The sequence below is a fragment of the Hesperophylax consimilis genome, chromosome 26 (assembly GCF_061612785.1).
Source record: "Hesperophylax consimilis isolate HC1 chromosome 26, BYU_Hcon_1.0, whole genome shotgun sequence".
Taxonomy (NCBI): domain Eukaryota; kingdom Metazoa; phylum Arthropoda; class Insecta; order Trichoptera; family Limnephilidae; genus Hesperophylax; species Hesperophylax consimilis.
In genome coordinates, this window is record NC_142861.1 from 21,033,380 (window position 1) to 21,321,737 (window position 288,358).

At 34.6% G+C, this 288,358-nt stretch overlaps 4 protein-coding genes across 5 annotated transcripts; 3 read left to right on the plus strand and 1 right to left on the minus strand.

Annotated features, from left to right (window-relative positions):
- Nucleotides 1–397: 397 nt before the first annotated feature.
- LOC149411287 (uncharacterized) lies at nucleotides 398–152,607 on the minus strand. The gene is made up of 6 exons (XM_089647668.1): nucleotides 152,515–152,607; nucleotides 151,865–151,933; nucleotides 150,813–151,155; nucleotides 8,146–8,243; nucleotides 7,422–7,539; nucleotides 398–452 (listed from the first exon to the last, which is right to left on the minus strand). Exons 2-6 carry the CDS (start codon nucleotides 151,923–151,925, stop codon nucleotides 398–400), a joined length of 675 nt encoding a protein of 224 aa, XP_089503794.1. The 5' UTR covers nucleotides 151,926–151,933; nucleotides 152,515–152,607.
- A 2,495-nt stretch (nucleotides 152,608–155,102) lies between these two features.
- LOC149411288 (uncharacterized) lies at nucleotides 155,103–184,083 on the plus strand. 2 transcript variants are annotated; one of them, XM_089647192.1, is made up of 8 exons: nucleotides 155,103–155,247; nucleotides 168,304–168,449; nucleotides 173,593–173,730; nucleotides 175,195–175,370; nucleotides 176,065–176,494; nucleotides 181,066–181,194; nucleotides 181,522–181,763; nucleotides 182,967–184,083. In XM_089647192.1, exons 2-8 carry the CDS (start codon nucleotides 168,383–168,385, stop codon nucleotides 183,285–183,287), a joined length of 1,503 nt encoding a protein of 500 aa, XP_089503318.1. In that variant the 5' UTR covers nucleotides 155,103–155,247; nucleotides 168,304–168,382; the 3' UTR covers nucleotides 183,288–184,083. The 2 variants fall into 2 exon arrangements, with proteins under 2 accessions (XP_089503318.1, XP_089503319.1); XM_089647193.1 differs by lacking the exon at nucleotides 181,066–181,194.
- A 10,338-nt stretch (nucleotides 184,084–194,421) lies between these two features.
- On the plus strand, nucleotides 194,422–201,797 carry LOC149411289 (caspase-7-like). Its single transcript, XM_089647241.1, has 6 exons — nucleotides 194,422–194,544; nucleotides 195,674–195,846; nucleotides 197,040–197,493; nucleotides 198,133–198,261; nucleotides 198,892–199,145; nucleotides 200,472–201,797. The coding sequence occupies exons 2-6, from the start codon at nucleotides 195,787–195,789 to the stop codon at nucleotides 200,796–200,798; spliced, it is 1,224 nt and encodes a 407-aa protein (XP_089503367.1). The 5' UTR covers nucleotides 194,422–194,544; nucleotides 195,674–195,786; the 3' UTR covers nucleotides 200,799–201,797.
- Nucleotides 201,798–211,597: 9,800 nt separating this feature from the next.
- On the plus strand, nucleotides 211,598–214,267 carry LOC149411290 (uncharacterized). The gene is made up of 2 exons (XM_089647674.1): nucleotides 211,598–211,714; nucleotides 213,761–214,267. Exons 1-2 carry the CDS (start codon nucleotides 211,598–211,600, stop codon nucleotides 214,265–214,267), a joined length of 624 nt encoding a protein of 207 aa, XP_089503800.1.
- Nucleotides 214,268–288,358: the final 74,091 nt, after the last annotated feature.

Consider the following 288,358-nt stretch of genomic DNA (forward strand, 5'->3'; position numbering starts at 1 on the left):
TGAGGTATCACATATATTGTACTAGTGTCAGAATCAAGAATCCGGTAAAAGATACTATTCCTATTTCTATTGCTTTGAAACATCAACATTATTTTCTAACATTGCCAACAGTAAAAACTCTACATACAACTTGTTTTCTAAATTGCTCGCCAAGTTTTGTTCAGCTTCTAGTCTTCATCCAAAGTTTAGCTACCAACACCCTACACCAATTTAAAAAATGGAAGATAATATAAATAATATTTTAGACAATTTGTCGCAGATTCCATGTATCGAAATAAGTAGTTCTGTAGAAGTTCAAAAAACCCTAAATAAATCCAACCTAAAAATATTTTCTATGAATATCAGAAGCATGAACAAAAATTTCAATGAACTAATGATACTACTTACAGAACTTGACTCAGACTTTGACTTGATTATTCTGAGCGAATGCTGGATCAGAGATAACTATATTCCTAAAAACATAAAAAACTATAATCAATACAGTACTCAGAATAACCAATTACAAAATGATGGCGTTATTATATACATAAAAAATCATATACAATACTCTATAAAGGAAATCACAATAACTCACTCAAATTGTCTTAAACTTGAAATAGAAAATAGCGTTACTGTTCTAACTATATACCGATCACCGAGCACTTCCAATATAACACCATTTTTAAACTCGCTTAATCAGTTTCTGGCATGTATTAGAGATCATGAAAATGTTCTAATTATTGGTGACATAAATATTAATATTATAAATACAATGCATCCCCAAGCAAACGACTACATAAATTTATTAACTCTTCAAGAATTTATCCCAGCTATTACAGCCCCTACTCGTGTCTCAGAGTTATCCGCCAGTTGCATAGACCACGTCTTTGTCAAATGTAAGCTAAATATCAAATCTCTCATATATCAGTGCACTGTGACAGATCACTACGCTACTATCACCTCCATTTCTCATAAAATTCAAAAATTACCAGCATCCACTATACAACTAAAGAAAATTTCTTATGACACTCTCTTCAAACTGGTTTCCAATGAAAACTGGTCAAATTTCTACAAAATTAGCGATCCAAACTTAGCGTGTGAATCTCTCATCAACATTCTACATAAGCATCTGAAAAATGCCACATCCCACACACACAACAATCAAAGTAGTCGTACAATTAAACTAAAACCTTGGATAACTACTGGTATTTTACACTGTATACGCAAACGTGATAAACTTCATAAATATTGTAAAAATAACCCCACTGATTACGAATCTCTCTTATTTTATAAAAGATACAGAAATGCCTGTAAAAAAATAACCTGTACGGCCAGAGAAGATTATTATAGGAAACAGATAGAGGAAGCTGCGAATGATAATAAAAAAATCTGGAACATTGTCAAAGAAATATGCTACACCGACAAAATTACCACACCCATAAATAAAATAACCATCACAAATAAAACACTAAATGCAACCGAAAATTCAGAAACAATCGCAAATCACTTCAACCAATTCTTCTCTACAATCGGATCGGATCTAGCAAATAATATTTTAAAAAGAAATAGCAAGTCTGAAAATAATCTTGCAAATACTATCTTTCTCGATAATCTGAGCTATGACCCTTTCAATCTCACACTAACAACAGAACAAGAAATCACTGAAATCATCAATTCACTCAAAAATACACACTCCACGGGAGTTGACAATATATCCACTAAACTAATTAAACACCTTAAACCAATCATTGCTAAGCCCCTTGTATACATCACAAATCTAAGTTTTCGAACTGGCCTTTTCCCAAATACTCTAAAACATTCAACAATTATTCCTATCTTTAAATCAGGGGACAGATCAATCGTCAATAACTATAGACCAATATCTCTACTGAGTCCAATCTCTAAAATAATCGAAAAAACAGTAAAACAAAGGCTCTACAAGTTTCTCGAAGAAAATAAAATCCTGTCAAAAAACCAATACGGCTTCCGCAAAGGTCTTAGTGCATCAGATGCAATTGCAGCTTTTACTAAATTAATTTCTGATAACCTCGATAAAAGTCGCAAGCCCCTCGCTGTATTCTTGGATCTGGCTAAAGCCTTTGACACTGTATCTCACCACATACTTTTGAAAAAACTCTCACAGATAGGAATAAAAGGTGTTCCTCTTAAATGGTTTGAGAGCTATCTAACAAATAGGTCCCAGTCAACTATTATTAACTCCGCTAAAGAGTATAGAAGTACAAGTTTGCCAATCACATATGGCGTGCCCGAAGGCAGTGTGTTGGGCTCACTTCTGTTTCTAATATACATTAACTCGTTATGCAATTTGGATACTGGTGGCACTATAATATCTTTTGCCGATGATACGGTTATAATATTTGCAGATGAAAATTTGAATTCAACATTTGAAAAAGCAAATCATGGTATAAATGAAATAAAACACTGGTTAGATTCCAACCTCCTCACTCTAAATATTGAGAAAACTAAATACTTACTTTTTCCATACGCAAACCTAATCTCCCTCAAAACTATCATAAACTTACCATACATTCATGTTCACAGAAATTCAACATGGCTACATCACCTCACAAAAATTGTTCATGCGATAACCTTATAATATCAAACGAAATTAAGTACTTGGGGGTCATTATAGACAATCAACTGCGATGGGAGGCCCATATAAATTCTACAACAAAAAGGCTTCGCAAATTATGCTACATTTTCTACTCTCTCAGATCTATCCTTAACCTACAAACACTAAGATGTGTATACTTTGCACTTTTTCAATCAATTACTACATATGGTATAGTGGGATGGGGAGGTTGTGCAAAAACGATTCTTCATCCCATGGTTTTAATTCAAAAACTGCTACTAAGGATAATATTCAAATGTAAGCCAACAAACCCATCAGAACCACTTTTTAGAAAACTCAGAATATTAGATATTCGACAATTATATGTTAAGACCATTCTCATATACATACGGAAAAATGACTTGGTGAATAAAACACAACAAAAAATTAACACCCGTTACTCGTCACACCTAAATTGTAAAATTCCCCAAACGAAAACAGCTTTCGCCCAGCGGCAGTTTTCTTATATTGCTCCCAAAATATTCAACTCGCTGAGTATTGATATCAGAAAATCAAAAACTCACAATTTGTATGTCATAAGTGTTCAAAATTGGTTATTTATAAAGGGAAGGAACTTTTTCAAGGAATGCCTGCCATCATTAAATTAAGCTCATTTTCTTTATTAGTCATTTTTGTTTTTTCATTCAATTCTGTAAAGAAAAAAGTTTAATAATTAATTAATTAATCTTTATTTTCATTATTTCAACAAGTTCATTTTCATAATTTCTACTTTATTTTCATTATTTTAACAAGTAAAGTAACCTATTTATTTGCTGATTGTGTTCATTTTATCTCATTAATATCAACAGTTCAAAATACGGTTGATGTACACTTGAGCAATCTACTGAACTGGGAACCAGTAAAAGTGTCACCTATTATACACATACATTGCATGTAAAAAAAAATACTTAGATTAACAAGTTATCAAATATTACATTTATATAATTATATAAACCTATGTATATAAATTTCGACTACCATAATACGGGCGTGTGTCTAGTGTGGTAGTCGAAAAGCATGTAAAAACTGTACACATTAATATTTCATGAATAAAGAAAAAAAAAAAAAAAAAAAAAAAAATTATAAAATATTATATAAATAGATATATAAACATTATATATTTGGGAAGAAGGTCGGGAGTTTAGGAAATACCTACTGCTCGCTATTCGTCCGCGTCTAGTTCTGGTATGTGCCATATGTGGTCATGGTCCATGAGGATGTGTTTAGGTAGTCTATGTGTGTATCTGAATGTCAGGTCGCTCGGAGCATTGTATTGTCCTATGTCTCGTATTAGTGGATTTTTACTAAGTGTGAGTGATTTGTAAAAGCGTTCAGTCAGTCTGTGTGTGAATTCGTATAGAGTTGGAATTTGTTCTCGTTCGTGTAATCTCTTCAAGTTTGTTCTGAGTCTCGTGTTGTAAGTGATTTTAATGCAGAGATTTTGAAGTGTCTGTAGATTCTTGTGGTCTGTGTGTGAGATGCTGCTCCATACGGGAATCGCATAAGAGAGTACTAGACGAATGAGCGAGTAGTAGACGAGGAGTTTGGTTTTGGGAAGTAGCGGACTCCGTCTATTGAAAATTGGCTTCATCATGCCGATCGCTTGTCGCGTCCGCGTGTGCATCTTCGCTTGGTGAGATTTCCAGTTGAGGCGGGAGTCCATGGTCAGGCCCAGATATGTCACTTCATCTTTCCATTCTATGCTGTGTCCTCCCATTTCGATGTTAAAGTCAGGTGTTCTGTTTATACGTTTTCTCGTGAACATGATGGCTTCAGTTTTCGCCTCGTTCAGTTTCAGGCGCCATTTTTTGTAGTATTCTACGAGCGCGTCGAGCGCCCTCTGTAGGTAAATAGCGGCCATATTCGCTTTCAGCGAGGAAACGTATAGTTTGACGTCATCTGCGTAGATAGACAGATTGCATCTCTCGTCTCGGGGGATGTCGTAGGTGAACAGAATGAAGAGAAATGGTCCAAGTAAACTTCCTTGCGGCACGCCTTTTGGAATCTCACGCATTGAAGATAGCACGTTCCTTATGAACACTCTGAACGATCTATTCTTTAGGTATTCCTGTATCAGTCTCGTTAGGTATATGGGCGTGTTAGTGCGGTGCAGCTTATGCACGAGCCCGTCTATCCATACGGTGTCGAATACCTTCTCTAGGTCGATGAGCGCAGCAGCGGTGAAGCGATGTTCGTTAAATTTTCTTGCGATGTATTCCGCTACTCTGGTGAGTTGATGGGTCGTGGAGTGCCTCTTTCTGAAGCCGAACTGCTCGTCTGGCAACGTTTTGTTGTCGTCGTGGTGTGGTACAAGCCTGTTGAGTATAATTTGTTCAAATACCTTGCTCAGCGTAGATAATAGGCTAATCGGCCGGTAACTTGTCGGCTGCGTTCTATCTTTATTCGGCTTTGCGAAAGGCAGCACGGTCGCCGATTTCCAAATCTGGGGAAAATGCCCGGTCATGAGGCAGGCATTGAACAATTTTGTTGTCTAGATGATGGCTTTTTGAGGGAGATGTTTGAGTAAAATGTTGTGAATTTGATCGCTTCCCTGCGCCTTGTTTGTTCTCAATCGCCTGATTGTGACAGCAATCTCGCTTGGCGTATCAAAGTGAATATCTTCAGCGTTTGTCTGCTCTGCTTCTCTCAAGTCTCGTAGAGAGTCAGCTACGATCCGGTCTGTAGCCGGGTCGGAAAGGCCGTCTGTAGCGGCGTAGGCTCTCTCGAACCCGTCGGCGAGTGTTTCAGCTTTTTCTTGTAGCGAAAGCGCCGTCCCGGGGCCGTTCAATTTCTGTAGCGGGGGGATTGTGAAATCTTTATGTCTAAGCGCGCTGGCCATTTTCCATAGGGAATTATCCTTCGGCGTGAGTGATGCGACTTTTTTGTTCCAAAGTTCGCGCTTGAGTTCTGCGATTTCGGTCTTGATTTCCCTCTGCAGGCTGTTGTACGCTGTCTTGAAATATTCGTCGCGTGTGCGGTGAAACATGCGTCGGAGGCGATTTTTCTCCTTGATGAGCGATAGAACGTACTCGGGAAGCTTGATCGTGTATGGGTGTATTTCTTTTAGAGGAATGTGTGTATCTTGTGCTGTTTGAAGAATCTCTGTGAGAGTGCTTGTAGCTGCGTCGATTTCTTGTGGCGAGCGCAGAGTTCCCGAAGTGAGATGAATTCGTTCGTTGACTTCTTTTTTGAATCCTTCCCAGTTCGCATCCTTGTAATTGCGCTGTTTTCTGGGGGTCCTTGAAGTTGTGCCGCCTATAGTAAAGCTCACGGGCAGGTGGTCCAATGACAGTTCGTCTAGTGTGCGCAGTAGAGATATTGTCTTAACATTTTTCTCGAGTACTATATCCAATGTACTCGGATATCTAGATAGTTGCGAGTAGTACGTAGGTCTGTCGGGCGCCATTATCGAACAGGTATTTGTCTGCATGTGTGTAAAGAGCGTATTTCCGTTCGCATTTCCTCTGTAGTTATTCCAATAGTTGTGTTTGGCGTTCAAATCGCCTCCCATCACAACAATCGGTCCCAAATTGAGCAATTTATTGAGATCTTTTCTCACTAGGTTACGTTGGGTGCAGTATACGGAGATGATGGTGTGCGCTCTACCCTCTATGGTGACTTCGATAATCGTGGCTTCGGCGTACTTCATCTTCGGAGTGGGGATTCTTGTGGACGTCATAGATTGCCGAACGAATATTGCGGTTCCTCCGCCTGATCTTTCCTTTCGATCGTCTCGATAAATCTCGAAGCCTTGCACTCTCAGCGGTACACTTGGATTCAAGTGGGATTCTGATAAGAGAATAATGTCTGTGTTTAATTCGTTTGCCAAAGCGAGCAGTTCGTCTGTCTTGTAGCGCACGCTAAATGCGTTCCATACGAGGACTTTCACCATCTCGGTATTAGGCATCGAGGGTGTCTAGAAGCTCTATCAGGATGACGAGCTTGTCTGCTCTTGTTGTGCAGCGGGCGAGCTGTGATCGCATCCTCAGGAGTCCTTGGAGCAGGGCCATCAAATCCAGGTTGTCCTCTGAGGAGTCGGGCGCGCGTACGTGCTCCTGCTGTGGGCGGGGCTGGGGGCGGGGCTGTGGGGGGCGGCACGGGCTCGCGCTGCTGTTGGGCGGGGGCGGTGCCTCCGGCTACGTTGGCCCATGTGCGTCCATCCGTCCTCGGCTGAGGAGGTGGCCTGCTCGGGTTCTGTTCTGCCGGTGGGCGTTGGGCCCTTCTGGCAGGTCGCTGCTGTATGGAGGCAACGTACGCTACCCGCTTGGGGCAGCCTCTGTAGTTGGCGGGATGCGGGCCTGAGCAGTTGCAGCATGCGGCGGGCTCATCTCTTGTCTTCTTGGAGCATTCTGCCGAAGCATGCTCCAGTAAGCATTTTACGCACCTTGCTGTGTGCGAGCAGTTTCGGGACCCATGCCCGAAGTCTTGGCACCTGTAGCACTGGGTGCCGTGCTGTAAGTGGTTGCTCCTGTGCTTCTGGAGGCGAATGCGGCAGTGGCACAGATATTTGACGGCCGCACGCAGCTGTCCCATGTTGACTTCCTTATTGAAGTGTGCTAAGTATAGGGGATACTCAATTGAGGCGGTCATCTTGACCACCTTCACTGCTGGGAATCCTTGTGATTCCAGATCTGCCTTGATTTCTTCCACTTCAACGAGCGGCAGGCCCTTGATGACGGCCTTTTTCATTTTTTCCGCTTCGGCCGTGAACGTGTGGAAGCCGCGAGCCTCCGCTCGCAGCCCGTTGGTAAGGGCGCGGTGGTCCTCCATCGTGCGCACGAAGATGTTAGCCGTGCCGCCCCTGTTGTACCTGAAAGTGAAGAGCTTACCAGCCCCCAGATGTCCTTGGACCGCAGCTGTGATCTGCGCGTGTGTCATGTTTCCCAGGGTCATCACAACCGGGGGAACACGGTCTCTCCTGCCAGCACCTGCGGGGGAGAAGGTATGATTAGTATTGGCACGCTTTATACGCGGCGCGCCAGCGCCTTCGCTTACCTCGGGCAACTCTTCAAAACGGTTGCCACATTGGAGCGGTTGTGGTCCCCGTGGGGACATGGGCCTTTTCACGGGGTTGGACGGCCTCGTCCAGCCTCCATCCTGGGGGGCAGCCGTCTCCATCGGCTGCTGCGGTCTCGGGGGCACCACGTAGGCCGACGATGGGCCTTTCGGGGGGCGCTTGGGGGCAGGACTGGGTCCTGTTGCCCAAGAGGGGCCTGCTGCGGGCTCCGTCATCTCGGTGGCGTCGGGCGTCGTGGAAGCCGTGGTGGTGGATGGTCTCCGGGTAATTGGGTCCTCGGGGCGGGGCTGTGGTGCGGGGATCGTAAGGCGCACGGTCCCGGTCTTAGTGCGATGCGCAATTTGGTGAGCGCCGGGCGGTACCACGACCGGGGAGTCCTCGTGGTCAGCGGGGAGCATCCTCGTCGGGAACATCTTCACTTGTTGTGAGCGGTGACTCCTCTTAAAAAGAGAGCACGTCTCGGGAACTTGCGGGCGGTTTGTAGGGGCCAGCGTGGATTTTTTGTGTTGAGTAATACTTTGCGTGAAAGATTGCCTTGATAAAGGCAGTTGGGTGGGCGCGGGCTTCTGCTCGGTGGGCCGGCGGGATTTCTCCGGCCGGCAAAAGTAGCGGGGCCTGGCTGAGTACACAAGCCAGACAAAAACGCTTTTGTGGTTGTGTCACAAACCACAAAGAGATATCTCTCAATCTCTCGAATCACTTTCTCTCCAATCCTATTTGAGGTTGTGTTAAAATGTGAGCTTATGTATGAGGTTGTGATACCGTGTTGCCAGCTCCAACCCTCTGAGCTAACATTAACGTATCATTTTTATTTTTTATTTATTTTTTTATTTATTTTTTTTTATTATTATTTAAAGTGGTTTTCTTCGTTTAGCTCTGGTGTATCCGTCAATTACCGGATACCAAGAACTATTGAGCTTAGCTCCATCGTCTCTATTAATGTTTACAGGATTTTTATGAATTTCAATGGCTTCCGTAATCAGCCGTGCTCTATAAGTTTTGGGTCTCCCCAGGATTTCAGGAACAAATCCAAAGTAATGCCCGGTGTCAATCAAATGCTCGGCAATTGCCAATTTGTCAGGGTGGCCAAGTTTACAAGCTCTGAAGTGTTCTGAAATCCTTTTCGAGATAGTCCGCTCTGTCTGGCCTGCATAGACCTTGTCACATCCGGAACAGCTGAGTTTATACACTCCATCTGTTTCCAGAGGAAACTTAGTCTTTGCAGACCTCAGTAAGTCCTGTATCTTTGTTGTTGTTCCGAAGACAGTCTTGATACTTTCCTTTCTCAATAGCCTGGCAAATCTGTCTATCACATTGTGCACATAAGGCAGGAAGGCACAGCCTTTCGACTCTTGTTCAATTCTGTCTTCGTTTGGTGCAGATTTGGCTCCTATGATTTGCCTTGTCTGACTTGCTGGGTAACCGTTACGCTCCAGTGCATCGGTCAGCTTCGTAAGTTCCGCTCCGATTTTATGTTCTTCACATATTCTGGTCGCTCGGGTCACCAATGTATGGATAAGTCCTCTCTTCTGCGCTGGGTGGTGGTGCGAATCAGCGAGTAAGTACCGATTTGTATGGGTTGGTTTCCTATATACAGTATGTCCTAGGCTACCATCGTGTTTTCGCATCACCTCCACATCTAGAAAAGGCACGATTTTATCTTCGTTTTCCAGTTCCATTGTGAATTTTATTTTGCTGTGGAGAGAAATAAGATGGTCTAGGAATTCGTTTAGTTTCTCCGTTCTATGAGGCCAAATGGCGAAGACATCGTCGACGTATTGCCACCATACTTTAGGGACAGCCGAAGCTGTGTCGAGTGCCACTTCTTCAAACTTCTCCATAAAAAAGTTCGCTAGTACTGGCGACAACGGACTGCCCATCGCAACTCCCTCCAATTGCTCAAACAGTTCACCCTGAAACGCAAAGTATCCCGTTTTGAGGCAGTGTTCAAAAAGTTTGCAAATGTCTTCCTCATATATCTCCCGGAGCATTGTCATGGAGTCTTCTAGAGGCACATTTGTGAAAAGAGACACGACGTCAAAGCTGACCAGAATATCTCCTTCCTCAGTCTTAACTTTCTTGAGCTTACTAATCAGATCTGTTGAATCCTTAATCCACGATTCGGTTTTTCCAGTTTGCATCTGCAGTAATCTCAATAGTTCTTGGTATCCGGTAATTGACGGATACACCAGAGCTAAACGAAGAAAACCACTTTAAATAAAAAAAAAAAAAAATAAAAAATAAAAATGATACGTTAATGTTAGCTCAGAGGGTTGGAGCTGGCAACACGGTATCACAACCTCATACATAAGCTCACATTTTAACACAACCTCAAATAAACACATCTGCACTGATGATGGACACTGCAATGTTGTCCGAAAAGTTGGCTAAAGAAGGAGTTAGCGCAACACGGCATAAAACCCCAAAAACAAATAACAAAAAAAGGGAATAAGTTCCTTTAAATAATATTAGCCATTATAATGACAATATACTTATATAGTAATTTAAAAAGAAATAATGCAAATAATACCAACCAATGATGTTATGGTGTTCGTATTTGCGTCAAATGCTATATTCCACATCACGGGTGTGACTGAAATAACAATATACGCCTGCTCGCTTACACTATAAGAATACTGTATGAGACAACCTACTGCAATTAGGTTGTCCTTGTTATACTTATGTGTTGCTACGTTCGCTATCTCACTTTCTCTGATGATGCTGTTTGTATTATGCGAATGAAATCTTTTTTCTTAGCTTTTACTATTGTTTGCCGAGTAATTGAAACACTTTCTTATCACATACAAGGGCATAGAAGCGCTTTTTAAATGCAGTTTACTTATAGGTAGCACACGATCTTAAGCGACTCGTGACAGTTTAGCACTAAAACTAAGAACTCGAAAGTGATACAATTGTCTTGCTTTTCGCTTGCCACTTTGAGATTTTTACAGCACGTCTATTTAAATTGTGACTTTGGTTAAAACATTATTACGCTTTATGGATATTTAAACACATAAAAAAGTGTTCTTAACACAGACATAGGAATTAATAGACGAGAAGATAATGGCGAGGGGTAAAATCAACTGTTGAAGAACGAAGGGAGTGAAGCTGACTGTGATTCGTCAATAAATCAATCTGACAGTAAATAGGCATCTCGCATTATAATATCACCATTTACTTCTTAAAAGTAAAATCTGCTTTTGAATCAATAGACATTTTTACATGGGAGCGCAAATTACTCGCCACGTTATGAACAAATTTGCCAAGTCCAAATTCGGCAAAAAAATTCGGTTCCATTTTCAGAGTCGAATATTTCGTTTAAGTATTTAGTTAAGACACTTTTATAAATGTTCATAATTTACTTCCCAGCAACCAACCAGCATTGTGTTTCGCGTCCAGACGTTTCTCGATGTGATAGTAACAACTGATCTATATAACGATGTGAATATGCTTAAAATAATGCTTATATATGGAATGTAATACGACAATTGGGTTTATTCTCTTTTTCACATCTATTTTTACAAGTTTTCATAGCACAAGTTAACATTCTGCCGTGTTATTTCGTAAAATGAACCGATGATGCCTCGACCATAGTTCGCACAAGAATGATGACGTCACGTTTTCAAATTTCACTTGAGGCCATACGCGAGCACAGACGGCTCCAATGGAACCGGTATGGGGAGTGGGGATAATACGCTTTTAATCACTTAGGGCAGGTCTACTAATATTCATATGTCTATGGTTCTTAACTATCAGTTAAAAAATCACACCAGTGAAAAATCATGGGTTATTATAATGAATGTAAGATTTGTGAAACATAAGTAAGTAATTATAAAAAAATATTTGATTGCCGTTTACGAAAATTTACATTTCGAATGAACACCGAATGTAAACTTGAAAGTTTACGGCATCTTTCAAATATCTTAACAAAAGAAATACATTTTTTTTTTCATTACCTTCATAAATAATTTTCCGCAGGGCCTATGTCATACTTGGGAATGCTGTGTAGAGGGTCTTTTTGAGGAGAGGAAGGAGTGAATATGAGGGAGGAAACACAGTGGCCAGCGAATTGTTCCACAATCGTTACGAATAATATCAAATTATTAAATAATATAATAATTTCGGTACCTACTTTATTGCTTGTTCGAATCGTTCGTTAATAGTTCACGTTGTATAAACACATAAGTATGTTTGTTGTTGATGATTTTTTTTTATAATATTAAATTTATTGTATAATTTGCCATATTTTTCACTACAGTTTGAGAACATCGCCGTAATTCAAAATAGTTCAGCGGTTCCCAAACTGTCCATATTTGTTTCAATCGCCGACCGCATTACGTTAGGTACCCGAAACTAACTTATCAACGCGGGCGGGGAAGTTAGCGAATTAGCGACGGAGTCTGAACAAGAAGGTTCCCCTGTAAATGCGGTTAGACAGTAGAACAGAGGTGTTAGTTACACAAACAACCAATGAGTCTGAAATTGTCTACCCTCGACTAAGAGAAGTCGGTGAAACTAGAATTGCCTTTTTTATAACAATATTATTTTTTCTCCTTTATTAATTTTTCATTGAATCGGGCTATTGTTTTTAATGTGAAACCCCACAAGAGTCCCAACTGCTTCCAACCCCCTGGAGCCAGTCAGACTAACGTATCCCCAACCGTGTCATGTTGTGAGGCTGAAGGTAGTGGGAAGGGGAAGGAGTTGAAGAAGAGGAAAGTGGGGTAGTACCTGGCTATTCAGATCTGGTCACCAAACATGACCAAAAACGTTTCAAGCAACGTTTAATTTTTGATTGGTAGTCTAACACTAGGGCGATTCTGAGAGTATTTTCCACTCACTGGACCAATATTACAAAAATATAACATTGTGTAGTAAATAAATAAAATAAAAATACAGAGTAATAATGACAAAGGGACATTCCTTAGCTGAAAAATCACGAGTTATTATAATTAATGTAGGATTTGTGAAAAAAATACATTTCGATTGAACACCGAATGTAAACTTGAAAGATTACGGCATCTGTCAAAAATCTTAACAAAGAAATACACTTTGGAGGTTTTCATTATCCCCCTAAATAATTTCCCAAACCTAATAATACGTACCTAATATCAATCAAATTGTTTATTTAAAAAGTTAAATTAATTTATATACTAAAATAATTATATCAAAGGCAAAGGAAAATAAGGAAAAATATGAAAATAAAAAAAGGAATGATTAAATACAGGGTTTTCAAATAAGAGGTGTTATTTTGAATAGTCCGCTATTTCAGTAGATGGTACTTTTGAAACTGTCATTTTTTGACATTTGACAAGTAGAAACTACGCCATTGATAAAAATGGAACGATACACGCCTAAGCAACGCTTTGAAATTATTAAAAATCACTTGAGTGAATCAAATGCAAATCATCTTTAATGATGAGGCCCATTTCCACCTCGGTGGCTTCGTCAACAAGCAAAATTGTCGCATCTGGGGCTCGGAAAACCCACGAGTTATTGTTGAAAAGCCTCTATATTCTCAACGTGTAACTGTTTGGTGCGGTTTATGGTCCGGCGGAGTCATTGGACCTTACTTTTTCGAAAATGAGGCTGGAGCAACAGTTACAGTGAATGGATTGCGCTATCGAGAGATGATTAATGATTTTTTATGGCTGGAATTGAATGGTATTGATTAGGACAACGTTTACTTTCAACAAAACGCCGCTACGTGCCACAAAAGCAACGAAACCATTGATCTTTTACGATTGAATATCAAAATAACACCTCTTATTGGAAAACCTGTAGAATAAGCGACATCAACTTATTCCAATAGTACAAGTAATTCATTTACTAATTACTCGTTATCAATGTGTTGCGTCACAATAGCTAGCAGTCCACAATGGAGTGTTGGTAACTACCCTGAAATATGGCAGTGTGGCATGGAACTGGCAGAAGAAGGGAGAAAGTTGACTGAATGCTGAGAAATGAGATACCTGAGGCGTACGTGTGGTAAAACCATATAAGATCATGTGAGAAATGTGAAGATGCGCAAAGAATGCAAGGCTGGTTTAAGCTTAAGAACGGGACGCGTAGATGGTTTGGGCATGTAGAGCAAATTAACGAAGGAGTGTAAAGAGAATATATGACGCAAATGTGAACGGCAGCAAAAGTCGGGGACGCCCGAAAAGACATGGCACGTCCAGTGAATGAAGTGGGGCCAAGTCAAGAGTCAGAATAATAGAAGAATATGTCTGAATGTGAATGAGGCAAGGAGTGTCTGCCAAAATCGAGTTGTTTCGCGGTCTGTCCTCACTGCCTACTCTTGCGATAAAACGGCGTGATGGTTAATTAGTTTGTTACACATTACTGTATGCAAGAAGGCTTCCTATGCTAGAAAAAGACAAAATTATCTGACCGTTTTACGCTTAAAACAACTACTGCAAGTACTTAACCTTAAATATACAACGGCTGGTCGCATCCCTGGATAATAAAAAAACGAATTGCTCTTTGTTTACTGCCATGCCTTAGAAATCAAAAAGTTTTTTCTGATTTAATTCTATAGAAATCTATATAGACACACTACATTTAAAATAATAAATATTATTAGGTTGTTTATTAGTTTCATCTTTATTAATCCCATCGCATGGTTGATATATTGTGCCTGTTGAACTCATTACATTGAGACATTATTTATGGTATATTAATAGTAGTTTATAACAGTTTACAGCAGTTTATAACATAAATAAAATAACAACATCATATTATGTATAAGTTTAAAAAATAATCAGTATCGTACCATTGGGAATGCATACATATAAATTGGTTTTAATAAATTATTTGATATTATTCGTAGATGATGATTAGTGATCTGATTTATGTTTAAAGTAAGTTAAGTTCTGTCTAATGGCCAGTGGAAGAGCATTGTATAGCTTTGTTGCAAAGTATTTAATGTAAATTGAGTTCTGTCTAATGGCCAGTGGAAGAGCATTGTATAGCTTTGTTGCAAAGTATTTAATGTAAGTTGAGTTCTGTCTAATGGCCAGTGGAAGAGCATTGTATAGCTTTGTTGCAAAGTATTTAATGTAAGTTGAGTTCTGTCTAATGGCCAGTGGAAGAGCATTGTATAGCTTTGTTGCAAAGTATTTAATGTAAGTTGAGTTCTGTCTAATGGCCAGTGGAAGAGCATTGTATAGCTTTGTTGCAAAGTATTTAAAGGAAGTTGAGTTCTGTCTAATGGCCAGTGGAAGAGCATTGTATAGCTTTGTTGTAAAGTATTTAAAGTAAGTTGAGTTCTGTCTAATGGCCAGTGGAAGAGCATTGTATAGCTTTGTTGCAAAGTATTTAATGTAAGTTGAGTTCTGTCTAACGGCCAGTGGAATAGCATTGTATAGCTTTGTTGTAAAATATTTAAAATAAATTGAGTTCTGTCTAATGGCCAGTGGAATGGCATTGTATAGCTTTGTTGCAAAGTATTTAAAGTGACTTGAGTTCTGTCTAATGGACAGTAGAAGAGCACTGTATAGCTTTGTTGTAAAGTATTCAAAGTAAGTTGAGTTCTGTCTAATGGCCAGTAGAAGAGCATTGTTTAGCTTTGTTGCAAAGTATTTAAAGTAAGTTGAGTTCTGTCTAATGGCTAGTAGAAGAGCACTGTATAGCTTTGTTACAAAGTATTTAAAGTAAATTGGGTTATGTCTAATGGCCAGTGGAAGGGCATTGTAGTAAAGCTTTGTTGTAAAGTATTTAAATTAACTTGAGTTATGTCTAATGGCCAGTGGAAGAGCATTTTAGTAGGTATAGCTTTGTTGCAAAGTATTTAAAGTAAGTTGAGTTCTGTCTAATGGCCAGTGGAAGAGCATTGTAGTAAAGCTTTGTTGCAAAGTATTTAAAGTAACTTGAGTTTTGTCTAATGGCCAGTGGAAAAGCATTGTAGTATAGCTTTGTTGCAAAGTTTTTAAAATTTCTTTGGCCAAAAGTTGTTTTTGCGAATGAGACAAGTAAGAGGTTATGATCTTTAGTTCTAGTATCAGGAGCAGTTTGAACATTGTCAAAAGCAGTTCTGTATTTAAAGACATATTCTAGTATGTTTTTGGAATAAAGTTTCTTAATCTCCAAAACAAAGATTTCCCTAAAGATTTCATTTAATATCAAATGTTTTTTCATCTATTGTTTTAGAATAACTTTTATAATTATTTTCTGAGTTACACAAAATTTCTTACTGCCTAACAAAATATTCATGTTATTCATAAGTTGTAAAGACGACAAAATATATAACTCATCACGAATTTACGAAAATTACTAAACTTGCGGAAAAAAAAATTATTTCGTTTACTATAAAAGTATTTGACAAAATAAGATATTTAGAAGTTTGAGAGTGTATTTCACTTTTTTACTAACTAAAAAATCTCTTTAAACTAAAAAACATTTATTTCATTCTTCATCAATTCAAATATTCAATAATGTCTTCGTAGAAATTTGAATAAATTATTAAAACTTTCTATGTTTTAAAACTTTTGCGAACTCCTGCAAATTATCGCTGTTGATTCAAATTTGCAAGCTCACTGAGCACTTTCTGAGTTTATCTTTCGAGCACCGGCGCTTCTGAAACTTTTCCTCTACTCAGTATCATTTGCGTGACGAACTTCTTCCGCCAGTAAATAAATCACATCATTCCGAGAATTTCCTCGAGTTTATTCGAAATCCACCCTTAAAACACTTAAAAATAAAGCTTATAATCGCATTAAAAACAAACTGAGGATTTTGAACTTTCTGAAAATTTTCTCGGCAGTTAGAAATCTCTGATTTTCAAATATAAGCCTCATGATGACGTGGAATAAGGAGGGTTTTGGTATTTTATAAGAGGGGTTACTTGATCCCTGTATTATTAGATATGTGGTTTAGTGAAACGTGCGTTTGACAGTTTACTAAGTGCGTGGTGTATTAATATGAACGGCTTGTTTTTCTTGTGCTTCAGAAATAGAAATTCTAACGTATTTCGCATTGAAGCACCCTTTTTATTCGAAAAATATGTATTCAATCAAATAGAATGATTTATGAGATAGAATTGAACCCGCTCCTTATGATGTCCGGTCCGCAGCTCAAAATACCCTTTGTTACTTTCTGGCAATCTAGTATCGATAATTTATAAAACAGTACCTTACATCATTTGTAATTATAAATCGTTGTTTATATGAGTCACATTTCCACTGCGTGTATTTGAATGTCATCCGCTCCGCTCCACGTTGCGGGGCGTTTTTAAACAATGCATAGTGCACTGAAATGCACTTAAAACATAAATCAATTATTTTAAAAATCAAAGCCTTTCAAAATGCTACACTCCTCCCTCCCCCAATCCCTCACCCGTACTGCTATCGTGTTCTAAGTGCGGGTTTTATTTCACAGGTTGTCAAGCAAAATCAGAAGACGCAATTTTTTTACAACAAAACTTCTTTGTTTAAAATAAGTCGATAAGATAAAGCCAACTTTTGGCCGTACCAAAAATATTTATGTTTTATTAACATTTTCTATACCTCAGACTAAAAAACAAGGTACTTCTCAACCTTTCTCTTCCCCATCTCATTTCATTGCCGACTTACTTCGCCTCACAACGTTCCACAAATGTTAGGGTGTGATTGTCTCAGTGGCTCTGGAAACTTGGGACCCCTGTTCTGAAAAAGAGGAAAACTGAAAGGACTAAAAAATACTGAAATATTCTGAAAGACACTAAAGTATACTGAAAGATTATTAAATATGCTAAAATAAATGGAAAGCTACTGAAATATGATGAAAAATGCTGAAATTCATTGAAAGATACTGAAAAATTCTAAAAGAAATAAAAAAACTTATATCTTGAATGAAAATTAAATCCTGAAAAATACTGTAATTTTCTCAAAGAAACAAAATAATGCTTAAATATACTAAAAGATGATTAAATATTCCAAAGATGCTTAAAAACTGAAAGATTACGTAAGATTTATTTTTGGGGTATTATGCCGTGTTGCACTACCTCCTTATTTGTCCAACGTTTCGGAGAGCATTAAGCTGGGTCCAGACATGTTCTTTTGTCCGTGCCGTACCTCCGTTTCGTACCAGCGTCGCGATCCAAAAACTCTGGACGCATCATCTTTTGTCCGTACCGTACCTCCGTTTCGTATCCGCGTCGCGATCAAGAGCCCGTATCTCCGCGTCGCTGCGATCATCGCGTGTTCATTTCCTCCCACCATGTCGTCGACTGCGGAAGTGTTTGAGAATTTGACGATTGCTTGCGCATCCTTCATTGTTATTCACAATAATATAACGAAAAAAAAAACAAAAAAGGCGACGTAGGTGGGAGTTAGAATTGTTCAAAAACAGAGAAAGATGTAAGACGCCGCGAACACGTCCAGACTGGCGCAGACCCGTACCGTATCGCCTTTGAACGGGTCGAAAAACCGACTCGCGATGGATCGGAGCGTACCTCTATCCGTATCGAGACGCCGTACCACCGTACCGTACCGAACGGGCGTCCAAACTAGCGTTTTTGATCGCGACGCTGATACGAAACGGAGGTACGGTACGGAGAAAAGAACATGTCTGGACCCAGCTTAACAGTATCCATCATCAAGACAGAAGTGTACAGATTGAGGTGAAGTGTGTGCTTATGTATGAAGATGTGATACCGTTTCACCAACTATAATCCTCTAGGTGCTGGTAATACATTCTGATCAAAAAAAAAATTTTTGAGTTTACTTTTGGTGTAGCTGGCAATTATTAGATACCAAAAACTATTGAGTTCAGCGTCGCGTCGTCTTGATTAATATGAGTATTAGTAGGATTTTTATTAATTTCAATTGCCGGCGTAATAAGGCATGCTCTATGTGTTTTGGGTCTTCCCAAGATTTCAGGAAGAAATTCTAAGTAATGGCCGGTTTCAAATTAATGCTCTGCAATTGCTGATTTGTCAGGGTGTGGCGAGTTTACTTCCTCGAAAGTGTTCTGATATTATTTTGGAGATCGTTCGTTCTGTCTGGCCTACATAAACGGTGAAATACTGATTTAAGATGCTTTAATTTACTGAAAGATAACCAAAAGTTTCTGAAAGACGATAAAAAATACTTAATAAAACAGATAATCGTAACATATCATTAAATATACCAATGATGTTTAAATAATTTCAAAGATGTTGTAATGGACCTGTTTGGGGTAAAAGAACGTAAAGAATTTTTTTTTTCATAAATTAAAATACGTTTAGAGAATAGGGAGAAACGAACAGACTATGGACATCTTTGGGACATACTAGAAGCTTTATTATAGAAACCTACGTCGGTAATAGGTGTTAACCACGTAATAATTGAAAAGAAGCGTGATGGAGCTCAACGAATCAGATCATTCCAAAAATCAATTAAATAATTTTTCGCCAATCACGGAGATTAAGGGCGGTCTAAGACACGATACACTCGAGGTTGATTTACTGTTGAGTTAACCTTGGGATCCGGTCTCACGACACGTGCAAAGGCACTTGGGATTCGACAATAAATTTGCATTCTAAGGCAGAAACAAAGCGATACCCAACCATCGATAACGAAAAAAGGGGGTGACGGTTTGGTGAAAGGAGAGGGTGTTTTAGAATGTTTGGTCCAGAAGACATATTACGAGTTGATCCTCGTAGAGAGAATTGTTTACGTTCGCTGAGCTTCTGAGTGCTCTTTTCAAGTGGCCACAGTGAACACAAATTTTAACTTAAGATAGGACGTTTGGCCGAAATTGCCTAATTATATTAACACGGGGGAGATGCAAGTGGGGTAATTAAGAAAAGACATAAAAGTTAATGGGTCACGAAGTCTTTGATTAACGATCAAAATTTTACGACCTTTTTTGCGCGTAAACAAAGTTACGAGGATAATATATTGAAATTCCTAGATGAAGCGAGGAAAGAGTATATGGGTTGGGCTAAAACTAGACGCAAAAAAACTGTAAAAACAGGGATGTACTGGGCGTAGATCGCTGAAAAGAAAGGACCGGAAATCGAAAAGAAACCCGAAAAGTAGTTTAGCTCATGATGGAAGGGGTTTCAACGACTCGGGTAGTGGACAGCGTTGGGTTACGAAAGATTACCAGAAGATATGCGGCGGATATCACGAAAAGAGTCAAAACAGGTAGGTGAAATTACAAAAAACGTGTCGAACCAAATTTTGGAACGAATGCCTACGTATGTCATCACCGAGAGGGAGGTATATGTGTCCTGGGATCACCCACGGATCGTGTAGACACCAATCAAATGCTAGAAGGCAGCACACAAGGAAGGATACTGTATTGCGCAAGCGCTGGACATAATAGGTGAAAAGCTTCCGTTAGTTGGGATAATTTATCGATTATATTATCGATATCAATAGCGAATTTCTCGGAAAGATTTCGAAAACAACGATATAGAAATGAGCTACACCTAGTCTATAGGCCGGAAATCAACCAATATTACGGACACAACACGTGTACGAGAAAAAATAATCAAATAATTTTACGCAATAATCTACATCGCCGTATATCATTAACGGGAGGGCGCCCAAAAGTCAGGTCACCGAGTGCACGCCTGTACCCGCCTCGACAGGTTGTTAGGTGTCTATCTCAAATCGGGAGGCGGGAACAAAAAACCCTGAAACGGGATTATGCAATTCTAAACTTAACAGGAAGTGAAACCTCGAATGCATAAAGGCGAAAGTCGCACAAATTTTAAGTCGATTTATTCGAAAAAACATTATTAAATAGCGTTGTTTGGAGGGAATCGGGGCTTTTTTCGTTCTAACTTGGTTGGAGTCGGTCTTCAAGATCTTTGGCGTCGCGACAGTTTTGGCGTGCGATTTTTAAACTAAACTGATAGAGTTTTAAATGTAGTGAAGTTGTGAGTTTAGAAAATCGAGGTATTTTCATGAAGTTAGAGTGCTTTTAATATTAATTGAACTAATTGAAGTGTTTTAAAATTTAATTAGATTCAACCAAAGAAAGGGTAAACTCATAATTAGACAATACCAAATTCACGGGTTGGAGTCTCTTGGTTTGGACTAATATAGAACGATGAAACTCAACTGCAGTAATGTTTAATAATAACGCGTGTGCCATTAGAGGAGGAAAAGGTAGAGAACCATAATAATTATCAAATGACCTGACGAAAACGGCTAAGACAAAGTTCTAAAATTTTTGTGAAATTGAAGAGACAGCGTACATTAATCAAAAAATAATAATAAAAATCGTGTAGAAACGCGGCGAATGAATTTACTCGGAGAGAAGAATTTAATAAGAGCTAAATACATCATTCGTAAATCACATGTGGACCTTCTGGTCAAAATTAATAATAATTAATTTCCAATATATAAAACGTAGAGTAAATTGCTCATTTGAATCGGGGGTATAGACAGTGTTTTCCTTGCGAACACGGGAAGGATTTTAACGGTCTACACGATATAAGAATTGAGTGAAAAAATCGAAGTGAACGTGGCAGATAATATATGAAAGGTTCTAGGGAGGGGAAGGGGGTTTTGGGTAGATCTCGGCAAATACTTACTTAGATACTCTAAAATAGTCGATAGGGAGAGATATCTAGACTAGGTACAGTGGAGGCCAACAAATACCTATGCATGTCAACTATCAACTTACGGTTAGGGAAGGAAGAGATATTCTATTGAAAGAAATGATCCGCTTAAACATTCCGAAATCTAGTATTCGGTAATTTATGTGCTATCTACGGGGCGGCGTATGAAAGTAGAAATTTTAGCTAGAAAATTAGATCCAATATGGTTATAGTTCCTACTGGCGAGTAGACGGGTGACATAGATAATCGATTTCGAATTTAATACGAACCCTTAACGGCTTAGGGGCTTCTACATCCTACCTACAGCCCCTGGACGTGGATTAATGTACATGTCGTCGATATCCCGACTGGATTGGTAATATTACGCTTTTGGGGTAAGTGATCTTGCATGAATATATATTTCCAGAACGTTAAAATTGCGACGAAGATGGGGCTGCAACTGATAAAATAGTATCACATTTAGAACTGTTTGCTTGCTTCTAACAGCTGTGTTTAGCACGAGGCCAATGACCTACTTATTTGTAAGCAGTTAGTGGCGACACACGACCCAAAAGGAAGAAAAGGGACCCCATAAATCACTCGACGTCCGTGCCTGACGACAAAAGTCGTACATTCTACCGAGTTGGCAGCCGCGCAGAGGCACCTCAAATCAACATGGAAGCGACTAGCTGCAACCAACTCATGCTCAAAACAAATAAAAAAATCAAATTAATAATATTTGTATAACCTTATATGTTCACTAACAAATTCCCGAATACCTTTGGCCTCGGCTTAGAACTCACCGTTGGAGTATGTTGTTCGTAAGCTGTCTTGAGAAAGCACACAACTTCCTCAGCTCAGAAGTTTTTCTACTTTCCTCATCACGCGATTTCGGGGCGTCAACGTTGTATGGAGAATCACGAAGAGTTCGGAAGGTCATCCCCTTTCGTGGAGCCGGGTCGGATGAGAGGACACGAGAGGCAGTATGAAAATTAATGTCAAGTTGGAATGTTTGGGCCTTGGTTCGCTGCGAAGGCGTTTAATTGAACGGGCTCCAAGTCTTTCAAAATCGCGTGGAGGGGACGTCGGCGTGATGAACGAGGGTTCAAAATCGGAGGACGAACACATACTAAAGCGGGGTTTACCCGGAGGTTGATGCAACTCGACTGGAAAACCCTCGAGATCCTTTGCAGCAACCTTCGTGAGGTGGATAGTAGGCCTGGCGGCTAGTGGACGTTGAAAGCCTCACCAGAACAAACCTATTTGAAACATGCACGCGTTTAGCATCATGACAAGGGAAGCAATGAAAATTCCCCTTTTACAGTCACTAAAGTAGTCCGTCGGAGGAAGCGGGGCGGGGTGATTTGGGATATTCCAACAGGTGCATTACCTCTCCCTCTGACGTGAGCGGTCCGGAGGTGTCAAGGCGACTATAAGAAGAAGTTAGACCAGACCTCGGGGAAAGCCAGACACGTATTGGTTCTTGGGGTTGTGCATTTGGAAGAATAGCGACCATCTCATTTGGGGCAGTGAGGTGCCGACCCAGTTTGCAAAAAAAACCTTTTCTCGTCATTCAATCCGTTCCCATCTCCTTTTCTCTCTCGTTTCCACTTTCCATTCGCAACACCCAAAGTTTACTAACCACAGCTAAATCCATCTATCTAGTTTCAGTACACCATTACAGAGGTCGACGAGGGAGTCCCAGTACTTATGCGGAAACAACACCCCACTCAACGAAGGGTTTAGCAGCACGTACACAAAGGGAGGGGGGGGGTACGGTCCTATGTCACAATCTAGAGTTTATAAACACGGGGACATTAGGTAAGGGCGGGGATACAAGGAAATTGTAGAGATATGATAGAAACTACTAGGTCAATTAGCAATAGGGTCCAGTATTCGAAAGTTAGGTGAGACACGTACTCGTTTCTTGTAGTACTCGTTGAGGGTCGATGGACGTTTTCCCCACACTTTGGCTAAAAAGAACCGGGAGTTACCACAGAAAGGAGACATTAAATACCTACCACCCCATAGCGGGGGGGCTTCGAATTAACAAATCACACAACGTGAAGTTAAGGGATTTATTGTAGATCAACCCCAAAGCGAAGGCCTTATTTTACTGTGTGCGATATCACAGGGGCGGGGAATATTCAGAGTTAGCTAGGCCCAGCACGATATCGTTTTGCAAAAGCGAAACTGAACGCTGGAGAGAAGGAGGTATAAAAACCTCATTCAAGCGAGTTAGGACAATAAGGAGGTCGAGTCAACACAATGTTAAAAAATTGATGGAAACATTGACTCAAAAATCAGAAAAATGAAAACATTTTTTTTTTCATAATTTAATATAAAAATTTTTTTTCGATAAAAACCTTTTACATAAAATACACATTTTGATGGACGGCAAAAAGTTTTAGTTTTTATATGCTGGGTTAAAACTTTATACTTATTATTTTGTACATCTTTATTATTAGTTTATCTAATAATTTTTTTTAACATTTAATGTGCTAGTTTATTTTTGTTTTAAATACAACTGTTTCATATTAATCTCATGTAAAAGCGCAGAACGGCATAAAAAAATCAATATTTAAAACTTTACCAACGGTACAAAAAATTCCCCTCTTTAATAATAATAATAATAATATTTATTTATTAATTTCTTATACAATTACAAATTAGGGTTTAATGCATATAAAAAATTAGGTTTTATAAATTTTTTACAAAAGATTGTTTTCAAGTATTTATACATAAAAAAGAAATTTCAAGAAATGTGGAATTTCCAAAAAAAATTACAGGCAGTGGTGAAAGATTTGTTTCTTATGACACGTCGAAAAATAAATAAAGGAAACGTGAAATTACATAGCATTCTTCAACAGAAAATAGCTTGATGGAAACACATCTCAAAATGCAGTAAAACAACGGACGTTGAGCGTTGGATTGGATTTGACTTTTACAACCCTTAATATCTCAAAGTCGGAGCTGGGGCAGTTGGGGGATGGTATTTTGGTTTTATTACGGTATATTCTTTCATCATTCATTGAACCCACGTCTCGTACAGTGCTGGCTCGTGACGAGAGGTGCTTTAAATTATGTTTCAATGTTGACGGCTTGAAATTTATTAGTTTACGTTTCGGTAAAATTTATTATTAAGTAGGTTTTTGCGAAAATAAAGATTAGACTGGTTTTACATGCGAAAAATTGTTTCACAAACTTATTATATGCACGTATTAAGTGATTAACAGTGATTTCTGACAATAATTGGATAACAAAATTAAAATAAAAGTTTTAGGTGAGATTTTTTGCTGTCGTAACTATCGTAAGCAAAAAGGTCATAAACAAAAGATTGCATCTAAAAGGATCATAATTATCAATTTATCGTAAACACATTTGATCGGAATGATCACGTGATTGTCAACTGTAAAATATATCATGAAATAAATTATTACACCCAAATTATATCAAATCTTTTTGATACTTTAAGATTTCGCACAGGCACTTTTACTTGCTTACAATCATTTGCTTATTATTTGCTTTCAATCATTTTGCCTGCGATCATTTACTTATTATTTGCCCACAATAATTTTGCTTATGATTATTTGATTACGATCATTTGCTTATTATTTTATGACGATCATTCGACACTCCGTTTGCACCTGCCTGTATTTTATGAATATTCGTAATACTAAAAAAATCAAAATCTTGTAGGAAAAAATATGTTAAAAGGTTTTTCCACATTACAAATTTAATCAAAATGTACGTTTAATGTAAAAAAGATTATAATTTATTATATCGTGTTAATGAAACGCCAAAGCTACTTATCCTTTAATACATAAGAACACACCAACCGGTTTTGGCAAAACCGTGTCTTTATCAGAGTAGATATTACTAGTTAAACAGATAAAAAAACTGACTTTTTCCATTTTTCTTGTTTAGGGGCTTTGGTTTTGCAATGTTTTAAGTTAGAAGCCACATAAAAAAAGCAAAGAAGTTCAGATTCAAATTGAAGGAAAATTAAACCGATTTGACAGCGACGTGTGATGATATTGACAGTTCACCGTATTCGAGATAGATTCGCAAAACTTTGGGTGGTTTTTTAAACCCCGGTTTATCTAAAGCCTTGATTTGGGAGTAAGGTTTCCAATGCAAGTTTCTATGAAATTGATCCCCTTGTGGTGATGGGGCCAGACGTTGGAATATAAATAGAATCTTCCAGGAATCCGCAGTTTATAATAACTTGAGCTAAGTTTTTTGTATTTGGTTTTACACCCACCTCGGCTTATACATGGATTTTCGGAACAGAATAAACCTAGTGTCCTAACCGTCAAACCGATAAACTGAATATGAAACAATATCAGTAAAACATGTAGCAGTAACATAGAATAATAAAGAAACTAGAAAAATAATTCATATATTATATAATAATGCACATGGAGTTTAATAGTGGCGACGATGGCAGGACTGTCAATTAAGTTGATAATTAATTTCGTTCACTTTTTTTTTAAATCGCACTAACTTCTTGTTATTTCTTACTAACTTCGTGATATGTGGTTATGTTACATCATTAATTGTTCCATGGGAGCCAGAACAAAACAGTTCATTTCAACTGATTTATTATTTTATTATTTACAATATTTTTTACAATTCAAGTTTTCCAGTAATGTAGTCCTCACTGGGTGGCTTGCCCGTGCTGAGGCCTTCATTTTATAATATGAAAATATAAACTACATAATACATTTAAAGAGAAAAATTATACATTTAAAATTAAAAATACATAATAATATAATTAAAATTAAAAAATAGTACATTGAAAATAATCTTTTGTGTTTGTGAGTGATGTGTGTTTATATTGGTTTTGTGTGTTACGTGTAGGTTTTATTTTTATTTTATGCTATGAAATTTTGGTAATATTGTCTTTTTTGTTCTTTAATCCATTTTGTAATTTTGTGTGTGAATTTATTTTTATTTTCCTCAATTTTAATTTCAAGTTTTAAACTGTTGAAAGCTTTTATTGCATGGTATTGGTAGTGTCTTTGTCCAAAGCTTGAATTTACTGTCGGAGTTTTTATGTTTTCTTTGTACGCTTGTCTAATTATAATTATCTAATTGATTATAATTGTACTTTGCTTTGTGCGTTGTAACTATCAGATATTTTCAATCCTTTGTCAGAAAATATCAAATGTGCGCTGCGTGTAGAATAAGTTTATTAATTTAATGAACTTAATTTTACTATTTTCATTTGAAACCACTCAAGCGATAAGTGTTGGGTTTTCGAATTGACCATTCGATTGAATTAATATTTTTCCTCAAAATATTAATATGGAAACATCTGAACTGCTTTTTGCGGTTTATATCCAGTGAAACCCCCCCCCTAAAGTTCACCGTTTATTCCATATTTTTATTAATTTGGCACATTATGGCAAGTTGTCGCTCAAGACATTTTTCAAACTTGCCATAATATGCCAAAAACCGTTCTAGTGATAACAGCATCCTTAACTTTTTGCGTATGTTGCGGGAGTGAATAAAGTGCAAAAGAAAAGGGAGATAGGAAAGAGGAAGTTTGGAAAATACCTGACAATTCTGATCTGCAAAATTAAATACGCCTTTTGAAGTATATTTCACCAGGGAGACTCTCTACCACTCTGGAATATTCAGAATGGCAATGAAAATGCTTACATCTTTGGTCATTTTAACAATATTAAATATAAAACTAAACACACCATATGTAGTAACAATTGTAAAAAACAACATTTTAACTGTCCCGCTTTGGAAAATAAACATCCGTTTGACATGTGATTTTCAATCACTATTCTTGAATGTCTTATGTCTTCACGCTTTGGAATTGAGACATCTATCGATAAAATATGAAAGTATTACACCAGCTTTCGGGTAGCGAGAACTGTAAACGGCGGGAATTTTTGAAATAATTCTAATAAATGTTTTACAAAAGTGAAAGAAAAATTGCATATTTTGCCATGCGATCGCTCAAGACGTTTTGCGAAACTTGGCATAATATGCAAAAATCACTTCAGTGGCTATCGAGATGCCACAATATAAAAAAATAGATATAGAAAAATAACATCTCAAGCGGCTACAATACAAAGGCATAAAATACATAGACTGATGATATAACACATTCAACATACTCATAAGCAGAGATGTGCAAAATGGGTAACCAAAACCATTTGAAATGCAAAATGGAAATGGGTCAAAACTTTTCCATTTGAAAATGCAAAATGCAAAATGGTTTTTAGAAAAGCATCTCAAATGCAAAATGCAAAATACCTATTTTCAAAATACATTGAAAATGCAAAATGGTTTCTCAGGTCAAACAATCAAAATAATTATAGAATTTTTAAACAATTTTGTCATTTAATAATGGACATCAATGTAGAACAAACATATTACATGATGGTAAATCCAAAAACACCACGATTACAGATTATGAAACCACAAAAAATTTGCGCGGGACTAATGTTGCCAACATAAAAACATAGAAACTGCTATCTAACATTTAATATTACAGCGTCATGGCCCAATGTTCAGTATTTTTTGTAATGATATCACTCAATTGCCAGGGCTCCTACCAGGGAGCAACTTGACAAATGTAAATTACCTCTCATAGCGAGGTTGAGGACCGACTGATATTTGGGGCTTATGAAAAAAAGATGAGTGGAGATAGTAGGAAGAATGTTGCAAAAAAGCATTTAAAATGGAAAATGCATTGAGAAAAGCATTTAAAATGCAAAATGCTAAATGGTTTTTAAAAAAGCATTTAAAATGCAAAATGGAAAATACCCATTTTGCATTTCCATTTGAAATGGATTTATTTGAAAAAAAGCACATCTCTGCTCATAAGCATGCACACTATCAAAGGAACACAACGTACTTAAACGCACTCATATCGGGACTATATTTATACAATTCATGCATACATACATACAATCATTGAATTAACTAATGTATTATACCGGTCGGTGGCCGAGTTGAGATCGCGTTTGCGTCCCACCCAGGCGTAGTGTGTTCAATTCCTCGGCTGGCTAAGTGCTCCATCACAACACAAGCAACATTTTCAGCTTACTGTGGTGGTAGTAGAAGATTTTCAAATATTGTCAGGTTTTTCGTAACCCGGGAATGTTTGTCTTTCTTTTTAGAAAAAAAATTATAAACATTATCAATATTTAAAAAATATATATCTTTAAACGCTTTTTCAGTTGTTTTAGTACAATGCTGCAGGTTGATTCGCTTTTTTCATCCATTGGCATCTTATCAAATATAGTAGGTACAAAATAAGTGAATGTTCGTCGGCCGTATTTGTTAGTAATTTCTGAAATGGAATATCATTAAAATATTGATGGAATGCTGGTTTGCCGACGCCATAGTATGACTGGGTCATTACAGCGAGCGTGTTTCTTCTTCTTTAATGTAATAAATCAATAAATTGCGTAATTTTAAATCAACAAATATTTTTTTCATAATGAATACTAAAAATGGTATTCAATAGTAATAAATATGAAACAGTGTCCTAATCTGTAAATCGGTGTTCAGTTGTGGCTGTGGAGATGTTGATTAAAACTCTGGAATTTACTAACAATAAATGTATTGCAAGAATAATTTTTACAGAAGATTTACACGGAACTCGCGGTGTAACGACGGTGGGGAGTAATCAATCACGGGGTTAGGACGCTAGATACAGAATCTATAATGCCAGTCACGGTTGTGTTGACTCGACCTCCTAATTAATTGTCCTAACTCGCTTGAATGAGGTTTTTATACCTCTTTATCCCCAGCGTTCAGTTCGCTTTTGCAAAATGATATCGTGCTGAGCCTAGCTAACTCTGAACATCCCCCGCCCCTGCGATATTGGACACAGTAAAATAAGGCCTTCGCTTTGGGGTTGATCTACAATAAATCCCTTAACTTCACGTTGTGTGATTTGTTAATTCGAAGCCCACCGTTATGGGGTGGTAGGTATTTAATGTCTCCTTTCCATGGTAACTCCCGGTTCTTTTTAGCCAAAGTGTGGGGAAAACGTCCATCGACCCTCAGCGAGTACTACAAGAAACGAGTACGTGTCTCACCTAACTTTCGAATACTGGACCCTATTGCTAATTGACCTAGTAGTTTCTATTATATCTCTACAATTTCCTTGTATCCCCGCCCTTACCTAATGTCCCCGTGTTTATAAATTCTAGATTGTGACATAGAACCGTACCCCACCCCCCCCCCTCTTGTGTACGGGCTATTAAACCCTTCGTTGAATAGTGTGTTGTTTCCGCATAAGTACTGGGACTCTCTCGTCGACCTCTGTAACGATGTACTGAAACTAGATAAATGGATTTAGCTGTGGTTAGTAAACTTTGGGTGTTGCGGATGGAAGTGGAAACGAGAGAAAAGGAGATGGGAACGGATTGAATGACGAGAAAAAGGTTTTTTTGCAAACTGGGTCGGCACCTCACTGCCCCAAATGAAATGGTCGCTATTCTTCCAAATGCAAAACCCCAAGAACCAATACGTGTCTGGCTTTCCCCGAGGTCTGGTCTAACTTCTTCTTATAGTCGCCTTGACACCTCCGGACCGCTCACGTCAGAGGGAGAGATAATGCACCTGTTGGAATATCCCAAATCACCCCGCCCCGCTTCCTCCAACGGACTACTTTACTGACTGTAAAAGGGGAATTTTTCATTGCGTCCCTTGTCATGATGCTAAACGCGTGCATGTTTCAAATAGGTTTGTTCTGGTGAGGCTTTCAACGTCCACTAGCCGCCAGGCCTACTATCCACCTCACGAAGGTTGCTACAAAGTATCTCGAGGGTTTTCCAGTCGAGTTGCATCAACCTCCGGGTAAACCCCGCTTTAGTATGTGTTCGTCCTCCGATTTTGAACCCTCGTTCATCACGCCGACGTCCCCTCCACGCGATTTTGAAAGACTTGGAGCCCGTTCAATTAAACGCCTTCGCAGCGAACCAAGGCCCAAACATTCCAACTTGACATTAATTTTCATACTGCCTTCTCGTGTCCTCTCATCCGACCCGGCTCCGCGAAAAGGGATGACCTCCCGAACTCTTCGTGATTCTCCATACAACGTTGACGCCCCGAAATCGCGTGATGAGGAAAGTAGAAAAACTTCTGAGCTGAGGAAGTTGTGTGCTTTCTCAAGACAGCTTACGAACAACATACTCCAACGGTGAGTTCTAAGCCGAGGCCAAAGGTATTCGGGAATTTGTTAGTGAACATATAAGGTTATACAAATATTATTAATTTGATTTTTTTATTTGTTTTGAGCATGAGTTGGTTGCAGCTAGTCGCTTCCATGTTGATTTGAGGTGCCTCTGCGCGGCTGCCAACTCGGTAGAATGTACGACTTTTGTCGTCAGGCACGGACGTCGAGTGATTTATGGGGTCCCTTTTCTTCCTTTTGGGTCGTGTGTCGCCACTAACTGCTTACAAATAAGTAGGTCATTGGCCTCGTGCTAAACACAGCTGTTAGAAGCAAGCAAACAGTTCTAAATGTGATACTATTTTATCAGTTGCAGCCCCATCTTCGTCGCAATTTTAACGTTCTGGAAATATATATTCATGCAAGATCACTCACCCAAAATCGTTATATTACCAGTCCAGTCGGGATATCGACGACATGTACATTAATCCGCGTCCAGGAACTGTAGGTATGAGTAGAAGCCCCTAAGCCGTTAAAGGTTCGTATTAAATTCGAAATCGGTTCTCTATGTCACCCGTCTACTCGCCGGTAGAAACTATAACCATATTGTATCTAATTTTTCTAGCTAAAATTTCTACTTTCATACGCCGCTCCGTAGATAGCACATAAATTACCTGATACTAGAATTCGGAATGTTTAAGCGGATCATTTCTTTCAATAGAATGATCTCTTCCTCCCTAACCGTAAATTGATAGTTGACATGCATCGGTATCTGTTGGCCTCCACTGTACCTAATCTAGATATCTCCCCCTAACGACTATTTTAGAGCATCTAAGTAAGCATTTGCCGAGATCTACCCAAACTCCCTCCCCCTTCCTAGAACCTTTCATATATTATTTGCCACGTTCACTTCGATTTTTTCACTAAATTCTTATATCGTGTAAACCGTTAAAATCCTTCCCGTGTTCGCAAGGAAAACACTGTCTATACCCCCAATTCAAATTAGCAATTTACTCTACGTTTTATATATTGGAAATTAATTATTATTAATTTTGACCAGAAGGTCCACATGTGATTTACGAATGATGTATTTAGCTCTTATTAAATTCTTCTCTCCGAGTAAATTCATTCGCCGCGTTTCTACACGATTTTTATTATTATTTTTTGATTAATGTACGCTGTCTCTTCAATTTCACAAAACTTTTAGAACTTTGTCTTAGCCGTTTTCGTCAGGTCATTTAATAGTTATTATGGTTCTCTATTTTTTTCTCCTCTAATGGCACACGCGTTATTATTAAACATTACTGCAGTTGAGTTTCATCGTTCTATAATAGTCCAAACCAAGAGACTCCAACCCGTGAATTTGGTATTGTCTAATTATGAGTCACCCCTTTTCCTTTGGTTGAATAACTTCACTACATTTAAAACTCTATAAGTTTAGTTTAAAATGGCACACAAAAGATGTCACGACGTAAGGATCTCGAAGACCGACTCCAACCAAGTTAAAACGAAAAAGCCCTGATTCCCTCCAAACAACGCTATTTAATAATGTTTTTTCGAATAAATCGACTTAAAATTTGTGCGACTTTCGCCTTTATGAATTCAAGGTTTCACTTCCCGTTAAGTTTAGAATTGCATAACCCCGTTTCAGGATTTTTGGCCCCCGCCTGCCGAGTTGAGGTAGACACCTACCCCCCTGCCGAGACGGGTACAGGCGTGTACTCGGTGACCTGACTTCCGGGCGCCCTCCCGTAAATGATTTTCGGCGATGTAGATTATTGCGCAAAATTATTTGATTATTTTTTCTCGTACGCGTGTTGTGTCCGTAATATTGGTTGATTTCCGGCCTATAGACTAGGTGTAGCTCATTTCTATATCGTTGTTTTCGAAATCTTTCCGAGAAATTCGCTATTGATATCGATAATATAATCGATAAATTATCCCAACTAACGGAAGCTTTTCACCTATTATGTCCAGCGCTTGCGCAATCCAGTATCCTTCCTTGTGTGCTGCCTTCTAGCATTTGATTGGTGTCTACACGATCCGTGGGTGATCCCAGGACACATATACCTTCCTCTCGGTGATGACATACGTAGGCATTCGTTCCAAAATTTGATTCGACACGTTTTTTGTAATTTCGCCTACCTGTTTTGACTCTTTTCGTGATATCCGCCGCATATCTTCTGGTAATTTTTCGTAACCCATCGCTGTCCACTACCCGAGTCGGTGACACCTCTTCCATCATGAGCTAAACTACCTTTCGGGTTTCTTTTCGATTCCTGGTCCTTTCTTTTCGGTGATCTACGCCCAGTACATCCCTGTTTTTACAGTTTTTTTGCGTCTAGTTTTAGCCCAACCCATATACTCTTTTCTCGCTTCATCCAGGAATTTCAATATATTATCCTCGTAACTTTGTTTACGCGCAAAAAAGGTCGTAAAATTTTGATCGTTAATCAAAGACTTCGTGACCCATTAACTTTTATGTCTTTTCTTAATTACCCAACTTGCATCTCCTCCGTGTTAATATAATTAGGCAATTTCGGCCAAACGTCCTATCTTAAGTTAAAATTTGTGTTCACTGTGGCCACTTGAAAGAGCACTCAGAAGTTCAGCGATCGTAAACAATTCTCTCTATGAGGATCACCTCGTAATATGTCTTATGGTCCAAAACATTCTAAAACACCCTCTTCTTTCACCAGACCGTCACCCCCCTTTTTCGTTATCGATGGTTGGGTATCGCTACGTTTCTGCCTTAGAATGCAAATTTATCGTCGAATTCCAAGTGCCTTTACACGCATCGTGAGACCGGATCCCAAGGTTAGCTCAACAGTAAATCAACCTAGAGTGTTTCGCGTCTTTAGACCGCCCCTAGTCTCCGTGATTGGCGAAAAATTATTTAATTGATTTTGGGAATGGTCTGATTCGTTGAGCTCCATCACGCCTCTTTTCAATTATTACGTGGTTAACACCTATTACCGACGTAGGTTTCTATAATAAAGCTTCTAGTATGTCCCAAAGATGTCCATAGTCTGTTCGTTTCTCCCTATTCTCTGAACGTATTTTAATTTATGAAAAAAAAATTCTTTACGTTCTCTTACCCCAAACAGGTCCATTACACGGTTCATAATATTTTAAGGAAATATATTTGTAATGCAAATTAAAGCAGTCCTTCTACAAGTGAAATAATTAGAGTTATTAGTGCAATATTAGAGTATAAAAACAAAAATGATATTCAATATTAAAAAAATATATTGAAACAATGGATATTGTAATGTAGTGCGCTTACCCAAATTCTAAACTATTAATTCGACAAAAATATTTAGTGTTTATATTTTAATATGAGTATAGATATACTCACAAGTATTTAAACTTACTATTAAAATGACTGCCTCAAGACAGACTAGCCTAGTGAGGCAGGTTATGAGAATCCTCAAATTTATCTAATTGTTGTGTATTCTATCTATTTACATATTTGTAGTTACAAATTTATTAAATAAAAATATTATTTTTATTGTTAATGTAATGTGAATAATCGAACACCTTAATATAACGAACTTTACTCAGCTCTGTCTTGAATATCAGAAGAAAATATAGTACATATCAAAGATATTAGTTCTTCTTATATCTTTGGTACATATCAAAACGGAAAAGCGCCGATAAATCATTTTGAACCGTTGAAGTTCTAAAGCCGGTCCTTTGGGAGGGCTTGGATTAATGGATGGAAACCACGGCTGGTATTGCGAGATGCGATAATATAAAAAATATACATATTATATTATATATATTTATATTATACCGTAAATATGCGTTACTCATATATTTTATATTGAAGGTGGCATTAAATATATAATATATTAAAGGTGGCCTTATATTATAACTTTTATTAAATTATTTATTTGATAAAAACTATTTATTTTCCGATTTCCTTATAACATATTCGTGCTTTACTGATAGTTTGTTATGAAATTTCTCAATTTATTCGTAATAGATCTGCAGTCCCGTTTTTAACAGGACAACAAATATATTGAGAATATATTTAATAAATTAACAATATTTTATACCCGTTTGTTTTCTCCTTGTGAAAACACCCAATTCACTCTCAAGGAAACCGTTACAATATTTGCACGAGCGTAAACCCTTTTCAGAACAGAATACAAGAATTCAGACATTTGTTTGTTCAATTGCATATTATTGACTTTGCTCGAACAAGAAAGCCAGTTTTACGGGATTGTATAATACACGTGCATCGTACATCGGTTTTCTTTGGATTTTCCTAGCCTCAAAACATTTTCCTCTCGTTCCGAGTAAGATTCTTCAGTTTCCATTATCTTATTGCTCGGGGCGACGGAGCTAAGTAAGACAAAATTCTTTGGAAATAAAATTTTTGAAATTCAAAAGTTTGAAAGGAATCCGATCATTGTATTAAATTATCGGAGCTTGTATTGAATAGATGTGAAGCTAATTAAGCATGAAATTTAATTAGGAATTGGAATTTATTTTGATATTATATATACGATAAAAGAAAGTGTACAATAAAACTCAGAAACGAGTCCCGGTACGATCAAGGGAGTTATATGGTGTGGTAGCCCTCTATCCCCCATCCATGAAGAAGGTTCACGTTTTTATCTGAATGGCGTGCTTTTGATGGGCTGGAAGTTTCACCCTCTAGAAATTTCTAGAATATTCCAGAACTTCTGAGAGCATTCCACAACATTCCAGAACATTCCGGAACATTCTGAAATGCTGTGCAATGTTAGGAAATAGTCTGAAACGTTCGGAAACATCCCGGAAGATTGCAGATCAAAATTAACTAAAAAACGGGATTACAGGCAGTTTTCTGATAAACTCTAAGCCAATTCGTAATTGTGGCAATACATAAGTATCTGTAAATAGTATAAAACAATGTCACTATCGGCGTCTATCTGTTTGTGCGCTTAATTCTTCTAAACTATGCAACGGAGTTTGAAAAGGTTTTCACTATCATTTAGAGAATTACTTCCAGAGGTTTATATATATAATGCATGAATATTTTATATATTGAAAGTAGAGAAACATCAAGCAACGCCGGGTACCCGGTACACGTCACCTAGTAATTCATAAAAGTATAATTCATGATAAATATTTTATTTTCGTTCATTAAGAACCAATTTTACACATAAAAAATAATTAGTTTAGAACGGAAATTTCTAACTAAACCGTGCTTTATTCTGGCTAAAAAAACTTTTTTAACAATGATGAAATGTATTTTTCTTTCTTAGTTTGAAATAAGAAATAACTAGTCACAAACTTGGCGCCACAACATAGAAGTTTCATGACAATTTCCCAACAAGTCCATGACAATACTATGACAATACCGTGAAAAATCCTTGACAATTCTAATACAAAATCCACAACAATTTAGTAACTCTCTTTGTTCTTTTAAAAAAACTTCAAAGGCCTATAGTAAATATGAAGATCTCCGTGGTCGAGAAGTAACGCTCTCTATTAGCAATCCGGAGATCGCGGATTCAAATCCCGGCCTGCACAAGTAAATATGAAGATCTCCGTGGTCGAGAAGTAACGCTCTCTATCAGCAATCTGGAGATCGCGGATTCAAATCCCGGCCTGCACAAGTAAATATGAAGATCTCCGTGGTCGAGAAGTAACGCTCTCTATCAGCAATCTGGAGATCGCGGATTCAAATCCCGGCCTGCACAAGTAAATATGAAGATCTCCGTGGTCGAGAAGTAACGCTCTCTATCAGCAATCCGGAGATCGCGGATTCAAATCCCGGCCTGCACAAGTAAATATGAAGATCTCCGTGGTCGAGAAGTAACGCTCTCTATCAGCAATCCGGAGATCGCGGATTCAAATCCCGGCCTGCACAAGTAAATATGAAGATCTCCGTGGTCGAGAAGTAACGCTCTCTATCAGCAATCCGGAGATCGCGGATTCAAATCCCGGCCTGCACAAGTAAATACGAAGATCTCCGTGGTCGAAAAGAAACGCTCTCTATCAGCAATCCGGAGATCGCGGATTCAAATCCCGGCCTGCACAAGTAAATATGAAGATCTCCGTGGTCGAGAAGTAACGCTCTCTATCAGCAATCCGGAGATCGCGGATTCAAATCCCGGCCTGCACAAGTAAATATGAAGATCTCCGTGGTCGAGAAGTAACGCTCTCTATCAGCAATCTGGAGATCGCGGATTCAAATCCCGGCCTGCACAAGTAAATATGAAGATCTCCGTGGTCGAGAAGTAACGCTCTCTATCAGCAATCCGGAGATCGCGGATTCAAATCCCGGCCTGCACAAGTAAATATGAAGATCTCCGTGGTCGAGAAGTAACGCTCTCTATCAGCAATCCGGAGATCGCGGATTCAAATCCCGGCCTGCACAAGTAAATATGAAGATCTCCGTGGTCGAGAAGTAACGCTCTCTATCAGCAATCCGGAGATCGCGGATTCAAATCCCGGCCTGCACAAGTAAATATGAAGATCTCCGTGGTCGAGAAGTAACGCTCTCTATCAGCAATCCGGAGATCGCGGATTCAAATCCCTGCCTGCACAAGTAAATATGAAGATCTCCGTGGTCGAGAAGTAACGCTCTCTATCAGCAATCCGGAGATCGCGGATTCAAATCCCGGCCTGCACAAGTAAATATGAAGATCTCCGTGGTCGAGAAGTAACGCTCTCTATCAGCAATCCGGAGATTGCGGATTCAAATCCCGGCCTGCACAAGTAAATTCCATTTGATTAGTTTGCGCTTTTTCACATTTAACTCATTTAAAATAATATTTAGTATACTTGCGGCACGTTCCAGAGTAAGAGATGCTCTCAGTATCGCCCTGGTGTAAGACCACCATTCGGAATTGAAACTTTGAATTAAAGATGCCTTTGGCTCTGTTTGGTTACCAGATCTGAATAGTCGCGAACTTCCCCACCTTTCTCTTTCCCCATCTCCTCCCACTCCCCACATTCTTCAGCCTCAAAAAATATCCCTATTGGGGATGTCATAGTCTCACTGGCTCCAAACGGTTGGGAACAATTGGGACTCTTGTGCCAGTTCACATTTTTTTTTAATTCATCACAATTCCACAATGATTCCCTGACACAATCCCTTAAAAGGGTTTGTTTTAATATGTTAATTTGTTACAGCTGAACGTCGTTCTCATCTACAATACAAATACAACAAAAGTAACAATATTTTCTTCATTTTTTTATAAAACGTTCAAATTCTTACAAATTCACAGTAAATAATTAATTTATTTTAATATTCCAGCCTACTCTGACTCTCGACACATGATTTTCTCTTCCTTCAGGAACCGAGCAGACCAATTCGGGTCCAAACCAGGTCGGACTCAAAGAAATGGAAAAGTGCTCAAACCATTATAAATAAGGAACAGATTTACTCCAAACATCCAAAGGAAAACGAATCAAAAACCTTTTGATATCTATGGAGCGGCTATACTGAACTCGATATTATTTATTTTTGGATATCAACGGCTCACATATTATAAGATTCCAATCTGAAAATCCAAACATGGATATCCCAAATAACCCAATAGGTTCATCATATACTGGGTCAGCACTTAAAAATTCACGCTTTCTAAATTTGTAATTCAAGCACTTCTACAAATGATATATCCGTAAAATATCTACGGGTAGTTCGATAAATTATTAAAACTTCATTAAATAAATTTCTATGACTTAAACACTTTAGGTTTTTAATCTCGCTTAGTAATATTTTTTAAGATTCGAGATCAGCCGAATAGAAAAAAAAATAATAATTTCCTCGATTATAAAATCCCGAAATTATCTCGATTATAAAAAACACATCTGGGTCTGTTATTTAACTTTTTTTTATTTCAAAGAAAATTTAGATTGGTTTTTTTTATTTATTGTTTTTTGTGTTTAATTCGTAGAACTCCATTTAAATTTTTTTAAATATTATTAAAATCAAATTTAATAATATAACACATTTAAATAAATTAATAACTGCTACATCATGTATTAATTATTTAAGCGTTTTTTTAATACTGTAAAACATAAACCGATATTTTATATGTTTTTAAACAAACGTATATAATGTGAAAAATAGAGTGTTAGCTTGACTTTAATGCCACGTTTTTTTGGCGTCGCGAATGTTTTTCACTCTTTCGATATTTTTTATAACTAGTCATTTACTGAGGCAAGCTTAATCCAGTAGTTTGGCTTCCTTAAATTTGTTGATTGCTCAGGCGTCACATTTCCGTTGAAAAGAGCATATTTATGCATTTGAGCATTGTTGTGCTGAAATTTCGGCTCAACAGTAAATCAGTAGGATTGGGAAAAACGGCCGTTAATCAAGATCTACATGGCTCTTTGTCAGTCACTGTTAAAATACGGTATTATTGAATGTGGCAATGAAAATGTCAATAATCTAAAGTCACTAATTATAACCCAAAAAGCCACAATGAAAATTACAAGTGTTCTGAAAGTCCTGTCACTGACGAAATCTTCAATAGTAAACATCATTTCAATTAAACAACTCTATTCTAAAACAATACTTCTTTATAAACATAAATATTAAACACAAGAAATAACAACTAACACGAATAGAAACATGTTCAACAAGCAACTACAAATACAACATTTGCAAAATAACAAATATAATTTTTCAAAATACAGGGAGATCATAAATAGAATATTAAAATAATAATATTAATGCTTTCATTATTTGCATAGCGCCGTTTTCGTGAGAAAATCACCTCAAGGGCGCTTTAAAATATGCTGATACTAAATGCAGACTGAAACCCAAACTACTCAACTGCACTAAAAACACAATTTTTTTTAATTTTTTTTTTTTTTTATTTAATATTTGAAAACATAAATATATTTTTACATAGACAGGAAAAAAAAGATATAAAACAATAGAAATTAAAGTAGCCTTTCCTCACCATAAAGAGACAATGCTCTTGTGTTTGGTGAGGGAATTCTAGTTCAATTATGTACATGTTAGTATTTAGGTAAATAATTTATAAAGAAACAACACAAGATTTAAACAATATTACTTCTAGATGTAAGTAGTAAACGTATTTTGGACTTATAATAGTTTAAGGTAATTTTTTAATTTAAGGTGAAATTCCTGAATATTTTCGATATTTTTTAAATTTAATGGAAGGTTATTAAAATAAATTATGCCTAGATAAAGATAGGTATTTTGAATGAGCTTAGTGTTAAATTTTGGGATTTTAATAGTTTTCTGGTATCTTGCTGATGTATTGAATTGCAAGTTATGAGTATTTGACTGCATTTCTTTGTAAATTTGAAGTATTGAATATTTTTGATACATTTTGTCTACTGTAGGTACTTTGAAAATTGTAAAAAGAATTTCGGTAGAAAATTTTGATGGTTTTTTCAAAATTACTTTGATTACCAATCTTTGAACTACTTTAATTGGGTTCAAAATTTTATTATATGTTCCTCCCCAACCAATAATACCATATTGTAATATAGATTGAACAATCGCATAGTACACTCTTTTTAGGTTTTCCAGTCTAAGAATATTTCTAAGTCTTATAAATATATAAATACATTTCCTAATCCGTTTGACGAGTTCACAAATGTGTGTTTTCCATTTAAAATATTGATCTATATATACACCAAGATATTTGATTTTGGATGTTGGACTAAGGATAGGACAAGTTTGATTGCAGTTAGTTCTGCCACATTTGTGTTGGTGTATTATAATGTTTAAATCTTGTGATGAATCAAGGTCTCTCCCGAGGTAAATGATATAAACCGTCATAGTAGAGCCACCTATCGGCACAGTCGCATATGAATTACAGGGAACTGCATACAAAGGTGGGGGAGTTTCCTTTAGGGTTGCGACGGAATGATTGGATTGGCCAATCATGGTCAGATAGAGAAGGAGGGGGCGCGACTTTCTGACAGAACAAAGGGAATTACGTGAAAAGGGGTGTGTTTAGGCTTTGATTTATATAGCATCGACCTTGGAAATATTCCCACAAAATGAATAGGTGAACGAACGGGGCTAGAGTCAAGGTTGAATCACTTGACATCTTAGGGGTTCAAAACCTTTTTTTTTGGCATAACATCACTCGGACGAAGCGAGATTTGGTGGCAACAGGTCTGTTACTCGAGGTTAAAAGAACTAAAGGGGTTGTCGATTTCAGACACTTGTAAGTGTTGATTTTGGGAAAAATTCGAACATGGTTTTGCGTCATCTAGTCGCTAATAACCGTTATCGAAAGTATTTAGTTTTATACGTGGCTTATGGAAGACGAAAATACATTAAAATTAATGTATAAACGTTTGGCAGAGGAATTACGACCGAGTACATACGAGTTTGTTATGACGGGTACTTGAAACCTCTGATTAATGTGAGGTGAGGGGAGAGACAAAGACAAAAGATAGGCGTGTGACAGGATCATTAGGGTCAACACCCATAATTGCAGAGAGGAATCGTGAGAATCCAGTAATAATTCTTGGAATAAAAATGGCCGGAGAGATAAACAGGCTATCAAACCGATGCGGTCTCGGACAGAAGGCAAGAGGTAAGCGACATGATGTGTACTGGGACATTTCAACTAGAACAAGTACCGAAAAGGCCTTAGGAGGTTGGAATAATCAGTGAAAAGTGTGATTGTTATACTAAACTACGAAAAGGGAAGGTAAATAAATGTGCAATGTAAGAGACGACCTTACGCAAGGGATTTATCATACGGAGGAATGGGAATGTTCGTCAGAAGTGATCGATTCGGGAGGTAAAGGGAGGGACGAACGTGTACACCATTTAATTCGACAAGAGGCGAGTTGCAAGTTCTATTTTCACACGGAAGAAAGAAGAATGAAGGTAGGCTGTAGGAAATACTCACAAAAACGGAGAATCAAAAGGAAAATTTTGACTAGTTACGCGTAAGAGGGTGCCTTAGCGCACTAAAGGGAAGGTCATCAGAACACACATCACGGACCAAATAGGAGCGCGAAAAAAATTAAATTAGAAGAAAGCGTCAATTCTGACAGATTAGAAGACACCTACCAGGTGAGGCGAACTGGAGAATTTCACCAGTGCGGGCCTGTGCTGTGAGACGGCAAATGCCCGTTTTTTTTGAGAAACGCAGAAGTATAGACCCGGTAAGTTTTAAGTGACACAGGGGATATTGCGCAAGGAAGATAGGGCCGTGGCGTTTCAATAAAGCTGGGATTGCAATGACAAGCGTACTTAATTACTATTATAAAACATCGAGCGCGGGCACAAATCGGAGAGTTCGTCACAAGTCGCCGAGGACCTTTAAGGAAGTATACGCGCCGCGTTGCGAGGAATTATCACTTTGGTAAATAATTCTGGACTTCAGAGATTTTCTGGTCAAAAACATACAGTTCAATTCAGTGTTTGAAGAAATTAGACTCAGTGTCCTTGACGTAATAATAAATTCAGGTTGAAAAGTTTAATTGGTCTAAATGAATCGTAACTAAAACTAATAAACGCTAAAATTTCCTTCTCGAGTAAAGAAGAACGCGAGTTTTATGTTTTAAATAAAGTCACGGATTATAAATGAATTGTAATTAAAATTAATAAACGTTAAAATTTCTTCTCGAATAAAGTTGAGCGCGATTGTTATGGATTCAAATAAAGTCACGGATCATAAACAAAAGATTGTAGTCAAAGGATAATAAACCAAAAATATTCTTCTCGGAAAAAATTAAACGAAAGTGATAAAATTTTAATTGGGGGCTTCAATGGAGCCTCGGATTAAAGTCAAATTATAACTGAAATCTATATACCTAAGTATCTTGCTATTCGCGTGATGGTCTCGATCGAAGCCGTGTTACAACGAAATTTTTCAATAACTACTAGGTTAGGGAGGGGATATCGAAGCACATTCATTACGGCCGGTAGAGAGGGTAACACAAGCAAAATTAGGAAGATAAGGTTGAGGATGTATCAGGTAGAGGTAAAAATATTATGTATAAGCTCAGGGAAAATCTAGTGATATTCGCGAACACCCCCCCCAAAATGGCAACGGTTGTGTAAAACCCGACCTGGATGTTGTTATTTAGCGGACAGGGGCTGGGTAAGTGTTTTTTATTTCCAATTCAATTCAACCAAATTCCCAGATGGACTTGGAACGCGTGATGCTGATATTTGCCGACTGACAGTTACTACTAATCCACTTTAATATGTACATAAAACCAACATGTCAATTTTCAGGATTCCCCGACAATATCAATATAATTACCCTCAAGCCTTACCCCATTCCCAAATTTACCCCTCGACTAAACTTCATAGTTGGGTAATGTCTGATAGTGTCGCTGCAAATCCGTTTCTCACAAACACGGACTAGACAGAAGGATTTTTTTTCTCACGCTATCACGTGAGAGGGGTTGCCAGCGTGGGCGGATCGGGCCAACGGAGCGCTGGGGGACTACACCCTCTGACGGAGCCGTGTGGAGTTATTGGGCACGAAAGTGGAATGGAAATAGTGATGCCAATTGGTAATGAACGGGAACATGGCCTGCAGTTGGGGCGTATAGTCTGAAGGCACTTTGGACGTCTGTGAAAATCCACGTGGGAGGGCGACGTCGTGAGATACGTGGGAATAAGTCCGCAGCGCTATCACATTACCCAATGGTGTCGACCGAGAGGCTGATGTAAGCCAACTGGAACGCTCCCTTGGCGGAATTACAGCAGCTTCTTTGAGGTGAACTGTAGGTCTGACGGCACGTGGGAGATTGAGCTTTATCAGGCAAAACCTACACGACACACTTTTCGCGTTAGTATCATGATATGGGATGCAATTACCTTCCCCATCTAGACTCAGTAAAGTAGTTCGTCCGGAGGAATGGGCGTTGGAGCGATTTCGGAAGTGGCGTGATGACTTAATTCGCTCTCTCTTGGACGTGAATGGATCCGACAGGTCAGAGTACCTTTATGAAATGGGTCGCCAGCTGTGGGGTATAGTCTAGCCACGTCGGAGTCAGCGTTTGATTTCTGATCACCATCCACCGTTCTCGTATTTGGTCAGCGGAGGAGCCAACGTAATTTGCAAAAAAAAAACATTTCGATCACATAGTTTACCCTTCCTCTCCCCCCCCCCTCTCGTCCCTTCCCTATAAAAGATTAAGTGTCGAATAACAAAATTAATATATGTAAAACAGAATGGAGGCGACCCCGGAGCTGAGATGACGAAAACCGTCGCACTATGCATGTCAACACCATACTATACTAATTTATGCAATAACGAAACTATTTCATGTCCTCGGATTTATTAAAGGTAGGAAAGAGCGTAAAAGGAAAAGTTTACAAGCGATTACCACTGTATAAGAGTTAGGCGTACTGCAGGTGACAGGAGTAGGCTAAACACGCGGTCTTGTAAGAAAGTTTTAAATATTTCAATGGTAAGGGGATCATTCACTCTAATTTAAACGAACCAGGATTACCACAAATATATGCATTAATAGCCCGTTCATATCTCATATGAATTTCAAAACCAAAAAAGAAACACAACGCTGAAAAAGGGGCATTATTGCGAATTAAATCTTAAGATCTTTTGCCGTATGTTCCATGCGGGGATCGAAGGGCTTAGCTAGGGTTTCCTCTTAAGGTAGTCCTTTAAGGGCGCCACCAACAGCTTAGGAAAATCGAAGGACAATGACCAGGATGTTACAACATTTTGCAGATCAGGCAGGAGAAATAATCATTATTTCAACATAGGTATAAATGTAGAAGGATGGAACCATTACAAACTGGTTCTGATTTAAATTTATTGATTGAAAATGGGATAAATTTTTTTTTTCTGTGTTTAGGGAGAGAAGATTTTTATCGAACCAAATTTTCAGTATATTAATATCAGCATTTGCCAAGTTATTAACAGTATTCCAATCCGTACCTTCAATTATTATGACAGTGTCATCAGCATACGATATTATTTTCCCGTTTAGTTTTTGTATGAATATGTCATTAACATAGATGATAAACAGTAACGGACCCAGTACTGTACCTTGCGGTATGCCGAATTGACTCGTTTTTGGCAAGCTAAACACATTGTTAATTTTTACGACTTGAAGTCGTTTGGAAAGGTAACTTTTTACCCATTCTAGAGCTGTACCATTTAATCCAATGTTTCTTAATTTACTTATAAGTTTGTCATGTGATATGCTATCAAATGCTGTTTTGAGATCTATGAAAATTCCAAGGCATTTTAATGATTTATCTAAAGAATTATATACTAGGCTACTCAATTTTGCAATTGCATCCTGTGTGCTTCTCCCTTCCATAAAACCGAACTGGTTTTCATTAATTATACCATTGCATTTTATAAATTGGCTCATTCTTTTTTTAACTATTTTTTCAAAAATTTTTGCTATATTTGAGATGACTGATATGGGTCGGTAATTGTTTACTTCTTCTGGATTACCTGATTTAAATATTGGAGTAATGGTAGTTTGTTTGTAAACTGATGGGAATACTCCGCTTTGAAAACTTGTATTTATTATATGCATTAATGGTTTGGAAATTAGTTTTTTAATGTTTTTTAAAATATCAACTGTAATTGCATCAAAGCCCGGAGCAGAACCTCCTTTCATATCAGTTATAATAGAAACTATTTCGTCCTCTGTGGTGATTTCAAATGTTGCCATTTTTTTTCAGCATCAATATTACAGTCTGGAGATGTTATATTTGGATCAATATGTATAAGATTGGCTAGATTTTTCCCTACGTTTGCAAAATAGGTGTTAAATATATTTGCAGCATTTGATGGGTTTTCTTTACAACATGTTTTCGAGTTATCATGATTAATAGCACTGATTTCATTATTCCTGTATTTTTTTTTGTCAATTATTTCATTTATCACCGTCCATACTCTTTTACTATCATTTTCAGCCTGATCCAACTTATGTGTATAATAACTTTCTTTTGTATGTTTTATAATATAAGAAAGTTTGTTTTTATATGCTTTAAAATGATTGAGTAAACTTTTATTATTTGGTTGTTGAGTAGTCAATTTGTATAGAGCTTGCTTATGTCGTACAGATACTATTAAACCGTGAGTAATCCATGGTTTTATAGGTTTGAATTTAGATAGTTTGGATTTGGGTATTATATTATTTGATGAGTCATTTATGTATTTGGAAATTTTTTCTTCAAATATTTTACAACAAACATTGACATCATTACATTGAAATAATTATATCCAATTTTCCGATTCTAATTTATTTTTTAATGTATCCATATCGAGTACTTTTTTGAGGTATTATTTTGTTTTAATGATGGCAATATTGGATTGCTAAATTTATATATTATAATATTTTTTAATTATTTCAGAAAAACACTACATAATATTAAATTTATGACTAGCTGACGTGTACCCGGCGTTACTCAGGTTATGAATGGTTTGAAGTAAAGTCTTGAGGTTGTGAATTCTAGTTTACCTAAAAACAGGGTCTATTTTTAAGGTGGAGGTAATGTTATTCTAAAGAATTGAAAAGTTTACATTTTATAAGTTTTTGATTCACTTCGTGCCATGTCTTCCTCGGGTGTCCCCGACATCCACCATCCACATCGGTACTAAAAAAACTACATTATATCGACTTGTATTCGATTCCGTATCTTATTCTAGTGCAGAGATGATGCGTTAAATCTTCTTTGGGCGTCTCCAACTTTTTCTACCATTCACTATTATATGGCACATTGTTACTATTAAATTTGAATCTTTTAGCCAAATCGGTCCTGTAGTTTTTAAGTCTATATGGAAAAAACATACAATTTTTTTTTTATGTATCTAGATTACTTCATATTATTTTTACTACTAAATTTTAAAGATATTTAAATGAAATCCTCACCACGGGAAATCTCAATGAGGATATCATTATTTATATTTGTTACAAAAAAATGAAATAATATAACAATTATTACTTTTCCATCCCAATAAACTCAGTGTAAATCTACTTAAATTTTTTGTGTGAATACCACACCAGAGTTCCTCCCAAATGTCCAGAAACTGTGCTACTATAGCATTCCCGATAAAGGTATGTTGTAAGGCAGTGGGGAAAGGAAGGAGATTTATTTATTTATTTATTTATTGTTTATTTGCAAAAACAGTATGAACCAGAACATTGCAATATCGATAATTAACATTTACAAAAAAGTGAATAACAAATAGGTACATTTACAAGTGGGACAAAGAAAAAAGTTTCAAATTTAGATTTACAATTTTAAGTATTGAATAATAATATTTCACGTTTAAATACGTTGTAGGACATGTGGAAAATATCCACATTTCCTGCGAGGCAACCTAGTGATTCTTCCCAAGGGCATCACCATTGGTAAGTTAGTTCTGCACCTAGGAAGAATCAAAAGCCTGTGTTGGCGGCCTCGCGCAAAATTATCCGGGACATAAAATCCTATTTTAGCCAGAATGTCTGGTATTGATACTAAACCGTTTAGTAGCTTATACGCCATCAGGAGTAATGCAACATCCCTTCTGGAACTAAGGCTGCATACACCCAGCATTCCCAAGATAAATGCTGTTGGAAACAGCCATGGGTAATAACCAAATTCTCTCATGTAGAGGTATCGTAAAAACTTTTTTTGTATCTTCTCGACCATTAGTACATAGACAGTGTCCTCTGGCCCCCATACCTGAGATCCATTCTCGAGAATGCTACGCACTAAGCTAAAGTAAAGCAGCCTTATTACTGCAAGGTTGGTCAAGTCTTTCGAATTGTGTATGACAAAACCCAACATCTTAGTGGCTGATTTACAGATCTTTTCAATATGAGCGTGAAATGTTAAGCGAATGTCGTACACAATTCCTAAGTCCTTGCAAGTCACCATGTGCTTCAGTGACGTATCTTACATTTTGTAATTAAAATATATGGTCTTGTGTGCCCTTGTAAAGCACATCACTGAACATTTTTGGAAGTTGAACCCATGTTTGTTATCAATACTCCAGTCAATAATTGCATCGATATCTTTCTGGAGCTTTCTACAGTCTTCTATCGATCTTATTCTCAGAAAGAGTTTGATGTCATCGGCGAAAAGTAGAAAACGGACGAATTTAATCTTTTCCTGAATATTGTTTATAAAAATTAAAAACAATAGGGGTCCTAAATTGGATCCCTGCGGCACACCAGAATTTGTAGGATATGCATTAGAGTTGAACTCACCATAGGATACGAATTGTTCTCTTTCACTCAAATAGTTACAAAAGAGTTTCAATAAGTTTTCCGAAAAACCAATTTCTTCGAGCCTATTTAGAAGCACTAAGTGATCAACTCTATCGAAAGCCTTTGCAAAGTCATGGTAAGATGCGTCAACTTGCTCGTTGTTATCGAGTGCTATCGACAAGTATTCTGTAAATACCATTAAATTTGTAGTGGTTGATCGGCCATGTCTAAATCCATGTTGTTGTTCGATCAAGAATAGTTCAACTTTGGTATAAACATATTTATGGATAATTATTTCCAATAGTTTAGCAGGTGCGGAGAGAATCGCTATAGGACGGTAGTTAGTTGTTTGATACTTGTCGCCGAGATGAGGAAGGGGGAGGTTCGAAAGATCCTAAATATTCAGATTTGGTCACAACACGATTAAGGGTAAACTTAAAATTATGCATAGACTACTCGTTCGTAGATGGCGCTAATTTAACTATTGTACGAAAAAACACCTTTGCAAGTTATGCTTTAAAAGATTAAGATCAATATGAATATGAAGAAATAGTTTTGTCTTTGAAACTGTATTCTTATAAAAAAAGCATACAATAAATACTGTATCAGCGCTTCTATCCAACATCGTATTTGTATCTCTTGAAAGAATTTAGTTATTATACGGACAAAACTATTTGGTCATATTCATATTGCGTATGTACATGCGCAAACAACCAATTCTTTTTAACATTTTAAAGCATAACTTGCAAAAGCATTTTTTTCCTTAAATAATTAAATAAGCGCCATCTATGAACGAGCAGTTTATAAATAATTTTAAGTTTACCCTTAAGGCCATTTCAAGCAATATTTCAATCCTGAATGGTGGTCTTACACCAGGGCGAAACTGAGAGTATGTACATTGTATACTATTCATTGAATGTATTAAATTATTTATTTTAGGTGCAATACATGTATCGCAGGCCGATTAAACGCAATTCCAAATAAATTTGATCAAATTAATAATATTACCCAGATTTTTTGAAAATATCTTCATCGTTTTGTAGCATAAAACGTGCCATTTTTGTTTCTAAAATACCCTCATTTGTTAATTAGCTTCATCATCACTGCGTGCTCTATCGGCAAATAAACGCACCCCCCCCCCCTCCCCTTCTTCCTCTATTGCAGGGGTCACCGATCTTTTAACCAGTTAACCAGAACAAAACTTTCTTCTGATCCCAAGATGACACGCCAGCGTTTCCGACATATTCCGAATTATTATTATATGACACACTTAACCGTTGTATTTATTATTTAATCCTTCAAGCCTCTGGCACATTGACGGTCACATTTCTTAAAGATGCTATCAGAAAGTCAGAGAATTTGTGGCAATCAAACATAAATAAGTTTTTGCGCTTTTTCGTCTAAAGACTTAAATTTTTTAAATTTATTTATTTTATTAAAAAAATTACAGAATCTATAATATATCATTAGTAAGTAAAATACCTAAATGTAAGTTAGTAACAATTACATTGTTGAAAAACTAATTTTACAATAATAGAACAGTTTCTAATAGAAGAAAAAGTAAATATGTATATAAAAGTGTTATATAGAAATGGCATAATATACTATATTTTAAGTTGTGCATAACCTGCGTCACTAGGCGAACCTGTGTTGAGGCAGATTTTTTAGTTAATTATTTTTAACATTTTGTCTATGGTTTACTTATAATTGTTTAATATAGGTTCCTATACAGCAATACATTATTTTAGGTTACATTTTTATTAGCATATACACAATACAAATACAGCCAGTTTTAGCACAAAACATACTATAATAACTATCAATGACAAGGCGTTTGGTTAGGTTACATTATTGTTTGCATATGCACAATACAAATACAGCAAGTTTTAGCACCATATATACTACAATAACTATCTAAATAGAACTGTCAATAAGACTGAACTAAAATCACTGATAAAAATACATGTTTTATTAGAATAATGTATTTTAAACATTACCATTACCTTTTTGTCATTTCATATACCTACATATATGACCGGTCGGTGGCCGATTTGACATCGCGTTTGTGTCCCACCCAGGCGTAGTGTGTTCAATTCCTCGGCTGGCTAAGTCCTCCATCACAACACAAGCAAAATTTTCAGCTTACTGTGGTGGTAGTAGAAGATTTTCAAATATTGTCATGGTTATTTGTAATCCGGGAATGTTTGTCTTTCTTTTTAATTTAAAAAAAAAATCACAAAAATTTAACAAAGATTTTTATTCTGTTTGACTTATTCTGTGGTTAATTTTAAAAATTAAATATAAAAGTTGGTTTTCTTTTCTAACGCCGTTTAGTTCATATATCTTACTATGACGGTAAGAAAGACACTACAAATTGACTAAGTATATGGTTAATAGCTGTTTGTTCCCAAATCCGAACAAATTAGTCTGAGTAGTTTAAAAAAATGTTAGGTATGTTATTACTTATAACGTCTATAAGCCGCTGAAGCGATAATTCCTAGAAGTGTGATCTCTATAGATTTGAAAGAAAACTAATGTCACCAATTTACATTAGACGTTTCTAGTCCTAGCCGAAGATAAGCCAATGATATTGTTTAGGTACTGCGGAAAGAATTTCAATATTTGAAAAGGTTTGATCAATTTTACCAGAAGTAGCCAAAAATGTGTTAACTCTACTTCGGAAACACGCTAACGCAACACATCATTTTATCTATTAAGAATAATAAAGCAATAAAATCCAACAATAACCATTTGTTATATTTACAATATATTAAGAAATAGATGCTTACTTTATTTATTCAATTTCACTATCTTTCTTAGATTTTTATCGTTACGCTTGTAAATAAATATTCAAGTCATTTTAGACACTTTAGAAAAAAAAAAAATTTTAAGAAAATATATTTTTAGTAAAACCTTTCAATCATAGGCAGGTATAGTTTAAGTTTACGTAGATACACGTTGAAAGCTGATCCAAAGCGTGGAACCCCCGTAAGAAAGTATTTAAGAAGCGTATATAATAATTACTAACGATAGAAAGTTTAAAAATAGATTCCATGACGCTTGATCTCCCATATAGTTGATCCCCGGAGATTTAAACCCGCTGTTGGTTAATCCCTCGGACACTTGATCTTCCAAAAGATTATTTCTGTTGTACATCCTCCTTCGATTTATTCGATAAACTTATACATATCGTCAGTTTTTTCATCGATTTTTTACTGAAGACGCTTGCACGCACAGATATGTATGTATATCGACTCTTGTTAAATTGAAGTACAAAAGAAATATTGCTTTAAGGAATCAAGTGACTGAGGGATCAACTGTCTTGGGGGGGCTTAACTGTCTTGAGGGATCAACTGTCTTGGGGGATCAGCTGTTGAGGGATCAAGAGTCGGTTCACTGAAAAATAATATCACCGGGGACCAAAACGACAATTTTCATTTTTTACTCCAAATAAGTTTAGGAATCGCCAGCCGGCTAAAATCAATTATGTTCGTCTTGTATATAAAAAAGGCTCACAAGCCATAGTTTATAGACTACTGCCCCATACTACCCTACTTAAGGGATGTAGGAAATAAAGCTGGGGAAGTGGGGGTAATTTGATCACTCCCGTCATACCAACGGCATATTAAGAGCCAACTAAGTGTGTTTTAGAAATCAAAAGGCTGAATACTCATACAAAGATGTTTCTTTTAACTAGATTAAAGAATTAAATTTGCACACGTACTTAAAAACAGGGAAAATGTCGAATATTTCAAAGCCCACAATTTAAGTTCACACACTTTTAGAAAGGCAAAGTAAGAGGTTTTTAATTTTTATTGGCAAAAAAAATGGTTACATACCTTTTGTTGAAGAAGAAGATAATAGTAATAAATCTTAATGAAACAGAAACAAAACACAGAAAATTAAAAAAAGGTCACAGTTGTTCCTGAATATTCCTTTTAGTTTAGAATTTTCATTCGATTCAAATTTTTCTCTAAAATTCTTTTTTCACCACAATATTCTGGTTGCCTTTTTCAAGGCTGTGGAACTCAGGAAAGTCAGGTGTTTGACTTCGTTAATATAGAGGAAGGCAAATATATTAGAGAACAATAACAGCCTTTGTATTAGATTTATCTATTATTATTATTTAATGTAAATAAACAAATAAAGAATCTCTCTCTCACATCCTAGCGCGCAACAAGATAGCACGAATATGTAATCTGTGATATTTCTACTGCGGAGATCAGAAACGTAACTCTGGAATTCGCTGATGTACTTAAATGAGATCAAGTACAAGAGACCAAAGTATACTAGGATGTATCTGAGTTCAGTTCTGGACTATGACAAAATTCTGCATGCCGCTTTCGGATGCATAAGAAAGAAATGCGCCATAAGTAATTATGATTTTTTTTAGAACGGAGATTTTTTTTCTCTTTTACAAATATCGAAGGTGGATATTTTCAGCTGCGAACATACCAAATACAAGAGGTGAATAAAAGAATATTTCTCTGATGGTTTGTAAATAATTTTATGTCTCTATTTTTATATTTCTATTATGTTTTGATTTATATCTACAACCTCTCTTTATGGCTATAAATGTATTGATAAATGTTTTGTTTTGTAAATTTTACTTTTTATATAATTTTTTGTTTTGCACTAATTTTCGAATGCATATTCCTTTCTTACGATTTTAATTTACTTATTACTTACTTATTCCTTATTATGCTGTCTCAGTAGAGGTAAAGTCACAGGGAGGACATCCATAATTGGTTTTATTTTGGCTACATAATACTGTACAAACTGAAATAAATGTAAACTGTCGATTTCTTGAAAATTAATAAATAAAAACGTAGATGGAATTTTGCTAGAGACAAATATATTATTTAATTTTTAAATAAATGCTTTTTTAAATCGTCAGTATGGCCACAAAAGATACTGAATAAGCTGTCAAGAAAAAATATTTTTTTAGCTTATTGCAATAAATTTTGAAAGTTATTCCCATCACTGTAATATTTTGAATAATTAAAGAAGAAAATACTAATAAATCTATACGAAACGTGAAACAGAACGCTAAAAAGAAATATAAAGTAATCAGGTCTCATAGTGGTTCAATGCAAATCTTGGAAATGAAAAATAACCCACATCCGATTGAGCTGAAACTAGGCAGATACACTTGTTGTCTATGACAATGCATTCTTTAAATTTTTGGTAGCGATCACGTACATACGAAATAAATGTCGGTCAGTTTTTTGTACGTTTATAATAAAAAATATATTATTTGTAGACATGACTAAACAATTAATTGCAAGGATTACACGGTAGCAATAGATTTATTTACAGAAGAGTGGCTTTTGATTTGATTTTAATACAAATCTCAGTTTTATACCGATTTTGATGATTTTTTTCACAATTAACCTGCACAATTTTTCACAGAAAAAAATTCGAAAAACCACGCCATCCCCTTTTGTGATTCTTTTGAAGAAATTTTGCATGTAAAAAAGAGGAATATTACTTTATTCTTCTGATGTCGAATAAAAGTACTGAATCTTAACTTTATTTTACACATGTAAGGTACAGACGTAACGATTTTAAGAAATAAAATATTGAAAGAAGACTTCAACATGAATTTGTGTCACCTCTTTATTAGGAGCAAAGGAGCTTTATTGGGAGCAAATAAGCTTTATTAGGAGCAACAGCTCGACCAAGTTGCTTGCATTTTTAATTTAAAAAGTGCTAAAAATCCACAATTTTACACTATACTTGTTGTATTATTTTTTTGAAGTCCTCAAATTTTATTTCGAAATTATTATTTTTTGTCCTTCACTTTTTCGTCTCTTTTTTTTCCCCCACAGTATTTCGACACATTTTTGTAAAGGTTACGTCTAATATATAAATTATGAAAATAGGTTTTGTGTCCTGACAGCTGTTCATAAAACGTCGTAACCACTGATCAGACAATTCCTAGAAGTTGAATTATGCCTAGTACGAATAATTTGAAGACATTCTTAATAAATTTGCTTTATTTTATATCGGTAATTTTTCTCTCTTCGAAAATTTTTAATAAATTTTCATATTCATTTCAAAACGTTTTATCAATTTTCAAATACATTTTACAATGTTCGATCAATTTTCACATACATTTGAAAAAGTTTTGATCAATTTTGTTTCATTCATTATTTTATCTTTCTCTACCTAATACATTTATTAATTAAATTTATGATTTGAAGAAATATTATAAGCCCTAATAACTTTAAATATTATTTATATAATTCGATAACTTTTTTTATCTTCGACAGTATTTTTTTACATAAGGCGCTCTTCTTGCTTTGTTATTTACAGATATTATATTTGATCTGAGGAATTCTACAAAGTGAAAAATGACAAATACTGAAAATCATCTTAAAAACCCGATAGCATGCCGTATCCTAATAAACTTTTAGTACATTTACAGTACATATAGCAAAAATATTACAATATTTATGAACACGTGTTCCGACATCGCCAGTACACATTCGTATTTTACTGATTGAGTTTTAGGAAACCTGTCAATTAATTTGCTAAAGGCCCGCAGTCTCGTTTTTAACTGGAATACGAATAATTTTAGAGAGATTTTTTAATAAATTAACAATATTTTATAACGGTAAATTTTCCTTTAAACAAACGAAATTCAAATTAAATAATATAATCACAAAATCAAGACGGTATCCCTTTCTCATATCTCTTATCTTGTAAATTTCATCAAATATGATGTGCGGTTGATTTTGCAGTCAGCAACCATTCGCTTCACAGCTTTTTGAAGCACTGCAGCTATGGCGATATTCGAATAAACAGTGGTATTTCATTCCAAAGCTTTTATGATGAATGGCTGTAACAATACGGCTCAAATACAGCAGTTTTGTCTTGGGGAGAATGAGTAAATGGTTTGTTTGAAGTGTTCTGCGTGTACGAGAGTCACGTCACACAATGTGTCAAAAAGATAGGCAAAAACCTTAGAATGCATCAAACTGTACATTTGATGTAACTTCCACCTATTTAATACATTTAGTATCCGATGCCGACAGATGTTAGGCGAGGTATGCTCGCGTATCGGGACATTATAGCAATATGTATTTGTATATGTGTATCATTCCAATTGTATTACAACAAGATATCTTTGTTTGCTTTGTTATTTAAACGTGTTCTTAACTTCTATTCAGTACCTTTGTTATTTTACACGCTTTTAAAGGCTATTTATTACTTACGCAATTCTTATTTCTTACATTTCTTATTATGTTTTGAGGCTGAAAAGGGTTCAGAAGTTTGTTTTTTATCTTATTTTACTATAAGTTATACTACGTAAAAGCCCAAAGGCATTACTGATACAAATAATTTTAAAAAAACATTAGTGTTCACGCAACTGTTCATCTTCCACTAACATGTATTCCTGCATTCCCTCATTCTGCATTCCTTACCCAATTGCCTGTCCCTACCTGATAGTTTGGATTACCTACCTAAAATCGATACCAACCACTCTATTAACACAAGCTGTGCAGTGTCCACGTTAAATGACCCTCAGATTGTATATAATATCGAATCTGGTAAGAGAACCAGGAATGTTTATGTATGCTCTCACAAGGGGCAGTGTTTCAGAAGACCAGGGGTAAGTCAGTTCCCAATTCTAACTGAATGTTATCCAGCTTCCGAGTAATTGTATCAATTTGAAAGGAAAACATTTGATTACAGTCCACCACAAAAATCTATTCACATACAATGTGTGGCCATAATAAAAAGAATTGAAATAATTACGGGCATACAGAAACACCCGCAATACACTTCTATCAGTTTATATATTCAGTTGTCGTAGTTTTATAACTACTTAAGATGACAGCGGAGAAACATGTCAAATTTTCCCTTGACGTTTTTATTTCGATGTTACCAAAAATAAGAGGTTTCACAATAGAATTATATGACACTTTTGCTACGTGTTTTCATCAAGCTTTTATTTATTTATTTTAAAAGTGAAGGAAAAAAACCTCACTCTTCATATAAATATCGCTCAAGAGTTGCTACTGCTTCTCACTGTCGAGCTAGTGAGACTGTTGGGGTATATTTTGAGGAAGGAGATATGGAAAATGACGGAACTCACTATGTTTTTGTGGCAACTAAACATGACTTTTATCATTTTTCTCTTCTACCAAGACTCGAGCATCTAGTCTCGACCGATGACTAGAGTAGGTAGATAACTGCCACTCTGGAATCTGCTGCAAAAATATTTCTGTCATTGAGTGTGTGAAATAGCACAAATAAAAATAAATAAAATACATTCTCGTAACCGCGACCTGTGGATTCGTTGCCGAAGAAAAGAACATCGCGTGCGAAAATTATTACTTAAATTATGAATTAGTTTATTTTTTTTAAATACATACATTATTACTTTTAGCTCAATATAATCCACTTTATTTGAGTCATATAGGTCAACCGGTTTAGATTGCACTCAACTTTCTTCATGACAATTGAAATTGTCAAACTAAATTATATTCATAAGACAATTACAAGATAAACAAAAGGAAAAGAGAAAGCATGTGTGTATGAGATGGCATCATATGGAATGGTGGAGAATTACCTAGGAACAAAGGTAACAACTTTAAGATTGGACTGTCGATTAATTATAGCTGTTTATTTAAAAGTGGTCAATTATTTTAATTTTTTATTCGATTTGGATATCTCTAATGCTTCTAAAATATTAAAACGTATTCCATTTTTATTTTTATGAATTATTTGGACTTTCACTAACTAATTTAATTCACACTAGAGATAGGCATAAACTCCAGCTAAAATTTTGTAGATCTTTTTTATCTATTATTAACAACAAAATCAACTTCAACATTTATAGAAAACCCACATTTATTTACAGACATCACTATCCATAATACATAAGCAGTAAGAATTGTAATCGACTATTAATAAAATTGTCCAAATTAAGTACAAATTGTTAATACGTTCTCAATAATCATTAAAGCCGGTGACCGGATAACTCATCAAAATGATAATTCATCACACCTTTAAAAAGTTATATAAAGTCATGGAAAGTGATAAAACAAAAACTTTATTAACTGGGTTAAGTAAGTTAGGTTAGGTTAGGTTAGGTTGGGTTTAAATTTTTTTTTCATCTTTTCTAATTACTTTATAGCACTTTTTAAAAGTGTGTTGAATTGTCATTGTGTTGAGTTATGATGGAACCATTAAAACCATGGAGGCCATCGCTAAGTTTCAGAAACAAACTGCGCACTGTCAATAATTCAATCGGAACGTCTAAGCATTTCGTATTTTCAAGCCAAAGTTCTAGGTCCAACTTGGTCTAGCTTTTAACTATGGGTAGCAAAAAACTACGCAACAAACAACACCTCCTAACTAACTTCTTGATCAGCCAGAGGGTAACTATTATTGTAGTTGTTTAAACGTCTGATAATAATATATCTGGAGAGGATACAGTTCAATAATGGACTCACATAGTTGGATTTTGGATGAGGTGTCTCAAACTAACAAAACACCATTTTGAATTTCTGACTTTTGAACGATCGCGGCTTAAATTTTAAATGCGTAATCAATTAATATTATAAAAGTAATTGTACAATGTGCGTGCCGCTAAAAGTCAGAAACGAGTCCCGGTAGGATCAAGGTAGTTATATGGTGTGATAGCTCTCTATCCCTCATCCATGAAAAAGGTTTCCATCTTTACCTAAAGGGCGTGCTTTTGAAGAAATAATGGCTGGAAGTTTCGCGTAGAAATTTCCGAGTATTCCGAGTAAACATTTGAGAGTATTCAAGAGCATTCCACAACATTCCAGAACATCCCGGAACATCCTGGAATGTTTGTGAATAGTCTGAAAACATTCGAGAACATTCCGGAATATCCCAGATCATAATGAACCAAAAACGGGATTACAGGCCGTTTCCTACCTTTTGTAAATTCGTAATCGCGACAGTACATTGGAATTTATAAATAGTATAAAACAAGTCACCACCCACGTGTGCTTAGTTCTTTTAAACTATGCAACGGAGTTTGATAGGGTTTTTACTATCAATTTCTTCCGGAAGGCTACTTCTATACATAGAATACGTATCATTTTCTCCACTTTAAATAAATATATCGATATTATATTTATTTAAAGTAGAGAAAAGTCGAACAACGCTGGGTACCTACACGTCAACTATTTAAATTACAAAACATGAGTCATAAAATAATTCGAATTTTCTTGATTTTAGAGGCAACTTTTACAATTATTTCACCTACTTGGTAGATATTAAGATCTTGCTCTGGCTATTATGAAAATAATAATAAAAAAGTTAAGCGATTGATAAACACTTTTTTGAGTCGAAATTTTAAATAATTACAAACGATAAAGTTGCAACATAAATGTTTCCAACATAAATTTGATCGTATTTTGATTTCGTCATAATATTTAGAAACATCTAGACTCGTTATTGTCTCCTTTCTTGTCTTTAAACTCAAGCTGAAATGTGGAAAGTACGAAACACTCTTATGTTTCCAGGAAATTCTTAGTTCAAACGTTGTTGGAACGAAATAAACTATAGCGCCTATTTTCGTTGAATACTACATTCTACATCACGGGTGTGTCTGAGATAGCAAGATACGCTTATTCGCTTACACTTCAAAACGACCACGGAATACGGTTTGAGACAACCTACTGATTTTGGTATCTTACCTACATATCACTATATGTTGCTACGTCCAATATCTCACTTTCTCTAATGGCGCTGAAAATTTTCGGGAACAACCGAAATAATTGTATTTTTTATAATAATTAAACAATCTGTTCGTATTTTGTGTGAAATCTTATTTCTACTAGTATTTGCCGAGTAATGAAAACATTTTCTTGACACACGACCTTCATGACCTTAGTACAAAAACTACGAAATCGAAAGCAATACAACTGTCTAGCTTTTGGCTTGTGACTTTGTGTTCTCTACAGCGCGTTTATATATTATATTGTAACGACATTGGTTCGAGAAAATATTTTTTAACATTTACCGTTGACTCACAAATAATTACCAAATTTATCTCTAAAATCATTGAAAAACTTCTTTTCAGAATAAAATAACTTTAAAGTTCATATACACTAGATTTTTAGGATAAATTTTTAATAAGAAAGGTTTGGTTTTATATTTTAACGTTTAAACCAAAATATAATAAATTCTACCGAGAGATAGTTTAGTAGCGGTCTTTCGACGCACGGTTAGATAGTTTTAAAAAAGGATATTTTTTGTGAAAATGACCCCAAGTAGGATCTTCTGCGAAGAACAAGAAAAGCATTACAATATATACAAATTTGTATCACTTTAATAATACAAAAGTTGATCACTTTAATAATACAAATTTGTATCACTTTAATAATTCAAATTTGTACCACTTTAATAATTAATAAAATTTGTATCACTTTAATAATACAAATTTGTATCACTTTAATATTACAAATTTGTATTATACAAATAAAAATGTACTTTAAAAACGATACCTTCATTCATCTTTAATTTTCAACTCTCTGTATAAATTGCAGGGATTAATTTGAAAATTTCAAACATTACAACTCTTACGTTTACATGGGAACACTAACGAATACAGGGTGTCCAGTGGTAAAGTGCACTAACTTCGGGAGGTGATGCTACATGATGGTAGAAGTAAAAAAATAATAAGAATAATAAAAACTGTCAGTAATGTTTCCCCTGTGAATTTTATATTAATTCGTTCGCTGTTTGAATAACAAGTGACCATGTTTAAAATAAATCTTTTAAATAATTATTATTTTCTTTAAATACAGTAACTAGTTCTCTTTATTTATATTACTGTGATTGGTAAACCCCATTAATTTGCGAGTCTCCGGGGCGGTTCATTAATCAGGCATTTACTGAAAAAATCGCTCTTTCAATACAAATGTCACGGGCAGAACCGGGAACAGAATGGGTGTACTGATCAGTCTCCGAAATGGTAATTCAACAAGAAGTTTTCCGTTTCTATTGATTATTTCAATCAACAATGTATGATTTGTTTGATACAATTTCTTTCCTGAATTGTTATTTGAAGGCATCGTAAATTAACAAAAAAAAACTAACCATCACTTCGTTTCCCAGAGTGGTAGGCAGAAAGGGTGAACCGCCACATAATTCGATACACTCTCCGTGCTTCATTCACATTCATACTTTGTCTCATACCGACTCTTCTGTTATTCTGACTCTTGAAATCGCGATGTCTTCCTAGAGCATCGCCTTTTTCTACCATTAACTTCCGCATCTTGTATTATCCTTACGCTCCTTTCTTCGTTGACCGCTCTACTTGCGCAATACATCTAATCGTTTATTTCTTAATCTTATCCATTACGCTTACATCAGCCCTGCATTAATATATTCCGTATATCCACATTTTTAATACGGTCAAACATGTTTCTACAAAACTCAGTCTAAGTCCATCCTTCCTCTGCCAGTTCCATGCTTTACTGCCATTCGTCAGGGTTAATATCAACACTCCATTTCAGCACATCAAAATATGACAACTATTATCATTATGGGAATGCTCACGAATATTCGTGTCATCGCCATATAATTATTATATAACTCTCATATAAGGTTCGATGGTACAAAATAATATGTTATATAATAATACTCGTAAGAAGGCATTTATTCTCCTTACAAATCTCCTCGGGTAATTGTGGTCAATTTATCAAGGTGTATTTTGTTAATAAAGGAAACGAATTCTTTAAAACTACAAACAGGTTGCTTTGATTATTCTGAACAAATCATCTTTAAAAGTGTCGTCTTTACCGATTTGAATGAAAACCTAAATAATCAAGAATTATTTAGGAGCCACATAAATTAACTCGATTCTGTACGGAGGCGGGCCGTCTGATTGACAATTCGTTGAAACGGACCGATTGCCATATTGCCATTAGGAGCTGGTCGCATTGATATCTGTGCACCGGATATGTACGCCAAACTCGACAGACACGTTATATACCCTTACACAGTGTTGATGTTGCTTCATGAGAACGGGTTGTTTTTCCGATTCATTTTTGTCAACATCGGCTCGCACATGGGACGACCTACCGGCATCTGTTTTTTTCTGTGACACATAATCCGGGCCTCTTCAAGATCGACATTAATAAATCCCTTCCTTCAGCTCCTACCTTAACCCGCCTCTCAACGTTGCCCAACCGAGGGGCAATGTATTTCTCCTGTCTTAACCCCGTTTATACAGAGCGCTCTTCTAAGTTGTCTCGTCAAAAAAATCTATGTTGCTTCTGTTAAATAAAGAAAATCAGTTTTGAAAATTTAACCCATATTTCGCCGCTATCACTTCCAGTGGTCAGATTTTGATAAATTTGGATGTGTTGCATATAAACACTCAATTAAGAAATTTTTTTTTTTTTAAATTTAAATAATTATACTTAAAAAAATATGAGATGTTGCGTTTTCGCAACGTCAGCGAAATAGGGGGGTAAAAAGTAAATGTATGAAACAAAATAAGTTTTTGTTTTAAAGTGGATTTATTTGTTTTTATTTATAAATCATATTACTAACAGTAACTAAAATTTAAGGTATTGTAGGAATAAGTAGGAAAGTGCACCTTTCCAAAAGACATAATAAGAAATTAGCATACACAAATGTTACAATAAACATTATTTTCCGGTATGGTAAATTTCGTTACATTATCGACATTTATTTTTACTCGGGAGATGTTTTCAATTTGTATTTGTTTTTTGGATGACTAATTATTGCTTATAATTATTTGTTATATGTAATATATTTGTGAATGATATATACGACATCTCTTTCTAATTTCTCATTTTTTTTTAAAATAACTACTCCCTGTTTTACTTGACCTCGATGCTGTCGCAAATCTAAGACTAATCCAAGACTTATATCCAAATTTGATAGGCTTGCCATAAATACACATTTTACACGCTTTTACTACATGCTTTCCTCTATAAGGGATCATTGGTTTGTCTTTTGAAATTGTAAATTGTAAATTGCTCTTGACATCACGATAGTTTTGTCTGGTCATGCCCTTACAAAAAGATTTGTAATGTCCCCATCTAGAGACGAATACATTTCCTTACGAGGTAACCTATGATATCCAGTGTAGAGTAAAAATCCTGTATTTTTTTTAAATATTATTAATAGTCAATGATGTGTTTATTTTGTTTTTTAATGAATAAAGCCTGATGACAGCACATCAGAAATAAGGCCCCAACACGTTGGCCTCACTACAACTGTGGCAGAGACACTGCCCAAAATCAAACGATTTTCATCATGGCGTCGCCTTACCCGGACTACCAGCTGGGTCCATCGTTTTATCGAAAGGTTTCGTGGAAAAACCCACGAACAACCTGACAAACACATAAGAAACGATGAAATAAAAGAAGCAGAGGCCCGATGGGTGAAAATATGTCAAAATTAAACATTTACTTTACCAAGTGACATTCGGCTCAAATCATTGAACCCCTTCCTTGGACCTGACGGCCTACTGAGGATGGACTCACGTTTACGAGCCCTCAGTAAAGTGCCCCAAGAAGTGCGGACACCCATTATAGTGGACGGTGATCACGCCTATACACGACTCCTGGTGAGCCATCATCACCAGGATGCCGATCATCCGAGTACGGAGAGAACGATGGCTGATTGTTGTACAGTTAAGTTAATGAGATCACCATTAAAAAATAGTCCAAAGAACTAGGTACAAGATTTACCCACATTTTTTTTTCATAAATTCATCTCTTCTGTTCTCAACGTTATTTGGCACTCGCGAATAACTAGGTTTCGATTACTTCCAACGTATTTCCCTTGGCACTGACGACGAAGATGTTGATGGTTGGGGTTGGGGTGGAGTTGTTGAAGGTTCACTCACAAGCCTCTTAGAGTGGACTCCCAAAGTTCCTACCGTATTCCCAAACGTATGGCTAAATGCAGCGTCTTCGTGTAAGTCATTGTCATCAAAATCCTCTTTATCAGTAACTTCGGCGACTTTAGGGGGTAAAACCACCACATCTAGAATATCTTCTTCGTCATCTTCATCGTCGATATTCCTATTCTCTGCGATAAAGTCGGCAGCGGTAAAAAAGTCCTTTGGATTCATCTTATTCAAAAGAAAAAACACTATAATAGCTTTTGTTGCCGGTTATTATGAACAAAATATTTCAAAAGTTTTTACCCCCGTTTTTTGCTGACGTTGCGTTAATGCATCACTTCAATAAACTATGTAAAATGAGTACCTCCGGAATTCAATTTTTTTTTAAAGTGTGCATATTATTAAATAGGAGTCGATTCTGTATTAAAAAAGGCTAAAATATTTTAAGAATTTTGGTAATATGTCATCGATAATAATTATTTAAAAATTGCTTATCTGAGTTTCGTATTTTGTCCGACTTTGGGGACATCTACTTAGTCACTGAAGCAAATATGTTTCTATTTATTGAATTCTAACGGTAAAGTCAAACTTTTTCTATAAGTAACTGAAAGAATAATGCTGAATCCTTATCAAGTTCTCAAAATATGACCCAGCAACCAAACTGTTGCGTTTTTGCAACGTCAGAGAAATATGGGTTAACTTGTATTCGGTATATTTTATATTTATAAGACATTTTAATAGCTCCAGATAGGAAAATAGTATCGATAATATTTTCAATGAAGAATTTCGGTTATGGAAAATGTTTGAAAATAATCCTTATTTACTTTTCAAATACAAGAAAATCCAACCCCTAAAAACAACTTTTTTTACTATTATACATCTATTCAATAGAAATATTGAAAAATACACTTTTTTGTTTTACTGAGGATTGAAACTTCCTCCCCAGGGACTGACTAAAATAAGAGAACCGCGCTATCATTTAAGCCAAATCCTAATTGGATGGTACCGAGATTTATTTCATCTTTAAACTACTGTAATTTTTTATTATATCATCCAAACTCAGAGAAATGCGTGTGTTTGTGCGCGTACGTATGCGTGAATGCCAACAAAATAATTCTTAGAATGTATTGTCATCGACAACGAGTCTGTCTTGCGAGTTTATATAAACATCAAAGATTCCATTTCATTAATTTATTTATTAATTCATTCAAAAAAACAAAATCTTAATTCAAAAAGATGTATTTAAAAAAACATAAGTTTCCAATCTCCCTTTCTTATTTCGAAAACTAAAGTGAATTACGAAACATCTCCTAAAAGTCCTCGAAGCGTGACTTATAAAATTAATGTCGAATAGTATTACGTTTTATGACAGGAAGCGTGCGTACTAAAAGGTGATGGTGTATTAATGTTGGATAGAATGAAGATATATAAAATTTATAGTACTTTCATGGTATTATGATGCGATTAAGCAAAGATTTAAATTTAAACTAGGTATAATTATCTGATGTAGAAATTAGGTAGATACATATAACATAAATAATTAAACTATGTAAACTTGGTATTCATTTTATGCTATGATCCACTCCCACCTGAGTTATCTAGTTAGTATCTGGGGCACCATTACCAAAAAAAAAGTTCCGAAATACAAGTAATTCAAAATAGAGCCGTACGTAATATATATAATCTGCCATGGGATACACATGTCAAAGATATATACTCACATACACAAATACTTCCTTTTACAGTCCTGCCAAAGTATAACTTCACAACTGCCATTTTACAAATAATTCAACACTCCTCACACACCAACACTAAACCAGTCTTTAATTCTGACATACACCAGCACAAAACACGATCACAAAATCAAATACATTTATCGTCATCTACTTACACGACCAAATTTGGAATTAACTCCTCAAAATACATTGCACATAAACAATATAACGCATTAAGTAATTTAAAACTTCCGGCAACGAACAAAAAAACATTGGCAAAAGCTCTTAAAAGCTATTTCCTTAGCAGTTTCATTAATGACTAACATAATCTTTATCTGGAACTCCATAATAACATCTGCATTTATTTATTTTAATGTATTTTATTTATTTGTCTTGTCCTTTCTAATGTTGTCTTTCCCGAAATGAGTTTTATAAACTCACTGGGAATAATACATTATTACTTTGTTATCATTTTGTAATGTATTATCTTGTAATAAATAAAAAAATTTAAAAAAATAAATATTGATCTATTTAAGAGTACCTCGTTACTAGTAAAAATGACTTCATGCCTTTTCAACCTATTTATAGCTATAGGAGGTGTACCACAGGGTCCTCATTTAAGTCCAACTTTGTTTTTAATGTTAATAAACGATATTTTTATATTTGATAAAGCTATTAATCTGTTACTTTTAGCAGACGACATAAAAATAGTAACAGTAATTAAAACCGCTGAAGATTGTATGTGTCTTCAAAATAACTAAAAATGATTACTTAATTGGTGTAATCTTTACAAACAAAATCTTAGTATAAAAAGTTTCACTCACCTAGATTTTACAAAAGAAGTCAGTCAAATTAAACTTTGTATCCCGTATAAATGCATTTAATAATAAGGGAATGAAAATTCTTGGCTGTATTCTTCCAAATTCCAGAATGAAAGTTTCATTTAGCAAACTATCATGACGCGGATACGACAGGGAAAGTGTTTAGAATATTTGTATTTATTAAAGAGTCCACATAGTGGTAGATACTCTGAGCATCGCCCTGGTGATGAAGTCGTGAAAGACCACCATTTGGAAATGAAGCGCTGCTTGAAATGGTTTTAGCCGTGTTTGGTGACCACATCTGAATAACCCATAGTAGTTACTCGACTACGAATCCGGAGGTCACGGGTTAGAATTCCTTATTTACCGTATTTTTTAATTCCGTATTTAGTTAGAATTCACGGGTTAGAATTTTATCAGGAAGGAGATTATATATGTGTACACCCTCATGGCCTATGTTTCTTTTACCACATTCTATCTTTGCTGAATTTGTGTATAATTTATTATGTTGTCTTGTGTGGTGGTCATGTCATCCTTCACCAGAGCGATGCTGAAAATATCTATAAAGAAATTGAAATATTAAACTGCTTTAAACAATCCTTTACGGACTGTAAATTACACTTCAAAGCCTCCACGAACTGTGGCAATTTTTAATCGCATTAAAAGACACACAAAACTAAAAAAGTTAAAATTTAATAAAGGTTCCACAAAAGTTAATTATTTTGCCGGGAACGCTTCTGCGCCTCTATGTACGGTTTGAGTATATTCAAATTTCGAACAAAGAACGAAAATATCAAAATTCTTTTTCCAAGGCTGGAAAATGTAAAATTGTTTGAAATAGGCGCGATTTTAATCAAATTACGAATTCACCGATTTCTGTCTATCTGAATACGGCGAACTTCCAATGCATTTGTTTATTCGGTTTATTTTTGTGTAGGACGGAAAGGATTTAATAAGTTGATATCTTTCCAATGCAACAAAATACACTAGATAAGATTTTTTTATATTTTCAGTAAAAGCTTTGAATTTAGAATAATAAGTTTTTCCTTTTGAACGGTCGGTTAAATAAGATCTCACCTGATCTGTTCCGTGATCTATTTCATAGAATGTACCATTTGAAAAAAGAAAGGAATTATTGCACATTTAACAATTGCTCTATTCTATGGTTGGCCAGTTTCCAAATGTTACCAGTGAAAATGTCCACATTTAAAATGTTCCCCTCCAAAAAGTTCCTAGTTAATAAAAAAGGAAAGCATAGGTGCTCTTTGTCAATCGATCACTGTCTGGTTTCACCAATTAGGGAAAAAAAGAGTGTGAACTCACACTTTTCCAAAAATAAAACAAACAAAATATCAAACACATTAAGAAAACAAGAAAATAAACAAAACTAAAAAAACCAAACAACAAGTTAACATCAGTTAACTTTATAACTTTTTGATTTTAACTTTTATAATAATATTTTTTTGTATAATTATTTTTTAGTTATATATATATTTTTTGTTTTTCATTTAGTTATGTATATATTATATTACTTTTATTTTTTTCCTTTCCTTTTTTGTTTTTGTTCTTACAAAATATGTATGCGTGCATGAATACTAACTCAATTTTGACTGTCCTAAAACGGGAATTCCTCGTAGTTGGGCAGTCAAAGTTTTTTTATGCATATACATGTGTCATTGTATCATCGCCTGTACTAAATAAGTAAATAAAATAAATAAAAATAAAATAAATAACAGAATTGCGTCCTAGTTAATAACACAATACCGCACATTGGAAAGAAATCAAATACATAACTCAATAACGATAAAGAAATTTACTAAAATATTAGATTAGGTTAGGTGAGGAACATTATTAACGGAAATATTATGACCGGGAACATTTAAACTGTGTTATCTTTTATGAACAAGCAATGTTAGAAACAGAAATACTAAATAATAAAAGATAAAAATCCCAAACTTTGTAATGTGTTAATTGTAATTAATATAAAAAAATCAAGCGGTAAAAAACGGTTCTCTTTTAAATATTGTAGCGGTAGCTACTAGAAGGTTTGGGAACGATCATACGTGGGACCCGCGTCGCCTTAGAACTTACTAGTGAAACATCGTATTTACGGCGTATCTACCTACTCGCGATTTGCAAGTTTGTTCTCAAACGCATTTGCGCCTATATAAGCAGCTACGTTCAGGTACCTAAGTCAATCAGTAATTCACCGTCGACTACATCCATCAACTGCGTGAGCATCGGTCTGGAGTCTTCTCTCGCTACTACACTGACTCGCTGATAAACGCTGTGACCTCACAACCTCTTTCATTCGTCTCCTTACCACATTCCCCAAAATATAATTTATCTATTTTCAAATGTCTTTAAAACTTAAAAAAAAAGTTTTACTGACGATTAAACATTCCTCCCCAGGGATTGGAGTCAACCGCGCCTACAACCGAGCCAAATCCTCATTGGGTAAGACTTACATTTAATTCGTAATGTTCCATCCAATTTCAGAGAAATGATTAAATGTCCGCGTATGTACGTGTGATTACCGCTAAAAATGCATTGTCATTGAAAACGAGTCTGATCGGAAAATGGGTTAATTTCCGCTTAGTTACCGAAAACTAAAGTGAAATTCGTCCTGAATGATTGATTTATTTATATTTCTACATTGAGTTAAGAGTTCGGCTTAATTATTTTTATTAACGTTTTAAAAAATATTTCATGTTTTATTTCGTACAATTAATCCCAACTCAAGCCCACCTTGTGTATTCTTTGCATATCGACGAGAATTTTTGGCGTAACAGATGTCTTCGGCTGTATAACTTTTTAATAAGCCAGCTATGCTATGCAAAATACGGGAAAATGAAAGAAATTGTAAATTAGTTAATAACTGCAGCAGAAATACGTAAGTTATGCAGACTTAGACAATATTAATATTGAAGTTTCGGAAAAAAATGTTGACTCTCAGTAAAATTATCAAAAAAGCAGTAAACTAAATTTCGTTTCCGAAGCAATAATTTGTCCGAGAGTTCGGGTTGCAGTCTTAAAATTCTTCCAGCTTTTCTGTCGTTTATTTCAAGGGAAACATAATATTTTAAGCTCCAATCTCATTCCAATCCCAAACTTCGAGCTTTTTAAAATTATGTTCATACTTTAATTTTTCGTTTTATTTATTGTACGAGTATCCATTTATGTCTCATTTTAACATTCTTTACAATTGGGAATAGAACCTTTTTATTTTTAAGTGACGTCTCACAAGAACGCCCCTGTCTACATAGTGTAAATATCGCCACCCGGTAGCGCTGCGTTGTGAGGCGGGTTAAGGAAGGGGCTATTTGAAGCAATTTATCAATGAAAGAGGAAAAAAGATGCGGTTGCTCGTTTATTCGAGATGTCTTCCACAAAAACGAGTCGAATAAGCTGCCCGCTCTCGTGAAGCCAACATCAATTGTGAACGGGTGTTCCGCTCGTCTACGTCGAGTTTCAGGGATCAATGATAATAGCTCATCAGAGCAGGCTTCATTAAAATATTTGTAGAATAGACTAAACATGCCCGCATTGTTTATGTGCATTAGAGACAGCAATCGGTCTGTTAACAATGTCCTCTTTTGCACAGAATCAGGTATGTGGGACTCCATCCCAGAGGTGGCTCCAAAATTAAAATGTTGGGCGTACTTCAGATTTGTTTAGAGTTAGTAGCTTTTTTTTATATTAACTCCACACAGGAGGCCCTGAAGAAAATAATTTCCCTCAGGGCCTATGTCATCTTTGGGGATGCTGTGCGGAGGGTCTTTTTGTGGAGAGGAAGGAGTGAACATGGGTCTTGAAGAGTCCCATGTTGTAGGAGGGAGGAAACACAGAGGCCGGCAGTTCGTTCCACAGCCGAGCTGTTGAACTCAAAAACGAATCGTAGAAGCGACCCGTTCTCATGTGACAAATGTCAACCGTGTACAAATGTTGGGCGCGCGTTTGGCGTGTATCCCGACTACGCACCGGTGCGGAAGGGATCAATGACGCTAGTTCCTCAGAGCATCTTCCATTGTAATACCGATAGAATAAGGACAGCATACCTACCCGACGCCTGTGCTCTAAAGATTGCAGTCCGTTTGTTAAGATTGGAGAATCTATCAAACGGACCGCCCGTTTTTGCACAGAGTTAAGGGTTTTGTTCAGGTATTTAGGGGCTCCGGACCAGAGATGGCTGCCAAATTCGACAGAAGGGCGCACTTGTGATTTGTACAGGGTCAGCAGTTGTGTACTATTAAAGTATCTGCGGGCCCTGTACAGTACGCCCAGCTTCTGAGAGGCCAACTTTACTCAGGCTTCGATGGAACCCCCATACCTGAGCTGGTCACTTATAGTTACACCAAGCATATCAATGGAAGGCCTGTTCGGAAGATTGCTTCCGTTGAAGGAGACTAGATTATCATTTTTTTTTTTTTTTTTTAATTCCTTTATTTTTCCCAATTTTTACATTAATTACATACAATATTATATAAATCAATAAGAATAATGGGAACCCACTAAGGCGCAGCCTGTGCGTGGGTAATATATTTAAGTTATTATTTTATTGTACCTAGAAATAAACAAATTGTGGGCATATAAAATAAAAACAAGATTACATTTTGTATAAGAGTTTTGTATAAAAAGTGTTTATAATAGTGTATAGTGAAGTTATAAGTGTTTATTGTAATATATGGTGAATATTTTATGAGAAACATAAATTGATACAAATTAAATAAAAAAAGTTTCAACTGCTGTGTCGAAAAGCCATAATTTTAATTCTTTTAAATATTGAGGAAGTTTAGTTATCACTTGAATATTTTTCGGTAAAAGATTGAAAGTACGAGGTCCAATGAAACTGCAGTGTGTTTGCATTTGTTTTGTGTTCGTTTGGGGAGTATAAAATACATTATTATTTCTAATGTTGGTTCTGTTTTCATTTATTTCGAATTTATTTTTGTTTTTAAAGATGTATTTCATAGTTTGCAAAATAAATAGTTTACGGAGACAGAATAGTTTAGATTCTTTGTATAACTCATCCGTTGAAAATGTTCTTTTCCGACTATACATAACTTTGATGATATAATTTTGAATTATTTGTAAAGGTTTGATATGTGCATTAAGCGCACCGCCCCATCCTATTATTCCGTATATGAGTGAAGATTGCACCAAAGAAAAATAAATAATTTTCAGTTTTTCAACATTGAGCACTTCTTTTAGTCTGTAAAATTTGTATGTAAGATATCTTAATTTACAGACGGTATTACTAATTTGTGACTGCCAATTTAATTTTGTATCAATAACAATACCTAAATATTTAATCTTTTCAACTTTTCCGAGTTCAAAGCAAGATGAGCATATTTCTTGATTACAGTTAACGTTATGTATTCGAATTTTAAGGTTATTAGGGGATTTATTTTTACTATTTTTAGAAAAGGTTAGGTAAAATGTTTTATTATAGTTTAAGAAGAGTCTATTACTTTCTAGCCATGATGAGACATATGTAATACATTTTGTTGCCTTCAAAAAAGTTTCAGGCCAGGATTTTCCATTCACTATTATTACTGTATCATCTGCGTAAGATACAATTTTACCAGGGATTATAACATCACATAAATCGTTTATGTATATTAGAAAGAGAATTGGGCCAAGCACAGTTCCCTGTGGTACTCCATTTTTTATTCCTGTTTCAGTACTATAAAAATCCCCTATTTTTGTTTTTTGTTTTCTGTCTTTGAGATAGCTAGTAAGAATTTTTAGTGTATCATTTTTTAAACCTATTTGATTCATTTTTTTAATAAGTAGATTGTGATTTACCGTATCAAAAGCTTTTCTTAAGTCTAGGAATATAGCTAAACTCTTTTTATTTTGATCAACAGATGTGTATAATTTTTTAGTCAGATCGAATATTGCATCTTCAGTGCTTAGTTTTGTTCTGAAGCCATATTGATTTTGGGACAGAATTTTGTTTTGTTCTAGGTAATTCATTATTCTATTTTTGATACATTTTTCAAATATTTTTGAGAGGTTTGAGACCAAAGAAATAGGTCTGTAGTTGTCTAATATGTGCGTTTCTCCTGATTTGTGAATTGGTATTATGATAGAGGTTTTTAATTGTTCGGGAAAATGTCCCTGTTTTAAGGATATATTAAAAATATGTAGCAATGGAGTTAAAATGTAATGTTTTATTTTTTTAGTGTGTTACCTGATAAACCATCAATTCCTGTAGAATTTGTTGATTTTAGACCGTCAATGTGTTTATCAATTTCATCTGTTGTGATGGGTGAAAAATATTCTAAGGAGTTAATTGAATCGTTAGTTGAGTCTAAGTGTAAAGATGAGTCTACGGGTATTGTATTATCAATTTTGCTAGAAGATTCAAGTATTTGATCTACTACATTTGTAAAAAAGTTGTTAAAGTTTTCTGCAATAGTCGATTTGTCAGTTATAATATTTTCATTTATTATAATCTCATTGACATCGGTTGATACTTTTTTTTTTGTTCGTGATTTCATTAATAATATTCCATGTTTTTTTGGTATCATTTTTTGCACTATCAATTTTTTCACTATAATACTTCTTTTTGCAATTTCTTATTAACCTATTTAGTAAATTTCTGTACATTAAATATTTCGTTTTCATGAAAGGCATAATTCTTGTGTTATTTTTTTGACAGGCTTTTTGATAATTTAACATCTCTTTGTATAATTTATCTCTTTGTTTGATAGAGACTATTAGTCCTACAGTGATCCAAGGCTTAATTTTTTTATAATTTCTCTTAGCGATGACAATTTTATTTGTACTCTTGGAAATATAAGCTTCTAGAGTTTTATAAAATAATTCTAATGCTGAATTTGGGTTAGCTATTGATAGTATGTTGTCCCATTTTTCTGAATGAAGTAAATTGTTTAATGTGTTGTAATTAATTTCATTTATTTCAACAGTGTTAGAGTATTCTTTTGAATTTATGGTTAAGATGTTGTGTCCGTAGAATGTTGGGTAGTGGTCAGTAATGTTTGTTTTTAGAGTTGAAGATTTAGTTATAATGCGTTTGTGTGTTTTGATAAATATGTGATCTAGAGTCGTGGAATTATTTAGATTTTCTCTTGTTGATGAGTTTATGTATGATTGATATCCTGCATAAGACAAACAATCTAAGTATTCATTTGTACATTTTGTTCTTTTGTTGTTTTCATTAATGTTTATATTAATATCACCAGTTAATATTGAAAAGTTAAAGTTATTTCTGTTTGTCATTTTTATAAGTGAATTAAGTTCATTATTGAATAGAGATTCATTTAAGGAAGGTGATCTATAGATAGCTAATAGCAAATAAGTGCAATTACTATGGGTAAATGTTAATTTAATTGCGTTAGCTGTTTTAAAGTCTAGAATTTCGAAGGCAGGTTTTTTAAGACAATTTTTTATAAATAAAGTGATTCCATCGTGACCAGTATGTTTACATTCGGATGAAATAGTTACATATCCTGGCAAGTTATAGGGAATTACTTCTTTCATTTGCGTTTCTGTTAAAATGACAATACTAGGAGAAAAATCAAGACTATCGAGAAGAATACAAAGCTCATCAAAGTGCCTTCTTAAGCTTCTAATATTCATATTAAGAATTGAAAAGTTAACGTCCTTAAAGTGATTATTTAGTTCACTAGTGTTTTTACAAATGTAATTTTCATACAAAAAAAAATCAGACATTTTGATGGATATAAGTAATTTTCACATGCAATGCGGTTAGATGGTCCTTTATTCTGAAGGGATGTCATTCGGCTGCCTTACATGGATGATTGGAGCTGTTTCATCTTTTCTCATCATAACGTTACCGTTTTTCGCCCAGATGAATTTGTAGCCGAGTCTTGAGGATTTCGCCAGAAACAGGAGGTGTTTATTTAGTTGCGTTAATTGTTCGTTTATGAAAATTTTGTTATCTTCCGGAAAATTTATATTTTTAGTGTACAAGACACCATATTTTCTTTTTTGGTCGATGATTTTGTCTTTTGTTTCTTTGTTTTGGAATGATACAATTAAGGCTGGATATTTGTTTAAAGGGTTTCTGTTTCTGATACGATATATATTTGTTATTTTTGATGATTCCATTTCGCATTTGATGGTTTCCATAATATTATTGACTATTTTTGGTATGTTTTCATTTTCTTTAAAAGGAATACCTTGTATCTCAATGTTATTTTGTTTGTGTAATTGTTCCAGTTTGTTTATTTGCTGTTTTATTTCGTTGTTTTCTGATTGCAGTTGTTTGATCAGTGTATCTTTCTTTTTATTATTTTCTTCATATTCATCAATTTTATTGCAACAAAATTCTACAGATTTCTTAAGATCTCTTAGTTCATTTTTAATTTGTTCTCTAAAAGATTTCATCAATTGTTCCGATAAATCTTCAAACTTTTTTTCCATGAATTTAAATATTTTATTTGTGTTGTAGTCATCATCAGAGTCGCTAGATGGTGTTTTTTTGGTGGTTTTATTTAGCTTGCTCATTTTAATGTATTTGATGAAATTCACTAGATGGCGTTACACTTATATTATTATAGTTTTTGATTATTATTTTTTCTTTTATTTAAAAAAAATGTTGCTTTAAGCAGGGAGCGAACTCAGCTCCTCCGCGACAATAGTGAGCGACGCTAAAGTTGCAATCCTCTACGCCACGGCCTATTTATTCGCAACCGTGATAATATTGGTACTAATATGTGATATTAGCCTGACAGTACAGTATTCGGTTTGCGCTAAATAACAATTGCGACAACACTTTCACTGAACACGACACAGATTTAAGATCACTTTAGGATACTGATCAGCGGGCGTTTTAATACAAGTACGAAATAAAAAGTTCACCACTGTTCCGCAGTTATATATTCACCAATATTTTTGGATTATTTCGGTAAATTAACTAGTAAATATTGATCATTTATGCAGAGCGATTTTTAGCGTGCACGCACAGTTCTAATGTAGGTACTAGAATAATTTAGATCCCTTTTAGACGTAATCAGACAGTATTGGGTCTTTGAAACATTAAATTCGACGAGATTATTTTTACCCCAGGAGGAAATACTCTCGAGATAACCGTCCATTCTCTGCTTCAAAGCCCTCCGAGCCGTTGAAGTTTGTGTGCCCTTTATGGGCTTGTCAAACAAAAAGCTATCATGAACTGTACTGTCATCCGCGTAACAATGAATCGGTGCACATGTCAAAAGGTCATTGATGTGCAACAAAAACAAAGTCGGAGACAGAACCGATCCCTGTGGGACGCCAGCATTTATAGAGTGTGAGGATGAGGTGAAACCGTCAGCAACTGCCTGAATCGACCTATCCCTTAAAAAGTCAGCAATCCACGTACACAGGGATGCGGGAAGTCCGTAAGAAGGCAATTTGTTGACAAGTCCTCGGTGCCAGACCCGGTCAAAGGCCTTGGATATGTCTAGTGCGACCGTTTGGGTCTCAACGTGACGTTCCAGGCACCGCCCCCAAACATGCGACACATACGCGAGAAGATCACCGCACGAGCGGTTCCGCCGGAATCCGTATTGACGGTCGTTGATAATTTTGTTCTTTTCGAGGTATGTGAGCAGTTTGTCGTTGATCACACGTTCCATCACTTTGGACAGAACTGATGTGATCGCTATGGGGCGGTAGTTGGCCGGGTTGGAGCGGTCACCTTTCTTGGGAATAGGGTGAATGACCGCTTTTTTCCAACCAGAGGGCACAGTGCCACACTTCAGGGACATTTTGAAGAGCTTGGCACTATTGAAGAATCTGATTGCCCTGTACAAGACTTCCAGTTTCTCAGACGCCAGATTACTCGTGCTTCTGAGCCACGAATTACGGAAAAGGAACGAAGCAATTGCAAGCGTGGTTTCGCGCCATTTGCGGTTGCTTCGTTGCTTTTCCTTAAGTTGAGGTTCAGTTCGGCAGTTCGGCTCGCGTATGTATACATAGCATTATAGAGCCCCGATACTTAAGCCCGTCATGTTATGCTGTGCTTGAACCTCTGTTCTGCTGTGTAGTATCTTTAACAAGTCGTGGAAGACTACTATCATAAATTCATGCCTACTAAGAATCGGTACTGTAAGGTCGAACTTACGCGATAAATACGCCGGGAGTGAAAAGTGGCAACGTCGCATGTATATATATATGTTCTGTGTCAATGAAAACCTTACACCAATAATAAATAACAACAATACAGTTTCGGCAGCGAAAAGAATCTTTAATTTTTTTTTAATTAATCTACTCTACTCTACTCTTTTGTAGCATGGAAATGAAATCTACATTAATAATGTAGATTTCATTTCCATGCTACAAAACTATATAATGCCCTCCCAATTGAACTCAAAAACACAACGAAGACACAAAAATTTAAAAACGACATCAAATTATGGCTAAGTAAACATGAAGATGAGGAAATCAATAAAATTATGAACTGAACAAATGTGAAGACAATTTTTTAAATTTTTTTAATAGAAATTAACAAGGAAATCACGATCTACACCTATACAAAAACCTACAGTCCGCCTCGGAACAGGAATACCTAGTGAGGAGGACTGCGAATAATATACTTAACTTTGTAATGATAATTGTCGTTAATAAAAAAAAAATAAAAAAATGTTATTATTGAGTTCGGCAAGCATTGCATTTTTTATTATTCATTTTTGTGACATATGTTTCGGTGTTAAGGCCATTAAGAAAAACTGTGGTTGATGCATGATACGGCTATTTTATTCACCCCTTCCCTATTTTTTTGTTTAATTTTTAAAATATTAATTTATTTTTGGTAAAAATCATTTTTTTAGAACATTTGAATGAGGCATTTACCGTTATTTTTTTGTTTGTTTTAGAATGACGCAGATTCTATCTATTATTTACACCGTTTCGAAAAGGTGGAATAAATCAAATCTACACTGTGGACGGCGTCTATGTATTATAGCATTGAGAATGTATGGATACGTATATATTATAGCTTTGAGAATGTATTTATACGTATGTATTATAGCATTGAGAATGAATGGAAATGTGGGTATTATATAATTCAGAATGTATGGATACGAATGTATTATAGCATTGAGAATTTATGGATACGTATGTATTATAGCATTGAGAATGTGTGGATACGTACGTATTATAGCATTGAGAATGTATGGATACGTATGTATTAAAGCATTAAGAATGTGTGGATACGTAGGTATTATAGCATTTAGAATGTATGGAAATGTGTTACATAACGTTCTTATTAACTATTTAATTACCTACTTAGCAGAGAAATATTCTCGGGTCTAACTGGGGAGCTAGTCTATTTACTTATACTTATAAATAATAAAGGTGTATGTAAAAAATAGTAGTTATGTTAGTAGTTACAATAATTTTCAAGTACGAGTAAGTATTATCTAAAATATTACAAATTTCGGACGGTAAAAAATCATTTATACAAGTAAAATAGTACTAAGATGGTGGTAGAACATATCTTACAATACAATAAAAATAGTACTAAGATGGTGATAGAACATATCTGAAAATCATCGGTAAAATATTAATCAGGTTTTGAAATTAAATATATATTATTTAGTTTTTAAATTTGAAAAAGTTTTCAATAGTTAAACAGATTTGGACCTAGATATTCCGTAGTGGTGTTATGCAGCTGACATGTCTGTGGCATCTGGGTTAATACATATTCCATGATGTGCTTGGTCTCACACTTGGCTTTGAGAACAGTTCAGATTCTATAAAAACTTTTTGCATTTTTTTCGAAACTTTTACCATCGATACGACCTTATCAAAAAATTTCACTGGTTGGAAAGTATCTTGCTTTTTTGAGATGAACGTTAATAATCATTTTGTTTGTTTTATTACCCTCGGATAAAATTAATCTTATAAATGCTTCCCCGTACAATTTCACAGGTTATACTTCGGTAAAATATATAATTTTTGTATTTACCTTATGTAATAAAACTTTCAAGTTCAAAGTCACCTTGTAAGCAAGAAATAATTCTTTATGGACACAATTATAAGTAACACGTGCCAAGCATCTCAGCTCACGTCGAGTCCAAGTGAAAACAAAACTTAATAATATCTGCTGATATTATTAGGAGGCGTCCTTTGCCGGTTAATCCGGGATTATATTTGATTCGTCCTTCTTATTCTGTGAGATTCAGTAACAGTCATTTTCTGCACCTTATCCCATTTGATGGTCGGCAGAATTAGGCTGTCCTCTGTCTAAATGGCTAACTGTCTAAGGGATATGACAAAATCTTGATCATTCTCTCACTTAATATATTTCTAATAACTTACTTATAAAATGAATTCTCGCGGTCTGTGTACGTTTCCAAAATAACTATTGTTTCATCACGCAAGTTATTTGCAACTTACATGTCGAATTTTTAGTATACATGCGGTACGTCTCAGAGTGGAAGATACTCACAGTATCGCCCTGATGTAAGACCATCATTCAGAATAGAAACTTTGCCTAAAATGGCTTTAGCCATGTTTAGCCCCCTTTCCCTCCCCACTACCTTCAGCCTCATAACATACCCCAATTGAGGATGCCGTATTCTCACTGGCTCCAGGCAGTTAGGAGCAATTGGGTCCCTTATTGGTGTATTTACATTATCATTTTTTATTAATACTAGAACTCTCGTTTGTGTTTGTTTCGCAAAATCGTTTGTAGCGTACGTTTTTTAATTCATTTATAAACCATAAAAAAGGGTTCCTAAGAGTTAAAATATATACACCAAATATTTAGTTTTTTTTTTTCAAAATGAAATTCTTAAATTTACAGCACAATTTTGTATTAAACTTACCAACCTCCATCTATGTTTTCTATAAAGAAGAGTGTTTGTTGCAGCTGCGTGGATTTATATTACGGTATTTTTGTACACTTGACCTTCAAAACAAGAGGAAGGTGACTGTTTGTATGAGAGTTAGAAAAACCACCCCAACCCCTTTTCCCACCTCTTAAAGCAGAATTTTGATACTTCTTAATGAAATTTGCAATCAGAATAAAAAGAAAATTTACCGTCTCCGATTTCCAAAAGCTCTCTATAAAGCCCGAGCTACGTTGGGAATTTCAGGGAGTAAATCATAATATCACAGTAGAATCCAATAACAAAAAAGTAACTAACTAATTAATCATCGCGCCGTTTCCCCTAATGGTTTATACTTGCAGAATTTAACAATGATATATACGAGTATGTATATATATATATAGCTTGATTATGCTAGAGGTGTGTAGATTCCGCCCCAAACTAAATACACAAATATGCTGGAACAAATCCAGAAAAAATCTTCAAGTACGTCTAAATGCCGATGCAAGGAACTTATCCGAGTTTCATACGCCATGTAGACTTACTTGAGGCAGTAAATAGATTTAACCTGGAAACTCTATTGGTAGCCCATTCCTCTGGAATGGTATGGCTTATACGTGCCTGAGAATTTTAGCCGTAGTCATCGTTACTACTTGTTCAAGATACCACAAGGCAGAACAGATGCTCTAGCACAACATGGACACGAGGAATAGTGCTGTTGAATATAAATTCTGAATCAATGGATACTATAGCAGCTCTAGTAGGTTCTGTAAATTCAATATATGTAACGCGCATCACATTGGAACCTACGTGTAAGATCACCGTGTCGAGACACTGACTTCATCATTGTGATCATGGACCACGGATTCACATCCTACCGTGATGTTGTTTGTCGTCAACAACAACTATGACTACTCTGGCTACTCTATTTTGACTATTTAATTCGACTCCCTCAATACAGACGCTGCTAGGATACCACATACATCTTTCATTCATTCGTCACCTTACCAGATCTCTAAAGATGTATTTTATTCCTCTAGAGCCTAAAGATTTTTTTGTAGAATTGAAAGAGTGTCAGAATGAAAAGATGTACTTCAATTGAATGAATGATCTGTTTTACTTATCTTTTAACTTTTCCTCGGTTTATTCGCATTCTTACATTGTCTCAAATATGTATATTTTTTTTTCTTGTGACTCCTGACATAACATAACTCAAGTATTGATTCTGGTTCAAATAATAACGATATTTTTTATTTCTCTTTGCTATCCATTTAAATGGCAAAAATGCTTTTGTCAGCCCTGAGAAAATGAGTTCCTTTTCAAACCTTGAAGCAATAATTGTTATCATTGCAGAGCGGAGATAAATAATAATGGTACGTCATTAAGGGCTGACCTTTATTCCGTGTTACTAAAGCAAATAGAAAAGACGTTCAGAGGATATTAAAGATTATAGCTTTCTTTCGTGACTTATGAACAATGAATTTCATAAATGGATTGTATGAGAATGGGGATACGTCGTAGACTAAATTCAACAATGGGATGCGTAGAATCAGTTGCGGTTTGTTCTCAATGGTGGTTCCATCAAAATTTAGAGAGGAGGAAATATGAATTAAATTTAAATTGTAATATCATCATAATCTATTCAATTTCGACTACATTTTTGGTAAATATTTGGAATCGCTGGACACGGATTGACCTTAATTACCTAGCATAACCCAACGTAACCTATCCTAACCTATAATAACTTTAGCTTTTTAATATTTCTTTATTTATAAAGCACAACTAAATATCTATTTTTTTTTGAATTTGGCCAAAATAGTACCTACCTAGCATTTGCATAGAGTAAATGGTTAAAATTCTATCCACTCATATCAGGAATACCAACAAAAGAAAATTTCATCAACAGAAATCATTGCAGCTGTCATCCCATACAATAAAAGTGAATTGTCGATTCGCGTAGTTACAAATTAAAATGCTAAAATTAAAAATTTCCCAAATGCAATCAGATTCCTTTTATAGTCATTGAGGTAAATCAGAAGGTTTTATTTTAAAATATTTCGTATAATCCGTGTCCAGCGATTCCGAATAATTACCACATTTTTAAATTCACATTTTTTTAAATAAGCAAATGCATGATACATACGTGATGAAAAATTTTTTTTGCTTGATTTCCATAGACACCCAAATTAATTGATTCGCCCTAATGTAAGATTTGGGTATCATTTCGAAAAGCTGTATGCAAATCACCTGACCATATTTTTGACACCAGGAGGGTTCGAGAATGCTTTGAATAAACTATGGCATCAGTCATCCATTGACTACTGTGATGGACTCGCCCTGGGATAAATTTTTTATTGTTGATTTATTATGGTGGGAAAGGAATTTTTCAGTTGATCTCACGAGATGGAGACTTCCAGATGTTGGCCTTAAAGCTGTTTTAGAAACAAGTGTTTAGATTTATTAGGGTAGAGAAAAAAAATGGGAACGTGCACTGTATCGTCAGAGACCTCCGGGATGTGGTTTCAATTCTTAGATTTTATTCAGTGGAGAGCGAATTTGGGCTGGAAACTGGATCTAGGGGGGTCGTGTTTCATTCTTTTGCAAAGAATTAGACATTTCACTGGAGGAGTAACAATTTATTGGTTTTGAGACGATTTAAAATTAATGTGACAGGTTCTAGGGCCATAATTGATGTGTTCCTTTAGTGCATTTCTGTCTTTTGAAAACAAAAAGCATTCAGAATTCAAAAGAACATAAATTAGAAATCGCATATGGTGATTTGGGGGGTTGGTTTGAGAAGGGGGAGTCTGGATTTGAAAGCGCGGGGAGACGGTCGGGACAGTTAGCGTTGAAGGTCGGAAGAAGCAAGTCGATAGTCGTGGTTAAGGAGCGCGGGCGGGTAGTCAGTTTTTGGGAGTCTGGATTTGAAAGCGCGGGGAGACGGTCGGGACAGTTAGCGTTGAAGATCGGAAGGAGGAAGTCGATAGTCGTGGTTAGAAAAAGCGGTTCAAGACAGTTAGCGTTGAAGGTCGGAAGAAGCAAGTCGATAGTCGTGGTTAATGAGCCCGGGCGGGGAGACGGTCAGCGTTGAAGAACGGGGGAAGGAAGTCGATAGTCGGTGGTTAGAAAAAGCGGTTCAAGATAGTCAGTTTGAAAACGTTGGGAGGCGGGAAATAAAGTCAAGGGGGTCAGAGTTTCAAGGTCTGGGAGACGGTCAGGAATAATCAGGATCGGTCAGCGTTTTAAGATAGTCGAGTTAGTAAAAAACTAGGAAGCGCGTCAACAAGAATTAATCGTCGGGACGCGAACACGGCTAAAATCATTTAGTGTAGAAGGTGCGGTTTTCTAACAGCATGAGTTTTCTGCATGTGACTGTGTTTGTTTTTTTATAATTATTTGGATTGTTGACACTAAGATGTATCGGTAAGTCTATTATAATCTAATTATTAACACTTATTTCCTTAATGTAAACCAAATAATCCAATTGTATTTTGAAGTAAGGGTATTCAACTTGAGCACTATAGGTACCCGTTAGCGAAGGAGGTCATAAATTACGAGACCTGGCCATTAAAAAAAAGGGACGAAGAACGGTTACCCTGAAACCGCTTTAGATCATCCAACAATAGACATTGTTTATGAGTTTAAAATGATTTAATAATTCTCTAGTAGTTATATTTAGCGCCAAAATTTAAAGAACACAAACCATTGTATTTATGCAGTGTTTTTATAGTAACGGATAGAACGGTAAATTAAATGCTTCAATGCCTGTTATTTGAAAATGAGTTGTCGTATCCTCCTTGGGAATTCAACTTATTCTATACGGAATTCATAAAATATATTTAATTAAATATAATTTATTCAAACATCGCTCTTTTAATTCATTTTTGAATCGGAATAACGCAGCGGATCGAGGCTAGTCGCCGAGAGAGTGCATCTGTCTGGCATTCCTATTCTGTCAAGCGAGATTTTAATTTTTCATGGGTTTGACGGGAACGAAGTATACGAATTTTCCGTAGGCTGTCCTATCTTACCAAAGCGACAAAAGCGAAGGGAACGAAATTTGTAATTTGGCTTGCCTAATAGGGACTCTTGTGTTAGCAAAGTCGATAACCCTGGATACCGATATAACGTCTATTTTAGTATAGCAGCGCCGGCTTTTTCCCCTGCTATTGGTGTGGTTGAGTTATTCCCGTACAAGCACCGGTTTCTGTCGAAGGTGTTGGCGGACCAGCCTTAGATAGTCACCCGGAATAGACCTCTGTTTCGAGTATTTTCAGCTGGTGAGAGGACGCTTTCACTGAGTTCAGATCGAAGGGAACGAAAATTGCTAGTGGGCTTTCCTACTTGAGTTAGCTGGTAGACGAAGGAACAAAGCGGATAAGGGCTATGCTATTCTTGGCTGGCGTGTGAGGAGGATTTTCTCGCTGACAGAACGAAGGGATCGTGACGAATATGAAGTTGTCTCGGCGATTTCTGACGTCCTTCCTGTTAAATCCAATAAGTACTTACCCCACTATAGGAGGAGAAGTCATCCAGAATTAGGTTGGAAATTGACTCCGACTGAAACCGTTTGAGCTGACGGAGATCGGATGATTTCAGATTCACGACCTGATGATTCCAGTATCCCTGATCCTTAGCGCCGGAAGTCGAGGATATCAATTTCTACCATTCTTTGATATTTGAAGCGAACGGAGGGTAACAAACGATAGAGCGAATGACCATGACTTTGAAGTGGGGTAAAATCTCCCGTCTAGGAAACATTCGTTATGTCGGATGGACGCCCCGTTCAAATTAAATATTGACATGACTATTTTGAGTGTGGACGAAAGACTTGAAGTATGTTCTGTATTGTACATATGATAAATATGTGTCATTACCTCTACTGGAACGAGAAGCTGTATAGACTGGAGCCAGGAGCTATTTGGAGTAGCGTGACTGCAGAGGCGAAGTCGAACAAACTGAAGCTGAATTCATCATTATCCTTACGAGCGTAAACCAGAGGGGTGTTCACGGGACTCCCGAACTCCTGACGTTGCTGATGCAAACCACTTCAGTATATGTTTATGTTTGAGGTTAGTAGAGTGGACTCCTAATTTTCGGCATGCTGGCGAAGCTCAACTCATCATCGATTTGGGGGAGGTTGACGCGACCTAAACCTCGCGCTACCCACGTGACCCAAATGGTTCCTGACACCAGGCTATCATGCCACCGGACCAGAGCAGCTCCTTGTACCTAACGGTATAAGATGAATCTTCATCATTCATCATCAACATCAACATCAACAGCTACCACCAAGGACCCACATTCCACCTTCATCACCCTCCGGCAGGAGGCAAAACATGTCATTATCTCATCTGTCGCTGAGCGATATTCAATTCATTTCTGGAGGTGTTGGGATTGGACCATCAACTTGGCTGCTCTCGAGCTGGTCACGTTGATGGGTGGGATTTGGACGGAGACCAATCGAAAGCAACACATGTTTTGTCTCTAGCTATTCCCGAAAATACCTACTCATAGAAATAACTCACAAAACTAACAATCCATAGTCAAATCATTAACTTAGAATCTTGTGCATCTTGAATTGAATTGTCTATAGTGAATTTTATGTACTTAATTTGTAATTAATTGTCTCATTATATTAGCACATTATCAACTGCAGCAACCGGAAACGTTTGGGCGAGCAAACAAGGTAGGAAAAGGTAGTTAAAATCAGGGTAGTCGGTCATTGTCTTATTTTCAAACCATACAGAATGTAACACGCCTCATCTAAAAAGAACCAAAGTTACCACAACCAATTAACAGGATCCTTCAATGAATTAATCCCTGTCGAAACAAAAAAATTGACACAACGTGACATATTAATTCGTTAAGATTGAAGGGTTGATAAACCGCGAGAAGAGCCAAAACAAACGAGCAAAATATTAATCCGTTAACAAGAACTGAGGTAAGAAGATCTATCTGGCTTCTTTCCTTTGTTTTGACCAAAGGACGCGAAAACATTACAGTGATGCCGTTGGACCAAGAGGTGGGGTTTTAAAATGTTTTACATTCTGTTTGGTTCAAGACAATGAAAAAAAAAATATTAAAAGCCAGTGCTAATAGTTCAGTGGTTTAAATACAAAACTGCGAAAGGTAGTGAATTTCTACAGTAATAGTTGAGATATACGTGAATTTATCAGTAGGGTAAAAATTAATTTATTTAAATTCCAAATAAAAATATACGAACGAAATTTTATGATGTTATCCAACCTCCGATAGGACACAGTGAGTAAAGGTATTACATTGTGGAGGGAGAAAATAGTTCCTTCAGTAGTAGACCAAACACCAGCGCATTAGTTTATTTGCTTTAAATGCTAAATATCCGTAATAAAAATATCCGTGAATTTATCAGTAGGGAATAAATTAGATTATTTAAATTTTAAATAAAATTGTAAAACAAAATTTTGTATTGTCATTGTAACCCAACCTCCGATAAGACATAGCTATTAAAGGTATTACATTGTGGAGGGAGAAAATAGTTTCTTCAAGTAGTAGACACAAACCCAGTTCATTCTAGAGGCTGATGTCCAACCTCCGATAAGGACTGAATTAACAGATAAAACCTTTTTTTATGTTTCCTTATTCATTGAAATTATTTATTAAATGCATTTAGTATTTTTTCGACCACCATGCTAGGCACATACCCGTGTTACTTTGGGGGTAGAAAACCAGGGACAACAAAAAAAAATCACTTATGATAACAGTTTTTTTTTGAAGTTCAACTTTGAAGGGAGAGTGCAATTTAAACAAAACATTTTAAAGTCAATAATACGTACGGTGAGAAAGTTAAGGCGGTTGTAAAATCTAAACAAAGATGTATTGTACTACTAGACCGGAGCCTCTTCCCGGGGGGGACAAAACCAAATAATAGCTTATTACGTCACTTATTATGAACTTGACCATTTATAAGTGGGTCGACGGAACAGATTTATATTATCTTGAAATGTTAGAAAAAATTCAGTGAACAATAAAAGTTGCGTATTATAAATAAAGGGTTCGTGAAAAAAAAAAATATGTATACATATAAACATATTTATACCTAGGGTTTCCCTGATAATTTTCAGACTCCCCATCGAATCAACATTAATTACCTCGGTAGTGTCATCAACATTACTAAACCTTTCCCTGTCCCGATTTTCGACCAACGATTAAACTTCATAATTGGAGAATTAGATAGTTTCGCTGTAATAATATCACACAAATATTAGCAAGCAGAAATGGTTTTTTTTCCTGCGCTATCGCGTGGACGAAGACGCCAGCGTGAACTGAGCGGATCAGCGCGGCATACTGAAAGCTTCACTCTTTCGCGGTTTTATGCAATGTAAAAAGGAATGACAGACAGGGTGAGAAGACATGAGTGACTCTGGGATGAAAAGAGCGTAATTCGCTGTTGAAGGCGTCTAGCTGAAGGTAACCTGCGAGGTTCCTGCAAGGTTATGTGGAAGAGATGTTCGCGCGATATTCCGTAGGAATAAACCCGTTAAAGTTCTATCAAATACTCCAATGGCGTCGACCTGGAACCTGATGTAAGCCAACGCAATCTTGGCTTAATTACAACAGATTCTAAGAGGTGAAGTGTAGGTCTGACAGCACGTGGAAGGAGGGCTTCATCAGACGAAACTTACATGACACACTTTCGCGTCAGCATCGTGATATGGGATGCAATTACTTTCCCCATTTAGAGACAGTAAAGTAGGTTCACAGAAGTGAATACGCTGGAACAGTATCTGGAAGTGTTAGGAAGTCTCAATTCGTTTTCCTTCAGGCGTGGTGGGTTCTGGTAGGTCACGGTACCTTTGAGAAGTGGGTCGCCAGCTATTAGAGTATAGCCTAAGACACGCTGAGGTCAATGTTTGAGTTCTGATCACCATTCACCGTTATTGTTTGGCTGATGTAAGACAGCGTAGTTTGAAAGAGATTTCATTTGTATAGTTTACCCCTTTTTCCTTCCCCTCCCCCTCCACACTTCCTTTCCCATAATACGACTTAGTTGTTCAACAAAACTCTTATCAAAATATTAGTAGCTACTACAATATTAGGTTCCTTGAGTTAGCTTTTCACGAAAACGGCGCTATATAAATTATTCAATAATAATAATTATTATTATCAGGCGTCCTGTAAGGAGCAATAGGAAATTAGACACACGGTTCTACGAGAAATAATTTATCAATTAAATTGGTAAAGAGATTATCCACTCTAATTAGACGGAACTGAATTACCGTAAAACATATAGGTACACTAATAGATTTTTCATATAGAAGGAGTCCTATTCACATGAATTAAAACATCAAAACAAATTACCCAACGCTTAAAAATGCGAAATAACTCTCAAGATCTCGGTTACTGTATGCTCAGTCATAAAACAATTAACAACGGCAGGAACACACAAAAAGTTAACAAAAGGGCCCCATAACGGACCTACCAGAGGTTTAACTGATAGCGTGCGGCCAAGAAAAAAAAAAAAATAAGAACGTCGAGCGAGACAGGGGCGGATTGGGAAATCTTTCGTAGAAAAAAATATATATAAAAAAAAAAAAAAATAAAAAATAAAAGGTAAAAGGGATTAGGAGTTTTAACAATTTTAGCAACAAGAACAGAGCAGTGGGGAGCAAGTGAAACCTAGGAAGGTTTGAAAAAAAAATGTATTATTGGCGAGTTCAAACGTGTTCTGCTGCTAAGGGTGATGGAACAATAATAGCTGACAATAGCTTATCTCTGTATCTACTCCCACTATTATTTTTCCAGAAGGGAGCTGTGATGGACTCGCCCTGGGATAAATTTTTTATTGTTGATTTATTATGGTGGGAAAGGAATTTTTCAGTTGATCTCACGAGATGGAGACTTCCAGATGTTGGCCTTAAAGCTGTTTTAGAAACAAGTGTTTAGATTTATTAGGGTAGAGAAAAAAAATGGGAACGTGCACTGTATCGTCAGAGACCTCCGGGATGTGGTTTGAATTCTTAGATTTTATTCAGTGGAGAGCGAATTTGGGCTGGAAACTGGATCTAGGGGGGTCGTGTTTCATTCTTTTGCAAAGAATTAGACATTTCACTGGAGGAGTAACAATTTATTGGTTTTGAGACGATTTAAAATTAATGTGACAGGTTCTAGGGCCATAATTGATGTGTTCCTTTAGTGCATTTCTGTCTTTTGAAAACAAAAAGCATTCAGAATTCAAAAGAACATATATTAGAAATCGCATATGGTGATTTGGGGGGTTGGTTTGAGAAGGGGGAGTCTGGATTTGAAAGCGCGGGGAGACGGTCGGGACAGTTAGCGTTGAAGGTCGGAAGAAGCAAGTCGATAGTCGTGGTTAAGGAGCGCGGGCGGGTAGTCAGTTTTTGGGAGTCTGGATTTGAAAGCGCGGGGAGACGGTCGGGACAGTTAGCGTTGAAGATCGGAAGGAGGAAGTCGATAGTCGTGGTTAGAAAAAGCGGTTCAAGACAGTTAGCGTTGAAGGTCGGAAGAAGCAAGTCGATAGTCGTGGTTAATGAGCCCGGGCGGGGAGACGGTCAGCGTTGAAGAACGGGGGAAGGAAGTCGATAGTCGGTGGTTAGAAAAAGCGGTTCAAGATAGTCAGTTTGAAAACGTTGGGAGGCGGGAAATAAAGTCAAGGGGGTCAGAGTTTCAAGGTCTGGGAGACGGTCAGGAATAATCAGGATCGGTCAGCGTTTTAAGATAGTCGAGTTAGTAAAAAACTAGGAAGCGCGTCAACAAGAATTAATCGTCGGGACGCGAACACGGCTAAAATCATTTAGTGTAGAAGGTGCGGTTTTCTAACAGCATGAGTTTTCTGCATGTGACTGTGTTTGTTTTTTTATAATTATTTGGATTGTTGACACTAAGATGTATCGGTAAGTCTATTATAATCTAATTATTAACACTTATTTCCTTAATGTAAACCAAATAATCCAATTGTATTTTGAAGTAAGGGTATTCAACTTGAGCACTATAGGTACCCGTTAGCGAAGGAGGTCATAAATTACGAGACCTGGCCATTAAAAAAAAGGGACGAAGAACGGTTACCCTGAAACCGCTTTAGATCATCCAACAATAGACATTGTTTATGAGTTTAAAATGATTTAATAATTCTCTAGTAGTTATATTTAGCGCCAAAATTTAAAGAACACAAACCATTGTATTTATGCAGTGTTTTTATAGTAACGGATAGAACGGTAAATTAAATGCTTCAATGCCTGTTATTTGAAAATGAGTTGTCGTATCCTCCTTGGGAATTCAACTTATTCTATACGGAATTCATAAAATATATTTAATTAAATATAATTTATTCAAACATCGCTCTTTTAATTCATTTTTGAATCGGAATAACGCAGCGGATCGAGGCTAGTCGCCGAGAGAGTGCATCTGTCTGGCATTCCTATTCTGTCAAGCGAGATTTTAATTTTTCATGGGTTTGACGGGAACGAAGTATACGAATTTTCCGTAGGCTGTCCTATCTTACCAAAGCGACAAAAGCGAAGGGAACGAAATTTGTAATTTGGCTTGCCTAATAGGGACTCTTGTGTTAGCAAAGTCGATAACCCTGGATACCGATATAACGTCTATTTTAGTATAGCAGCGCCGGCTTTTTCCCCTGCTATTGGTGTGGTTGAGTTATTCCCGTACAAGCACCGGTTTCTGTCGAAGGTGTTGGCGGACCAGCCTTAGATAGTCACCCGGAATAGACCTCTGTTTCGAGTATTTTCAGCTGGTGAGAGGACGCTTTCACTGAGTTCAGATCGAAGGGAACGAAAATTGCTAGTGGGCTTTCCTACTTGAGTTAGCTGGTAGACGAAGGAACAAAGCGGATAAGGGCTATGCTATTCTTGGCTGGCGTGTGAGGAGGATTTTCTCGCTGACAGAACGAAGGGATCGTGACGAATATGAAGTTGTCTCGGCGATTTCTGACGTCCTTCCTGTTAAATCCAATAAGTACTTACCCCACTATAGGAGGAGAAGTCATCCAGAATTAGGTTGGAAATTGACTCCGACTGAAACCGTTTGAGCTGACGGAGATCGGATGATTTCAGATTCACGACCTGATGATTCCAGTATCCCTGATCCTTAGCGCCGGAAGTCGAGGATATCAATTTCTACCATTCTTTGATATTTGAAGCGAACGGAGGGTAACAAACGATAGAGCGAATGACCATGACTTTGAAGTGGGGTAAAATCTCCCGTCTAGGAAACATTCGTTATGTCGGATGGACGCCCCGTTCAAATTAAATATTGACATGACTATTTTGAGTGTGGACGAAAGACTTGAAGTATGTTCTGTATTGTACATATGATAAATATGTGTCATTACCTCTACTGGAACGAGAAGCTGTATAGACTGGAGCCAGGAGCTATTTGGAGTAGCGTGACTGCAGAGGCGAAGTCGAACAAACTGAAGCTGAATTCATCATTATCCTTACGAGCGTAAACCAGAGGGGTGTTCACGGGACTCCCGAACTCCTGACGTTGCTGATGCAAACCACTTCAGTATATGTTTATGTTTGAGGTTAGTAGAGTGGACTCCTAATTTTCGGCATGCTGGCGAAGCTCAACTCATCATCGATTTGGGGGAGGTTGACGCGACCTAAACCTCGCGCTACCCACGTGACCCAAATGGTTCCTGACACCAGGCTATCATGCCACCGGACCAGAGCAGCTCCTTGTACCTAACGGTATAAGATGAATCTTCATCATTCATCATCAACATCAACATCAACAGCTACCACCAAGGACCCACATTCCACCTTCATCACCCTCCGGCAGGAGTCAAAACATGTCATTATCTCATCTGTCGCTGAGCGATATTCAATTCATTTCTGGAGGTGTTGGGATTGGACCATCAACTTGGCTGCTCTCGAGCTGGTCACGTTGATGGGTGGGATTTGGACGGAGACCAATCGAAAGCAACACATGTTTTGTCTCTAGCTATTCCCGAAAATACCTACTCATAGAAATAACTCACAAAACTAACAATCCATAGTCAAATCATTAACTTAGAATCTTGTGCATCTTGAATTGAATTGTCTATAGTGAATTTTATGTACTTAATTTGTAATTAATTGTCTCATTATATTAGCACATTATCAACTGCAGCAACCGGAAACGTTTGGGCGAGCAAACAAGGTAGGAAAAGGTAGTTAAAATCAGGGTAGTCGGTCATTGTCTTATTTTCAAACCATACAGAATGTAACACGCCTCATCTAAAAAGAACCAAAGTTACCACAACCAATTAACAGGATCCTTCAATGAATTAATCCCTGTCGAAACAAAAAAATTGACACAACGTGACATATTAATTCGTTAAGATTGAAGGGTTGATAAACCGCGAGAAGAGCCAAAACAAACGAGCAAAATATTAATCCGTTAACAAGAACTGAGGTAAGAAGATCTATCTGGCTTCTTTCCTTTGTTTTGACCAAAGGACGCGAAAACATTACACTACCTAAGAGCGCACATTTAAATAGCCAGACCATGCGCTAAGGTTAGCAGCGCTGTTCATTGTGGGACTTTTCTGCGCAGGATCTGAATGTACGTTCTTAAACTTAACTACGTTAAAATGAAGTAAGATGGTTAAATTAAAACACATTTTTTTAACTAAATGGTGTAAAAAAATATGATTTAAGATTTTCACGACCAAAAGTATTATTGTTATTTGTTTTTGGGGTATTATGCCGTGTTGCGCTAACTCCTTCTTTAGCCAACGTTTCGGACAGCATTGCAGTGTCCATCATCAGGGCAGATGTGTTATTTGAGGTTGTGTTAAAATGTGAGCTTATGTATGAGGTTGTGATACCGTGTTGCCAGCTCCAACCCTCTGAGCTAACATTAACGTATCATTTTTTTTTATTTTTTATTTAAAGTGGTTTTCTTCGTTTAGCTCTGGTGTATCCGTCAATTACCGGATACCAAGAACTATTTAGCTTAGCTCCATCATCTCTATTAATGTTTACGGGATTTTTATGAATTTCAATGGCCTCCGTAATCAGCCGTGCTCTATAAGTTTTCGGTCTCCCCAGGATTTCAGGAACAAATCCAAAGTAATGCCCGGTGTCAATCAAATGCTCGGCAATTGCCGATTTGTCAGGGTGGCCGAGTTTACAAGCTCTGAAGTGTTCTGAAATCCTTTAACATAGAGGATAGATAGAGAGAGAGATGGGAGATTGATAGGAGATAGGTTTTTGTGGTTTGTGACACAACCACAGAAGCGTTTTTTGTCTGGCTTGTGTACTCAGCCAGGACCCGCTACTTTTGCCGGCCGGAGGAATCCCGCCGGCCCCCTGAGCAGGCGCTCGCGCCCCCAACTGCCTTTCTTAAGGCAAAGCTTTTTTAGCGCAAATACTCAGTACTACGCAGACTTACGCTGGCCCCCACAAACCGCCCGCAAGCACCCGAGAAGTGCTCCCTTTTTAAGAGGAGGCACCGACTTCCACAAGTCAAGATGTTCCCGACGAGGATGCTCCCCGCTGACCACGAGGACTCCCCGGTCGTGGTACCGCCCGGCGCTCACCAAATTGCGCATCGCACTAAGACCGGGACCGTGCGCCTTACGATCCCCGCACCACAGCCCCGCCTCGAGGACCCAAGGACCCGGAGACCATCCACCACCACGGTTTCCACGACGCCCGACGCCACCGAGATGACGGAGCCCGCAGCAGGCCCCTCTTGGGCAACAGGACCCAGTTCTGCCCCCACGCGCCCCCCGATAGGCCCAGCGTCGGCCTACGTGGCGCCCCCGAGACCGCAGCAGCCGATGGAGACGGCTGCCCCCCAGGATGGAGGCTGGACGAGGCCGTCCAACCCCGTAAAGAGGCCCATGTCCCCACGGGGACCACAACCGCTCCAGTGTGGCAACCGTTTTGAAGAGTTGCCCGAGGTAAGCGAAGGCGCTGGCGCGCCGCGTATAAAGCGTGCCAATACTAATACATCTTTCTCTCCCGCAGGTACCGGCAGGAGAGACCGCGTTCCCCCGGTTGTGATGACCCTGGGGAACATGACACACGCGCAGATCACAGCTGCGGTGCAAGGACATCTAGGGGCTGGTAAGCTCTTTACCTTTAAATACAACAGGGGCGGCACGGCTAATATCTTCGTGCGCACGATGGAGGACCACCGCGCCCTTACCAACGGGCTGCGAGCGGAGGCTCGCGGCTTCCACACGTTCACGGCCGAAGCGGAGAAAATGAAAAAGGCCGTCATCAAGGGCCTGCCGCTCGTTGAAGTGGAAGAAATCAAGGCAGATCTGGAATCACAAGAATTCCCAGCAGTGAAGGTGGTTAAGATGACCGCCTCAATTGAGTATCCCTTATACTTAGCACACTTCAATAAGGAAGTCAACATGGGACAGCTGCGTGCGGCCGTCAAATATCTGTGCCACTGCCGCATTCGCCTCCAGAAGCACAGGAGCAACCACTTACAGCACGGCACCCAGTGCTACAGGTGCCAAGACTTCGGGCATGGGTCCCGAAACTGCTCGCACACAGCAAGGTGCGTAAAATACTTACTGGAGCATGCTTCGGCAGAATGCCCCAAGAAGACAAGAGATGAGCCCGCCGCATGCTGCAACTGCTCAGGCCCGCATCCCGCCAACTACAGAGGCTGCCCCAAGCGGGTAGCGTACGTTGCCTCCATACAGCAGCGACCTGCCAGAAGGGCCCAACGCCCACCGGCAGAACAGAACCCGAGCAGGCCACCTCCTCAGCCGAGGACGGATGGACGCACATGGGCCAACGTAGCCGGAGGCACCGCCCCCGCCCAACAGCAGCGCGAGCCCGTGCCGCCCCCACAGCCCCGCCCCCAGCCCCGCCCACAGCAGGAGCACGTGCGCGCGCCCGACTCCTCAGAGGACAACCTGGATTTGATGGCCCTGCTCCAAGGACTCCTGAGGATGCGATCACAGCTCGCCCGCTGCACAACAAGAGCAGACAAGCTCGTCATCCTGATAGAGCTCCTAGACACCCTCGATGCCTAATACCGAGACGGTGAAAGTCCTCGTATGGAACGCATTTAGCGTGCGCAACAAGACAGACGAACTGCTCGCTTTGGCAAAAGAATTACACACCGACATTATTCTCCTATCAGAATCTCACTTGAATCCAAGCGTACCGCTGAGAGTGCAAGGTTTCGAGATTTATCGTGACGACCGACAAGGAAGATCAGGCGGAGGAACCGCAATATTCGTTCGGCAATCTATGACGTCCACAAGAATCCCCACTCCGAAGTTGAAGTACGCCGAAGCCACGATTATCGAAGTCACCATAGAGGGTAGAGCGCACACCATCATCTCCGTATACTGCACCCAACGTAACCTAGTGAGAGAAGATCTCAATAAATTGCTCAATCTGGGACCGATTGTTGTGATGGGAGGCGATTTGAACGCCAAACACAACTATTGGAATAACTACAGAGGAAATGCGAACGGAAATACGCTCTTTACACACATGCAGACAAATACCTATTCGATAATGGCGCCCGACAGACCTACGTACTACTCGCAACTATCTAGATATCCGAGTACACTGGATATAGTACTCGAGAAAAATGTCAAGACAATATCTCCACTGCGCACATTAGACGAACTGTCATCGGACCACCTACCCGTGAGCTTTACTATAGGCGGCACAACTTCAAGGACCCCCAGAAAACAGCGCAATTACAAGGATGCGAACTGGGAAGGATTCAAAAAAGAAGTCAACGAACGAATTCATCTCACTTCGGGAACTCTGCGCTCGCCACAAGAGATCGACGCAGCTACAAGCACTCTCACAGAGATTCTTCAAACAGCACAAGATACACACATTCCTCTAAAAGAAATACACCCATACACGATCAAGCTTCCCGAGTACGTTCTATCGCTCATCAAGGAGAAAAATCGCCTGCGACGCATGTTTCACCGCACACGCGACGAATATTTCAAGACAGCGTATAACTGCCTGCAGAGGGAAATCAAGACCGAAATCGCAGAACTCAAGCGCGAACTTTGGGACAAAAAAGTCGCATCACTCACGCCGAAGGATAATTCCCTATGGAAAATGGCCAGCGCGCTTAGACATAAAGATTTCACAATCCCTCCGCTACAGAAATTGAACGGCCCCGGGACGGCGCTTTCGCTACAAGAAACAGCTGAAACACTCGCCGACGGGTTCGAGAGAGCCTACGCCGCTACAGACGGCCTTTCCGACCCGGCTACAGACCGGATCGTAGCTGACTCTCTACGAGACTTGAGGGAAGCAGAGCAGACAAACGCTGAAGATATTTACTTTGCTACGCCAAGCGAGATTGCTGTCACAATCAGGCGATTGAGAACAAACAAGGCGCCGGGAAGCGATCAAATTCACAACATTTTACTCAAACATCTCCCTCAAAAAGCCATCATCTACACAACAAAATTGTTCAATGCCTGCCTCATGACCGGGCATTTCCCCCAGATTTGGAAATCGGCGACCGTGCTGCCTTTCGCAAAGCCGAATAAAGATAGAACGCAGCCGACAAGTTACCGGCCGATTAGCCTATTATCTACGCTGAGCAAGGTATTTGAACAAATTATACTCAACAGGCTTGTACCACACCACGACGATAACAAAACGTTGCCAGACGAGCAGTTCGGCTTCAGAAAGAGGCACTCCACGACCCATCAACTCACCAGAGTAGCGGAATACATCGCAAGAAAATTTAACGAACATCGCTTCACCGCCGCTGCGCTCATCGACCTAGAGAAGGCATTCGACACCGTATGGATAGACGGGCTCGTGCATAAACTGCACCGCACTAACACGCCCATATACCTAATGAGACTGATACAGGAATACCTAAATAAAAGATCGTTCAGAGTGTTCATAAGGAACGTGCTATCTTCAATGCGTGAGATTCCAAAAGGCGTGCCGCAAGGAAGTTTACTTGGACCATTTCTCTTCATTCTGTTCACCTACGACATCCCCCGAGACGAGAGATGCAATCTGTCTATCTACGCAGATGACGTCAAACTATACGTTTCCTCGCTGAAAGCGAATATGGCCGCTATTTACCTACAGAGGGCGCTCGACGCGCTCGTAGAATACTACAAAAAATGGCGCCTGAAACTGAACGAGGCGAAAACTGAAGCCATCATGTTCACGAGAAAACGTGTAAACAGAACACCTGACTTTAACATTGAAATGGGAGGACACAGCATAGAATGGAAAGATGAAGTGACATATCTGGGCCTGACCATGGACTCCCGCCTCAACTGGAAATCTCACCAAGCGAAGATGCACACGCGCACGCGACAAGCGATCGGCATGATGAAGCCAATTTTCAATAGACGGAGCCCGCTACTTCCCAAAACCAAACTCCTCGTCTACTACTCGCTCATTCGTCCAGTACTCTCTTATGCGATTCCCGTATGGAGCAGCATCTCACACACAGACCACAAGAATCTACAGACACTTCAAAATCTCTGCATTAAAATCACATACAACACGAGACTCAGAACAAACTTGAAGAGATTACACGAACGAGAACAAATTCCAACTCTATACGAATTCACACACAGACTGACTGAACGCTTTTACAAATCACTCACACTTAGTAAAAATCAACTAATACGAGACATAGGACAATACAATGCTCCGAGCGACCTGACATTCAGATACACACATAGACTACCTAAACACATCCTCATGGACCATGACCACATATGGCACATACCAGAACTAGACGCGGACGAATAGCGAGCAGTAGGTATTTCCTAAACTCCCGACCTTCTTCCCAAATATATAATGTTTATATATCTATTTATATATTTATATAATATTTTATAATTTGTATGTATATGTATGTTTATTTTCTATCTTCCCATAAGTATATATTAACATAAAAACAGACACACACACACACATCTCAAAAATGCAGGACATCATATACCGATGTTACTGAAGGCCGCAAACGTTTTAAGTTGACGTTCGGCCGCTCCTTCCTGGGTAAGGTTTTCTGCGATTTTCCTTACTCCCAACGGCAAATGCGGAAGGACTCCAACAAAAGGGCGCAGCCGAAAATTCCTCCCCCCATTCCCAACACAACACAAACAGACACGTATGTAGTATATGGCCGCTGTAGGTCGCCGCTGGTGCTGATGCTGGATGATGATACATGCAATTTTAGTAGGGTTTTTAGGTAACAAATTTTTTCCCTACCGAGAAAATACAAGGCCTCTAAGTCTATAAAAGCCAGGTAATATTTGAATAAACCCATATGAGGTAAAAATTGTGAGGCGCATATGACGCCGTTCTATTTGTATAAAGAACATTAACTTTAAATTCAGTAAATTTAAATGATTCACCACTTCATGGAATATAAGAATCTAGAAAATGAAAAAAAAAAATGACAACCCAAATAACACATCTGCCCTGATGATGGACACTGCAATGCTGTCCGAAACGTTGGCTAAAGAAGGAGTTAGCGCAACACGGCATAATACCCCAAAAACAAATAACAATAATGGTGTAAAAAAATATTTAATTTTGGGAACAAGCCCCATCTTTTATTCACCCGATTTGGTATAATGTAGTTAAGTTTTTTTAAGCAGCCAACAATTTGTGCGCCATTGTTAAAAGGACTAGTAATTCGTAATCAGATTTTATTTTCGACAACCGAATGGTGACATTACAATTCGAGTTGCCTGATTACTGTCAGATTTATTTATTTACAAATCGCCGAAAGTGGGACGATCACGCCGCTTCCTGCGCTCCGGCAAGTTGTTTTGTTCTCCTTCCCCAGATTGGCTCTTTTATAAATTTGAACGTCCATGATAATTTCTTATTTTTAATTGTACATCGCTTTTAACTGAGTCGCACGCAATTTGTCATTATTCGAGAGTGATATCTGGCGAATTGTATAAAAACTCGGATGTCACTTCACGTTATCACGTCGTCACAACATGTCATGCACAATCACAATGGTAAATGCCAGCGGAAGATACGTCGCGACAAAATACGAATATATTGTCCCAAGAGATAGAACGGTACCACTCTTAGAGAGGAATATGACTCTATAAATAGGACAAAAGAGCGTGTGTAATAATAAAATTAATTCTTATTTAATAACTTCTGACATTGAGTATTATTATTAACTAATTTATACAGAAATAATGCATCTATGTATGAGTGCGTGTGTGAGAGTGTGAAATTTTCATTGAGGGTTGTTGATATTTTTATTTTTATTTATAAATTTAATTTAGATTAAATTTGATAGTATTATTATTAAGTTCTGCAAGTGTTTTAGTTTTTTTTATTATTGTGACAGCTGTTTTGGCTTACAAGGAGACAATTGCAAAAGAAATAAAAAAAATGTGGTTTAAATATAGCTTTTCGAACAAACAATAATTTAGGAACAAGCCTTAAAAACTCTAAAAGTAAAATCCCTATACTCAATAACAGTGGCATATATGAATTAAAATGTGACCACGCCGATTGTAACGCCACTTACATCGGACAAACGGGGAGGGCATTCTCAACTAGATTCAAAGAACATATACGATGTTATATCATCGTTAGTTCGTCAGTTGATACATAGGCTGCGTTATTTCTCACTCTGCATATTTCAGTTTGTTTATACATTTTTATTACAAGTTAAGTACGAAAAGTTAAGTTCGCGGATAGTGTTTTGCGAGGGCTTCCGCCCTATAATATTTTTTTTCCGGTTCTCTACCGACAAGATATAAAAAAAACAATTTAAAAAACAAGTCTCACAAGTGAAACACGCACGTCAAACGTCAAACGCGATCTTGTACACTATTATATTTAAAAAAAAAACACTATTTTGTGCAGTGTAAAAGAACTAAACCATCCTATCCGCTCTTACCGTTTAGCGGTGTATAAATAATATTATTTAAGTGCAATATTGTGTTATAAAAATATATATTTACAAATGCCACAATAATTAATTTGAAATAGCGTAATAATTACAAGTTCGCTAAAACCAACACCGAAGAATATAAGAGCAAAATTCGCCACTCCGTATAAGAGGCCTATAGCAACGTGGGTTAATGCACCATATCCGATACTGTACTTGCCAGCGCCCGTGGTTCGATCCTTACACCGGCGAATCTTTTTTTTTAAAATAAACTTACCATCAGCTTGCCCGCCAACAGGCGTAGGTATCAGTTATCAAAGGAGCTGCGGAGTTTGCCAACCAACAGGCGCTAAAAATTAAACATCCCGTGTCAATAAATTATTTTATATAAATATGTCTTGTAAACACTGTAAGAGTGAAATACTCTCCGGTGATGGCATTAAATGCTCTACATGTCTGCTTAACTACCATTTCTTCTGTGTGAACATGAAAGAAACTAACTTTAGGAAGATGGGTGTTAAGCGTGATACCTGGATCTGTATTGACTGCAAAGATGATCTGAAAGTCAACCAATCTTCGAGCGGGAACAGAGTGTCTACTGCTTCTCCTGCGTGCGGTATGAAGTCGCCTCAGAACCCGGATGTCGAGCAGATAATGCTTATAGTTCGACGATGTATTGCATCAGAGTTCGAATCTTTTCACGACAAACTCAACATTCTACCGGAGTTAAAAAAGTCCGTAAACTTCATCTCCGCTGAATACGAGGACCTAAAAAAAAATGTTCTCGGAATCACTAGCCACCATCAAAAGCTTACAGGCCGAAAATACGAGGCTTCACACAGAAATGCGTAATCTTAACACGCGCGTATCCCAAATTGAACAGATGGCCAGAGAAACCAATGTAGAGATTCAGTGTGTTCCTGAAAATAGATCTGAGAACTTAGTATCCATCATCAAACAACTTGGAAGCGTAATTTCCCGTCCCATTGCTGAATCTGAAATACTTCACTTACATCGGGTCCCCAAGGTCCATCCTGAATCCAGCCGACCCAAGTCAATAATAGTGAAGCTTCCAAGCGTGAGGGTAAAGAATGAAGTGCTGGCTGCAGTTGCCAACTTCAATAAAAAAAACAAGACGAACAAACTAAATTCTACACACATAGGCATCGATGGCACGAAATCACCAATTTACGTCAGTGAACATCTCTCTCCCGCAAATAAGGCCCTGTATGCAGCTACTAGGATGAAAGCCAAAGAAACACATCATAAATTCGTATGGATCCGAAATGGACGGATCTTTGTACGAAAAAATGCAAACTCTGCTCACGTACTGTTGATCCGCGATCATGACTCCTTGGATTCTCTCACCTAAATTTCCCAATTTAATTTATCTGTAGAATGTATAATCTATCAAAATCTTAACAAAACAAAATGGAACTGAATTTTTTTTTATCAAAACGTTAGAGGAGTCAAAACTAAAACAAATGATATAAAAAATGAAATTTCAATCAACAATTACGATATAATCTGCTTCACTGAAACATGGTTAAATTCATCAATATTTAGTAATGAATTGTTTGACGAGCGTTACCTAGTTTTTCGAAGAGATCGCGAATCCACTAGTTCAGCATCCAGAGAAGGCGGTGGAGTTTTAGCAGCAGTCGATAAAAAATTAATAACAACACGCAAATCATCTTGGGAAAGTGATGGAGAAGATTTATGGTTATCAATAAAACCGCACGAATATTCTAACTCACTTATCTACATTTGTGTATTATATATTCCTCCCAATTTATCTGTTGATGATTACTGTAATAGAATCAAGAATATTCAGGATATTTATCTACAACATAGTAATCCGAAATCTAAATTTATAATTATCGGCGACTTTAATTTATCTGAGATTAAATGGACACCAGACATAGCATATAACAACAAAACACTAGCTCCGTCCAACTACACTAGTCATAAAGCTCACTGTGTTGTCAACTTGGCCTCAATGTGTAACCTTCACCAATTCAATTATATTCTTAATGGAAATTCTAATATTCTTGACCTACTTTTTTGTGATGAAACTAATATTAATCTGTCTAGAACAACAGGGTTATCAAAAGTCGACAATCATCATCCCCCTTTCGAAATGATTTTAAAATTTGAAAAACTGAAATACTTAAAAGATAATCATTGCCCTATTAAATACAATTTTAAGAAAGGAAATTATGAAGCTTGTCGTCTAGATCTGTCAAATGTTAATTGGATCTCACTTTTCAGTAACTCGAATGTCAACAATAAGGTACAATTATTCTACGATACTTTGTGGGATATTATTGATAAACATATCCCGAAAAAAAAAACACAAATAAGAAATCACTCCCCAAATGGTTTAGTCAGTCTCTTATTAAGCTCCTCAAAGAGAAAAATAAAGTAAGACTGCGGGCCAATAAATATAAAAACCCGCTAGACTATGCTGAGTTTGGTATTCTAAGAAAAAGATCGAAAAAAATGCAAAAAGAATGCTATTTATCATATATAAATTCTGTTGAACAAGGCATAAAAGTAAATGTAAAAGCTTTCTGGGCATACTCAAAATCGTTGCGTACTACCAATTGCATTCCTAAATTAATGCACCTGGATTCTATATCTGCAGATAATGGACAACACATTGCCAATCTTTTCTCTAATTATTTCGCATCCGTTTATACTCAATCTAATCCCTTGTTATATACTGCCATGCCAAAAGTTTCACAAAACAACCAATTTAATCTTGGAAAAATTAATGTTAGCAAGGAAACCATTAAATCTTGTTTAGAAAAAATCGATACATCCAAAGGCCCAGGACCTGATAAAATACCTCCCTTGTTTGTAAGATGTTGTTCCAGCTCGCTGATTAACCCACTTCTTTTAATATATAATGAATCATTATCTTCAGGAACTTTCCCAGACTTGTGGAAAAATGCACATATTGTTCCAATACATAAATCTGGTGATAAATCTTTTGTGAAAAATTACCGACCAATCAGCATTTTATCTTGTTTTGCGAAAGTCTTTGAATCTATAATATATATTTCTGTATTTTCACACTTTAAACCGCAATTATGCATCAATCAACATGGGTTTGTTCCCAGCAGATCTATAAATTCAAATCTTCTTGACTTTTGTGATTATGTTTGTAATGCTTTCAATGAAAGAACTCAAGTAGATGCCATTTACACAGATTTTCAAAAGGCATTTGATAAAGTTAACCATTCTATTCTACTACAGAAGCTTGATCGAATAGGTATTCACGGTGATCTTTTTAGATGGCTTAAGTCTTACTTAGAAAATAGAACACAATTAGTACTTATTAATGGGTACGAATCACCTCCCATAATTGTAACATCAGGCGTACCCCAGGGGTCCAATCTTGGCCCACTGCTTTTCTTAATCTTTATTAACGACCTTGGCCCCATGTTACGCTGTGATTTTGTTCTATTTGCCGATGATCTCAAGATTTACCGCAAAATTTCCACTGATTGTGATCATGTTAAGCTTCAAGAAGACCTTTGCACACTAAATAGCTGGTGCATTCAAAACGATATGTTTTTAAATATTGAAAAATGTTACATTATTACTTTTACTCGTAACAGAAAACGAAAGGATTTTGCATATTCCATTAATAATGCACGATTAAATGCAGTCACCACTATAAGAGATCTAGGAATCACTCTTGATTCAAAGTTTATGTTTGATGTACACATAAATGATATTATAAGTAAATCAATGAAAATGATTGGATTCATTCATAGAATATCGAAACCATTTAAATACCCCCAATCCATTATAACATTATACAACTCGTTGGTCAGAAGCAAATTGGAATATGGGAGTGTTATCTGGAACCCACATTATATAAAATATTCTAAAAGTATTGAATCTGTACAAAAAAAATTCCTAAGACTGTTATCATATAAACTTGGATTAAATGCCTCACTCAAATCTTATGAAGAACGTCTACTAAACTTCAAATTTACGACATTGGAAAAAAGAAGACAATTTGCAGACTTAATATGTTTATATAAAATTATTCATGATAAACTTCTTACCACTAATTGTCTGAGCAATATTCATATTAAAGTCCCTAATAGACATAATTTAAGGAGCCAAAATATATTCCATATTGATATATTTAATAATAATATTGCATATTTCAATCCACTATCTAGAATGTGTCGTCTGTACAATACAGTTGAATGCGACCTTATAGATATATTCGCAAACAGTCTCGCATATTTTAAAAAACAAATTAACCATCTTCTACCATGATATGTTATGGAAAACAGTTAAGAGATATATTTGCTTTATTATTTTCTTTACTTTTCTTCCTTATCCTTTCTCTGTACATTTACTATATTTTATATTTCATACTTAATATTCATGTTTTATATTTCTTTTTAACTATTATTATATTTGTATTTTTTTTTTCTTTCACCACTAGCATCTCCGCCTAATATCAACTAAACCTTGTTTACGCATGCTGTGAACATTTTTAATTGGGGTGTTAATATATGTGCACATTCCCACCGAAATAATATAAATGTTATAATTGTTAACACTCTGTAAATGTTTCAAACAATAAATAAATAAATAAATCCTCAAAATTCGCAGAACATCTCTTGGTGAATAATCATACCCCACTTAACAACAAGGGTCCTAAACCATTGCATATAGAAAAAAGGGCATTAGATTAAATTTACTTGAACAATTAGAAATCAATAAACGAACGAATGACCCAAATTTAACACTAATTAATAAAGTACGGAAAATAATTTACTCACCACTTCTCAGTATTTTCACAAAACCCAAGCAGTATAATGCACCCAAATAATTTATAGCAATAAAGTCATTAGTAAATAATTAAGAACTCATTACCATTTACTGAGGGGAAAACATAGATTGGTTTAACCACCAATAGATCATGGCATCGGTCTAATCAGTAATAAATCAATGTATGCACCTTCAAAATTTACATTTGAAATAATATAAATACGTCGTCTCAATGTGGACTAACCACAGTTTGAAAATGGCCTTGTAAGCCGAAACAGCTGTCACAATAATAAAAAACTAAAACACTTGCAGAACTTAATAATAATATTATCAAATTTAATCTTAATTAAATTTATAAATAAAATTAAATGGAGTTCTACGAATTAAACACAAAAACAATAAATAAATTGTTGATATTTCTTCAATGATTATAAATGTATCAATTTATCTATTTTAGTTTCCAAACTGCCAGAATTGTCACACTCGTACGCACAAGGAAATTATGTTTTAATATCAGAAATAAAATCGAGCCGAGAATTTTTTTTAACTTCGAGTTTTATTCGTAGTTCCCAAAGATATTAGAAGAACAATATCTTTGGTAGTTCCATAGTTATGTTCGAATTTCGGTAAATAGAGCTTTTTTATTATTCGAACAGATTGGGTACTAAATTTGCATTTGACATTGTCATGTGGTGTTTTTGTGTATCACATATTGGGCTTATCTAGGAACGAAAGGGTCGAATACAAAATCCTAGCAAAACACGCTTTTGTTAAGTCCATTGTTTTGTAGCTTTTTGTGGGTTTGGTTTTGGACATATTTATTAAGATATGTTAAACAGAGTGGTGCGGAACCGTGCTTTAAAGCTTGTTTGGATGAGAGTCTTTTATTTATTAAGAAATAATTTTTTCACTGTTTAACTAAGAACATTTTTGACCGCATTCAAATTGACAGGTTTTGTTTATAAATAGTAATTATTATTAAACTTCATATTTTCGGATGTGACAAAAATAGATGTTGACAAAGTAACATTCTAAAATACAAAAATACCTTATCTTATATTTTCAGTCGATATATATAATATTCTGCCTAATAATACATATAGATAGTTATGTATTATTAGGCAGAATAATTAATCAATTGCCATTGTATGTATTAGGCAGAATAGTTAATCAATTACCATTGTATGTAATAGGCAGAGTAGTTAATCAATTATCATTGTGTGTATTAGGCGGAATAAGTATTCGACTATCATTGTATGTATTAGGCAGAATAATTAATTAATTACCATTGTATGTATTGGGCAGATTATTATATCAATTATTCTTTCATATACATTTGTCAGAACAGAACGGGTCGCTTCTACGATTCGTTCTTAAGTTCAACAGCTCGGCTGTGGAACGAACTACCGGCCTCTGTGTTTCCTCCCTCCTACAACATGGGACTCTTCAAGACCCATGTTCACTCCTTTCTCTCCACAAAAAGATCCTCCACACAGCATCCCCAAAGATGACATAGGCCCTGAGGGAAATTATTTTCTTCAGGGCCTCCTGTGTGGAGTTGATATAAATATAAGCAGAGAAAAAAACCACAACAATTATAAAAAATAAAAATTTTAATACCACTTTATAATTGTAATTTTTCTTCTTATTATTTATAATGTATTCTGTACATCTAATCTTCTAAAATTATCTTATTCCTTATTATGTTTATATTGTCTTCTCTTTTGTCATCTTAAATGATTAAATAATTATAATAATTGTTTAATTAATTTTAGATTTGAAATGCATATTGTTAATGATTATTATTTATTTTGTATTGACGAACCAGCATATCTAATTTTTCACTTTACATCAGTCTGTATCATTTCACTTTAAAGCCACACTTTGTAACTTTTCACTTTAAACTTTAAGCTTCGATTTGAAAATTTCCGCTTTATAACTTAAAATTTTGCATTTCCCTCCTGATAAAGCAGATGCTTATCACGAGGGAAATAAAGAAGATTTATATTATATAAATCAATAGTATCATGTCGTAATAAAAATAAAAATAAATAAAAATGTTGCCTTCCAAGCAGTTGATCGGGGTTCGGTTCTCAGCCGTGGCAATTAAAAAATACATACCTACATATTTTGTCTATTTTTTTTTACACACAATATTTTATATCTCACAATTGTTCACGGATCTGCGCTAGTTTCATAATACTTGTGTGATATATGTATGACATATTTTGTATTATGTATTATGATGATGTATTGATATTTATTTTATTATATATGATATTTGTTCATAATTAAATTTATTTGTAACTTTGATGTAATATTAATTTTCTTATAATTAAATTATATATAATATGTAAATGAAATCCTCAGCACGGGAGATCCCAGTGAGGATATCATTATATCTATTTGTTACACAAAAAAATATAATAAAACACTTATTATTATTATATTATGTATTATGATTTGTATGATGTATTATAAATATTTAGAATAATGTATTATTAAAATTTTATTTTGTGATGTGAAGTACCTATGTATTTGAAAGTTGTTTTTGTACGGGGCAAGTGGGATTTTGGCAACTCGGTATGTTGTGAGGCTGTAGGAAGTGTGAGAAGGAGATAAGGAAGAGGAAGATTAGGAATTTTGGATCCTGGCTATTCATCTGGTCACTTAAATAACTTTCCACATTCATTTTGGAAGTAAAATTGTTTTTAAATTTATATTTTTTAATTTCACTTTTGTTTTCGAGAAAAAATCAAATCTTAGATGTGGAAATTAGCCTACTTTCCGACATGCGATAGAGCTGCAACTCGGCAGAGAGACTCGTCTTCGATGATAATGTATTCTATAAATCACGCGCACAAGCGAACATGTGCGCATTTCTAAAGGCCCCCTAGTAAGCGGTCAAATATGGTTTGAAAGATAGACATTAAATACGAATGTTAGAGGGAGCACGTAAATCATAAAAAACGATAATAATTAAGCGAAAATGGTGAAAATATTTAACAAAACACAACTCGTAATAAAGCAGAAATATCACGACAAATGCTTTAGTTGCATTTAGAGAAACACTGTGACTTTTTTCATGCCTATAACATATTAAATAGGAGAACAAAACATGTTGTTAACAATTTTCGAAGCTTACTTTGCGATTTACTTATATCGAGAAAATTTCATATAATTAACGTTTTGGCATAACAAATGTATGATATCATCTTCGAAAATAACTTTTTTTAAACTTAAAAACTTATAGTTATCGAGAAACTTGTTATAAATCTCTAGAAATGAGGTATGCGGGGTAAATATATAATAATCGTTTGACAATAAATTTCTATCATATCCAATCGGGATTTGGCTCGGTTAGTACAGTTGTTGACTCCAGTTCCTGGGTAGGAAAGTTCAATATTCAGTTAAGACTTTTTTTGAGTTTTAAAAAACATTTGAAAATAGCTGTCGGCATTATAGTAAAAAAACTTTATTTTCTACTGATTGATTTTTGATTAACCTGCAACTTTGTTTCCATTGGATAATTATGCTGCGCAATTGTTCGTGCATAGAATAAACACTCCTTCCTAGTACATTTGAATGAAAACCAATGTCGCCAAAATGTCAGTTCTGGCCAGTTTAGTGCGCGCTCTGTCTCTCTCACGCTTGCCTGACATCTTATATCACTATCAATTTTTATTTCATAATGATTATGAAACACAGTTCTACCAATTAAATGTAAGCAAATAATGGTCAGACTTTTGAACCACGAAACACGTTCACATAGCGTTTTTGTGTTCATCTTTATTCTGTGGTTCGAGCACAAATAAAAAGAAAAGTCCCTTTCTGTGAACAAAACTTAACAAATTAAATTCCATTAAAAATCTGAACAACCTGCTTTTACCTAATACATGAACCCACCTTGTTACGTGTGTTTCAAGTAAATATAGTAACTTGTTCGACAAATACGTAAATATGTGTTCCCGTAAAAAATATAATTCTTGCGAAAATAGAAGTTTCTTTACTCCCAGCTACTACTAAATCATGCCAAACACTGAAGACATATTGTAATAGAGGTGTGATATATGGGTGTGTCCGGGTGCAATAAGTAAGGTCGTTCTTTCCTTTTTATCTGACGAAATTGACAAACTTTTTCAAATATCATAATTCTTTCTTGAATTGATGACAGATGACGGCTGCGTGGTCACGGCAGCTTCCTAGTTGATCTGACATCATCTCTTGCTTTCGGAAAGAGAGGGCGTCGCATCATTTTCAAATATCTCATGTCTGGCAGATCGCGGCATAGCATTATTGCCACGCCCATATTTAAAGCACATTTATGGGATTTTACGGCGAGCGATATAGTGATATAAAAACACGATTGATGCGTATAACGCAGTGTGCCAGTACCGTTATCACATAATATAAGCCGAGGAATTGAATGCACTACGCCTGGATGGGACCCAAACGCGACGAATGTTACGAATAATTTGGTAGATTCCAGGAGGTTTGGTTTATCTATTAAATTAATAGTAATTTTATACGCCGTTACTGCAAGGGCCCCACTGCTTTCTGGAGACTTTGGAAGCGCGTTCCATACTCCCTAAGCATTCTAATGTTCAAGTTTTTAAGAAACTTTTTTAAAATTTGTTTCTCAGTGTATTTTTGCTAGTATAGGGCCCATACAGTTGAGGCGTAATCAATTTCAGACCGTACAATACAATTATACATAGCCGTCATTGCTTTGGGATTAGAAGACTGTTATTTAAGCTAGTTTTAGCTCTTGTTGCTCTAAACAGCTCATCTATTCAGTGTTTTCTATCTATTCACAGTCAATATAATACATTTCTATTCATTTGGGATAGCATGTCTCTTGCAAAGGAAATAAATCACGATTTATTAAAAATATACATTACCTTTTCTGCCTTTTCCCCCTCTCCTATTATAAGCGTGTGTTTTTAAGGGATCGTTATTAAAAATAACCAATACTCGGTGCTTTCTTTTCTGAATGGCAAATATTTTCTTATAAAAAGATTTCGTTATAAAATAAACGCACTAACCAAACTCCTTCCCAAATTCAACGTGTGGTCCAGCAATAAATTCGTTGCTAATACTAGTTTTCTAGGTAGGCATGGGCATTTTTGAAATGAACTGTCATTTTTTATTTTTTTTAAACTGGTAATGAGATTATTTAAAAAAAAAAACTAGCACTGACCCTTAGAGAGAGTTTAAAATCTTGACAAATCTTTTCAAATTTTGAAAATGTATTTTTTTTATTAATACCCCAAACTAGGCAAATGCCCGTATTATGGTGGTAACATAAATAAGAAAATATAAAAAAAAAACATAAGAAAATATAAAAACAAATAAAATATAAAAACAATTATACAATGTTGTCCATATATCGTTATACAAATGGTAAAACAAAAACAAAATTAATAAATATAAATACGATAATTTGGATGAAGTGGGAATGAATTCACTTAATGGTCTTTCTTCAGTCAGACCATAATTTCTTTCAGGAAGCTTTCCGATTTCATTCTGCCACATTCTATGAGCCATACAGTTATTTGCTTTTGAAGAGGGCCTGTTTTAACCTTAATGCATTGCTGCTTGAACCCATTATACACCTTAGGAGTCAGGAATACATGGAAACGTTGTCCAAACGATGTATTCATTTGTGGTACTATCATCCTTTGTTCTGATCTTAGTCCCGTTGTGTAACTGTGATCTACAAGACTATGAAGCTTGGGATTGTTCGTATAGTACATTATGAGTGCATGTATATAAATCTGTCTTACGTCTAATAATTTTGTTTCCTTAAATAAGGGTGCGATGGATACATATGAGGTTTTTTATCCATCATTCTTACTACAGCTTTTTGTGCCTTGGCTAACGGATCTAGTAGTTTTGGCTGCACCGTCCCAGCTTAGTATGCCATACCTGATAATTAAATGGCACAAAGCAAAGTATGTTTTTTGATTACGATTTTGCTTTACAACAAAACGTTATTGTTTATTCCTGTACCAATGTTAAGCTATGTTCTGTATAATACATATTGTGACATTAAATCGTTGCTGCTATTAAACTCTATGTACCGACAAGAAATACTAGACAAAATACAACATTCTTTTGCGACACATATAAAACCAACTATCAGTCAAACTCACTTACCAATAGGATGCATGATTTGGGCAACAAGTTTGGTGGTATTATAGATATATTCCATGATTCCCTTTATAATCTTAAATTCAAATTAAACCAACACTTTGTGGAATCATACAAATTATTGTAATAGATTTAACGATTAGATATGTTATTGTAATGTTTTATATTATATTTTGTTCTTTGTTATTGTTAAATATTATGTTGTTTAAAATGTTTCTTTACGCCATATTCTTCAAAAACTACTTGTATATTTTTTTAAAATTCTTCACTTTTATAACTCTTAGTATAAATTCTAACTCGATAACTTATGTAAAACTTATTTATAATCTATGTAAAAGCCCCTATGGGCGTATAACAACAACAATAAACAATTATAAGGGTTTGCTAATTACTAACATGCCAAACATCAAATATTTCATATTTATTTGACTAACATCAACATTGTTATAAAATATTGTTCCACTACTACTTCGTAGTGCCTTAAGTACCTAACTTGTACCCTTATTATTATTTTTCTTATTCTTTTATTATAACTATATTTTGAATGTACAACAACTTTCAACGATAACTTGTATTGTAGCTACTTATATTGTCGGTACTCGGCATATTATGTTATGTAATATACACTCATTGTAATACTCCTTATCAGCGTAACTTAAAAATTGTATACATGTAAAAGCCTTCATGGCGTGAATAAATAAAATATTATACTTTAGGTACCGCCTTTACCGCTTGTCTGACTACTTCAAACAATCATTTCCAAGTTTGAAAATAACACTTAAATTTAAAGTAAATTTGAGTAAATTTAAATTTATTTCAGGCACGACTAACGCACAGCACAGACAACTAAAAGATGATTGTTTGATATTTTAATGTAATCCGGTGAGATTTTTACATCCCACGATTGGAAGAGAAAGATTAAGACCAAACTGTCTGTTTAAATCTGGTCACTTCTGAATGATGGTGTTTTAGCAGGGCGATACTGAGAGAATCTACTACTCTAGACATGGCACATGAGTCACAAAAACAGAAAACTATTTATTATATTTCACATTCTAGGCATCTTTTTCAATATTCAATGTACCAACAATAGACACAATGCAAGAAATATTCAAATACATTTTTTAAAGAAATAACTTTCAACTTATTATATCAGCAAGATATCAAAAGAAAATTAAAATCCGAAAATTGAGTATTAAGCGTATTTAAAATACCTACCTCTATCTAGAGATATTATACTTTTAACAACCTTCCATTAAATCAAAATACCTACCTCTATCTAGGGATAATTATACTTTTAACAATCTTCCATTAAATCAAAATATCTACCTCTATCTAGGGATAATATACTAAATATACTTTTAACAACCTTCCATTAAATCTAAACACCTACCTCTATCTAGGGATATTACACTTTTAACAATCTTCCATTAAATCAAAATACGAACCTTCTATCTAGGGATAATTTACTTTTAACAACCTTCCATTAAATCAAAATATCTACCTCTATCTAGGGATAATATACTAAATATACATTTAACAACCTTCCATTAAATCTAAACACCTACCTCTATCTAGGGATACTATACTTTTAACAATCTTCCATTAAATCAAAATACGTACCTTCTATCTAGGGATAATATACTTTTAACAACCTTCTATTAAATCAAAATATCTACCTCTATCTAGGGATAGTGTACTTTTTAACAACCTTTCATTAAATCTTAACACCTACCTCTATTTAGGGATAATATACAAAATATACTTTTAACAATCTTCCATTAAATCAAAATACGTACCTTCTATCTAGGGATAATATACTTTTAACAACCTTCTATTAAATCAAAATATCTACCTCTATCTAGGGATAGTGTACTTTTTAACAACCTTTCATTAAATCTTAACACCTACCTCTATTTAGGGATAATATACAAAATATACTTTTAACAACCTTCCTTTAAATCCTAACACCTACCTCTTTCTAGGGATAATATACTTTAACAACCTTTCATTAAATCTAAAAGTAATTTTAATTCATTTCAATTTTGTAATTCTAATTTTATCGAAAATATGTATGAATTTCAGCAGGTGAAACAATACGAAGTAATATAAAATAATGTGTTTTTGGATAGAAAATTTAGTCCCTTACAAACATTTTAGATGCTTTCATTAAATATAGCAGTTGAACATATCTTCATCTTTGTAATAAAAGAGCGTTTTTTTATATATCAGGCATGTGAAAACTGCTTTAAAGTTAAAAATCTCCTACGTACGACCCTCTTTTCGGTTATTGTGTTTTTATATAATGTAGCAAATTAATTTATTTAAAAAAATATCTTAAAACATTTAAATTTTTATGTCTGAACGTTGGAAAATAAAATAAAACACATTTTTAGCGATGTTTTTTTCTTGCATAAATCAAAACCGGCAGATGGTGTAAAGCGGGACTTTATTCCTTATCGCCATCTACAAAAGGATTGTTATTGTTAACGGCCCGATTCCAAATTTTACACGAAGTAATTCTTTTCTTGCTATTATTATAACCTGCATTATTTAATTTCTTATTGATATTATTTTGTTATTTGAGCATAAATTCTCTTACCAAATAGAAGAATCTTGTTTCTCAATGGTAAAGAACAACTATTAATATATTCGTTATAAAATATAATGAACATTTAAATATAGAAATATAATATAAATGTATAATACATATATTAATTTATAAAATTTTTTAAAAACTTTTATTAAATTTTAAATGCCAAAACAGAATTTAATGAAGGTTTATCCATGAAACGGTGAGATTGTAAGATTTTAGTCAGTGAACTATTTTTAGTTTTTTTTATCCAAGTTGTTGAATATCCGAAGCCATCCATTGAATAAGCCTACCAAGAAAGGATATTGGATCCAGCGAGGATTTGAATGGCAACTTTTATCCTTGGAGTCTGGGGGCTTTCTTCGGCATAGATTTCACGGTGATAGAATTTCATATCAGATTTTGAACACAGGCCAAATTTTTTTTCTCTATTATTAAAAAAAATAACATTAAGTGCCTGCGGGTAAATGGGCTTTCGCGTGTTGAAGGATCATCACTTAAAAATGATGAAAAGATTCCCTTTTTGAAAATATCCCCCTTTAGTTTCGATCAAATTTATTATCGATCAACATTTTCCACTTATTTCCATGGTTGTGAGATTGCAAGGAGATTCAATTATTGTCAGGTGCAATTTTATCTTAAAATATTCATATTTCTTCTTATTCTAAATTTGCATAGTTATTTTTCTTCATCCGAAAAAAAATCTTCGTTTACGCATCTGCCTCGATGATGGACACTGTAATGCTATCGAAACGTTGTTTAGAAGGGGGTAGCGCAACACGGCATAGTACTCCAAACATAATATTAAATACCATTTGTCATGAAAATCTCAAATTATGTCCTTCATAAATACGATTTCACACAAAACTCTTTTCGACATCGTAGAGTGGGGAACAATGTATTTACGAAGTAGTTATAAAAATACAGTTCATGTAAAGTTCTTCTTCTTCTTTCGTATGGTGGGGATCAGGGGGGAACATCTTGGTTAGTGAGCTAGTCAGGCGTCGCCATGGGGACCTCATCAATTCTACCTGAGGAAGAGCTATTCGAAGGAGCCTCTCTTCTTCCATCCAGAAGGGTTTTTGGGATTTCAAGCTGCGCATGCAGGGTGAGAGACGACATCATTGTGCAAAGATATTGCGCTTTTCTGCAACGCCTTGTATTCCCTTGTGTTGCGCCAACTACCGTACGCAAACGTTATGTCCGCCATGTTGCCAGCACGTTTATTGTTTTTTTATTTTTTTTATTTAATTAAAATCAAATTTAATAATATAATTATTAAATTCTGCAAGTATTTTTCGGTTTTTGTTATTGTTACAGCTGTTTCGGCTTTCAAGGCCATTTTCAAACTGTTTGAAACAGTTTGACAGTTTGAAAATGGCCTTGAAAGCCGAAACAGCTGTAACAATAACAAAATCCAAAAAATACTTGCAGAACTTAATAATTATATTATTAAATTTCATTTTCATTAAATTTAAAAAAAAAAACAATGGAGTTCTACGAATTAAACACAAAAACAATAAATACGTTTATTGTTACCGCGTGTACAGGTAAGGCAAACTATGCCGCTACATATGGGACCGAAGACCAACAGGTCTCCCGGCCAAGAGGAATCACTATATAACGGGGAACAATTAAAAATATTCTCCCTGAATATTGATGGAACATCTCACTTAAAAGTGAAATTCTTATTAAAAATACTTACCAATGTACAGAATTTTTTTTTGCCAACAAATATCACATAATAATAAACATTATTTCTAAAAACGTGGTAAAGTGGAAAAAATACAGTCCAGTTTTTTCAAAACAAATGTGTTTACGCCTCTCACTTGAGTGTTTACGTAAACACATTTGAATTGAAAATACAGTACAGTTTTTTCAATACAAATGTGTTTACGCCTCTCACTTGAGTGTTTATGAGACTTCAATACTTTTGAAAGCTGTTACGTAAAATGATTTCTCATTTTACGAAAATATTTACAAATAAAATATTTTTTTTTACGAAATCGTAGTACCGTAAAGTGGTACTTTGCATCTTCCTAGATGTATATTAGACCATTACACGGAGAAAATTAGTGTGGCCAAATCCTGTTAAAAACGTGATGGCACGCCATTTCCTAATATACTATCATTACATTAAATTATATCTGAACACGTCTTCACGCAGATGCGCTTTTCCACAACTTATCCTAATAAATATAAAGACGAAATGCAAAAATTTCAGAATTTTCATATACAAGTTCCGACATCCTTATAACATTTTTTTTTTTATATTTAAACAAATTCAATTTATTCAATAAATAAATTTACAATGTGTGATATACATATATATATATTTCACTAGTAATAAGATAAGATATTATATGATTAATATTTATTATTTTTCAATGTTCTCCCATAAAAAGCAATTGCTTGTGTGTATGGGATGAGGTATTATTTGTTTAGTTTCTTAGATTTTTATTTAATTTTTTAATTTTTTGTTTTTGTTTTTCTTTTATTTATTTATTTTTTTTTTTTAAATTTAGTTTAGGTTTTCAGTATATTTTTTTAATTGTGTTTTGAATTCTTTGAAACTATCATTTAGTGATCTTATATTTTCAGGCAATTTATTGAAGAAATTTGTTCCTAAGTATTTGTAGTTTTGCTAATAGTTTTAAAAATAGTTTGTTAGGAAACCTGTCAATTCATTTGTTAAAAGCTTGCCGTCCGTTTTTAACAGGAATACGAATAATTTGACGAGATTTTTAATAAATCAGCAATATTTTATGTCAGTTAGTTTTCTCCGTGTATCATCGTGGTATATTTTCAATACTATTGGATGTAGTGGAAAACATGCGAACTGTTTAAATTAAATTACTTACCAATCATTAGATGGTAGTCATACAGGTGCTCGTATACGAACTGTAAAGTTTTTTTGTTAAATTCGTAAAACTACTCACTTTTTTCAAGTCAGTGTTTTTAAAATGCTAAGAAAGGTCATTGAAAATTGAAATTTTATATGTTCATTTCAAAGTTTTTTTTTTTTTTTTTTTTTTTTAAATATTATTCATTTTTTATTTCTTCCAACGTACAGCCATAAAGTTGATCAATAGATAGATACATATTATACATATTTCACTTGGGCGGTATTCTCACTCCAATAAGTAGCTCATTGGTTTTTCAATTGTGCTCAGATTACGTGTTTTTTTCCATTTTCAATTTTTTTTTTTTTTTTTAATTGAATAAATAGTTAATACATAATATCAAAAAACAAGTCCTGCTAAGCCGATTGAATTGGCTTGTCAACAGGTGCTTAAAGTTAGTTTCAAATACATTTTTTAAAGTTATAATTTACATCTTATATCTACAGAATTAACAATTTTTTCATACAATATTTCATACATATTAAAATAAATATTTTTTTTCCCATAGCCAATTTTTCACCATATATTTAACCTTATTCATAGATTTACATTGCTTTATAGTGTCAGGTAATAAATTAAATATCTTCGGTATGTTGTATTCAAACGTTCTCTGTCCGTATTTATTATTAAATTTCGGAACTATTAACCCGTCATTGCGCGTGAATCTAGTACTGTATTTATGTTCTAATTTTTCTTTATGCTGCGGGGTAAATATATACTGAATTATGATTTTTTGCCATAGTATAGCCTTAACAGGTAAAATTTTGGCACTCTGAAACAGCAACGGTGTATTATGTCTCTGTTTAAAAATATTAGGGACGACTAGTAATTTTACAATTGCGTTTTGTACAACTTGGACTTGTTTCAGATTGGTTGTACTAGTATTTCCCCATATGGTTAATCCATATCTTATAATAGATTCTGCCATTGACATATAAATTATTTTAAGTGTTTCAATTGATAGGAAAAAATTTAATGTGTACATTCTGCCAGCAATTGATCTGAGTCTTTTACAGGTTTTTTTAATATGTTTGTCCCATTTGAAAAAGCAATCTACTGTAACACCAAGATAGACATATTCTGTAACTAATTTTAAGCTTTCACATTTACAATTAGTCGGGATATTTTTATGGATGCAATTAAAACTATGAGAAATAATATTAGGATTGAATTGAAATCTGGCATTAGGTGATCTTATATGCATAACTTTGGTTTTTTTAGCATTTATTAATAGTCCTGCATCATGTGACCATTTACAAAGTTGATTAAAGTCAATTTGCATGAGTTCAATTGCAATTTTTAGATCTTTATGTGATATGACCAATGCCGTATCATCTGCAAATACAAAATGTTTAACAAAAGAGAAAAGTTTTTTCATTATAGTTACATAAATTATATATAGTGTAGGTCCCAATATGGAACCTTGTGGAACTCCTGCAGATACATTCTTTGTTTTACTAAAAGTATTATTTATTTTGGTACATATTTTTCTATTTCTAAGATAATCTTTAAATAAATTTAACACATTTCCTCTTATTCCAATTTTTTCTAAGGTTTCTAGCAGTTTTTTAGAGTTAATTGTGTCAAAAGCTTTAGAGTTATCGATAAATAACACAATAACATGTAATTTATTATTTAATTGATTATTTATGTAATTGGAAAAATCTTGCAGTAATTTTTCAGTATTTTTTTTTCTTTGAAAGCCATATTGATTTGGATCTATGATAGCGAATTTTTCTATGTAATTATTTAATTTATTTGATAAAAATTTTTCGAGAATTTTTTCTAACGCAGGTAGTATACTAATAGGCCTATAATTTCCCAGTTCAATGTGTTTTCCACCTTTAAATATTGGTCTAGTAATGCTACATTTAAATTCTTGTGGAATTTTTGCTTGCTTTATTATCGTATTGATTAAATGAGTAATTATTGGCCCAAGAGTTTTTATATTTCTTTTTAAATCAAACATTCTTATATTGTCAATACCTGTGCTTTTAGAGTTTTTCATTTTTTTAAACAATGTTTTCAATATCAGTTATAGTAGCTCTTGGTATAAATAAACTGTGAGGCAGTTCTTCCAGTACAATATTAGTAGCTTTGTGATTGCATTTATGTAACATGTTGCTGATGCTATCCGAGAAGTAATTCACAAAATCATTTGACACAGAATCCTCAGTTCTATCTTTTAACATATATCGTGTTATTGTTTCATCACAATCGTTTTTGGTTTTACGTCCTAAAATATTATTTATCACATCCCAAGTTTTTTTTGTATCATTAAAACAGTTTTTAAATTTATTATTATAGTAGTTAGTTTTATCTTTATTTATAATTTTATTGACAAGGTTTCGTGATTTTTTGTATTCTGTTTCATATGTTTTGTTTGTTGGTGTACTTTTCCATTTTTTATATTGTTTATCCCTTTTATTTATTTGACATAATAATTCACTGCTTACCCATTCATTTATTGCATAAGGTCGTGTTTTCGGGTTTTGCACTATCGTTTTAGAACTACTCTTGTAAAATTTATTAAATAAAGATTTTATTTTTTCATATAATGAAATACAATCCTTATCCTCTATAAGTTTACTCCAGTTATAATCTCTGATATGTCTATCAATATCCTTTTGTGAGATGATTTGAATATACTTATTTGCAAAGTCTACCTGACGTTTATGACATTTTATATTAATAGCAGTGATAAAATGATCGGCAATATTATTTTCACAGACGCAAGCTGTTATTTTCTTGCCTCTAAATTTGACAAATATATGGTCAATACACGTGCGAGTAATTTGTCCATTTGATACAGCTTCTCTGGTTACTACATTGATGCATTTAGTTAAATAATGGTTAGTAAGTAAGTTTTCATACGAAGTTACAATATTATCTTGTTCATCAAGCAAATTAAGATTTATATCTCCAAGTAAGATAATATTTTCCTTACTATTAATTGTCTCAAGATATGATGATAATTCCGTCAGAAATGAAGATTTACTGAAATTAGGATGTCTATAGATAGCTATTATATTGACTTTAGTTTTGTCCTGGAGTATGAGCTTTCCTGATATATTTTCAAAATGTATTGATTTTAATGTTTTTAGTCTAAATTCAAATTTGTTTCTTATATACAATATAATTCCTCCTCCTGACTTATCAGTCCTGCAGTAGTTATATGCATTATATCCAGGAATATTGTAAATACACATACTTTCAGTTTGAATAGATGTTTCACATAGCATCAGAATGTCAATATGCTTCAAACAATTAATTAAATATATATGCAATACATCCCAATATTTTTGTATAGATCTAATATTTAATTGAATACAAACAAGATTATCAGACGAATTTATGTTTTGTTTTTTTATCCAATCTTCTAAATTATTTACTGTACTACTTTCTATTTCATTATCATTATCTATATAAGAAAAATTATTCTGCGCCATTTAATTCGTGATGGTAATTAATTGTTTTCTTGTTTTGTTTAACAGACATATTTTGAGTATAAATTGAAGAATTTAATGTTAAATATTTAACAAAATAAAAGTGATTGTATTTGAAGCTAATTGGTACAAGTAATTTTTGATAAAGGCTTAATAAATATAAAATAAACTGTATGTTCACATCTAGTGTTATTTCAGAATATTTTTCATATTTAAAAGCTGTTTTTATAATTATAAATGTGAAATATAGTACACAGTGAAAAAATGCATGTTTAAGTAAACAAAAAAATGTTTTTGAAGGTGACGTTATGATATTACTATTAAAAAAATAATGTAATATAATAATGTTATTTTTGTTAGTTAATTTGTGATTTTTTGTAATTTTTATAACGATATTTATGTAATAAAATGTAATAACACTAAATCTATTTTGAGACAGGTTTAATCTTATTTCTAGTCAATATTCTATTTTTTCTTTTGCTAAAAAGCTCATTTTTTATACACATTACATTTCGTTTTATCGTTTGCAGAATGCCTGATGTCAATATTCCAGTTCATTTTTTTATTTTTTTTATCACAATTTTTACATTTAGGTTCTTTATCTTTGTTAGCACAATCTTTGTAGGAATGATCACCAGCACAGTGTGTACACAATGGTTTGTCCTTTTCTTTATGAAGACACCTGACAGAAGTATGTCCAAAGCCCAGGCAGTGATAGCATTGCACTAGAGGATGGGCATCCTCTACTTGTATTCTCTGGTATCCCACATAGATTTTACCGGTATATACTAGCCTTCTTCTTATTTCAGTACTAACTTCTATTATGTAATTAGATGTGTTATTATATTTGTTTTTCAAGATCTTTTTTAACGTCATCTCAGTTTCTGGTTTATCTATCATCACATCCTTGATATCTTCATTCTGTTCGATTATATCTTGTATTATATCATCCTTATTATAGTCATTAGCAATGCCCTTAAGTATTATAGTTGGTCTTTTCTTTTTAATTTCTGTAGCGCTGATGTCTTTGAACTCGTCTCCAATAGCTTTACTCATTTTTTCCGCATCGTACTTTGTCGAACATTTTATAAGTATTCTATTTTTAGATATCGCATTAACACCAATCACTTTTGCACCAATCTTACTTAAGTTAATTTTCTTCCTGATTTTATTTTGTATATTTTCTGAAGATTCGTCAGCATTGTTCGATGAAACTATTAATTTGTAATCACTTTCCAATGTTTTATTTTGGTTTTCAGCTACTTTGCCGTATCCAAATGTTGGTTCGACTATTTTTCCCTTTGCTTCAGATAACTGAAGAGTTAGATGTCCCATCCAGTTAAATATAGCACTTGTTTTTGTTGTAATTAAGTTAATTTGTTCTTTATTAAATTTATTCACTTTATCTTGAACACAATTCAATAAATCATCAATTGCCTCCTTCGCAGAATCCATGAATTGATGTGGATTCATATTTTTTTAAAGTAAAAAACACCGTTTTTTAATAAAAACCTTAATAGGTTCTAGATATTTAGGATAAACTTTAAATTTCGTTATGTTTCACTGTTTGTTAATTGTTTAATTCACTAAATTGTTGTGTCTTATTGTCCTTTTTTCACAAACAATGAAATAGAGCACAGATTCACTTTTTTAAAGTTTGAAAACACACAAACAACACACGATCGTGAAATCAATGTATTCTGCACTTTTTTACTGCTTAAATATAGCTTTATTTGCGTTTATTTCTTTAAATTAGTATGAGCAAGGATGAAACGTCAAGTCTGTAGGTAGATAAAATTATTGTTGTGTAATCAAAATCAGTAATAATAAAATCAGTAATCAATGAATATTTTCGAGATGGCACTGAATCAAAAAAAAAACATCAATTCGGGTTGTATCTCTCACTACCGTTACATTTTTCCGTGAAAACATCTTTTGTTCCTTGCTGGGCTTAATTTATGTTTTTTCTTCTGCTTTCTATTTAAAACACATGAAGATCTACGCGACGACGGACGAATAACTCATTTAACCCTTTCCATTGCGCTCTATTATTAGAATATAGGCGAGACCGATAGGCGCCACAACCCTTGGGCCACGAGATATATTTAAATATTTGGCGTAAACACAAGCATCTCGTCACTAACTCAAGCAGGATCTTAGAATGGGAACCATTTTAAAACGTTTTTACGTAAGAATTAAAGTGACATGGAGTTGTGAAATTCTTCGAATAGTTTTCCGCTAAGGGTAAATTTAACGTAACTTAGCGAAGGCTAAGGTTTTATTGGTCTTAGCGGCCATAAGTCTAGGACGTTTGACATCTTAAATTAATGGTGGGCAATTAAACGTTCAATAAGTTATACCCACAGAACAATAAAACTTTAGAAATGTGATCTACACCGTTTTGACCGAAAACTGATAGTACTAATAGGCCCTAATAGTATCTAGATAAAGAATGTGATTATCCGTTCAAGAATGGATTTGTGTGTTTAAAAGTGTTCGATCAATTTTACGCGACATAAGAGAAACTTGAACTCACTTTAGGTACCCAGCTACGCCCATGAGACATTTCTATCGGTTTATATGTTCAGTGGTTACAGGAGAAAGTTTCTCAATTGTTGTAATAGAGAATAAAAAAGGTTTACCACACCGTGAAATATTATTATCAGCGGTAAAATGAACCAATGGTTGTCAAACGGTAGATATCCGGTCCTTTATTTAAATCTCTTATAATGGTCATTGTTTAACTTAAATGTCAGAAATTTTAATTAATTATTAATTAATAATAATTGTGATGATTTTTAATTCTCATGCAAATGAAAAAAAATTAAAAATAGGTGGCACCGTAGGATTTTGCATGCGATGATCCCACTGTGTTTGTCGATCAAGACGTGCTGTAAAATATATATATTTTTACATTAACTCCACACAGGAGGCCCTAAGGAAAATAATTTCCCTTAGGGCCTACGTCATCTCTGGGGATGCTGTGTGAAGGGTTTTTTTGAGGAGAAAGTAAGGCCACTTTCTTTATATTTTTATTTCTTCTAAATATCTAATATGTAATATCCTCGATATTGGAGATTAATCTCACTCATAGATGGCACCAGATTAATCTATTAGGCTACCCATAGATGGCGTTATCTGTGGATATTATAGAGACTGAGGGGATAATAAATAAGGTTGGAACTTCAAGGTCGGGGTCCATATTTTTCTGAGTGTTTTGTTGAAGCCGGAGTTTTATTATATTTATTTATAGCACTATACATATATCATGTTTTTTTTCTTAAAAAATCAACCTTACTAGGACTAAGCCTGTATCGAGGATAGAAATTCATATTTGAGTGAAGCAAACATAGCGTAACCACAAACATAAAGTAATACTACATACAAACACAAAATAATGAAAAAATATGAGTTAGATGAGTTACCAGATGGGTAATTTGACAGTATATTGTAACAATATTTGAACCGTAACTAATCATGAATGATTATTCCGAAGAAGAAACAAAGTTTTTAGTTAATGGGACTTACACAAAATCTTATTATTTAAGAAAAGACAAGGATAAAAAAATTTAAAGACAATCTTCTGTCGATACAAATATCTTAAATGACTTGACCGGAGACAGCATAATATGTGCCTAATACTTGGTGATATCACCCTGCTTTCTGTGGATTTTGCCGAGTTTTCTTCTATTTTTTCGTTTCTGTACCAGACCATTATTTCAGAAATTACTCTTTTTATCAGCGTCTATGGGTTATCTAATGGGTCGAGGTCTGGCAAATTGTCAAGACCACGTTCTTCGTCCCTTGTTTTACTCTAAATAGCATGAATTTCCGTTAAAAACGTGATGGCAAGCCATTTCCTAATAATATATTCATCCATTCAGAATATGTATATTAAAACACGTGTTCGTGCTGCTGCGCTATTCTAGATAAATATAATGACGAAAGTTAGAAATATTATGAACATATGTTCCGACATCCTCATAAGGCATTCGTGTTTTACTAAGAATTTGCTAGGAAATCTGTCGATTCATTCGTTATGGGCCTGCTGTCTTGTTTTTAACAGGAATACGAATAATTTGATCAGATTTTTAATAAGTTAATAAATAATTCAGCAATTTTTTTCCGACTATCTAATAATTTTTTTATTTTCTTTTCTTCTTGGTTTGAGGACAAGTGAAAATTGTACGAGAAAAGTAATGTAATTAGGAATCTTTTCGCCCAAAAGCTTGCCCGGCCTGCGCTAATTTACACCATTGTGAGGCCACGGGCCGTGATTCAGCACTTCTGTATTTGTATAGCACAAAGAACTTCGGAACATTTTAATCTTAACAACGTAACACTGCCTTGAACGCTTTTCCTGTTAAATTAATAACAATCTAAAAGATTTCTTTAGAAAATGAATGACGTTATTAATAAACTGTGCCAAGTTATTAAAGTTATGGGAACAATGGTTTTCTTCACCTTTAGAAGTTAATTTTGAAATATAACGGTTTTTAATAGATATTTAATCAACTGTTTGCCTGTAACGGATCGTTAGATAATTCCAACACTTTGTTTTTATTTTATTTTGAGTGCAACAATATAGATAGAATATTTACGGGTCATTCCAGGGGGGTAATTACTTACAGTATCGTGATTATTTATGTATATTTTTGTAAACGAACAGTTTGACATATCTACTGATTGTTATTTTGGTTAAATAAATCAGTTAAGTTACCGGTTATATTAGACTTTTAAATTAATTTTGTAGAAAATTTACACGAAATTTTATAAAGAACGTCAATGATAAAATAGAAATAAAAACAATATTGAAGGAAATCGCAAAAAAACAAACATTTATAATACACACATAAAGAAAACAGCCAATAAAATATGCATAAATAAAATGAAGATATTGTTGATAGTTCTTATTCGAAGTTAAATGTGATCGAAAGGATATAGAGTCGGATAAGCTCAGTGGTAGAGCAGCGCCCCGGCAAGGCTAAGGTCCTTGGCTTGATTCCGTATCTTTTTCTGATTTTTCTGTTTCGATATTTCGTTTGAGAATTGCTAATATTGCCTTTAATTATAGTTTCTATATTTCTAGTTTCATAGAAACAATAATAAAAAATATATGGATAAGGTTATAGAAAACAATTATGTGAAAAAAGTAATATTTAAAATGAAAGAGGTAAAAGAACACAGTGAGATTGAAATTTAAAAATTAAATATAAATAACTTAAGGGTTTGTAGCACACAGCTGGGGTAGGGCAGTTCATAACGATATTGACCTTGTGATTTATTTCTTGATAGAATGCATTTAGTAAATTGACCTGAAGATATAGATCTGAAAAGATGTTAACGTATTTTGTGCATGTGCTTCTGAAAAATAAATGTTGTTTGTGTTTAATACTAAGTTTGGTGATCGCGCTTTCGGAGTATCTGGGCCGAAGGCTTGGAATAAACTCCCTCCGGAACTAAGATCCATAACAAGTCCAACAGAATTTAGGTCTAAACTAAAAACTTACCGTTAAGCTGTCATACCCTTAAATTAAATATACCATTCCTGAGAGAAAGTCTAGTTATATCCAATTTTCTAATTATGTCCTAAATCCTGTATCTAAATTTCGCTAATAAACAATAATATAATTTTAATTAAGTGTTAATCTCAAGTGACCTACCAGGTAAGTATTGTACTGTATATTATCTCCATAAATAGTTAGTAATTACATAGATCACTGTAGAAATGTATTATAAAATTTGTACAGCGCCCTTGAGATTATTTTGCACAAAAACGGCGCTATACAAGTCATCCAATTATTATTATTATTATTATACAGTGAAAATTAATATTTTTGAGAAGGCAGTCATTGTCAACAGCGTAGTTATGATTTTGAATGCCAATTTTTGGTCATATATAGTTATTCTAGCTTTAGTGATGATATCTTATGGAATCCTAATCAGTATTTTTGGTCAGATATAGTTATTCTAGCTTTGGTGATGATAACTTGTGGAATGCTAATCAGTATTTCAGGTCAGATATAGTTATTCTAGCTTTAATGATGATAACTTATGGAATGCTAATCAGTATTTTAGGTCAGATATAGTTATTCTAGTTTTGGTGATGATAACTTATGGGATGCTAATCAGTATTTTTGGTCAGATATAGTTATTCTAGCTTTGGTGTTGATAATTTGTGGAATACTAATCAGTATTTCAGGTTAGATATAGTTATTCTAGCTTTGGTGATGATAACTAATGTATTTTAAGTACACAGTATTTTTGGTGTTCGGGTATTCTGTTGGACCTGTTTGAATATTTTTATAATCCTTTCATCGTTATATGTGAAAGATCGCCATGCAGAATATAAATGTTGTTAGAAATAACCTTATCCGTATTTGGTGACCAATTCTGAATACCCAGGTACTTCCCAATCTTCTTTTCCCCCTTCTTGTAACCCTGTCGTTTTCTTCATCCTCACAACATACCCCAAATAAGGATCAACTGGTTCGTTTGCTGTTGGGACTCTTGTGCGGTACGTTAATGCCGCCTAATAGAGACGGGGCTAAGCTTAGTTCTTGATATCCGGTACTAAACGGCTACACCAAAACTTAACGCCGAACACCGCATTAATGTAACTAAGGATTATAATGAAATACAGGCCCCAAGAGGATTTTACATACATCAACACATAATTCATAATAATTTACATATTTGCCCTGATGATAAACACTGTAACGCTGTTCGAAACGCTTGCTAAATCAGAAGGAAGTACAACGCGGCACAAAAACCGAAAATCACGAAACTCAATTTGTAACAATTATATTACAATTACGAAAATTCCGATTACCTATACAGGACATTAATCTTTATTTCCTCGTAAACAGGATCCAACCCGATATAACACAATATTTAGCACAAAACACAATAAGGGAAGTTTAAAGTAAAAATAAACACCCGCACGACCGAGCCACTGTGGACACGATTACCACAAAGTTTTAGGGCATGATTTATTTTTAATGACCCGTACGATCGTGCCGGGCAGAAAGCGAACACTATCTAACATTATACATTCGTGTTAAATGCCTATAGATGAATCCATAGCGTACTATAAGTATCATGTTGGGGTACGTTGTGACGCTGTATGAAGTGAATTGTGCACGGGCAGTCCATTTGATAGATTCCCCTCTCTTAATAAACGGGTTTCAATCCTTCGAGAACAGTCGTCAGGTAGTTAAAAATATATTATTAAAACAATTCTAAAATACTGAATCCTCTACAATACCGCGTATTCATCACACAAGGTCAAATCACAACGACATAAAAATATTCCAGGTCATAAAACCACATTCTACCAAAGAAATTATATTTATTTTGCGACGAATCTCCACAATATCCTTCCCCCTGATATAAAACGTATAGAAAATTTGAATAATTTCTAATCAAAAGTAAAAATCTGGCTGAAAGAGATTAATGAAAAACCTCTGAACAAAACATTAAAAACGACATAGAAAACTAATAAAACAGAAATGAATAACTTTAGTCCGCCTCAGCACAGGTCACCCTAGTAAGGATGACTAAGAAATGCAACTTACTATACGTATGCGCTCTTGAGGTGTTTTTCCCAAAAACGGCGCTATACAAGTCATCCAATTATTATTATTTTATTATTATTATATTTAACGTCATATTTTGTATGCACAATGTTTATAAAGTCGCTTTAACTGGAGATTCTCCGAGGAACTAGCGTAATTGATTCTTTCGGCACCGGAAAAAACAACAAACGCGCGCCCAACATGGACACATGTACACGGCTGACATTCGTCACATGAGAACAGGTCGCTTTTACGACTCGTTCTCTAGTCGCTCGGAACAAACAGCTCTGCTGTGAAACGATTCGCCGGCCTCTGTCTTGCCTCCCTCCTAAAACACGGATCTCTTCAAGACGAAGTTCACTCCTTCCTGTCCTCAAAAAGACCTCGTACACAGCATCCCCAAAGATGACATAAGATTATAAAGATGACATATTGACATAGATTTTACTCAGGGCCTTTTGTATGGAGTTAATGTCAAAAATATTTTTTTTCAGCACCTATTGATCTACAAACACAGTGGGGTCATCTCATGCAAAATCCTACGGTGCCACCTATTTCCAAATTGTTTTTATTTACACGAGAATTATGGTAAACCTTTTTTATTCTCTCAGTTACAATTATTTAACTAATGGCCTCCAGTGTGGAGTTCATTTTTTAAAGGGTGATATTTTAAGATAGTGAAGACGATAGTTCAAATTTTTTAAAATATTATATCAAATGTCCGAAACAAGTGGGTCTATGACATTAGTTGAGGTATGGTGTAAGTCTAAATAGAGTGAAGAGGGTACAAGGTAGATTAAGAATAACCCAGCTATCATTAAGCATAGGATAAGTCATCTTTATTCTGTTGGTTATGGTTCAATTCTAAATGGTCTTTCACAAGCGCGATATTACTCTGAACGTTGCGCAAAAATACAACAACAAAAAAATTTAATAATAAAATTTTTTCAAACGCAGTATTCAAATCTCCATGCATAGGTACAACCAAGTAATATTTGTGCACACGCAGGATTCAAACCTCCGGATATGGTCAAAACCAAGTATCTTAATCGTTCGATCACGTGTGTTATGGAAACATAAAGTATATCTAATTATATGATATATTTTTATAGTTAAGAATATTATAATTTATTACAAAAAAATTATTCGCGAAAAAATTCTGCGGTGTGATTATTGTTACGCGTGACAGCTGTGTCGCCTTTCGAAGGCATTACCAAACTGTGGTGAAGTCACTTACAGACGATCTGTTTATATTACTTATATATTTGTACTTATAATGGAAATCTAATTGCTTTTAATATTATTACCAATGCCTTTATTAATTTCCTAGTAAATTTATTACAAATGTGTAATCTATATAATAATTATAGGCTATCTACCGTCGGGTGGCTAACCCTGGTATAAGAAACCGATAGTTACTCCTTCAGGACCTTCCATCTGTTCCCAACCATCTGGAGCCAATGAGATTCTGGCATCCCTAATTGGTGTATGTTGTAAGGCTTAAGGTAGTGGGGAAGAGAAGGAGATTGGGAAGACAATGGTGAGGGAGTACTTGGCAATTCAAATCTGGTCACTAGACACGGTCAAATTTATTCAAGCAACGGCATTTTAAGCAACGTTTCAATTTTGAATGGTGGTCTTACACCAGGGCGATACTGAGAGTATCTCCCACTTTGTGCCGCAAGCATACTATATATTATTTGAAATTAAGTAATTGTGAATTAGACCCCCAATGAATCTGCATAATGGCACAAGAATAATAAAAGTAAATATTTATTTTTAGAAATATTTATAGCCTTCTTGTACTTAAATTATCGGAATTTATCAGTGGTTATTAAAATCGTGTCAAAAAATCTATTTGTGCTTTCCACAATATTTAAGTGGACAGCACAAATAAACTTTTTTTTTAAATCCAAAGTTCTGACACCAGTTTTGTTGTTTGCCAGTAAGGCTTGGAACCGCCGGGACAGGACAAAGTAGGCGCTGTAAAAAATAAATCGCCCAAATGTGTGGAAAAAAATGTATAATGTGTAATTATCAGCCCAATCCTACCCTGATTTTATCTCCTACGATACATTTTCTTTGCTACTGAACTAAACTGCTTAATGACTCGGGAATGACTTTCTATTTCGGCCATCTATTTTAATTAGTTAGTAAACTATATTAATTAATTACTGGGTAAAATAGAAAAATATCCCTGTGTACAAATTGCTTAAATTATTTCTTAAAAAAAAAAAAACAAGCAAAAGTTCCGAAAAACCTAAAAATATTTGAGATTATTTCTATTCCGATAATTGTGAATGCAAAATTTGGTTCGTGAAACGATGGATGACTTTATTAACATCTTCAAATTATTGATAATCAAACATGAATTAACAGGTTTCTTGATAAAATTTTAGAAAATTACAATATTTATTCCAACAAATATTATTTTTATCTTTATGATATATTATCAAAGCAAATCTAAAAAAAATTCTTTCTTCGATGTTTTATTTATAAGGCCTGTTAATTTGATACGCAAAGCCTGGATTGAAACCCATTGCCTTAGACCACTCAGTCCCTATCCGGTCAATTTTTTCTTCTTCGTATGGTTGAAGATAGTTGGTGGAGTTCAAAGTGGGATACTAAGGATATTCAGGCAGTTGATGGAATTAGTGGGAATCATTTGTTTCAGCACAGTAGATGTACCTCCGGGAAACTGATTTCAAGGGACATTATTCTACAACATTCCACATTTTCCGAAGGAATTAGGTCCACAGTAAGGTTTTTCATATTCGAAGCCTGCCACCGAATTCACCACGACTCTTCTGAGAAATCATGATTGAAGAAAACTTTTGCCATCAGGTAAAAATGGGTTTTCTCAACACTAAGTGGCTGATCAAGAGGTTTCCAAGATCATCTGGAAATGGAATTTTATCATGCACCTCCTGTTCATATTCCCTGATGATTGCTGTCTCTCGTCTTTCAGTGAGTGGTGCAATGTTCGAGAGGACGTGGAGCCATCGCAGTTGGCTGTAGGGAAGTGTTCCACTCACCATGTGCATAGAAGTATTTAGTTGCACGTCTAACTCTGTGTGTGTACTCTTCTAGCCCTACCTGGAGCACAATATTTAGTTATAGGGTAGACCGAGGTAATCGTAGCTTTTCGTAGGTATTTAATTTCAACCCCAGCTAATTATTCAACACTAGAAATATATGATATCAATTTATTTTTCAAAATCATCAACAACGCCGTTGATAACGTGCCAGTACGAACTAAAAATTCCACGTCCCACACTCAAAAACTAACTACGCACAACTTTCATTTATTGGAAGGACCTGCTCAGAATACAATAACAACTTTTCAGGTGCCGATATTTTCCATTTGTGCTCTATCAGGTCATTTTAGAACAAATTAAATCCATAGTTTAATTACGATCCCTTTACCGCTGCTGTACGCAAGATCTTTAAGTTTTTTGATGATATTTATCTTTGATTATTTTGAAACAATATATATTACATGGTTTAACTTTGCATTATCTATTTACTCGTATATAATTTTAATCTTTGTGTTTTGAATATTTTATTTTTCTGTCAATTCCACTATAAGTTTCCTTATGGTCTTTTATGTTTTTTAATATAATATGAATCATTAATTTCACTGGTTCAAGTAACAATGTAACATGTAATTTCACTGGTAACAATTTACCACTTAATTTCACTGGTTCAAGTAACAATGTTACATGTAATTTCACTGGTTCAAGTAACAATATAACATGTAATTTCACTGGTTCAAGCAATAATTTAACATGTAATTTCACTTGTTCAAGTAACAATGTAACGTGTAATTTCACTAGTTCAAGTAACAATATAACTTAACTCTGATTGCCGGCCAGGTGCAGGTAAAGTTAGTTCTGAATAAGCATATATATATTAGCCAAATTATTTATGTACTGGTATTTTTCATTTGAAAATTATGGTTTATTTACTAGAAAACACCTGGTAGAGCACCTGACTGACAATCATAAGGCTGCGGGTTCAATTCCCGTCGGCGGCATGTTTTTATTTTCGGAAAAAATTTTCAGAATGTTTAGGTGTTTCGTGCTTCAAAATTATATGTTATCGTCTGTGCTATGTATAAAAATCTTGTATCGTAAACAATAGTTTAATAGCCAGTAAACTTACAAACATGAAATAATTTTTCTATTACTCGCTGAAGCGCTTGTGAAATTTTGCAATGCTGTTTTCTCATTAGCGTGTTCGTAGATTTTTTAACAGCGAACTATTTTTAGGGCAGAGTATCTATAGTATATGTGAGGTATTAAGAATCCTATTTTTAAGAGAACTCAGAAGAGTGTCCCTCTCTATGCAATGTTCAGACAGGATAATTATTTCGCCACTCGCTCGGCAATGTTGTGAGGGAAGGTTTTTTTGATGCAGGTATTGAAGCAAAGACACACAGAAAAATACTTCAAATTGTTTATATTCTGGTTAAAAACGGGACAGCAGGCCTCTAACGAATGAATCGACAGGTTTCCGAATAAACTATCAGTAAAATACCAATGTGTTATGGCGATGTTAGAATAAGTGTTCAAAAAAATTGAAATGATTTTGATATATTATTAATGTTCTTAAAGTTTGTTGAGAAATGACATGCTTTCCCATTTTTAACAGGAATTTAATAAATCAGCAATACTTATTTTTCTTCGTGCAGGTTTCCGGATTTGTAACTAGCACTGAACGCGAAATACCTAGAGGTGTGATCATTACGGATTTAAATGAAAAAGTGTCGCATTAGACCTTTCGTCTCCTGATAGAATTTCAGATTTTGAATTTTTTTATCAAATTTTATCCCAAGTAAGAAAAAAATGCCCTTACTTCGGGCTCACAGACTTTCAGGTTTTTTATCCTTATTTGTGTAGTACTTAGCATTTCTGACCTTAGCAGAAGGTCAATAGCGCGAAAAACCCATCGAGAGAGACAGATAATTACGCTTCCTTCCGCTTTTCCCAGTGGCGCAACTCAACTCGGGCCCACTTAATAACGGGCGAGATAAGTCGATGGGAGGTCCGAGATAGCGCACTTTTTACTGTCCCCAAAGCTCAGGGCCGTATTAAGATATATAAGGCCCCTAAGCAGTAAAAATTTGTGACCCCTTTCCCGAACTATCTCGTATTTTTTTTATATTACAAACACTTGTTTGTTTATTGATTTCGTCAAATAGAAAATTCTAAAAAGGCGTTGAAAGGAAACTGGTGTCACCAACAGTCCTTTTCATAAAAAATTGCAACATTTAATACTGGTAAATTAAATGATAACGGAAGCTGCAAACCTGTAACTCCCATTTAGTCAGAAAAATGATTAATATCTTTCACTCCACGATATATCGATTCCGAAAATTGTACATTGAAAACTAACAATCACATCAATAATATACTGTCGAATTTTTTTTAATAACCTGTTCACAGCTTTTTCCTTAACTTTACAAACTTGTTTTATATTCAGCAATGGTTATGGTGGGACAGTATTTTTCAAAAACAATTTAATTGCAAGGTTTTTAAACAAGATTTTTCAGAGAAAAACTCGCGTAAACCAATGGCACGTACAATACAATTACTGAATACAAAACTTACTGTCAAATTTGAATCTTGATTTTGTAACGCTATAACATCCAACTTGATAATTAGTTGCAAATCCGTTAATCTTTGGTTAATCCTAACTAATTTTACACAAACATTTGGTATTATGCGCATGTAACGTATTGTAAACGATCAAGGATGCTTCTGCGCATGCACTGCGAATGTACGTGGGTTCCCTATATCTTCACTGCTCTTACAAATGAATTTCCGTTATGAGAGTGGTCTGTCTCGTTCATTTCATGGTTTCATTCACTCAAGACAGTGCCCACAGTGAGAACATATCATTTGACGTCACGTCCTCGGCATTTCGACATATGCACGACACTTTTGCGCATGCGTGGGGGTCTAGTACGGAGTTGCTAAGGTTTAAATGATATGACGGGAATCCTTCATGGGTGGAGCGTAAGTTCTCACTAATTTCTCAAAATTACTGCGCTTTAATACATTTTTTCTATTACTGTTTCTATAATAATAATAATATTTGGATGATTTTTTTGCGCCGTTTTTGTGCAAAATCGCATCAAGGACCCTGAACAAATATATGATACATTTCTACAATGATCTATACTATAACTAACCATATATGCAAATAATGTAGAGTAGCATACTTACCTGGTAGGTCACTTTATACATATAATATTAATAAATTTAAACATTAATAAATTTAAATCCCTAATTAGGCAATTATGATTATGTATGTGTATAATGTATCTTTGTTATTGGAATTTTTTATTCTGTAAATATGTATTTAAAATATAAATAAATATTACATAGAATGCGCGGCAGTCCATTGCACAAATGCAGTAAGGCAGGGACTGTCTCTGTCGCCGATTTGCTAAAGACATTTTGTATCTTCGGTCCAAACCAGTGAAATCAAATTGATTATTTAATCAAGAAAGCATTACGATATTAGAAAATGTCAGAACAATTTCAGCAGAAAAAAAACTTACTGTGGATATACAACACACTTATAACAGTTTGTCGATTCTGTGTTTATTGATTAAATAAATAAATATTTTGAATCAATTAAATGAAAATTACCATATTAAGAAAGTTTTATTGTAAATATTTGATCCGTTCTCGCGGAGCCCCCAAAGGAGCGGGCCCTTTGGCAATGGCCTGCTCTGCTGTATTGCCAATCCGGCTGCGTCAGGGCTGTTCAAAGGGAAATTGGGTCGTTAGCGAAGTGGGACCTCTCCGGGGGTCCTGTGTGCCAATGGCAGGAGAAAAAAGTTTTTTTTGGACTTGTATTATGCAAAAATAATAAGGTTGTTATCGATCGCCATGATTCTTCTTCGTATGGAGGAGGAGAGTTTGCACGGGTCATAGATACTAGACAAGAGACAAAAGAGATATGGCATGGAAGCGTGTCGAAGGTCGCTATGTTCAAACTATCAAACTGTTTGGTGTGTAGGTAGAGACAAACGCAGGACTCCGCTGCAGTGGCGGCTCGTGACTTTTGGGGGTTCTAGAGTGTTAATATTGCAAAAATTGCATGATTGATGTTGTTGTAGCTGAAAACGATTTTTTATTTTTTTTCGAAAAAAAATTTTTTGTATGAAGATTTTCAGGAAATTTCAGTTTCGCCGCACGGATTTCCTGTAAATCTTCTTACAAAAAACCAAATAGAAGAAAAAAAAATTCTTTTCAGCTACAACTACATCAATAATGCCATTTTTTATAATACTAAGCACTGTAGATCACCCAAAAGTCACAAGCCGCCACTGCTCCGCTGTATGTAGATGCATTTCAGTAAGGGCGATGAATAAAAACTGAATGATTTGAAAAAAAAAACAAACTTTCCTTCTTTTCTTACATATTTCAACGCTATACTGGCGTATTATCCTATCCTAGTGATGAAATACACACAAAATATGCAAATGATATTTTAAATTGAGTTTTACGTGAAATTTCAATATTCCTGGCATTTCAAATGCGGCCTTCGCAGAACGGCGGTCGCCGAAGCCAGCTTTTCCGTTAATTGAAAATCAACCTCTATTCTTCTCTCATTAATCTGGAATCCTTGAAAGTTAAATAATCCGGCGCAGGATGGGTCGCAGCCGCGACTCGGGGCTTTAACGAACCCCTCAATCCCTTGATGACCAAATTCAAAGAGAATTATTAAAAGTCTCCACCTGTCAACGTGCGCGAGCTTTATAAAAAAATCGCATTCAAACCGTTGATTAAAGATGCACTAGATTAACCACCAGGAACTATATATCAGGAGCGCAGATCCGTGAAATTTCACGAAATTAAATTTTAAATAAAAGTTTTAAAAAAATTAAATTAGAAATTCAAACAAAAAATTCCACTGCCAAAATCATTTCATTGAACGTAAATATTTTCACCCAGAAACATTTCACTTCACGCTTCGACAATTAAAACTAGTATTTTCGATTATTAACTTCATGAAATCCAGTTTTTGGTAGTTATTTCAAACACACACGAAAACTACATTGAAGAGGATTAACTAAAGCGAGACAACACGTTATCAGTTGTACACAAATAAACATTCTTATCTCCTCACTCTAGAAACATCTGCTCTGATAATGGATACTGCAAAGGTATCTGAAAAAATTAGGCTAAGAATGATCATTCATAATTTTGTAATATCAATGACTATCCTCAATAATGAACTTCGGATATTTTTTATGATTAACACCTTTCCTCAATAATGAACTTCAGATATTTTTTTATGATTAACACTTTTCCTCAATAATGAACTTCAGATATTTTTTATGATCAACAACTTTTTATAAAAATGTCGTTTTCATAATTATTTTTTTTCACGTTTTTATTTTTCAAAGCACGCCAAACTAGCTACCCGTTACCTCCTACTTATGTACTATGGTTTTACTGGCTAAAAAAACAGTAAGCCTTTCCCACATGGGTCCGTATAAAATTAGCAAATCCCAAAATAAATAATAAGAATGAATTACAGAAAAAAATTGAAATAATTACCTTTCCGCAGTAGTGACCCGGATGCGAGTCCGCGCAAACGCGACATCGCGCAAATTTATTGCCCGCTTTTCATGTGTCCGACCAACCTGTGAGGGAGCGGCCTAAGTACTGTCAGACCCCCCGACCAATCACAAGTCGTTTAAATATCTTTTGGTTTCAACCATTTTTATATAACGATTTCTACCTATAATTATTGCATAGAATAGTAAAATGTGTATATTGAAAATCAGTGTTTGTTGATCTATGAGACCTTTTTTTTTACCACAATATTTTTTCTTGGAGTTCCTTCTTATTATAACTTTGCTGTGAACATATAGCACAGATATCATATGGCGCACTTTACTGGGGATTTAGAAGAAAAAAATGACCACAGATGAGATGAACTGACGATTTGAAGTAAGCCGCAGATATTAGATGGGAGAGAGCCGCAAGTTTGGCAAATCGGTTTTTTTTCTACTGTTTCCAAAGCTGGACGCCAAAAAGCTCACGAAGAAATACAAGTGATATCATGTAAAATAGCATCGCTAGCATAAGACACATAGAGATTCACAAAGAACGCTAGGCTTATGTTAGCGTGATAAATAAGATTACGAATGGAGCTTAGGTAGATGGTTTGGACATGTAGAGTGAATTAACGAAAAAAGGAGAGTAAGAAAGAGATGGTACGATCAAGTGAACCACACACTTGAGTCGGGCCATGTCGAGAGTTAGAATAACAAAAGGGTATGTATGAATACGAATGAAGCAAGGAATCCTCTCTACCCACCCCTGCGGAGAAAGGAATTGATGGTTAGATAGCTAAATGCATTATTTTAATTTAGCAATTATTCTATTATAACTAAAAAAAAACCAACCTTACGATATGCATGTCAAAGTTTTCAGATATGAAATCTGGATGCAGTGGAAAGGTGATCAACTAATGACGTGGTGAATTTATCAAAGAACTTTAATCATTTTTAATTTAGACTTTATCAAAGGGGGTACAACTCAAATAAAACTAGAGACTCTAAGTATGCTTAGATCACCTTAAATACCTGGTTTAACCAAATGTATTTAAATGTATTTACCAAAATATTATAAATCTTTTAAATATCACATTGTTCTATTTTATTAAAAAAATCGCTAGCTGTTTTAGAAAAGTACTTTTTAACTGATGTTTTTTCAGATCTGAAGTTACCGACACTTTTATCAATGTAAAATGTTTAAACTTGTTTAAAAATGCTAGGTAAACTTTTGACTTATTCTTGTAATTCAGGTCAGTCGGTTCGCGTACAAATACAACAACCATTTTTTTTACATATCGATTAAAAAATATTTTTAAATTTCGATTAAAAAATATTTAAGCACAAATAATGTTAAGTGCCCTTAAGGCATCAACTTATGAAGCCGTGTGGCATTTGATTTTTATTTTTCATTATGTAATTGCACCTTTTCTAAGTATGTATTTGCTAATCGGTTTATATTCCGATGGTAAAGAGTTAAATTTCTTAGAATTGAGATTAAGAATCAGGTCAATACAAGAACCCGTGTTAAAAATCAACAATCTAATCGACGTATATTTTCGCAAAACTCAAATAAAAAAGATAATTTAATGTAAATACTTGCTGAATTCCCCGGCGTTGCACGGGTTTTATGCAGAGTTTTTGAAAACAGATGTAGGTACACAGTAATTATTTTCTGATTTTGAACTTATTCGAATTATTTTTTTTTGTTGTTATTCGTAATTTCATCTACACAGTCACCTTATTTTAATGGTCAAAGTGTGCTAAATTTCATCAACCTGTGAATAAAAAGCAAAGTCACACCGGCACAGGACCTCAAAATGTAGGTACTAGCCGAAGTCACTAGGGTTGCCCCGGCATTACGCAGATTTTTTTTTAAATCAGTTGAAGACAGTAATGTTCGTCTCATTTTGAACGTCAAATTTGCAATTTATCATCCACAAGTATTAAAACTCTGCTGGAAGGGGTTGAAAATGTGATGGGGGTGGTTTTTCAAAATTTCATGTAGACAGTCACTTTTTTCTTTTTTGAAGGTCAAGTGTCTAAAATTTCATCAATCTCGTAATAAAACTGTAGATTTGTATAAACCCAAACACTCTTATCTATATAATATATAAATTAAAAATAGATAAGAGTTTATTTTTACATTTTTCCCAGTAAAATTTTTTTTACGTTTGATTAGAATTTAATATATGTTTTTTCAGATTTGATAAAATCGTAAAACAGATAAATATTATAATATCCAAATATTACATGGGAATGAATTACTATTTTTAAGTAAGAGATAATAGAGTAAGTAAGAAGGTTTAATTTTACCAAGGATAATAGGAACAAATAAGACATGCATGGAATTGTGCAATTGTGTCACCGATGTACTACCAAATTGCATGAATTAAAAGCGGTTCATTTTATTTGAATACAATACGAGAGTTGCGGTTTCATCCTAATAATGGTTAATGGCCCATCTTTCTAGTTTCCATTATCTATGGTTTGAAATTTAAATTAACGAAATAAATTTTTAAACTTGCCGTGGGTATCATTTTCCACGTGCAGAAAGCTCATAATTCCCGACTAAGCCACGGTAGCAAAGAACCAAGAAATAAGCAGGTACTTAACTGTTCAAAATTGAATGCAAATTTTTAATAAAGATTTCTCTTGGCTTACTGCAGAAGAATCTACAGTTATAAGAATTTTGCAATCCTTCTAAGCGCGATCGCACACAACACCATACACCCACAACGGCACCCGCCAGGCACCGGCCCGACGAAATGCAAACCAAGAGCACAACCAGCGTTGGGCGCGGTTTTTGGCAAGAAGATGTGACACTTTGAATAGTGAATTATCACAAGATGAAAACTAGTCATTAATTTGATAATAATTGCTTTATAATATATTATATTTGACGGCCGGCATAGTCCAGTGGTAACGCATTGGACTGCCATTCCGAAGGTCGCGGGTTCGAACCCGGCGTGCGAAAATAAATTTTATTTGATTAATTTGTGTTATTTCACAATTAATTAATTAAAATAATATATAGTATATTTGCGGCACGTTCCAGAGTGGAAGATACTACCAGTATCGCCCTGGTGTAAGACCACCATTCAGAATTGAAACGTTGCTCCAAATGGCTTTAGCCGTGTTTAGTGACTAGATCTGAATAGCCAGGTACTTCCCCACCTTCCTCTTTCCCTTCCCCACTTACCTTCAGCCTCACAACATCCCCCAATTGGGGATGCCATAGTCTCACTGGCTCCAGACGGGAGCAGTTGGGACTCTTGTGAGGTATTCACTATATAAAAAAATATAAATTCAAGCTTTGGACAAAGACACTACCAATACCATGCTATAAAAGCTTTCAACAGTATAAAACTTGAAATTAAAATTGGGGAAAATAAAAATAAATTCACACACAAAATTACAAAATGGATTAAAGAACAAAAAAGACAGTATTACCAAAATGTCATAGTATAAAATAAAAATAAAACCTACACGTAACACACAAAACCAATATAAACACACATCACTCACAAACACACAAGATTATTTTCAGTGTATTCTTTTTTAATTTTAAATGTATTATTATGTATTTCGTATTTTTAATTTTAAATGTATTATTTTATTTTTAAATGTACTATTTTCTCTATAAATGTAATATGTAGATTATATTTTCATATTATAAAATGAAGGCCTCAGCACGGGCAAGCCACCCAGTGAGGCCTACATTACTGGAAAACATAAATTGTAAAAAATAATGTACCAAATAAAAAAAATAAAATAAAAAATAAAAATTATGTAAGAGTCCCAACTGCTTCCAACCAACAGGCATGCCCAATTGGCTTACGTCATGGGGTAGTGGGAAAGGAACAGCGGCGGCTCGTCACTTTTGTTTGTACTTGAGTGCTAATAAAAAATGACATTATTGATGTTGCTGTGGCCGAAAACGTTATTTTTTTCGTAACTTCTATTTTTTATGATGATTTTCAGGAAACCCTTGCGGCGCACGGCCGAGCTGAAATTTACTCCAAAAAATCAAATTTTTCAAAAAACGATAGTTTTGGACTACACTACATCATAATGTCGAATTTATTAAACCTAGCACTTTATCACACTCAAAAGTTACGAGCCGCTACTGGAGGGGAATGAGATGGGAAGAGGAAGATGGGTACCTGGCTATACCGAGAGTATTTTTCCCCTCTGTAACATGCCGCAAGTATACTATTAGCAAGTATCCTACGCAAGCTTAAATGAATAAATTGTGAAATAACACAGTGTCATCAAATAAAATGTACTTGCGCAAGCCCGAGAACTCCGGATGGCTAGTTGAGAGCCTAACCCCTTTATCACGGACGATTGACAAGATGGCATTATTTTGTATCAATAAACCTGTTAAAAAATATATAATAATTAATAATTAAAACGATCGTATGGGAAACAAAATAATATACAAATTCCGTTCAAAGATGAACAACTAGTTTTATCAATGCGGTGAAAATTAAATATGATCTCTTTTAAAGCTTAGATTAATGTATTTAGCTATTTTATCTTCGGGAGGGATATTCTCATGAATGTAGTGTTTTTTTTTTGTTCTATTCTGACTATGATAATAATCAATATAACATCGTATGTGGACTCAAACACAACCCAGTCGCAAAGTAGCCGTGGCGATATATCTTTTTTATCTAAAACCGCCCGGCAGCCGGGTACATTGTGGATTGTGCTGCCTAGTTGAAATAACGGGCCGGCTCCAGTCCGGGCATTGGATGTTGTCTGTTAGTGGCTTAAGAAGTCATATTACATTTTTTAACCACTTCACATTGCTCGGTTTCATTTAATAAATGCCATCAAAGTATAGTTGATGTATTTCGAAATGAAAATGTACGAGTATGTTTGGTTAGTACCGTCATGTCATTTATCCACAGTAACAGTATTAATATTTCATTTAAAAATAAGATGCTCCCGAAATACACGTTTAAAAATGTAAATTTTTATTTTGGAATAATGGCTATCCCACGAGAAGCTGTGGAGATTTTAGACTTCCAAAAACAAATTTGTCGTGAACCCAAAATAATCTCCATTTTAAAGGATTTAAGATTTTTAATGAATTACCGACAGATGTTATAGAAGCTAAAAGTCTTGCTGCTTTTCGAAGGTTATGCCAAAATACTATAAATAATAAGTTTTAGATGTGTGTTTAAAGTGTCCTTAATGTAATAGAAATAAGTTGTTAAAAGGTTTATACTAGATATAAAATGTAATTTTTTAAAACTAAATAACATACAAATAAAAAGTACCAGCCTAGTAACGCATTTGAAAAATAGAACGAACTATTTAAATAAAATCGATTTCTGTTTAGTTCGTGCAGAATAGAGGTGGGTCCCATGACTACTTTTCGTTACTGGGTACAATGAGTACAGGTACAAATAAATACCTGGTAAAAATACCGGTGACAAAATACTCAAAAGAATTTAATACCGACCTGAGGATTGATTCAGAATAAGTAATTTCTAAACTGCACTCACATAAATTCTACCCACATATTCCGCACTAATTTTCTACGTAAACTTGATTCCCCCATTAATTATTCGAAATCCATGGTGCATATGTGTGAATATAGTTACAATAAGGCTATAATAACATACCTCAGTAATAATAACAATTAAGTTTAGCATAATACCATTCTTCTGTATGGGTTCTGTATAATTTTAAATGCAAATTTTAATATTGATTACTGTTTCACTGAATTTTTATGTTCATATTATCAAATGTTTTTGTAAATGCTCTAAAACTAATAGATATCATATTTCAAGCTCAGAAATAACAATGGCATCTTGCAACTAATTTTTCTCTTATTTTTGGCAGTAACCTTTTATAATTTTTTTTTTTTTTATTATTTTAATATACATCATATGGGTTACATTTACATACATATTTTGCAAAATATAATATTAAGGTTCATATATGGTCATGTATACCTTATCAGAAAAGAGGAGCTCTTGTGCCTGATAAGGGAGCCACGATTCTTACTTAGATTCATAATTCATAATGAGATATAATAATAATAATATATATTACGCTTAGCAACGCTAGTTTAGGCATATACTTTGCATTTGCTCTCTGATTATTTTTTGTAATATCAGATAGAAAAGAATTAGCTTTGATCCCAAAAAATATAAATATTTAAAGAAGAGTATATCAGATAACGCATTAAATAAACTGCCAGTAAGCCATAGGATATTTAGGTAAATAAATAGGATTTAAAAAAAAAATTAATTGAGGACCCCAGTAACCAAGGTAAACAACAATATTTGACATTCATTTGAAAAAAATAAAAATATATTTTTATGTTGATAACGTTTTTCTGGAATATAATATATCATAGATTCGTAATGTTGAAAGGTAGTTGAATTAGAAATTATAGATTTGTTATGTCGAAAGGTAGTTTGATTAGAATATTTAATTTGGTCACATTGAAAATTATTTATTGATTTGGTTACTGGAATGTAGTAGTAAAGATACAATCATCTCCAAGTTGTTTTGCAAAATGACAACAATGTCATTTGCAACCAACGTAGATGAACAGGGGATTATTATGTCATCTGTACAGATGAACATGGATAGTCTAAGACCCCAAAAAACAAAAGCAGGTATTCCTAGACAGCGTATGAAATGGACGAACGATGTCAATATGTTCATTGTTCGTTCATATTTTTATGTAACCAAAGTAGAAACAGATATGTTGTTATATAGGAAAAAATTACATTTACTTTTCTCACAAAATTATCCGATTGCCCAAGTAAGCGAACAAAGATTAGCAGACCAAAAGCGAGCTATTTTCAAAAATAATTTAATTTCTGTAGTCACATTAGAACAGATTAAAAGAGAAGTAGCAGATAGATTGCAAAGGGGAAATAATTTAGAACAAATTAACACAAGTAACAATGTCATATCAGATGCATTGAATGTAGATAGTTTGGATAATATTCTAGTCGAAATGTCCAATGATATTACAGTAGATTCAAATAACTTAGCCGTTATTTATAATCTTAGGGAAATCAACATTGCAAATTTAAACTTTGTTGATGAAAATGTAGTAGAATTAGCTAACTTACTTCATAATAATATAAACAGATATATAGATGTAGAGCCAACAGTTAGACCAAAATTACCGAAATTGCATACGTCAAAGAAATTATCTAAATTAATTTTTGAATTAAATAACATAATTTTACCAAAAATCATATTTGACGAAATTAGTTTTTTAGATCTTCATACAATAGTATACGCTAGTGCGATTACTGTTTGTAATAAGTTAGGAATTAAATTATCATCCTCTGACGATAGATCATATTTTTTTTTTTTTTATTTATTTTTTTTTTTTTATTTATTTATTTAACGCCCAGAGGGCTTTTACATGGTTGGTAGTATAATTTTAATTTGACAGATATTTTGAAACATAAAAAATAAGAATAAAATTACATTTGATAAAAGCTATGCAACAAGTTATACAAACACAAGAAACAAAAACAGAAAATTACAGCTATTTGTAGGTTTACATGATGTGTTTAGGAGTATTGTTGAAATAAATGTTTTAAATGATCCACAAAACTTGCCAAGTTGGTATTGAATATGTCAACATCACCCAAGTAATGATTTCCCATGGTGTGAAGTCGTTGTATCGGAGAGTGGGCAATGTAGTTACGCTTATGTGTGCTGCTGTAGAATATTGTATTTTGTCGTGTTGTTACTGTGGGTGTGTGTATGTTTATAAGTTGCAGGAGTTCACAACAGTCGAATTTAGAGTTAAGTATTTTGAATAAGAACGTTAAATCGTTTATTTTACGTCTATCTTCTAATGTATGTATTTTTAGAGTATTTAATAAAAAATTGTATTTTAAGTCTTCGAGAGGGATATTTAATTTAAAATTTATAAAACGTAGAAATTTTTTTTGTATTCGCTCAATGTTGTTAATGTGAATTTTGTAAGATGGAGACCAAACTACTGAGTTATATTCAATTAGACTTCTTACTAGAGATACGTATAATAGTTTAATGGCTTGTAAAGAATTAAAGTTTTTAGTTGTTCTTAATACGAAGCCTAGTGTTTTCATACCTTTGTTCACAATTTGATGGATATGATTGGTGAAACATAGTTTTTCATCCAAAATAATTCCAAGATCTCTCATTTCCGTGACTCTTTCTAAAGCTATGTTATTGATGGAATATTCGAATAAAACAGGATTTTTGTTTCTGAAGAAAGTCAAGGTTTTGCACTTTACTACATTTAAAAATAAATTATTTTGAACGCACCAATCTCTAAGCTTACTAATATTTGATTGTAGTATATGGCAATGATTTATGTCAGTTATTTTCTTGTATAGTTTGATGTCATCTGCAAAGAGCAATACCTCGACATCGTTGAAGCAATTGGTTATATCATTGATGAAAATGAGGAACAAAACCGGGCCAAGGTGACTACCTTGCGGTAGGCCATATAGTTATAGTAAACCAGAATGGCAGATCAGATTAGAAAATGATGTAGTATTTTTAAGAAGTAACATAGCTAGAGTAATAGAATATAAAAATGGAAATAGAAGTAGGAAAATTTTGAGACATGTAGATGAAATTGGTAGAAAATTTGGTTATAACATTGATTGTCATAATAATGAAAATATAATCAATGATTTATTGGATTTATTAAAACAAAAATTAGGCGTAAAAGCTAGTAGATTAAAAAGATATAATTATACGTATAATAAAAAAAAAATAATAGATTATTTCAGAAAAATGAAAAAATATTTTATTCCAAACTTGACGATAAACAAAATATTATTTCGAATAATAATATTCCGTTACCATCTGAATCAGATATGCGCGATTTTTGGACTAAAATTTGGAGTAAAGATATAAAACATAACAAGTCAACTCCATGGATAGAAAATGAAGAACTCAATTTTTCAGGTATTGAACAAATGAGTTTTTCTAATATATCGGTTGAATTGTTAACCAAAATTATTAAAAATACTCATAATTGGAAAGCCACGGGTTGCGATTGGATACATAATTTTTGGTACAAACGTCTGACTACTTTACATCCTCTTTTGGCAAAAAATCTTTCAAAATTTGTCAGTCAACCTCAAAATTTTCCAAATTTTCTAACTAAGGGTATTACTTATATGTTACCCAAAAGCGAAAATATTAATAATCCTTCTCAGTACAGACCCATTACATGTTTACCGACAATATACAAAATTTTAACCTCTTGTTTAACAGATTTAATATATACTCATTTAGATGAAAAAAATATTTTATCTGAACAACAAAAAGGTTGTCGCAGAAAACATATGGGATGTAAAGAACAATTAGTTATCGATTCTGTAATTCTAAAACAGATTCAAACTCGAAAACGTAATTTACATACTTGCTATATAGACTACCAAAAGGCTTTCGATAGTGTCCCGCACTCGTGGCTGATCAAAGTATTAAAAATATATAAAATTAACCCCATTATTATTAGCTTTTTGGAAAATATTATGTCCTTTTGGAATACCAATTTACTTATCAATTTAAAAGGTAAGAAAATAGTAATACCGGGCATTTCAATTAAAAGAGGGATTTTTCAAGGAGACTCATTGAGTCCTCTTTGGTTTTGCTTAGCATTGAATCCTCTATCTAAAATGTTAATTAAAAGCAAGTTTGGAATAAAAGTTAAGGGTAATACAAGGGAGAGTAGTACAATTTCGCATTTATTATTTATGGATGATATAAAATTATTTTCGAATTCTGAACAAAATTTAGAGAAAATGATCGAGGTAGTTAAAAACTTTTCAGATGATATCAAAATGACATTTGGTTTAGATAAATGTAGAACGATCCATATAGAGAAAGGCAAAATTGTAGATGGGGACGAGAGTATATTTAGAAATTTCCAAATTACTAGTATGAAAAGGGATGAGGTTTATAAGTATTTAGGATACCCACAATCAAATAGATTAGACCATAGTAGTATTAAAAATGATATTAGGATTAAATTTCAAACTAGGATAAGGAAAATTTTAAAATGCAATCTATCTGCTAAAAATTTAGTAAAAGCAATAAATACTTGGGCAATACCTCTATTAACGTACTCATTTGGCATAATTAAATGGTCTAATACAGATTTAGATAACTTAGAAAGATTAATTAGAACTACGCTAACAAAGTTTAATTGCCATCATCCAAATTCAGCTATAGAACGAGTTAATTTACCTAGAAATTTAGGAGGTAGAGGTATAGTCAAAATAACTTCTTTGAAACATAATCAGGTAGAAATGCTAAGAACTTTTTTCCATAGGAAAGCTCATAGCTCAGAAATGCACAAAATAATTTGCAAGGCAGATAGAAATATTACACCTTTAAATTTATACGATGAGAATGCCAACATTTTTATAAATCCCAACCAGGAATTATTAGATTCCTGGTCAAATAAAATTTTACACGCAAAACACTTCAATTATCTCAACCAAACGTATGTTGACAAAATTAAGTCAAACAAATGGTTGAGTATTGGAGAGTTGAGCGCAGAAATAGAAGGATTTATGCTTGCAATTCAGGATAGAGTCATTAATACTAAAAATTATAGAAAGCATATAATCAAAGATACAAATCAAATTGATGATTTGTGTAGAAAATGTTTGGCTTTTCCGGAAACTATAGAACATATTATATCGGGATGTTCTATATTAGCACCGTCCGAGTATACATTTAGGCACAATCAAGTTTTAAAAATAATTCACCAAAATTTGGTAATTAAACATAACTTGATTGACTGCCGTAATGTAGTACCATATTATGAATACGAACCAAATTCATTTTTAGAAAACGAATTTTATAAAATATATTATGATAAAACTATACTAACAGACCGAGCGATTAGTCATAATAGACCCGATATAGTTTTACATGACAAAATTAAAAAAATAACTTATATCATTGATGTTGCTATTCCAAATTCCTGTAATATTCAAAAATCTGTTAGTGAAAAAATAAGAAAATACACAGATTTAGGAAATGAAATAAAAAGAATTTGGCATTCTCAGACTATAAAAATATTACCATTCGTTATTTCGGCTACTGGCATTATACCTAGCTCTCTAATTAAAAATTTAGGCGTATTAGATCTATCAAAAAATTTATATATAAAGATGCAAAAGTCGGTCATTTTGAATACATGTAGGATAACAAAAGATTTTTTAAATATTTATGTTGAGGGATCAGTAGGATTTATAGGCCCTGTTAGAAGTTCTACCGAGCCGAACCCTCTGATATGAAAATATCTGGAGACGGTGAATTTTTTTTCCCATTTGATATCTGGTGATTTGACGTGTTGTTGTTCTTGTATTGTTTTGTATTTATTTTACTTATATAATGCACTTACATAGTGTTGATTGACTAGCTGATCATTTGTGGAAAAGTGAGTGGAAGGGTTAAGTTTTTCCTTTGGGGAAGACTTAACCCGGACAACTAAATCGGAAGTTTAAAAAATAAATTTTTATTTTTGTTTAATATAAGTTTTTTGGAAAAAAAGTTTGATTTTATTTATTTGTTCTTGTTGGTTCGTAATACAGCGCAATTCGGAAGGGAGATTATTGTAGTTTTTTATGGCTTGGTAAATATAATGGTTTTGCATTTGAGTTGTTTTAAAGATTGGCGTAATAAATTGATTTCCATTTCTCATGAGTTTATAAAATTCTTGATATTCTGTGTTATTTTTTTCTTTACACATTTTTATAATGGAAGTTTGCTTAAATATATCATCAATATTTGGTACTGGAAACAATTTAAAAAGCAATTTTGTTGGGAAAGTAGAGTTTTTTTTAAGTATTACTTTTATAATAATTTTTTGCGAGACTTTTACTGAGTTTAGGTTGTTTTTATAAGATCCTCCCCAACCTATGATTCCGTAAATAAGCAGGGAGTGGACAAGAGCATAATATACATTTTTTAGTATTTTCACATTTAAAATATTTCTTAACCTAACAAATATATATATACATTTCCTTATTCTCTTTACTAACTCCCTAATATGGCTTTTCCATTTCAGATTTTCATCGATGATCACACCAAGATATTTGATTTCAGAAGAAGAGTTGATTACAGTACACATAGGATTAAGTAGTTCACAGTTGATATTGTCACAATTTTCATCATGGATTATGATATTTACTTCGTGTTTAGGTATTTTTTGTAGTGAAAATAATACATATGTTGTTTTTTTAGCATTAAGTGTGAGTAGGTTATTATCAAACCATGATTTTAAGATATTAATACATTCATTTGCAAGTTTGTTAACTAGTTCCCACGTTTGACCTTTTATTAATAAAACAGTATCATCAGCATAAGAGATTAATTCACCTTTGATTTTCTGTTGGAAAATGTCATTTACATACATTAAAAATAGTAATGGTCCGAGGACCGTGCCTTGAGGAATGCCAAATGTACTTGTTAGTGGTGTACTAAAAGTTTGGTTTAATTTTACAATTTGAGGTCTCTCTGTTAAGTAGCTTTCTATCCATTTAAGGGCTAAGTGGTCAATGCCATTTTCTTTTAATTTTAATATAAGTTTTTCATGGGAAATGCTGTCAAATGCTTTCTTTAAGTCAATAAAAATTCCTATACATTTATTTGATTTGTCCAGGGTACTCTGAATACTAGATGAAATTTTTGCAATGGCATCTTGGGTACTTTTTCCCTCTGTGAAACCGAATTGATTTTCATTTATAATTTTGTTCTTATTTAAGAATGCAGTTAGTCTTTTTTTAGCAATTTTTTCAAAAATTTTCGATATATTAGATAAGAGTGAAATGGGTCTATAATTAGAAATGTCCTCCGGGCTACCGGACTTAAATATTGGAGAGATTATGGTTTAAATGGTTGCAACGTTTCTAATGAAATTGGTTTGAAATATAGATAGTGTGTCGGATAAATAAATCCGATTTTTTGTTTACATGGGATCTATTATATCTGTGTATTTTGTTATTTTTTCAGAAAATTTTTTTTTGAATATTTATGTATTATTATTTCTACGAAAATTATACCAGAAAGTTCGTACTCTATGTAAACCGTCTTAGCTGCAACGCCAAAGAATTTGTCGTCTCATATTCGTGGGCATGGACAAAAAGAGTCCTGGACTTAAAACTTGTTTTCGAAAATATGTTTACAATTTCCCGTGTAACTTGAAAACATGAAAATGTTTGCAAAGATAATTATATTAGAACGGAAGACTAACTTTAGAAGTTCCTTTGAAAACTTTTAATTGGTTGGTACCTGAAGAGTTAATTATTCCTTCAAGCGACAAAGTGTGATAAATAGACATTTAGGCAGACAGTGCGAGATTTTTTTTCATAATAAATAAATAATATTTTCAAAGATCTAATTAAGTAAAGATTTTTATAATATTAGGTTGGTTTTGTTTCAAAGTCTTGTGGTTATTATGTGGTTATGACCATCATGTACGACCATTACCAATTTGAGTTTTGACATTTGAACTGATTGACTGATTAACTGATGAACGGACTGACAACAATTGATGGATTTGTGACAAGCTATAAAGTATAAACAGTCATGATGTTATGATTTTAAGCCAATTATCATAGTTTAACGGATATTATTCAAATGTAATATTTTTTTAATGGTGCTGATCGTTGATGTTGCTGATTTACCAACATCAAATGTGACAAGAGTTTTAAACTACACAACATTATTAATCTAAATATTTTGCGTTTTGTAATTATTGTGATGATAAACCGATTTACCTAAGGCCCTTCTTCCACAGAGATACCGAAGTATCCGCTATTCATGTTGTATACTCACGCCGCAAACAATTTATCCCCCACAGTCCGTACTCATCGCTATTAAAATCACGAGACCCGCGTCGCCAACAATCTCTTGTTGAATTTTCCCAACGCCAAAATTAGAATGTTTTCATAACTTCACCTACAACCGAACAGTGGTTGCAGCTGTTATTTTTACATCCTGTCATTGTTTTGTTTTTGGCATTGATTTAAAGCACACGCATTTTTACAAAATGTCTAATACATGTGACGACATGTTTAGAGTCTTGGCGATGTGAGCCAGAGCGACCTCATCCAGCTGGTTACGGGAGACTGGCGTCGCTGGCGAGTTTATGAAAGGTAACTGAATGGCGGTAGTCGCCAAGATACTCAAATCGTCTAGTTTCGTATCCCTATGGAAGAAGGGCTTTAGTGTATTATAGAAGTGATGGAGCTTAAAAGCCCTGAACGGAGCAATTCAAGAACAATTTGAAGCCGCGGGGTGAGGGGACAGATTGTATGAACATGCCGAAACCTACTTACATTTTTTAATGACGTATCCTATTCCTCGTCTCATCAAATACTCCAAAAAAACCATAAACCGATATAACTGCGTCAACAAGACAAAAAAATAACAATAATTCACTATCCACCACTTTGCATAAAAATCAGTAGTCATTCGAGATGGCTACCAGGTAATTTCAACTTGCCCTAGATTTGTCTTCAATGCCATTCATACAAAATTTCACTAGTACTCTGTCCAGGGCTTTTTAGGTCCATGGTGGAAGTATTTGTATAAGGTGGAGCAAAAGTAATGTAATAATGTGAATGTGCCATAATTTTAGCAAATGGTTTCAATTTATGTTGTAGACAGACAAAGAATTGGTTGACAACAAGCAATGGAGCTATACACACCTGAAGAACATGGAATTATTGTTAGGTACTGCTTATTTGACCGATTTCCGGTCTGTTGTTTTAACGCAGTGTTAATGTCGTCGTCATTTTCCTCATCGTCCTGCATTAGTGTACGAACACAAAGAACGGAAATCGGTCAAATAAGCAGTACCTAACAATAATTAGCCGGCGAGCAAGCGGCCGACTGGCGCAGGCGCGCCGACAAGAATGTTTGTATCTAAATGTGTGAGAACGCACATAGTGAAGGCAGGTTCAGATTTGTGTCCGCGCGCTGGCGCACCGAGAAGCTTTACCGGAATGAATTCTTAATTCCTACTCGCCGGTGCGGCCGGTTAGTGAAGCTTGTTTTGGAAGCTAGTGTCATAACATAACCACTCGAACGATCGCGCGTCAAAAAACTTTTTTCTCCGATTGCTCGCGGTTTTTTGGCGACGAATTTGAATATTTTCCGCCAACATTAAAAAAATCAAACCTGCGAATTTTAATACGGAGACATAAAACTGATTGTAGTGCTATACAGCCAATGAATTCACCTATATTTTAATAATTATTCTATATTTTTAGAATTGATAGATAAATTATTAAAAAATCTTAAACTTTATAAATGCGCGTAATTAGCGTTTTTGTGATTTGAAATTGCCGCCAGTGGCAGTTTTAAATATCTTTATAGAATATTTTCTACGCTTTTATGTTCTCTATGGCCTGTTTGATAACCACAGATGCAAGAATATAATAGAAAAATAATTTTTTGTACGTTATGCTCTCTTCAAAAGTTTGGTTAGAAAATAATTTTTTTTAAATTTGAGTGCGTGACGTGTCAAAATTGAAATCACTGTATTATACTATATAATAAATTTACCACAAAAACTGGTATAACGTTAGGAAGATACATTAACTGTCTACAATTATTAATAAGCATAGTCGCCGTGTTGGCTTTATTTTATTCATTTGATGAATTATACAGAGAGCCTATTTCACGATGTCAAAATCATGGTGCTACTTTTTAAATAATTGTAAATTAGAACTGGAGATTTGTAACCATGTTTTTATATAACGTGCAAAACGAGGAAATAAGGCTTAAAATGAGATATATATCATAGATATAAACATTGCCAATATTTCAGGGGTATACTTTGAAAGTTGATGAAATTCACCAATATTTGACGAAAAATCACTTCTGACAGCTACCTTAAGGTCAATCTACATAGAGTAAATCGGAATATGTAAAATGATGATAAATTTGTATATATATCAAACCTTTGTATGACCGTAGAATGCAAATAAAATCATAGTGATAATTTTATATCTAAACGCAAAGGTATCGAAAAAAAATGGGTGAGGGGAAAATAATTGATGGAACCAATAATTGATTTATTTATTAAGCCCTAATATCCTTTTAAATCAAAATTACAGTTGTATGGTTACAATGAAAGAGCAGTATATTGATTTAAACATTGTTTACACACTTTGTCATAGTAAAAATGTATTCAGTTTATTGGTTTATTCATAATTTAAGAAAATCAATACATAATAATATCATTGTGCCTCGCTATAGAGTGAGATTCTGAGTATCGCTCTGGTGAGGGACCACCATTCAGAATTGAACATTGCTTGAATTGGCTTAGTTATGTTTAGTGACTAGATCTGGAAAAGCCTCTTTACAGAAAAATTGACAAAATATAATTAAGACATAAAAATAAAACGAGTTATTTAATGTGTACAATAAACAGGGAAAAATGAGAATACCTGTGCATTTGTTAACATGCATATTTCAATTATCAGAATTGAAATATACATATTAAATGTCCACCGAACCTTATCATATAGAACCTTTGAGGATAACATAACATGAGACGTGAGTATGCGGAAAGAAATGATTAAGTCCAGCCATCCAGGCCATCATAATTGATGTTCAAACAAATTTAATTAAATTTATAAATTTGAATTTCATAACTAAAAAACCAAAAAAGAAAAAAATGAAATAAAAAAAAACCCTCAGCAAATCTATATTGTAGTGTGATATGGCTTCATGCAATCATAGCATAATGCCACATCACACACATCACACTTTGTAAGGGTCCTTTTGAAAATGTTATTTATGTTGCACCACGCACATTTCACCTTTTTCCCGCTACGGACCACGAAGTGGTTGCCTTTCAGGATAGGTCGCAGAGTCTTTCCTTCAGCTATTAGGTCAATGGTCCGCACAGTCGTGTCAATTCGACTACGACAGAACAGCAGAAGGAGTTCATCCGCAACCTCACTCCTGAAGTTTCGGTACAAAATGCGTTTATTTTCCTTGCGGAGCTTTGAGCCGTACAATATATACGCATTCTGCACCGAAACGCTTAGTAGTCTCCTGAAAAGCTTCTTGTACCAGACCAGGTTTCGCTGTCGTTCAATGGGGAAGCCTGACAAAAGCTGATCTTTTCGGTCAACCCCCCCCATTACCTTGTTATAGTCTAGTACGAGTTGAGGTTTGTAAGTCTGATTGATCTGCATACCTGTTGGTCTCTCTCGCGATCAGTTCAACGAAATCTGCATCAAAAATTTTAAGAAAGGTTTGCCCATTTCGTCGGTATTGAAAGTTGGTCTTGGCGTGCCTGTGAAAGTCTCCCTTATCCCGTAAGATATCATTAGACCAATCGAAAGAGTAACCTTCAGGCGGCAGAATCGAACGCATTGCCTCACTATCTACCTGGTCTTGTCTACTAAAGTCTATGGGAGTTAGGTGAAACGTTGATAATATTATGATAAGGTATTGGTGGCATGTATCCTCATCGCTCTCTTCGTGGTCGACGTCGCTCGCTTCGTCATCCTCGTCGCTCGATCTGTCCATATCCATTTCTGAAACAACAGAAAACCCAAATTAATTTAATGTGTCTATATTACGATAACCCACTGCCTCTGGTACGGCTTATGACTCGCAATACGATGGTCGCGGGATCAAATCAAATAAATTATATTTGAATAATTTGTGTTATTTTCACACAAAATTCATTAAAAATAATATATATTATATTTGCGGCACGTTCCAGAGTGGAAGATACCCATAGTATCGCCCTGGTGTAAGACCCCATTCAGAATTGAAACGTTGCTTGAAGTGGCTTTAGCCGTGTTTGGTGACCAGTTCTGAATAGCCAGGTACTTTTCCACCTCCCTCTTCCACACCTCCTTCCCCTACCCGCTACCTTAAGCCTCACAACATACCCCGATTGGGGATGCCATAGTCTCACTGGCTCCATACGGTTGGGAGCAATTGATACTCATGTGCGGTAAGCACATAAAAAATATATATCTAATGATTTTTCACGGGTCTGCGTTAGTATTTAAATTGTGGTTGATAAAAAAGGCTCTTGTGAGGTATTCATATAAAAAAATAAATAAATAGTTAATCAAATACTTGAGGCGGGCAATGTCAGGAGTCAGAATAGCACAGTCAGGTAGGTATGGAATGAAGAAAAGAGTGTGTGTGCCAAGATCGAGTTGCATGGTGGTTCATCTTCTCTGCCTACCGAAATGGCGTGAAGGTAAGTTAGTTAGTTTTATAACTCACGGTTTCCAAGTACAGACTCTTCTAGTACAGCTGCCTCGTCCACGTTACTGTTTCTGCCCATGTCTGACTCTGAAATAAAAGAAAACACAAATTTACAGTAGAATTTGGATATAATGACTTTGCATTTAACGGTCTACTGTTTTAAGTGACGATAATGTAAACTCTAGTAAGGTTTCATAGCTTTTAGTAGGAAAACGTATCCGTTTAAAGTGACCAACTACGTAAAGCGACCTATTTTAATGATAATTTGTCCGGTTACAAAACCCACCTACCAATACAGCCTCGCTTTTGACTAGGAAGCTCGACACAATGAGTCCCGTGAAGCGAAAGTGTTTTTTCCATTTAAGAAAAAAATGCTGTATTACACCGTTTAGAAGCCGGTGAATCAAATGTAATCCTCGCAAAGAAGTTCGGCATGTCTTATTTCTCACTCTGCAATACCCGTTACAGAAAAAAAAAGATGTGTAATGATGCATCCACGTCATAACAACAATACATTTTGTATGTTTGTTATGTGGAATTTTTAAGTACTATGCTTATTTCCTGCCAGTATACCAACAGTGAAACTGTGCTAGAGATATCAATATAAAATATAAATAATTGATTTTATATTGAGCCCCTGGAATGACATTTCAAAAAATTAAACTCACCGTTCCCAAACGCCGACAATTCTTCGTAGAATGGCACGTCCACCCACAGCTCGCTGTGATAGCCGGCCTCCGGAGAGAAGAGTTCCCCACTCCGCGATGTCCCAGGTAACGGCTCGAGAGATGCTGCACGGATAGGCATAATTGGTGCATTGGGAGCCGTTGATTGGGTGTGTGCGGGACTGGACATCCACGGTGGTGGTACGGGTCGTGGCAACGGTGAAGGCGTCCCTTGTGAAAAGGGACACGTTGTTCTCTCCGGAGATGGAATTCTGAAAACATTTACATAAATCATATAAATTGTTCTCATTCACATGTGAAACAGTAAGTACAGTATGTAAATAAACAATAAAATTAGAACTCTGTAAAATATGCACTGAATGTGCCAAATGCACAGAGCGCTGATCTTACCAACTCTCACTGTAAGAGTGGAACGCTGTCAGGAAAAAACAATAATATTGTATCAAGCATCTAAATACGATTACTTACTTTTGTTTAGTTTTTCTTGGAGGTGCGGTAGGGAGCGAAATGCGCGCCGCCTGCTTCTTGAATTTTCGGCTTTCCAGCTCTAGCCGGAAGGAAGCAGGCGGGGCCCTAACAGCCTTTAGGGCCTTGACGCGATCCTCTCGCACCAGTAGCAAAGCAGGGTCGCTGTTTAAATAAATACAAATATATGATGAGTTCAACGGCCACAGCAAAGTACTTTCATAAAAAAACATTAAAAAATACTAACACTCCAGACGAGGCTGCAATTGCAGCTCTGCGTTGTTGTCCACGTGCAGGTAGTCCGGCACCAGCTCGTACCCCACCTCTCCCTCTTCCTCTGCCTCCTCTTGCAGTCAGCACCACTCTATATATTTTAAATTGAAAACACTTAATGTAAGTACTTAAATGTTTAAATTTTGTTAAATATTGCACTAATATAAAATTTTAAAATAATTATTGGGTCGTGGAGTGATCCCTTTCCCTGGACGACAGCTGTTTCTGCACAAATTTGGTAAAAGTAAACAAATTAATTAATTATAAAACTAAATTACTAAATTTTTATTGTGTAACGAAGGCTTTACACCATTTTACATGTGAAAAAGAGTCAATTTTTTGACATATGACTTAAAATAATTGGTTAACAAATATCTGTATTAATAATGAACCAATTCAAATAAAACTTATATATATATCTCTTTGTTTTGAATCACTGTGATGGTATATCTATATTTCAAATGCGCGAGTGCAGTATTTAAGACATTATTGTAAAACAAAAACAGATGACGTCTTCAGTTGACGTAATCTTATACAAAAACTTCAACCAAAACAATATATTACAAACAAACGAATTAAAAACGCATTTCAAAGATAGATAAGTCAATCATGATTACACAGATATATAATTATGCGTTAAAAACCCAATAAATTAATTACTTACGGCATTTTAGGAAGAGTCCAAAATTTCGTGAATGTTGAAAATTTATAATTTTGTTTTTTGACAGGACGCCATAAAAAAACCGCGAAAACTCGTTAAATAACACTTCAAAGACAACGGATAAGTTCATAGACAAAGAGAATATATTATCAGCTATTCGATAAAACAAGTAGCTGGCCATGGAAACGTTTTAAATAATTACAATAAATATTTTACGAATGGTAGAAAAATCGGTCCATTTTTGGACCGATATCAATCGCAGAAAAATAAAAGTGGTCGATTTTTCGACCGAAATTGTTCCAGTGGATAAATAAACAAGTCCTGTCAAAATGAGCGACTTACTAATTGCTGCTGTTTTTAACAAATCGCCGATCTGGGATAAAAGAAACAGTTTACATAGCAACAGAAATGTTGTCGACAAGTGCTGGAAAGAAATCAGTAAGGATATGAATGAAAACGGTACGAACAAAAGTACTAACTGAGAAAATTTTATAATAACCTCAAATGTCACGAGTGAAATAAGGTATATTTAAAAAATCTTTCTTCGTCCGCCTTAAGCTCACTAAACAAGTGATGATATTCACCATGACTTTTTCTACTACTATTTATTTCTTAATTTCAAGAAAGAATTCTACAAAAGTAAAAAATGTTCTTCCGACGAGCTTGACATTTTGTAAAACTGACAGCTGCTATCAGGCAACCGCGCAAATGGCGCGGCGGATTTTACCGGCATTCTATGTGTCCAAAACTCGTCGCCTATCTTTTCCGGTGGACTCAGGCACTGAGTGCTTGTAATCTGAAAGCCGAAACACGCGTTCTTTGTGTTCGTACACTTATACGCGCGAACAATTAAGCGTTTGGCGGAGCGTCGCGTGCCAACGTTCAAAAAAACTTTCCATGAAAACAGAGCCCAATTTTTTTTTTAATTTCTAACAAAAGGTAGCCAATTCCCACTATGACATTATTTTTACCCCACCTGCGTTAAAAATAGACCGGTCAAATAAGCAGTCACAATAATTCCGCGTTCCTTTGGTGTGTATCGTTCCATTGCTATCAAATCGCAAACGCGATAAGGCATTGATATAAAAAAGTGATAATACTAATCATTCCTTTACACAGTTGCTCAAAAGATTATTTTTATCTATCGACTCATTTCTTCCGACCAAAATTAACCCATTTTAGGACATTGACTTATTCGAAGTCAAACTTATCGCGAGGGTTTAAAAGACGTGTTTAACATAAATAATATTATATAAATAGCATGTCAATAAATGAAAGTGTAGATCTACACAACTATTGCCAGGGACTCCGAAAGGGTATGTACAAGTATTTAATATTGCGTCTAAGAAGGTTTTATCAGATTATTTTATTAATTCCTAAAAGATTACCTTTTCTATACTATCCTTAAAATTTGTTATCCTTGTTTACACTGCAGCAGAAATTTTATGATTTTAGAATAGTGCACATTACTTTTTTTTTAAATAAATAACTTTGTGAACGCCACTGTTTAATAAAAAAGGATCGATCGTTTCAAAATCAGTGCTTTAATGAAAATTAACAAATAAAGAATGGACAAACAAATAATAATAACTAATTAATCTCACGAGTATTCAGCACGAATAAGCTCCCAGTGAGGCTCTCGTTACCAAATAATATTTTATTCAAAAAATACTTCTTATGTATCAATTAAAAAAATAAAATTTAAAAAAAATCACTGCTAATTGTATAATTTTTGTCTACATGTCCGCTTGTAAGTAATGATGATATTTTCGCGTCGCGTTCGAATCATCTATCGCCGTTTTAGGCAATACAATTTATTGGGGAATAGGTGGCAATCCACTTCTTCGTCTTTTCTGCCTGTGTCAACAAAAATAGCAAAAAGTCGCAAACATAAAAATATATTTAAATAATCTTTATTTTCATGACTAATGTCCGTAAATCTCGTTAAGAAAAGCTCCGGCCGGTGAGGCCTCATCGTGAATAAAAAAATTATTATTATTATTATTTGTAGGTGGAACTCGCCGGAGCTCGGGCTTTTATCAAATCGCTGACGAGGTATTTGTGTCGCGAATGAGGAAAACCTGATAGAGCACTGAACAGTTAATCTATGGAAGTGTGATCAATTAAATTTAATAATTCATTAATTAATTCCAACCGGTCAGTGGCTGAGTTGGCATCGCGCTTGGGTCCCACCCGGGCGTCGTGCGTTCTATTTCTCGGCTGCTTAAGTCCTCCATCACGAGATATGATGTTTTCAAATATTGTCAGGTTATTAATTATGCGAGTTTAATGATTCAAAATGCTGTCTTACGGGAAAATTACGTCAAATTCAACAGTATGGTCACCGTTCTACAAAGTCCATTATTAAGCCTCAGAAAAGATACAAAATAAATTTCTTCGGTACATCAATTTTAAATGAATATTTCCATCGAATTTATAAATTATAATAACTTATGCACCGAAACCAAACTTCTCAAACTATCAGATAGAAGAGTTTTAACTGATATATTATTTTTATTCTAAATTTTCAAATCTCAAATTGACAGCCCTGAATTATTTGAATTAATTTATATAAATGTACCTGCCAGACAAACTCGAAACAAAAACACTTTTAAATGTAACAATAACCTCTATTTATTCACCGATTCCAAGAATTCATCACCTTGCAAACAAACACTTTGAACTTATTGATATATTTGGTTTTAATAATTTTCTGAGTTTCAAAAGGCAGCTAATTTCAGACCTATTTGCTAGTTATTAATGTGTATTATTTATTTGCTTTTTAAAAAAAAATCTCGTTTCTATACCTTCCAACGTAACTCACATACTCCTTAGTTTATTTGTTATTTTTTTAGACTCTTATTAATTACATACTTGATATGTATATTATACTTTGATTTACTTTACCATTTCAAGTAGGTACTATTATTTAAATTCGATATTAATTACGACGTTGGTATTTTGCCATTACTTACTAGTTTTTTTTCCTATATATACAAAAGACTTTTTTTTTTCTTTTTTTAAACATATGTTGTATAATACATATCAGTATATTAAATATATTTATTTTTTATTTACCTTAAGAGCTCCCTATACAAGTATGAACACGAAGAGAAATCAGTATTGCTAATTTATTACAATCTTTTCAAATCGTAATCCGATTTAAAACGGGATTGAGAGGCGTTTTCTTTAAAACTATTACGAAATTTCTAAGATATCGGAACACGTGTTCATACTGTTCATGCACCTGCGTTTGCCTTGATAATATACAAAGACGAAATGCGGAAATATTAAGAATACGTTTACCGACATCATGATAATACGTTCGTATTTTACTAAAAGTTTATTAGAAAACCTATCAATTCATCCGTTAAAGGCCTCTTATCCCGTTTTTAACCGTATTAAGAATAATTTTAAGAGATTCCTAATAAATTTATAGTATTCAATATTAGTTATTTTTCTCCGTCAAACAACACGGGCATTAGCCTAGTATGGTAGTTAAAAAAATGTCAAAAAATGTAACTTGTAAACATTTATTAAATAATAAAAAATAAAATAAAAAAACAATATTAGGGTCCGTAAAAACATGACAAAATTTCCGCGAGCCGAGCCGTGAGTTATGGGATTTCGTGCCTGCTTTCGCATAATTCGAGGCTCGGCTCGCGGAAATTTTATCGTGTTCTACGTAGCATTCATTTCGAAAACTATTCCTGAACAATAGGAACTTCGAAAATACTTTAAACGAGCACCGTTTTTTTTAACCCTAAAGAAATCTTATCGGTGCATTATTTTTACGAAACAATCGTGTTCTCCAACAAAAGTATTGTCTTTGACCGTTTTTTTATTTATCCACATTGATTTAAATACTGTATAACAGATAATGCCTAGAAGTTGATCTCTAGCTGATATCGTCGATTCATAAAAGTTCATTTTGTTACATTAGCTCCATACAGGTAGCTCAGAGGAAAATATTTTTTCTCGGGGCCTATGTTATCTTTGGAAATGCGTGTGGAAGGTCGCTTTAGGAGAGGAAGTCCTTCGAAGGAAAAAGGTATGAGGGGTTCAGGAATGACTGACGTATGAATACATTCCTCGGAATGCGGTACAAGACGATGGGTCGGGAGAATCGTGCTAGCGAGGTCATATGGTCATATGGAAATACTTGGGATAACCTATGGCGGAAGTGTTGGTTCCCGGGGCAGCAGTACCTATCATACTCGCCTCTCAAATTAACTTATATTCCCCAGAGGGACCATAAAAATAATCCGATCAAGAAATATTTTCTTTATTTGCAAATGTTGATAAATTTCACCAAAAGTACTTACATTGGGCTAACGGACACGCCCTCAACACATTTCTATCCGCTTTACTATTCCGCGTAAAAACCTGTTTAAGGGTGCGGGTTCTGTTTGAGCAGATCTGAAGCAAGAGGGAATATGGAAAGAGATTTAAGAATTAGAATGCTTACTTCAATTTCAAAGGACGTGGTAAAATTTATCCTTCGTTTTTTTTGTAGACATTTTGTTTGAATTTTTATTATTCCTAAGCCTCGTTCGCACGAGAAGTCTTTTACCGCTATGGAATATTTGTGGCGTTTGTTTTGAATTCTGACAGCAGTAAAGTGTGACAACAGTTTTTTTACAGAGTAATGAATAATGCACGAATTGTAAAGTTAGTACTTCACAACACTTTAATAACGGGGGTGTACTCGAGGCTCACATTTAAATTAATACTGACGATTATTTTTTTAATGATAAACTAATGTATATAAGACAAGGTTTTTTATGCATATCACAAAGGATAACAAATTATTATAAGCAATAATTAGTCGCTTTAAATATCCATACAAATTGAAAATATCTCGCGAGGAAAAATAAATGCCGCCAACGGTAATTGAACCCGCACCTTTTGATGTCCGGTCAGGTGCTCTGAGACCACTTAGCTTTTTCGGCTTATTCCAACCGCCAAATAATTCAATATGTTCTAGTACTTCAATAAAAAATTACTGCTTATTATATTTTTTCACGTGTAAACAACCAACTTTTTTTTTGTAGGAAAGGCTTTGTTAGTGCTAAATTTGCCACTAGATGGCGTCGAGACATATTATATCTACATTTGTTGGTGAAATATTATATTAATAACTAATTATTGCTCATAATAATTTGTAATACTGACGAATTCACATTTATTTTACCTTTTTTAAATTGTGTATATTTACGATTTATAGAAACAGTACCTTAACATTAAAATATTTTACGTAAAATTTTGAAAATTTCGTACAACTTTTTTCAACTGCAAAATAGGCGATAAGCCCCGATTTTATTTTTTTTAGAAACTTCCCGAGAAATTCGGTTAGAAACATTTGAGATTTTAGTATTACGTTTATCTCAATTACTTAAAATATACCCCGCAGAGAGATCCATTTTCTAAGCCTGCTAGGGCAAATTCGATCGTAGGATTGTTCAATACGCCGGAAAAGAGTTGTATATTTTTCTATACGCCTTCTTTACTTACGACGTTAAGGTTCCGACTTTATTTTAGAGTACTGTGTAAAACACGTTTATTTAATTTCTTAGTCCAACCAAGTGTTTATCAACACGTTGGTAACGGGTTAGTATGGATAAAATTATTACTTAGTTATAAAGAATACCTACAAAAAATGCATAATTATACGAGCACATATAGTTTGTCTACAAAATCTAGAAAATAAGAAAATGGTTCAAAAAATTAATTGCTGTGGTAACACCAAGTAACGACAATTTTAAAACAAAATTTCGACATTCAAATGTAAGGTTATGTTTGACTTGTAACTATTTTCTGCTTGCAATGTAATCTCAAAAAATAGCATGCCTAATTTTTTCTTAAAGTTTTCAAGAAAATGTTGAACAACAAGTTCTTATGTCAAATTTCCTTAGAACCATTTCCTTTCAGAAATAACCACGAAACTTTTTTGTAAACACCGTTCAATATTGTTGTAAAACTATTCACTTGAGCCACAGTGTTTTTTTGAGGTTAGGTAGATTATTTTTACTTTCTTGGTGTTGGCATTTAAAATCATTTAAACGATCGCAGCGTTTTCCGTTTTTGTCCACTATTTGTATTTTTACAGAACAAATTTGAATTTCGATCATCATGATACGCCAACTCTTCGTTTGTCAATCTCAATTTAATCAAAAATTAAAATAGAATAGTCATGCTCAGTGAATGATAGTGTCAAAGTAACGGCAAGCTTGCAGAAAATAACAAACAAATTTGACTACACGTGCTTGATCCCAGCCTCGAACATTTAACATCCATGCGAACGAGGCTCAACCTTCCCAAGAATTTCAATGTCCAGAGTCAGAATTCCAATGCGTCAAAAATTGTGATCGCATGAATAATAGAACAGGATAAAGAACTGAAGATGAGTAAATTTAGTCTATTGTGTAGTTCAAGATCTTTTATAGTGTTTTTTTTTAATGAATACCGAAGAAGCCTTAACTTCTCAGAGCCAGTGGGACTAAGGCATCTTATGTTGAGTAGGGGAGGAAGTAGATGAGGTAGGTAGAGAAACTTTGGAAAAAGGTTTAGATTCTGAATGGTGGTCTTTCAACAGGGCAATACTAAGAGTATCAATCCATTCTGATTTCATAAAAAAAGCTTTTAATTTTTTTATTGGAACAACTTTTTCTTTAATAACTTTGAAAGTTATACCCATCAATGTAATATATCATTGAATAAGAAGATTGTACTAATAAATCGAAAAGAAACACGAAACAGAACAAGACAGAAAAAAAAATAATAATAAAAATGACGTGTCATAATTAGGTCCCAATGGTCGAGTGGTCAAATATGTATTCTCGGTAAGACAGAGATCATGGGTTCGATTCTTAGTTGAGGCCGTTATCTTTTTTATTTTTCTGTGTTCTTGTTTTGTTTAAATAGCGTTTAACTTATTTTTCTGTGTCTTGTACTGTTTAAATAGAGTTTAATTTATTTTTCTGTGTCTTGTTCTGTTTAAATAGCGTTTAACTAATTTTCTGTGTCTTTTTCTGTTTAAATAGCGTTTAACTTATTTTTCTGTGTCTTGTTCTGTTTAAATAGCGTTTAACTTATTTTTCTGTGTCTTTTTCTGTTTAAATAGCGTTTAACTTATTTTTCTGTGTCTTGTTCTGTTTAAATAGCGTTTAACTTATTTTTCTGTGTCTTGTACTGTTTAAATAGAGTTTAATTTATTTTTCTGTGTCTTGTTCTGTTTAAATAGCGTTTAACTTATTTTTTGGTTTTGGAGAGATTTTTTTTGTGAGTGGTGAAGTTATTTTACTTTGTGTGAGTAGATATTTTTTTTAAGTCGTTGTAAATTACTGCTTTCAATTTAATGTGATGTTATTAGGGAGGTGATTCTGGAAAATTTGGATGTGTATTAGGCCGGAGCGACATTGTATGGAATTTTTTTATTTTTTTTTATTTTAAAAGCAACAAAAAGACGCCTTTTATCATGAATGCAAATCATTAATCTGCCAAAAGGTGTCAAAAACGACTGAAAATATTATGTTCTTAAAGTTTTGGTCCCTTGATCAAACATTCGTACATCTTATGAAAATCTTTATTTAAAGATTTTTTGCAAGTTATATGATATTACATTAATAGAGAATTTTTGAGGACAGGGACTCGAACCGGCTAACACCGTTCAACTTCTTTTCCATCACTATTTTCGCTAAAGCTTCCACAAGAGCAAACCTGTATGATTATTTATATTTATAGGTGAAAGTTTAGTAATGTATTGTACATATTTTATAATCAATATATTATTTTCAGTGAAAATCTTACGAAATGTTTTATAAATCAATTTTCGGGGCTTCTACCGAAATATATTGGATTATTTGGTCAAAGTGCGATTTTATTCGGGTTTTTTCAATAAGATGCGTGCGATTTTCATGAGAAGTACAAATGCTCAATCAAGGCAGTGAAATTTTAAGAACATAATATTTTCATGAGAAGTACAAATGCTCAATCAAGGCAGTGAAATTTTAAGAACATAATATTTTCATGAGAAGTACAAATGCTCAATCAAGGCAGTAAAATTTTAAGAACCTGATATTTTCATGAGAAGTACAAATGCTCAAACAAGGCAGTGAAATTTTAAGAATATAATATTTTCATGAGAAGTACAAATGCTCAATCAAGGTAGTGAAATTTTAAGAACATTATTCATGAGAAGTACAAATGGTTAATCAAGGTACTGAAATAAAAAAAAATCAAATTTTCAAACAAAACACTTAATATTACTATAAATTGCAATTGAATAATTTGGCCAATAAATCAAGGTTTATTAATACAACAACAATTTCAAAAAAATGTTTTATAAATGATTGCGAAATTTTCTCGGAAGTACTTATTTTTTACGTGTTATCATAATATATTATAAATGTTTATTGATTCATCAATAAGTCGATCGGTTTATCTCTGTAATGGCTTGGATTATCAATGTTCAAGAACTTGTATTTTTATCGCTGACTAACTCACAACGTACGGAAACGTTTAAAATATTCGTAAAACTTCAATTTTTCCCGCAGGGCAAACCGTTAAAATGACATGTCGTGGCATGTACGAATACCTTATAGGTATTTATGTATTGTCCAATTTGGCAGAACGACTGTATCAAAATTAAGTTGGTTTCCATCCGGCGTGGAATCCCCGAAACCATAGACATAGGTGGCACTAGTTAGCTGTCGACTCTGTGTTAGCTGAAACAGAATTTTGTTTGTCGATCATCGTCTAAATTGCAAATATTATTGCTTTGAACGATATTAAATGAAAAAAGATTATTATTATCTTTCACGGGATTGATAATTGTGTCATGCACAATTCTTACGATGAGAGTGTAAGAATTATAATAATAATTCATACGTTCACAATTACTGGTTAATTACGCTTAACAATGAATATGGATGTGACTGAAATTAGTGTCTATTCTAGCTGAGATTTGGGATGAAAGGGTTGGCTTAACCAAGTGCAACTACTTTTATACAATTAACTATTTCTGTCTCACTCTAACACTGCTATATTTTACTAATCCCATACACCAACCCACGATTTTCAAAATTTGACTTTTGATGAATCCTACTTCACCAACAGTGATAGTTTCATATACCGAAAACACCCATCCGAAATGTTCAACATTAGAAACATCCACGTGGATTAACTGCTACATATAAGCATTTTTCACATTAAAAAAATTCGGTACATAAAATATTGCAGAAAAAATTCATATGGTTTGATGTGCTTGAAACTATTCAAAACATAAAAGTATGAGAAAAAACTATTTTTTTAATTGCCCAATTCGTCTTACCTTATTGTCCAAATAATAAAGATTTAACTTCCACAAACATTCAAATACAACTATTTCAGCTTTTCTAGTTTATGGGTCGGATGTTTATGTTTATAGACATCGCAGTCTTTGGGAACTACACAATTTTATGATAGTCTCGTAGGTACTATTTTCAGATTTTTGAATTCATCACAAACAGAAAGTATAACACACAGGTTAACACTTTAGAAAGCTGTGGGAGAATAGCCATCACATTATATTTTCATCATTTTCAGTATCCTTACCACAAAATATCACAATGTGCAGCTACAGTCAATAGATATTATCAAGTCAAAAGGTGTAGATTTTGTTTAAAAATACTTTGGAGTTACCCTGTGTCAATTGTGCGTGAGAGTTTTGCGCGATTGGTGTGTTTTGAGGGATGTTTTGTTCAGAAAGTACGTCAAAAATTCAGTAAATACTTTTTATTGCGTAATTTGAGTAGTTTTTTAATTTGTCTCTTAGTAGAGAATATCCTTTAAAAATACCTATACCTACCTTAAAAATAGTTTTTTTTCAATACCGTTATCTATATTATCGATAGGGCCTAGCATTTGTACAGATGAACTTTGTTAGATGGGAACGGGTCGTTTCCACGACTTGTTTTCAACGGCTCGGTTGTGGAACGATTTTCCAGTTTCTGTTTTTCCTCTCTTTAAAGTCCCTCCACACAGCATACCCAAAGATTTGGCCGCCAATCTCAGGCCTTCGAAAGGGTTACATAATAGATAGTCGCAATTGTATTGTGTTTGCTCGTCAATATGTGTCGCTTTCAGTGCCATGCACGCCTAACCTCTAAGTTTATTTCAATAGGAACAACATACACGCTGGAGGGGTCCCAGTATTAATCCCACCTAATGTTGGCGGGACCTTTCTGGCCTGTATCTCTCCCGTATCCTCTAAGCCCAGAGGGATGCCAAACTAATTTAAACATTTAATCAAATACAGGGCATGGGATGCTGTGAAATGATATGTGCTTTGTGGAAATTTAATGGTCTGTTTAATTTGAATACATAATTATAAAATAACTTTACAAAGATAATATCCAACTTTATGTGCCACGTTAGTTTTAAAGATAACGCGCTGGCTTAACGCTTGTAAGTCAAACAACCGCAGAAAAGGAGAGAATTGTTATTCAACTTTGAAGTTACTCCGTTAAATCTGATAAGTAATAGTAGAAAAATGGGAAAGCAACAACTTTAAATTTCTTAAGCTGGCAACACAGAAGGTACTAAAATTTTTTTTTGGTGGAAGTGCTTACTTCTCATATTATGTACATTATACATGTTGTTACTTTCCAAATGAAAATGATTTCATAATGTATTAATTATTAACTCTGAGTACCAGCGCAGACCCGTTAAAAATCACGGTATATTATTATTTATTCCGATTATGAAAATGACATTGAAAAGAATTTTCTATTATAATATTATATTATAGGTATAATTAATAGTTTATTTGAATACATTATTCTTACATATTCACTTGCAATTTTGAAAACGACTCAAATCTCAAAACAAATAATTATATGAATTCGTAGAACGTGAAAATTTTCACGCACATTACTAACGAAAATTGAACGAAAATAACGAAAACCGAAATTAGTAAGTTTTAAGAATACATTCGAATATCAAAAAACCCATGCATTTGAATGATTAATACTGTTTGTTGGAACTTTTTCAATTGTTTGATTTTTGAAAACGCTGACTTTAAATAACTGAAACAGAAATTGTCAATGATAAAGTCCGGGGTAAGTCATATCTAAAATATGTATTTCAAAATTTAGACAATAAGTAATGCTTGTAATATTCTCATCTTTTCGCCAATTCTTTTATTTGTTTAAAACAATATAAAATTTTCTTCTCTCTTGGCTATGACCGATATTTAATTTTTTTTCCTAAGGCTTTGCATATGTGTTCGCAGGGATGGAAAATTCCTCCCCTACAACACATAAGCCTCCATGAAAATTGGACCCTTAATTTCTTTGATATCTACAGAAAGCTACTTATACTTATACTATGCATCTTTATAGACATATGTACTTAACTAATTAATACGTTATTTACGAACTTGAACGCAAATATTTTCGTATTTATATTGTAATTAAATTCCATCAAACGTTGTGTAATTTTTTGATTTATGATATAGGATTTTAATTACTTTCATTTTGTGGTAACCCTCTTGGTTCTGATCAAGGCGTTGAGTTTCAAAATTGAATTGGTCTTTCCATTGCAAGCCTAGACTTAAATGATTTCTCTGAATGAGCTAACTTTCTTATTGTAACTATTCTGATTCCCTGCACCCTAACAAAGTCGTAGTTAAACGCTCTAGAGTGCAATTTTGATTTCTAGTCTCCTGTTTAGGTTTCCTATGAATTACGGTTGAATATACTAACTCTATTTCCTTCTTCCCATTTCATGTTTTTATTTTTATCTTTCTGTTTTCTCCACATTTAAATTCAGCTGTATATTCGTCTAACCAGTTGATACCCAATATAATTGGCCTAATTAACTTCGGTATTATTAAACACGGCGTATTTATTATAACATCTCCAAATCGCAATGGTACTTAAACCAACCTAGATATTCTCTGACTTTTGTGTCCTATCGCTACTTTAATTTGTATAGTTGTTACAGGCATAATGGGATAAATTGTTTGATCATTTAAATAATTTTCATAAAACTCTTGAGAAACGCACGTGATTTGACTTCCGGTATCTATTAAACAATGAACTTCCGTGTTATCTATCTGTGCTTTGGCTTCCGGTAATAACGGTAAAGTGCTACCCTTTTCTACTTCCTCATAATGTTGTTGAACCCCCTAATTTCCCTTCTTGTTTTTTCTTCGTTCATTTTCAATTGATTCCATTCATCCGTTATTTGTTGTAAAGAATTGACACATACTTCCACATCTATTTCCGCTTCCGTTCTCGTTTCTTCCGCTCCATCCTTTCGTCTTCTCACATTCCTTTCTGCTTTTATTGGGGCAATCATACCTTGTTCATTTTTTTCTAATCCTTTCATTGGATTCCACCCCTATTTCATCATAATCTTCAATGCAGTGTTGTGTTTTGGTGCCGGCGTCCCTCTCCCTGTGTGAGTCGTATTCATGAGGGCTAATGAATCAACCCTCGGCCGTTTCCCGAATTGTTCGCGATGACTAGCTCCTTGCCGCTTGTAGTTATTGTAGAACCTCCCTTTGAAGATGTCGTAGTTTCTACACACTTGTTGCAGCTAGCGCCTCCTTCCACACTCTCTATTGCGTGAATTCTCTTCTTTATAGCGTGGTAACGGTCACGGTATTTGTCCTTCTTGGCGAACTCTTCCCCACTCCTTTTCTTTGTGTTCCGTTCTTCCGTTGTGCAAACCATTGTATCTAGTTTTCGAAGAAACTCAGCAGCGACAATCTCATCTCCTGACTGTCTTGAAAACCATAGCGATTGAACTTCTTTAAGGTAATGTCTCATAATTTCGTCAACTACGCTCAACGGTGTTTCGGTAATTTTTAATGCTTTCGCTAAATCCCAATAGTTTGCGAAATGCGTGAGCATGGATATATCTCCCTCGGCATCATATACCCCTTCTGCAAGACGACGGCGAACCTCATTCTTCTTTATATCTCCCCAATAGGTAGCTAAAAAATCTCTTTCGAAATCCAACATTGTTTCCCCTCGCTTGTTGTATAATTTGGCCCACGTTTTGGCTTCCCCCTTCAAATTCTCCCGTACGACAATTAATGGATCTGCACGTTTCACTTTTCTAGTGTATTCTTTTAAATCTTCTAGGAAACTTATGGGGTTTTGATTTCCACCGGAAGATGAAGGTCGTTCCTGCTGCGGTAACATAATGTATATTTACCAGAGATGTGCTTTATTTCAAATAAATCCATTTCAAATGGAAATGCAAAATGCTTTTCTAAAAACCATTTTGCATTTTAAATGCTTTTCTCAATGCATTTTCCATTTTAAATGCTTTTTTGCAACATTCTTCCTACTATCTCCACTCATCTTTTTTTCATAAGCCCCAAATATCAGTCGGTCCTCAACCTCGCTATGAGAGATAATTTACATTTGTCAAGTTGCTCCCTGGTAGGAGCCCTGGCAATTGAGTGATACCATTACAAAAAATACTGTTTCAAATAGGTACTGAACATGGGGCCATGACGCTGTAATATTAAATGTTAGATAGCAGTTTCTATGTTTTTAGGTTGGCAACATTAGTCCCGCGTAAATTTTTTGTGGTTTCATAATCTGTAGTCGTGGTGTTTTTGGATTTACCATTATTATTATTATTATTTATTTTTTTGTAAACTAATGTTTAAGACAAGATTTTTTATGCATAGCACAAAGGGTAACAATTATATTATAAGCAATAATTATTAGCCTGAAACACTCATCCACATTGAAAAATCACCTGATAAAAGATACATGACGCCAACGGGACTTGAACCCGTGTCCTTTCGATTTCCGGTCGACAGCTCTGACCACTGAGCTATGGCGGCTTATCTCTTATCCGCGAAATAATTCAATATATACCAGTGTTTCATTCAACAATTACTGCTTGTTACATTTTTTCACCTGAAACAACCAACTTTATTTTATATGAGAAAGGCATTGTAAGTGCTAACTCTCTCACTAGATGGCGTCGAGACAAATTGTCTACATTTTTTAATGAAAATACTAGAACTTGTCAAATATTAATTATTATTAATATTAATATATTGACGCTAAATAGCCATTTGGTGACAATGTTACATTTGAATTTCTGCGAAACAACTGGGGTTAAGTTTTTGCAGTTTTTATTTTATTATAACTAAAAGCCAAAAAAATCTACATTATTTACTGCTATATAGCAGGAATCGCTGGTTATCTGTCGACGTTGCGTATTACACAATATGCTAACATATCATGTTTCACTTGATCGTGCCATATCTTTCTGGGGAGTCCCAATACTTACTTCCTCTTCTATTCTTCATCATATTTATAAATTTTGATATTTGAAAAAATGATCACTGGTTTTTTTAGGTTTCAGATATGTGAATATTGAATAACAACGGCTTACTACTAGAAACATTCACCAAGAGAGCTAACGCACATCTCTACAATGTCGGACAGAATCATCAAAAACAAACCAGGAAAAGTGTACATGTTTTTACAAGGAGACTTTGAAGGTATGTTACGTCTTGCTATCTATTCTGAATAATAACAAAGCCAGCATATAAATCTCAAACCATGCAGATTTATTTATACTACATAGATGAACATATAATACAACAATGTTATTAAATAGTGGTATCAATATAAGTATAGTTGAGTATGCAGTATGGTGAAGGCCTACCTAAATAATCCCACATAGCCCTACTAAGGCGAAGCACTATGAAGCAATACAAAATCATGTGTTTTTGCTTTTTTAAATTTGATCCCTTGGAAATATTCCAGACGATTTAATTAAATACTTCTTAATTAAGGCGAACTTAATTCCAAATCACTATTTTGATTAATCTTTATAACGAATTGGTGTACATTATGAAAACCAAAAAATATGCTCTAGTTAAATTGAAGGTTTTCCTATCGCTTCGTTTGAGTAGAATACAAATAAAAAAATAAATTACTCTATAAAAAATATGAATGCAAACTAATAAAAAATATTTTTTTCAATAGAAATGTACGAACGCATGAAGGAAACAACTTTTAAAAAATACAATTTTATAGCTAAGATTATCTGTGACAGTTTCACTTGATTAACTTTTTAGCTTTCTTATAAAATTATTTACAAAATCGAACGTTTCTTGACTCCGTTTGTCAAGCGATTTTAATTACCTACGATATAAGGTATACCAATAATATACACATTTTTGGCTTGTAGCTTCCTTTTAAGTAGAAAACATCATGGCTTTTGAAATAATTGACCACTTTTTAAGGCTTCATACAGACCGAAAAAAAATACTGTATCCGGCTTATTAATACTACTTAAAAGTTCAAAATCTCCTACTTACGAACCTTTTGTCGGTTATGGTTTTATTGTATAGTGTGTTTTTCAAAAAAATATTGTAAAGCAATAATGTTGGGACTATGCACTTCTTTTCCAAACACAAGCTAACGCTTCCGTGGTAGTATTCAAATCTCTGAGAAACCCAATATAAATACTATTTTGTATATAATTACATTATTTCATTAACGAAAATTAATAGTAATATAATTTCTTACTGAACTTCACAAAATAAAGTAAAACACACATTTTTTGCGACGTTTTTTTCTTGCAAAAATCAAAACAGGCGTCTAGTGTTAAGTGGGAATTTAAACGTCACCGCCGCCCGTCTACATAAGGAGTTTTATTGTTAGCGGCCCAATTCCAAATGTTACACGACGTATGCATTAAACACCTACACCGAAAATAATTTTTCATGTGAATATATATTCGTGTTATCCGATAGGAATATAATTTTTTTTAAATCCAATTATGTATTTTAAAATAAAAACCAAATGTGCAAAGTTTCAAAACCACAGCACCGCAAATGCTCAACTTTGCTCTAAATACTTGTAGGGTGATTGGTCTCAAGTCAAGGCAAATCAAGGTTTTTTAAGGAAACGTCAACTTTTATATATTTTTTATATGAATTTTGAACGTGATTTACTTTGAAAGTACTGAATTTGAGGAACTTAAAAAAGTCGACACTTTTCTAAAAGATGATAAACGGTATTATGCTACAATATTTATATTATTTCCTATTTTTATTAATAAACTATTTCCTTCTGCGAAGTTAGGCTCTTTAATGGTGATTTTTAGTTTTTCCAAAACGTAAACGATAACTCCATCATTTTGATTATAATTAATTTCAGTGTGATATACTTTATAATGAGAAATTTCTTTTGGTTGGTATGTTTCTTTTAGCCAGCATTCGGTTAGAATAATCGAATAATCTTTGATTTCGGCAAAGAGGGAGATCAATGACTGTCTGGTGCAATTTGATGGGAGCACTCTCCCCAATAAAGACTCCATTGAAATGCTTGGAGTTACTATATCAGACCAGCTCAAGTATCGGGGATCCATAGAAGCCCGAGTAAATCAGGCCTCCAAAAAGTTGGGCGTCTTGTACAGGGCTAGGAGATTCTTCAACAGTGACCAGCTGCTGACCCTGTACAAGTCTCAAGTCCGCCCAACTATTGAATTTGGGAGCCACCTTTGGGCTGGTGCCCCAAAATACTTGATAAACCTGCTTGAGTCTGTGCAAAGGAGAGCGATCCGTCTGATTGACAATCCGTTGTTAACAGACCGATTGCCTTCTCTGATGCATAGACGCAATGTAGGCATGCTGTGTCTGTTCTACAGGTATTTCAATGGAGCCTGCTCCAAGGAGCTAGCAGCATTGATTCCTGATGCACCGGTGCACGTGCGCGAAACTCGACGGACACGAACTGAACACCCGTTCACGGTTGACGTTGGCTTCATGAGAACGGGCCGTTTTTACGACTCGTTTTTGTGTAAGTCGGCTCGTATGTGGAACGAGCTACCGGCATCTGTTTTTCCTCCCTCCTATAATCCGAGCCTCTTCAAGGCCCGCATTAACAAATCCCTTCCTACAGCCCCTACCTTACTCCGCCTCACAACGCCGCCCAACCGGGTGGTGACATAGTTCCCCTGTCTGTGCACTGCACAGGCAGGGACACTCTTGTGAGGTGTCACATAAAAAAAAAAAAAAATTAAAACTTACTTGAAATAAAATTGCAGTAAATATATATATATAAAGATATTTAAAGTTAGCAATTTCATAGAAAGTTTTTTATCTGTTAAGACTTTACCACACTGTTCTGGACTTTCAAATAAAATTGAATTTCCATATTTCAATTTGGCTTCAATTTTCTCATTTAGATCTTCAAGTCCCTTATTTTATATAGTTATTTGCTGGGCTCTCTCTTCCATTTTTTGTCAATAAGGGCACTGTCTACTATTTGCTTTATGTGAATAAACATCTTTGTTGCTGAATCATCGACCTTTTTCGGGCACACCATCGATTTGTGCTCTGCCTGTCTTTTATAGCATTACAGTTGGAAGAAAAATGCCTGAATCCCATGCACTTGAAGCACTGGGCTAGTGATGAGTAATCCTCCACGTGCACCTTCATGTACCCGATGTTGATACGGCCCAGACAGATTAGTGCTTTTCTTATTTCACTGTCGACTAGTAGTACTATGTTCCTTAATTGATCATTTCGTTTTTTTGTGGTTCAAAGGATCTTCATACAGCCTTTTGGTTTTCGACCTTGGATTGTTTCATAGATAATTTCATTCTGCTGAATATATATGGAGGATTTCATGGTCTTTTTATTCATTTGCAACTCCTTTGAGGATCATTGTAGGCGGAGCAGCTTGCCGTCTTGAACTTGTAGTGATCCTTTATTTGCTTTTGAAGTTTCTGTCAGTATTTTTACGGCGTCTGTCTTTTTAGGGCAGGTAATTATGACCTTGTTATTTTTGGCCTTCGACAGTCCACTGATGCCCACCCTGAGGGCTGCTGGCTTGATGATATCTTTTATTGTTGATGTGATGGATTCCGACGTCGCTTCTAGGTCTGACGATTAAACTATTTTTTTTTTTTTTTTTTACTTTATTTATTTTCATTTCTTTACACATATTAATAGATAGTATATAATAACATAATATATAATACCAAATAGTATACACAAGAAATGAAAACCCACTAGTACCTAAAGTATAATATACATTAGTAGAAAAAGTTTTTTTGTTTTGTTTATAGTTATTATAAAAAGTAAAGAGAAAACATTATATACAATAGTTTATAAAGTTTCAGCAAGTGAGTTAAAGTATTAATGCATGTGTAATGTCATCTCCTAGATTTGCCGTTGCCGAGGCATAACTGAGTAGGGGTGTCCTTTGAGCATTGGCACAGGCCTTTATTTCCCTGCATGGCCTTTCTTCTGCTTTTAGTTGAAATTTTGCATTCTGTACTTTTGTTTCCAACAGTTGGACTTCCAGGGCATGAAGTTGCTGTCCCAAGTTTCCTCCTTTTGCAATTATTACCAGTAATGATGATAGTGTGGTTTTGCGGACTTCTTTGGATATTCTACTCTTGAGAGGTTCGGATGCTTTCAGTGCCAGAGTGACAACATGTACACTGTTCTGGGCTGACTCGGACTGGTTTATATTCTGGGATAAAATATATTGGGGGATTTGAATAGGAGTCACGACGTTGGTTTGGTCTTGAGGAGAAGAGTTTTGTCTTCTTCGGTAGATAGAAACTCCGGACTGGATATGGTTGTTGTTGGTGAGGATTTTGTATGTCTGTCTTATTAGTCTTAATTCCTTTATTTTGTTGTGTATCCATGACTTTTCTACTTTTGGCTAGGGTTTGTCTTGGCTAGTTCTGGACTACTAGGCTCCGGATTATCGGTGACCTTGGCGTAGTTCCCGATTTTTTTAACGGATCTTTAACCCCTGGGGGGTACAGAGGGAATCTGCCACTTAGTATTGATTGTATTTAATGTCTTACATTTCATTTGTATTGTATTGATTGTAAAATTTTATCATTTGCACTTTAAATTTATTTTTATAATTATAATGTTAATGATAGTGAAAAATAAAAAAGCCAGGGTATTTATTTATTTAAAATTAGTAGGATTCGAACTTAGGTTCTCCGACACTTAGTAAAGGTATGGCGTTTTCACTACCGAGCCACAAGCCGCTTCTGTCAAATAATTATTATAAAAATTGTCTTGCACTTGTATTTTCTGGATTTATTTAATATTTAGTCGAAAAAAAAAATGGATCTGTGGAATTAGAGCCGGGGTTCTCCGAGTCTCAATGAACAGTGCGGGTTTGTCGGGCGTTTTCACCAGTGGGCCATAAATCACCTGTGACGCATCGTGAAATAATTATAATATTGATTGTCTTAGCACAGGTACGTTTTCATTATTTACTATAGTAAATAATTTATTAAATCGGCTACAAAACTCACTGTCACTTCACAGTTCTTTGACCACTTGAAATCGGTATAATGAGACCGTTAAGACTTTGCTAAAGTAGATGGTTCAGTTTACCGTTCTACAGGTAGACATCAATCGATAGATTAATTTAACTGATTTTTGTGGAGCGATTTTTTGTCATAAAACTTATCTTGAACTATTAACATCGTGATATATATAATATTATCTGTGTTACCGGGCGCAATAGCTCCGTTTTTCTGGTAAGATGTACAGGTTCAAGAATGCTCTTAAATGAAATATTTTCTAAAATGTAACTCGTATTTTTATAGTACAAAAAAATCGTATTATTACAAACTCTTTTAATTGTTTTTAGGTTATTTACCGAGGGATGAAAGCGACATCGAGTTGGATGCTAAGAATATTACAAATTGTTTCAACAAACTCGGGTTCACGGTGGAAGAGCCTTGGAAAAATTTTACCAAGGAACAAATAAAACACAATTTGACTGAAGGTACGGAACGAGAAATATTATTGGCGCTGAAATTATTTTTTTAGCTAAAATCAGATTTACTTATAAAACCAATCAAAATAAATCTGTGATTCACCATGAGAATATAATAAAAAATCAATAGTGATGGTGGGTGGAATTTATAATAGTGGGCAAATCATGAATCTTGTTCAGATATCATTCCGTGCCGAGGCCTCCTGCTCGCCACATTTATAATAGTGGGAAAACCACGAATCTTGTTCAGATATCATTCCGTGCCGAGGCCTCCTGCTCGCCACATTTATAATAGTGGGAAAACCACGAATCTTGTTCAGATATCATTCCGTGCCGAGGCCTCCTGCTCGCCATATTTATAATAGTGGGAAAACCACGAATCTTGTTCAGATATCATTCCGTGCCGAGGCCTCCTGCTCGCCACATTTATAATAGTGGGAAAACCACGAATCTTGTTCAGATATCATTCCGTGCCGAGGCCTCCTGCTCGCCATATTTATAATAGTGGGAAAACCACGAATCTTGTTCAGATATCATTCCGTGCCGAGGCCTCCTGCTCGCCATATTTATAATAGTGGGAAAACCACGAATCTTGTTCAGATATCATTCCGTGCCGAGGCCTCCTGCTCGCCACATTTATAATAGTGGGAAAACTACGAATCTTGTTCAGATATCATTCCGTGCCGAGGCCTCCTGCTCGCCATATTTATAATAGTGGGAAAACCACGAATCTTGTTCAGATATCATTCCGTGCCGAGGCCTCCTGCTCGCCACATTTATAATAGTGGGAAAACCACGAATCTTATTCAGATATCAGTCCGCGCCAAGGCCTCCTGCTCGCCACATTTATAATAGTGGGAAAACCACGAATCTTATTCAGATATCAGTCCGCGCCAAGGCCTCCTGCTCGCCACATTTATAATAGTGGGAAAACCACGAATCTTATTCAGATATCAGTCCGCGCCAAGGCCTCCTGCTCGCCACATTTATAATAGTGGGAAAACCACGAATCTTGTTCAGATATCAGTCCGTGCCATGGTCTCTTGTTCGCTATGGTGTATTGTGTATTATATTGGAGAGGATTTTAAGTGTTCTTAGGGTAGTTGAATGGTAAATCATTTAATTATACTAAATAAATGGTTTTTCTTGAGACTGAAGTTCAAAGCAATGGATAAAACGATTCGGTGAAGATCGCCCAGTGGACTCAAGTGCTGGCTGTTGGATCCGCCCCAGCGACCACACCAGCGGTAGGGTTTTTTGGCAAAGTCATGTGTTTGAAAAAGTCGTGTATTTTAACAAAATCCCTAACAAAGTCTTTTTGCAGTCGTGTCGTTTGTCAAAGTAATGACTTTAGGCAAAAAATTTCAACCTGCTTTAATATCCTGTATTTATCCATCATTCTTTCATGGGGGGCGTCAAGTTTGACTTGGGTATTTAAAATACGTCCTGATATTATATTCTGGTTATTTTCAGCTTATCGCTCAAAAGATTTGAGCGAATACGACTGTATTGTGGTATTTTTCATTACTCTCTCCCCGAAGGTTGGACAACTTCTATGCCGAGATGGCATATTTTCAGCAGAAGAAATTATGAAAATTTTCATTGAAGGAGTTGAACATCCCAACCTGCGTAAGATGCTAGTCTTTCAGGTTAGATTTAATTTTTTTATCTTAAAATAAGAACTCTTGAATCCCAAAATTCACTTCTCATTATTTGGCAGACATTATTTTGGGATCGCACTATCATCCCGATCTTGCTGGATCAAATACATAAATTACAACGAAACAAAAGCAAAATAAGTTGAAATGTACGATTTTTGAGATAAATCTTTTCAAGTGTGTTTATAATAAAAGGACAACCAATCAATAACTTTCAAGCACGTAAACTCAGCCACCCTGACACATGGGCAATTACCGAGCATTTAATTGAAACCGGTTATTACTTTGTTCCTGAATTCCACAGAAGACCCAAAACGCATATAGCACGCCTAATTACTGAGACAATAAGTTTATAAAAATCCCATTTATATAAATAAAGACGACTTGGCTAAGCTAAGTAGCTCTTGGTATCAGGTAATTGACGGCTACACCAAAACTAAATGCAGAAAAGCATTTTAAATCATACTGTATGTAATACCAGCTCTTACAGGATTGGTACATTGGCAAACACGGTATCGCTTATACATACATATATACAGACTTCACAACAATCTTCGTTTACACATTTGCCTTGATGATGGACACTGTAATACTGTCCAAAACGTTCACTAAAGAAAGAGGTAGCGCAACACGTCACAATATCCCAAAAATAATTATTTCTTAAAATTAAAATTAATTATTGCAGGGATCTCAAGCAATCACCACTGAGGTAAGTGGCTCTGGCGAAGTGATAGAGAATGACGACGCTCCTTTGACGATTCCTCCTCCTGAGGCCAATTTTTTCATCATCAAGAGTTCGTTTGAACTACCATCTGCAGTTAAAAGAGGATCTTATTTCATAGAAGTACTCTGCCAATACATAGAGAACACTGGACCCGAAACCTCCTTATTCGATGTTTTCACTGCAGTCCTTGGTGTACTTAAAAGTAATCGACAAACAAAGCCTGTAGAACAGCGGAACAACATATTGCCCGAAGTGGCCAGCACACTACTTTGGCCGCTCCGCCTGAATGGAAAAACCACTTTAAAACTTCCCTGTTACGAAGACAAAGGTTCAATTGGAAAACTTGTCGTTATGAACTATGACTATACCTCAGAAAATGTTGGTAACCCAAGTAAGTACTAAATAGATATTTATCATAGAATGAATAGACCCGCCCATTAGAGTAAAATACCAAGTTGCGCAGAGCGGGATATGACAGAACACAGGCAACTCGCATTGTAATATATAATATTCATTCCATTGTGGAAAAGAGTTAATTTTTACGAAGCACTCATTGCAACAAAAAAATATATTTTAGATGAAATTTACATTTAATTCAACTGAGACAAGTATCAATTTATTATTATTCAAGATTACTACGCAAAAGCGTCACATGAAAACAGGAAGAGAATCGGGGAGAAAATCATATGAATAGATAGTGAAAAACGATTATATTTTATTTCGATTCGATCATATTTTCCGTCGATGTTTCCAGGAAATATTTTTCGCCTCAGTGGCTTAAGTGTCAATGTAAGATTGTCAAACTAACAAGGAAACAGCGGACATTACGAGCCTTTGGGTTCAAATATTTTTTACAATTCTAGATGTAATGTAAAAATCTTTTTTCAATAATTGCAAATTCATTTATGTCAATTTTTATTCTTTTTTTTTATGGTTCCAAAAATCCGAGATTTAAATTACCATGATCAGTAGTAAATAATTACTACCAGAGATTCAAAACTTTGTCATCATATATGAATTATAAAATGGTTTTTAAACATAAATAGATAGTTCTATAGTCTACAATTCATTCATAGTAACACAAAAGTACAGTTCATGATAGCTTTTTGTTTGACAAGACCCCAAAGGGCACACAAACTCCAACGGCTCGGAGGGCTTTGAAGCAGAGAATGGACGGTTATCTCGAGAGTATTTCCTCCTGGGGTAAAAATAATCTCGTCGAATTTAATGTTTCAAAGACCCAATCCTGTCTGATTACGTCTAAAAGGGATCCAAATGATAATCTAGTCTCCTTCAACGGAAGCAATCTTCCGAACAGGCCTTCCATTGATATGCTTGGTGTAACTATAAGTGACCAGCTCAGGTACGGGGGCTCCGTCGAAGCCAGAGTAAAGCTGGCCTCTCAGAAGCTAGACGTATTGTACAGGGCCCGCAGATACTTTAATAGTACACAACTGCTGACCCTGTACAAATCGCAAGTGCGCCCTACGGTCGAATTTGGCAGCCATTTCTGGTCCGGAACCCCTAAATACCTAAAAAAACCCTTGACTCTGTGCAAAAACGGGCGGTCCGTTTGATAGATTCTCCAATCTTAACAAACGGACTGCAATCTTTAGAGCACAGGCGTCAGGTAGGTATGCTATCCTTGTTCTATCGGTATTACAATGGAAGATGCTCTGAGGAACTAGTGTCATTGATCCCTTCGGCACCGGTGCGTAGTCGGGATACACGCCAAACGCGCGCCCAACATTTGTACACGGTTGACATTTGTCACATAAGAACGGGTCGCTTCTACGATTCGTTCTTAAGTTCAACAGCTCGGCTTTGGAACGAACTGCCGGCCTCTGTGTTTCCTCCCTCCTACAACATGGAACTCTTCAAGACCCATGTTCACTCCTTCCTCTCCACAAAAAGACCCTCCACACAACATCCCCAAAGACGACACAGGCCCTGAGGGAAATTATTTTCTTCAGGGCCTCCTGTGTGGAGTTATTATAAAAAATAAAACAAAACAAAAATACATGATTTGCCTTGAAAATTTTAAGCAAAATTTGTAATTTTTTTCGCGCCTGATCGCATCGCTAGAAAGTGTTTTTTTAAAACCAAAATCAAATAAATAATTTTAATACGGATTACACCAGGGTTTATATTACAATCTCAGAAGAGAGAATTATGCTGTGGCCAACCACGAGAAGATTCACTATGCACTTTTATCAGCACTTATTTTTCAACTTCATAATATTATTTGAAGTACCTACTCATCCACTTATCGCCATTCATTTAAAAATAAAGCCAATTCAATTCAAGCTATTATTTTCTTTATAATCGCCTTTTACAGAATTGCTGACAGTATATAAAACCAACTCCAAAAACTTCAAATTTTAAAAGGACATAAAAATAGATCAAACAATCCTCAGTTCACAATTATAAATAATGTCCTCTTCAGTTACTACACAATTCTATTTGAATTATTGTTCTGCCAAATTATTAACAATATCAATATTTCAACAAGTACCAATAATCATCTCACAATAAACATTAATAATAAATGTTATGCTATCTACCTTTTTATATTTTCAAATAAAATTAAATACTTAGCAATAATAATAGACAAAAACCTAAACTGGAAAGATCAAATCAACCAAACGTCAACAAAATAAGAAAATTAATTTATATATTATATATATTATTGAAAGTTCGAAATTTTCTCTCATTGGAAATTCTAACATCAGTTTACCACGCTTTAGTACAATCAAATCTCCAATACGCTGTAATCAGCTGGGGATCTGCATAAAAAACAAATCTACTCCCTGTTGAAATTGTACAACGTCTAATCATGAAAATAATATTGAAAAAATCAAGAGATTATCCAGCACACCTAAATTTTGAAGAATTTAAAGTATTAAAATTAAATGCTCTTGTCCGAAAAAACATAATAACTGAAATAATAAAAGAAAAACAAAATCACTGCTTTTTAACTGAAATTCGTATTCGTCAAAAACATATATTTCCAACACAAAAATGTAACACCACTTTTGCTCATCATCATTACATATATCTAGGAAAAAAATACTTCAACAGCGTACCCGAATTACCACTATTTTGTCGTTGAAAATAAATTCTGCATACGGTTTACTAGTTCTTTTAATAATACCGTGCAAATTGCTGGCTGCGTAAAATCTTGACAATAAATCCCAATTCGAGTAATCCTAAGTCCTGGCTTTGGCTTATTTCCAAAATCGAATATTACGTCACACTATTATTTAGTTTGAGATACTTACACAAATTTACATACTTACCTTATTCGATTTTGCGTCGCTACGCAATACAATTTGTACACGGTTCTGTTATAAACGAACATTCAGACTACGCAGAAAAGTCTCACAATAGACTATGCTGTAAACCTTTGCCTTACTTAAGCGAACTTTACTATTCTGTGCAGGGTTTGGTTAGTGGTTATTCTATGGGTCATCTTTTGACTAAGGTAGTAGAATATTGAAAGCATTCTCGAACCCTCCTGGTGCCAAAAATACGGTCACGTGGTTTGCCTCCAGCTCATCGAAATAATTCCCATATTTCATGTTAGGGAAGTCTTTCAATTAGTAGTCTTCTTCTTTGGTGGTGGGGTCAGAGGGGGACATCTAGATCTGCGAGCCATTTTAGGGCCTCAGGCGTCGCCATGTGAACCTCATCAATCCCGTCGGGGAATGAATGGAGCGGGCATAAGTAGTTTATGATATTTATCAATACATCACTTTTTATTTAAATTTGTGTAGCAAATACCCATTATCCTATCACAGCATAAACAATTCGTAAAATAATGCTTGAATGACGAATTATATAAAATTATTCCCTTCACTTCATTTTAAGATGTCATTTGGATGTAAGTTTACAGCACTTTTAATCTTGCAGTTTATTTCCGTTATTGTTTTTATATAATAGTGGTGCAAACTTTTATTCGTGAGAATTATGATATGACAATTTTTATTTATATTTCTGACGTTCACCCTTCAAGGGTGTCATCTTTACTATATTGTGTAGATAAAGGGAAGACGAATATGCGAAATTATTTGGAAAATTGGAGAAAATTATGATCAGACTTAGAAGAGATGAAATGTTGCATGGAGGGGAGAAAACTTCATATGATTATAGAAAAGAGGATATTTGTATTCAGAGTGATAACCAAAAATATATTATGATTAATTATAATTCCCTCTTCTAAATAACAGAAAGTAAAATCTGCGGAGTCAATCTCTTGAATTTTAAAAAGATGAGATGGAACGGAGCTATGTATGTCCAATTATTTTCATTCGAATATGTTAGGAAATATCTTTTTCATTTGAAAACAAAAAATAATGAAATTTTTGTTTAATTTGTGATCTTGGCACCAAAGAGAGTCAGCATGGGTATCAGTTTTAGAAAATTGTTTAATTTGCAATCTTGAAACAAAGAGAGTGAGCAATGGTATCAATTTTATAAAATTCCATAAAGTATAAATAACTCGAAAACCGTTTAACTTTTACTAAATATGAAATTCAATAATTTTCGGAACGGTCTAGGGGACCCCATAGACAGTTTAAAAATTATCTACCACTAACCTGACACCCTGTATATAGAGAGGAATATTCTACGTAAAAAGAATTGATCAGGTGCTGAAAAGTGAGCATGTAATATGGGTACTTAATCCAGTGGTAATCTTAATAGATCGACTAATTACCGGTTCTTCATAGTTAGATACATATAATGTATATTAAAAATTATCTACCACTAACCTGACACCCTGTATATAGAGAGGAATATTCTACGTAAAAAGAATTGATCAGGTGCTGAAAAGTGAGCATGTAATATGGGTACTTAATCCAGTGGTAATCTTAATAGATCGATTAATTACCGGTTCTTCATAGTTAGATACATATAATGTTCTCTCTATTTACAAATTATAAAATATTATCTTATGTTTAGAGAGAGACTACAGGAGAGGAACAGAATTTGATGTTGAAAAGATTAAAGCGAGCTTTAAAAGAATTGGTTTCGAGGTTCAAATCAATAATAATCTATCATCCGACAATGTCCGAAAAACTCTGGAAAAAGGTATGTTTATAATTTTGACTTCCTTCGGGCTATATTAAAAAACTAGCTAACTTTTTTTAAATTTAAGAGTAAATCGTTGCATTGAATCTTTACGGGGATATTGGTTTGAAGTTCATAATACTTATGAACTTACTGATCGTACTGGTACTGATCTTACTGGTCGTACTGATTATGTGGCTGATGGATTGCATCACTAGCACTATTCAAATATATTGGTATCAAAAGATACCCACCGAGTGAATAAGTGGTCCATTCATGTTGGTCTTTACAAACACTTGCTATTTATCTAAGTGATTTCTCATAAACTACACATAAATTTTTTTTTAGGCAGTCTATGTGAAGAACCGTCTTGTGAATGTGGACTTTGGCACGAAGGAGATGCTCCAACAGACTACAGTGAAGACACTTGTATAGCTGTTGCCATAATGAGTCACGGATATGACGGTTGCTTTCAAACAATTGACGAAAATATCAGTATAGTAAACGTACAAGGAAGACTCAGTATGGATAGTTACAAAAAGGAGGAAAGGAAAGATCTTTCCGGAAAACCGAAACTATTTTTCCTGCAGGTATCTATTTAATCAACTAAAATATATTAAGAGCTCACTTACACACCTACAGTAATGACTATTGTTAACTCTTCCGGCTCCTGAGATATTGCAGCACAATTTCACTCTTTCAGTGAGGGACAATTTCACTCTTTCACAGTACTTCGCCACCGTTTGTGAACCGTGTGGCGCAGATCGTAATCATCTACCAACTTTAAAGTCATTGCTACCTTAATTGTCTCCTTTGATGGCCCTCATGGGGCATTCAAAAGTTAGAATAAAACGATTCGTTTTGTATGCTCCTGCCCTTTTTATATTTTTTTGTCTATATATATTCATGGATTTCGATCTGCGTTTTACAAGCGGTGGCATTTCAGAAGGTATGCAGAGGTAGTGTATACGAGTACATTAGATTATTTGTGGAATTTTTTGACATTACACTACTACTTAATTACATACCTTCTAAAATTGATTTTTTTTTTTTTTTATTGTTTTTGTGTTTAATTCGTAGAACTCCATTTAATTTTTTTATAAATTTAATTTAGATTAAATTAAAGCTGTCACAATAATAAAAAACTAAAACACTTGCAGAACTTAATAATAATATTATCAAATTTAATCTAAATTAAATTTATAAAAAAATTGATTTTTTTTACTAAAAGGATGACTGTAATACTGTTTGTTTAAGAAGGACAATATTTCACAGAATTTGATCAATTTGTCAAATTTTAAAGTTGATTTTATGCATTCTGTGACGGTTCTATTCAAATTAAATTATTATTTTAGTTTTGTGAAACATCTTTTCAATAATGATATTTAAATGTAACTTGAATAGAACCTTCACAGAACTACTTCACTAAACTTAGAAAAATGATAAATTGTCAAAATTCTGTGAAACAACCCATTCTTAATAATTGCCATCCAAATCGAGTCGGTCTTTAAAGATCGCTTTGGATAGCCGTGATTCCTGGAAGGTCTAATTGAGAAATTTTCGATTAATATAAGTTCATTTTTACTTACAGCTATAAATGGATTCGTCAAAATTCAATCTAATACTGTTATAAATGTATAGTTCTAAAATACTGAATTATTTCATTCCTGCCCCTGGAAAAAATATTTATTTAATAAATAAATCGTATACTAATACTGTGTGGGTTTTAGTGTATTTTATTAACCTTTTTATCTGCTAATATCACTAATGTAGCATTTTGTTTGTTCCCAAAGATGTGCCGAGAGGGGTGTAACCAGAACATTCGACCATTGCAGTTTGATGATATCCTGGTCTTCCATAGTTGTTTCCCTGGAAGTAAATCTAAGCGAGATACCGACGAAGGCTCCTGGTTCATTCAGAATCTATGTGAAATAATCGATACAATTCCACGTGGTGCAGCCGTTTCGATGGCTGATATTTTACAAAATGTGCAGCAAAGTTTTGTGAATAAACATGGCAATGAACAGATACCTGTTATTTATAGCACTTTGACCAAAAAACTTATCATAACTTCTCCAAAGCCCATAAATCCAAAGATATTTGCAAAACTATAAATTTGATGAAAACCAAAATTTGAAGGACAACTTTAAATGAATTTGCCCAATATTGGTTGTAGATATTTCATATTTATCAAAACGGTATGGTAAACATGTGTAAATTGTAGCAAAGTTTGTTGCTGTTGAGATTCAATTATTTATTGCAATTGACATCACCCCGTCAATGCGTCGACATAATGTCGACAAAACAATGGCTACGATATCGTAGACGACGTAGATCATATTATTCATTTCACGGTGCAAACTATGGATAAAAAGAAACTGCCAGTGCAGTATGACTCCACCACTAGTTTATTGACTTAAAACAAGCTTTTGATGGTATAAATAGAGAAAATTTAAGCTTCAAGTATTCAGACTAACAGACATCCTACATCAGAAACTAAAACACATATAAATGGAAAAAAACAGTTAACGCACAGGACCATAATCAAGTTCGGTAAGAGCCAATAAGAGTGGCTTCATTAATGGATTATATACCAGATATGTGCAAATATTGCTGATGATATAGTAATGATTAACAGATCTAAATAGAGCACGATTCTGTATATCAATGAAGCAGTCAATCAGGATGAGATCACCACGGGAAATGCCGAGGACTGGAGGCGAGTGGAGAGAATTTGGGAAGGAAGACAGTATAAATTCTATTCAGTGACTTATGTTTTGCTTGAACTTTGAATTAATTTAATAAAAATTATTATTTATAAGAGAAGTATTAACGGTGTTGGTTTTCTTCATTGCGTATTTGTTGATTTTAAAATGTATGGTCATCATTTTTTATAAACGAAATTTAATTGTCGATATTTTTGGAAAAATAAAAATTATTAATATTGGAAAAAATTACATTTGTTTAAATAACTATCCCTCATTTTAAATATATAAGATAATAAATAAATTTATAAAAATTTACCGGGAAAATTTTATTCAGCCATTCCTGAGCACATTTGGAGTTTAAACAAATTGTTTAATCTTTTTTTTTTGGAATAACTTAATGTGTAAAACTTCAAATTTTAATATTTAATTATTGATGACAATATCAGCAATTCCTAAACGAATATTTGAAACCGAAGAAGCCTTGCCTTGCTTTATACGCCTTATCCGCCTTATAATATACACTTGCCGTGCCCCGGCAAGGCAAGGGTCTTGGGTTCGAGTCCTAGATGTGACCGTATCTTTTTCTGATTTTCTGTTTCAAATATTCGTTACGGAATTGCTGATATAGTCTTCAATAATTAATTATTTAATCTTTGAAAACAATTTAGCGACTCTCAAACAAAATTTATAAAAAAAAGATTCGGTCGCATCTAGGAATTAAACCTAGGACCTCAGCCTCAGCTTGCTAAACCCTCTCTATGCACATGCATTTACAAGTGGAGTTTATGCACATTCATGCAAAAATAGGATGCTGGCCGCTGAGTGTTTTTTTAAATCATATTTAGAGTAAGAATATTGTTATTCAAACAATTTCGACTACTGACAAACTTTTGTAAATACCTCTTTTCATGTTTCTGCTTGGCAGAGTAGTTCGGCGAAGGTTACGATTTTAACGTCAATTCCATATTGGTAGTAATAGATAGGGAAATAGAAGGGGAAAATTGTAGGGAAGTACAAGGCAAAGTAAAAGGTGAAGAAGAAGGGATAGTAGAATGGGAAATAGAAGGGGGAGTAGATGGGGAAGTAGAACAAAAGGTAGATATTGAAGTAAAAGAGGAAAAGGATAGAGAAGTACAAGGGAAAGTAGAAAGTGAAGTAGAAGAGAAAGTAGAAGGGGAAATAGATAGGGAAGTAGATAGGGAAGTAAAGAGAAAAGTAGAACGGAAAGTAATTGAAGCGCAAGAGTGAGTTGAAGTAAAAAGTACAGGAATTGAAAGCGGAATAAGGAGTTCAGCCTGACCACCATACTTAGATCGAGTCATTTCGAAAATATTTTCTGTTTTGAACAATGATTTGTCACTGGAGCCGTATTTGGATGAAGTCAGGTATCTAGGCAAGTTTGCAAATCATTATAGACATCGGGATTCGAGTAAAATGCCCTCACGGTCCAATGATACTATCTACATCTTCAATGCTAAACTGCACACAAATTAAATGGCGCAAGTCGCTGCCAGCTCGACTCCATTCATTACAAATAACGAAGGAATACACCCAATTTCACCTAATATTAGAAAATAATAACCAAAACGAGCCGCCCGACCGCGACGTAGGAAAACACAGATACAACAAATATTCCGATAGGAAAGTAAAGGCATGACAATTTTTTGACAAAGCAAAACATGTACTCGTTTCTACTCAATGGTATTTAAATCCCCTTAAAAAAAGTTTTAGTGGAAGATATTCCCCGTTTCACCCTGGTGTAAGACCACCATTCAAATTTGAAACGTTGCTTGACATGGCTAAGGTTGTGTTTTGTGAATATCAGATCTGAATAGCCAGGTGCTTTCCTACCTTCCTCTTCCCCATCTCTTTCCCTTCTCCACGATCTTCAGCCTCACGACTAACCCGATAGGAGTAGTCTCACTGGCTCCAGACGGCTGGGAGGAGTTAGAACTTATGGGCGAAATATTTGTGTCGCATCTTTTATTTATTTTTCGTTTTAGAGTTCTTAGTATTATCTTCAATGGTAAAATTTAGATATTTATCCACTACCCATACTTAAAACAATTGATTGGAGAACTTTTCCATCATTACCTTGTTCATACAACCTGTAGGAATGCAAATTGGTTGGATGACAATTTATTTTTTTCCAGCCTAATATAGTCTTGCGACGTAAATGATTATCATTTTATCGTAAATGATTCACGACTCTTCTCATGAAATTACAATAAATGATAAGATAACATTATCAACATAACGAGATAACGTTATCAACAAATAAATAGAAGCCTCATCGATTATTCCAAGTAGATAATCCAACGGTTTTCATGGTTGTGTGAATGTTGCGCATCTACTCGAAACTAAGTTCGTTGATGGAAACCACGACGATGAGGTGTTGTTTTTAAATTATAAATGTGAATTACTTGCATAATACAAAGCCATACGTGTAATTATTTTAATTAACAATAACGATTTCTGGCATCGATACTTACCTTTAAAGCAGTTCTCATATGTTCAGTGTTTTGACTGGATTACATAAGGTAGGTAAAGAATCTCTTTCCCCTCCAAACTAGTGTTGGTTAAGAGACGATTTCAGAAAACTTTTGTATGAAATACTCAAATACTGAAATGAGGTGTTTCCAAACTCAAATAAGAGGAAGTGCTAATGAGTTACAAAGGAGCTAAAATCTTGTACTGCCAAAACATATTTTCGTATCATACTGGCTAGAGAATTTCAGAGATAAAAAATATATTTTCCCAGAATACTTTCGTATCATATTGACAAGCAAAAGACAGTGATTTTAAGGCGCGTATCTAGATATTCTTTTAATTAATCTAGATACGCGCCTTAAAATCTAGATACGTGATTTTAAGATGTTGCAAGTATGGTAGCTTTGATTGCCGAAACACAAAGAAGGACGTTGAACTGTTGTGGCCCCGGAACTAGCGTGCGTGGTTAATTCCGAGAGTGGCCACAGGGTATCTATTCCCCAGTCTCGATCGCTCGCAATTTCCGCCGAAATTACTATTATATCGGGGATTATTAAAAATAAAAGACTGTTGACTCAGACCTATGACGTTTATTCACACACCGCACAATCGTTATAATCTCCCACGTGACGCATCAGGACTGCCAACATAGCAATACATAACATCCTTTTCTCCTTTATTTTTTTTTTATATTCAAACAATTAACAATAACCAAATAAAACTTAAACATAATCACTATGACTAAATCTGACAGGGGGTTTCACCAATCTGCCAGCCCTAGTTACTACATCAGTTTTCCCACTAGTGCTGGGTAAAGGCTCACTAACATTTTTATTTTCTTGACTTCCCAAGTCATACCATTTATCGGAATTTTCATAATTTGATTTTAACTTTATACAATTTTTTTTATTTGGTTAACATGGACCTTTTTTACCTCTCCTCCGATTAAAAGAATTAAATACACCCATGAACTTAATTTTAACTTAATAGTTCCCTGAACCCATTTCATAGGACCTTTCAGATGTCTTAAGTATACCAATACCTTATCATTTTCCTCACACTCTTTCAATGCATTTTTACTTGATTGCTTACTTTGATTTACACTATTTTCTTCCGTCAAAATATGAAGAGGTGTACGTGGCTCATACGAAAATATTTTAGCCATAGGAGACAAACCCGTGACAGAAGTAGGAGTGGAACGATAAGTATACAAACAATCTATTAGACGTTGAGCTGGTGACAAAAATTTAGAATTTTTTGAAAACATAAATTTAATTAAAATCTTTTTGAATGTTTGAACAGATCGTTCAGCTAATCCATTTGACTCGGGATTATAGTGGAGAAAATAATAATTTAATAGATTTTTCTTTACAAAAAATAGAAAATTCTTTACATGAAAATGGAGGACCGTTATCACATACAATAGTTTTCGGAAAGGCAAATCTGGAAAAAACTTCACTTTATTTTGATATCAAATCCGAATATTTAGTATTTTTCATATAAAAACATTCTATCCACTTTGAATATGAATCACAAACTAATAAGTATTTGGAACCTTTTAAGTCAAAAAAATCCAAATGGACTCTTTCCCATGGACTTTCAGCAATAGGCCAATTATGACGCACGTTTTTGTTAGCTTTTTGTACCGACTGACACATTTCACATCTAGAAATAATATCTTCAATATCTTGATTCATACCTAACCACCAAACATAAGAACGAGCAAGATTTTTTGATCTGACTATACCAGGATGACCATAATGTATTAAATTTAAGACTTTAGACTTAAGAGATTCTGGTATTACAATTTTGTCACCAAATAAAAGACATTTTCCCTTGACCAACAGTAAATTTCTGAACATGAAATATTTTTTAATTTCTGGATTTGACAAGTTTTCAATCCAACCGATTGAAACATACTTAATGACTTTACATAATATTTCATCTTTTTCAGAATGATTTTCAACTTCTGAAAATGGAATTAAGGGAGTTGACATGTATACAAAATTACATTCCTCTACATTAAATTGTTGTTCACTTGGCAAACGTGACATTAGATCAGCTTGAGGAATTTTCAGTCCGTTTTTAAAAACTAATTTATAATTGTACGCGGACAATATTATAGACCATCTTATGAGACGTGATGCAGCTAAAACGGGGATTTTTTTTATTTTCGGCAAATAAAGACAACAATAGAGCATGATCAGTATATATAGTAAAATGACGACCAATTAAATATTTATGAAATTTCTTGATTCCAAAAATAACAGCAAGGGCTTCTTTGTGCAATTGGCTATAATTTCTTTGAGCTGAATTTAACGTTGCAGACTCAAAAGCTATAGTAAATTCTTGATTCTTTACGACATGACTTAAGACACATCCGGTTTTGACGGATCAAATAAAACTAACATAGTTTATCTGACAAGAGAGACTTACTATTTATAAATGCTTTTTCGCATTCATCAGACCAACACCATTCTACATTCTTTCTTAATAAATTATGGAGTGGTTCTAGCACAGTAGGACACATAGGAATAAAATTCCTATAAAAATTCAACATTGACAAATACGATTTTAGTTGAATAACATTTTCTGGACACCCAGTAGACTTAATTTTCTCAACTTTCGACAAAGACGGACTTTTGCCTTGACCTGACAAGGTAAAACCTAAAAATTCAAAAGAAGATACAAAAAATTCACTTTTTGACACATTAATTTTTAAATTAAACTCATTTAACTTTGACAAAACTTTTTCTTAAGTATTAAAACACTCCGTTTCATCTTTACCACCTACACAAATATCATCAATGTATGCAGCACAGTTTTTTATGCCTCCCAAGACTGTATCAATGACCATTTGAAATGTGGCAGGAGCCGATGACAACCCAAAAGGTAAATGCTAATCCTGTTGACTCAGACCTATGACGTTTATTCACACACCGCACAATCGTTATAATCTCCCACGTGACGCATCAGGACTGCCAACATACACTGGTAGAGTTTGTTATTCATGAGTCTCACCGAAAATACATACTACACGCCATACGTCAAAATTCATTCGACTTAAACAACGAGCGGGTCGAAGCAGTAGAGATCGGCAAAACTGTCAAAATCTCATTGCATCCTGGTGAATTGCCTTATACAAAAAAATCGTTTCCCGCGCGCTTTTCGAAGTTGGTATCGGATTCGTTTAGTTCTGCAAAGTTGTTTTAACCATTTTTCTGGCATTTCGATATGTATCCACCACTGCCATTCATTTCAGAAAAAGTGCGGTAGCAAATAAAAACGTTGACAGAACGACGCGGCAACGGTTTGTTTTTGACATTTCAAATTAACTCCATAGAAACCTCAAACACATCAGAAACATAAACAATATTCACAGGGTTGCCAACACAGTCATCTCTTCAACCGTGCGACACTCAAGAATGCATAGCGAGTAATTCGTGGTAGAGACTCTGGAATAGATACCCTGGACGCCGATGGCGAGAGGCAGCACTATCTTTTTATGATTTAAAACGGTTTCATAACAATATACATATATATACGGTGTTAATAATCTTCTCTTTTACTTTGTTACAAACTAAGCCTAGTGCTAGTTTATCGGAAAAGTAAACACTTACTTTCTTCTTTCTCCAGAATAGGTCTCCATTTTTAAAGGGAATTAATCTTTGTCTAGGGTTTTAACGATTTGCATTTGTATTGTAAGCCATTGCTAAGGAATCGCTTACTCGCTTACTGTCGTGAATGGCTATCAATGCCTTCAACTTTCCTGCGTAATTTGTAGTGATATTGGTTTGCTTGTTTTTTGCTATCGTTCCATTCAATACGTCAATGGGCTGATCCATGTACCGTTTGTTCTAATCCATGGAACTGAAAGAATGTGGTATAATCAGTAACACTGTGGTCTTTTCCTACTAATATTGCTATAGTCGTGCCTATAGTTTGAATATATCTTTCTTCTACATTGTTCAATGGTATATGAAAGCTGTTGAAATAAATATTCGGTAGGCTATATTTCGCGAGAGAAGCTTTGGATTCTATTGATACGAACTATTTTCCACTATCGCATAGTATGGTGCGAGGAACTGGTATAGTGAGGAAAATATTATTTTCTTTCAGTTCTATGATTGATTTGGCATTAGCATGGCGCAAAAAGAAGAGCCAACAGTACTTTATGAATACGTCTACTATATTAAGGATATGGAATTTTCCATCATAGCTTTTAGGAAATGGTCCGATCGAGTATTTGCTCAAACTTTGCATTGGGCGATCGGCATTCTTAGGATGTGACATGTGTCCTATTGGTGATTTGGAAGAATGAATAAATTAAGTGTTACAATTTTTTTTTTTTTTTTTTTTTAAAAAGAAAGACAAACATTCCCGGGTTACGAATAACCCAACAATGTTTGAAAATCTCCTACTACCACCACAGAAAGCCGAAAATGTTGCTTGTGATACATTGGATACAAATTTCTTTACATATTAGTACATGTTTGATTAATGGAGGATATGGGAAACTCATAGCACCATGTATACATGTAAAAGCCTTCAAGGCCTAAGTAAATAAATAAAATTTAAGGGCATCTTGTATGAGGTACTCAACACTACTGTGTACCCCGATTGAGGTTCACGTAGATCCACTGGCTTTGAGGAATTGGGATTTGTGCAATGTTTACATAAAAAAATGATATACTTTATGAATAAATATTACACTGACCATTCTTCTTTCAAAGGCATGTACCGTTTGCTTATTAAAATCACCCACCAGTCTCCCCTTAGTATTCCATATTTGCTGTCCCTCAACAACTCTCAATTATATTTAATTCTTTATAAGTTTATAGATTTCAATGACTTTAATATATGATATCTATTGTCCCCTTATAGATAATCCACAACAGTTTAACCACTATATATATCTTCTAATATATCTTAACTCTAATGGCACAGAGCACTCTTTTTAGGGTGAATTGCCTAATACAAATATATATTTCATTTTTACATACCAAATCCTACATTCTTTGAATTGCCGGAAATACTTCAAAAATTCAATGTGGCACCACACCACAATCTAGATCATATTAAAGCATTTTCACACTAAAACTAGTTCGTATACTCAAAAGCGATTTTAAAACGATATGTGGCAATCACGTACATACACGGAAACATTAATATACGAAATAAATGTCAGTTCTACCCAATCGGCAAATGGAAAGTTTGGTGGAGTTGTCGACTCCGCAGTTCCTGTGTAGAAAGGTTCAATGCTAAGTTAAATCAAAAGAAAAATTGTTATTATTTTGCAAATGATGTTTTAAAAAGATCACTAAACAGTCTTTGGACTTTGAACTAAATTTCGTTTGTGTAAGAAAGTGAACTCGTTCACAAAGGGAGAATAGTTTTTAAGATTAAAATTTATCGATTTATTTTTTTTTCTAAATATTCTTGGCAATCAATATTTTTTGTAAAAGTATATAGTAAGCAACAAAAAAAGATATTCTACATGGCTTGCTCTATACGTCAAAACTAATTATTGATAGCATACTTAATGACTGTTGCGAAAAGAGAACTAGATGATAATAATTATAAACAAATTTAAATTAAACAATCAAAATATTGTGTCAAATAAAGGTATTCTAAAAAATTGGTGCCTCAGTAGGTACTTCATGCGCAGATCTGAATTTGATTTGCCCCACCACAATTAGGTACAATGATATCGAAGACTTAAGTAAAACATAAAATAATCCTTATTGGTATGTTTTATTTGTAGATAACGTTAATTAATTTTAAGCCATATAATAATATTCTTTGTATGTTTTTTTGTAGATAAAATTGTTTGACGTTAAGCCCTCAAACTATAGTATTAAGAAAAATAGCACCAAGAGGATAAACTTTATTAAATTCCATTTACTTTGATGACAAAGGTACATTCTTCCCGAGATGTCTGCGGATATTTCTTCCATTATTTATGAGTTTCGTACGTACTAGCGCATAACGCACATTAAACCACTCTGAACTATCAAATACATAATATTTAATTAAGCAGACCAAAGGGCAACATAAAATGTATAAAATCAAATTTGTGCCCTTCCTTCAAAGGATCAGCAATTTTTACGCCATCGATGTTTCCTAACTACTACCTACTGGAGCTGCGTTATTGATAGAATGCAATATCTGCGCTAAGCATTTGCTTTTGCAAGAAGGGCATAGCGAATTTTCTGTCAGTCATGGGTCGCATCATACATTAATTTGACCCTTTCCCATAAACGAGCGCAGTTGCTTTGGGGAAGCGAATATTACTTCGTTTCTTCTAGACACTTGCATCGATTCCGGCGGCCTGGATCCGCCCGGAAGGAAACTGAAAAAGTAATTGTGAGAATAGATTACTTTCTCGGTAAATCTGTTTAACCCTTAATAAACCTTTTTAGGCATCACTAAAATTGAAATTAGTTGATGATAAATAGAATCAAAGAAATAAGTCTATCAACGTGACCTAACCACAGTTTGAAAATGGCTTTGCACGCAGAAACAGCTGTCACAATAATGAAAAAAATTAAAATGCTTTCAGAACTTAATAACACAATATTAAATTTTATTCACTATTTTTTTAAATTAAATGAAGTTCTACGAATTAAAAATTAAACACAAAAACAGTCTTCATTATTACAAAAAAATCACTGAGATTTTTATTGCTTGATAAAATTATTACGCGTGAAACGAAAAAATAACAGATATAAATTTTTTTGAAAACTGTGTTTATAATAGCAATTAGGTTGGAATTCGTGTACAAATATTTTTTAAATTATTTTGTTAGTTTTTCAGATAAGTAAATTCAGTGTAACGTATCGCCAACACTGATCTAATAACTGAACAGGAAAATTAACTAACATCTCGAAAATGGGAAAAACAGAAGGAAATACAAGGACGCCTGATGTAGAATCACGGAAAACACCAGGGCTAATCTACATATTTTTACAAAAGGATTTTCAAGGTAAGACTTTTAAAGTACCTACGTTATAAGAAAAACAAGCTTGGCATTTTGATACTGCAATTTTTTTGTTTTGGTTTTATTTTGGGCGCTGGTAATGGTGAGGCTTTCTCTATCTGTCTATGGATCTTCTTGTCGTAATGCGTTATTGCAAAGCCTCCTCGACCATGGAAGCAAATTGTCTTGAACCAATTCTAAAATATCACATATGGTGTTGGTTCTACGCGCTCCTCGCGTATTCACGCTGACTAGTCAAGAGCATGAATCCTCCTCGTAATGTTAGAAGGAGGTATTTTTGCTAGAGACTTATTTGATAATGAGTTTTCGATAATCTAATCAGCCTTTTCTCACAACCCTTCTTGGTTAATTAAACCTTGTCGCCAAAAATTTAGAATCCCCATAAAACTCCTAGAGACTATGTTTTCAATGTCCTAAATTTAATTATCCCTAAACAATTATATAAATACTTTATATTATATTATTAAAAAAACCAGAATAATCATGCACATACGTCTGGTCGATTCACAAGATCCTACAACCAAAACGACTTTTGGACAAATAAATTTTTAATATTTGAAAATAATGTTCTTCTAAGAAGTATTCAGGTATCGATTATGGATACTGGGAGGAAGAATATATTTCATTTTAATTTAATATATGTATACGATTATGAAATCTAATAAAGATTAACGATATGTTTTTCTAATAATTAAAATAAAATTACTTTGTTTGATTACCACTTTATATATTTCTAACCAACCGGTTTCAGTTCAACCCGAACCTTCATCGGGGTATAAAAATATATTGATTTGTTTTTTTTCTAGATACTGCTTTATTCTCTTCCTCTTAGCACACTTACAAAAACTTTCTTCAAAAAAATTAACATATCTCCAAAAAAACTTAATATAATGTGACCTTAGAACGAGGTACCCCAGTAAGATTAAATTATTTTCATCAGTTGTTAAAAAAATTACAAAATCTGCTCCCTTTCTCACACTAGTTTCCTTAAATACAAATATCTGCTTAATTACATCACGAATTTTACTATTTTAGATCACGTTTCAAGAAATCAACATGACATCGAGGCAGACGTCAAGAACATTACAACGTGTTTCCAGAAACTTGGGTTTGATGTCGAAGAGCCATTGATAAATTGTACTAAAGAAGAAATAAAAAGGCATTTAATTGAAGGTATAGGTTGCCGTAATTACACATACCCGAAGGACTTTAACCAGCAATTCCTGGGCATATTAAGAATTAAAAACGTTCATGCAATTTTTCTGTCTGATAAAAACACAAAAAATATGTCTACATAACACTTCACCACTGCTCCCACTGCTTCACAATTTCAAGAAAAGTGATCCTGCTAAAAAGGTATGAAGACAGCATGCCAACTTCTGAATATATTGAGAACACTTGTTCTTTTCCTAATTCATATAATGACGGAATGCGACAATATCAGTCTTTGTATAAACATATGTTTCAACGTTCTCATAAAACATTCGCTTTTGACTAATTCTTTGTTAGGAACTCTTTCAATTCATTCGTTATAGACCTACAGTCACACTTCAACAGAAAAATGAATAATTTGACCAGATTTTTAATAAATTCCGTGTATATGTCGCGAAGGGATCATGTGCTCACGGGAGTTCGTATCACGTGTGAAAAATATTGTTTTTGTTTTTATTTTAAAAAAATATCATTGGACAGCAAAATTACATCTACATTTTTTATTCCAAATATGCTCTGGAATCGCTTGCTAAAATCCTTTATATTTCTGCACTTTATATTTGTATTTTACTTACCCTCCTTTTATCATGATTTAAATCCAAAAATATGTTAACTCATCATCTCTATCATCATCATCTATATATGTACACCTACATATATAGATGATCCAGAAGTTTTAATTATTCCTATATATAATAGAAAAACAAGTATTTATATACTTTCCTATTGCATAATGTTATTCTATTTTCCTTATAATTAGTGTAACTGTAAGCGTGTTACACTAATTATAAGGAAAAAAGCACAAAAACCAGTTTTGTCTTTGGTATGATTGCGATCATAAATATATTTTGTACCCGTATGTAATTTATATAACACCACTGTACCCAATTAAATATTTTCAATAAAAAAATTATAAAAATATTAAATTTGGAAAAATCGATGTTAAATGTGTATTTTTTACATCGCTCTACAATGGTGGCCATAAATGCAGGGTTATATAAAATCGATGAAAAATGTGTATTTTTTACATCGCTCTGCAACTGTGGTTATATAAAATTGCTCTTTATTAACATTTTCTTGTTATTTTCAGTACACAATAGAAATGTTTCTAATGAGTACGAGAGCCTTTTGGTATTTTTTGTGACCCACTCCCCAAAGGTCGGAAAACTTCTATGCAGAGATGACACATTTTATGACGAAGAAATGATTAGCATCATGAAAGGGAAAACAAATTCCAATCTTCTCAAGCTATTCATTTTTCAGGTATTCAAAATTTTTTTTTCCTTAAATTGCAAACATCCTCGAAAACCGATTATTTTACGTCTTTCATACTTTTTTGTACATATTTCATTTTGCTTTACTAGTCTTTGGGAAATCACCAGTTGAGTTTTTTTCACTTATTTACATTACACCAAAAATACGTTAAATTTTATTTTTTCAATAAAACAATAACTTAAGTAAAAGTAAACACCACCATTATTTTTTATACTTTATGCTGAATTGGTATCGCTCCAACCATAGCTCCTTCAGGGCTCTAATAAACCATATTCAAATCTAAAATCTACATGTAACATATGTTACATCGACATAAGTAATATTAATAATATAATATTTGTAACATATGTTACAAATATATTAAGTTATCGCATATGGTTGCAAAGAATTGTTTCCATCGTTTGAGGGTCATATATGACCGTGCGTCCATATTTTATAAAAGTATTTTTATATTTTTTTCTATGCTGCGGAATTACGTAATTTTTATAAAGTTAGAACGAAAAATAATAATTCTTTCCAGTTTGCCTCATATATTTATACTGGATGCCATTAATAAAATCTTAAAAATAACCAAAATAAATAATTCGTATTTCGCGCCGCAAACGTAACAATCGGTTTAACTATTAATTATTTCTAATTTTTTACTATATGAATGAGACAAAAGTGAAGTTACAATTTTCTGACTAATTAATCTAACGAATGTGTTTTCGAAATATGGAGTTCTCTCAATCCTTCTACAATTGGAATAAAAATTAAGCAAAAATTTTGTTACCGTTTTTGACAAAGTTTTTCACGTTTGACATTAAAAATTTAGAAATAGTAATGTTTATTTTATATACATACTGCCGAAAGGTAATTTTATTTAGTTTCTAAAAATAATATATTTTACGGAAGTTTAATAAATAAGATGACTGGTCGGTGGCTATGTTGGCATCGCGTTTGGGTCCCACCCAGGCGTAGTTGTTCAATTCCTCGGCTGGCTAAGTCCTCCATCACAACACAAGCAACATTTTTCGGTTAGTATGGTGGTAGTAGGAGTTTTTCAAATATTGTCAGTTTAACCGTATCCCCGGAATTTTTGTCTTTCTTTAAAAATATGTATATAGCGCTTTTGAAATACACAGAAAACATTGCAAACTGTACAAAAGTGATGAAATAACTGAAAGAAATTATTATTGCAGGCTTCCCAAGCAACCAGGACTCCTGGAAAATACCCTCTGCTTGAATATGATGGTGTGGGAACAACAAGCACGTGGATTCCTGATGAAGCAAATTATTTTATTATTAAAAGTTCATTTGAACGAACACCTCCAACAGAAAATGGATCTTTCTTCCTAAAAGTGTTCTGCCAAATGATGGAAAATATTGAAAATGAAACGTCCCTTTTTGATGTTATGGCTGCAGTCCTTCGTGAGCTTAAATTAAAGCAAATCAATAATCCCGAACATCCAAGGAATAACATACTACCTGAAGTTACCAGCACACTGCTAAAACCGGCGTATTTTGGCTTGGAAAGAAAGACATCTTTAAACTCTGAAAAAAGGGACGGCCTAACTCACTACGAAGTTAAGCAGTCAATTGGAAAGCTCATGGTGTTTAATTATTCTTACAGCTCTAGCAAATCGATGTACGCGAGTTAGTGCTAAAAACTTATTTATTATTATTTTATAACAACATTTAACATTATTTAAACAGTATATTTATTTAAAATAGTAATTTCTCGTAGCTAGAAGATCCCATCAAAGTTTTAAATTTTAAGTGAATCAAATTCCTGCCACAAAATTAAATTTTGAATTTTGACCATAATAAATTATGAAAAAATTTATTCAAAATAAATAATCACTCAGTTTTAAACATTTTCTATTGTTTAGGAAACAAACATGTTTAATTAGAAATGCTTACTTCATCAGGGTACACTTAATACTGAATTAGTAATGAAAAAGTGGTAGTGTGTAGCAGTCCTAGTGGACTTTACAGTTCTCCTGCGTGTCATTCCGCGAGTGTGACCGGTGAGTAGATTAAGTATGGAAGCATTTTCCTGGCCCAGAAAAGGCGTGACCACAGAAAATAAAAAACGGCATCCGTTCTGCATACGAGACCTATTCGTGTATATAGCCTACTAGTGTAGCTACTGACAGCAAAAAGGTAGAAATCTCTGAATCTAGGGATGAACAAAGAGTGGCAGGAGAACAAGATACGATTGTCTAAAAATTCTGAATATATTAGTGTAAATCTGAATTTAATTAAACAATTAGAATTAACATACTTTTCTAGTGAAAACACCAAGGGAGGGATCAGAACGTGATGTTTCAGCAATTAAAAAAAGCTTTGAAAGTATTGGTTTCAAAGTTGAAGTCAATAATGATCTTGGAGCGGATGACGTGCGACGCACTCTGGATAAGGGTGAGTTTTTTTTCGATGGCATTTGGGGTATGTTAAGAGGCTAGAGATAGTGGGGAGGGGAGGACATTAGTAACACTGGGCTATCTCAAAGGCATTTCAAGGAGGACTAAGTATTTTTCAAAGCAACTCCTGGCAGCCTTGCAGAAAATGTATAAAACTCCTTTTAGTTGTTGTTCTCGATCTTTGAATATCGTTCACGATTCCTCCCACTGCGGATGATTTCCCGGCCGTCAAATATGACCGGAGTGTCACAGGCACTCTTACCCTTAACACACCTCTTCCATTATAACCTAATTTATTTCCCAGCCGTCAAATGTGACCGAAGCTCCACAAGCACTCTTACCCTTAACACACGTCTCTCCATTACAACCAAATTTATTTCCCGGCCGTCAAATGTAACCGAAGCGCCACAAGCACTCTTACCCTTAACACACGTCTCTCCATTATAACCTAATTTATTTCCCGGCCGTCAAATGTAACCGAAGCGCCACAAGCACTCTTATCCTTAACACACGTCTCTCCATTATAACCTAATTTATTTCCCGGCCGTCACTCTTACCCTTAACACACCTTTTCTCCATTATAACCTAATTTATTTTATTCAAAACAGCATTTAAACATTATTTTCAGGATGGATGTGTAGAAACGAGAATTGTAAATCAACAACAAGATGCGGTCTTAGACATAAGGAGGATCCTCCGGCAGACTATAGTGATGATACTTGTATAGCTGTGGCCATAATGACTCATGGCTATTCCAACCGCATTCAAACTATCGATGAGGAGATGAATATTGCAGATATAATAAGTAGACTTACTGTTCAGAAGAAGAAGAACGAAGAAAGAAAAGATCTTTCCGGGAAACCAAAACTGTTTTTCATCGAGGTACATGATTTAGCTAAATATCTTTAAAAATTCGTTTGCGAAAAGTGCTTGTCGTTTTTACTAATATTTTTACTAATACTGCAACTCGTATGTTCTATGCCGGATCAATTTCAGTGTGATTTGTAGTTAAATGATTAACTAACTAACTAACTAGCTAACCATCACGCCGTTCCCCCGCAGGGGTAGGCAGAGAGGACGGACCGCCAAACAACTCGGTCTTGGCATACACTTCTTGCCTCATTCACATTCATACATCATCTCATACATACTCTTCAATTATTCTGACTCTTGACATGGCCTGACTCGAGTATCTGATTCACTTGATCGTGCCATGTCTTCCTCGGGCGTCCCCGACTTCTGCTACCATTCGTATTTGCATCATATATCCTCATTACACTCCTATCTTCGCTCATTCGCTCTACATGCCCAAACCATCTAAGCGTCCCTTTCTTAATCTTACTCATTACGCTTACATCAGCCTTGCACTCTTTGCGGATCTCCACATTCCTCACACGATCAAACATGGTTTTACCATACATACGCCTCAGGGATCTCATTTCAACAGCATTTAACTACTTTCATCCTTTCTTTGCCAGTTCCATGCCTCACTTCCATACATCAAGGTACCAGCACTCCGTTGTGGACTGCTAATTTCGCTTCTTTGGACAATTTTTTTGTTAGCGCCAACGGCGTTCAGTCCTCCATTAACGGAATTACCTGCATTTACCCTTCTTTCAATATCTCTGTCAGCCTTCCCATCTCTCGTAAATATACTTCCTAAATACACAAACTCATCCACCTGCTCCAAGTATTCCTCATTCACAATTATATTGCACACTGTTTTCGTACTCTCTCTTTCAAACACCATTACTTTAGACTTACTTACATTCATCATTAACTCATTCTTCATGCATACTTCGTTCATCCTAGACACGAGACTTTGTAGATCATCTATACTATTAGCAATCAGCACCGCATCATCAGCATACAATAGGCAACATACTTTCAAATTATTCAAATTCGCGCTCAATCCCACCTCTTTCAATTCTTGCATACAATTATCCATGTATAGATTGAATAACCACGGTGACATTACGCAGCCTTGTTTAACACCTTTTGTGATATCAAACCACCCCGTAAAACCACCGATTATTAACCAATGATTAATGTAGTTGGTAAATTGCTTGTTTCCTGAGGATTCAAGTGGTTATGATTATTCGTCAACGCTACGTTAGCGTAGTAACTTGTTACATCCAAGAGTATCAGTGTGAGTTAGTGTCGTTCGTAATAAATTGACAAATATAGCAACTACCTTATTTCTTACAGGTTTGCAGAGAATCCGAAGAACTTGAGCCGCTCAACCTCCCGCTGGACTTAGACGACATCCTGATCTTCCATAGTACTTACCACGGAAAAAAGTCTACTCGATCGAGCGAAAACGGCAGCTCGTTTATTCAAGAACTTTGCAGTAAAATCGATTCTCTTCCCCTTAACAATTCCTTTTCACTGATCGATATTTTGCAAAATATGCAGAAAGAGACCGTGGAGAGATATGGCTCAGAACAAATGCCTGTCATTTATAGTACTTTAACCAAAAGTCTCAGTATAACTAAAATAAAGTTACCTTGGACAAATGTTTGTTTTGTGATTTGAATTTTATAGTGATTGTTGGTAATTCAAGTGAGTTTTACAATAATGTCCTCAACTGTCATTCCATATCTATTTACCTTCAACCTAATATCTAGGGATCACTATTGACCAATGCCTAAAATGGATACCACATATAACCATTCTCAAAAACAGAGTACGAATATTAAGCTATATTTTAGCTGCTTGAGACATATTCTAAATAAAGAACTACTGAGAATGACGTACTTAGCATTCTGTCAATCCATGGATGGGGGGGGGCGCCTATACAACTCACACACAACCACTTTACATTGCGCAAAACCTAATAATTAAAATAATATTAAATAAATCCTTTTTATATTCATCTGAACTCATATTCAAAGAATTTAAAGTCAGAAAATTAAATACTCTATTCCTGTATCACTCAACCTTAAAAGTTTACAAAGAGGATATCCTAAACAAAACCGTACCATTCAAAAACACAGCAAATCTCAGGCAAAAATACATGTTACCAATTCCGATTTGTAAAAATTTTTTTGGGTCAACAAAACTACAAATACTTAGGAACGAATTTCTTCAACAAATTGCCAGAAAATACAAGATCACTTAATTATACATTCAAAGAATTCAAAACACAATTTAAAAAATCTACTAAAAACCTTAACTAAAATAAAAATTTAAAAAAAAATATAATGAAAAAACTAAACAAATAATGCTTCATCCCGTACACACAAGCAATTGCTTATTATGAGAGAACATCAAAAAAATTATAATTTATAAGATTGTTTTGTATTATTTTATTATATTGTATCTTCTATTATTAAAATAAAGACAAAAAAAATATATCGTAGATTTGATTTTGCGAGTGGTAGGTGGTAGGTAAATGATTTTCAAAATATTCACAATTACGAAACACTTCGGTTTATATAATCAATCCTCAATTGCTCTCAGTCTCTTACAAATATTGTTTTGTTGAATGTCCCATTTAAAATGGCAATCAACAGTCACTTGGATTATGCATTTTTGTGGGAAATGACCTCAAGAATGCTTTACAGCTTAATTTATTCTACCTGTAAATTCACTTTACGTAATAACTTACAGCTTAGATTTATTACCATTGATTTACAACTTAGATTTATAAGTAGTGACTTGCGACTATAGCAAGCAACAAGAAATACAAGAAAATAATAAATAAAGGAAACACAAGCTGAAAACGATTATGAAAATTTTAAGAATAAACTTGAAATACACTTTACCTCACATTAATTTGATTGTGCGGTATTATATTGTATAACAAATTAGTTCGAATTTTTATAATTTTTTTTATGGTAAAATATTATTTAATTTTAACAATAATACATAATAACCCGTTATTCTGTACACATATGTTCATAATTTTAAAAAGTATATGTATGGTAGTATTCGGAAAAATTATTTAATTTAAAAAACTTAAAGAAACTAAGGACAACGAAATTTTTTACAATTTTTAAACATTAAAGTATATTTCAAACACAAAAATATAAAAGTTAATTTTATCTAGTTTCTAAAAGAGTATTTCTTTTTGCGAAACCTTTTAAATGAAGAAATATATAGAACATTTAAAATGCCTAGTTTAAAACTTTTAAAACGCTATTTATTAATTGTTTAATAATATGCACTGCATTACTTTGGAGAGGTTTTTATCTTGAGTGGTATGAATGAACGATGCATCACTTTGGAGAGATTTTTAACTTGAGTGTTATGAATGAACGCTGCATTATGTTACAGAGATTTTTACCTTGAGTGGTGGAATGAATGCTGCATTACGTTGGAGAGAGTGTTTTCCCTTCTTTGAGTGTTTTCAAATAACTTTCATTTTAAGGGATAATGTTAATCAATTCAATAATGGGTATAAATCAAATAAAATGGTTTTAAACCAAGAATTATTTTTCCTTTGTTATCACGTTTTAGTAACACGTAGAATTTTTATTAATTAATTAATTTTTATTAATTAAAGAGATTTCCAGAGTGGAAGATACTACCAGTATCGCCCTGGTGTAAGACCACCATTCAGAATTGAAACGTTGCTCCAAATGGCTTTAGCCGTGTTTAGTGACTAGATCTGAATAGCCAGGTACTTCCCCACCTTCCTCTTTCCCTTCCCCACTTACCTTCAGCCTCACAACATCCCCCAATTGGGGATGCCATAGTCTCACTGGCTCCAGACGGGAGCAGTTGGGACTCTTGTGAGGTATTCACTGTAAAAAAAAAAAAAAAAATTATTTTGGTATATTACTACACTTTACGATTTTGCGTTTAAATCTTTAATGACTTACTTAATTAAATAAATATTGGTATAAAAATATTGTAATGTATCTGATAGTATTATTGTCCCAGCGTCTGGACGATGTAGGCCCTCTGATTGGTCAAATTAAAATTGTCTGTTTCGGGTAACTTGAATATTAAGACACGATTCCATACTAAAATAGGATCGCCTCATAATAATACGAGATTTCTTCAAAAGCATCGTTTCTGCTCATATAATTTTTGGATAATATCGAAGAAAATATGTTTTAGAAAGTTCATAATCCATTGGATTAATTACATTACAATGAAAATTCTCCACAGTTACGTGATTATGTTTGACGTTTATAAAAATTCACGCGTTTCTTCAAGATGGCCGACAGAGCGCACCTCTGGCGGTTTAAAAACGAACCAAATGCCTGGCGCGAATATTTAAATATGCAGCTCACAATACTTGACTACTTACCATTAACAAGCGTTTTATAAGAAGATTTCTTCTGGAAGCTTATCACTTTGTAATGGCATTTATCATTATTATTTATATATTTTTTTCTTATTAATTATATCTGATTTTATATTGGCATGTATTCTAATTTCTAAAATTTCAAAATTATTTATTTACGATGCTTTATATCCTGAGTGAAGTATTTTAAGACCTGAATTTTTATCGAAAGTGTGATCATTATTTAAAAGATTATTTGCAAACTCAGATTCGCTATTTACATTTATAGCCCTGCGATATTCTTTAGTTCTGACTTCAAAGTTTCTATTGGTTCTACCTTTGTAAAAGAAATTAAAATCATCTCAATTGAGTTTTTAAACTCCTGATTTTTTTGTTTGAATTTTGCTATCTTTATTATTAAGAATATATTTCTTCATTGTTATTAGTGTAAAACGCCAGTTGAATGATACCAGGATTGTTTATATATATAATTTTAGAAGTATCGTTATCCACAAACAGAATTCTAGCCCATTGTTTATTTCTATCTTTAGAAAGACCGTTTGAAGAGAATGTGTTTAATTTTTTTATTTAGTATTTCAACTATCAATTTATTAGAATAACCGTTATTAAATGCTATTTGTCTTATGAATATATTGTTTTATGGTTATATGCTATTTGTTTTTTTCAGGTCTTAAAATACTTCACTATAAATAATTTTGAAATTTTAGAAATCAGGAAACATATTAATATAAAAGCAGATATAATTAACAAGAATTTTTTATAACTCTCTTTTAAATATTTTCCCACTCAACTGGTCTTTCCCGTCTAACGATATTGTAATTCCTAATTATTATAAACCCAGCCTACTCTTAACCCTCCCCCCTCCTTCCACTTCTTCTTTCCCAATTGCAATCTATATTTAATTTTTGACTTCGGTGTATACACAATAAAATGTAAACATTATATTTATTTATTTATTGGACAATTTGCATAGCGCCGCTTTTGTGAGATATCACCTCAGGGGCGCTATATTGTAATAATCTACCTTTATATATAGATTTTTACTCTCCTGATGAAGGTGTATATATAATCTAGCTTTAAAATTTATTAGATACAGTAACAGTTGTAGGTAAAGAATTACCACAAGTTGGAGTAAAATTAACACATTTTAATTAAACCGACTGCTAATGTCATCGCACAATTACCCTCCTTTTATTCATAAACACGGGTACAATTAATCAATATGTAATAATCTATTATTTAAGTCAACTTTGTTCAAACTATCTTTAATTGTGACAAACTAAACGATATTGATTCAACTTATAGACATTGACGGTTGTAACACATATTCAAGCACTGCAAGTCTCCTATGAGCTAATTATATTAGGTACCTAAGATAACAGTTAATATCAGTTGTAGACATGTAGTCAATAATAGTGTTTCATTTGAAATAATCCATCACAAATACGTAAAATTTCATTTATTCAAACAACTGTCATTCTTATTATGCGTAAATTTAGCATGTTATTATTAATTAACTCCTTCCTGTTCCGTGTTTTAACAATATATATACCTACTCACCCTCTCTCTGTGAATGTTCTAATATCTATCTATTAAATGTAACTTTTGTTAATATCACTTAAAATGGGCGAAGCCCAACTAAGAGCCGCCCGCAGGGCCTAGCAGAAAAAAACCCGCGGAGCGGGTTTTTAACTACTAGTTTTATTTATTAATTTCCCAATTGATGTCTAAGGAAAGGCAACCAAAAATTCCTCAGTAAAAATCAGTACACCTGGAAAGAAGAGGAAAAGAAAATTTGAATTAATTATTCTAATCGTTGGGATTTTGCACATCTTGTCAAAAAATAAATTCTACCTGCACAAAATTTTTAATTAAACTCACAAATGAGATCATTTTTAGGAGGAATATTATGATAAACGCGATGGTTGCTTTAATGAAGATATGACATTTATTTTTCCACTTGGAAGTGACACCGAATGATCAGACTATTCATTTGAGGAAAGTTATGTTGGCGAAGAGTATGTAGGACTTCATTGAGGAAAGTTATGTTGGCGAAGAGTATGTAGGACTTCATTGAGGAAAGTTATGTTGGCGAAGAGTATGTAGGACTTCATTGACCACCTCTATGTTTAATTGTTTTTTCTATTGTTTTTATTTCACCATAACATGACCTCGGGGTTGTCATACTGTATTTTGCGATGACATGCTTAGAGCTGGTACGACTGCGGTCACTTGGGCTAAATTTGATCTAGGAGGATCCTAGTTCCTCCTTAGTACACTGTCGCATCTGGGGCTCGGAAAACCCAAGAGTTATTGTTGAAAAGCCTCTTAATCCTAAACGTGTGACTGTTTGGTGCGGTTTATGGACCGGCGGAGTCATTGGACCTTACTTTTTTTAAAATGAGGCTGGAGCAACAGTTACGGTGAATGGATTGCGCTATCGAGAGATGATTAATGATTGTTTATGGCTGAAATTGGATGGTATTGATTTGGACAACAATTATTTTCAACAAGACGGCATCACGTGCCACATAAGCAACAAAACCATTGATCTTTTACGATTGAATATCAAAATAACACCTCTTATTGGAACAATAAATTTATACAACCCGATGTGATAGTATTAGTCGGTTCGGTTGAAACGTACATTCAGACCCTGCACGGAAAAGTCCCATTATGAATTGCATTGCAAACCGTTACCTTACTTTAGTGAATTATTATAATTTAGTTACTTTTCTGTGAAAGGTCTGGTTATTTCAATGTTTTCAAGACAAGATTCCCGTTCTTTTATTCTTGGCTAGGGACATGTCCTTAGTGTATTCCTTATTCCTTCCTGGCATCAAAATCATTGTCACGTAGTTTGTCTCCAGCTTGTCGAAATGATACTCAGATGTTGTTTTATGGCATGTCTTTTTTTTCTTATGTCCATGGTTATTTTATATTTTCGCAATAATAACTGTATTCAGCAATAATATTAGGTTAAAATAGTTCAAATGAAAAAGAATGTTTATATTGACTGTGTTTAAAATGTAAAGTACAAATGCAGTTTTGTGCAACCAAAACCATGCGTCTGTTATTTTGAAGACTCCATCAAGCCCCAAACTAATATATTTTTTCAGGTTGACCCCGCCGGGCGATAAATCTCTTTAAGCAATTTAAAAAAGTATCGCTTGACAAATCCGTTACAAGTTCTAAATGAACAGCTTTAGTAGAAAAACAAACAAATATGCAAAGATACGATTTGATAAGTGGAGACTTCCTCAACTCTCCACTCTTCATGTCAATAGGTCCAGCATAATCAAGCCCCGTCACCGCAAATGGTCGACTGGGAGTGATTCTTTCAACAGGTAAGTTTCCCATAATCTGCTGGCAAACTCGAGGTTGGTATCTAAAACATATAATACAGTTATGTAAGACTCGTTTAACAGTATTTTTTCCTAGTATGGGCCAGTATTTCAAGCGTATTTCTGCTAACAGCGCTTGTGGCCCGGCATGTAAATGCACATAATGATAATGTCTTATGATTAATTCGGTTAATTTGTGTGTAGGCGATAATATTACAGGTTGCCTTTGTTGATGTGATAAGTACGTAGCTAGTTTTAGTCTACCATTTGCACAAATTAAACCATCTAATAAACAAGGATTGAGGGCTTTCAATCTACTATTTTTGTTTACCATCCTGTGATTTTTCAAGTCCTTTAATTCTCTTTTAAAGGAATGTTCTTGAGATGATTTCAGCAGACATTTTAAGGCTGCTTCTAGTTCGGTGACAGTTATATTGCCTCCGATTTTATCTTTAGGATTCCGACAATTATTTATAAATCTCAACGCCAAAGCGGTAATTCTCTTCAATTTGGTTAGCGATGAAAATTTTTCGAAAATCTCCCATTCTTGAACATTAGCTGCCAGTAATACATTTTTACTCTTAATCTCAGGGGGATTCAAACAGGACACCTTGGATAGTGGCCAAGCGCTGATCTCTTCTGTCAACCAGCTTGGTCCCTTCCACCAAATTGAAGCGTTGACTAACCTTTCAGCTGTGGTACCTCTGGACAGTATATCCGCTGCATTTTCGGCCGATGATACGTGTCGCCACTGGTTTGGATCGCTGATATCCTGTATTTCCGCTACCCGGTTAGCCACAAAAGTGTTCCACCGAGCTGGTTGACCCTTCAACCAGCATAATGCTATAGTTGAATCGCACCAGTAATGAGTGGCCGATTCCTCTATACTTAGCTCCAACTTGATATTTCTAATCAGTTTGGCTAGTAGCACAGCACTGCATAGTTCCAACTTGGGTAGTGAAATACATTTCAGTGGTGCTACTCTAGACTTAGAAGTAAGTAGATGTGCATGTCGCTTACCCTCTTGATCAGTTGAGACGACGTAAGCGCAGGCTCCATATGCTTTTTCCGAAGCGTCGCAGAAACCGTGTAATTGTATATTCCTTGGCGCTCCGTGGTTAATTCCCCTCGGGATTTTCAATACATTTAGTTGTGATAGTTCACCTAGATAGGTATTTAAAGATTTCATTTTAATTGCAACACGTTTCTTTATATGGGTCACGTTGTTATGTATACCCGACACGGGTTTGTTTATGCTTTCACACTTCAAATTCAATTTTATTGCGAACTTTTCGCACATAAAATTTGATTGGGCTCCTGAATCAATTAATACCCTTGCTTTATGCATTTCATTATTGCGATCCAACACTCCTATGATTGCTGTCGACAATAACATAGTTTTTTCCGCCTTCACCAAGGCGGAGTGGTTGGAAACTGAAACTCGTTCAGTTTCCATATGGTCGCTACCTCCAGGGCGGGCTTCACCATTTTTATCGGAATCATTACTCTGGTGATTCCCTTTATGCAATAACGTGTTGTGGCTATCGCTACCACATAACTTGCATTGTATATTAATTTTACAATATGAGGCCGTATGCCCTAACCTCAAACATTTGAAGCAGGCCCTACACCTCTTTATCATTTCACTTCTTCTCTCCAAAAAATAGTAACAGGCAGGAATTATGGTCAACTGACCACCTGTAAAAGTGTTTTGCCCGGGTCGGGAATAAATTTAAACTCGTAACATTAAATAAAGTACAAATGCAGTTTTGTGCAACCAAAACCATGCGTCTGTTATTTTGAAGACTCCATCAAGCCTAAAAACTATTCTCAACATGGTCCTAACGAGCGGATGGATATAATCAGAGGATTTATCGGAAAAATGAACCAGCACCAAACAAAAGGCTTTTGATGGAAAAAATTGATGCCAATTCCAGAAGAAATTCAGATGAGTAACCTTGTGCCTTCCTATCTTTTTAATCATTTCCAAGTTCAAACAAGCTATGTTTTACTGTGTATTTTGCTAATATAATAATTTGAAAAGAAAAAAACGGCTACCCACAGCATAGATGCAAGTCATTGTGTATTATTATTGTTGGTTTTTTAAGGTTAGGTAGCTCAAACATATTATTTGTAAGAATTTGTCAAGGTACGGCTGGATTTGGTTATTTCATTATTTGTGGTTTCAATTATAATACGATTGCGCAGAAAATATTTTAAAGGGAACATTTTTTTTTGGTTTTTACGCAATTAAGATGGATAATATGAAATCGCTAATCGCCAAACGAGGAGTTTTAAAAGGTAAACTCACGAGGTTCGGGGATTCAATAAATAGTTTATCGGTAAACGAGATCCAAATTAGGTACGAAAAAATTGAAAACGTATTAAACCAGTTTGAATTAATTCAAGATCAAATAGAATCTCTACCAGATTCTGACGACATCGAGAATAATTCCCAAAGGGAAAGTTTTGAGAATCAATATTATTCGATTTTAGCGAAAGCAAAAGAAATGTTACAATCCGTTGAGCAAAACAAGGTAGCAATAAAACTTCCTAACCTCCAATTAAGGGAATTCAATGGCGATCAAAAAACATGGGTAAACTTCTTAGAGACATTCAAGACACTGGTGCATAATAATCAAACGTTAAATAATGTGCAAAAATTCTATTATCTGCAATCCTGCTTAAAGGGGAATGCAGCGAAAGTGATCGCCAATTTTGAAGTATCAGATTTAAATTACGTGTCAGCCTGGGAATTGTTGCAACAATGATTTGCAAATTTACGAACTACCGTTCATAAGCATATACAAGCTTTGTTTCAACTTAAAGAAATGAAACAAGAGGATCCGGTAGCCATGCGCTATTTAATTGATGAGACTAATGTGAACCTAAAGGCTCTGCAAAATTTAGGCTTAAAAATCGATCAATGGGATGCATTAATTATTTATATAGTTTCTAATAAATTAGACGCAATATCGCGAAAGCATTGGGAACAAACAACATTACAGGAAGAATTACCAACGTTAGGAGAATTTCTCAAGTGTCTAACGTCAAGGGCGCAAGTTTTAGAATTAATGTTACATACAGAATCGAAAAAAAATGTTACCTACCCGAAAACAAATGGCGGCAACAATAACATTCCTAGAAAGGAATCAGTTTTCTTAGCAGCCGCCCACAATAATTGTTTATGTTGTCACGATAAAGGACATAAAATTTATTATTGTAAAAAGTTTTTAAAGTTAACTTCAGGAGAGAGAAGCGAAATGATAAAGAGGTGTAGGGCCTGCTTCAAATGTTTGAGGTTAGGGCATACGGCCTCATATTGTAAAATTAATATACAATGCAAGTTATGTGGTAGCGATAGCCACAACACGTTATTGCATAAAGGGAATCACCAGAGTAATGATTCCGATAAAAATGGTGAAGCCCGCCCTGGAGGTAGCGACCATATGGAAACTGAACGAGTTTCAGTGTCCAACCACTCCGCCTTGGTGAAGGCGGAAAAACTGTGTTATTGTCGACAGCAATCATAGGAGTATTGGATCGCAATAATGAAATGCATAAAGCAAGGGTATTAATTGATTCAGGAGCCCAATCAAATTTTATGTGCGAAAAGTTCGCAATAAAATTGAATTTGAAGTGTGAAAGCATAAACAAACCCGTGTCGGGTATACATAACAACGTGACCCATATAAAGAAACGTGTTGCAATTAAAATGAAATCTTTAAAAACAAATTATAAACAAGATATCACATGTCTAATATTGCAGGAAATAACTACAAATTTACCGCAAGCAACGGTGGCCAGGAAGGATTTCAAGCTTCCGCCGGGATTGGAATTGGCGGATCCAAACTTCAACATAGCAGCACCCATTGATACTGTTGGGCGCTGAGAGTTTTTGGGAGATCTTGAAGAATGATCGGCTAAGATTGGATACCGGACCTACGCTCCAAAGGACAGAATTAGGATGGATCATCTCGGGCCCGATCAACGCTCACCATAAAAAAAGGCCAGTACCAGAAATCTGTAGTTTATCAATAAATACATTGTCAAATCAAGTTGAAAAATTTTGGAAAATGGAAGAGGTGATGCCTCCAAGTTTTTATAACCACGAGGAGAAGGCTTGTGAAGCCGACTTTGTAGCCACGCACACCCGAGAGAGCGATGGTAGATACGTAGTGAGTTTGCCGCGCCGGCCGTGTGTCAACCAACTTGGTGACTCATTAGGCACAGCGGAAAAAAGATTCAAAGGTTTGGAAAGAAAATTTTTAATGAATCCTGAATTGAAATCTCAGTATGCTCAATTTATGAAAGAATATGAGCAATTAAATCACATGGAGCTATGTGAGAAAACAAAGAACCATTCCTATTTTTTGCCGCATCATGCGGTAATAAAGGAAGCGAGCAGCACTACTAAAGTGCGTGTAGTATTTGACGGATCGGCTAAAACGTCGACCGGTATTTCCCTGAATGATGCATTAATGGTAGGAGCTGTTATTCAAAAAGATTTATACACTCATCTTTTACGTTTTAGGAAACATAGATACGTCATGACGGCGGACATAGAAAAAATGTACCGTCAAATCAACGTACGCCCAGAGGATCGCAGCCTGCAGAAGATTTTATGGCGCGACTCTCCAGAAGAGGAACTCAGGCATTATAAATTGAAGACAATCACCTACGGTTTGGGACCTTCCTCTTTCCTGGCAACTAGATGTCTACGGCAAATCGGTATGGACAATCGCATTAAATTTCCCGTAGCAAGCCAGGTCATAGAAAACGATTTCTACATGGACGATCTGTTGACCGGAGAGGACGACTTGGACGCATGCGTCAGGTTGAAACAACAGGTACATGATATTTTACTGTCCGCCGGAATGACCCTGCGGAAGTGGAGATCGAATATTTCGGAATTGTCATCTGGGTCGGGCCAGGGTGAAATTGCTGGGAAAAGCAATGGTGAACAAATGATCACTAACAATTCCAAAATTGAAAAGATCCTAGGTTTGATCTGGGATAATGAATCAGATTGTTTATCATATGAAATTAAAAGACCGTCAAGTAAGACGGAAAGTAAGCGTCAGATATTGTCGTGCATAGCTTCAACTTTTGACCCATTGGGTCTCCTAGGCCCCATAATAGTGGTGGCCAAATTAATTATGCAGAAATTATGGCAATCAAAAGCAGCATGGGACGACACACTACCTGATGAAATTTTACTACCCTGGAGGGCCTATCTAGGTGAACTATCACAACTAAATGTATTGAAAATCCCGAGGGGAATTAACCACGGAGCGCCAAGGAATATACAATTACACGGTTTCTGCGACGCTTCGGAAAAAGCATATGGTGCCTGCGCTTACGTCGTCTCAACTGATCAAGAGGGTAAGCGACATGCACATCTACTTACTTCTAAGTCTAGAGTAGCACCACTGAAATGTATTTCACTACCCAAGTTGGAACTATGCAGTGCTGTGCTACTAGCCAAACTGATTAGAAATATCAAGTTGGAGCTAAGTATAGAGGAATCGGCCACTCATTACTGGTGCGATTCAACTATAGCATTATGCTGGTTGAAGGGTCAACCAGCTCGGTGGAACACTTTTGTGGCTAACCGGGTAGCGGAAATACAGGATATCAGCGATCCAAACCAGTGGCGACACGTATCATCGGCCGAAAATGCAGCGGATATACTGTCCAGAGGTACCACAGCTGAAAGGTTAGTCAACGCTTCAATTTGGTGGAAGGGACCAAGCTGGTTGACAGAAGAGATCAGCGCTTGGCCACTATCCAAGGTGTCCTGTTTGAATCCCCCTGAGATTAAGAGTAAAAATGTATTACTGGCAGCTAATGTTCAAGAATGGGAGATTTTCGAAAAATTTTCATCGCTAACCAAATTGAAGAGAATTACCGCTTTGGCGTTGAGATTTATAAATAATTGTCGGAATCCTAAAGATAAAATCGGAGGCAATATAACTGTCACCGAACTAGAAGCAGCCTTAAAATGTCTGCTGAAATCATCTCAAGAACATTCCTTTAAAAGAGAATTAAAGGACTTGAAAAATCACAGGATGGTAAACAAAAATAGTAGATTGAAAGCCCTCAATCCTTGTTTATTAGATGGTTTAATTTGTGCAAATGGTAGACTAAAACTAGCTACGTACTTATCACATCAACAAAGGCAACCTGTAATATTATCGCCTACACACAAATTAACCGAATTAATCATAAGACATTATCATTATGTGCATTTACATGCCGGGCCACAAGCGCTGTTAGCAGAAATACGCTTGAAATACTGGCCCATACTAGGAAAAAATACTGTTAAACGAGTCTTACATAACTGTATTATATGTTTTAGATACCAACCTCGAGTTTGCCAGCAGATTATGGGAAACTTACCTGTTGAAAGAATCACTCCCAGTCGACCATTTGCGGTGACGGGGCTTGATTATGCTGGACCTATTGACATGAAGAGTGGAGAGTTGAGGAAGTCTCCACTTATCAAATCGTATCTTTGCATATTTGTTTGTTTTTCTACTAAAGCTGTTCATTTAGAACTTGTAACGGATTTGTCAAGCGATACTTTTTTAAATTGCTTAAAGAGATTTATCGCCCGGCGGGGTCAACCTGAAAAAATATTTTCTGACAATGCAACTAGCTTCAGAGGAGCTTCCAACAAGCTTCAAGAGTTGTATGCCAGTCTAAAGCTGAACAATGACAAAATTCATAGGTTTTTAGCAGATAAAGGTATAGTTTGGAACTTCATTCCTCCTAGGGCGCCAAATCACGGCGAGTTGTGGGAAGCTGCAGTTAAATCTACCAAGTTTCATTTATATAGAATTACCAAGAATAATCCATTACAGTTTGAATTATTATATACCTTACTTTGTCAGATAGAGGCTTGTTTGAACTCCCGTCCTTTAACTTCCTTGTCTGATGACGTCAACGACCTACTCCCCCTCACCCCCAACCACTTCCTTATGGGCACTGAGGCTTCTATCATCCCTGAATTAGACGTCCGCGAGCTACCAGAGAACAGACTAAGCCAATATCAAAAATTAAATGCCTTAATTCAAACTTTCTGGTGTAGATGGAAACGAGATTACCTTGCTGAACTACAAAAACGGACCAAATGGCAGGCCAGCAGCCAAGAAGTCATAAAAAAGGACGATCTGGTCATCTTGAAGGAGGACAATCTGCCTCCTGCATTATGGAGGATGGCGCGCATAACAGCAACTCATCCAGGACCTGATGGCGTAGTGAGGGTGGTTACCCTCAAGACGTCCCAAGGCATTTTTGTGCGACCTATCACAAAAATATGTTTGATGCCAATAGAATCAAACCAGGATCTGCATCTCCAGACCCGGCAAACTACAGACCTTCCCAAGGTCACAGCCTAATGTAACCAGGGCTGAACCGATGCTACCACACAGGACTACTGACCATAGAGCATCGCTGTGGTTGACCAACCTATATCCAGAAGCCACTGGGGCTTCCAGTCAACCAGGACCAGGGGTATTCGCTGCCTACCAGGACAGGGCACCCTTAATATGAGACTCAACCCCCTGAGTTAACATGTACCACCCTTGACAGGATGATCACCACTGGACCGAATGCAGAGTGAACGGTCTACACAGTGCAGTGATTACAGTGTTTTGTGTTCTATTAAAAGAAAAGAGTCAAGTATGAACTCATATAAAAGAAAAACAGACTTCAGTTTTTGAAGTCTGTTTTTCGCAATAATATACGGGAGCTAGAATATTAGTTAATTAAGTGATCTATCTGTGTAAATGTTATTAATTTTATGAATTTTTATCAATTTTATGATTTATCAGGTTATGGGTTTATTAATTTTATGGAATAATGTGATTAATTTTATGGATTATGTATTTGTATGAGGTTTATTATATTTTTTTGATTGTTTTAAATTATATTCCCGATCCCTTCAGGTTTAGGTAGTTTAGTTATAATGAACTATTTTAATATTTGTTGAAAGTTTTTTGTATTGATATCGAAAAAAACCCACCAGTTTTTTTTTTCTCATCCCGGCGGTGGCAATATGTTTAAAATGTACAAGTTATTAGCTAAGTGCATAACCATTTTATTTTACAGGGCACTGCCTAGCACCTAGCGGTCAGTAGTAAAGCTAGCGCCTATTGTTAAAACAGGTGTTTTAATTACCATTGGCTTCTATGACAGTATTTGTTTGGATAATTAGATTGTCAATGTGTGTTATTTTGATTAGGTTATAAAAAGCCTCGCAGAGTGGATTTTTTCACTTCTTCTCTCCAAAAAATAGTAACAGGCAGGAATTATGGTCAACTGACCACCTGTAAAAGTGTTTTGCCCGGGTCGGGAATAAATTTAAACTCGTAACATTAAATAAAGTACAAATGCAGTTTTGTGCAACCAAAACCATGCGTCTGTTATTTTGAAGACTCCATCAAGCCCCAAACTATTCTCAACAGACTGCCACCTTGAAAGTTATTGATCAAAATAATAGGATATCTGAATAAATAAATATATAAATCATTTTTCTGTGGTTTTTTATTAAATCTCAATAGAAATATTTTAATATGAAAACACTGAAATGAACCAAAACCCTAGTTTTCCATTTTGCCAACTTATTTATGACACTCCGTGTCTTATCTTTTTCAAATAAATATGTAAAATTCATCGATTAACTATATCTGATACTATCTGTGGTGTAAAGATATTTTCCAAATTTTATATATTTACAGGGTGTCCTGGTATGTATTGGATAATGTTGGATGGGGGACTCGAAGCTCGAAAATTGAATATCATGTCTAGTTGCTTCACGGTTTTTTAGTTATTTCAGCTTTTTGAATAGATATATTGAAAAACTCTGACATTCATTTAATTTTGAAAGCATTCATCGCAAAAACTACACTTGCTAACCGGAGCCAGTGAAACTGCGACACTCCCAAATCAAGGTATGTTGTGAGATTTAAAGGTTTGGGGAAGAAAAGGAGTTGAGGGAGAGGAAGGTGGGGAGGTACCTGGCTCTTCAGATCTAGTCACCAAGCACGGAAAAAGCCATTTCAAGCAATGTTCCGAATCTGAACGGTGATCTTTCACCTGGGAGATACTGAGAGTATCAACCACTCTGGTGAACACGCGTGAATGTGGAATGGATGTAGATTTTCCTTTATTTTTCGCAGATTTTTTATAAAAATTATTTATCCTTATATAATTATACTTATCCAAAATTATATCTAGAAATAAAATGTTTGTTTCCACAAAATTAATAGCATATGTGTAAAGTGTACATGTACTATTTAAGAATCTCTATTAAATGGGCAGCTAATTAATTTTAATTAATTTTAATTTTAATTATTAATTGGCCACCCAGGTCTCCATAAAAAAATTGGTCAAAACATGAATTCTATGTTAAGGATGGATTATTTCATGGAATTTGAGTAATTCATTAAATTCCCACATTAATATTCAAGTTCTGTGAAAGTTCAATTCAAGTTCAGTGAAACAACAGGCCCATAGTGAAAAAATAACAGAATTTGAATCGGACTATCCATTCTTCTATTTACATTTTATGCAAGGAAGCTTTTGACTGTCCCAACTAGGAAGGTTTCCCGTTTTAGGACACTCAAATTAACAGGTTTCAAATTATCCTAGAGGAATACAGGATAGAGAAAATAAGTATGTAAAAGCGAAGATACATCTAGGCGTTTGTGATAAATAATTATCAGATTACATTTTTTAGTAATATTTTGAAATCAGTCCTGCCTAGATCTAGTAATCATTTTTTTTTATTTTTGGACCAAAGGATGTCAATTCATACAGTTTCAGCTGTGAGGGGATTTTGTTATATATTTTAGGAGCAAGATATGGGAATAGTTTTTGATAAGCCGCTCTGTTGCAAAGGTCATTTTTTCCCTTATTTCTGGTTTTATGTTTGTGTTCGGCTATTTTTATTTTTATGAACATGAATTAATAGTATAAAATCTAGTACATTAAATTCCTTGAAGAGACTTTTAGACTTAAGACTTTCACAGAACTTGAATATTAACGTTGACATTTAATGAATTGTTTAAATTTAAAAAAAAACTACAGCGTAACTATTCAAGAATAATTTATAAAATAGAAATTCCTCACTACTTACCATAGACCCTGTATAAATGGTCTTACGAAATGGAGATAGCACCTGATATTAAATTTCGTTCACTTTGAAAAAAGTTTTTTAATTTCACAGATAACTCTACGGTGGATAGTCCAAGTCATTCGTGTAATAACTAATAATAATCATTGTCTCTAAGCAACTAATTTGGAAGCCAAAAATAGGTTAGGCGACACATTATATTTATAATATTTTGTTTCATTTACAAACATGACTATTGAAATGAAAATTTTATCTAGTTTAAGCATGTGTTGTTTGATAGAATTTGAACAATTTATCAAATTTAAAAATTGATTTTCAAGTTCTATGAAGGTTTTATTCAATTTCTGTTACTATATCATTATTGGACAGATGAATGATAAAAACTGAAATAACAATAGAACTTGTATAAAACTTTCACAGAACTTGAAAATCGTCTTTGAAACTTAATGAATTGTTCAAATTCTGGGAAAGAACCCGTCCTAACAAAAATTCAAAGAAAAATCTATAATAAATATATCTTTAATAAATATTCGAAGTGTAAATTAAAATGAAACAATGTTTTTTTAATTAATATATATATTAGAGGATATGAAGTGAATGTATTTTTAGTGTAATAAATAAATATACGAATGGTACGTGACATGTTTAAACGAAATATCATAATGTATTAACTAACTAACTAACTAACCAGGCAAACGGACGGTCGCCAAACAACTCGGTCTTGGCACACACTCCTTACCTCATTCACATTCATACATACTCATCTGTTGACATGATTCTGACATGGCCCGACTCAAGTATCTGCTTCACTTGATCGTGCCACGTCTTCCTCGGGTGTCCATTTACATTTACATTCGCTTCATGTATTCTTCTTACACTTTTCTCTTCTCGTTCTACATGCCCAAACCTTCTAAATGTCAATTTTTCAATCTTACTCATTCGCGTACATCTGCCTTGCATTATTTGCGAATCTGCACATTTTTCAAACGATCGAACCTGATTTTACCACACATCCACCTCAGGGATCTCATTTCTGCAACATTCAGTCTGCTAATTTATAGTCTTATATTATTGTGCCCGTGATGTTTTTTTATAAATTATGTTTTTGTGTGTGATTTTTTTTCGTTTTGTGTATGGAAGATTTTTTATCATAAAGTTTACGGATTGTTTAAAATTGTATTACAGTTAACCGTATTAAATTACAAGTACCTGCAGTGGTATATTCTCAGAACTCCAGACCACGGATTCCTGTTTCAAGGCGGACTGTAGGTAGTTGTGTTAGTGTTAGATCAAGATTTCCTTGTTGATTTCTTTATCTTTGAGTTTGTTGATTAATGAATTGTATTCATATTATTTCATTAAATTTTATTTGTGGAAAATCTATTTAAAAGGCAAAAATGGAAATGCAGATAAAATATTGGTTGTGCAAGTGTGTGCACTAATCTAATCTAATCGTTTAAATGTGTTGTTTTTATAGATTCCTGGCAAGTGAATTTAAGGCAGCGTATCTCAAGGCAAATTCATTGTTCATAAAAGGTTAGATAACCATTGCGTGGAGAAGGTAGCCTAAAAAGTAGCGATAAGAAATCAAATTTAAGCAAATACCAAACAGATGTCTAAAATAGAGGAAACAAAACAAGTTCCTAAGAAACCTGGGAAAGTGTATATGTATTTACAAGGAGATTTTAAACGTAAGTAATTATTAAGAGTTTGATATTTATAAAATTTCTGTTTTTTTTAATCTCTATTGTGTCAAGAAACGCACCTTGGATTTCCAACTGAAAAATATAATAAAACTCAAGACCATTTTCATATCTTTATTATCTTATATTTTTATAAGATTATAGACTACACAAAAATGATCTTAACATAATTAGCTATCCTGGGAAAATTAATATATATATATAATTTATAAAAATATATATTATTTACAATTTTTATGAATATATAAACATACTGGTGGACCCCGCAATGTTCCGCTGTTGCTAATGTCCTTTTCGGGCCTCTCCGACTTCTTCCATCATTCACTACTGTATACCACAATGTTAATGTTGAAAAACTACGTAATATTAATTTAAATTCGACTCCGTATCTTATTCCAGTGCAGAGATATAGCTTGAAGTATTCCTCTTCTATCATTCCAACCACACTGTAAACACTCCTGGCACTAATAAGAACAAAACATTTGTCGACTACTTTTCGTGTGTTGCGAGCACAAACGTACGCAGGATTTTCCTGGATTTTTATATATTAAGCTAGTGACCTGCCCCGGCTTGGCAAGGGTGCAATGTACTAATGTGGCGTCATAATTTTCCGAGCGATTGCGACACACGGAATCGGATAGTAATCTGATCCATTTTTTGGCGCTTTGACGTTGACAGTTTAAGGTTCCAAATGTAGGTTTATCAAAAAAACATTACCTTTAAGTCTATGTTCGCTAGGTACTTATATTACACTAGCGACCTGCCCCGGCTTCGCACGGGTGGTATGGTTCCAAAAAATGTCAATAATTTTACTTTATAAATATTTTATTGTAAACATATATTTTTTTAACAGCTTAACGATTAAGAAAATTTATTAATGACTTATTTTTTAATTAAAATATCAAAGTATTATCTTGAATCAAATTATACTGCCAGTAACTACAACATGTCTGTACATGTTCACACCTGTATTTTCATTATTTATTTGTTTATCTTAAGTTAGCTCCCGTCGTCGTGTGTTAACGTAAAAAAATAATATTATTTGGAAAAAATAACACATCTTTAAACAGAGGTGGACATACTTTCTTAAATCATTTTTTTAAATTAATCATTTTGTCAATCTCAATAATTTCATTCGGGATTTTGTTGTAAAGTTGGACGGCCTGGCACATCATAGATTTCTGACTGTTTCATTTCTACCTTGTGGGTAATGAATATTCAAATATCTATTTTGCTTCACTGTCCTAAAATGAATCTCATTTAACATGTCTCTTATCTGTGTGTATATATTGCGCTTTAGTATTTAACATGCCTCTTCTCCGTTTGTATATATTGCGTTTTAGTATTATTCTCATTTCTTTACTTTGAAGTATTTGCATTTTTTTTTCTTTTTTTCATCACTAGACGGCTCAAACTGATTTTGATTAGAAATTACACCCAAAAAGGGCTACATGAATTCAACGAATCCGACAAAATGCTACGATAATGGCAAACAAATACCTGAAATAGCTGAACTGCAAATAGCAGCTTCTAATATTATGTTATCCCATTGAAATTCATCTTTTAAGAGACCCATTTCTTTGCATGCTGCTTGATAGGTGTCATTAGTAACTCCTTGGACAATTTTGATATGTGCAACAGATATTGGGTCATTTACAACATGAAAAAATATTTTCATGCAAATATCAAGTTGTATATACATATTCCGCTGTATATATATTGCATTTATGCGTTCAGCAGACTGATTGGTGCGAGTGATCAAATGTCGATATGTACTGAGATATTAAAAAAAAATTATCAATATTTTAAGCGATTAATTAAAACTATATCGGTCAACGTCGCTCCGTAAGCCTTTTATGTTATGCTATTTTAAATTTATGATAAGTTCTAAGATATTCATTTATCTTATCTTATCTTTCTTTTAAAAGTCAAAGTTTATTCGACATTAAACGCCCAGCGTAATATAAAATATATTTAATTGGAAAAGGATTAATATTATACAATTGATTAATTATTGTCAACATAGAATCGAAAATTATGCATTATATATGTAAAAGATTAAAATGATTACTGTGGGTTATCCTTCATCATTTTGAAAAAAAAAAACAAAAAAGTTATTTTGAAAATAGCATTAGCCGGCGTACGCAAGGTGATACCGCTGGGAGGATGACATTCCAAGGCTTACAATAAACATATTCGTCATTTTAAAGAGCACGCGTTGAATGCATTTTTGCACCCCCGATAGTATCGAAACTAGTTTTGAACCCCTGTCCGCAGTCTGCTCTTACATCACAGTTACCCAAAGATTTTTTTTTTAAATAAACTGAAATAATAATGTTGGATTATTTAAAAGAAAAAACATTCCTTTGAAACAGAGTTCTAAAAATTAAACTTGAGAACAATAAACAGACATTTTACCTTTTCACTTTCTTCACGGTCTTCAATGAGACTATGGCAGCGTGAACGTCGGGATCACCAGTATGGCAGTGTAAAGTCGGGATCACCAGTATGGCAGGATAAATGTAATTTACGATGGCTGCCGGTATCGTAAATCTGTGTTCAAGGAATTCTGATGATTGAAAGATAAAGGTCTGCGATCTTTGTTGAATTTATTTGCGAGAATGAATTTACAAGTTGAGTGAACGCAGAGACGGTGGTAGTAGAGAGTGGTGGTTTGGTCGAAAGTTGAAACTAGAATGGCAGAGAGTTGCGTTCCCGTCCGCGCTTGGCTCTCCCGGGGCTTCAGACGGCGGAGTAATTATTTAGTGTTATCATATGTGGGACGAGTTAAAGTAGTCCCCATATACCTCCCCACCAGCGTCTCTACGCGATACAATAGTAACATATAGTACATAATAACAACAATGAATATTTTACAATGGCAATCATAATTTATAAAAACACAAGTCCATTTATAATCTAAGGTACATAATGTTGTGATAATATTGCGCTCGGTTAGCGACAGGAAAGTAATAATAATAGTGGCTCCATGTCGCCGTTGCATAGTAGCTGTGGCCGTACGAATTTTTATTCGCCGTAGTAAATAGGTACATAAATGATATACAGGTAAACATAATTATTGATAAACGGCGAGCGCTAGTCGCAATGTACTTAGCGTAGTAGTGAGCTACCTGCGTATACTATGATTGTTTACGATGATTTAAAATAGCTTGTAATGACAGTTCTATTGTTGTTTTTATTAATGCACTTTTGACGTAGTACATAGTATTGTGAATATTTACATAATAAAGATTTTATTGTAGGATGCTTATATATGCGTATTATTGATAGTAAATTTGATTGTTTTTTTGTTTGTTTTAGTAACAGTAATTTATTAGATTGTCTGACATTTGCGATATGATAGTTACAATTAATTTATGAAATTTATGGATACGTCAATCTAAGGTTTCTGGTTAGTTTTTTTTGCTAATTACTGTGCCTTATGATATTGCCAAATTATTACTGCGCTTGATATCTGTCCGGGAAGTGAACATGTCTTCCGGATCGAGTTGTCATTTTTGTTATTAGAGGCTGTGTGACGGTTCCTCTTGATGGGATTTCTTCTGTGCTTTGAAAGAATGCAGGTTTCAGTCGATCTATTGATGAATAAACGTGTGATGAATGCGGTAAATCCTTGTGGATGAAAAATTTTCCAGCGCTGTGGTTACTAGCGGGAGTGGGTTTCATCTCATTAAACCTTTTTTGTAGGCGTCCGACGTAGGTGTCGGGTTCTTCGCGGTGGGTTGTGGTGAAGAATTCAGATGGTAGTCTAAGTGTTCTTCCGTACGTCGCTGTGGGTGCAGTTGTGTGTCGTGGTACTTTTGCTTTCTGGCGAGCGACGCACTGTTTGACGAAGGTTTTGGTTTCCTTTGCCATTTTGGGCCAGACGAATCTCTGACGTATGCTGTTGGAGGTGCTGGAGGCGCTTGGGTGGCATACGTTGTGTACGTTGGCTATTGCTTGTTCTCTCATGTCTCGAGGAACAAAGGGGCTGTTTATCTCTTCTATTCGAGACAGCGTATCTGCTACGGTGTTGTGATGACCGGAGATGTGTTTGACGTCGGTGAATCTGCTACGGTGTTGAGATGACCGGAGATATGCTTGACGTTGTTTCTTGCTGAACGCAAACGTAATCGGTTTGCGATCGGTGTAGATCGGTTTTCCATACCAGTGTGGCAGCGTTGAAATGCCAAATGAGGGTCCTTGCAGCGAAACTCCTCTAATCTGCAATCCTGTTGACTGGTCCGTTAGGGTTCCTTTCTTCAAGTTGACGCTTAAGTTGAAGAAGTGTAAGAAATCTGCTCCTAAAATGGCTTTCGAGACGTCTGCGATGATGAACTTCCACTTCATATCGCGGCGGAGGCCAAATTGGAGATTTATGGTTTTTGTACCGTATGTTTTTATATGTTTCCCACTAGCACTGTATAATGTGGTGGGGCATGTATCTGTGGTGACCGTATTGGTCGTGTTCCCGCATGATCTTGGGAGAACAGATACGTCAGCACCAGTGTCAATTAAAAAATTCTGTCGCGTCACGAGTTCGTGAATGAAGAGACGACAAGTTTTTTGAGGAAAATCGCACGTCTCTACTGCGGGTTTTCCATTGTAGTTTCTTGACTTATTATTAATAAAGGTACATGGTTTGGTGCAATTATATGATTTGTTACCGAATTTTGCATGGTAACTGCAGTAGCCGAGTGTCGTGTTATTGGTGTTTAACTGGCTACCGCGTGACCTAGAACGAGGTCGGTACGCGGAATTTGGGTATGATGTCGATGGATGACGCCATTCGCGGCGGGTGCTGGGATTTCGGTTTTCGAAATTAATGTTTGCCTGTCCATGATCATCTCTCCGAGTTGTTTTAAGTCGACTGACTTCTAGAGTGAGTGCCGAAATTTGTTCTTGTAAGTTTTGTAATATAGCACTGATGTTTGGATTCGAGTTCGGGAAGCCATTATAATGTTTATTGTCCATAGTTTCACATTCAGATTTTTGATAAACTTCCGAGATTTTATCTGCTGCAGATGCTAGTTGTAACAGATTGTCGTCGGGTAGTGCGGTAAGAATGGCCTGAATGTGTTGCGGGAGTCTTTGCAGCCAAAGTACGCGAACGATTGGGCTCTCCGATAGCCCGGGACCAGCGAGTTCATGGATGAGTCGAAGCAGTCCAGAAGGCTTCCTGTCCTCGAGCTGTAGTCCGGTTAGAAGACGAGTGAGTCGCTTTTCCTCCGAATCTTGTAATCTCTCGATGAGTGCTGATTTGAGATGAGTGTACTTGTCTACTGCAGGAGGATTGATGACGATGTCGCTTACGGTCCTGAGGGTCTCCATATCCAAAGCGGCAACAATAATGTTGTACTTGGTGAGGTCATCCTTTAGTCTTGAGTTAGAAAATTGGCTTTCAGCTTGTGCGAACCAAAGTGCAATGTTGTCGCGCCAGCACGCGGGTAGTTTAACCGAGACAGAGTTTATTGTTGTGTCCATTGTGGAATTATTACCGTGGATTTCGTTCGATGTCTGGTTAGACTCGAATGACATATTATTTTGATAATACGGCAAGCAATAGGCAGTATAAAAATAGGCAGATTTATGTGTAAAAATAGCAAGGAAACAAAAGCAATGACGACAGTAAATTTAGGTTTTGAAAAAAAATTTAAAATTCAAAAATGTTAGATTGATGGTATCCGGAAATTTCAAAAATCCCTTAATCTAGAGTGCATACAATGTAAATAATGTGGATGTACTGTGACGAGTTCAACTTGTCTGGTCACTTAATTTAATAGACATGTAACAATATTGTACACTTGCAAAAATTTTTTTTAAAAGTTATTTTAGAATGTTCGTATTCGGAAATTTAACTGTAAAATCACTGTATGTAGGATTAATTATGGTTCGTTACTTGGTGTTGATTACTGGGCATTGATTTTGAGGCGGATGTTACGAGGTCCGGAACTGGAGTTCTGCCTGCGTAGTAAATCCTTGATCTGCGATGAAATTGATGTTGGTCTGCAGAGATTGTTGCGTTCTGCGGTGAATTTGATGCTTGGTCTGCAGCTGCTGGTGCGGTGTTTCACTGAAATTGAGATTTTTTGGCACTATACTATTCGAATATACGAGTTTTTTTGGTTCAGATTAGTGGGTAAATTTGAAATACTTAATTATTAGAATTGGTGGGACAATAATGTTTTTTTTTTGAAATGTGCTTTATAATTCGACAATCAGACTCTAATAAATATACTGGACTTGAAAATGTTGAAAATGAGATTGTAAGTAATGAGATTGGAAGTTACTTACTCGATTGTCCAGGATTCCAGCTTCAACGATCGACCTACCGTGTCCACTAAATATTATTATCACCAGAAATGTCGAGGGTCACCAGTATGGCAGCGTGAACGTCGGGATCACCAGTATGGCAGTGTAAAGTCGGGATCACCAGTATGGCAGGATAAATGTAATTTACGATGGCTGCCGGTATCGTAAATCTGTGTTCAAGGAATTCTGATGATTGAAAGATAAAGGTCTGCGATCTTTGTTGAATTTATTTGCGAGAATGAATTTACAAGTTGAGTGAACGCAGAGACGGTGGTAGTAGAGAGTGGTGGTTTGGTCGAAAGTTGAAACTAGAATGGCAGAGAGTTGCGTTCCCGTCCGCGCTTGGCTCTCCCGGGGCTTCAGACGGCGGAGTAATTATTTAGTGTTATCATATGTGGGACGAGTTAAAGTAGTCCCCATAAGACCATGATTTGTACGATGAGGCGATAGTGAATAGTCGAAGCTAAAGTGAATTATTATTAAGGTGACTATAATCTAAATCCAGTAATTGATAACAATGCTCTTGAGACATTAACACAAATCAAAGACTTAGGCATTTGGGATTTATAACTAGGATAACCAAAAATTTTAACAATATAAAATGTATTAAATTGTTATATTTTGCCTACGTAAGAAGTCAACTTGATTACCTACAATTCTCCTGTCTGGAACCCACATTATAATATACATGTACAAGCTGTTGTAAGAATATAAAACAAATTCTTACATTTTATAATTTTTAAAATGGGTATTCCAGCAATTATGTTGAACAACAACACTGTTAAATTATATGAATTTGCTCAAATTGTCAGACAGAAGAATTTTCACTGACTTGGTATTTCTATATAAAATTCTAAATGATTTAGTTGATAGTCCGTTATAGCTAGAATTGATAAGCTTCCGGATTCCACAACGTATTACTAGAAGTCAGGATTTATTTCAGTGCAGAAATTCTAGGACTAACTACCATGTGTATTCCTCTTTGCCCAGAATACTAATGGTGGGAAACAATTATACCAAGTCAGTGGACATCTTCAATTTATCTTTAAACAAATATAAAATGTTGTTAATGAAGCAGTTCATTTATGTACAATAAATAATGTATATTTCTTAATATTCTCATGTAAAAGCCCCGAAAAAGGGCGTTAATAAATAAATAAATAATAACGAGGGTTTGCTTGACGCTAACATGTTAATTATTTCTGATGAACGTATTACTAAAATCTACCATGTTTCTAGAGGAATCTCTACGGATGTAAGTTATTTATATTTCAGATTAATAAAAACAGGGCTTTACCATTCAAATATTTTATTAAAACGGTTTGAAAATTTTATAAAACGTTTTTTAACTCAAAAATTAGCTTTAAACATCATATTTAATTTTTTTAGACGATGAATTAGTAACTTTCCGAGAGATCCCACAAGAAACATTTGAGATTTTAGTATTATGTTCATGAGAAATAATTAAATTGTTAGCGTCGAGCAAACCCTCATTATTAGAGTCTTGTGTCGCCTTAACCTTCCAGCGGGCGCGTTGAGAAATTTCCCTTCAGCGGGCGCTTGTCGTAAATTTTACGTCATCGAGTTTTCCCCATGTAAGTGGTGTTTTATTACACAAATGTTAGGGAATTTTTTTAGGGATATGAAAAATGATAATAGGCAGTAATTATTTGACTTTCTTAAAAAAAACGAAGCAACACTCTAAACATGTTAATATTTCAAAACAAAATATTTTATCGACCTATTTAGTCAGAATCAATATTCTCATCCTTACAATTGTTGCAAACCACCTCAACTGAAGAATGGTTCTTGCATGTAAAGGACTGGCAACGGCAACACTTCATTGATGCTGAGAATCTTTTCTTATCTAGTGCACATAACCGACAAACACCGCGTTTTGGAAAGCTTCTGTTTTCTTCTTCTGTTATCCGTTCAACTGCGTTACCGTAATATACTTTGAGAAAAACATTTATATCTTGCGGTAAATGTTTGACATTTGATTTGATTATAGCATAGCTCGAAGCTCGATGCTGACGACTAAGTGGTAAGAGAGGGGGAAGCGATAAGGCGCGTCTGTCGTAAATTTTACGACAGCGCGCCCGCTGGAAGGTTAACAATAATAAATTAATACTTTCACCAGAAATTATTTAAATAAACCCCAAGGAAAGATCAATTATATAGACCTGGTAGGGCAAAGTCGACTGTATTTGCGTCCATTACGCCGGAACGCGCGCAGAATATTGTTTTTACACCACTTCATCACTTATGTCATTAAGATTCCAACTTTATTTTACAGATTTGATAGGGCAAACTCAACCGCAGATTTGTTCAATACACACGGCCGCTCGTCACATATTTTTGTGCACGGCTTCTTCACTTACGTCGTTAAGATTCTGATTTTAATTTAGGGTATTTTCTTAAGATTTTATTACAGTTTTAGGTCATGACCCGAGATCGAAACTTGACATCGACGCAGACGTTACAACAATTACAACGTGTTTCGAGAATCTTGGGTTTGACGTGGAAGCGCCGAAGATAGATGGTACAAAAGAAAAAATAAAAGAACATTTAACTGAAGGTATGGGATCCGCAGTATTTTTTTATTACTCACACCCCGTTTGTCATATTTTAGGGCAAAAAAAATTTACTGATAAAAACGACATTACTGATAAGAATTCTCATAACGCTCCTCTGACCAGAGGTTGTAATTTTTTTTATTATGTAAGAACGATTGCGCGGCCTTTTTCATTTAAAACTTATTAAAAATATTTAGGCCAAAATAACCAACGTGCATAATATTTTTTAAGCAAAAGATATAGCATATATCTAGTACAGATATATGCTACTTTATTTATTTGTGTTTCAACATATCAACTATTAACTTTTAAAATTTATTTTATTTTTCATTATATTTACACAGTAAGCAAAGCAAGAATTTTTAAATACTTACATTTGACTCACAAAAAATCTAAAATTGGCCCTAAAGTCATGCAAAATGTAACTCTTTAATGGCCTAATTAATCCTAAATATCATAATTAAAAACACAAATAAATAAAAAGTACACACACGTACTATTTGTTTACTATACTTATGGTTTGAAAAAATAGTTATGTAGTTTGGATAGGTACTTTGGCCTCAACTCCAAATTTAAATAATGTATGAAAAATGCCGCAGTGAAATGTTTATCCATCTCACTGCGACTATGGGTGTAGCCATTCTTCGTAATACATCACAGCACGAACTTTTTGGTTATTTTCAGCAAACCTTTCAACCGATTGGGGGAAGTACTAGAGCATGCTGGTATTTTTTGTGACCCTCTCCCCAACGTCTGGAAAGCTTCTATGTAAAGATGACACCATTAAAGACGAAGAAATAATTAACCTCGTGATAGGGCCCAAGAACGCAAACTTGCTCAAGCTATTTGTTTTTCAGGTATTCATTATATTTTTCAACAAATTGTTTTTATAAAAACGAGTCTTTGATTACTACGTAGCCAGGAGTAATCTTTCACGTTGTCTTGATGTTGCCAACAAATAGTGGCTATCAAATAATTTTATGATCATTTAAATATGTTTTTTGTAATAACTAAATGAGTAAAACCTCAAATTGTAAGATTTAATTATGGAAGACAATTTCAGCGATTCTAAAACGAAAGTGTTTAACAAAAATATAAGAAAAATATACGGTCGCATCTTGAACCCAGGGAGTCACCTTGCCGGGGCGCTGCTCTACCAACTAAGCTAATCCGACCTTATTTTCTTTAGTCATATTTAACTGTATCATTCTTCGAATAAGAAGTACCATCACTTTCTTAATTTTCTTAATTCCTGGGTTCAAGTCCAACTGCGACCGTATCTTTTTTAATTTTTCTTTTACAAATTTTTGCTTGATAATTGCTAATATTGTCTTCAATAATTATGTATATAATTTTATTGTTTCAGGCATCCCAGGCTTCAAAGATAATCGTGGATACCGATGATAGCGAAAACTTAGAGACCTGTCTACCTGCTGAGGCTAATTTGTTTATTATTAAAAGTTCGTTTGAACGCGAGACATCTCAACCTGAAAATGGATCTTACTTCTTAAAAATATTTTGCCAAATCTTGGAGAGTATGGGAAAGACAACTTCCTTATTCGATGTTATGACTGCGGTCCTCCGTAAGCTTAAGGCTGAACGAACAGTGAGGCCCGTAAATCCAAGAAATAATATACTACCTGAAGTTACCAGCACAATGCTAAAATCGGGGTATTTTGGATGGAAAGGAAAAACATCACGAAATGCCTCCCGTTACGAAGTCAAGCAGTCAATTGGAAAACTTATGGTATTTAATTACACCTATACCTCCACTCAATCCGCAAACGCAGGTAAGTTGCGAAAAGATACTAAATATGTTTTTTTTAACAACATTAATACATACAAGTAGTCGGATAAAGAAAGTGCTGATTGGACATTTTTATCTTAATTTGTTTCATAAGAACTACAAATGAATTCCAGGGAAAAATACTATGGCTTAAAAACTTTATGTTCATGTATATCAACAAACGCTGATTCTGAATATATATGTAAGTTTTTTATTTATTATTATACGTATAATTAATAAATAGCCATTTAAAAATGAATACAACACCATCGCATTAAAACATCCTGTTTAGTTGGTACGACTGAATCCGTTGATGCTGACGTTACGGGTAACGAATCACATTTCATTCTGGTTTTGTTTAAAAGGCGTCACTTTTGTTATTTCACAGTGTTAATGGAATTGAAATATCATATAGGCGCCTACAATAGCTTATATCTTAAAAAAATAATGATAGTTACAGGCGGTTATACCCAACACATTAATTTAATACAGTAAGAGTTCGATCTAAACCTCTTCCTGCCATCTGTAAAAATTTTCGGTCTCTCTAAGATTTTAAAATTATCCAAAATGATCTTCTTCCTTTATACCAATTAAAATATAGTCACGTCAAACTATCTCCAAAAATTTGAGACGTAATCGGCATCCATAAAAGCCATTCCAATCTGCCAGAACATAGGTATAGGTTTACCACAATAATATGTTTAGTAACATTATTTCATCTAGATGGCCCAACTCATCTCTTTTTATTTACTGATGGCAACAAACCTCCAAATTCTCCGAATATAGGTATAGGTATACCACAATAATATGTTCAATGACATTATTTCAACTAAATGCCCCAACTCCTCTCTTTTATCTACTGATGGCTCCAAATCTTCAGACTCTCCGAATATAGGTATTGGTTTACCACAATAATATATACAATAACATTATTTCAACTAAATGCCCCAACTCCTCTCTTTTATCTACTGATGGCTCCAAATCTTCAGACTTTCCGAATATAGGTATTGGTTTACCACAATAATATATACAATAACATTATTTCAACTAAATGCCCCAACTCCTCTCTTTTATCTACTGATGGCTCCAAATCTTCAGACTCTCCGAATATAGGTATTGGTTTACCACAATAATATGTTCAATGACATTATTTCAACTAAATGCCCCAACTCCTCTCTTTTATCTACTGATGGCTCCAAATCTTCAGACTTTCCGAATATAGGTATTGGTTTACCACAATAATATATACAATAACATTATTTCAACTAAATGCCCCAACTCCTCTCTTTTATCTACTGATGGCTCCAAATCTTCAGACTCTCCAAATATAGGTATTGGTTTACCACAATAATATATACAATAACATTATTTCAACTAAATGCCCCAACTCCTCTCTTTTATCTACTGATGGCTCCAAATCTTCAGACTCTCCGAATATAGGTATTGGTTTACAACAATAATATGTTCAATAACATTATTTCATCTAAATAGCCCAACTACTCTCTTTTATTTACTGATGGCTCCAAATCAAGATATTAACTTTTATCACAATAATTGAAAATAGCAGTTAAGAACCCGCTCCGCGGGTTTTTTCTGCTAGGCCCTGCGGGCGGCACTTAGTTGGGCTTCATTTAATAGATAGATATTAGGTCATTCACATAGAGAGGGTGAGTATATATATATTGTTAAAAGACGGAACAGGAAGGAGTTAATTAATAATAACATGCTAAATTTACGCATAATAAGAATGACGGTTGTTTGAATAAATGAAATTTTACTTATTTGTGATGGGTTATTTCAAATGAAACACTATTATTCACTGCATATCTACAAATGGTTTTACCTGTTATCGTACCTAATATAATTAGCTCATAGGAGACTTGCAGTGCTTAAATATGTGTTACAACCGTCAATGTCTACAAGTTGAATCAATATCGTATAGTTTGTCACAATTAAAGATAGTTATAACAAAGTTGACTTAAATAATAGATTATTACATATTGATTAATTGTACCCGTGTTAATTAATAAAAGGAGGGTAATTGTGCGATGAGATTAGCAGTCGGTTTAATTAAAATGTGTTAACTTTACTCCAACTGGTGGTAATTCTTTACCTACAACTGTTACTGTATCTAATAAAGTTTAAAGTTAGATTATATTTACACCTTCATCAGGAGAGTAAAAATCTATATATAGAGGTAGATTATTACAACATAGCGCCCCTGAGGTGATATCTCACAAAAGCGGCGCTATGCAAATTGTCCGACAAATAAATAAATATAATGTTTACATTTTATTGTATATACACTGAATTCAAAAATTAAATATAGATTACAATTGGAAAAAAGAAGTGGAAGGAGGGGGGAGGGGTAAGAGTAGGCTGGGTTTATAAGAATTAGGAATTACAATATCGTTACACGGGAAAGACCAGTTAAGTGGGAAAATATTTAAAAGAGAGTCAATAAAAAAAATCTTGTTAATTATATCTGCTTTTATATTAATATGTTTCCTAATTTCTAAAATTTCAAAATTATTTATAGTAAAGTATTTTAAGACCTGAAAAGAACAAATATCTTATAACCATAAAACAATTTATATCCACAAACAGAATTCTACGCCATTGTTTATTTCTATCTTTAGAAATACCGTTTCAAGAGAATATGTTTAATTTTTTTATTTAGTATTTCAACTATCAATTTATTATAATAACCGTTATTAAATGCTATTCATAAGACAAATAGCATTTAATAACGGTTATTCTTAAGTGATAAGCTTCCAGAAGAAATCTTCTTATTTAACGCTTGTCAATGGTCAAGTAGTCAAGTATTGTGAGCTGCATATTTAAATATTCGCGCCAGTCATTTGGTTCGTTTTTATACCGCCAGAGGTGCGCTCTGTCAGCCATCTATAGCCGTGCGTATCGGCCATATTGAAGGAACGCGTGATTTTTTATAAACGTCAAACATAATCACGTAACTGTGGATAATTTTCATTGTACTGTAATTAATCCAATGGATTATGAACTTTCTAAAACATATTTTCCTCGATATTATCCAAAAATTATATGAGCAGAAACGATGCTTTTGAAGAAATCTGGTGATCCTATTTTAGGTTGAATCCGGGTCTGAATTTTCAAGTTAGCGGAATTTACCCAAAACAGACAATTTGAATTTGATCCAGACAATGATTGCATAATAATACTATCAGATAAAAGAATATTTCATTCAACTTCAAACCAATTTTTAATATTTTTACTCGAGTGCATAGCAATAATTTAAATCCAGTCCTGTTCTTCATCCTGATATTCACTTTGTATGCCTTATTCGAGTGCTGATAGCCTCCATTCAAATCTCTGGTAAAACCGTAACTCTGATTTGGATTCCTGGACATGTCGGCATCGTAAATAATGATATTGTGGATACCTTGGCTAAACAAGAAGCATCCAACTCGATTGTTACCCTCATAAACCACATACAAACTTCAACGAAATGTAGACGTATAGACTGAGTTCCGTGAATGGTGACGTCAGCATCGACAGATTCAGTTGAACCAACCAAAGAGTGCGTTTCAATGTGATGGTGTTCTAGTAGTTTATAAAAGACGATTTATAAACTCTACGTAAAAAAATACACAATAAAACTTACAAATCAGAATCAACTTTTATTCAATCAAAATTTAGCAATAATATTTTTCACCGGAGTTCCATATTTCTATTCTAATCACACACTCTATTAAACCCTAAAAAGTGACCCCTAAAAACAATTTAATTAAACTACTTAAGTTTTAAATTATGTTACTAACCTTAGTTTGAATAACATTTGTACAACCTCTTTAATTCGTCTCCTTACCATCTCCAAAAATATTACAATTTGAGGTTGCACCCAAAAAGTTATTCCAAAAATTCATAAATAAATATTACCCATTCAATTACAGAAATAATTATCAGAAAATGAGAAAATTAAGTTATTTTAAGATAAAAACCTATGAATTAACGCATGTATTTGAACCAAAAAAGTCATTTTGTAGCTCTGAAATCATATTAAAAATCTACATGCTTTTACGTGCGTAAGGTAAATAATAAAACAACTCAGACTAAATTAGGATTGTAAATTAAAAATACAAATCAATATTATCTTCATCCTCAAGATTTGGCTCTTTATCCGACACATGATTTGTGGAAAGTTGGCACTAAAAGTCGTGAAATATTGATGGGAGTAAATTCATCATTTATATCAAATCCACAGAACACTTATTGGCAAAAGGCGGTTTGAAATAATTTCGAAAACATAATTCTCTGGTAAATCTGCAACATTGCGTCATTTAAGAGACAAGATGCGAAAAGGCTCTTCGTCATTAAATACATACATAAATCCAATATTTCCAAAGTTTTTCTCGTACTGGAACCAACAATCATGCCTTTTGATAGCAAACATTCTGAATGCCGTTTTCGTAGAAATAGTGCTCCTTTAAGTAAAGATGAAACTATTTTAAAAAATCATCTTGTGTCATTTCAATGACCTCGAAACGACTTCCACATGACTTCACCAGTTGATACAAATCATATGGAAGGTTGACCTGAGAACAATTTATTTCTTCTTTTCTGAATGACTGCGTGATCACTACCTCCATGTGAAACTGTCCATGGACCATAAACTTGTAAAGTATTTTAAAAAAAGGATAATAATAAAATTTTAAATCACATTTATAATTTAGCTTTTTTGTTTTTTTTTCTTAGACTTCCAATCATTTTCGCGGTAAGTAATATTTATATTTTTTAAGAAACATGTCATGATAGATATTCTTTCCAGTGAAAACATGGAGGGGGGGAACACAGAAAGATATTGAAGAGATTATGAAGAGTTTTCCTAATATAGGATTTAATGTTGAAATTAACGAAAATCTAAGAGCAGATGAAGTCACAAAAATTCTGACCAAAGGTGAGACAATTTTATATTCTAAAGCTTTTATTGTTAAAACAAATAGTATATAATATATGTAGGTTAATTGATTGTCAAAATTTTATTTTTCTTAAATATTGTGCACAAAAAAATAGGAGAAATAAGGTAATCGCGTACCACCTCCTACTGTTCACTTCTCAAAACCAACAGTCAAATGTCTTTTAAGTAAGGTTTGCGATCCCGCCCTTTTTCACATCTCGTGGAATTGCGGAATAGAATTTATAAACCCATGGGATCCGTGGGTTTTTGCGGGATTCTTAGGTTTATTAAATTGGAATATACCAACATTTCATAACCACTTTTTAATTATTTGGTATCAATTTACTTTGATATTAATATATCATATATATTACATTTAAAGGATATCATAGTAAATCATTTAAGTGAACTCTTCTTATCAATCATATACGGAACTAGTAATATTATAAAAATATATTGAAAAGGTAACATAATTAGTATTTTTATGAGAAAAATAAAATAAATGTCACAGAACTATCCACAGTCATTTGAGATAAATAATCTTTGATACCAGTAAAGTTATAGAAAATGAATTGAAAATGTAACGCAATAAATTTTTTATGAAGACTCGTAGCCCGTTACCGTCGCCGTATCGATCATTGATATCGATGTAATCATTGCAAAAATATATGATCGTTAAAAACTAAGAAAAACAAACAAACAAAAAAATTAACACAAATTCCAAACATAAAATTACTGCAAATCTGAGAAATATGTATATTGCTGAAACCTAAATATGTATAGTACTTCATCACATGTACTCGTGTTTAACGAGTAGTCATTATGCTTTCCAAAACGTTACAAAACAAACCCAGGTGCACATATATTTCACTTTGACAATGATTTCAGGAAGGAAGTGTGAAATACGAAACTGTATGCCAAAGTGCTCCCTTAGGCACAAAGGGGATGCTGCAGTAGATTACAATGAAGACACTTGTGTAGCTGTTGCCATAATGACTCATGGTCATTCCAACAACATTGGAACAGTTGATGGAGAGATGAATATTACAAATATAATAAATAAACTTATCATGAAGGACACACACAATGAAAAAAAAGACCTTTCCGGGAAACCAAAGTTGTTTTTCTTGCAGGTACAGATTTAATTTACCAAAATAACTATAAAACTAACTTGTTGTGAATAACATGCATTTGTTTAAGAGTGGTATTTAAAACAAATTTAGTCACATGCTAAGTGCGGAGTAACGGTTAACGAATACTAACATACAAGAAAATTTAATAATTAACTTTTTTATTTTATTTATCAAAAAAAAACAGAACTACATAGACATGTACTATTTCAAAGCAACATTTTGGGTAGATATTTGTTTACAAAACAGCCAAAGCTCATTTTCACTTGCCTGACATCGTACATCTCCAAACCATATACATTTTGTAATTACGTCTCTTATGTTTTCACGTTTTTACGTTTGAAATGCTGGTAGCATTTCTTACATTTTAGTGGCAAAGTAGTGATTAGTTTTGTACGATTTCTGTATTTAACTTTGTTTAGGAAATTCTTGTAGAATTTTTTTCGTTTTAGTGTCAAAGAAGTGTTTAGTTTTTTTTCATTAAATATGTACCTATATATTTTTTAAAACATGAAAATGAATTTTAAATTCTCACGCAGATGTAAAATGTTGTATGATGGCTAATATAGAAATATGCTTATTTCCAAAAGGTTTGTCGATCCTCAAAGCAGTCGCTTAACCTCCTGCTGGATATGGATGACGTGCTGATCTTTCATAGTAGTTACCATGGATATAAGTCAAACCGATATACGAGTGGTGGTAGCTGGTTTATTCAGGCACTTTGCGAAAAAATTATTCAAATTCCGGATAACACCTACGTTCCACTCACTGATTTCTTACAAGAGGTGCAGCTAGAGTTTGTGAAAAAACATGGTAAAAAACAGATGCCTGTTATCTACAGCACTTTAACCAAAAATCTATTAATCGGAAAAGATGGGGTTCTGGAACCTTCAATTGAATGTTTCAATACCGTGGCGACTCTCTAGTCGGTACTTTAAATGGATTGCAGAAGATTTTTTTATATTCATTTTGCTTATCTTATTTTGAAATATTTTGTGTTTAAGAATATAACATATTCATTTACTTGTATTTTATGTCAGTAAAAAACGTTGTATATGATATATGTATATGTTGTATATGATATTAAACGTAGTATCAAAAATATGTTTGTGTTATTTGTAAAGACTCGAAGGCAAAGTCAAAAATTATCTACACTTTTTGTCCTGCAAAGTATTTACACAAAGGAAGGGGTTCAACTTGTGCATTTGTTTGTGTATATTAACCCCGCTTGTCAATGCCAATATCAATGCACTTGGTTCAGCGGTGCAGAAGCTAGCCTATTCTTTACAAGAAAAATGATTTCGGTTGGTTGCGAAGCCACTTTTACTCCGTTTCCTGCACGTCTGTGGAAAATTGTCGATCCCGCACGTCAAGTCATTCTTAAGCCCAAGCAGATGAATCTCGAAGGGGCAAGATTTGGCTTCAGTGCTTCAGTACCTCAACGTATTATCTACACCATTACTGATGTTCGAAAAAGACGCTACCACGCCGATGAAAACTTGGCACTTTTAGAATTCGCTAGAATTTTTTTTTTTTTCCTTTATTAGTAAAATATATTTTTATACAGTATTTACATGCTTTTCGACTACCACACTAGACACATGTCCGTATTATGGTAGTCAAATATATAATATCATTTATATATTAAATTATTTCTGAATATATAATATTAGGTATATGATCACATGCAGGAAAGAAGTTAAAGTAGGTGAATCTTGTAAAAATAAAGTAGGAAAACAAATAAAAATAACAGATAGTGTGAGGGATAATAGAAATAAAAGTACGAATAATCGCACCATCGTAATGTCACTTTTCTTGTCGTAATATCAATACTCAGTAAGTTGAACATGTTAGGCGCTATATAAGAGAACTGTCGTTGGACGAAGGATGTTTAAGTTGGAGGAATTTTACAAGAAATTGAATAAATACTAATAAAATCGTCCGTGACGACCGTCCTGCTTCCACTGCGTACGTCACACTCGTCCAGCCACTTTAACATAATAAATAAATATCCCGGTATTGTATGAAAAGTGTATAATGAATTTCAACCACTGTCACTGCTCATTGTTCCTTCTCAGTGCAAACTGTAGTAGCCGCTAGCAGGATGGTATGCCCAAGTGTTTTATTTTCCAAGATTTCAGAACGATATTGTATGATAAACTCAGTACTAAATTTCCCCACAATTTATTATTACATATATCATATTGTCGGGGGCGGAAGAAAAGTGGCTAGAGACATAAATTTTAAGCCAAAAATTTCCTTCGAATATTTTCAAATTTTCCTAGAAAATTAGAGTAAACATTTCAAAATTACCCTAGATTTTCGAAAAAGCATTTTTCTAGATTTCGGGAAATTTCTCTTGACATCACCATCACTGGCCCGGATTAAATTTTCAACACGTCACCGCAGTCATATTACAGAAGGCAGTAGGTGTGTTGTGGCGAATGTACATAATATAACAACCTAGTTTCATTCAATAGATTCATGCTGAACCTCCATCTCGGTTATATCAATATGCATAGTAATTAAAATCAGAATTAAAATAATAATAAGAAGACATAGAATAGGGAAAGAGAGCGAGAACAGAAACATTGGTGAGGGTTAGGTAAGAGAGAGAGGATAGGAGTGGGTATAAGGAAGGAGAGGGATCTTAAAAGAATCTAAAATAAATAATAAAACTTGGCTTTAACCACTGTTTTTAATAATGTATATCAAATGTTTCATTACCACTGGTTCCTTAATCGGGATTCAAAGTACATATTATTAACACCCTTTTTGAGCGTTTACATCGGAATAAAGTATTTAAAATCGTACACGTATTTTTCCCTTTAATAACTAAATTAAAACTCACAGTTCAAATATGATTGCACGCAGATTCTACAAGAACATTGCTCAATGCATTCTGAACGAGCCTACATACCTGTGAGACATGGTGTCACTACAGAAACCGCTCGATGGAACGTCTTCGAATCCAATGAATTATATACGGACATAGGAGATACAGTGGCGCATCAGCAATGTTCACGAATCGAATGGTCACAGCAGCCAGAATGCGAGTGATGACCGCAGCCTACCATCACCAAGTCAGCAACCGCCACTCCTGAGTGAGCGCTGTGCCCGAGCTTACTCAGAACCACGCCCGACATAATTGTATTAAAATTATTTTTGTAATTGTTTTTTACTTTTATTTCAGTTTGTTTTTATTTACCTTTTTTTTAATTTAGCAAACGTTTTATTAACATTATTATAATTCAAAGACATATAGTTGCGCTAGTTCAGAAATTTTCATTCAGTACGCACGGAGAAAAATCACAATTAATGTTAATAATCTCTTAAAATTATTGGTAATTCTAGTTAAAAATGCGATTGCAGGACTCACGAATGAAGTACAAGGTTTCCTGGTTAACTTTTTACATCACAACGAAAATTCTTTGTATCATAATGGTATATTATCGAGGACAATCTATTATACATTCTTATATCGACGTTTAATTAATATATTTTTTTTAAATCAACCATAACTAGTTTGACTTCCCTGAATTAGTTTTGTTGATAAATAATCATGTACCTAGTAGACCAACCCGACTCATTTCACCTTATTATTGCAACAATCCTGCCACTAATACAGAACTAAATTGAATAATATGTCGATGGCATAGATTAGGTAATAAATACTCAGAAATTGATCACGAAAGTCTGTTATCATATAAAAGATGCATAAATATTTTTTAAGTATCAATATATAAGTAATTAAGCAAACATTGCTGATTACACAAAAGTTACCTCGATAATTGATAATCTTTTATGTTTGGCATTGTTGACAAATAATTATTCTAATTTAATATTAACCATTTTTTTCTTACCTTTTGTACTTGTTTCTAATAATTTATTATTTATACTTGACATTACTATATATTTAATCTTACACTTTTTATCGTATATTACACTTTATTCTGTATACTTTATACCTTCTACTTTTGAACTTTGTATTTATATTTGTGTTAATGGGTAACCGGATAAATCATCACAATGATAATTCATCACATCTTTAAAAAGTTATATAAAGTCATGGATAGTGATAAAAAACTTTATTAACTGGGTTATGTAGGTTAGGTTAGGTTAGGTTAGGTTAGGTTAAAAAAATAATTTTTTCATCGTTTCTAATAACTTTATATCACTTTTAAAAGTGTGTTGAATTGTCACTATGTTGAGTTATCATGGAATCGTGATTTTTTTATTATTTTATTTATTAAATTGAATATAATTACATTTAATACAGTATAAGATATGGGTAGTCCCACAAAGCTGTGACAATCAGCTTGTCTGTAGGTTCTACCATTTAATGTTATAACGTAATACACATTAGCTTAAGTTTAAATATTAATACCAAATATATTTTTTTGTATTTCTTTGGCATTCACTATGTAACAATTTCTAGACATTTTTTGTTTTTAATGAGTTTTTATTATTCACAATGTACATTTGTTACGTATAAATTTTTTTAATAAAATTAGCGACCGGTTTCGACACGTCCGTGTCATTAACTAGCTATTTTAAAACTAAATTTTTAAGTGCAGAAATATGGGGTTTTATTTAGTTTGGTTTTTTCTAACATTCTAACATTAATAAATATTTTAATTTGTGCGCATTAGAAACATTAGAAATCAACAAAAAAATTAATTCAAGCATTAATATAGTAAATAAAATAATAGCACCTTGCAAATCACCTCTATTGACAATGTTCCCCGTTATGTTGACTCCTCCCTCCGTTTCCCTCTCAACCCCCTCTCCCTCCCTCAAATCCCTCCCACCAAAAAACTAAACTAAATAAAACCCCATATTTCTGCACTTAAAAATTTAGTTTTAAAATAGCTAGTTAATGACACGGACGTGTCGAAACCGGTCGCTAATTTCATAAAAAAATTTATACGTAACAAATGTACATTGTGAATAATAAAAACTTATTAAAAACAAAAAATGACCAAATATAATGTTTAGGATAGATAAACGTTTTGTTCATTTATTAACCACTTTTTTGTCAGTTTAGGGCAGGGTTCCTCATTATTTTTCAAGTTAAAGTTGTTTAGTATTGAAACAGCTTTTGAATATTACCTACTATTTTTCCTACTATCCATCTCCTTCCCTATAAACAGTCCTACCCACATTGGACATTATGAACATTTATGTTGCACTAATTGTCGCAAATACCAGTCGAGCTCGTGTCGTACATCAAGAAGGTGCCACCTTTAATTTTGTCGTCGTATCATATGTGTAAATACCAAAATAAATTCGTTTGTTGTTCGTCTCGTTGTGGAGGAAAATTCACCAGTGCAAAGTGCATCGAGAGCCCGTATTTTTGCCCGAATTCATGGGAGTTCAGGTAGGCTGTTTTCCTTCTTCCACTATTCCCGTGATATTTACAAACCAATTGAATGAGCTTTAGGTATCGTTTTTTTAAAGTTCACTCAAAGTGTAATAGAACACGCTACATTGTTTGGTCCTCTCCCCGGATATCGATCTGGTTGGATATTGAACATCGGTTCAGTTAGCCATTCAATTGTTTTTTTGAATATCACAACCTTGTCATCCATTCTCCTGTCTAAAAGCTGTTTCAACAATTTAGAATCATTATTAAATAATAGAAGCATAAATTTAGTACCTAGAATATTGTCAATATTGTTTGCAAATTCGGTGGGTAATCTTAAATTTGTTACCTTCAAATTTGAAGTAGGTAGGTGCAATTATTATTGAACATTGTCGTGTCGGTAAAACAGATTGTTTCAATAATCAGAAAGTGGCTGGTTTTTAAGTTGGTACTACTGAGTAGTCAGCTGTCAATTGGACGGCCATATTGGAATACATTGTTTACAAATTATCTAGCTGTCAAAATATTGTGTTGTTGTTTCTCGGAATTTTGGATACTAAAATACTTTTCTTAAATCTGCAAATATGGCATCGAATGCAATTAAATATAAATTGACAATTTTAGATCTAGAAAGTATTCGCGCGTCGGCGGTTAAGGCTTTAAAAACATCGGATTTATCAGATAAGAAGATTTTTAAAGCACGTTTTTCGGATTTAACAACAGTTAGAGATAATTTCGTACAATGTCATATGCTTTTGGAAACTTCGAAAAAGGAAGAATCTGAAATTGCAAGTTTGCAAACAAAATATTCTGAATTTCAAGATATTTATTACAAAATACAGTCACATCACAGTGAGTTGTTTCCGGAAAACTTAGGAAATGATTTGGAAAATAAAAACGTTACTAAGAATTCAAATATTTCACTACCGAAAATTAAATTGATAAATTTTTCTGGAATTTCAACAGAATGGGTAAATTACATAAATACTTTTGATTCGTTAATACATTCAAATAATAATTTAAATCCTGTACAAAAAATGCATTATTTAATTAGTAGTTTATCTGGAGAAGCATTTATTTGTGTTAAACATCTTCCGATTTCAGAAGAAAATTATATTGTTGCCTACAATTTGTTAAAGGCAAGATTCGAAAACATTCGGTTAATAGCAGATACCCATATAGAGTTAATATTGTCATCTCAAATTGTCAAAGCCAATGATAACTTGAGGAAATTTATTTCAATATTGAAGGAAAACGTAGCGGCTTTAATGGCATTACATTTTCCAGTACATGAATGGAGTTTCCTATTATTACATATTGTTTTACGTAAATTACCAAAAGAATTACGTATTGAATTTGAGATTCAAAATAAATTGGAAAAAATACCTACATTTGACCAATTATTAAATTTTTTTGGAACAACAATGTCTAGCTAAAGAGACCGCTTTAGGCATTTTTCCAGAAAATCTGTCGCAAAAGGAAATCTTCAATAAAACCCCATCGAAATCATATAACATTAAAAATCGTTCGAATAATAATAATAATGTTAATTCTTTTGTATCAAATGTCGAAAATAAATGCCTTGTTTGTAAATCGTCACATTATCTGAATAAATGTGACAAATTCTTACGTCTGTCACCAAAAGACAGGTTTTCATTCGCCAAGGAGCACAAGCTCTGTCTCAACTGTTTACAAAATAAACATAATGCAAAAAATTGTCAGTCTCGTTTCTCTTGTAAGGAGTGTCAAGCTAGACATCACAGCCTATTGCATTTTCCAAAGAAAGTGTTTGAAAATACTGAAAATCAGGAAAATTCTGAAAATCAAGAAAATTCTGAACCACTTGCGTTAACAACTTTCTACAATAAAAATAGTAAATCGGTACTGTTGTCCACAGCCTACGTGGAAATATTAGGAAAAAATGGCGTTTTTCAAAAAACAAGAATTCTTTTGGACTCGGCGAGTCAGGCTAATTTCATTTCGGAGGAGTGTGCAAAACGCCTCGGCTTTTCTCGTTCAAGTAAACATTCATTTTCTATCATCGGTATTGGTGGCGCTCGCACAATTGGATCAAACGGATTAGTAAAAACAAATTTTCGTCCTGTCGCCTCGAAGGAGTCTGGAATTACAACAGATTTCCTTATTATCAATAACATTTCATCGCACTTGCCGTCGTCTCATATCGTTGAACATGACTGGCAACATATTAGAGGACTCAAATTAGGAGACCCAACCTTCTATTTGCCATCAGCAATTGACATTTTACTCGGAAGTAATATTTTTGCATCATTATTAGGCCCAGGTAAATTGGTCGGCAAAGAAAATGAACCTATTGCCATCGAAACAACATTAGGATGGGTTTTAATGGGAAATGTCGGATCGTCAAATGATTCGATAAATTCATTTTTTACTTCAATGGATGACTCAATTGAGGATAAACTTAAATGTTTTTGGGAAATCGAAAATGTCCCCTCTTTGAAAGAAATTCGATCCCCTGAAGAAATTCGTTGTGAAAAGTTGTATATTGAAAATACCTACCGTAACAAAGACGGGAGGTATGTCGTAGCTTTACCATTTAAGGAAAGCCCAGAGAAATTGGGAAAGTCATATGACACCGCATTGTCGCGCTTCATGCATTTAGAAAAGAAGCTGGATGCAAATCCTGATCTCAAATCCCAATATATTTCTTTTATGAGAGAGTATTTAACTTTGGAACATATGATTGAAATACCATCTCGGTCATCAGTTGGAAACTATTTCATACCACATCACGGCGTAATCAAGGAGACAAGTTCTACAACTCGTTTGAGAGTCGTTTTTGATGCAAGTACCAAAACATCATCGGGTATTGCATTGAATGATATACTTTTAGTGGGTCCAAAATTACAAAAGGACATAGTCGAATTGATGTGTAATTTTCGTGTACACAAAGTCGTTTTTACAGCTGACATACGTCAAATGTATCGACAAATCCTCATGGATTCAAACTCATGTAATTATCAACATATATTATGGCGGGAGTCGCGCAATCATCCCGTAAAAGAATTTGAATTACAAACGGTCACATATGGGACAGCAAGTGCCCCTTTCTTAGCTATTCGAACATTACATCAATTAGCAGCTGATGAAAGTACTAACTATTCAAAGGCTGCAAGCATATTAATTAATGACACATATGTAGATGACATTGTCAGTGGTGCGCAAACTTTGGAAAGCGCTCGATTTTACATCATGGAGTTGAATGCATTACTTCAAAAGGGTGGTTTTGAATTACGAAAATGGACTAGCAACTATCCTGAAGTTTTAGAAGACATTCCTCTCAATTATCGGGAAGTACCATTAAGTTTTGAATTTGACGGTGATAAGAAAAAAAATAATATATTAGGTATTCAATGGATCCCGTCGCTCGATAAATTTACATATAAAATTAATAATGCTTTTAGTGACCACTGCACAAAACGTACAATGCTATCTACCATAGCACGATTATATGATCCATTGGGATTCATAAACCCTGTCGTTTTTGTCGCTAAATATTTCATGCAAGAATTGTGGAAGTTGCAACTTGGTTGGGATGAGGTAATCCCCATGGAAATGAGTTTGAAGTGCAAGAAATATATAACGGAACTTCCTTCCCTATCAAAGTTAAGAATTGATCGCTTTGTTACTACGTCTCAAAAAAGTCGTTGTATACTGGTTGGTTTTTCTGACGCCTCTGAACGAGGATATTGTGGAGTTGTTTATTTGATTGTAATCAATAATCGAGAAATTTCTAGCCACATTTTACTATCTAAATCAAAAGTTGCACCCATTAAGGTGATATCTATTCCACGGCTTGAACTGCTTGGAGCAGTTTTGTTGGCAAAGCTGTTAACCTATTGTAAAGAAGTATATAAGGATCGACTTCAAATAGAAAACATTATAGCTTTCACCGATTCCACTATTGTTTTGGCGTGGTTAAAAACACCTACATTTCGTTTGCAAACTTTCGTTGCAAATCGTATTGAAACCATCATTCAAAGTCTACCTTATGAACATTGGTTTCACATTTCGTCGCAAGAAAATCCTGCAGATTTGGGGTCACGAGGAGTTTTTCCAAGTGAAATTGCCGAATCTTCCTTATGGTGGTATGGTCCACGCTTTATATCGTCACCCGTAGAGGAGTGGTCCTTTGTTAAACCTCAAGATATTCCGGTAGAACATATACCAGAGTATAAATCGAAGAATGTAATTTCATTATCAACTAATGTGTCAACTCGTGACCAAGATTATTTATTGAAATTTTCATCACTATCGAAATTATTACGGGTTATAGCTTGGTGTCGTCGATTTATTAATAGATTAAGTTTGAAATCAAAGATAAGTTGCAACACACTCTTGTTGAAAGAAATTAATTTATTTTTGACTTGTTGCATTAAATTCGTTCAAAATATTTATTTTAAACAAGATATAGATAGTATAATCTCGCATAACGTGTGTTCACCGCAACTGCAAAGGCTTGCTCCCTTTATCGATGAATTTGGAATATTAAGGGTGGGCGGACGTCTTCGCTTTGCAAAAGTAGTGTCGGAAACCTCTAGACATCCTATTATTTTACCAAAGCAATGTCATTTAACAACTTTAATAATAGATTATTACCATCGTTTGTACCTTCATCCTGGTCCGCGTGCATTGCAATCTATACTATCATTAAAATATTGGATAATTTCGGCTCGTAACGTAATTCGACATCGTTTGAGCAAATGTATCTCTTGTTTTAAAACAACCCGCGTGGTAGTTTACCCTTGATGGGTAACTTGCCCGCTTCCCGTTTTCGAGAAGGTCGTCCATTTTTAAATGTAGGAACCGATTATGGAGGTCCGTTTGTAGTCCGCGAAAGTAGGCGTCGCGGCGCTAAAACCTATAAAGCCTATTTATGTCTTTTCGTTTGTTTATCGACCAAAGCCGTTCATTTGGAATTAGTGTCAGATCTATCCACTGAAGCATTTATAGCAGCATTAGATCGATTCATTTCTCGTCGTGGACTTTGCCAAAACATTTATAGCGATTGTGGTACCAACTTTGTCGGTGCCAATAGATATCATATAGGTCTTTCTAAATTTTTAAGATTACCTGAAAACAATAACACAATTATAGACGCTACTGCCACTCGTTCAATTATCTGGCACTTCAATCCTCCCTCCGCCCCACACTTTAACGGAGTATCGGAGGCTGGAATTAAATCAACTAAACATCATTTGAAAAGGGTGGTGGGAAATCAAGTACTCACTTTTGAAGAGCTAGCCACTGTTTTGACTCGTATCGAAGCAATCTTAAATTCTTTCTATTGGTGCGATGTCAACGGATCCGTCTGAAATGGACGCCCTGACTCCAGCGCATTTTTTGATTGGAGCTCCTCTAGTTTCTGTTGTTGAAGAAGATTTTGTGGACGTACCAATGAACCGTCTATCGCGCTGGCAATTATTGAAACAAATGTCTCAACATTTTTGGAATCGTTGGCGAAAAGAATATTTACACACTCTTCAACAACGGAACAAGTGGTCGTCATCATCACCCAATCTGAAAGTCGACGATCTAGTAATGATTGACGACTCACATTCTGCGCCCATGCGTTGGCCCGTTGGGCGAGTTATTGAATTATTTCCTGGCGCTGATAAAATTGTTCGTGTCGTTTTAGTTCGTACGCCACAGGGTGTTTTTAAACGTCCCGTGGTGAAACTATATCGATTACCTATCGAATAAATTTTGTTCTATTTAGTCTCTAATTTTTGTTTTCGTTACATTAACTTTAGTTTATATATATTTTGTTCATCTTCTTTTGTTATGTCGATTGTTGAGAAAATTTGTACATTTCCTCAAGGCGGGCGGAATGTTTAGTATTGAAACAGCTTTTGAATATTACCTACTATTTTTCCTACTATCCATCTCCTTCCCTATAAACAGTCCTACCCACATTGGACATTATGAACATTTATGTTGCACTAATTGTCGCAAATACCAGTCGAGCTCGTGTCGTACATCAAGAAGGTGCCACCTTTAATTTTGTCGTCGTATCATATGTGTAAATACCAAAATATATTCGTTTGTTGTTCGTCTCGTTTCGGAGGAAAATTCACCAGTGCAAAGTGCATCGAGAGCCCGTATTTTTGCCCAGATTCATGGGAGTTCAGGTAGGCTGTTTTCCTTCTTCCACTATTCCCGTGATATTTACAAACCAATTGAATGAGCTTTAGTTATCGTTTTTTTACAGTTCACTCAAAGTGTAATAGAACACGCTACAAAAGTTTTTGTTAAATTTGTTATAAATCACAGGTATCAAATAGTTAAGTGTTCTGCTACCATACTTATTTGATATTAGTGGAATTTTTAGGTCTTTTTTTCAGTAAATCTTGTATTGTGACTATGCACCAATGACTTTTTGCACGCATTTTCTCCCGCATTATCCATAATTATAATAAACCAGAGGAGCCCTTTAATTGGAAGTAGGCCCTCAGAGCCATACAGTAATTTGTAGATTAGTAAAAGTTGTTTCTTTGTTTGTAAATGCTAGGTTTAACAAATTTTTTTTAATTATAGCAGTTTGTAAATTTTGAATGTATTTAATATAAATATTACTCGAGTTTCCCCAAGTTCAAATTCATGATTCGACCATAGAATGATATATGTAAGTTTGAGAGTGCATCGAGGCAATTATTTATTAGTATGTATTTAAGTTTTAATCCAGTAGGACTGGGAGAATAGTGCAATCCCAGTCTGCCATATTACATGAAATGCAGTAAAACAATAAAATAAAGTTTAAAAAATATAAAAATGGAAATAAGATAAACAAAGAGATATTAGGCAGGTACCAAAACATAAAATTAAAATATAAATCAAATATAAAATAGTCATATAAATAGGTAATACAATAAAAATACAAATTTTAATTTATAAAAATTACTCGCCAAACATCGGAGCTGGTTACAAATTTTGGTCACACTTTTGTCCCATTTAAAGTTATTGTCTACGATGATGCCAAGGTAAGTATATTCGTTTGTAAAATCAATTTTTTCACAGCAGCAAATATTATCCATTTTTTATGTATACATTCAAAATTATGTGCAGTTATTTTAGGTAAGTTCCACATTTTAGAGCTCGGTGATCTTATATACATGCATTTAGTTTTTTGACATTAATAATTAGTCCTACATCATGAGACCATTTAAGTAGCCCGTTAAAGTCTATTTGTAATTCTTGAATAGCTATTTCAGGGTTTTCATTAGAGACAACTAGTGCAGTATCATCAGCAAAAATGAATCTGCGGGCTATTTTAAAAAGTTTAGACATGGCAATTACATATATAATGTATAACTTAACTTATACTTCTCAAATTATACCGAACCCATTAAATTTCATAATTTTAACTCTCTCCAAACACGACGTCTAATTTTTCATCAAATCTTATTGTTTAAAATCCTAAATAATGGTCTGGACTCACCAGAACTTACCAATTTAATAAATCTTCATATTCCGTCTAGATCGACCCGACAATCTGACTTATTTTATCTACCCTCGTGTAGAACAAACATTCGAAAAAATTCCCCAATTCCTCATATATGTGCACAATATAATAAAAAATTTTACAGCATTGACATTTTTGGTAATAACCTAAAGAAATATCGATATAAAGTAATGCGTACGATTGATTATTAATATGAGAGTATGGAATGTATCGGGAGCATTTCCTATGCTCTTCCTATTTTCCTCTTCCTCTCCCCTTCCTTTAACATCAAATTAATTTTAAGATATTGAAACTCCATTTCCAATGTACTTTAACATTTTAGAAACTTCTGTGGCTTGACTTCGGTTAACTTGTATATTCTATCATTGTATATTATATAAAAGCTGATTGTTTCTTACAAAATAAATAAATTCCTTATAAATGAGGTTGGATGGATAACAGATTTTTTTTGTACATCACTTTAAGGATCAATTTTTGAGTAATATTTAACATTGTTCAACGTTGTACAATACTACGTTATAAGAAAGTCGAGATTGGACTAAGGCAAAATAGACAGTTTTTAATTACTCTTTGTCCAATATGTGTCGAAGTTCTTTAAAAATAAATATTAATAAGTCTCCTGATATTCTTTGTTAACATATCGATATGGTCATTCCATCTTAAAAATATATCAATCTTTACACCTAGATACATGATACAATCTACACTTTCCAAGGGGTGGCAATTACAATTAGGCAAACAATTATGTGATAGGATGTGAACCAGCCTGGTGCTGTACTATGAATGCCAAGAGAAGATAATTTTTTGAGAATTAATCCATGGGACACCGTATCAAATGCCTTTGATAGATCTAAAAACAAAGCCAAAGCTTTGTTTCCATAGTCTAACGCACTAGTGACTTTTGATAATACCCTCAACACTGCATCACTTGTTCTTATATTCTCTCTGAAACAAAACTGATTGCTAGAGATTATGTTATATGTTTCTAAGAATGATACCAATCTTGACTTAGCCAATCTCTCTATTACTTTTGAAAGAGTATTGAGCAAGGATATAGGTCTGTAATTATTGACATCTAGACGATCTCCACCTTTAAAAAAGGGAATTACTTTGGCTTTCTTTCAATGAGAAGGGAATATCCCACTCTCGAAGCTAATATTTATAAGGTGAGATATGGGACCAGCTAATTCGTATACATGCATTTTATATACCATAACACTTAAAGAATAAATACCGCACGAGAAAGACATTTTTAAATCATTTATCACATTTGTGACTTCAGAAATGCTAGTTGGTTTAAAATAAAAATTGTCCCCTGTAACGTGAAGTTCAGATTTAAAATCATTCACAAGACACATCTCACTAGTTTTATTAGCACTGCACAAATTATTAGCGAAGCATGGACCAATTTCACTGAAGAAGTTATTTATCTGATTAGTAATTATATTTGTACTCTCTTCCATTGAAGTAATAATATTATTAATTTTCAATTTTTTTATGGTAGTATGTTCCTTTTGTAGGTTGATAGCCTTTATAATCTTCCACTGTTGTTTAATGTTGCCACTGACTTCATCCAATTTTCTTCTGTAGTGTGCTTGTTTTGTTGTTTGTATTATCTTTGTACACCAACAGTTTCTTGTTATAAATTTCTCTTTTATATTTATTGTGCAATTTATCACGTGTTCTGAGGCATTTGATTATTCCAACATTTATCCATGGTTTTAGATATTTTCTGTAATGTTCCTCAATTTGCACTGACGTACAACTTTTCACATGAGTTTTTAAATATTTAATGAAATTATCTGTTGCCAGATTGACGTTGTTCATTGATAGTACTGTATCCCAGGATTCCTCCTTTAATTTGGTCTTCAAAATGTTGTTGTCAACAACAAATTTTTGTTATCCATTATTAATTTTAATATTTTTAAGAGTTAAGCTAATAAACTTCATCAAAATTTCAAAATAGTTTTAATTTTGATTTCGCCATAATATGATCAATGTAGCTTGATTTGTTAGGAGTTACTCTTGTTGGTGAGTTTATTATGGGCTTAATACCATGAAATGCCAGAAGTGATAGATTTTTTTGTGTTTTTATAAGGGATATAAGGGATTGCGGATTAGATTGCCCTTAATGAATAAATTAACAGGTTTCCTGTCAAATTTTTAGTAAATTTCGAATAAATTATTCATCACGATATTAAAACACGTTGACCGTACCATCATCTGGAAACCATGTGTGCTCAAATCATTTTCATCCCAAACGTTTAGACTGCAATTTCCTTCAGATCCTTTATAATCTCTGAGCAAGCTGTGTGGAGGAGATAATTTATTTATTATTTATTAACGCTCTATCGGGCTTTTACATAGTAAGTTGACAGTATATGTATATAAGTGTAACATGTACATGGATAAAATAGCTAAATATAATTTACTCATAAGGTAATTAGAAAATAATATGGTAAAGTAAATCAATGTATGAAGGCAAGACCTTTTTCTAAAGCTAATAAATATTACAAGTTAATAACTATCAAATAGGTCTAAAATTAGTTGCCTTTTGAAACTCTCAAAGTTATTAACACCAAATATGTCGATAAGTTTACAATATTTGTTTGCAATGTGATGAATTCTTGGAATTGGTGAGTACAAAGAGTAGTTAGTATTGAGTTTATTGTTACATTTAAAAGTGTCTATGCTTCGAGTTTATCTGGCAGGTACATTCATATAAATTTATTCCAATAATTCAGTGCTGTCAATGAGAGATTTGATAATTTTGAATAAAAATAATATATCAGTTAGAACTCTTCTATCCGATAGTTTGAGAAGTCTGGTTTCGGTACGTAAGTTATTATAATTTATAAATTCGATGGGAATATTCATTTTAAAATTGATGTACCGAAGAAATTTATTTTGTATCTTTTCTAAGGCTTGAAAATGGACTTTGTAGAACGGTGACCATACTGTTGAATTATATTCTATTTTACTTCGTACTAATGAGCAATATAAATGTTTTAAAGTTAACACATTTTTAAACTTTGCCCCCATTCTCAAAATAAAACCGAGCATTCTCATTGCATCGCTAGTAGTTTCATCGATGTGTAAGTTAAACTGTAGACTTTCGTGGAGTAAGATACCGAGATCTAGAATCTGTGAAACTCGAAGAAGATTAGCGCCATTAATGAAATAAGAAAAATGAAGAGGAATCTTACCTTTGTAAAAACTAATAATCTGGCATTTACTAATATTTAGTTGCAAATCATTTTCTGAACACCAAGCAAATAGTTTATTCAGATTCGATTGCAAAATAGCGCGATCATTATCATCTTTAATTATTCTGTAGATCTTCAAATCATCGGCAAATAACAGAACTTTGACTTTGCTAAAAATATTTACTATGTCATTGATGAACAAACAAAATAATATTGGGCCCAGATGAGATCCCTGCGGTACTCCACTTGATGCCGCAAATTTGTAAGAAGTGAATGAATCAACCTTTACCGCTAAGTATCTTCTCAACAGATAACTTTTAAACCATTCAAACATGCTCCCTCTCACTCCCAAAAATTTTAATTTACTTATTAAGATTCTGTGGTTTACTTTATCAAATGCTGTACTGAAGTCAGTATATATGGAGTCAGTTTGATATGATGTGATAAAGCCATTAACGATATCATTAGTGTATAATATTAAATTGGAAAGCGTTGATCTTCCTTTAATAAATCCATGTTGAATTGGTGAGATTACTCGTTTAAATTGAGATATCAACTTGTCTAGTACTAGGCTTTCGAAAAGTTTGGGTAAAGAAGACATTATGCATATTGGCCTATAATTTGTTACTTCGCTCTTATTTACTTTAATATATTGTAATATACCTTAATTATAATGTAATATACCTACAAATTAGATGTCGTTGCTTAATCTGAGAAAGGTTATTTTAATTAATGGTTGTTATTGTCTAGTTTTGATTGAGCACCATCTATATATTTCACAAAAATGCATTTGGCAAGGTTGTTGGCGCGGTTCACTCCAATCCTTGGGAAGGAAGGTACAATCATATTTTTTTCCGTAGATATGTAAAGTTGTGTCTATATTAAAAAAAGGAGACAAAAACAATGTAAAAATATAAAAGCTTATTTAATGGGCATAAATAAATTGATATTATTACCGTGTAACCCCCACCCTCCCTTGTCTTACCTCACCACACCCTCTCTGAAGCTCTGTCCTCGTCTAATATGATTTCTCTCGCTTTATTTTGATATAATATTTTATACATTATTAATAAGTACCTAAACTTGTTTTTTATAATGCTGTCTTATAAACCTAAAGAAGCGGTTAAAAACAAAATAACTTTTCATTTTATAAAAGTGTCAAGCCACAAAGTAAACGCTTTCTTTAATAATAATATACTATTTTAAATAAATAATTTTGTTTATTCATAAAACTTCTACTCAATAGTAAATATGTGTACGTTTCCCGTTTTGGTTCAATATGTAGTGTACAGAATCCAAAAATTAAAATGTGAAAATAAAAATCATTTAGTGTTATTTATTAGTCCTTTACCTGATTCAGACCTGGTTAAGCAAAAAAATGTTATTTTTGTGACGGTTTTGTATTCAAATTACAACAACAACTCGGTAAAAAAATGAACGCTGTTCATTGGTTTCGCTTACGAGTTTGAACGTTTGTACAAGGAGTTTAAACAGAGTTGGGTTGTCAAGTTCATCTCCATATTTGTGACGTACGCTATGTGGTGTCATTTTTAAAATGGATTTAACTAGACAAGGCTAATCTAGTATAAATACATCAATGGTACCACATCATAAACAACTGTAGACGGTAGAGGATACTGCTGCAAGTCTACGTTAGATTGTGACCTCAGTCAAGGGTGATTGCAATGGGCATTTCTCGGGTTAGACTTGTTAGTATAAAGAGACATTCGTCTATCAGGGAAGCAAACGACAGTCATTAAAGCAATTTTGCGGACACAATAGCATTTTAAAATAAAAAGTCCGGAATTCATACTTCAAAAAAACAGCTTTCACTAAAACATTATATAGAAAGCTCCCTATGGGAATCGGGAACCGCTCTCCAGTCTACGTCTGATCATTTGATCACATGTAACGGACGCCAGGGTGTTAACCTTTTTGAAATAACCAGAATGGCCTTATTAGCATGATGCGACTATGACCTAAATAGAAAAGAACATACGAGTCGATAAAGGTTAGAATAGCAAATATTTAACGTGATTAATGAGAAAACACAGTTATAAATAGTCTGAACTGAGAAAAAATGGGACAGTTTTTCGAGGATTTTTGGAGGGTTAAGTTGCAGAGTGAATACGTCGCGGTATTTTAAATAATTAAATTCAGACTTGGAAGAGTTTTGACAATTTTGAAGAGTAAGTGCGTCGCGAGATTTTAAACAAAAGTGCTCAAATTAATTTAAACAGTTTTGGAAAGCTTCGAGAGTTTTAATAATTTTGCAGAGGAAGCGTGTCGCGAAATTTTAAACAATAGTGCTCAAATTAATTTAAACAGTTTACACAGTTTTGGAAAGCAAACGGTAGTTTTGATTTTTGATAAAGTCACGGATTATAAAATAAAAGATAGTCCCGCAGGTTAATTTTGATTTGATTAAGTCGCGGGTTAAGAATAAAATTATAATTAAAAATAATAAACCCTAAAAGGTCTTTCCCGAATAAAATAAAATGCAATTGTTATGATTTTAATAAAGTCACGGATTATAAATGAATTTGTAATTAGAAATAATAAACCCTAAAAAGTCTTTCCCGAATAAAATTAAACGCAATTGTTATGATTCTAATAAAGTCACGGATTATAAATGAATTTGTAATTAGAAATAATAAACCCTAAAAAGTCTTTCCCGAATAAAATTAAACGCAATTGTTATGATTCTAATAAAGTCACGGATTATAAATGAATTTGTAATTAAAAATAATAAGCCCTAAAAAGTCTTCCTCGAACAAAATAAAACGCAAGTGTTAAGATCTCCCTTTGGGATTTTGATAAAGTCTCGGACTAAAATTAAATTTATAATTGAAAATTTATATACGTAAATGTCTTGTTATCGCGAGTGTTAGGCTCGATCAAAGCCGTGTTATAACTAAATTTTAGATAAACAAAATAATATCCCTGAAGTCTTTTTAAACATAATGAAAGACATAGCTGATATATTTCATTAATTGCTAGGTTAGGGAGGAAAGTTCGAAGTACATTCATTACGGTGGGTAGTGTGGGTAACACAACCAAATTAGAAAAAATAAAATTGTAGATATCTCGGATTAAGATATAAAATTTTAGGTTACCGTCTCAGGATAAATCTAGTAGTAATTATGGGACGCTCCACCCAAGAGCAATGGTTGTGTAATTCCCACCCGAATTTCGCTATTTAGCGGGTAGGAGCTTGGTAAGTGTTTTCATTTCCAATTGAGGTATTCCAGTTTAACTTAGAACAAGCGATGCTGACATCTGTCGACTAACAATTACCACTAATCCATTTTAATATGTATTTAAAACCAACATGTCAATTTTTCAGGATTCCTCAACAAGTCCGATATTATCTCGGTAGTATCATTCGCAAACCTTACCTCATTCCTAAATTTAAACCTCGATTAAACTTCATAGTTGGTTAATGTCAGATAGTGACGCTGTAAATTCGTATCCCACAAATATGGACTAGTCAAAAGGTTTTTTTTTTCTCACGCTATCATGTGGTAGGGGTTGCCAACGCGGACAGAGCGGACTAACGGGATGTTGAAAACTATTCCCTCTGACGGGACTGTGTTTTGTGAAGGGCACGAAAGAAGAATGAAAAATTGTGATGCCGCCTTATAATGAACGGGAACATGGTTCGAGGTCGGGGCGTCTAGGATGGAGACACCTTGGGGCGTCTGTAAAATCCACGTGGAGGAGGCGACGACGTGATATCACGTGAGAATAAATCCGCAGCGCTATCACATTATCCAATGGTGTTGACCGGGAAGCTGATGTAAGCCAACTGGAACGCTCCATTGGTGGAATTACAACAGCTTCTTTGAGGTGGAATGTAGGTCTGACGGTACGTGGGATTTTGAGTTTCATCAGACAAAACCTACATTTCCGCGTTAGCATCATGATATGGGATGCAATTACCTTCCCCATCTAGAGCCAGTAAAGTAGATCGTCCGGAGGTATGGGCGTTGGAGCGATTTCGGAAATGGCGTGATGACTTAATTCGTTTTCTCTCGGACGTGAACAGATCCGATAGTTCAGGGTACTTTTATGAAATGGGTTGCCAGCTATGGGGATAGTCTAGCCGCGTTGGAGTCAGCGTTTGATTTCTGATCACCATTCACCGTTATCGTATTGGTCAGTGGAGGAGCCAACGTAGTTTGAAAAAATATTTCGTTCATATAGCTTACCCCTTCTCCTTCCTCTCCCCCCCTCTCATTCCTTCCCTTTAAAAGATTAAGTGTCGAATAACAACATTAACATATAATAAAACAGATGGAGGCGACCCCAGAGCTGAGATGGCAGGGAATTCCCTGAAAACCGACGCTCTATGCATGTCGGTACTATACTATACTAATTTGTGAAATAACGAAACTATTTCATGTTCTCGGATTTATTTAAGGTCGGAAAGATAAAAAAAATACAAGTGATTACTATTGTATTAGAGTTAGGCATACTGTAGGGGACGAGAGTAGGTTAAACGCACGGTTTTATAAGAAAAGTATTTTAAAAATTTCAATGGTCAAAAGATCACTCACTCTAATTTAAACGAAACTGGATTACCGCAAACATATGCATTAATAGCTCGTTCATATCTCATATGGATTTCAAAACCAAAAAAAATACAACACTGAAAAAGAGCATTATTGCGAAAATAACTCTTAAGATCTTGTTACTGTATGCTCCATACGGGGATCGAAAGGCTTAGCTAGGGTTTCTTTTAAAGGTATGCCTTCTAAAGGGTGCCGCCAACAGCTTAGGAAAATCGAAGGACAATGACCAGGATGTTACAACATTTTACAGATCAGACAGAAAAAATCATCATTATTTTAACGTGGGTAGAAATGTAGAAGGGTGGATCACAACAAGTTTGAACGCTTGCACAAAGAGTTTAAACAGAGTTGAGTTGTTAAGTTCATCTCCATATTTGTGACGTATGCTATATGGTGTCATTTTTTAAATGAATTTACCTAGACAGGGCTAATCTAGTATAATACATCAATGGATTTTGCACATCTTGTCAAAAAATAAATTCTACATGGTTGCTTTAATGAAGATACGACATTTATTTTTCCACTTGAAAGTGACACCGAATGATCAGACTATTCATTTGAGGAAAGTTATGTTGGCGATGAGTTTGTAGGACTTCATTGACCACGTCTATGTTTAATTGTATGTTCTATTGTTTTAATTTCAACATAACATGACATTGAGGTTGTCATACTGTATTTTGCGAAGACATGCTTAGAGCTGGTACGACTGCAGTCACGTGGGCTAAATTTGATCTAGATCACGTTATTTTCCTTTCGGCTATTGCAGTGTAAACATGTCCACTCCGCTAATAGTGTACACTAAGGAGGAACTACAAACAGTGACCTTTTTTCTCTGAATCGCTGGAACAAGGAAGGTGACTATGTAGAAGAATTATATACCTACATATTGAACCTTTGTGTAAATAAGTTGCAGAACGAAAAGTATAGATCAATTTTGACTTGCCCTCGTATGTTATTTTTTTTTTTACTTTTATGGATTCATTTTGCTCACTATTTTGGAGAATATGGTCATTTAAAAAAATTTCTTCGTTATACTCCCCTCCGACACCTTTGATAATCATGCATGGTCTCTTCTTTTTTAATTCTTCTGCAGATAATCCATTTTTATTTTTATTTATTTCTGCTTTCAATTTCTCAGCATCTACTTTATTCGAACAGGTCATCATAATTTTATTGTTTGTTGCCTTTTTTATTCCGTTAATTCCAAGTCCTAGGTTAGGCGCTTTTATTGTTTTTGTGATACTCACAAAAACATTTGAAAAGACATTTTAATACTCTTTATTTTTTCGGATGTTTCTTTGCCTTCAGCGGTGATTAAGACTGCAAATTTTGGTTCTTGGATTTGAACAGTTCTTTCGTTTAGAAACATTGCATAGGATTTTTTCATTATTTTTTTCAAGCTCGATGAAAACTTTTTGCTGAAGTTCAATAATTTGTTCTTGGAAATTGTTTTTTTCTCGTTAATAATATTTCCAAAGATACGAAAAGGTTTTTATGATCTTATTTTGGTTTTGTTTCAAAGTCTTGTGGTTTTTTAATGACCATCATGTACGACTCTTACCAATTTGTGTTTTGACATTTGAACTGATCTCACTAAACGCCAAATGTCGGCCCTTTTCAACAATTGATAAATTTGTGATAAGCTGTAAAGTATAAACAGTAATTTTATTATGCTTTTAAGACGATCATAATAAAATTAAATAAGCGCTGAAACAGGTCGAAAATGTTATAATTTGTAAATGGTCCTGATCGTTGATATTGATGATTTCTAATGATTTCGTCGTCATCTTCCTGCATTATATGCGCGAACAATTAAACGTTTGGCTGAGCGTCGCATGCAAACGTTCGAATTAACTTTCAATGAAAACAGAACCCCATATTTTTTCGTTTATAAAAAAATGGCAGCCAATTCACATTAATTAACATTACTTTTACCCCACCTGCGTTAAAACAACAGACCGAAATTTTGTCAAATAAGCAGTGACAATAATTCCGCGTTCTTTTGGTGTATATCGCTGCATTGCTTGTCGTCAACTAATTCTCTATCTATCTACAACATAAAAACATCAAAGCACAATGACATTCTGAAGCCATTTTCAAAAATTGTAGAACATTTACATTATGACATTACCATTGCCCTACCTTTTGTATCTAAAATAAGCTTAATTCCTTTTTATAGAAGTTAATCAAACGTTTTCAAATGTCAAATTGCTTTCTTGAACAGATTGGTATTTGTTGTTGACATCAATTTAATTTGCAAAATGTAACGAGGCAAGACGTCTAATTCTCTCTTGAACACATTGGTATTTGTCACTGATATCAATTTAATTTGCAAAATTAACATTATAACCAAATTAACGAGGCAAGATGTATAATGCTTTCTTGAACAGATTGGTATTTGTCACTGATATCAATTTAATTTGAAAAATTAACATTAGTAAAATTGACGAGGCAAGACGTCTAATGCTTTCTTGGTTGACAGAAACAGATTGGTATTTGTTATATAAACGCGATAAGGCCTTAATATATATAAAAAAGTGATAACACTAATCTTTCCTTTGAAATGATTATTTTTATCTATTCTCATTCAATAAGCCATTGACTTATTGATATTCAAACTTTTCGCGAGTGTTTACAAGACGTGTTTGACATAAATAATATTATTTTAAAGGTTTGTCAATAAATGAAAGTGTAGATCTACACAACTATCGTCGAGGGACTTCGAAAGGGTAGGTACAAGTATTTAATATTGCTTCTAAGAAGGTTTTATCAGATTTTTTATTAATTCCTAAAAATTACGTTTTTACTTTACTATGCTTAAAATTTTGGTAATCCGATTTAAAACGGGAATGAGAGGCATTTTATTTAAAACTATCAGTAAATTTCTAGCATATCGGAACATGTGTTTCATACTGTCCATGCACCTGCGTTTGCCTTGACAATATACAACGACGAAATGCGGAAATATTATGAATACGTGTACCGACACCATGATAATACGTTGGAATTTTACTAACAGTTTATTAAAAAACCTATCAATTCATCAGTTAAGGGCATGCATTTCCGTTTTTAACCGGATTACGAACAATTTTAAGAGATTCCTAATAAATTTGTAGTATTCAATATAAGTAATTTTTCTCCGTCAAACAATGTTAAGGCGGACCCTATCATCATGTTTATACGGATATAAACATGACGAAATTTCCGCAAGCCCAGCCGCGTATTATGGGATAGGAACGAAGCAAACGCAAGCGGAATTTCATACCCACTGGGGTTGCTTCGTTACTTTCGCATAATTCGAGGCTCGGCTCACGGAAATTTTATCATGTTTATATGGTGTTTATACATAGCATTAATTTCTTAAACTATTCCTGAACACCAATTTTTTTTAACTCTAAAGAAATCTTATCGGTGCATTATTTTTTACGAAACAATCGTGTTCTCCAGCAAAAGGATTTGTCTGAGACCGTTTTTTTATCCACATTAATTTAAATATTGTATGACATGATAATGCCTAGAAATCGATCTCTACGGATCTTAAGGAAAGCTGATATCGTCGATTTACAAAAATTCTTTTTTTACATTAACTCCATACAGGGAGTCCAGGGGAAAATAGTTTTTCTCCGAACCTATGTAATTTTTGGTGATGCATGTGGAGATACGATTTTTATTTATTTTATTTTATTTAGGAAACAAACAGTCTTTTATATATTTAGCATAAACAGCAATTATTTAAAATATTAGACCAATAATGTTCCATTAATTCTAGTGTTTGATTCAATATTTGCACCTATACAATATATTTATAAATGACAAAAAAATATAGAGAACAAACATTATATGGAATTACAAAATGTTATAAAAACAATTTAAGGCAGTTAGTAGTAATACAATTGGCGCATGATTATAATAAAAACAATAAAATAAACAAAGATGATAGGATTATTTCACAAAATTAAGTTATCAGTTTAGTAAGTTGCATTTTATATGTTTTCAAGTTACACTTGAAAATGTCTACATCTCGTAAGGCATTGAGAGTTTTACAGATACGTCCTAAAGTCGATACGTCGTGTAATATTTTTAATCGAGCTGCTACCAATAACACCCCTTACGTAGATGGCAATAAGATTTAAATTCCCGCTTGACACCATCCGCCTGTTTTGATTTATGCAAGAAAAAAACATGGCCAAAAAGTGCCTTTTATTTTATTTTGTGGATGTTCAGGCATAAATATTTAAGTTTTTTGGGATCATTTTATAAATAAATTAATTTGCAACATTATAAAATAAAATCACAACCGAAAATGGCTTTGTAAGTAGGAGATTTTGAACTTTAAAGCAGTTTTCATAGGCCTCATACATTATTTCTTTCTGGGCTTATAAAAAGACTTATCTAAAATATACTCGATTGTTTTAAAGGCCAAGATGTATTCTACTCGCGTTATTTACTAAAAGCATCTGAAACATTTCTAGGCGACCAAATTTTCAAACCAAAAACACATGATTTTGCATTACTACGTAGTGCATCGCCTTAAAGAGTTTTGCGCATATTTGGCTTTACAGTATGGTATTCTAAATAAGTCGTTTGATCTGGTGTTGTGTTCAGGGCAACGAAATGCAATCTTTTCTAGCAGATATGATGAATCAACAAGACAGTAAACGTAGAAATTTTTCTATGTTTATATAAAGCAGTAGGGTCAAACCGATGATCACTAAAGCGATACGTTAGATGTTTAATACATTTGGAATAGATATTTTCAATACGATCAATGTAGGTTTGATATTGAGGATTCCAAATGACTGAGGCAAACTCGAGTTGTGACCTTACATATGACACATATAGCAGAATTAGTGTGTGTGCTATAGTGAAAGGCTTTGTAATGTGTATAATAAATCCGAATTGTTTATAAGCTTTTTCTAAAATATGTTCAATATGGTCCTTAAATAACATTTTAGAATCTAGCAATACTCCAAAATTTCTGATTGATTCTACTCATTGTAGGGGTACATAGTTTAATTTGTAAGTATAATTAATCGGCTTTTGAAGTGACACTTCTTTACGCGCGTCATGCATTTTCGAGGACCGGAGTAAAACCGACTCATGACCGTCACGAAAAACCGTGATTATTTGGTGGTGGGGGTACGAGACCCCCACCACCGCTCACCGTTCACTATCGCTCTCTCACCGTAGTCGCTTACTGAGGTGAGGGAGCCACTGACGAACGTTTTCTCTCTCTCTTCTCTCTTTTCCTCCCTCTCTAGCCAACGACGCCACGCCAGGCATCAGCTGCTTGTTTCGTGTACTGCGCGGTGAGTGTAATACGAGTGAAATACGTAATTGATTGTCGTGGACGGAGGACAACAATTGATGCAGTTTTTGCACGATTCATTAGGGATTTGAGTGCTAATGTATATATCTCGCACTTTAGTTACCATCACCCAATTATCACGACATTAGGAAATAATATCCGTGAAAGTGACAATGAAAATGTCACATGATTGGTAAATCGTAATCGAAATTTTTAATTGTAATATTGTTGTGTATGTAATATTTAATAATTGTAAATAGTATTTCATAACTGTAAATAAATTGAAAATTTTTGGAACTGTACTTATATCGAAATTCACTCATGTATAAGAAAATATTAAAAAGAGAAAATCTATGCTTCGTCGTTGAATTATTTGACCTATAATCTTCAAACTAACGTAAGGCAGAAAAAAAGAGAGAATGAAATGAAAAGAGAGAGAGATGAATACTAAAAGTTTCACTTCCGTCGTGCGTAGGCTTGCCACACACTGTATTTTTTTTACGTGTAAATATAATAACGTTACACTTTTCTTTATTTAGATAAAGTTGATTGATATCGCAATATTGTTTAATTTTGCTTACGTCTTCTTGTAACAGGTTGCAGTCATCTGTGGAGTCAACAAGTTTATATAATTTCATGTCATCTGCGTAAAATAGGAAAGAAGAATGACTAATAACACGTTTTATGTCGTTTATATTTAATGTAAACAAGAGAGGCCCTAAATGAGAACCTTGAGGTACCCCTGAGGGAATAGTTATAATTTGTGACATGTAACCTTTTAAGGCAACAGCTTGACTTCTATTTTCAACATAATAGGAGAACCATCTCAGAAGATTTCCACATACACCGATTATCAAGAGCTTATTTAATAGTATGTCGTGATTTACTTTGTCAAATGCCTTTGAAAAATCTGTGCAAATGGAAACTACCTGTTTCCCACTATCCATAGAGTTGAAAACAAAATCAGTAAACTGACCTTGATTCGATTTAACAAATCTGCCTTGAAAAAAACCATGTTGGTGGGGGCCAATAATAGAATTTTTGCATAAGTGAAAAAGTTGGTCATATACGATTTTTTCCATGATTTTACTTAAGATACATAGTTTAGAGATCGGTATATAATTTTCAATATTATGGATAATTGTATGCAAGAATTGAAAGAGGTAGGATTGGGCGCGAATTTGAGTCATCTGAAAGTATGTTGCCTGTTGTATGCTGATGATGCGATGCTAATTGCTAATAGTATGGATGATCTGCAGTCTCTCGTGTCTAGGATGAACGAAGTATGCGTGAAGAATGAGTTAATGATGAATGTAAGTAAGTCTAAAGTAATGGTGTTTGAAATAGAAAGTACAAAAACAGTGTGCAATATAGCTGTGAATGAGGAATACTTGGAGCAGGTGGATGAATTTGTGTATTTAAGAAGCATGTTAACGAGAGATGGGAAGGCTGACAGAGATATTGAAAGAAGAGTAAATGCAGGTAACTCTATTAATGGAGAACTGAACGCAGTTGGGGCTAACAAAAAAATGTCCAAAGAAGCGAAGTTAGCAGTCCACAACGGAGTGCTTGTACCTACCCTGATGTATGGAAGTGAGGCATGGAAATTGCAAAGAAAGGATGAAAGTAGATTGAATGCTGTTCAAATGAGATCCCTGAGGCGTATGTGTGGTAAAACCATGTATGATCGTGTGAGGAATGTGGATATCCGCAAAGAGTGCAAGGCTGATGTAAGCGTAATGAGTAAGATCAAGAAAGGGACGCTTAGATGGTTTGTGCATGTAGAGCGAATGAGCGAGGAAAGGAGTGTAAGGAGAATATACGATGCAAATGTGAATGGTAGCAGAAGTCGGGGACGCCCGAGGAAGACATGGCACGACCAAGTGAATCGGATACTTGAGTCGGGCCATGTCAAGAGTTAGAACAATAGAAGAGTATGTATGAGACGATGTATGAAGTGAATGAGGCAAAGAGTGTGTGCCAAGACCGAGTTGTTTGGCGGTCCATCCTCTCTGCCTACCCCTGCGGGAAACGGCGTGATGGTTAGTTAGTTAGTTATGTTTATCCCCTTTTTTAAAAACAGGTGTTACAAATGATTTTTTCCAAATACTAGGAAATACACCTTTTTTAAAAGATTTTTTAAAAAGCAGTGTTACTGGAGTAACTAGTTTTTCAGCACAATTAACAATGAAAATTGTGTGTAATTAATCACAACCTGCACTGTTTTTCGTAAAGGTGTGTTTATATCAATTGCATTGAAATTAATTGTTTTCATGGGATCATCGGTAATTATTTCGACATTATTAAAGGAAGTATTACTATTAGTTTTATCAGGAATCAAGATAGATTGGAAATAATCATTAAAAAGATTGCAAATTCGCTGACCATTTCAGAAGATGATTGTTTTGATTTCACGAAGGCCCCAAATATTTTATATCATTCCTTATATTTGACTCAGAACGCTTTATATAGTTAGTATAAAATTCTATTTCAGTTCTCTTTTGTCGAGTTCTAATTAAAGAGAAGGTATGGTAATCTGACAGTTGTGAATACTTTTTAAACTTTCGGTGGTTTGGCTTCTCTTTGATGATTTTAATTAGGCTGGGAGTATACCACGGGGGATATTTGGGAGACGAATGTATGTTTCTTGATGGAACATAGGGATAAATTGCTTCATAAATAATTTTGTAGAATTTATTAGTAGCTTCTTCCATACCCACTGTATTAAAAATATTTGACCATTCAAATTGCTTTAAAAACTCGTTAATCTTGATATAGTTAGCTGAATTAAATAAAAAAACTTGTTTTGTTTGGTATTTTAAGTAAGGTTTTTTTTTTAAATCTAATTTCAATTTTGAAGGATTTGTGGTGCAAGCCTTCAGTTAAAAGAGAAGAAAAGCAAGGTTGTAATGAGCAGTTCATGTTGCTTATAGCTAGATCAAGAACACGTTGATTTACGTTTAAAATGTTATTATATTGATAAAAGTTACAAAGAGATTAAAAGTCAATAATCACAGTAGAGCTAGTTTCGTCAATAGCAGCTTATGGAATCATCTGTTTTTTTTATTAATTTAGATCCCAGTTAAGTCCAGAAATATTATAATCACCAAATATTATATTATATCATATTATAACAAATATTATATCAGAAGAAAGTCATCGTCAGGATAGTTCAATCGGGGCTCACTAGCGGATTCAAAGTGATATTTAAGGTTTTTAATATGATTTGTGCCATGGGGATGGTGAGAAGAGCAATTTTTTTTTTTTTGCTAAGGGTAGTTGAAGTAATAGTTACCCATATACCTTCTTCCTCTAATATGGACCAGCTAGGTTGATGAGTAACATTATGTTTGGACTGGACGGCAATAAGAACACCCCCTTCAAGAACTTCGCAGAACTTCCTCTTTAGCAGAGTAAGTTCTGCGAAGGAAAAGGGTATGAGGAGTGGGTAATAATCTGGGGGTCAGTTGGTCCAGGAGTGACGGACGCATGAATCCATTCCTCGAAATGCGTTACAAGGCGATGGGTCGAGAGAGTCCTGCTGGCGAGGTCATTTGCTCTCCCTCAACCAGTCACCGCTGAGACTTAGAGCACCCCTGCTAAGTCACCAAACGTAGCGAAATACTTGGTGTGACCTATGGTAGAGGTGTTGGTTATCCAATAAGTGGTTCCCGGGGCGGCAGTACCCATCACACCCGCCTTCCAAATTAACTCCTAGAAATATTTTTTTTATTTGCAAATGTTGATAAATTTCACCAAAAGTACTTACTCTGGGCTAACGTACACGCCCTCAGCACATTTCTATCCGCTTAACTATTCCGCGTAAAAACCTGTTTGAGGGTGCGGGCTCTGTTTGAGCAGATCTGAAGCAACAGGGAATATGGAAAGAAATTTAAGAATTAGAATGCTAACTTCAATTTCAAAGGACGTGATAAAATTTATCCTTCGTTTTTTTATGTAAGCTTTTTGTTTGAATTTTTATTATTACAAAGCCTCGTTCGCACGCGAAGTTTTTTATCGCTGTGGAATATTCGTGACTTTAGTTTTGAATTCAGACAGCAGTAAAGTGTACAACAGTTTTTTTTATAGAGTAATGAATAAAGCACAAATTTTAAAATTAGTTCTACACAAGACTTTAATAACGGGGGTGTACTCGAGGCTCACATTTAAATTAATACTGACGATTATTTTTTTTTAATGATAAACTAATCTTTATAAGACAAGTATTTTTATTCATAGCGCAAAGGATAAAAAATTGTTTTAAGCAATAATATAATTAGTCGCTTTAAATAGCCATACAAATTGAAAATATCTTCCGAGGAAAAATAAATGCCGCCGACGGGAATTGAACCCGCACCTTCTGATGTCCGGTTAGGTGCTGTGAGACCACTGAGCTCGTCGGCTTATTTCACAAATAATTCAATATGTACTACTTTTTATAATATTTTCACCTGTAAGAAACCAACTTTTTTTTGAAGGAAAGGCTTTTTTAGTGCTAGATTTCCCACTAGATGAGTGTCGGAATTCCAATGTGTCCAAAATTGTGATCGGATGAATAGTGAAACAGGATAAATAACTGAAAATGAGTAAATTTAGTCCGTTGTGCGGTTCAACATCTTTTATAGTGTTTTTTTTTTATATGAATACTGAAGAAGTCTTAACTTCTCAGAGCCAGTGGGACTAGGGCATCTCATGTTGAGTAGGGGATGAAGTGGATGGGGTAGGTAGAGGAACGTCGAAAAAAGGTTTAGATTCTGAATGATAGTCTTTCAACAAGACAATACTGAGAGTATCAATCCATTCCAATTTCATAAAAAAAAACCTTATAATTTTTTTATTAAAACTACTTTTTCTTTTAAAACTTTGAAGGTTATACCCATTAATGTAATATATCATTAAATAGGTAGATTTTACTAATAAATCTAAATGAAACGCGAAACAGAACAAGACAGAAAAAAATAAAAATGACGTGTAATAATTAAGTCCCAATGATCGAGGGGTCAAATATGTTGTCCCGGTAAGACAGAGATCATGGGTTCGATTCCTAGTTGAGACCATTATTTTTTTTATTTGTCTGTGTTCTCGTTGTGTTTAAAAAACGTTAAACTTATTTTTCTATGTCTTTTTCTGTTTAAATAGCGTTTAACTAATTTTTCTGTGTCTTGTTCTGTTTAAATAAGGTTAAACTTATTTTTTGTATTGGTTAGATTATGAAGATTTGGTCGTGAGACAATGAAAGATGATTTTGTGTGTGTCACAGGGTTTATTGTGAGTGTAAGAAAGGTTTTAGGTGGTACGCCTGCTTTTTGAATGTGTAAGAGCGAGATGACAGATCGAGGTATAAAAGATGGCGGATGCATCTGCTCGCTCTCTTTTCCCAACCGACAGCTCAGAAGTAGTCAATCCGTACTAAATTGTTAATAAACATTAAATCCGAACACGCGTTCTATTATTGAGTACCACCAAGTCTGTAAATAACAGTGAGGCAGTATAATTGTGCAGTTGCGAGATGACTGGGACCGATGATGATGATGACACCAGGCGTAGACGGCGATGACGGCGAAGCGGTGGTCGAGGCGCGATGATGGAGACTGGACTCGTGGATGAGTTCAGCACTGATGAAGACGTGGGGTCTTTCTGGTACTCCAGTGTGAACGAGGTAGCCGAAGGTGTGATGGACCTGGTTGACTGATGAGATGCAGGCCGGCGACGATGCTGCGGGGCCGAGACGCAGATCGGTGGAGTGGTCGCAAGGTCTAGGCTCGTGAGGTCACCGCTGGCTAGGAATGATAGCCGGGGCCAGGGCGCTGAGTTAAATCCCAAAAAGTCCATGGATGTAGTCCGTGCAAAACCGGGTGTAGATGAGTAGGTCCTGCAGCGGTGTGGTGAAGAAAAAGCGAGGCGTAACGCTGGGGGAACCGGCCATAACGGCCGACTCCTCTGTTACGCCGAGTCGGACTTCTTGAGTGAAATGATGATGTACTTAGGTCCTCCTCCGTTTATATCGATACTGATTCCTTTGTTCTCGTCTTCCATGGGTTGAAACAGCGTCTGGACATTGTGATGGACCAAGGTCTTTCCCAAGGTAAATGATATAAACCGTCATGGTAGAGCCATCCATCGGAACAGGCGCATATGAATTATAAGGAACTGCAAAGTTGGGTGGGAATTTTCCATTAGGGTTGCAACAGAAGAACTGGATTGCCCAATCGGATTACAGAAAGAAGGGAGTAGTTGCGGCCTTTTGACAGGACAAAGGATGTTTTTGAGAGAGGGTGTAGTTAAGCTTTGATTTATATGGCATCGACCTTGAAAATATTCCCACCAAATGATTAGGTAGAAAGATTTAACAGAATTTTTGTCTAAAGTGCCCACTAGACTTTACTTGGCGGGTATAGGAGAAGAAAATCCATTAAAATTATTGGCCAGAGATAGAATAAATTTATAGCTTTTTTGTTAACATTTTCAAGTGATGTTTGGCACATTATAAGTTATTTATGTCTTTTTGTGGATGAAAGAGACGTTACGGAGGTACACCTCCGATCAAATTGAAAAAACCCCGCCCGAAAGAAGGGGCGTACTAGAATATTTGGCAATAAAATTACGTACAATCAGGAAAAAAAATCGGAAGTTGGAGACAAAAAAAACGCGGAAGAGTGTTGGGTTCACGTAAAAAAGGAAGGGGGGAGTGAATCATCGAAATATACTATTCCTAAGAGAAAGTCTAGTCCAGTTATATTCAATTTTACCAATCATATCCTAAATCCTGTATCTGAATTTCGCTAATGAACAGTTATATAATGTTAATTGAGTGCTTATCTCAAGTGACCTACCAGGTAAGTGTTGTACTGTATATTGTCTCCATAAATAGCTAAGTAGAGACGTAGATCACTGTAAAGATGTATTATAGGTTTGTACAGCGCCCTTGAGGTGATTTGCACAGGAACGGCGCTGTGCAAGTTATCCAATTATTGTTATTATTTTATTATTATCAGAGGCAAATTGAAGATGATCAAATCTAAGCTCGTGAAAACGTTAAAAACAAAGCGTACCACATCATAAACAACTATAGGTTGGACTGGTTAGTATAAAGAGATATTCGTCTATCAGGGTAGCAAACGGCAGTCATTATAGCAATTTTGCGGACACAATAGCATTTTAAAATAAAAAGTTCGGAATTCACACTTCAAAAAAAACAGCTTTCACTAAAGCATTATATAGAAAGCGCCCTATGGGAATTGGGAACCGCTTTCCAGTCCACGCCTGATCATTTGATCACATGAAACGGATGCCAGGGTGTTTACCTTTTTGAAATAACCAGAATGGCCTAATTAGCATGATGCAACTATGTCCTAAATAGAAAAGAACATACGAGTCGATAAAGGTTAGAATAGCATATTTTTAACGTGATGAATGAGAAAACACAGTTATAAATTGACTGGATTTGGGGAGTTAAATTGCAGAGTAAATGCGTCGCAAGATTTTAAACAAAAGTGCTCAAATTAATTTAAACAGTTTACACAGTTTTGGAAAGCTTCGAGAGTTTTGATAATTTTTGCAAAGTAAGTGCGTCGCGAGATTTTAAACAAAAGTGCTCAAATTAATTTAAACAGTTTACACAATTTTGGAAAGCTTCGAGAGTTTTGATAATTTTTGCAAAGTTAGTGCGTCGCGAGATTTTAAACAAAAGTGCTCAAATTAATTTAAACAATTTTACACAGTTTTGGAAAGCAAACCACAGTTTTTGATTTTTGATAAAATCACGGATTAAGAATAAAATTATAATTAAAAATAATAAACCCTTAAAAGTCTTTCTCGAATAAAATAGAACGCAATGGTTATGATTTTAATAAAGTCACGGATTAAAAATAAATTTATAATTGAAATAATATACATAAAGTCTTCCTCGAACAAAATAAAACGCAAGTGTTAAGATCTCCCGTTTAGGATGTTGATAAAGTCTCGGATTATAAATGAATTTGTAATTGAAAATTTATATACCTTAATGTCTTCTTGAACTGTATAGGAACTCGAGTGTTAGTCTCTATCAAAGCCGTACTATAACTAAATTTATCATAAACAAAATAATATCCCTGAAGTCTTCTTAAACATAATAAAAGACATAGTTGATATATTTCAATAATTGCTAGGTTAGGGAGGAAAGTTCGACGTACATTCGTTACGGTGGGTAGTGTGGATAACACAATCAAATTAGGAAATTATAATTGCAGATATCTTGGATTAAGATAAAATTTTAGGTTACTGTCTCAGGATAAATCTAGTAGTAATTACGGGACGCTCCACTCAAGGGCAATGGTTGAGTAATTCCCGACCGGATGTTGCTATTTAGCGGGTAGGAGCTTAGTAAGTGTTTTTCATTTCCAATTGAGGTGTTCCAGTTTAACTTAGAACGAGCGATGCTGACATCTGTCGACTAACAATTACCACTAATCCATTTTAATATGTATATAAAACCAACATGTCAATTTTTCGGGATTCCTCAACAAGTCCGATATTATCTCGGTAGTATCATTCGCAAACCTTACCTCATTCCCGAATTTAAACATCATAGTTGGTTAATGCCAGATATTGACGCTGTAAATCCATATCCCACAAATATGGACCAGTAAGAAGGATTTTTTTTTCACGCTATCATGTGATAGGGGTTGCCAACGCAGACAGAGTGGACTAACGGGATGTTGAAAACTATTCCTTCTGACGGGACCGTATTGTGTGAGGGGCGCGAGAGAAGAATGAAAAATTGTGATGCCGCCTTGTAATGAACGGGAACATGGTTCGCGGTCGGGGCGTCTAGGATGGAGATACCTTGGGGTGCCTGTAAAATCCACGTGGAGGAGGCGACGACGTGATATCACGTGAGAATAAATCCGCAGCGCTATCACATTATCCAATGGTGTCGACCGGGAAGCTAATGTAAGCCAACTGGAACGCTCCCTTGGTGGAATTACAACAGCTTCTTTGAGGCGGAATGTAGGTCTGTCAGCACGTGGGAGTTTGAGCTTCATCAGACGAAACCTACATGACACACTTTCCGCGTTAGCATCATGATATGGAATGCAATTACCTTCCCCATCTAGAGCCAGTAAAGTAGATCGTCCGGAGGTATGCGCGTTTTGAGCGATTTTGGAAATGGCGTGATGACTTAATTCGTTTTCTCTCGGACGTGAACGGATCCACATAGGTCACAGTACCTTTATGAAATGGGTTGCCAGCTGTGGGGGTATAGTCCAGCCGAGTCCAGTCAATGTTTGATTTCTGATCACCATCCACCGTTATCGTATTGGTTAGTGGAGGAGCCAACGTAGTTTGAAAAAATATTTCGTTGATATAGCTTACCCCTTCTCCTTCCTCCTCTTCCCCCCCCCTCTCATTCCTTCCCCTTAATAAGATTAAGTGTTGAGTAACAAAACTAATATATAATGAAACAGATGAAGGTGACCCCGGAGCTTAGATGGCAGGGAATTCCCCGAAAACCGACACTCTGTGCATGTCGGTTCTATACTATACTAATTTGTGCAATAACGAAATTATTTCATGTTCTCGGATTTATTTAAGGTCAGAAAGATTAAAAAAAATACAAGTGATTACTACTGTATTAGAGTTAGGCGTGCTGTAGGGGACGAGAGTAGGTTAAACGCACGGTTTTATAAGAAAAGTTTTAAAAATTTCAATGGTAAAGAGATCACTCACTCTAATTTAAACGAAACTGGATTACCACAAACATATGCATTAATAGCTCGTTCATATCTCATATGAATTTCAAAACCAAAAAAAAAACACAGTATTCTCCATACGGGGATCGAAAGGCTTAGCTAGGGTTTCCTTTTAAGGTATGCCTTCTAAAGGGCGCCACCAACAGCTTAGGAAAATCGAAGGACAATGACCAGGATGTTACAACATTTTACAGATCAGACAGAAGAAATCATCATTATTTTAACGTAGGTATAAATGTAGAAGGGCGAATCACCACAACATCGACCCCGCAGGATCGCTGACTCGGTTCATTGTATGAACGTTTTGCATCACCCTGCATTCCTTCATATTTGTATTATCAGCAGTTTACGTATCTCGGTATCAAAGGTCGATATTTCAATTGATTTTTCGTAAGTCTATTTTTGCTTCAGCTTTTTTCTTCGCCATCCTACACGTGCGGTCTAATTATGATAATACGATCTTATCAGCGGTGACGCAGCTGCTACAAGATTTTTATTTGTGAGTGGTGAAGTAAATTTACTTTGTATATCTAGGTATTTTTTTAAATCGTTGTAAATTACTTATCAGCTTAAATTTTAATGTGATGTTATTATGGAGGTGATTCTGGAAAATTTGGAAGTGCATTAGAACGGAACAACATTGTATGAAAAATTTGGATGTGCATTAGGCTGGAGCGACATTGTATGGAACTTTTTTTTTCATTTCGGAATTGTAAAAACAACAAAAGACGCCTTTTATCATCCATATTCTCGTAAAAAATCTACTTATAAAATGTCTTTATATGGCAACATGTCGATTTATGAATGCAAAAATCTGTCATAAAAGACTGAAAATATTATGATCTTCAAATTTTAGTCCCTTGATCGAACATTCGTACATCTTATGAAAATCTTCATTCAAAGATTTTCTTGCTAATTATATGATATTACATTAATAGAGAATTTTTGAGGACAGGGGACTCAAACCGGCTAACATCGTTCGACTGTTTTTTTCATCACTATTTTCGCTAAAGCTTGCACCGAGAGCAAGCCTGTGTGATTATTTTTTATTTATATGTAAAAGTTTTATAATGAATTTACATATTTATTTATTTAATAAAATAAAATACTTTTTTGTTTTAAAACCACGATATTTATTAATTTAAGAACCGACCGGTTTCGCTTTACTTAAGCATCATCAGGGTACAAAATAATACTAAACAAGAAGTACATAATGTGTGTATATATATAACAAAATATAGAGGGAGACAACATGATACAAATATAAGCAACACAAAGACGATCATAAAATACATTAACATAAGTGCACAAGTAATGGAAAAACCGCTAGATAATTATGTAGATTAATGGGTTATATCAATAAATCGGGAGAAACAAAGCATCAACTGGCATGGTGGTAAGGAGGTAAGGAGAACTGGGATTTTTTTATGGGTTTATTGGAAACAGACCAAATATTGGACTACTTGATATGTCTAATTGATTATTAAGTATCTGACTTTTGGTTTTTACAGCTTTTTTAATTTCTAGTGCCTCTAAGTTGTTTAGTCTGTTACCATGCCCGTTTTTATGTAAGATGTTAGCACCGGTGCTATGACAGAATGTATGATCTTTATCGATCAAATGATTTGCGAATTCGGAAAACCCGTTATTATTGAGGCAACGAAGATGCTCCTTTATCCTAATATTAACATTACGTGATGTCTTACCGATATAGAAAGCCGAACAATTATTGCAATTTAATTTATAAATCCCCGAATGACTTAATTTATCGTCCTTATCTTTAGAATTAATTAGAAATTTACCTTTATTGTTATTAGTATAAAGTATAATAATTAGTATAATAATGTTATATATCAGCAACGTGACAGCCTAGCTATGGGGAGCCCTACCAGTCCTCTGATTGCTGAAAATAAATTGTACATGGTGGGTAAGCCAAGATAGTTGACGGTAGCAAACTCTCAAATGACTTATGTGTCCTAAAACATACGCAAGTATATTCATATATAGTTACATGCAAAATATTTTGTGAGTACGCTTTAGAGACCCTCCACAGGTAAATGCATAAGATATGAAGGCCACCGTTTAAAAATATATTTCGTGAGTACGCTGTAGAGACCCTCCACAGGTGTAAGCATAAGATATGCAGGCCACTGTTTAAAAATGAAGCCTTATAATATAATCTTTAAATTAATACATCTATCTCAAAATGATTTGATAACTGTTCAAACTCTTAATTCGATGATTCAAGGCATAGCGTTTGGTTTGTCGAATATCAACTCTTATTAATATCAATTCATAAAATTTCAAAGTTGATTTTCACGTTCTGTGAAGGTTCTATTCATGTTCTATTATAATATCATTACTGACCAGTTGCTTCACAAAACTGAAATATTAACAGAACTTGGATAGGACCTTCACAGAACTTGAAACTCACTTTTGAAATTTGATGAATTGTTCAAATTCTGTGAAACCACCCGTCCTTAGGGTACTTAACTCAAGGGTTATTTCAGAAGGAACCAAAGTTGATAAAAAAAAACTTTCGTGTAATTTTTACTAAATATATTATATAGATCATAAAAATCTGTACAATAAATTATTAAACGTTTACTTGTAAAAATAAAAACTCACACGGGCTTTCTCTCGATGGAAGCTTGAGCGACAATAGTGATGAAGAAGCAATCGCACGATATTAGCCTGTTTGCCTCCCTGCTGTTCAGAAATTCTTATTTAATCCAATACTATGCAAGCAAATCATTTAAATAAAAAACAATTTTCATGAGATGTACAAATGCTCAATCAAGGTACTGAAATTTTAAAAACTTAATACTTTCGTGAGAATTACAAATGTACAATCAAGATACTGAAATTTTAAAAACATAATATTTTCGTGAGAATTACAAATGCACAATCAAGCTACTGAAATTTAAATAACATATTATTTTCATGAGAAGTACAAATGCTCAATCAAGATACTGAAATTTTAAGAACATAATATTTTCTTACATTTTTGATACTTTGTGACGGATTTCATAAATCGACAGGTTGCCGAATAAAGAAATATATATAACGATTTGAACGTAAACGTATGTTCCTGATTAATGGCATAAAAAGCCTGCACGTGTAATTCAGAGCTATCTTGCATTTTAATCGCCATTTATAAGTTATTCAAAAATATTATGCTTCATATCGGATTCTACACATTAGTTACCATCATATTGTAATTTTTGTTGTTGGGGAGGTCGCCTACAATCAAAATGGCCGAATGTGTTTTGATTCAATTCTTATCTGTTCCAATATTATATCATTTTTTTACATATTCTTTTTTAAATATCCAGATTTCATTCTTAAAATTTTTTTTTTTAAATGTTGTGTTTTTGTATTTATTTTTTTCAAATTATGTATTTTAATTAGAAGAAATACATCCAAAAAATATTTTAATTTGTATGAAATTTCTTTTAGATGCCATACTGGGTTTATAAAAAAAATACAAAATTAGTGTAAAATTGAATGCGTTAAGAATTTAACTATTACATATTCGGTCATTGTGATAAAAGTGATTTCTCCGTTTACCCTTCTTCGTTTAATCCTTAGCTCACGAGACATCCTGTATAAACAAAACACTTAAGAGCCAATCTTCCGTGTAAAGAATTTCGATTTGGGTAACACCCACAAAAGAAATAATATTTAATTTAAAAAGAATCCGACAGAGGTGTCACTGTCTGAATTCGTTTTAGGAATAGTTTTGGGATCATTTAATAATTAAAATGACGGAATTACATTACCGACATCTATTGCAATTTTATAAAAACAAAACCATTTTTAGTTAGCACCGAACAGATTAGCACACAAAGGTCTAAATGAAGGTGATTCTCAAAATATGGGTTTTAATTTTTTTAATTTTTTGGGATTTAATTATTTAAATATGTTTTTTTTTAAATTTTACATAAAATGTAATGAAATTAACTTGTATGGGTATACAATTTACTTTACTTTACTAAAATACTACATAAAATACTTCTAAAACTTTTATAAAAGTAAATTAATAACTTTTGTAAAATCAATAAATATTTAAATATTAATAAGGTTTTTCTTATATGGTTATCTTTGGAGGGTGTCCGGGGGTAAAGTGCTCAAACTTCAGGAGGTGATTTTAAATGCTAGTAGAAGTAAAAAAGATGAATAAATTTTTCGAATATACAATTTTTTTCCACAAAAATTTATTTTCCTTAGAAGAAATTGCTTATTCTTTACAAAAAATTAAACTTTTTTACTCGAAAACTATCTTAAAACGTTGAAATTCAAAAAAATGTCTATTTCTTTTTTACTTATACTCTCATGTAGAATCACTTCCCTAAGTTTGTGCACTTTACCCCTGACATCTTGTATAATGTGCGCAATATTATATTTATACAAATGTAATATCTACTTTTGTATATTTATATAAATTATATACACTTTACATTTTTATGCTTATCAAATTTATTATATATTATAAAGATAGATAGAAAGACCCTAAGTGCCTCTTAAGGACTTACAAATCAGAAGACTTTTTTTAAAATTATTTATTTATTCATTTAAACAATTTAACAATTATAAAGATTAATAAAACATGCATGCAATATGAAATTAAATTGTAAAATGTATTTTTGTTTTTATAATTTCCTCTCATAAAAAAGCAGTGTCTGTATGTTTGTGTGAAAGGGGTTTTATTTATTTACATTTTTATGAAATTAATTCTTTTAATATTTTAAGTTTTCAGTGAACTTTCAATTTTATTTTTAACATCTTAAATATTATTTATTTAAATTTTCAAATATAATTTAAGCACAAACATAATACAAGATTCACTCAAAATGAAGTATTGGTGGTTCCAAAATGTCCCAATAAATACGGTGAAACAAGCATAAACTATAAACTTATTACTCTAAACATGTTTCGAGCAAAATGCGGATCTGGAAACCTTATTGTCAATTTGAGCAAAGAGTTGGTCTAATTTCAAAAATACTGTTGGAGTGTGACATGTGTCGGGTCAAATTTACAGTCAACACATGAGACTGAAAATCTAAACATACCTTGAACGTCAATATAGCAACAGACGTTGTTTTGCCGCATTTTCATTAAATGCCGCGAGATCCGTTTACAATCTCCAAAAAGCAATGCTGGGGCACAACCCTAAAGCTAAATGATTGGAATACAGAAAGATAAAAACACCCCATTGTCAAAAATAACTTCGCCGTAAATGATTAAATAAAATTAAATTTATTTAGTAAGGTAATCATTACGGTGATCGATGTTAAAAATCTAACATAGCCCCAGAATAACTCCAGTATCTTTGAGAAACCTTTCTCTAAAACCTCTGAAAAAAACATTTCGTGACAGTTAGATATACCATTTTACAGCAATACCACATATGACTGGAATTGTGAAACCACTTCATAACCGCCTCAAACTTTGGAAATATTGTAAAAATAAAAAAAGTGGGTGTGTCAAGCCTACGCAAGACAGAAGTGAAACTTCTAGTATTCCTCTCTCTCTATTTTCAAATTTAATTTATTCCTCTCTCTCTATTTTCAAATTAACCGTATGAACCACAATCAATTACGTATTTCACTCGTATTACACTCACGACGCAGTATACTAACCAAGCAGCTGATGCTTGGCGTGGCGCAGTTCGCTGGTGTCTGAGAGAGAGGAAAGAAGAGAAGAGAGAGAACGTTCGTGAGCGGCTCCCCCACCTCAACAAGCGCATATGGTGAGAGAGGGACAGTGAACGGTGAGCGGTGGTGGGGGTACCCGCATTTTCGTGTCGATCCTGACTCGGTTTTACTCCGTCCCCGAACATTACGCGCCTAAAGAAGTTTCACTTCAATAAACAACTGGACTTTCAATCGTTAAAACTTTATAACACAAACAAGACCTTTTTAAATGTACAATCCATCAGACATGGTGTCAATAGTGAAATGAAAGCTGTTTATCAGTTGTTATCGCATCTTGGTATTACCATGCCAAGTGGCTTATGTATTAATTGATAATATAATTAATATTGACATTCCATATTTGGCTTAGTTGACGACAGTAAAATTGTTAAAACTTAGTGTCCATTTAAAGTATAAAATTAGAGATCAATTGAAGAGTTAATACAGCAAAAAAAATTAAAATTTCTTTAAACTCAAAGGAGAAGAATTGTGGTCTTAGATACTAATAAAATTTGAGATGATATTGTAGGTTTACTCCTTTTATCTGTACTTTCTGAAGTAACTGTAAGGAAAAGTTCAAATGTTTTGTTTTTTATGACTGGTGGTTTGCAAGACTCGGGCAAAACATTCAGCGGAGTATAGATTTCACATCTAAAACATAATTAAAGAGTTTATTGAAAAAAGAACACCTATGTACGGTTAGTCCAAAACGTACAGTAATGTTAATTCTGGGTAGAAATTGTACAGTTAACATTGACCCCAGGTTCACTCCCTCCTCCTCAAAAAGACCCTCTACACAGCATTCTCAAAGATGACATAGGCTCTGAGGGAAATTATTTTCTTCAGGGCCTCCTTCCGATATAAAAAATAACATCACTGAATTAAATTAAATTCCCCACAGTTTCAGAACTTTCAATAGCTGTTTTCGCTCGCACGTTTGTTATTTTTTCTGGCGGCTTGCACGTTGGAGTATTAGAATAGATGGCTCATATATTATTATTACATGTTATATTATGTTTCGGATATCGTTGCAGTGTCCATCATTAGAGCAGATGTGAAGAGACGTGTGTGTTTTTGTAGAAAGTTAATTCATTAAAAATCACCATCATATAGGTATTCCTTAACAAGCAAAGTAAATTAATAAAAATTTACCCCTTAATTTCTAATGCATTGGAATAAGTTTTATTTCCCAAAGTACGTATTCTGAAAAAAATAAAAAGATAACTTTTTACTACACAATACATAAATAAAAATATGAATTACTATTTTTTATAATAAATTATCGTTTATAATAAATATAAGTGTAGGGAAAAGTTAGTTAAAATCATGGTAATCGGTCATTGTCTTATTTTAAAACCATACAGAATGTAACACGCCTCATCTAAAAGAACCAAAGTTACCACAACCACAAAAAAGGATCCTTCAATGAATTAATCACTGTCGAAACAAAAAATGACACAACGTGACATATTAAGATTGAAGGGATGACGTACCGCGAGATGCGTAAAATGAGAACGCTTAAACGCCTAGAAACCTAAACGCGAGGATCGGCCTTGAAAACTACAAGACGTAGATCGTAATGAGTACAGTAGAGACGGAATACACCCCGTTTTTTGTAGGGGAGATTTACTATAAAAAGAGGAGGCTACTCTACGTTATAAATCAGTTAGAATCGATTATTTTTACGTATGTAGAGGATTAAAACATATACCCAATAGACGGAGTTAAGATCATCTCACCACCTGATGTTGGCGAGACCTTTCTGGCCTGTATCTCTCCCGTATCCTCTAAGCCCAGAGAAATGCTAAACTAATGTAAACATTTAATCAAATACAGGGCAAGGGATGCTGTGAAATGATATGTGCTTTGTGGGAATTTAATGGTCTGTTTAATTTGAATACATAATTATAAAATAACTTTACAAAGATAATATCCAACTTTATGGGACCACATTAGTTGTAAAGATAACGTCAAACAACCACAGAAAAGGAGAAATTTGTTATTCAATTTTAAAGTTACTACGTAAAGTTTGATGAGTAAGAGTAGATAAAAATGGGAATGCCATGGCTTTGAATTTCTTAAACTGGCAACATAGAAGGTTCTTAGAAAAAATGTTTTGTTGGAAGTGCTTGCAAAACGATAATGTGAGAAGTAAGTTTTTTTTTTTTTTTTTTTTATATGTGTTTATTCAGTTTTTTTTATTTGTACATTATTTTCTCTTACTTAGATCTTACAAAACTGATCAATCAGTTTAATTGTAAGAAATCTCTCACTTTTTCTATTTATTAGCTTATAACAATATATTTAATTTCAACTTGATATCTTGGTACCACAATATTAATTGTTTTTATGTTTGACGGAGGTAGAACGATCTAATTTTCGTTTTTATTTTTGAATGACATGTCTCATTTTTAATATCTTCTGGTAATGAGTTAAACAATTCCGGAATTTTATGTCTTTTTGTTCTATCTCCGTATACATTTTGCGATATTTTAATAATAAACATTTGTGCTTCTCTATGCCTAGTAGGGTAGTTATGGTTTACAGGTTTTTTGAATTCTGTATACCAGAATTCATCTAGCGTTAGTTGGTAATCTATCCTACTATGTATAGAGAGCACATTACACAAAGAAAACATTTTTTTATAATCGCCTACACATAATTGTATTTTTTTTTTGCCTGATATCAATTTTAGGAAACGGATTTGTAATTGTTCTATTTTATTTAAGTACGTTTTATACGTTAATCCGTAACTATTTACTCCGTATCCTATAATTGATTCCGCTAATGCATTATATATACAGTATAATATATTTTTATTGACAAAGTTTTTTAGGTGATAAAATTTCCCTAATATGGATCTTAATCTATTACATACATTTTCAATGTGATTTGACCAATTAAAATTGACATCTATTGTAAGACCAAGGTATGTATATTGGTAAACTTTTTCTACGTTTGGGCATTTACATGGCAGAGATTGGTTTTTTGTGTGAAAACAATCGTATGAATGACTTTTTATATGCAGTTCTTTATCCTGACAACTTGCATATGGAGAGTGTGTAAGCATATATTTTGTTTTTTTTGCGTTAATAATAATTCCATTGTCGTGGGACCATTTAATTATGTTATTTAGGTCTGTTTGTAAAAATTCCTCAATTTTTTGTAGATTTCTGTCAGCACATATGATGCAAGTATCATCTGCAAACATGTAACATTTACAACGTTTTATTACGTTAGGTAAACTGTTTACTTGCATTAAATAACACGTAGGTCCCGATATCGACCCTGTTGCTACTCCAGTGTCTGTTAACATTTCATCACTGTAAATTCCGTCAATTTTAACTTTAATTTTTCTATTTAACAGATAATTTTTAAACATTTTATTTAAAGGACCTCTAATACCACATTCTTCCATTGCCTTTAGTAATGTTTGATGGTCCAATGTGTCAAAGGCCTTTTTAAAGTCTATAAAAATTATTCCAACGTAATATTTTTCATTTAAATGACAATTTATGTGGTCAGTGAAATTAGAAAGTAATTGTGTAGTACTTTTTTCTTTTTGAAATCCGTACTGTATGGGATTTATGATTCTGTTTTTTTCTATAAAAAATTGTATTTGGTTAAAAATAGCTCTTTCAATAATTTTATCAATACACGAGAGAATCGCAATTGGTCGATAGTTTGTGAAATCTTTGTGATTTCCTGATTTATAAATAGGTCTGATGATGGATGTTTTAAGTTCGTCAGGCATGATGCTTTTATTTACACAAAGGTTAATTAATTTAGTAAGGACTGGAATTATATTATCAGCAATTAACTTCAGGTCTTTAATTCTTATTTGGTCGTTGCCTTCTGACTTTTTAACATCCATATCATTAATTATTTTTTTTATATCTTTTTCTGTTACAGGTCTAAATCTCATTGACATAATAGCAGGAGTTGTATACATGTTACGATCTAAAAATTTTGTAGTACAATTGTGTCTAATGTCTTTTATTTCATTTACGAATGTTGTAGCAAATTTATCGCATAAAAATTTTGTGTCTCCTTGATTTCCCATATATTGAAGGATTATTTTATCTAAATTTTGTTTAGGTTTTCCTATTAGTTTGTTTATTTCGTCCCAGAGTTTCCTCGGGTTTCCGTTTAAGCTATTTATTACATTTTTGTGGAATGCGTTTTTAGTAATATTAATATGTTTGTTTGTGTATGTGAATTGTGCAGAGATAAGATTGAATGAGAAGGAAATGGATGGTCTAAGCATAGACAAAACATGGAACCACATAAAAGTGTGTCTTTTTGAATCTGCTAGAGAGGTTTGTGGAATAAGTACGCAAGGTAGGAAGAAAGGTGATGCATGGTGGGATGATGAGATTAAATCACTAGTCTCAGAGAAGAAGAAAACATGGTTATGTCTGATTGCGGCTGGAAGTGCTTCCAGTGAAGAGAAGGATCGAGCAAAAGAAGTATATAAGGAATGTAAGAAAAAAGTAAGAGTTGGAGTGAAAGAACGAAAGAAACGCCTGGAAGAGGAAGAAGTTTTCAGAAGGAATGTTTTCAAAGGAAGTCAAAAGGTCCCGGTGTGGCCCAGAAAACGGAAGCATGAAAGTGATAAAATCAAAAGATGAAAAAATGTTGACGTGTGAGGAAAAAATAAAAGACAGATAGATGAAGTATTTCGAGGAAGTCTTTGAAAGCGAAGTGAGTGACAGTGTTTCCAGCGGCGAATCAGATATGAATGATGATGGAGTGAATGTTACCGAAATTAGCATGGATGAGATAGAAAGCTCGATTAAATGTATGAAGAATGGTAAGGCCGAACCCGATGGGTTCGACAATATTGCTGCTGAATATTTTAAAGGAGGTAGCCATATAATTCTCACATAGTTGTGCAATCTTTTTAACCAATGTTTAAAGGAAGGTTACACGCCTTTAGATTGGAGAAGGGCTGTGATCATGCCATTATACAAAGGTAAAGGGTCACGTATGGAATGTGGGAATCATAGGGCAATTAGCCTGCTAAGTTCAGTTGGCAAGCCGTATAGTAGAATTTTGATTGAAAGAGTAAGAAAGGAAACAAAGGATAAAATATGGAATGTGCAAGGTGCTCTTATGAGTGGAAGGGGGTGCATGTACCAGATCTTTTCATTGCGTATGCTCACTGAGAAGTTTCTGGCAAAAAAACAAGAAACTTTTCTGTGCGTTTGTAGATTTACAAAAAGCATACGACCGAGTCGACAGGAAAAAGCTTTGGAAGGTGCTGTCCAAGTATGGAGTGAATACGAATCTGACTCATGCAATTGCATCTCTGTATGAGGGAAGCGTTGCATGTGTTAGGGTAAACGGTGGTTTTACGGGGTGGTTTGATATCACGAAAGGTGTTAAACAAGGCTGCGTAATGTCACCGTGGTTATTCAATCTATACATGGATAATTGTATGCATGAATTGAAAGAGGTGGGATCGGGCGCGAATTTGAATAATTTGAAAGTATGTTGCCTGTTGTATGCTGATGATGCGGTGCTGATTGCTAATAGTATATATAATCTACAGTCTCTCGTGTCTAGGATGAACGAAGTATGCATGAAGAATGAGTTAATGATGATTGTAAGTAAGTCTAAAGTAATGGTGTTTGAAAGAGAGAGTACGAAAACAGTGTGCAATATAATTGTGAATGGGGAATACTTGGAGCAGGTGGATGAGTTTGTGTATTTAGGAAGTATGTTTACGAGAGATGGGAAGGCTGACAGAGATATTGAAAGAAGGGTAAATGCAGGTAATTCCGTTAATGGAGAACTGAACGCCGTCGGCGCTAACAAAAAATTGTCCAAAGAAGCGAAGTTAGCAGTCCACAACGGAGTGCTGGTACCTACCTTGATGTATAGAAATGAGGCATGGAACTGGCAAAGAAAGGATGAAAGTAGATTAAATGCTGTTGAAATGAAATCCCTGAGGCGTATGTGTGGTAAAACCATGTTTGACCGTGTGAGGAATGTGGAGATCCGCAAAGAGTGCAAGGCTGATGTAAGCGTAATGAGTAAGATTAAGAAAGGGACGCTTAGATGGTTTGGGCATGTAGAGCGAATGAGCCAAGATATGAGTGTAAGGAGGATATATGATGCAAATGTGAATGGTAGCAGAAGTCGGGGACGCCCAAGGAAGACATGGCACGATCAAGTGAATCAGATACTCGAGTAGGGCCATGTCAAGAGTCAGAATAATAGAAGAGTATGTATGAGACGCTGTATAAATGTGAATGAGGCAAGAAGTGTGTGCCAAGACCGAGATGTTTGGCGGTCCGTCCTCTCTGCCTACCCCTGCGGAGAATCGGCGTGATGGTTAGTTAGTTAGTAAGTCAGTTAGGAAATTAATAATACTTTCTAAATGAAAATGATTTCATAATGTATTAATTATTTATTCAAAGTACCAGCACAGACCCGTGAAAAATCGCGTTATATTATAATTCTGATTATGAAACTGACATTGAAAAGAACTTTCTGTTAATATTTATATTATAGGTATAGTTTATCGTTTGTTTGAATACATTATTCTTACATATTCACTTCCACTTTTGAAAAAAATTTAAATCAAATAATTATATGAGTTCATTGAACGTGAAAATGTTCACTCGCATAACTAACGAAAATTGAACAAAAATTACGAAAACTGAAATTAGTACGTTTCGATTTCAACATTTACAATTCACATCGTTTTTTGAGACTTTGTAAGTGTGATTATTGCGTGTGAATTTTTGTGTTTTTTTTTTCATTTCCGGATTATAAATAAGTAACCTGACCGGTCGGTGGCCGAGTTGACATCGCGCTTGGGTCCCACTCAGGCGTAGTGTGTTCAATTCTTTGGCTGGCTAAGTCCTCCATCACAACACAAGCAACATTTTCAGCTTACTGTGGTGGTAGTAGGAGATTTTCAAATATTGTCAGGTTATTCGTAACCCGGGAATATTTGTCTTTCTTTTTAAAACAATAATAAAAAAAATAATAATAATATTTGAAAATCTCCTACTACCACTACATTAAGCGGAAAATGTAGCTTGTACTGTGACGGAGCACTTTGTGTACAAATATGTTCATTTTATTGAAATTTAAATGACGCCATAAATTGATTTTGCAATTATTAAAGAAGTAATAACTGTTAATTTAAATCCGCCAGATTGAAATCCAGAAACGTACGCGTCACCCACGATTCACTAAATTTGGAGATGAAACATAAAAACACAAATAAATGCATAACATTTTAAGCGCCCTTGAGGTGATATCTCACAAAAGTGGCGCTGTACAAATTGTCCAATAAATAAATAAATAACATGTTATCTCGCCGCATGGAAAGCGTTGGTGAAAAGTTGGTGAGTGTGAAGTTTGTGACAAAACTACTGCTGTAACTTAATACATTTGAATGTCCAAAAACCCATGCATTTAAATGATGAATACTATTTTCTGGCACTTTTTAAGTGTTTGATTTTTGAAAACGCTGACTTTTAAATATCTGAATCAGAAATTGTCAATGATAAAGCCCGGGTAAGACATATCTAAAATATGTATTTCAAAATGTAGACAATCACAAGACAATAAGTAATGCTTCCCACGATCGTTTGACTTTAATAAAATGGACTTTCTTTCTGATAAATATTAATGGAAATCAAAATTCATTGATAATGGCGTCATTTTTTTAGATTGAGTGTCAAAAATTTACCCAAAATTTTAATGAGGAAAAAAAATTATGCAGGAAAATAAAACGCTTTTAGTTAACCTGAATAGTAAAAAAGAAGACATAAAAAAAGATATGAGATAAATAATTTTACCTGAAACCTATGCAGGGAAGGTAAAAAAACATTAACCTGTTGTTATCATAAAACCAAACAAAGGAGGACCAGGAAAATAATGAAACAAAGAGTGAAAGTATATTCTAAAGCGTTTGGGTGAGGGCACCAGTATATACTCGATCTTTAGAATAAATCCAAATTTTAACATTTTTTTTAAACTCTTTCTGTGTTTGACTCAGTTAAATATTTTCTGGTAGCATGTTGAATATTTTTGTGGAAAATTAAAAAAAAAAAAAGTTGGAATAAAGTGCTGGAACTGGCAATATGTATTTGTTCGAATTACGCGTAAATCTTAAGTTAGTTTTTGGTTTCGTAAAGCACTTATTTGTTTTTAAAGAGATGCATGAGGATAGTTTTTACATAGATCTGTCGAACATCAAATACTCTCATAATGTTGAAAATAAAGTTACTGTTTGCAGTTTAAGGAAGTTTGAGAATAATTTTCATAATTGTTTTCTGCGCCTTTTCAACAGGATCTAGAGCTAACGAATTACCCTCTCCCCATGCAATGATACCAAACTCAATGATAGATTGGGTGATGGCAAAATAAATCGTTTTTAGAATTTGTAAGTTAAGGAAGTTCCTTGTGTATCTTAAGAAATGTATTGTTTTCCTAATTTTATTTGCAATGATCGGAGTATGTAGATTCCATTTGAGGTATGGGTCAATGGTGACGCCGAGGTACTTCATCTGTGGAGTGCGCTCTATACTGGGGCACTCAGTATTTGAATTTCACTTAGAATTCGTACAGCAAAGTATTTTTATGGAGTAATCATCATTACTTTGGCCTGTAGTATTGATGCTTGAAGTGACATATTTTGTTTTTTTCGTGTTAAGGGTAAGCTTGTTTATATCTAACCATTTTTTTAACTAAGTTATTTTTTTTTCAGCTCTTCTAAATACAGCTGACCAATTGTTGCATTCGTACAGTAAGACAGTATCGTCAGCAAAGCTAACAATGTTTCCCTCAATTTAAAGGTTGCAAAAGTTGTTTATATACAGTAGGAACAGATTTGGTCCCAATACGCTTCCTTGTGGAATTCCGTAGTTAGTTGAGAGCTGGTTACTGAGGGTATTCTGTATTTTAACTTGTTGTTGGCGTCCATTTAAGTAGTTTTTAAATAAATTTAGCTCTTTGTCCGTAATGCCGATTTTTTCAAATTTTTGAATTAGTTTAATGGGTGATATTGTATCAAAAGCCTTAGAGAGGTCTAAAAAGATTGAGATACATTTATTTCCTTTTTCAAGGCTTTTTACAATGAAGTCTGTCACACTGGCAATAGCATCTGAGGTATTTTTGTTTTTTGAAAGAGTATTTTATGGCTCTCGACAAATTTAAAAAGTTGTGCATTAATGAGGTTTTCAAAAACTTTAGACAAGCTATTCAGTAAAGTAATTGGTCTTTAGTTGTTGATATCTGACTTGTTTCCAGATTTGTAGATGGGAATAACGATACTTTGTTTTAGATTAGAGGGGAAGTAGCCCTGTGTAATTCTTATGTTTATTAGGTATTTTAGAGGCAATGTAATCTCCAAAGATAGCGTTTTAAGGATTTTGGTAGGAATTTAATCTGGTCCAACAGAAGAAGTGTTTTTTAGAGATTTAATTGTTTTGAGAATTACTTCCTTTGACACAGTTTGGAATAGAAATTTTGTATTTTTGTTATTTGCTTGAACTACTGTATCGGTAGATTGGGTGATTCCACTCTGGGAAATTTGAGAAGCAAGATTTGGACCGATATTAATAAAAATATTGTTTACAACGTGCTTAGGATTTTTTGTGGTTTCAACAATATGTCCGTCAATAGAAAGTTTATTTATGCTCTGTTTTTCTTTTGTAGTTTGCGAGTTTGTGGCTTCTCTTAGTATTTCCCAAATTTTTTTGGGATTAATGTTACTTTCTTTGATTCTTTCTGAGTAGTAAATTTCTTTTGCTTTTCTGATGACGTTCCAACACATGTTTCTATATTTTTTTATAACAGTTGGATGCTAGTTGGTCACACGGATTATCTTTAGTTTTTTTTTGTGTAGCGTGTTTCTTTTTTTAATGCAATGTATAATGATGTGGTTAATCCATGGTTTCAGGCGTTTCAATTTGTTACTTGTTTTTTGGTCATCGTCAAGGAATGGTAGTGTAATTCAATTTTCAAATATTTAATAAAGTATATCCATGCGTCCTGCGATTGTTTAATTTGGAAGAGTTCTTGCCATTATTTGTTTTTAAAATTGGTTATTAGGTTTTGAATGCTGATTTTACTGTGTGCTAAAGGCAGGATATTTGCTATTTTGGTAGCTGTTTGTAGTGCAAAAATAGTTGAATAATGATCCGTGATAGTTGATTTGTAGACGATACTTTTCGATGTTTTTTTGGACTTTACCATAATGATAGATATCCGTTTTTTTGTTCTTGTTTGTGAGTTGACGGTACTCGCTAATCCGTGAAATTCTAGCATGGTCAAGACTTGGCTTTGGTGGTGTTGGTTGCTCGGTAGTATGTTTATATTTAAATCGCCTATTATTATAATATTTTTAGCATTGAAAAGATTTGAAAGTGTACAACTAAGACTGTTTTGAAATGGCGTGATGTTACGAGTCGATGGCGAGCGGTATATAGCGTGGATAACTGTATCATTCTTGTATTCTATTTGTGTGCAACTCTTATCCTGAATTTTTAGTTCGATTACTGTGAAGTTTTGATTAGTTTTTGTGTAAACAATAATCTCATCGTTCTGATTATCGAAAATAGTTGAATTGTGTGATGTGTAGTTTTTGATGATTTTAGGTGTATATGTGTTTGACAACTAGCACTCGGTCAGAATGATTATGTCGAAATCGTCATCTACGTTGTGAAGTTGTATTAAGAGTTCATCAAAGTTTATTTATTTATTGATCTTATATTTTGGTGCATAATTTTTGTATTTGTAGAGTTTCCAATCAGGCGTTTACATATATTAGTATCTGAAGTTGCTTAAGACATGTTTTGGTTATGTAATTCCTCATCAAATATTCCATTGTGAAAGGCTTGTTGATATAATATTTATACAAAAATTTAAAAAGAATAGTTTATTTGTTTATGGGAGCTCCACTGCCCGTGGCAATCACCGGTAGTTTCACCCTAGTAGAGTAGATAGAGAATTGATAATTATTGAAGTGGATAATTATTGTTGTGGTTCGAAACAATAAATGCAAATTTTTTTTTTCCGTACTTTATTAATTAGTGTTAAATTTGGGTCATTCGTTCGTTTATTGATTTCTAATTGTTCAAGTAAATTTAATATAATGCCCTTTTTTTCTATATGCAATGGTTTAGGACCCTTGTTGTTAAGTGGGGTATGATTATTCACCAAGAGATGTTCTGCAAATTTTGAGGATGTGTTTTTATTATTATAACATCGTATATGTTCTTTGAATCTAGTTGAGAATGCCCTCCCCGTTTGTCCAATGTAAGTGGCGTTACAATCGGCGTGGTCAGATTTTAATTCATATATGCCACTGTTATTGAGTATAGGGATTTTACTTTTAGAGTTTTTAAGGCTTGTTCCTAAATTATTGTTTGTTCAAAAAGCTATATTAAAACCACATTTTTTAATTTCTTTTGCAATTTTTTCAGATATTGGGCCGAGGAATTCGAGACATGCAAATTTTTCTATATTTTTGTTATTTACCGGATATATTAAATTGATTTT

Coding starts and splice junctions, on each gene's coding strand:
- LOC149411290 (XM_089647674.1), top strand. CDS start 211,598: ATGGACAATCGCATTAAATTTCCCGTAGCAAGCCAGGTCATAGAAAAC. Junction 211,715..213,760: donor GCGTCAGGTTGAAACAACAG/GTACATGATATT, acceptor TTACTTTGTCAG/ATAGAGGCTTGTTTGAACTC.
- LOC149411287 (XM_089647668.1), bottom strand. CDS start 151,925: ATGGGCAGAAACAGTAACGTGGACGAGGCAGCTGTACTAGAAGAGTCT. Junction 151,156..151,864: donor AGAGTCTGTACTTGGAAACC/GTGAGTTATAAA, acceptor CTGTTGTTTCAG/AAATGGATATGGACAGATCG. Junction 8,244..150,812: donor ATCGCGAGAGAGACCAACAG/GTATGCAGATCA, acceptor GTACTCAGCCAG/GCCCCGCTACTTTTGCCGGC.
- LOC149411289 (XM_089647241.1), top strand. CDS start 195,787: ATGATTAGCATCATGAAAGGGAAAACAAATTCCAATCTTCTCAAGCTA. Junction 197,494..198,132: donor TAGCAAATCGATGTACGCGA/GTTAGTGCTAAA, acceptor ATACTTTTCTAG/TGAAAACACCAAGGGAGGGA. Junction 199,146..200,471: donor CAAAACTGTTTTTCATCGAG/GTACATGATTTA, acceptor TATTTCTTACAG/GTTTGCAGAGAATCCGAAGA.
- LOC149411288 (XM_089647192.1), top strand. CDS start 168,383: ATGTCGGACAGAATCATCAAAAACAAACCAGGAAAAGTGTACATGTTT. Junction 173,731..175,194: donor AAAACACAATTTGACTGAAG/GTACGGAACGAG, acceptor GGTTATTTTCAG/CTTATCGCTCAAAAGATTTG. Junction 181,195..181,521: donor CCGAAAAACTCTGGAAAAAG/GTATGTTTATAA, acceptor ATTTTTTTTTAG/GCAGTCTATGTGAAGAACCG.